At 36.7% G+C, this 248,211-nt stretch overlaps 4 long non-coding RNA genes and 5 pseudogenes across 18 annotated transcripts, besides 7 other annotated features; 6 read left to right on the top strand and 3 right to left on the bottom strand.

Moving 5' to 3' along the window:
* Positions 1 to 5,895: 5,895 nt before the first annotated feature.
* LOC105376050 (uncharacterized) lies at positions 5,896 to 114,415 on the bottom strand. Of its 11 annotated transcripts, none has more exons than XR_929617.4 (4): positions 109,325 to 114,415; positions 58,649 to 58,831; positions 53,710 to 53,783; positions 5,896 to 10,169 (listed from the first exon to the last, which is right to left on the bottom strand). It is a non-coding gene; the product is annotated as an uncharacterized LOC105376050 (long non-coding RNA). The 11 variants fall into 11 exon arrangements; XR_929618.4 differs by lacking the exon at positions 5,896 to 10,169 and adding an exon at positions 14,571 to 15,454; XR_007061494.1 differs by lacking the exons at positions 5,896 to 10,169; positions 109,325 to 114,415 and adding exons at positions 14,571 to 15,454; positions 74,773 to 74,891.
* RPL7AP49 (ribosomal protein L7a pseudogene 49) lies at positions 25,600 to 26,152 on the top strand (annotated as a pseudogene).
* Positions 48,940 to 66,421, top strand: LOC124902158 (uncharacterized). Its single transcript, XR_007061495.1, has 2 exons — positions 48,940 to 49,027; positions 56,853 to 66,421. It is a non-coding gene; the product is annotated as an uncharacterized LOC124902158 (long non-coding RNA).
* A 3,045-nt stretch (positions 114,416 to 117,460) lies between the features above and the next one.
* Positions 117,461 to 117,555, bottom strand: LOC124900278 (uncharacterized; annotated as a pseudogene).
* RN7SL763P (RNA, 7SL, cytoplasmic 763, pseudogene) lies at positions 122,857 to 123,140 on the top strand (annotated as a pseudogene).
* On the bottom strand, positions 134,606 to 136,144 carry FAM88D (family with sequence similarity 88 member D). Its single transcript, NR_126049.1, has 2 exons — positions 135,776 to 136,144; positions 134,606 to 135,660 (listed from the first exon to the last, which is right to left on the bottom strand). It is a non-coding gene; the product is annotated as a family with sequence similarity 88 member D (long non-coding RNA).
* Positions 135,435 to 196,217, top strand: FGF7P3 (fibroblast growth factor 7 pseudogene 3; annotated as a pseudogene). Its single transcript, NR_003670.1, has 3 exons — positions 135,435 to 136,091; positions 191,077 to 191,180; positions 192,272 to 196,217. The product of NR_003670.1 is annotated as a fibroblast growth factor 7 pseudogene 3 (transcript).
* Positions 156,272 to 157,258: an enhancer, noted in NCBI's record as "OCT4-NANOG hESC enhancer chr9:41997761-41998747 (GRCh37/hg19 assembly coordinates)". NCBI's record gives its function as "activates a minimal SCP1, AML or CMV promoter by ChIP-STARR-seq in primed H9 embryonic stem cells {active_cell/tissue: H9 hESC(primed)}" and the evidence as "EXISTENCE:reporter gene assay evidence [ECO:0000049][PMID:30033119]".
* Positions 199,842 to 206,505, top strand: GLIDR (glioblastoma down-regulated RNA). 4 transcript variants are annotated; one of them, NR_126045.1, is made up of 3 exons: positions 199,842 to 200,270; positions 200,386 to 200,515; positions 201,240 to 202,313. It is a non-coding gene; the product is annotated as a glioblastoma down-regulated RNA (long non-coding RNA). The 4 variants fall into 4 exon arrangements; NR_126046.1 differs by lacking the exon at positions 201,240 to 202,313 and adding an exon at positions 206,142 to 206,505 and having other exon boundaries at positions 199,842 to 200,515; NR_015363.2 differs by having other exon boundaries at positions 200,368 to 202,620.
* Positions 199,843 to 200,012: an enhancer, noted in NCBI's record as "active region_28421". NCBI's record gives its function as "activates an Ori minimal core promoter by ATAC-STARR-seq in GM12878 lymphoblastoid cells {active_cell/tissue: GM12878}" and the evidence as "EXISTENCE:reporter gene assay evidence [ECO:0000049][PMID:35858748]".
* Positions 200,323 to 200,392: an enhancer, noted in NCBI's record as "active region_28420". NCBI's record gives its function as "activates an Ori minimal core promoter by ATAC-STARR-seq in GM12878 lymphoblastoid cells {active_cell/tissue: GM12878}" and the evidence as "EXISTENCE:reporter gene assay evidence [ECO:0000049][PMID:35858748]".
* Positions 211,464 to 211,988: an enhancer, noted in NCBI's record as "H3K27ac-H3K4me1 hESC enhancer chr9:41943031-41943555 (GRCh37/hg19 assembly coordinates)". NCBI's record gives its function as "activates a minimal SCP1, AML or CMV promoter by ChIP-STARR-seq in naive and primed H9 embryonic stem cells {active_cell/tissue: H9 hESC(naive and primed)}" and the evidence as "EXISTENCE:reporter gene assay evidence [ECO:0000049][PMID:30033119]".
* Positions 211,989 to 212,513: an enhancer, noted in NCBI's record as "H3K27ac-H3K4me1 hESC enhancer chr9:41942506-41943030 (GRCh37/hg19 assembly coordinates)". NCBI's record gives its function as "activates a minimal SCP1, AML or CMV promoter by ChIP-STARR-seq in naive H9 embryonic stem cells {active_cell/tissue: H9 hESC(naive)}" and the evidence as "EXISTENCE:reporter gene assay evidence [ECO:0000049][PMID:30033119]".
* Positions 217,402 to 218,236: an enhancer, noted in NCBI's record as "H3K4me1 hESC enhancer chr9:41936783-41937617 (GRCh37/hg19 assembly coordinates)". NCBI's record gives its function as "activates a minimal SCP1, AML or CMV promoter by ChIP-STARR-seq in primed H9 embryonic stem cells {active_cell/tissue: H9 hESC(primed)}" and the evidence as "EXISTENCE:reporter gene assay evidence [ECO:0000049][PMID:30033119]".
* CNTNAP3P6 (CNTNAP3 pseudogene 6) lies at positions 227,452 to 231,757 on the top strand (annotated as a pseudogene).
* Positions 228,009 to 228,560: an enhancer, noted in NCBI's record as "H3K27ac-H3K4me1 hESC enhancer chr9:41926459-41927010 (GRCh37/hg19 assembly coordinates)". NCBI's record gives its function as "activates a minimal SCP1, AML or CMV promoter by ChIP-STARR-seq in primed H9 embryonic stem cells {active_cell/tissue: H9 hESC(primed)}" and the evidence as "EXISTENCE:reporter gene assay evidence [ECO:0000049][PMID:30033119]".

Raw genomic sequence — 248,211 nt, 5'->3', positions numbered from 1 at the left:
TAAATGGAGACAAAAAGAAATCTAGAGCAATGAAACAGTGTAGTTGTTTTGTTTTTTTAATTAATTTCAACTTTTATTATAGGTTAATGAAAGACTGTTACATGAGTAATTGTGTGATGCTGAGGCTTGGAGTCCCAGTGATCCTACCACCCAGGCAGTAACACAGTACCCAACAGGTAGTTCTTCAGCCCACAACCCCTACCTTTCCTCCCCAATCTAGTGGTCCCCAATGTCTATTGTTCCCATCTTAACATGTGTATTCAATGTTTAGCTACCATCTATAAGTGAGAAGATGTGGTATGTGGCTTTCTGTTCTTCTATTAGGTCACTTAGGATAATGGTCTCCAGCTCCATTCATGTTGCCACAAAGAACATGACTTTGTTCATTTTTATGGCTGCATTGTTTTTTGTGATGTATACATACCATATTTTCTTTACCCAATTCTCTATTGATGGACACCTAGGTTAATTCTATTGCTTTGGTATTGTGAATAGTGCTGCAATGAACATACGGGTGCATGTGTCTCTTAGATAAAATAAATTATTTTCCCTTGGGTATATATACTCAATAGTGGGATTGCTGGGTCAAATGGTAGTTCTATTTTAAGTTGTTTGAAGAATCTCAAAACTTCTCTCCACAGTGGCTGAACTAGTTTCCATTCCCACCTACAATGTATAAGCGTTCCCATTTCTCCACAGACTTCTCAACATCTGTTGTTTTTTGTAAGTTTTAATAATTGCCATTCTGACTGGTGTGAGACGGTATTTCATTGTGGTTTTTGCATTTGAATTTATGTGATGATTAGTGAAGTTTAGCAATTTTTAATGTTTCTTGTCTGCTTGTTACGACACCTTTTGAGAAATGTCTGTTCATGTCCTTTGCCCATTTTTTAGGTGGATTTTTTGGATTTTTTGCTTGTAGATTTGTTTAAATTCCTTACAGATGCTGGATATTAGACCTTAATGAGAAGCATACTTTGCAAATATTTTCTCCCATTCTTTAAGTTGTCTGTTTACTCTGTTGATAGTTTCCTTTGGTAGGCAGAAGCTCTTTAGTTTAATTAGATCCCACCTGTCAATTTTTGTTTTTGTTGCAAGTGCTTTCGGGAACTCAGTCATCCATTTGCCAAAGCCTATATCAAAAAGGGTACTTCTTAGATTTTCTTCTAGTATTATTATAGTTTTAGGTCTTACTCGTAAATCTTTAATCTATCTTGAGTTAATTTTCATCTATGTTAAGAGGCAGGGGTCCAATTTCAATCTTCTGTATATGGCTAGCCAGTTACCACAGCACAATTTATTGAATAGGGATTTTTTTTCCATTGCTTGTTTTTGTCAGCTTCTTCAAAGGTCACATAGTTGTAAGTGGGCAAATTTAGTTCTGGGTGCTGTATTCTCTTCCACTGGTCTGTGTGTCTGTTTTTGTATCAGTACCACGCTGTTTTGATCACTGTAGCCTTATAGTACAGTTTGAAGTCTGGCAATGTGATACCTCTGGCTTTTCTTTTTGCTTAGGATTGCTTTGGCTATTCAAGCTCTTTTGTGGTTCCAGATGAATTTTATAATAGGTTTCATTCTAATTACTTAAAAAATGACATTGGTATTTTGATAGGAATAGCATTGAATCTGTAAATTGCTTTAGGCAGTATATCCATTTTAACAATATTGATTCTTCCAATCCATGAGCATGGATATTTTTCCATTTATGTGTCATCTCTGATTTCTTTCAACAGTGTCTTGTACTTCTCCTTGTAGTGGTCTTTGACCCCCTTGGTTGGATGAATTCCTAGGTATTTCATTTTCTTTGTGGCTATTGTAAATTGGATTGTGTTCTTGATTTGGTTATTAGCTGCAATGATTTTGGTTCATAAAAATGCTACTTATTTTCCTACAATGTTTTTATTTCTTGAAACTTTACTGAATTCACTTGTCAGTTCAAAGAGCCTTCTGATGGAAACTTTAGGGTTTTCTATGTGTAGAATCACAGCATTGGCAAAGAGAGATTGTTTAATTTCTTTTCCTATTTGGATGGCTTTTGTTTCTTTCTCTTGCCTGTTTGCTCTCACTAGGACTTTCAGTGCTATGCTGAATAGAAGTGGTAAAAGTGGGCATCCGTGTCGTGTCTCAGTTCTCCAGGGGTGTGGTTCCAGCTTTTGCTGTTCAGTTTGATGGCGACTGTGGGTTTGTCATAGATAGTTTTATTATTTTGAGGTATGTTCCTTCAATGCCTAATCTGTTGAGGGTTTTTATCATAAAAGGAACGTTGAATTTCATTTATTTATTTATTTATTTATTTTTGAGATGGAGTCTCACTCTGTTGCCCAGGCTGGAGCGCAGTGGCGAGATCTCAGCTCACTGCAAGCTCCACCTCCCGGGTTCACGCCATTCTCCTGCCTCAGCCTCCAAAGTAGCTGGGACTACAGGCGCCCGCCACCATGCCCGGCTAATTTTTTGTATTTTTAGTAGAGACGGGGTTTCACCGTGGTCTCGATCTCCTGACCTCATGATCCGCCCGTCTCGGCCTCCCGAAGTGCTGGGATTACAGGCGTGAGCCCCCGCGCCTGGCTGGAATGTTGAATTTTATTGATGGCTTGTTCTGTATCTATTGAGATGATCCTATGTTTTTTGTTTTTGATTCTGTTTATGTGGTGAATCACATTTATCAATTTGCATATGTTGAATCAACTTTATATCCCAGGAATAAACCCTACTTGGTCATAGTGAATGAACTTTTTGATGTGCTGCTGGATTTGGTTTGACAATTTTTGCTTGTATTTTCATCAGAGATATTGATCTGTAGTTTTCTCTTTTCTTTTTCCGTGGTCTATGCCAGATTTGGTAACAGGGTAATGCTGGCTTTGTAGTATGAGTTAGATAGAAGCCCCTCCTCCTTGATTTTTTGGAGACATTTCAGTAGGATTGGTATCATTTCTCCCTTGCCCCTCTGATAGAACTCAGCTGTGAATCCACCTGTTACGGGGCTTTTATTTTATTTTTTTTCGTAGGTTTTTATTACTAATTCCATTTCCAAACTTCCTATTGGTCCGTTCAGGTTTTCACTTTCTTCCTGATTCAGTCTTGGGAGATTGTGTGTTTCCAGGAATTTATTCATTTCCTCTAGATTTGTGTGCAGAGAGGTGCTCATAATAGTCTCTGCATATCTTTTGTATTTTCATGGGATCAATTTTAATATAATCTTTATAATTTCTGATTATACTTATTTGGATCTTCTCTTTTTCTTTGCTAATCTAGCTAATGATCTATCAGTATTGTTTATTAAAAAAAACTCTTGGCTTCATCTTTTGTGTGGACTTTTAGATAACAATTTTTTTTCAGTTCTCTGACTTCAGTTATTTTTTTTCTTCTACTAGCTTTGGGGTTGGGTCTTTTCTGTTGCTTTTTTTCTAATTCCCCTAGTTGCTATGTTAGGTCATTAACTTGAGACCTTTTTGTCCCCCTGATGAATGCATTTAGCACCGTCAATGTTCCTCTTAACACTGCTTTAATGTAGTTTTTGAGTCATCATTGCTATAATGGTTAAGTCCAATAGGCCAAAGGCATGAAAAAGTAGTTAGTTATGGGGTGCTTCTACCATGTTTCAGATATGTTTTTCCCTTTGAAGTGACCCATTCACATAATGCCCTTGGCCTGCTTTCCCCATCCACTCACTTTGCCCCGGCAAAATGGTATGAGGTACTTATTCAGAGAGTTTAAACAAAAACTTGAGGATGCATACCCCAGAATCATTCTTACCTTCTGCCTCTCTGAGGCTCAGAGAAAGCTTACAGTCTGCTCTCCTAAAAACATGTGCATTGCCTGTCAAAGGAGTTCTGTTCTAGTTCAATGTTGTTTCTGTCTGAGTGGGTTCATCTATATAACACTGAGATTCAAGTTTAGGAAGCTGACTCATGTCCATATATGAATCACATTCTGCAAGATCTGCTTTAGTTGTGTTAAATTTATTTTGCTTTCTTCCCTTCTTGTAAGAAACCTATACTATAAGAACTCTAAGTTATGATTTTATAATCTGTTCTCTTAACTTTGAATGTACTTTAGGAACAAATATGCATAAACGTTAATCAGTTTCTCTATACAAAATTATTTTTATCTTCTGTTATAATTAAATACAATCATTTCTTAATAGTCAGTTTGTATAAAATCTTTATCAATTATCTCTGTCTATAAACTTTAGGAAAATATGTAAAATCTTGTTCTACCTATTTTGAAAATGGTTATTTCTTTATGGTGAGAATTTGGATGATAAATTTAGTTTCATCTTAATTACTTATACTTTTTATTGCTTTCTTGTTAGACTGCTCAGGCTGCCGTAATAAAATGCAATAAACTTGGTGTCTTATACAACAAAATGTTTTCCGCATAGTTTGGAGGCTAAGAAGTACACGATCAGCATACACATAGTCAGTTTCTGCTGAGGGTATTCTTCATGCTTGTCACACAGATACCTTTTGTTGTGTTCCCAAAGGGAAGAGAGATAGAGAAACACACAGAGAGACAGAGACAAAGGAAGTGTACAAGAAAGTGCTCTTCTGTGTCTTTTATAATAAATTCACTAATTCCATCATGAGGACTCCATCCTCATGGTTTCATCTCAACCTTTTGACCTCCAAAGGCCCACATCTCCAAAACCATAATACTGGGGATTAGGGCTTCAAAATTTAAATTTGGGGTGGGAGGGACACAAACATTTAGTCCAAAATATTTGCATTTTAAATTAATGAGAATCCATTCAAACTAAAAAATAGGGTCATTATTATTGATTTTCAAAAAAAGAAATTTGAAAAAAAAGATTTGTCTCTGATTTACTCTTTGAAGAGAGAGTCACATATTGTAGAAAGTGATTGTTAACAACTTCCCCTTAAAAATAGTTTGCCAATTTTAAACCAAAGAAAATCCCAATAATCTATAGTCCCATACCATTAAGTGTACCTAAAAATTGTCATCCTATGAAATGTATACATTATCTTACAATGCATTGTGAAGAATGCCTAGGATTATTAGAATTACTAAATGAGCAAAGTTAATGGATATAAAATAGAATACAAAATCAATTTTCTATAATTAACGGAAATATTTAAGAAATACAATTTCAAAAGTAAACTTCAGTAGCTACTAAAGCAAGATTGTTTATAATAAAAAGACAATGTATCTCATTCTCACTCTATACATCTCATCAAGAATATAAATTTGAAACACAAAGCTTTAAAATTTTAAAAGCAATTTAGCCTGAATCTCAGAGTATGAAAAAAATTTTCAAACCAGCACAAAAACTGACTGGAGCAAGATGATTTGTAAGTTTGGTCCCACTCATATCAAGAGTATCTGTTCCTTCTAAATCACCATTGGTAAAATGAAAAATCATCATAAACAGCATGGCAACATTTGCAAGTACATAACAATCTATTAAAATTCATGATACAATTAATTTATGTTAAGGATTTAGAAAAAGACATAAAAATTAAAATAGGAAAATACCTAAGCAGAGTTTTTAAATAATAAAAAAGTTAAAATATATGAAATGGTACCAAAGCTTATTATTAATTCAAATTAAAACTATAAAACAACAAAATACAATTTCTTTTTTTTTTTTTTTTTTTGAGAGGGAGTCTCACTCTGTCACTCAGGCTGGAGTGCAGTGGCATGATCTCAGCTCATTGCAACATCCACCTCCTGGATTCAAGCTATTCTCCTGCCTCAGCCTCTCAAGTAGCTGGGATTACAGGCACGCACCACCAGGCCCAGCTAATTTTTGTATTTTTAGTAGAGACGGGGTTTCCCCATGTTGGCCAGGCTGGTCTTGAACTCCTCACCTCTGTTGATCCGCCCACCTTGGCCTCCCAAAGTGTTGGGATTACAGGCACGAACCACTGTGCCCAGCCCAAAATATAATTTCATATACATCACATTATAATTTTTTTTTTAGACTGCATTTATTTTTGTGTGAGTTTGGATGTAGGGCAATTCAAACTTTTATATACTACTATTGGCATACAAATTAATGTGATTACATTGTACAACAATTTAACATTATCTAATAATGTTGATCATGTGCCAACCCTGTGACCCAGGAATTCCATTTCCAGAGACATCTTAGCTCTTGCATTTCTGGTGACAAGTACACAATAAGCAAAGTAGCATTGTTAATTTTAAAAAATCACAATAGCATTGAAAATTTCAGAAAACTGAACTAATTAATGTTCACAAGAAGCAGAAAAATAAAGTGTGATCTACTCATTCATTGGAATAGTGACACACATATCAGATTGGCTTATTCCGAGAACAGTACTTAGAGAGAAAAAAAAGCAAATTAAATCAAAGAGAACCAACAGGATGAAAGATTTGCTCTATTAGACATCGAAACTTTATAACATACAGCAATTCAGACACATCTTGTTCTTGAAGATGGATAGTATGCTGGAGTCACCTTGCCTCAGCTTCTGGCTACGAAGTCTCCCCTGAACTCCTCACGAAGATGGGCTTTACAAATACAAACTAACCAATTCCCAAACAAATACTCTATAGGGCTGTCACACTCCAGGCCACTGTGCTTCTGTCCTAATCACGCTAGGGCCAAAAACCAGAGAACCAGGGACAGCTCTTATGCCCCAGAGCCCACTGAAATTATTCAAACGAGCCGGTCCTAAGCTTGTTTACCCTGCTTGGTTTCTTCCTGCAAACACCACAGTCTAGGGTCTTGCTCGTGAATTCCTCCCTCTCTCTGTTTCCTGATGGACCTGAGTTCTTCCCTGTAGTCTCCCCTGGCGTGACATGCTCCCTTCTCTTGGAAATTGTGAGTATCTTTTCAATGGCAATTGTCTTCCGATCTGTTTGCCTTACTATACCTTAGCTTTTCTATTAATATGCTATATATTAAAACAATATTTGATATAGGTGAAAAATTGAGAAAAGATATTCTAAAAGATGGTAAAGCAGAATCACACACAAAGAGTATGTGAAAAAGAATGAGGTAAATACAAATAGAATGACATGGCTAGTGTGTGTGGTTGGTGGGAAAATAAAGAGGGAAATGATGTGTTTTAAGTTTGAGGTTAGAAAATTAGAGTAAAATTGAGAAATACGGTTTTAAGTTCAAACTATTGAATCTATTAAATCTAGAAAAATCAACAATAAAGTATCTATTTAGAGTAATAACTAAATCTGCTTTTCCTTTTTTCAATTAAAATAGAAACAAATATTGTGGCATTATTTTTATTGTTGTAACAGTTTTGGGCTGCTTTTGAGTCTTTGTTTTGGGAAAGTTTTTATTTTTAGGTTATTTTTCTTTTGTGATATTCTAGACAACCTCTTGTATAAATGTTAAAATGTAATTTTACTACGTTTGAGGCATATTTTAATGTGCCCTAGTTATTAACAAATTTATTCAAGATTAAGTACTATATTTTTAACTTCTTAAAAAAATTAATTTCTTTCTATGCAATGATTGACCTTGAAAATACAAAAGTATGTACAGTATGCACATAATATTCATACTGAATCTAATTGTTTAACTGTTGTTTAATTCATTTAATCATTCATTTTTCAAGGGAACCATATTAAATAATTAGGTAAAAATTTATCAGCAGTCACTGTGTTTATTTGGTAATTTTGTATGCAAGATAGCACATTGCAGTCTTGAGGAAAGATATTTCCTTACTAAGATAGCTATTAATTCAAATTCTATATTGTTTTAAACAATAAAAATTCAAAATACGTGTTTTGATAAGAAAGGAATTTGAATTTGCCAATAGTTGCTTTCTCATTTAATTTTTAAAAAAGAAAGAAGTCCCTATCTTCGAATAGACAACTTTATTAAATCTGATGAATTTTTGTAAAGTCTGTTTAAGTTGTTTCTGCTTTGATTGGTTAAACAACTAACTTTTAAAACAATGTTAGAAACTAACATATTATATATATTTCAGGATATCTTATAATATTATTTTTCTATGTAACTGTACTTGTATCTATGTCTATATCTGTATCTGTATCTGTATCTGTATCTATCTATATCTGTATTTAGACAGAGTATCTACAAGAACAAGTAGGTGGGAGTTAGGTCCTAATCCAAGGATTTTCAGTCACTGATAAATACAGTTTTCTCACGGAAGTTTCGTATCTGACTGTCTCTCCACTGGAAATTTCTGTTGCTATTCAAATAGTTCTACAATTTGCCTCCAGAAAATATGTCAATAAGATTAAAAAGTCAACATTTCATAAATTGAAATTGCTATTTTGACCTCCTAAAAATATATAACTTTTATTAAAATGAATTACTATTAAAATACATTCCACATAGGTATGGTAATTGCTTTTATTAGAAAAGTTGAAAGAAGTGAGATAATCTGAGTAATATGGTTTACAACAGATATGTAAAAACAAAGAACACATATCTGTCATCTATATTTATTCAGTTTTATGTGTTATAATTAAATGAATTTGGGTCCTTGCTTCTCTCAATTATGACATAATAAATGATAGAAAATAGACATGTTTTTCCAGAAGTCATTTTATAAACATACTATTGAGTAACATTTAAAAATTAAAAGTAAAAATTAAATATTTATACTTTAATTTGGAGAAAAAAACTGCTATAAGCCTATTATTATAAATGCAAAGTAAGGAGAAGTGTTGAGTCCACTGGTTGCATCAAGAACTTTTTATCAAACTTAGAGGCACATAATCAGAAAAAGATATGTATATTTGTCCTAGAAATTAAGATTAAAATGTACATATCTAATGACATTGAGAGATAAGGAAAGGTAATGATCTATTAAAATAGTTTCCTGAAAGAGTATCAGCTAAAATCTTGACAAATTTGTATGCAGACTGAAATCCTAATCAAAGCATTAGTAAAAAGAAAAAGGTCCTTAAAATTTTCTGAAATTTTTATATGTGAATTATATTTTAAAGAAGCTCCATTTAAAATGCCCTCATGTTCAAAGTAAAAATCTATATTACAAATTGTGTAATATGTATTAATTTTAAATTTTATAAAAAATCAGTGAATTCTTTCAAGTTTTTCAAAGTGTTATGGTTAAGTCTAAATAGGAACTATACTTAAATTACTTTAGATTGTTTAGAATGAAAAATTATTTTTAATTTATCCAATGTTTATTTTATGTGTTCAGCATTCTGATGATTCTTTGAGAAGGAAAATAGTATAAATAGTTGAACATATTTAAAAACATCCACATTGATCACAATTATACATAATTTTTTAAAGTTCTTTTGATTTTTTGCTATGCTTTGTTAATTAATTGATTAATTGTACTGCAATTATAGCCATAATTGGAATAGGAACTGGACTGTATATAGTTTGACAGGTAGAGAAGTAATATTGTAAGATGAGAAGGAAAGGTAACAAATAGTTAAATGTGAGATAACTTGTATAATGGAATTTAAAAATTGTAATTAAATTTAGAAGTAAAATAAATGCTGACATAGATAAATGTGGTAAGAAACATAGAGCAATTTTCAGCAGTATGGACTTATCTTAAAACTGGCAAATGGATACCATCATTTTAAAACATTAATTAGAACTTTGGATCTGCTTTCCCCCATGCCCTATTAGTAGTAAATTCCTTATTGGCTCCCTTTTAGTATGTACATGCCAGTTTAATAATTTCAAAACCCCTGGAGTTTTTTTCATTTCAAACTTATTTTGATTGTTCTAAATGATAAGCAGAGAGAATCAGTCTTTCCTGGTTATTGCTTCCTTTTGTCACATGAGGTCTGTATCCAGAGCCACATATATTTTCTCGAGGTCTTCTTGGGGCACATTTGACCCTATGTCCTCCGCACATGAACAATAAAATTAGTTATCAACTAACATTCATATGACTTACCATGTTTCTCCAAATCATAGCCAGCCCGTGTGCCTGTACTTGAGTCAAGAGCCTCAGCACATCACCGGCTGAAGTTAATTTTAAGTGCAGGGCTTTTCCAAGCTGTGCAGCCTTGTTTGGTATGAAATTTCCACTTAATAAGGTTTTCTTAACTAGACTGTTTGAATACTTTTCCTCAGAGTTCTTGAACTCATTGTGCAAATTTTTCCACTTTTCATCTTCTATTAGGTCAGCGTACAATGCACTCACAAAATCAAAGTTTATTGTCACGTCTTAATTCTAGGATGGAATTCTAGGTGTCTGCCTTCTCTACATTTGCATAAAAAAAGAGGACATTTGGGGAAGACATAAATACAAACAAAAAACAAAACACAAAAGTTAAGTTAAAAATGATAACAATTTGCAAAAGTAGCTTATTTGAAAATAAAACTATAATTATTTAAGGATATTCTAAACCAATTTGCAATGTCAATTTGTTGAAGAAGACCATATTTTTATATATTAAGATTTATAGAAGTTAAAATTTTTATCTGAGCAATTCAATATATTTTTATGATAATAAATTATATAAATTCCAGCAGAAAATCATATTAGATGATTATGGTTTATTTAAGGATTCTAGTAAAATCTTTAACATAGAAAAATACTCATATTGGTATACGTACAGAACATAGTCATCTACCATTCATAGTTCAAGCTGGAGCTATTAAGAATATTAGATTGGATAACTCAATATCAACATTGATATCCATTGTAAATATATACAATAGAAGCCACTAATCTTACCAAAAAGATATAAAATTACTGAAATTTTTTACAAACAAGCTTTCATAATAATATTTATTTTCTGGGCTGTAGCATTAATTCTAAAAAATGACAAAAATTTGTAAGAAAACATATGACATAATTTTGACCTATTGAAATATTATTGAATGTGCTATTAATACAATAGTCATGAAAACCGTTATACAAAAACAAAGTGTTGTTCATGGCATTTACAGAGAACACATTGGTATGACTCCTTCAGGGTATTTATAATAAGTATGAAGCAAGATTTGACTGAGAATACTGAAGAAAACATTCACTTAATTTTTTGAAACAGCTCTGAATAGATGAATAGCATTTATTTAGGTTCTTTATTCTCTTTTGCTTCCTTTCTCCTTTCCTTCTTTTCTGTCATAGATGAGCCAGGCAAGTAACCCAAATGCATGATATGGACTAGGTGTAATAAAACTAAGCAGTGGAGAAATTGTGGTAAAATGAAGCATCTGAACTTTCTTGTGAAGATCAGCTTCTTAAGTCTATTCAGTGTAAACTGCCTCCACCTTATTTGATGTTTATCAAGATAAACCAAAAATACAAGATTGGAGAATTAAATATTGAAATAGTCAACTATGGGAATGTTCTCAATTAAAAAACAAGGAAGCAAGCAAACAAACAAACAAAAAACACATTGTGCTGGCCAACACTGTGAAAGCTAAAGTAACTCTGGAAATGTATTTGGATCAGTTACTGTAAATTTATAATTTTCCTTTAGGAAGTAGACAGTAGGATAAACCATTGAAATGTTTCTTTCTTGTTTTGATGTAGTTCCAATACTTACTAAATATGTGGCTTGGACATGTTAGCTTCTTTATTTTTAAAACAGAACAAAAATAGACATCATATTGATTTGAATACTAAATAGGATAGAAGTAATAAACCATATATGGCAATGCTTAGTACATTAGTAAACACTTGATAAATAAGTGGTAGCTATTATTATTGCTTGCCAAATAACTTTACAGAGGTGTCCAAAAATTCAAAATCCCACATGTCCTCAGAGTTATTTCTGCTTGCCAGGTGTCCCTGCTTAGAAATTAATAGGAAGTACACACCAAAATTTGACATTTAGATGTTTCATTCCACTTATTTGTCTTCTAGTTTAAAAATACTTATGAGAATTCTTTATATTTTTTAAAAAAATGTTAAATGATGAATAACAAAACAAAATAGAAAGCGTTATTTAATGAATTCAAATTCACAAAACCGCTTCTTATCCTAAAATATCTTAGATAGTTCTCATACTGCCCTCCTTAATAAACTCTACTTTCTTGCTCTGCAGATAATCACCTGCCTATGTTTCATTTATTTTTCCTGTGTTTCATGTTGATGATTCCTATGCATTTTTACTTTCTTCTACTATTCAATTATGAATTCTAAAATAAATGTGACATTTTTGCCTGTTTTTAACTCTAAATAGTTTTATAATTTCATTATACCATGACCTAATATTTGATTCAAACTTGAGTGGTTCGTAATATTAATTTGTATTAATTATCAGTGATGTACTATATCCCACTGTATAACAATAGCTTGAATTATATTTTGATTCTCTACTGATAGATATATAGGTCAAATCTAGGGTTTAAAGAAAATCCCAACACTGCTGCTATAAGCACTCTTACATGTTTCACTGTGTATGCATGTGTGAGAATTTTTCCACAATATATACTCAGAGGTACCCTTGCTGGATCAAGAGCAACTGTGCATTTTCACATTTTAGGTACTTCCAAGTTTTCTCCAAAGTGGTTGTACAGTGTATGTTTACCAGCACTGTAAATGTAAATGAAATATATCTTTATTACCCTTGGTATTATCACACATTTTCTTATTTACCAGTCTAATCACTGGTGAGATGGAATCAGGATTGATAAACCTATTCATGATTCCTCTTTTCTTTCTTCAAATTGCCTTATACTTAGGCTACTCTAATACTGGAATACTTTTCCTTATAATATCTTTCTTTATATTATCAACAGTTTTGAATGTTAATACTTTTTGCATTATAAACATCTTATTTTTTCTCCTATTAGCACTTTCCTATTTGTAATTGCATATTTTGAAGAATGGTGTTTTACACTTGTCATCAACTTAATATTTTTATTCAAGTTTAGCTCTTCTTTAATCATGTTTATATCATTTGTTAGCCTAAGCTGATAAATACTCTACTGGATTACCTTCTAGAAGTTTTTAAGCATTTATTTTCTATCTAGTTTTTTCAGATATCAAATAATCCCTCATATATTATACATTTCCCATGAAGTTTTTATTTACACTGGATGAATTTGTAGTTCTTTAACCATGTGAAACATTTCATTATGAAATATTTCAATAAAAATATGATGTATAACTTTTATCAATATGTTTTTGTTCATTCTTGCATATATTAGTTTTTTTGGCTATTAAATTTTCTAAGTGGAAACTTTTTGGTAAGATTTTTCTTTCTGGTTTAACTGGCTATCTGATCGAAAAACAACCAAAATATCTCCAGATGGATTAAAGAATTACACACAAAAATACAACTTTAGTGAAGTAGATCCATATGTTATCAAATAGCTTAAAACTAACTTTTGAAAAAAAAGTCAATGTGACTACTTAAAAATTTTGTTGGGCCGGGCGCGGTCGCTCACGCCTGTAATCCCAGCACTTTGGGAGGCCGAGGCGGGTGGATCATGAGGTCAGGAGATCGAGACCATCCTGGCTAACAAGGTGAAACCCCGTCTCTACTAAATATACAAAAAATTAGCCGGGCGCAGTGGCGGGCGCCTGTAGTCCCAGCTACTCGGGAGGCTGAGGCAGGAGAATGGCGTGAACCTGGGAAGCGGAGCTTGCAGTGAGCCGAGATTGCGCCACTGCAGTCCGCAGTCTGGCCTGGGCGACAGAGCGAGACTCCGTCTCAAAAAAAAAAAAAAAAAAAAAAAAAAAATTTTTGTTCAGATAATTGCAGGGATACCAGTTTGAAATAATCTAACTTAAAATCATACATTTATGTACATAAAAATAAATTTGGTATCAATGAAAACACTAAATCTAGAAAACAATCTAACTTCTGAAATTATTCTAAAATAGTATAAGAATATATTTTATACATGCTTGTAATGTAGGAAGGGCTCTTTAAAAGTGTGACACAATTCATAAAGGAAAAAATGTTTAAAGATAAATACTGATTAATTCACTATTAAGCCAGATTCAGGTAACCCTACTACTAATTTACACAATTACATAGTGAATCTTTGAGGCTTAGATGCTAATATATATGAAGTAACTAAAATAAAAACTAATAAATTCCTTGTAATTGGTTTGCATTTATTTCAGCAGAAATGATATATTACTATTTTATTTATAATTATAAAAGCATGTGTTAATTTTCAGTATGCTATTCTGTAAGTGAAAGTATGTTTGAAAATTGTAATGGTGGAGAAAAATTTAGCTGCACTCTACTTAAAACTAAACATACACACATTACAGATAGAGTCCAATGAGTTTTTAAGAAATTTATTGAGCTATAATTAACATATTAAAAGCCAAAAATATGTAAGATAAATTATTAGATATGCTCTGACATATTTATACATCCGTGAGATCATCATTATTGTCAAGATAGTGAACATATAAATCCACAAAATGTTTCCTCATGACTACTTTTAATAATCCCCTTTTGCAATTATTGTCTCTCCTAATAAGCATCTTAGCTAGACAACTGCTGACCATCTTTCAGTATTGTATATTACTGTATATTGTATATTGGTGCATCCAGAAGTTTTATATAAATGGAATCATATAAGGTGCACTATTTTTTGGCTGGCATTTTTGCTTTACAGCAAAATTCTTTTGAAATTCATTCATGTTGTTGCATGTGTCAGTAGTCGAACCTTTTCATTGCTGAGCAGAATTTTGCTGTACGTATATATCACCAATTACTTGTTAATGAATATGTGGGTCATGACCACATTTTAGCTATTAAAGAGAAAATGCCTATGAATATTTATATACAACAATTTCTTTTTCATTTTTCGAGGGGGAAATATCTAGAAGATAAATGACTAGATTAAGTGGTAAGCATAGGTTTACTTTTTTAAGAAGCTGTCAATCTATCTATTTTACAAAGTGGTTGTCAATCAAAAGTATATTAACGTTTCAGTTCCTCCATTTTGTTGCATATACCTGGTAGGGTCAATATTTTTTTTCACTTTGGACATTGTAATAACTATCAGTAGTATTTCTTTGTGGTTTTCAATTCTTTAATGACTACAGATGTTAAAATTTTTTGATATACTTATTTGTCATCCATGTCTTCTATCATGACGTCTTTTTCAATCTTTTGCCTTTTAAAAAATTGGGTGATTTGTTTTATTTTTGATTTTTGACAGCTTTTATATATTCTTTATGAAAGTAATTTATTAGTGTGTTGGGGCTCCTTATGACCACCCTTAGGCTCAAAGATTAACTATAATGATTCACAGGTCTTAGAAAACACATTACATTCATAGTTACAGTTTACTACAATGAAAAGATACAGATTAAAATCAACAAAGAAAAAAAGCCCATGGGGAGAAATGTAGAAGATATCAGGTACAAGCTTTCAGGTGTCCTCTCCCAGTGGAATCCCATAAGAACACACGTAATTCTCCCAGCAACAATATTTGACAGCATATTGAAGTGTTGTCAATCAGAGAAGCTCATTTAAGTTTTGGTCTCCAGGGCTTTTACTGGGCATCAGTCATGTAAGGTGGTGCCTATATGAGTGATTTCAGCTACTCAGACTACAGCATCTGTCAGAGAAAATATAGCCATTGACTCTAAATTATATTGTTAGGATAAGCTTATCTGTTCAAATGAGCACAGCATGGTCCAAGGCCTCAGACGCTGAAAACCACTTGTGCACTGTACTCTAAAGCCAAAGATGTATAGAAACACTGTCAACAGGCAGAATATATTAAGGGCCCACAGGTTATCTTCCAAAAGCCAGCCAAGTGCCAGTTCTAAAGACAAACATTAGTCCTGATGAGATAAACCTTTCTTGGCCAATAAGATATATGCTATTCAAATGTTTTCTCAGTTCATAGTTTTTAAAAAATTATTTTTAAATGCCCTTTTCCATTCCTATTAAGCATAGTATTGAAAGTTCTAGCCAAGGCAATCAGGCAAGAGAAAGCAATAAAGCGTATTCAAACAGGAAGAGAGGAAGTCAAATTGTCTCTGTTTGCAGATGACAAGATTGTATATTTAGAAAACCCCATCGTCTCAGCTTATCTCCTTAAGCTGATAAGCAACTTCAGCAAAATCTCAGGATTCAAAATCAATGTGCAAAAATAACAAGCATTCCTATACAACAACAACAGACAAACAGAGAGCCAAATCATGAGTGAACTCCTATTCACAATTGCTACAAAGAGAATAAAATACCTAGGAAAACAACTTACAAGGGATGTGAAGGATCTCCTCAAGGAGAACTACAAACCACTGTTCAAGGAAATAGGAGAGGACACAAACAAATGGCAAACTATTCCATGCTCATGGATAGGAAGAATCAATATGAAAATGTCCATACTGCTGAAGTAATTTATAAATTCAATGCTATCCCCATCAAACTACCATTGACTTTCTTCACAGAATTAGAAAAACCTACTTTAAATTTCATACAAAACCAAAAAAGAGGTTGTATAGCCAAGACAATCCTAAGCAAAAAGAACAAAGCTGGAAGTATCATGCGACCTGACTTTAAAATATACTGCAAGGCTACAGTAACCAAAACAGCATGGTACTGGTACCAAAACAGTTATGTAGACCAACAGAACAGAACAGAGGCCTAAGAAATAAAGCCACACATCTACAGCCATCTGATCTTTGACAAACCTGACAAAAACAAGCAATGGGGAAAGGATTCCCTATTTAATAAATGGTATTGGGAAAACTGGGTAGTGGAAAACTGAAACTGGATCCCTTCCTTACATCTTATACAAAAATTCACCCAAGATGGATTGAAGCCTTAAACATAAGACCTAAAACTATAAAAACCTTAGCAGAACACCTAGGCAATACCATTCAGGACATAGGCATGGACAAAAACTTCATGACTACAACATCAAATGCATTGGCAACAAAAGCCAAAATTGATGAATGGGATCTAATTAAATTAAAGAGCTTCTGCACAGCAAAATAAACTATCATCAGAGTGAACAGGCAACCTACAGAATGGGAGAAAATTTTTGCAATCTATCCATCTGACAAAGGGCTAATATCCAGAATCTACAAAGAACTTAAACAAATTTGCAAGAAAAAATACAAACAACCCCATCGAAAAGTGGTCAAAGGATATGAACAGACACTTCTCAAAAGAAGACATTTATGCGGCCAAAAAACATGTGAAAAAAAAGCTCATCATCATTCGTCATTAGGGAAATGCAAATCAAAACCACAATGAGATACCATCTCACTCTGGTTAGAATGGTGATCATTAAAAAGTCAGAAAACAACAGATGCTGGAGAGGATGTGGAGAAATAGGAACACTTTTACACTGTTGGTGAAAGTGTAAATTAGTTCAACCATTGTGGAAGACAGTGTGGTGATTCTTCAAGGATCTAGAACTAGAAATACCGTTTGACCCAGCAATCCCATTACTAAATAGAAAAAGGATTATGAATCATTCTAGTATAAAGACACATGCACACGTAGGTTTATTGCAGCACTGTTCACAATAGCAAAGACTTGGAACCAACACAAATGCCCATCAATCATAGACTGGATAAAGCAAATGTGGCACATATACACTATGGAACACTATGCAGCCATAAAAAAGGATGAGTTCATGTCCTTTGCAGGGACATGGATAAAGCTGGAAACGATCATTCTCAGCAAACTAACACAGGAACAGAAAACCAAACACCGCATGTTCTCACTCATAATTGGGAGCTGAAAAATTAGAACACATGGACACAGGGAAGGGAACATCACACACTGGGGCCTGTCAGGGGGTGGGGGGCTTGGGGAGGGATAGCATTAGGAGAAATACCTAAAATAGATGATGGGTTGAAGGGTGCAGCAAACCACCATGGCATGTATATACCTATGTAACAAACCTACACATTCTGCACATTCTGAACTTAAAGTATAATAATTTTTTAAAAAGAGTAAAAATTTTCACTTTTGAAGAAGTTCAAGTTAATATTTTATTTTACATATTAAATGTTTAATGTCATATACAGCACTTATTTGTTTCAACTAAGGTCACAAAGATTTATCTTATGTTTATATCTAAGATTTCAATACATTCAGGTTGGCTTTTTATTAATGTTTATATATTTTGCAAGCTATGAATCAAATTTGTTTTTCTATTGCTTATAAATACCCAACTGTTTTACATTTCTTGCTTTGAAAACTCTTCCATTTCTTCAAAGCTGATACTTTCCCTGATGAATTGACTTGCTATTTAAAAAAAAAGATTTTAACTATATGTATAAATCTGTTTTTGTATTTTCTATTCTGTTCTGTTGATCTATTTAGTCTTTCTTGAGGACAATATCACACAGTCTTGACTATTTCAAAATCATGAACATGGTATATCTCCCCAAATTTTATCTTTTATTTGAGATATCTGGAAAGCATATAGGTCTAGAAGTTGAAATTTGTTCTACCTATATTAGTTAGTCTTCAAGTAGAAATGATGATGGAAAAGATTGCAGTGATCAAAATTACCTAGGGAGAATGTATAGCATGAAAGAGTAATAAGCAGTTCATGCAGATCTCTGATTTAGCTTACACACCTAGAGGAAGATTAAATGAAGATCAATTTGCAAGTGAATTTAAACTTTTGTGACAAAATTTTAGGAGCAAAATTAGGACACCGTGGTGTTACAGAATCTAAAGAACTATTTTGAGCTGCTTTTGAAAAATAAACATAAAAGTTACCAATCTGTATGACTGACTTTTGCAACACTTTCTCATTGAAAACACATATTCTACAAAAAAACATTATTTTTGTAACCTTATCATTTGGGACTCACTTTATCTAGCAGATCTAAGTACTTATACGTTTTTACGTATGTTCCCATCTATAAATTATCTGTTATATTGTCAATGACATTTTCTTCTTCTAATAAAAGCATGCTCAATTTTAACTATTTGTCTTAACTTATTTTGGAGATTCAAGGTACATTTTGTTGTTGTTTTTATTATTTTATTTTATTTTACTTTAATTTCTGGGATACATATGCAGAATTTGCAGGTTTGTTACATAGGTATACATGTGCCATGGTGGTTTGCTGCCCCTATCAAACCATCATCTAGGTTTTAAGCTGCATGCATTAGATATCAGTCCTGATGCTCTCCCTCCCCTTTCCCCCCACGCCCCAACAGGCCCCACTGTGTGTTGTTCCCCTCCCTGTGTCAATGTGTTCTCGTTGATCAACTCTCACTTATGAGTGAGAACATGAGGTGTTTGGGTTTCTGTTCCTGTGTTAGTTTGATGAGGATGGTGGTTTCCATGTTCCTACAAAGGATATGATCTAGTTCTTTAGATGGCTGCATAGTATTCCATGGTGTATATGTACCACATTTTCTTTATCTAGTCTATCACTGATGGGCATTTGGGTTGGTTCCATGTCTTTGCTATAATAAGTAGTATAGCTGCTGCAATAAACATATGTGTGCATGTGTCTTCATAATAGAATGATTTATATTCCTTTGGGTATATACCAAGTAATGTGACTACTGGGTCATGGGATTTCTGATTCTAGATCCATGAGGAATCTCCACACTGTCTTCCACAATGGTCGAACTAATTTTCATTCCCACCAACAGTGATTCAAGGTATTTTTGATGGTTTCTTTGTTTGTCTATTTTGCCTTTCATTTGTTTTTGTAAAGGGAGAAAATTTTGGGCTTAGGGAATACCATAATGCTTTAAACTTCGAGCTATTTCTTCTTTTTTTTCTCAAATAATGTCATTTTGTCATAGATCTCTGAAAATGACCTTGAAAACTTCCCATAAAAATCAACAGAACTTACGATGTTCAGAGCATAAGAAATAAATGTCACCTTCAAGATTCATCAAAATGAGCTTAGATGAAATTTTAATTGCCATACTCAAGCCACTTAAATAGTTAACCAAGACATTCTCCCTTGTTTCTACAGTGATACATAGTATTGAAAATTGCTTTGACTGCACACTCAAATTATTACAATTCAACTTTCTTCAACATCATAAATTGAAAGGATATCATGTGGATCTTTGTTGTTCCCAATTAGGATTGAAAATAACTTCTGGCCAAATTAGTAGTGTAGAGACTTATGGAATGAAGTCAATTTAAAACAGAATTTTTTTGAGTTAATGGTAAGAAAGAGTTTGTTGCAATAAAATTCTTTGAAATTTTAGATATGAAATTGGTACAAAAACTTAATACAAATTCATCTACCTGATTTTTTGTGGCAATGTCATAAATAAAAGAAATATGGTCTCATCTTTCCTAAATATTTTGCTCATGCTCTTTGACAATACCGTAAAATGTACTTAAACTACATAAGAATCTTCCAGTAAAATAAAATGCAACATTTCACTCAGAAGTAAAACATTTTTAAAATAGTGTCCAACAATTGCTTCAAGAGGGTGACAACTTATGAACACCCTGCTCTAAGTGTTTCCACCCTAATTGGTTTCTTTCTTTTTTTTTTTTTTTTTTGAGACAAAACCTTGCTCTGTTACCCAAGCTGGAGTGCAGTGGTGTGACCTCGGCTCACTGCAACCTCCGCCTCCTGGGTCCAGCGGATTCTCCTGCCTCAGCCAACCAAGTAGCTGGGATTAGAAGCAACTGCCACAATGCCCAGTTAATTTTTGTGTTTTTTGTTTGTTTGTTTGTTTGCTTTAGTAGAAGTGGGTTTCACCATGTTGGCCAGGCTGGTCTCGAACTCCTGATTTCAAGTGATTGGACTCCCAAAGTGCTGGAATTACAGGCATAAGCCACCATGCCTGGCCTCCCCTAATTTGCTTCTTTAAACCTCTCTACATCATCACAAGATGGGTGTTACTATGATCACTATTTTACAGGTGAGCATATGCGGAACAGAGAGGTTAAGGAGGAACAGGGTGATCTGCTACAACTCTTCAGCAGGGCATTCTGGGCAGGACTGTCTAACTTGTGAGAGGCAAGGGGACTATTTATAGCCTATGTATTCCCGTTAAAGTAACAAACATATATCAAGAATAAATATTACAGTATATTTCTAGCAACCATCTAGAAATAGGAAATAGTATCAGTACCATATTGTCAGATGACAGTAGGATTAAATAAAACCGGAGTAACTAAGTAACTGACCCTTTATTCCCTGCATTTAAAAGAAAAGTATGTCTTGGAGTTGAATTAAGTAACCTGGGATAGATCTCTAAAAATCTGTAAGTGAAACAGGGGTCACATATTAACATGTTATACTAGAAACAGTGTCTAAGAGAGGAATTTGGCACTGGAATCTACATAGGGAACAATTAAATTATCCATAAATGTTTTTTACTTTATCTTGAAAAAGGTATAGTACCAAAAACTCCACAAACACTGCTAGACCCTCCATAATACGTGTGGGCTCTAAGATAAGAGTGGAAATAGAGGCCCACATAACATGTGTATAAATATTTTAACATTATAAAGCAAACTACTCCAATAATCTGGCCTGCATTTCCACCTAGGTTCTCAATGGCCCACTTCCTGACCACCACCCTCTGGAGTCCAAAGGAGATTTGCTTATTCCCAATGTTATTCCTGCAGGTCAGCCAAAGAGGAGCAAAGAGTCATCCACCTCAATCATGTTCAGGAAATGATCAGGTCAAGATGTGGAGTGAGCCAGCTTTTCTCTTTCGTGCCACATTTTCTGACCCAGCATTTCAAGGTACTTCTAATACACAAAGACTATTACAAGAGGGAGGAAAGAAGGAAGGTCAGTTATCTGAAGAACTGAGGCTAGCTAGAAGCCCAAATTTGGTGTGATGGGGGCCATCAAATCTCAACAGAAACAGCTTTCTCTCTCTGTTATCCTGGACAGGGCTTGTGATTTTTTTTTTTCCTCCACTCAGCCATAGACTCTCAGCTACATATCCTCTAGCCTGGAGTAGTCAAATCAGCTCATCTCTTTCTCTCTCATACCAAACTTTCAAAAACAAAACAAAACAAACCAAAAAACACTTTGTTATTGGAATAAATGAGAAAAATGTATTTGTGTTTAAATATCTGTGATACATGGACCATCAAAAGCCTCGCTGCTAATGAAGGCAATTATTTAGGTTTACTTAATCTATTAACTTATCAGTTAATAACTGCTATTTATTCTGCTAGAAATTCCCAATGGTATAATTGTTTCTGGCTGTAGCTCCTTCCATGCTTTGTACATCTTACTTGTGGTAGGCAGAATCACAGCTCTCCACAAATGATGTGATTTGGCTGTATCCCCACCCAAATCTCACCTTGAATTGTAATAATTCCATGTGAAGAATGGGGTCAGGTAGAGAGAATTTAATCATGGGGAAGGTTTATCCCATGCTGTTCTTGTGGTAGTAAATAAGTTTCACGAGATCTGCTGGGTTTATAAACGGGAGTTCTCCTGCACAAGCTCTCTTGCCTGCCACCACGTGGGATGCAACATTGCTTCTCATTCGCTTTCCACCATGATTTTGAGGGCTCACCAGCCATGTGGAACTATAAGTCAGTTAAACCTCTTTCTTTTATAAATTACCCAGTCTCAGCTGTGTCTTTATTAGCAGTGTGAGGACAAACTAATACAACGGGTGTCCACATTCTAGTCCCCAGAATTTGTGAATATGTTAGTTGCATGGCAAAGGAAAATTGAAATTGTAGACTAAACTAAGGTTGTTCGTCAGTTGATATTAAGATAGGAAAGTTATTCTGGATTATCCTGATGGGACCAAAATAATCAGAAGGACATTTACAAGTGGAAGGAGGCAGAAGAAGTTAGAGTGATGAGATGGGAACTCACAAACTGCCATTGCTGGCCCTTTAAAACAATTTAAATCTTGTTTTATGACACATAATTATTGTACATATTTATGGGATACAGTGTGATGTTTCAACACGTGTATGTATAGTTTAAATATTGAATCAGGATATTCAACATATTCTTCACTTCATACATCTTTGATATCTTTACGGTGAGAGAATTCAAAAATCCTCTCTTCTAGCTATTTTGAAATATACAATACAATATTGCTAACCATAGTCACCCTGACTCCATTCCTCATTTTAAAAATGGAGGAAGGGACAGTGATCAAAGGAGCAAGCAGCCTCTGGGCTGTGGAAAACCAAAGGAAACAAACTCTTCCCACAGACCCCCCCCCAAGAAAAAACCAACCCTGGCAGTATCTTGGTTTTACCATGGTGTGATCAAGTCAGATTTCTGTCTTACAGAACTGTAACATAATAAATCTGTATTGTTTAAGCTACTAAGTTTGAAGTAATTTTACTAAAACTTGAAAGGAATTTACATTTTGCTTTTAAAGTTCTTATTTTTGAAACTTTAGACAGAGATCAACAAATCCTCAACAAGAGATAGCTCAATTTTTACCTTTGCAAAAGGAATTATGTTACATATCTATGAGAATGAATAACTACAGCACAGAAAAATACTCATAAGTAATATATTATTTGAAATCAGGAGTCTAATAAGAGAAAATGCAAATGTACCCTTTTCTATAAGATTTAGATAAATTACATGAAAAAATATGTGTGATAAGAGGTATGTGTTCTGAGTTAATACATATAAAATCTGAAAAAATTGCAACAGGAACAATAAATATGGAAATTGAAATCACAAAAAAATCAATGAATTTGAAGACCATTTGGAGAAATGCTTATATCATCCTAAGATTAATTTATTCTAACCATGCACCAGTGATAGTATTATAAGAAGAAATAAATTCATTATCATTTTTTACTGTATTTATTTTTTAAGACAGAGATTGGTACTAATTCAGTAATGGAAAACTAATTGTAAAATTTGTACTGTGGTAAATTTGGAAAACAAGGCATGGCACAGAAAGAGTATATAATAAAATCATTTGGCATAAAGGCCATTTGAAATGGATTAATTATAGTGATGAAACATGTCATCATTTCCTGGACAAGTAGGGAAGATAGGCAATGAGAAGGCTATGGAGGAGAGAGAAGAGAGTAGAGTCCATAGAGTGACAGTCTTCAACAGGTTAAAAACCTGTACGAGTTCAGGTCTTGAACAAGCGATATTGGATGAAATGGGAGGTAGAGAGGACCAAAGAGTAGGATTTTTTTTTTTTTTTAATATTGAGAAACATTTGCTGTCTAAAATAGAGAAGAAATGTTATTAACATGCATGGTGGTCAAGAAACTGACAGGTAAGATTTGAAAGAGTTACCAGTTTGAGGTAAGCACAATAGAGAATAACGACAGAGTTTATAATGGAGAGAATGTCTTTGAAAGCCAAAAGCAAAAGTTGTCTTAATAGAGAAAGAAACCAAACAAAGGTTTGAAAAAGCATTTGAATGGAAAGTTTGGTGTAGACGTACGTTATGAACCATAAACTGTCAAAGTTTATTGGTGATGCTTGCTGGTTTATTTACTTGTTGGTTTTCAGAAGGAAAGAACTATAATAGACTGATAACTACAAATTAACTGAAATTGTATATACCCCGCCTCCTCATGATTAGGCAGGTGAAGATGGGGTGAGCAAAATAGTAGCAACCCATTGAAAGGGCTGTTGAAGGGGTTATATTTTCCAGACATATCAGGAGTTCAAGTTGTTATTAAAAATGCAAAAAGAGTTTGCTAATCAGAACATAAGCATTCAATATCTATCACTATCAAGTTGTGAGATAAGGGATAGGTAATTGATTCTGTTGGAAAAGCAGAGTCATACAATGATGACAGTCTGATAATACCTCTGTGACTTGAAAGTGACAGAAGTAAACAGGAACATGAAGCAAAGAGTTTTAGTTCTGATAGTCTCTTTGAGGAGGAGGAATAATGGCACTATTGTCATTTTTTGAATATTTCCCCTAGTATTTTTAGGGATTTCACAAATCGTTCTAATGCCTTAAAGGACTACCACTCTGGAACATCGCTCAAAGCAATGTTCTTGTGAGGATTAGGCTTAATGAAAAGTCCTGTAATGCTTGGACACATGGAAAGCTGACCAGTATTAGATAAAACAAAATTGTTATAGTTGGGAATTATTACTATACATATTTTCATCATCATTTTGCAACATTTATAATTTTTTCTTAATGAAATATGTTGATTTTTCAGTGTTTTTAAAGTAAAATTGTATTACATTTAAAAAATTAATAGAGAACTATTCTGTTGAAGACAATGAATGCATATTATGCTTAACATGTTAATATGTGTTTCACATTATTTATAGATTTTGTCTACTGCATTGAAATTTGCTAGAATGCTGCATATGTAGAGCTTAATGTAATCACTTCCTAACTATAATCTCTGGAGCCAACCCAGTTACAATAAAATTAACTCTAATTTTGTGTCTTTTATTTGTTTCTACTTCTAGGTTAAATGTGGTTTGAGAAAAGTGTTTTAGAAAACTTTGAAAAATCACTGGCTTGTTAGAATGCATGTTCTATTAAAAGATATGAGTCCTATCTCCAGGTTACTTAAAATATTAGTTTTACTCCAAATTGTATTCTAGTTTCCCTATCTTTAAAATATGTTCATGAAACATTTCTCTTCTCTTATGAAGTTAAATGTTCTTTTAAGTTTGAAATTTATTAGAGAACTCTGATATATGATTTTTAAAAAATAACACTCTGAATTACTTTCTAAAATGGAAAGCAACCCTAAAACAAAAAGATATTACCAATATTCAGTTTTACCTCTGGCTTCAACTTATTTTTCTCTCAAGATCTTATTATTCTGTTCTCCAGCTACCCAAGGTGCGAAAAAGAAAGAAGGCCAAAGGGAAGAAGGTGGTGCTGACCCTTGCGGTCTTGAAAAAGCAGGAGACCATGAAAGTGGTGAATCTTCCATTTGAGAAATTTGGCACTGGACAGGACATTTTGGCATTGGACAGAACATCCAGCCCAAAAGGGACCTCACTTGCTTTGTCAAATGGCCCCATTATACTAGGTTGCAGCAGCAGAGAGCCATCCTCTATAAGCAGCTAGAAGTGCCTTCTGTGATTAGTCAGTTCACCAGGGCCTTGGACCACCAAACAGCTGCTCAATGGGGTAAGCTGGCTGGCAAGTACAGACCAGAGACAAAGCAAGAGAAGCAGCAGAGACTGTTGGCCTGGGCTGAGAAGAAAGCAAAGGAGACATCCCCACTGAGAGATCACCTGTCCTTTTAATGGGGGTTAACGCTGTCACCACCTTAGCGGAGAAAAAGAAGGATCAGCTGGTGATGACTACACAGGACAGAGATCCCATTGAGTTGGTTGTCTTCCTGCCTGCCCTGTGTTGTAAACTGGGGGTTCCTTACTGCATTATCTAATGGAAGGCAAGCTTGAGACATCTAGGATTAAAAAACAAACAAACAAACAACAACTCTTAAAAATATTCTTTTAAGGTCTCTGGTTTTCCTAGGCAGAGGACCCTGCGGCCTTCCGCAGTGTTTGTGTCCCTGATTACTTGAGATTAGGGATTGGTGATGACTCTTAACGAGCATGCTGCCTTCAAGCATCTGTTTAACAAAGCACATCTTGCACCGCCCTTAATCCATTTAACCCTGAGTGGACACAGCACATGTTTCAGAGAGCACAGGGTTGGGGGTAAGGTCACAGATCAACAGGATCCCAAGGCAGAGGAATTTTTCTTAGTGCAGAACAAAATGAAAAGTCTCCCATGTCTACTTCTTTCTACACAGACACGGCAACCATCCGATTTCTCAATCTTTTCCCCACCTTTCCCGCCTTTCTATTCCACAAAGCCGCCATTGTCATCCTGGCCCGTTCTCAATGAGCTGTTGGGCACACCTCCCAGACCGGGTGGTGGCCGGGCAGAGGGGCTCCTCACTTCCCAGTAGGGGCGGCCGGGCAGAGGCGCCCCTCACCTCCCGGACGGGGCGGCTGGCCGGGCGGGGGTGCTGACCCCCCCCACCTCCCTCCCGGACGGGGCGGCTGGCCGGGCGGGGGGCTGACACCCCCACCTCCCTCCCGGACGGGGCGGCTGGCCGGGCAGAGGGGCTCCTCACTTCCCAGTAGGGGCGGCCGGGCAGAGGCGCTTGTTTATCTGCTGACCTTCCCTCCACTATTGTCCCATGACCCTGCCAAATCCCCCTCTGTGAGAAACACCCAAGAATTATCAATAAAAAAATTAAAAAAAAATAAAAAAATGCAGTCTCTAAATTTTGGGGGAGACTGATTTCAGTAATAAAACTCTAGTCTTCCAAAAAAAAAAAAAAAATTCTTTTAAAACTTCTAATTATTAGGTTTTTTTTTTTATCTCTTCAGTACATCAAAATGTCTGGTGGTAGGAAAATACTGGACTCATATATGACTGTCTACGTGATTTGCAGGGCCCAGTGCAAAATGAAGTGGATGTTGTACCTCGTTCAAAGTGTTAAGCGTTTCAAGATGGCAACAGCAGAGCATTAGGCCAAGTATGAGGTCATTATGTACATGGGTCCTTGTGTGACCACAGAGGTCACAGGAACATGAAGCTAGACCTGAGTGTATATTCAGATAGGTAAATCTTACAGATTTTTAAAACTCAATAAAAGAAAAACTACATTTCATGTGTGAACACAAAAATTGGAATTTAATTGGCAATAGCATTGGGATTTGTGCTCAGAGTCACAGTTTACATCTGACCACAATTTCTATATGAATTTTTTAAGATAAAACAGTAAGAATTTTAAAGAAGGTTTCTGAAATTTAAAAATTATAATAACATAATTAACTTTGATATTTTAATTCCATGTAATTTAAAACATTTAACAGATATATAATGTTCCACTATTAATTTAACTAGATGTATAAAAATAAAACATATATAATAAAAATATTCTACTTATTTTTAAATTATCTATATTATACTGAGTAAAAGAAAATTTAGGAATATAAATAAATGAGCATTTTTGAACATGTAAAAATATTTTCTTGCTGTTTTTAGGAGACTTTTAGCAGGACAGGAGCTTACCTCTCATCTACCTCTGCTTGGACAAACCAGTGATGTGATTTGCAAATAGGCTGTAACTTCACCGAAAACACATCACAGTAAAGAAAGGTAGTGACTTTCAGAGAATTTGACCTAACTTAGAATTTGTAAAAGAGAAAAGCATTGTCCTTATGCCTAAAGTACATGACTGTTTCTTTTTAAGTTACATGTATATTTACCTGACCAATTTGTTTTACTCTGTATTTTAAGTTATCAGGTGAAATGGTTTTGGAATAAATTAATGAGTTGTTTCTTCTGAATAAATGTGCATGTTACAAATGCAAACACGTGTATGTATTATACAACTATGCAGCTTCAAGAGCTGACTTATTTCTATCAGCTTTTTATTCCCTTAAAAAAATCAGGCTACTGAAGCATATTAGAATTTAATTACACCAATTAGTACTGCCACATCAGACATATGATGTGCCTTCAATTAAGAAGTACCTAATGGGTATTAGTACAATTTAGCTTCATAATTAAAGTTCTAAGAACAGCACAAATTAAACATTATGATTACAAAACATTAAAAATCTACTGGTGAAATTAAAGCTGAATATTTAACTTCTCCTTTTGAGCTGATTTTAAAAAAGAAAATCAGGATTATATAAAATGCAATGTTATTATTGAAGCATTCTGAATTTAAAAACAGAAATTAAGCTCACATGCCCATAAATATGTGCATATATAATGATTAAATATTTAGTAAAATACCCAACCTAACACTTGTGCCACCTAATAAGCATTAAAGGTTATCATTTTGGAGTTTCACTTGATTGGGTTTTGTTTTGTTTTGTTTTTTTCATAGAAATATTTGATATATGTGGTCACCACTCACAACTCTTGCTTCAGTGAGCATGGATGACAGGCAGCCCCAGCTACTGTTTTTCTGGTTGTATGACTATCTTTGCACTCAGACCATATTTTCTCTGGCTGTTCCTGGCCAATGACTGAGCATGCTCGGAGTATTGATGAAGGCCATTTTTAAGATTTGTGATAACCTTCCAACAGAAGACTTTGGACTGGAGACTCCTATTGTCCGGGCCAAAACTTCCTAAACTGTGTTTCAGGCTGTGACTCTTTCATTCTCATCCTTCTTCCCCTCCTTTGACAGAAGCCAGGCTTGCATCACTGAAGACTCCCTGCACTTAGATCTGCTTTTTCTTCTTAATCTTTAACTAACGTTCCTCTCATAACCTTTTGAGTGACTTATAATTGCATAGTATCAGCTTCTTGGAAAACCTGACTTGATAAACTATCCTATTTGAAATACAGATATATACGCATTTAACAATTTTTGACATTATTAGCACATTGAGTATTAAATAGTATCTGAAGAGAGATACCTTTAAAAATGAAAACACCTTCCTATTGGGGTTTTCTTCAAAACAAATAGATTATTTTTAAAAAGATTACAACTATAGCAACTTCAGTCTCTCCTGTTTTATCTACTAGAGTGATTTGCTTCCTCTGCCTTTCTTAAAGTGATTGGTTAAAATGTTTTAGCACTTAGCAGTTTCTTCCTAGTTTTGCAGCTATGGCCCTGAAATGGCTTATGAGTAAGGCAAATAGAAGATGTTCTTACTGGGCTAGTGCTTTTATTTCTCTCTTTCGCTTGTTCTATTTTTTAAGTGAAAATGGCATTAGCATCTTATTTGTCAGGCTTTCATTTTCGTGTTTGAGAATTCCACTTGTAGATAACCAATAGCTATAACCTGTTCAGGTCTTTAAAAAATATAGCTTATTGAATGAGCAGTCACACACAAGAAATTCCGTTCTTCCCATAGTCCATCATGCTTTACCCGTATTCAGCTTCTCACTTCTGTATCTAAAAACACTAGATTTTATCATTCTACTTTAAAGTTTCTTTTTTTTTTTTTTTTTTACTTTTCCTAAAATACTCAAATTTCCATAAAGGAACAAGGGATAAAGCTTAAGCATAACTTCAAAAGAGACATAAGCGGGGTGAACAAGATCCAGACACAGGCTCTCTTGATGTAAACATAGACCTTTAACCATGTGCAATCTGTCTATTAAGAAAATAGAGGACTCTAAACACAAAATTAAGAGTATAGTTGTCTCTGTGTGACTGAAAAAGAGTGAAAGATAACTGCAAAATTATTGATACTGTTCTTATGCTTAAATTGGGTTGTGTGCTTACATGTGTTCATTATGTTAATATGTCTCATAGGTTAGGTATCTTAATCAAATATGCAGTTATATAAATACAATACACTGAGATAAGATAACTAGCAACACATTGAAACAAAAAAACGAGAATAGGATTGAATACTGTCACGATCTTTACAAGGCCTGGCCTTTCACTATGTAAATAGATATCTTTTAGTCCAAGAAATCACAGAACTTACACATTTTTAGGAAAAGAAGAAAAAATTCATAGAATAAATTAATTTTATGTCCTGTAAGCAAAAGTCTACTAAGGTGAATTCATAATATCCCATAACAGCAAAAAAGAATGCATTCAGAAGTCCTAAATCTATAAACAATAAAAATAGTTAAGCACATAGAATTTACTTAAGTTCAAAAGCATCATGTTCATTAGACTTATATAATTCTTGTAGCATTTAGTACATCCTGGATAATTCTTATTCCCATTATTTATTGCTAAGCACATTGAAATTTCACATTAATAATATTATTATTTTTTAACTTTCATTTGTATTGTAACTGTTGGTTTTAACTGATGAAGATGCAAAACAAAAATAAACATTCAGGTAAATAACTATTGTCTAGAAAGATCCAACCTGTAAGCTAGCAATATGGTTTGATTCTTTCTTTTAAAGTTATGTTATTATAAGTATATAAGCAATTCAGATAATAGATCCTGGGTTATGATGCATATCCTATTTGCATAAGCTTAATATATTTTAAAGATAACCAAAAAAGATAATGTATAATTAAAACTATAAATAAACACATTACTCAACATAATTACTCCTTAAATATTCAGTCCATTTAATATAGGTCTTTGCTGCCGTAAATGAACTCCCATGAGCTTCTAGAGGACTCGTTTTATTAAATGTTATAGTCTCTGGCTCTGACCAATCATAGCGCTGTAGACACTGTTATAAACAATGTAATAAGCTGCTAAAAAAGCAAGAGGTATTTTTTATTTTTTTGTAATTTGATTTTATTATCATGTTTTCATACCCACACAAAATAATCAATACATTAACATACAACCATCACACATATTCAACAATTATCATAATTTTGTTGTTTCTGCTTAAGGTATCCCTGTTCTCTTCTTGCCAAATTATTTTAAAAATATATCTCAGAGTGTAATTTTATACCTACATACTTAAGGATACATCTCTAGAAAATGCAGATATTTAGTAATACATTTTTACACAGTTAATTTATTTTTCTTCAGGATCTCAATTCAAATATTGTTTGTTATTAAAAAACTGTCTCTAGCATATGTTTTACTATATATTTAAGAATATAATTTGGAAAAAAAAGTCTGACATATAGTCCATGTTCAATTTACCTCTTCAACTAATCTACTAAAAGGAAAAAAATGACACCAATACTTCTTACTCTTCCCTGAAGTTATGTTATGATATTTTTAGATTTTGAAATCCTGTAAAGTGTGCCCATTATTGGTTTCAAGTACATGTTTCCTAACTCATTTCAATCTCTTCTATAATCAAGTGCAAGAGAAAATATAAAATAGGCCCCATGATTGTAGAAATAAAAGTGGAAAAAACTAGCCTAGAGTTCATAAAAGTAGACATATAAAAATCTTAAAATGATAAAGGCCATAATCAATTAATTGAAATTAAAATTATTCCTTTGAGTTATTTTTGGGTATTCTTCCAATTTTAGTTTGTTTGTTTGTTTGTTTGATGTTGCAAATATCACAGTGTATGCCTTCTTTTTTTTTTTTTTTGAGACAGATTCTCACTCTGTCGCCCAGGCTAGAGTGCAGTGGCACGATCTCGGCTCACTGCAAGCTCCGCCTCCTGGGTTCACACCATTCTCCTGCTTCAGTCTCCCGAGTAGCTGGGACTACAGGCGCCCGCCACCACGCCCGGCTTATTTTTTGTATTTTTAGTAGAGATGGAGTTACACCGTGTTAGCCAGGATGGTCTCGATCTCCTGACCTCATGATCCGCCAGCCTCAGCCTCCCAAAGTGCTGGGATTACAGGTGTGAGCCACTGCGCCTGGCCAGTGTATGCCTTCTAAAAGCAGAGTCTGTAGTAAATATATATATAAATGGTAACACAAGCATATAAAATAAAATGTGGCAATTGCTATTCAATGAAAAATACAGGGACATTTGGGAGAGCATAACAAGGGAGTACATACGTGCTGAGATAAATACATTTTTGTTACATGAGTCAGGAGTTAAAGAAATAAATGAAAGATGAGAGATTAGGATATAGAGTATATAGGGTGCCAGTTCATATAACACTTTATATTAAAGGAATTTGAGCTTTTGGTTGAAACAATGGAAGCTATTGGGAGTTTTAAGGGGATTGATATGAAGGAGGTAAAATAGGAGTCTATAGCACTAATCTAAAGTGGTAAGTGAATGGAAGTCAAAGCTATTTAGTGGAGTAGGTTGAACCAAAATTGATGACTAAGTAGGTGGTATCTAAAGGAAAGGAAAAGTTTGAGTCTTGGGTATCTGGCATGCATAGTATACTAACAGTGATATACACAGTTACTTTCAGGCTCACTGAATGAGTAGTGGTCAATGAAACACAGAACAAAGTCATGCAATTCACTTTCAAGTTGTGTTCTTGAAACTTCCCATGGCACCCATGAAGATTTCAAGAGTCATTTGTTATTATATCCCATCTTGACTAATACCAAGTTGTTAGAAAAAAATGAAATACTATTGTAACAATAAGCTAAAATAAGTGGTATTGTCTTAACAATGAGAAAGAGCATGAGGAAACTTAAGATCATAGATGATGAAAACTGTTTCCCCTATCCCCACTCCCAAGAAGGGAGAGGTTGGGATTATACAAAGTGATTAATCTATGTGTTCTTCCCAGAAAAAAAAAAGGCAGAGTTTAATCAAATAACTTTTCCAACCTTTAGTATATGGTTCATTCAAACTGTCTGACCTGTAGTGTTTCAGAATTACCAATGGTCAGTGGTTTCTATGTACTACACCTTATATTTTGCCTTTCTAAATGGGCTATGAGCATTACATGTCTTAGCTCATTTATCTTTTAAATAACTTGAAGAAGCTAGTATTATTATAAGCTTGATTTTGCTGGTGAGAACATTGAGATGTAGAGATTCAGTGTAGCTAGTGTTTGGTATAACTATGATTTAAATTTAGTTCTGTCTTATTATAATATTAAACAAGTATGTGACTTCATAGTGTAATGAGTCTCATTCAAAACATACAGCAGTTGCAGCCTAACATCTTGTTACTTTAGGTGGTGACATAATGTATTGACTCATATTGAGCATTTCTAAGTGTAAGTTTTAAGTAGCTTTTTTTCTTTAGAAAGGTGCTGAAGATAATTCAAATACTTTTTTGCATATTATTTTGTGTCCCTGTAGATTGCTAGGACTATGAGGGCAGGGCCATATATATTGTGTTCATCTCTCTATATTCATTTTCTAATGCTGGTCCAAGAAACAGGTTGAGATGCTAAGTAGGGAGGCCATAGAAAACATCATTGAAAAGATAGCATTTATGCAAAAATTTAAAGGTGGTGAGGGATTAAACATGTAGATATCTGAAAGAAGGGAACCCAGGCAGAGGGAAAAGACGGTGCAAAAGCCCAAGACAGCCCCATATCTGGCTTGTTTGAAGGGGTTCAAGGAAACCAGTGTGGCTGGAGATGAGTGAGGAAGGGGAGTTAACGATGAGCACACAGAAGTAATTTGGGCCTTGATATACGTTTTTAATTTTTAAAAATATATATTATATTTAAATGACATAATAATTGTACATATTTACAGGGTATTTTAAAACTCACACTGCCTTAGAATTTTACCATCAATGAAAGAGAGGGTCACTACAGGTCCTAAGAAGAGAAGTGACACGCTCTTTTATGTAAAAAGGATGACTGTGGATATTGTGTTGGTAACTGACTGTAAGAGGACACTTTTAGGAAAAGTCCCCTCTTTAGATATTGACTTTATCCAAGAGGAAAACAGTAGTAATTCACACCTCAGTAGACATGGTGAGAAGTAGTTGATTCTACATATTATAAAGTCTTTGGGTTTAAGCAACCAGAGGAAGGACTTGCCATCAAATGAAATGGATAAGCATAAACAGGTTTGGTAGTAGCTGGGAGATGGAAATCAACAATTTCTCTTGAGTCATACTTTCTTTGAGATTTCCATTAGGTATCTGAAGTAATCAGAAACTAGCCAGGAAAACTGAAATCATTGAGAATTTAAAACAAAGGGAATTGATACAGGTAATTGATGGTAGAAATAACTTTAAAAAAATTAAAGCCAACCAGGGGACAGTGAGGCAACCTACAATTTAGCAACAATGGGAGGCTACTATCACCTTCCCTTGGAGAACAGGGATAGGAGGCTGTACTACTGGAGCTGCAGGGAGGGATATTTGGGGGAAGCTGGAACCACAGTGGGCCTATGTAAAGGAGCAGGAGCCTGTAAAAAATGTAACTGTTATTAGGGATGACAGGGAGAAAATGAGACAATATCTAGATTTCTCCTTGTTCCTGCCTTTCATCTTTCTACATGTGTCTCCTATTGTTTGAGCCTAACTGGAAGCCAGCTTTCAGAAAATCTGAGCTACATAATCCACAGTGTTCATCCCCTCTGTCTTATGAACTGAACTGGGCAGAGTGAGGAATGGGTCTCAGGAAAAATAGACCCATTATCATCACGACATTCAGGTGGAAGTGTAAAAAATGCAATTGGATTTATGCGTGTGGAATTTGGGATAGAGATATGGCATGGAAATATAAATTTGGGAGTCATTAGCATTTACACTGCATGTAAAACCACGAGATTGGATGAGATAACCAAGGAAAGAAGTACAGAGAAAGATGATGGTGGGGGGAAATAAAATACTGAGGCCTGGAGCATTCCAACATTGAGTCTGAGGAATAGAAGAAAACACTAAAAGAGAGAGAGAGAGAGAGAGGGAGACAGAGAGAGAGAGAAGTATACAAATAATATAAAACCAGGGAGTCAAATGAAGATAGTATTATGAGAATAATCTACTTCAAATGCTGCTGATAAATCAAGTAAGGTGAGAAAAATAACTATAAGATTAACAAAGTGGAGGACAGGTTTAATTAGAGTAGTGGGGGGCAAAAATCTGTATGGAAATGAAATGATTAAAGAGAAAATGCAAGGAGCAAATGACACGGTGACTATAAATTATCCTTTTAAAGAGTTTTGGTGAAAAAGGGATCAAATTCCCTGGTGGTATCTGACAATGAAAATGGGGAAAATGAAGAATACTGGTTGCTTATTTGCTTTTATTTTCTAGTATGACAGAAGTAATAGCTTATTTGTATGATCATGAAATGACCCAATAAAGAGGAAAATTTGATTATGTATAAGAGGGGTAAGTATTGAAAAGTATCTGTCTATAGCCTGTGTAGTCAGAAAGAGTTGATGAACAAGTAAAGGCGTAAGCTTGAGGTAGGTGTATAAACATTTCATTTCTGGCAGTGGTTTTCTTTAAGGAGAGATTTCACTCTGCAAGGAGCCAATTGGCAATGTTTGGAGATGTTTTCTGTTGTCACAACTTGTGAATGGAGTTACTACTAGCATCGAATTGGAGAGGCCAGGGATGTTGCTAAACATCCTGCAACATACAAGGCAACCTTTCCAACACCCCATCCCAAACATAGAATTATCTGGCTCAGTTTGTCCATAGTACCAGAGAAAAGACCCTGCTCTATTAATATGCAGGATGAGTAGTGTGTAATTTTAGATACTGGCGTTAAGTATATGTAGTAGTGGGAGTCTGCATACATTTCCTCTTGATTGTTATTTATCTATCTATGTATTTATTTTTTGACACAGGAAACAAGGTCATCAGCTGGCATTGAGATTGAAGAAAAGTATGTGAGGGGTGTGAAATGAGGAAAGAATCCATAAGTTAATCTTACATAAGAGGAAGAAGGCAATGGCTAACAAAAGAAAAATGGGCTTGTTTGGCCGCCTTAAAGGCACATTTGCTTTTCAAGGTTGTGGTTTTAAAGAGATAACAATCAACACAATTTTGTTGTGTGTTTTTCTCCCACTGCAGTTTGGGCATAAAAGCAATTCCAAAATTGATGGAGACATGCATGAAACTAAGGCTATCGTTTTGCTAAGTCAGTCATGTTTAGTAGATAGAAATTTATTTGATGACCAAGGATGGCACAAAATGTTTAAAAGACTGAATATGTGACATAATAAAGCACATTTATGAAACAGTAAATTGCTTTTCATAAAGGTGGATTATTTGATGTATCTTGAAGAAGAAATAACAACTGTGAATCAAATATTTATTTATGAAATTGGCAGAGAGTAAATGATTAAAGTTTTAATGATCAGATTGTCATTTTAGAGTAATTATCATTATACAACAGTGAAGAAAAGTTTGAAGAAGTTAAATTATAGAAAAAGGATGCTATTGTTTTAAATTAATGCACTGGTCTAGCTGTGATTTCATTAAGATGATTTCATAACTGTAACAGTAACAATAGGAATATTGAGGACAAGAATGTTGAGGACAGGAATTAAAGAGAAATTTATTGGTTGAAATAAATTAGGTTTTTAGATTCATTATGATTAATGTTTAAGAAGGAATATATAATTTCTAGTCAACATATAATAATGCAAATTTAACACATAAGAAATATTGATAGAAAAAGGGTTCTACCTTAAACATATTGCTAGACCATGTGAGAGAGTTCTGTAGAATAGATTCAAGAATGGTGTGGAAAGGGGTGGTACCTCCTGATCAATTTTCTCCCCTGATGGGGGCAGGTGTGGAGGAAAACTCCTGGGAAATAAAGAAGTCAGGTGTTCTGGTTTAATTTTTCTGCAAACATATTAATGCAAGTCTCTTAGAAAATAAACTAAATAGTTTTTGGTAGCCAAAGAATCATTCTTCATAAAATGTTTCTAGCAGACCATGCAGAGTTGTCTAAAATTGCTTATGAAAAATAAGCCAGGAATCAATAAATGTAGGGTGATGATTCCCAAGAAAATGTCACGTTAGCTGTGTTGCTATCTAAGTATAAAAGGAGATGGTTTGTAACTGAGAATACACCTGAGTAAGTAAAGCAACTGTACATTTTACTTAGAAACCAAATCTAGAAACTTGGATGAGACCACATTCAATGAAGATGAAAGGACACAGGTCTCTCCCCACTTAACCCATACATGATTATTTTATCTTTGAAATTATTCAGAAAGCATGATACTGAGCAAAATCTTCAATGTGAGTCCGATTTGACAATTCAATGCTTTTTGTGGGTTCAGATTGGCACTGAGAGCAGGATTGTCTTTTAGACCCACACACCAAAATAGTGAATGTTTTCTTTTTCTACCTGGGCTCCTTTTCAAAAGGAAATAATGGAAAAATATGAGAATTTGTTCTCAGGATAGTTGGCTGTACATTTTTGGTATGAGGTAGTGGAATCTTTGAGGCAGGTTAAGGGAAATAAGTCTTACCATTGAAATCTGGGGGCCATAGACTACAGTCTGGGAGTACGGGTCTAGGGAGTACATGGACAAAGGGAAATTGGGTGCAAATCCCATTGACTGACTCCTGCTAGCATACCTGTAAAAGCTAACCTTTTAATAGGTTAGTTTTTAATAGGAGGAGATGATAGTGGGAGAAAAAGCTGCGAGATTACATTTTATTCACTGGAAAACCTTCTTATCCCTCCCTGGTTTCTTGGAGAAATTTCATGTATCCTTAGAAATGACTCAAAATATTGATTATTGGACAAACTATTTATGTAACCGGAGTCCAAGGACAGGTGATGAGTGAAAACTATATTTTATTAAAGAACAGAGTATTCACTAACAGAAGACTGGTGAATTAACATTGGCATGGATTCTTCAAATTAATGATGGAGGACATGTTGCAATTCTATTATTATCTGATGCAAAGGACTATTCATGGTCATGGCTAATCATTAAATGGCTGTAAACTTTTGAGAAAACACTTCCAAATACTGTGACAGCATATCGGCTGCAGTTGTTAAGGTGAGATTTGTCAGTCCTATACTGAGAAGGGTAACTGCTACTACTCCTCTCCAAATTGCCAATTGGATTCTCCTTTTCACATGATAGGAATGATACAAGTGTAAATGTTGACAGGCTTTATATTTTCCAGAGAGAAAACACCTTAGTTAATGCTATTGATACAAATAATAAGAGATAGAGTGAATGGGATAAGCTAATGATTCTCTGTCTTACAAGACTTATATAACCTTGAGGGCCAAATATATATATTCAGAGAACAGTAACAAACATACAGGTTTAGTTACTATACATGGGATTATACGGAGAAAAAGCATTTATATCATGTGCACAACAGGGAGAAATTAAAAATCAGAAGAGAAAATAGAAAGGCAGCTCACTTGAATTAATTTACTTTTGAAGAAAATATAAATAGGATTTAAAAAGTAAGCCTTGATAGAATTTTTAATAAGAAAATAAAAGCACATTATCAACTTTTGAATCAGAGGAGAGGAGTACTGTAGCCCCCACCAATCCCTTAAAGAATCATAGAAAATTTGCTTTATTTATTGTGGCTGAAAGAGTTCAAATCCAATTATGAGGATAGTGATATAGAACAGAACATACTTGAACAGGGGGCTGAGTTTACTGCCTTAATTAAAGCCGTAGAATCTGAAAACAATTAAATAAAGAACTGAGGTCTGTTCATTCCAGCCCCAGTCATGGATCTGAGGCCATATATATAATTTGAACAAAGTTACCTGGGGTGGTATTCAAAGTTTCTTATCATTGGTAGGATGTAGAGCAGAATTTACAGTAGGCCTTATGGAAGGTAGGAAAGAGTCTCATACATGCTCTAAGTGAAATCTGGAGTGCATGAAGAGAACATCAGGGAGGAAACCAAGGTAAAGATGAAGTTACAGGTTGAAATGTGTGGTTGGAGAGAATATTACCTGCTTGTGCTACCTTTACATAAATACAAAATTGCAATTGTCATTCAGTATGAATGGGACATTGTCGTCTTTGTGTTTCCACAGAGGATGAAGACTGAGCTCACTCTTCACCAAATTTTAATCAGCTCTGCCAAATGGGATCCTTTGGAATTGCTCAAGCTCTCCACAGTAGTAAATATTAAGCAATGCAGAATTCCAAGGGCGCAATAAGAGACTACTGTTGTAATTAAGAAAATGGTTCAGAAGGAAGTTCCCCTCCCCACATTAACTTCCTTTTTGTAGTTCTAACTGGTCAATAAGTAGGTAGCCCCTGGACATTTACAGTAGAGTATCAAGGTGGTTCATTTGCGTGCTTCATCTGTACCTGATAGGATGAAGAATGTACAGAAAATAAAGTAGACAAGAGGCTCTGATATGTTATCAAGATTAACTACATAATTCATAGAGCTGAGTATAAAATGAAAATGCATGGATACTTACTCAAAAATTATTAAGAATTTCCAGATAGCTACAACAGAGCATTAAACCAATCTCAGGGGCCTCCTAAGAGTTTTTTTTTTTAAATTTCAAGTAGGAAAATTTTAAGCTTTGCAGAATAGAAACAAGTATATGTTTACTGTCTTATCATGGATTTTAAAAAAATTCATTATCACATTTCCATAATCTGGTAAAGAATAACCTAAAAGATAGAGTTCATCTACTACTTTCATGGTATGATGATAATTTTCTTCTCAGAGCAAAAATTAGGAGAGGAGTTAAGGACCATAGTCACCTGTATTACAAATAGAAGCTGGCTGATAAATCCAGCTAGAATTTAAGGCACAGCCCAAGGTGCAAATTAATTCCTGGAAATTAGTACAGATCAACTTAGGACATTCCTTAAACTCCAACTAAATCCTATAAATTAGTGCAGATCAACTTAGGACATTCCTTAAACTGTGAGAAGTAATTTATATTTCATAGGACCCACCAATAAGCAATAAACTCAGAGACTGTCAAGACTGTTCTAAGAATCTTGTCTACCCATACTCACAAAATAACTGGAAAGAGTTCAGAACGTGAATACAGCATTGTAGTACTTTCCTAGGGCTGCTGGAACAAATTACCACAGACTGGGTAGCTTAAAACAACTGAAATTTATTATTTCACAGTTCTGGAGGCTAGAAGTCTGAAGCCAAGGAGTCAATAGGGTCACGCTTCCTTGAAAAGCCACAGAAAAAAATCTTTTCTTGCCCCTGCCTAGGTTCTACTCTCTCCTACAAATTTTTGGAGCTTTATTACTTATAGATTTATTACTCCAATTTCTGCTTTCATTTTCAATCTCTTCTCCATGTGTCCTCTCTTCTTATAAAAACACCTCCAGTCATTGGAATTAGGACCCTCCTTAATCTAGTAGGAGCTCATCTTAACTAATTGTATGTGCAAATTTCTAAAGAAGGTCACCTTCTGAGATTCTGAATGAATAATAATTTCAGAAGAGCACTACTTAACTCACTGCAGGTACTGAACAGAAATAAGCATGAAAAGTATCGTGGTAGGTGGTAGCACAGGCAATAACATTAGGCCCTTATGATCCCATCCAACTGGTCAGATGATATTAGGGCATACCCAAACTAGAGCCCTTTAGGAAAAGTTAAATGAGACCACCAATTTAGACTCCTTAGGATTTTGACTCAAAATATGCCTGTGGCAGCTGTTTGCTATAATCCATTTGAAAGACACATGCTGTTGCACTGAATGACACAGCCAATGTCAACAGGAAGGACCAGCTACATAACTTCTGTAACCCAGTGAAAAATGAAAAGCAAGGCCCCTTGCTCAAAAATTATTAAGGGTTCATTTAGTGAAACCATTGCGTCCTGAGACTAATATGAGAAATAAATAACAAAATCCACTGTGCCTTACTAATATCAAGAGGTAATAATGAGGGAGTGAAGGAGAATGCAATAATATATAACTTTATATCTTTCCCACCTCTAATACTTTTATTTGGCCTCTAATGGCGGTCTCAAACCCAGTTTTAAATTTACTTGCACCAGAGGAAGATTATACAATACCCAAGACATGATATTTGTGTCATTTAATTTGACTGTGCCTTTTCTGAAAGGTAATTTGTGGTGGATCAAAAGTTCCTTCCTATGTAACCAATTAGGGCTAAAGGTGAAGGTAGCTCCATTATCAAGCAGAGGAGAGACTTCTGAGGTCCTTTGTCTGTCACTTATAACATTTGTTTGACAACAAACCCCATGACACAAGTTTACCTGTGTAACAAATCTGCACATGTACCCATGAACTTAAAATAAAAGTTAAACAAACAAACAAATAAAACCCAAACATTTGTTTGGGTGTGCTAGTAAGGTTCTTGTTATTGATTGTGCGGGCAAACATTATGCATGATGAGTTATACAGCCTGATATTGGGAGGAAGCATTTGGAAATAGGGTAAAATCATAGCAGATGGGAAAGGTGTTTATAAGTAGATTACATTACCGTGGAGGGAAGCCACTACAATATTTTCATGCAAACAGCTCAGAGTGAGGATATCATACTTAACTATCTTTTGCTATTGTCATCCAAACAAATGGGCTTTGTTGGTGAAAATCTCTTGGCCTGCTTACTGCAGAAAAGGAAAATTGGACTCCTACTGATTTGGATGTTCTACCTGTATAATTTGAATAAAACAGATGACAAAGTGCCCCCTGACAACTCAGCTTGTGTGTAGTTGACTACAGTTATCACTCAGTTTCTAGGCTTTGTTTACCATTCTAGATTATTTTTTTCCAGAGAAACTACCAATGAATTGTACAGAGCAGAGGATGCTGTAGAATAGAATTTCTGCACCCTATATGGCCATAAATCAAAATGATACATTGCTAAGACAGCTCCCTGGTTATGATAGAAAGCAGATAGTGGCTGCCTGTCTGGTATGTCACAGCTTGATCTGGTCTGTTGCTTTGAACATATCAGTGTGAATGTAAATGGAATTAATTTAAATAATATAAAACTAGAACCTAGAAAGCCTCAGAGAATGTGATTTTATGTTTGCTTTAATGCTTTAAAATTATAAATAACTCCCTCAAGAGGTAAGTAGAGGACATTTAAGGGAAGCCTATGGCACAGCCAGATAAAACGGTATCTGGTGCTAGGATATACCTAATTGAGAATTTCATGAAGCACATTATTTGTAGGTGTAGACAATGCTTTCAAACTAGACACATTTAATTAGCACATAATATGAACTACATGAGTGGCAAGTTAAGCAGCACTGGCCCCTTTGCCAGGCATTTTGAAAGAATTACAGGATTTGGTCATGTGATATTAAATCTAATTGAAGTAGTGTTCTAGGAGGCCCATCATTATGATAAAAATGACTTGCTACTTCAAATAGGGACACTAGAGGAAGCTGTTTTTAGAGGACTCAGTTGTAGTAGAAAATCAGTTTGGTTTAAGACAATGCTTGAACCGAAGACACTGAATAAATAATGACTTCCATGCTTATTAACAACACTAGGATTAACTTTGTACCTTTAGTCAGGAAGGACTATTGGATATATTAATCACTATGGGATATTATGTCTTTAATGTTGAGTTGCAGGAATTCATAAAGAAACAAGCTCAACGTCGGGCGCAGTGGCTCACACTTGTAAAATCCCAGCACTTAGGTAGGCTGAGGAGTGTGGATCACCTGAGGTCAGGAGTTCAAGACAAGCCTGGTCAATATGGCGAAACCCCGTCTCTACTAAAAATACAAAATTAGCCAGGCATGGTGGCAGGTGCTTGTAATCCCAGCTACTCGGGAGGCTAAGGCAGGAGAATTGCTTGAACCTGTGAGGTGAAGGTTGCAGTGAGCCGAGATTGTGCCACTGCACTCCAGCCAGGTGACAAGAGTGAAACCCTGTCAAAAAAAAAAAAAAGAAAGAAAAAGAAAAAGAGAGAGAGAGAGAGAGAGAAAGAAAAGGAGAAAGAGAGAAAGAAAGAGAAAGAAAGAAAGAAAAAGAAAGAAAGAAAGAAAGAAAGAGAAAGAAAGAAAAAGAAAGAATTTGAAGAAGTAAAATTATGGGAAAAACGTGTTTAGTCTAAGTTATGGCAAGGTTTCACTGAACACTGTGACCTTCAGTGTTGCTCCCTGACAACCCTGGTAATATGGATGAAAAAGAAGTTTATCTCCCGTGTGTGGAATTCATAGAAAGTGGATGAATAAAGAACAATCCTTTGACATATGTAGGCCATGGGGTGTGGATGGGCTCTTTGACATAATGACCCCTGAAAATTAGTGTTTGTACCAACCTGGAATATACCTAAAATACAGTTCATAGAAACAAATTTTTTTCAGAAAATTTGATTTGAGAAGAAAAAATATGTATTCAATTAAATACTCCCATAGGCCCATGGAAAATGATGCAAATAATTGAGGTTGATGGAGGAAAAAGGTAATTGAGTTTGTGAATGAACATCAAGAGACTTGTAAAGGAAGATGTTAATGAGTAACATGCTTTGTGGAGGGAATTCCTACTCTCTGTTGGATGGTTCAAATCAAGGTCAGAGTATTAGTTGGCTTAAGTGAAACACTGCAGAAAATGGTGTAAGACAATAATGATAATACACCAGCAATATTTGGCACTAAGATGTTGACCAAGGCCAGAGCAGATTGGGAAGGAAAGGGTCTTTGATTCTTTCTGATTACTGAGATGCCCTGCCAGGATCCACAGAAGGAAGGAAGCCCATTTTGCTTATATAAACATACTAATGACAGCTCCTGACAAACAATTTGTTTTTTTGCTGGCAGGAGAGTGATTATCTATCACAGAAATGCTTTTAGCAGAATGTACTTGGTCGTTTAGAATTGCTTATGGTTAACAAAGTAGAAGGTTGTGGATTTATGGGGCTCCCTGGAAAATGTCACATATACCACATATGTAACTATCTGCATAAAAATTAAGATATTTGATAATTGAGACAGGTATCTCCATGTAAATAAATTGTCTGCATACCTCTCTAGAAGTCTCATCTATCTGCCTGGGCAAGGGAGTATCTAATGACAGAACCAAGGATCTAAAGAATCAGATTAAGAGATCTAAATAATTCTCTGATTTGCCTATGCCTAATGATTACCTGAGTTCGTGAAATTACTAGTAAAGCTTTATATTTTGTAAGATCTTAGATTCTGATAAGTCTAATGTCACAATCCAATCAGTTTTTCCTATCTCAAGGAATCATGTCCATATAATGGAATTAATCCTGAAACTCTGAAAAGTTTTAATATTCTGGGGTCAGGGTAGATGAGAAGGAGTCTCCATATGACTTATAAACATGTAAGGAGAAATAGTAAAATTGTTGTAAAATTAAAAGAAGAACAGAAATTCATAAAATAAGCTATAACAATCAGGTTAAACAACAAAAACAAAAAGCAAAGCGTCTATCAGTAACATGATTGAATAGAAGAGCCGAGAGAGAGTTGTCAGTGGTAAAGGAATAAATATTATCTCATTTGATAGAGTGATTGTATTAGTCCATTTTAACACTGCTGATAAAGACATACCCACGACTGGACAACTTACAAAAGAAAAAGGTTTATTGGACATACAGTTCCACATGGCTGGGGAGGACTCACAATCATGGCAAAAAGGAGCAAGACACATCTTATGTGGGTGGCAGCAGGCAAAAAAAGAGCTTGTGCAGAGAAAATCCTGTTTTTAACACCACTAGATCTTGTGAGACCCATTCACTATTATGAGAACAGCATGGGAAAGACCTGCCCCCATGATTCAGTCTTCTCCCATCAGGTCCCTCCCACTACATACAGAAATTATGGGAGCTAGAAGATGAGATTTGGATGGGGACACAGAGCCAAACCATATCATTTCACTCCAGCCCCTCCCAAATCTCATATCTGCATGTTTCAAAACCAGTCATGCCTTCCCAACAGTCCCCCAAAATGTCAACTCTTTTTAGCATTAACTCAAAAGTCCACAGTCCAAAGTTTCATCTGAGACAAGGCAAGTCCCTTCCACCTATGACCCTGCAAAATCAAAATCAAGTTAGTTACTTCCTAGATACAATGGGGTTATAGGGGTACAGGGATTGGGTAAACGCAGCCATTGCAAATGGGAGAAATTGGCCAAAACAAAGAGGCTACAAGCCCCATGCAATTCTGAAATCCAGAAGGGCAGTCAAATCTAAAGCTCCTTTGACTCCATGTCTCACATCTAGGTCACGCTGAGGCAAGAGGTGGATACCCATGGTCTTGGGCAGTTCCACCCCTCTGGCTCTGCAGGGTACAGTCTCCCTCCTGGCTGCCTTCATGGGCTGGTGTTAAGTGTCTGCAGCTTTTCCACGCACACAGTGCAAGCTGTCAGTGGATCTACACTTCTGGGGTCTGGAAGACGGTGGCCCTCTTCTCACAGCTCCACTAGGTGGTGCCCCAGTAGGGATTCTGTGTGGGGGCTCCCTCCCCACATTTTCCTTCTGCACTGCCCTAGCAGAGGTTCTCCATGAGGACCCCACCTATGTGGCAAACTCCTGCCTCGGCATTCAGGCGTTTCCATACATCTTCTGAAATCTAGGCAGAGGTTCCCAAACCTCAATTCTTGACTTCTGTGCACTTGTAGGCTCAACACCACATGGGAGATGCCAAAGCTTGGGGCTTGCACCCTCTGAAGCCATAGCCTGAGCTCTATGTTGTCCCCTTTCAGCCATAGCTAGAGTTGCTGTGATGCAGGGGATGAAGTCCCTAGGCTGCACACAGCAAAGGAACCCTGGGCCCAGCCCACAAAACCACTTCTTCCTCCTAGGTCTCTGTGCCTGTGATGGGAGAGGCTGAGGTAAAGACCTTTGACATGTCCTGGAGACATTTTCCCCATTATCTTATGCAAATGTCCATAGCTGGCTTGGATTTCTCCTCAGAAAATGGGATTTTCTTTTCTATTGCATTGTCAGGCTGCAAATTTTCCAAATTTTTATGCTCTGCTTCCCTTATAAAACTGAACGCCCTCAACAGCACCGAATTCACATTTTAAGTGCTTTCCTGCTTAGAAATTTCTTCTGCCAGATACCCTAAATCATCTCTCTCAAGTTCAAAGTTCTACAAATCTATAGGGCCAGGCAAAATGCCACCAGTGTCTTTGCTAAAATGTAGCAAGATTCACCTTTACTCCGGTTCCCAACAAGTTCCTTATCACCAGCTGAGACCACTTCAGCCTGGATTTCATTGTCCATATCACTGTCAGCATTTTGTTCAAAGCCATTCAGCAAGTCTCTAGGAAGTTCCAAACTTGGCCACATTTTCCTGTCTTCTTCTGAGTCCTCCAAACTGTTCCAACCTCTGCTTGTTACACAGTTCCAATGTCGTTTCCATATTTTTGGATATGTTTCCACCAGCACCCCACTCTACTGGTAACAATTTACTGTATTAGTTCATTTTCATGCTGCTGATAAAAACATACCTGCAACTGGGCAATTTACGAAAGAAAGTGGTTTGTTGGACTTACAGTTCCACATGGCTGGAGAGGCATCATAATCGTGGTGGAAGGCAAGGAGTAAGCTACATCTTACATGGATGGCAGCAGGCAAAAAAGAGATTGTGTGGAGAAACTCCCATTTTTAACACCATCAGATCTCGTGAGATCCATTCACTATCATGGGAACAGCATGGGACATACGTGCCCTCATGATTCAGACATCTCCCACTGGATCCTTCCCATAACACGTGGAAATTATGGGAGCTACAAGATGAGATTTGGGTGAAGACACAGAACCAACCCATATCAGTGATTATTTAAGATTTTTTGCAGAAGCCTAACTGTTCAAGGAAGGTGTGTGATGGCAAAGAATAAAAGCTACAGATAATGACATGGCATCAGCTTGATTGGATCCATATTTTGTGGGATCTACAGCACATTCAATTTGGCGGTCAGGGTTTGGGGCTCTTTAAGCAAGAATGCAAAACTACAAACTCAAAACTGGAAACTCAAATGCAAATGAGGTGGCCGGAAATGTAAGCCTCATAACTTAGGATAAGAGAACAAAAGCTGATAAACATTTTCTATAAAGGGCACGATAGTAGATACTTTAGGCTTGCAGGCCATATTATTTGTGTTGTAAATATGCAACTTTGCCTTTGTAGTGCTTAAGCAGCTGTAGGCAATATGTAAAGGAATGTCTGTGGCTGAGTTCCTATAAAATTTTATTTATAAAAACCCGTGGCAGCCTGGCTTTGGCTCATTGGCTATAGTTTGCCTACCCCTGGCTTAATAAATCTGCCTCTATTCATAAGTAAGATTCTGCTTGTGTTTTGACTTTGCCATGTGCTCAGGGAAGGTAAGTAAAATTAAAATGTCTAGGAGAAGAAAGTGTAAATAACAACAAATTCCTGTTGGCAACGTATTTATGAATATGGAAGAAGAGATGCCCTCTTATCCTGTGAGATGGAAAGAAAAAAAGCCAAGAATAAATACAAATTAAAGCAAGCAAGTCTAAAATAAGAGAATTAACATTATTCTGGGAAGTAGAAGACAAAGTACTTCTGCTAGGAATGGGAAGACCAAATATGGACTGGAGTATTTGAAAACTCGGTGGATATTTGGAATATCTGTTGTGGACAAAAAAGAGACAGAAAAAAGGAAGAGATCAAAAAGTCAAGTAATTTGAAGTGATTATAGGGAAAAGTGATCTGGACACACAGTTTGTGTCATTCACAAAAGCATCTGACCAAGAGAGTAAACTCTGCCCTGTGGTCAACAGTTACTATTAAAATTTCATCATTCAGATTCAGGGCTTATTTCTAGTTGATACAAAAGTGGAACATTGCCCTACATAATGTTATACTTTTTGTTATTCAGAAATGTTGAAGTTTCTATGCATGAGGTTTTTGTTATTTGACATAATTATTTATTTCACTCATTGTGTTTATCTTATCCAGATTAGATAGAAATTAACCAATTTTAACTTTCTGTCTGTTCTGTATGTTTTAGTAACAAGTAATTCAGGAGTGCATGCAAATGCAACATGAAATGAACAGACGATAAAATAGAGTATATCTGCATAAAGACTTTTCATATGTTATAATAAACAGTATCAAAAACATTATTTGTCTTAAACTGTTTAAAAAATGCCAGTATAAGTCATTTTTAACCTAGTATCAAAATCGTAATCATGTGAAAAGTAAATATTTCTTTAAGTTTTGTAAAATATTTGATGTAGAATATTTAGCTCCAAATTAATTAGGAGAATTTCATAGTGTCTTATAATTAAGCTGCCCTTAAATACACCTGAACCTTCATGCAAACGTCTGTGGTTATTTGTCTCCACATGTTTCAGCAGATGAGGTGATTTGAATGCAGCAAAAAATTTAATAGCTTAAGTTGAAACAGGAATTATCCTAAGGGAATCTGTAGAAATGCATTCAAGAGCAGATGAGCTATATCTATTTCTTTCATGCTTTGGTGTAGTAAGTAATTGTTCATAGCCAAACGCTTTACGAAGATAAATGATTGATATAATGAATGACCCGAAGATGCCCAAGAGCACATGAAAACAGAAATGCCTTTGTTCTGAAGGAGAATGTCTTAGTATAGTTATAAATTGAATGTAAAAATTGTGGCTGAAATTATTCTAAAAATCACAAGAAGCTGCATTTAAACTGTGCTATGGCATCTATTCAAAAGATTTGAAACCATTTGTTTTCTGAATTGCACCCAACATAAAGCTTTCTCACACAGAACAAAACAGAAGTGAGCATCAGTCACACTTCCAACATGCATACATTTTGCTCTAAAGGAACAGCTGTTACTTGATGAAAAGTCGATGAAAGATGCCCAACATTTGTTTTTAAAAAGTTATCACCCAAACAAGAATTGTTTGGAACCAGATGCTAAAATCGAGAGTGGTCTGTTTATTTCAGTTCAGAGTGTTATAAAAATGTTAATAAGGTATTTTTATGTCTATTACCCAGCTATATTTGACTTTCTAATGTGCTTTTTGTTATAATTGGCTGTTGTTTCTATAGGCTGGCATTATTGGCATTAGATCACTGAAGAGTAAATAAAGTGAGCAAGAATACTCTCTTGTCACCAGATTACTGAGGTGTACTGGAGGTAGGTTGAATGGTTTTACAGATGAATTACAGTGAAAACTTTGAAACACTAATAATCTCTTCGGTGTTGAGAAATAACCTACTAATCATTAACTTAATAATTATCAGCTCAACCAGGAAACTACACCACCTAAAAGGTAGTTAATTTTATCACTCCTAGACATCTACAGGAGACCATGATTCTCCATTATGTGAATGCCTTGCTGCCCATGTGATGCCTGCACCCATCAATTCTAAGAAGCTTCAGTCATTTAGTACTTAATATGTAATTTTTAAAAATTACATAAGTAATACCTTCTCCTTATAGAGAACTGAAACTTTCAGAAACAGTTAAAGCCTAATTTGAATATTGCCAAAGCCCTGTCTCTTCTTCAGAGACAACCAGTGTTTCCAGTTTGGTGTGTATTTTCCCCAAATACAGTGAATGTGTGTATAAACACGTGTAGATTTACCTGTCCTAGATATGAGCATTTGCTTTGTGAGTCTGCTTTAAGTCAAGTTCTAAACTATGGCTCAGTTTAAAACTTATCTTTTTCTATTTAATAATATACCTTAGAAGTCATGCCATGATATTAAGATGAATAATAATGAAATTATTAATATTAGTCAAATTTAATTAGTTGCTTATTACGTAGTGGGTACTTGGTGTGATATATGGATTATCTCATTTAATCATCATGACAAGCTAATAAATTGGCAATGCTGTTATCTCCATTTTATGGAAGAGAGAAAAAGATTGTAAGTACTTTGCTCAAGGTCATTTAGAGGGAGAGCAAATTATTCAAATCCAGATATTCTGCTCTCAGAGATTGTATTATTAACTATTATGCCACAATAGAGGCATTGTAGTCTGCATGATAGTCCAACTATTTTTATTTGTAGTTATATATTGATGAATATCTAGAGTATTTTTAAAAATTACAACACAATACTGCAATTGACATTCTTGCATGATTATCTACCATGTATTTCCAAAAGTGGAAAGGCAAACATATGTGTTTAGTTTTTACAGAATGTAGACTATATAACAATTGTACTCCAAAGGAGATCTTGGTTATACATTGATACCAGCATAGTTTGAGCCTACCCTCTTCCCTGTACCCTCAAAACCCTTGTTAACATCTTATGTTTTGCCAGTCTGCTGAAGAAAAAATGGTATCCAATTGTTTAATTCAATTACTTGATTACTAGTGAAGTAAGAATTTTTTTATATTTATCATAATTTGTATTGCCTGTAATCTGAAAGGGTTATTCATATTTTTTTGCCTACTTTTCTATTAAGTCATGTCTCTCTAAGATCTAGCTTAAACGTTACTTTTTCCAAAAAACCTTCCCTGATCTCCCACAACTCAAAACATTATCTTCCTACTTTAGTTTCTTACAATATTTTATCTACATTTCTCTTATAACACCACTTTCTACTTTGTATGATTGTTATTTTAGTACTATCTAATCAGTCCTTTAATTTCCTTTGGGGACTATTTTATGGTGATTAATCCTTATGACACATATTGTCCACATTTTTTGGACAAAATTCTTCAATGAAGATTGATAATTAAAATTAATAAAAATTAAATTAATTAAAAATTTAATTAACTTAGCTTTTAATTTTTTAATTATCATATAGGCCACCTACTGAGATATACAATTTTTGGTCTAAAGTATTACTTTGAAACAATTATAAGAAAACAATTATAAGAAAAAAAATTTTTATTATTCTAAGATCCTTCGGATTGGAAAGTTGCTTGTTCTATATAACAAGATTTACTCTTTCCATATATTCTAGGATAAATTCATCATCTCTCTAAAAATTTCCTAATTTTTGTCATTCAGAAAAATAGCCAATTCCTGTCCTTCATTAAATTTTAATGAATAATCAGTCAATTATAAAACTCTTGAAAAATTCATATTAAAAAGGAAACATTTATATTATTAAAAAATAATAATTACAAAATGCCCATATAAATATTATTTAGGGCCAGGCACACTGGCTCACACCTGTAATCCCAGAACTTTGGGAGGCTGAGGTGGGCAAATCACTTGAGCCCAGGGTTTGAGACCGGCCTGGGCAACATGACAAAACCCTGTCTCTACAAAAAATTTAAATATTAATCAGATGCGGTGGTGTGCGCCTATAATCCCAGCTACTCAGGATGTTGAGGTGGGAGTGATGGGGTGGGAGTGAAAGGGAAGGGAGGCAGGGAAATTCTGGGCAAAAGAGGGCAGGTCCCTGGCAACGGCTCCACCCTCAAGCCTGGAACCAAAGCCCAAAGTGAGAACATACATTCCTGTTTTCCCACTCAAATGTTGCCTTTTACAAAATTACCCATGACCTCCCCTGTCCCCCATCCTGTGCCCATAAAAACCCCAGACTCAGCTAGCAAAAAAGAGAAGCAGCTGAACATCAAAAGAGAAGCAGCAGCTGGGCATCAGAGACTACGGTTGGACGTTGGAGAGAAGCAGCTTGATTTCAGAGAGACAGCTTGACAGTGCAACTTTGGAGAAGAGTCCAGCCAGAAACCTTCCTGCTACATCTCCTTCCCAGCTGCCCTTCCTGCTGAGAGCCACTTTCCTTGGCAATAAAATCCTCTGCATTTACCATCCTTCAATTCGTTTCTGTGAGCTGATTTTTTCCTGGATGCCAAACAAGAGCTCAGGAGTGAGTGTGGATACAAAAAGGCATGCTGAGCTGCTAACACTTCAGCTGTCTGAAGACGGCAGAGCTAAAGGAGCACTGTAATATGCCCACTGGGGCTTCAGGAATCACAGGCACCCCCCTAACCCCAGGGGCTGCTATGGGGCCCACATGGAGTTTGCTCCTGCCAACACCCCAAAGCTCTCTTCCTGGCTCCTGTACCTGCTCACCTGCATGCTCTCTCCTGCAAGAGGTGGAACACAGCAGGTCAGAGTGGGTGAGTTCACTCCTTCTGGCACCAAAGAGGCCACTGGTTCCAGCACTCGTGTACTCCAGTTCCTGCCTTGTTCAATTGCGCACTCCCTCCCTTGAGGAGTTGAGAGCAGTGGGCTGAGTAAATGGGGCACCCCTGTCACGAGTCCCATGAAGGGGTCAGGGAAATGCCCTGCTTCAGGAGGATCTCTTGAGCCCAGGAGGTGAAGGATGCACTGAGCCAAGATCGTGCAACTGAACTCTGGCCTGGGTGACAGAGTGAGACTCTGTCTCAAAATAAATAAATAAATAATTTAATTAATTAAATTTAGCTTATTCTTTTGAACTTCATTCTTCATAGTGTTATAAAATACATGATTTAAGACAGTGAGAAAGAGAGAGAAGCCAATGATGGACTTCTAATAGAATTCAGAGTGGGACTTGTTTGAACATTTCAACCAAATAAAAGATTCCTGCAATTAGTTGACTCTTCAGTCCACCTCAGTTTTAAACATGTCTCAGGTTGCCCTTAACCAACGAGTATAGTTTACTTTGGGCTGATAAATTCTGTGGATGGCAAGAGGTTGTGAATATCCCTTTATAAACCCAGAACTAATGCTACATATCCCTGGCATTAGTGCCTTATTTATCTAAACTTACAAATATATTGGGCAAAATTCCGGGATATGGGCACAGAATTAATAATTGAATACCTTATTTTGTATGGTCATTTGCTCACTGACAAAGATAGAGAAGCAGCTGAAATTCATGATTATGATCCCTAGTTACATCTCTCTTTAAGTCCTTATGTTTGGTTCCCTGGGAGTTTCAGCGCATTTATATAGCAGCACCCAAGTTTTTATAATCTGTTAAGTATTACTATCTAGGATTAGCTACTGAAGAATCAAGAACTGGTAGTTGATGAACTTGAAAGACAATTATCCTATATAGTGTTTCTTGAGGACACTAATTTCTTAAGATAGAATGAGAGGAAAACATAATATCCACAAACAGAAATAAATTTTGGAATATTATATGCTTTAGCTTCCTCTTGGATATTTACAAAAATATTAGCATATTAACGATTACAGAATGAAGAAACCTTTTTAGCTACATTTAAACTAGTCCTAGAGTTTGGATATATTTCCTCCAAATTCATGTTTAAGTTTAATCCTCAAAGTGATGAGGAAGTGGGGCCTTTGGAGGCAATTAAGTCATGATGGCTATGCACTCATGAATGAGATTAATATCCTAATTAAGGAAGCTTCTGAGAGCTTCCTGGCTCTTCCATTTCTTCTGCCATGTGACAACATGGCATTTGTCCATTTTGTCCCTTTGCTTTTCCTACCATGTGATTAAGTCATGCAAAATGACATCTGTGAAACAGGCCCTCATCAGACAATGAATATGTTGGTGCCATAATCTTGAACTTCCCAACTCCTGAACTTTCAGAAATACATTTCTGTAATCATAAATTACCCAGTTTGTGGTATTTGTTATAAGACCAGGAACAGACTAAAACAGCAAATGCTTTCCCCCATCCCTGACTACTTTCAGAATGTTTAAGAGTTGTCCATACCGTTTCTTATGGCAATTATGAGGCAGATATTTTTCAGGAAAGTGGCATGCATATATGTGAATTTTTTTAGAGGAGTTGAAAAACAAAACAAAACACTTGTTTGGCAATGTTCATTCCTCACAGAATCAGTGCTATTCATTTTGGAAAATATCTTAGTATCCTGCTTGTTGCCTTATTAGTTGTTTTTCTCTCATTGCAATCAGCTGTTGCCATGTACCTTTTGCATTTGGTGGTCAGGGTCTTCGGAATCGTATGAATCTGATATCAAATCCCAGTTGTATTGCTGACTAGCTGTGAAAAAAGATTTTAAACTTATTATTTTCAGTTTACTCGTTTATTAAGTACCAATATTAATATTGAAACTAGAGAAATAGATTAAATGGCATACTTGTATAGTAATTGTTACATAGGAAAACTCTCAATAAATCAATGCTGTTATTATTACCATTAATATTCCCTAGATGTGAAGATTGTCTTCAGAGGAAACATACTGGAAAAAAAAAATGAGTTTTACAGAAGTTTTTCAGCAGAAGTTGATTGGTTTTACATACACACACACACACACATGCACATATATTTACACACATATAAATATGTATATTTTATATATATATATGCACACACATTTGTTTCTATTTAAAATGAAAAAAGTACGTTAGTCATGTGTGCCCAATTTTCTGATACACTAAAAAATGGAAATATCTTGGCAGACACTATTGATAGGCTATGCAAATGTAAACTTCTCTTGCCTAGTTTTTTATTTGGAAAGTAAAATATCCATGTTTCTTGGTGTGGCCATGTGAATTTTGTGACATTGAAATGGATATCATAAGATAGGTTCCTAAGAAAGCCTTTAAAAAAGCACAAACTTGGCCTGCATGGCTTTGGCCTTTTGCCCCTTTGCCCTTTGCTGCTTCAGCCTTTCCTATTTTTCTTGGCTGCAATATGAGCAATCATGTCTCAGGGTGCTACAGGCATCAAGCTATCTTATATCATACCTCTTTCTAAGGAAATGCTATTAATGTCCCTGCATGTGTATAACAAATCTTCAGCGTCCCTGTGAGGCTGCTCTTCTTATCCTGTCCTGGCTTGTACTTTCTTTTGTAGAAGTAAGTAAACATCTTGCCTGTGAAAACTGCTTTTAGTTGCACCCTGTATTCCTTATAGCTAAACCCTATCTACCTGAAACCTATATTGATACTTAAGCCATATATTTAGTTTGGAGACCAGATTAAATTTAGAGTTCCATTAATTCCATAATAAATATTTTTGAGTGGCTAGTATGGGTAATGTGATATTTAAGCTACTGGTATAGTGTGGTAAACTGAAGATATGACCTGAAATGTTTGTAACTTATATGATAATAAGTGGAGAGAGCTGAAAATTAGGTAAATAAATAGATAACCACAGATTTTGATCTGTTATACAAATACGATAAATATGGCAGAAAGGACTGTAAGCTAAGGAGTAGAGTAAGAGAAAGCAATTATAAAGATTGGCAACTAAATGTTATCTAACAAGTGATACTTAAAGGCTGAGATACTTTAAACTATAAGACACAGTTTTGTAAAAATCTTGGAAATTGTGTTTTTTAAGTTAATGGTGCAATTTATCTAATGTGTAAATACAAGTGCTGGTTTGTTGAAGGAGCAGAAAAAAAAAGATTAGTTTGAGTATGGGGAAAGAGAAGGAGATTGGAGAGAGGTTTAAGAACTAAGCATATGCCAGTTTATATAGAGTTTATGTAACAAAGAAGAGATTTTTTGTGCATCAGGTTGTATTGTTGCATAATACTATACCCCAAACTTACTGGTATAAAATAGTAAACTTGTATTATGCTCACAGGTTCTGTGGGTCAGGAATTTAGAAACAGGCACAGTGGGCATGCCCCTTTTCTGCACCTCAATGATGAGGCCTCAGCTGGGAAGATTTACATGTCTGGATGCAACTCAAATAGCTGAGGGCTAGGACAGCTTGGACTGGAGTGTCCACTTCCAAAATTGCTTTTTATGCCCATATCTGGCACTTGGCCTTGTGTATTTGAAGCTAGGAATGAACTGGGATTGTCAACCAGAACTCCTATTCGTGGTCTATCCTCATGGTTTGGGTTTCTCCCAGCCTGGCAATACTGGGGCCCTCCTGAGATGGAGGAGTCTGAAAAAAAGTGAGCAGAAGTCAGATTGTCGATTTAGGCCAGGTCTCAAAAGTTACACAGCATTGATTTTTTTTGTATTCTCTTAGTCAAAGAAGTTAAAAGTCCTCCCAGATTCAAGGTCAGAGACCCCAGTCCCCACATCTCAATGAAATGACAGTTGAAGAACTCTGAGGAGATATTTTATAACCATTACATTATATCAAATGAAAAAAGGTGATTTTTTAATGTCATTTAATTTGTCCCACAATATTGACTTTTTACTCTTCTCCATGTCCTGATACTCATAATATTCCTCATTTTTCTCCATTAAACTCCATCTTTCAGGGACACTTCTAATACATTATTTTATACTAAATTGTAAACTAGAATTAATTTTTGAAGTATTGCCACTTGCAGGGGGATGTATATTTAATTTACGGAATTATAAATCTAGACAATAATGTACATTGTTAGGATTTTCTATCAGAATTATTTTAATTAATAAATGTTACCTTTAAATTTTTTTAAATCATCCTTTTTTAAGCATTTATTCAGTCGGGACTTTCAGTTCATGTACTTTCCTCTAAATTAAAATCAGATATCATTTGTAGAATTTTATGCAATGACTAAGATGGTTTTTTGGGAGATGATATTTATTACCAAATTTTCTGAAAATATGTAGTATTTGCATTATGTCATGATTTCTTATATTACAATAGTTTTTTTAAAAAAATTTCAATAACATTAAAATTATTTCTAAATACATCTTAATTTAAAGTAGTTAATTTTAAAATATTTAGTCATTTACTTATAGAATTTAATTTAAATTACCGAGGTGTGTGCATGAGATCAAATAATTATTCCACATTTGCAGTATTTCACAGTGTTTTGTTCTATTTATAATTCGTGTTCCTTCTATGTGTGGAAAAAAAAATAAGGCTTGTCATGTTCATAACAAAATGTTAAAACCTTTAAGAAAGAATGGAAACTACAACAGAATATTTCTAATTTCAGTTGTACTCCATGTCTGCCATTATACAGATTGTTTAGAGAATCTCCCAAATTACATTCCATATAAAAAGAAATTGAGTGTCAGTGTATCAAACAGAACCATTTTAAACAGTCATGCGAGATGGACAGAGGAGGTATAATAATATGGGCCCTGAAGTGTTACAGTATGATAGAGTCATAGTTTTATGATAGTTTTTTTTCACTTTAATTTCCAGGAACAATCATGAAGTTTAAGAAGAAAGAATACTGTCAGAAAAGAGGCAATTTTTTTTATATTTAAAAAGTTCCCTTTTTCCAGTCTATTCATTTTTATGCATCAACTCTCATTTTATCTTGACAATTTCATAATAACTATATTTACCTTTATTTTTTATCCATATGCATTTCATTTAAAAGTGAAAACTTTCACTCAAAATGTAAAAAGAACTTATAGAATTTGCCTCCAAAGAGCTCTACTAGTCTGTCTTTCCTATTTCATCCAATGTTACGACTACAATTCCCATCTATCAAACACAGCAGTCAATTGGTAAGTCATTTATGTCTCTTTTTATACTATTTTTCATGAAGTTTCTTTATTTTCCAGTTCTATTGTATGTCACCTCAAATATCCATACAACACATTATTTTAATCTCCTTCCCTCTAAGCATTCCTGTTCCACTTAATCTAACACAATGTTCTCAAAGATATGACAAAGTGCAACTCTGTTAAAAAAGCTTCAAAGACTTTCCACTGAACTGAACAGAATTAGAATAGATGATTATTTCAGTCATGTGTTGGTATATAACAAAATACCCCAATCACCTATTCTTCCTCCTCTTAAAGTCAATGTATTATTAAAACGTCCAACTTCCTTTTATGAAATATTTCACACATACCCAAAACTGAAAAATAATTGATACAGCAACATAACCAGAAACAAGATTATAAGAAATTCTACAAGGGATAACTACAGGCTAAAATTGTTTAGCATCCCCTTGTATATTTCTCTATTTTTAAGTACAGGTCTGTGTATAGAATATTTTATACCGTATATGGTAGTGTTTGTATCTTCAAATTTAAATAAGATGTTATTGTTTTCTCTGTATTATTTCAACACATGCTTTATAATCTCACTATGATATTTTTGAGAACCATTCCAGCTGATACTTGGGTATCTGTTTTTGTTTAATTTCTATATGGGATTTCATTATATATATAATATAAAGCTATCAATTTTCATATCAGGAAATATTGGCATTTTTATATTTACCATTGTAAATGTTAAAAACAAAGCTACAATAAATACTTATTGTTTTGTTGTTTATATATATTAGAATTTTCATAGGATACACATAGAGCAGGGAAATTTTACAACTTTGGGCACTTTCATCCTTACATTGTCAAGTAGCTTTCCAAAGTCGTTGTATGAATTTATCTTCCCACTATATAATTGTTAGAGTTCCTGTTTTCTAATAGCCTCATCAAAGAGGAGAATTTCTCAAGTATTAAGCAGTAAAGTAAAAAAAAAGTCATCGTTCTACAAATTCAATTTTACTAAATAAAATATATTTTATATTTTCTTTAAAAGTGATACAAGATGTCTTTCACATTTGAAGTTAATGTGATGATAGAATACAATTTACAATTTTTCTATATGTTAATCAAATGTATCACTGCTATTTTATGAATAGTTATTCATTTTTCTGGGTGATACGACAATTCATATGTAAAATATCGAAAGTCTACCATGAATTTTTGAATTTCCTGCTATAGTCCAGTGAACAAATTGTTCATCTCTGAGTCAATGCCGCACTATCATAATGACTATAATTCATAATCAATTCTTATTGAATATCTGCTCAGTGCCAGTATATGAGTTTGCTGGATCTGTTATGACAAATTACCACAAACCTAAATGTTTAAAGCAAAAGAAATATATTCTCTTACAGTTCTGTAGGGCAGAAATCTGAAATAAAGGTATAGATAGGCCCACTTTCCTTCTCAAGTGTTTATGGGTGGATCCTACTTTACCTCTTTCAGCTGCTGGTGGCTCAAGGCATTCTTTGGTTTGTAGCTGCATAACTCCAATCTCTGCTTCCATCCTCAAGTAGCCTTCTTCTATTTCCTGTATCTTCTCCTCTTCTGTCTTTCATAAGAACACTTATTGGATTTAGGGTGCACTAGGATCATCCAGTATGACGTCATCTCAAGATCCTTATTAATATATACAAAAAAATTAGGTCACATCTACAGTTTCTGTGGGCTAGCATATGGAAAGATATGTGCATATTTATCATATTTTGGGAGGCACCATTGAATCTACTAGAGACAAACATCTACATTTAGGATATTAAAGAAAAAAATCCTTGCCTTTGTAAAGATTACAGTGAGATGTAGGATGACACAAAAGAAATAAAATATAGACAGGTGTTGAAAAGTTATATATTTTGTGAAGAAAATAAAGTAAGGCAGGATACACAGTAATAGTGGCAGATTACAATTTTAATTAATGTATTCAGTAAGTAACATTGTAAAAATAGCATTGAAATAAACACATCAAAAGGCTGAGGGAAGAAAAAGAATATAGTTTTTCTCTACATCCCAAATTACTTCTGATTGAATGTTTTTACTGGGATCTGTTTCTGGGAGAGACTAAGAGAGTGACTAACTTTGGATAGATTCTGAATGTAGAGCAAGCAGAAAGACTCGCTGAAAGGTGGGATGTGCAATTCTTGACAAAGAAAATAAGTAGGATTGACTCTAAGATTTTTGCTTTGAGACAAATGGTCGTAGGTGAGAATGTGCATTTCAAAGTTGAGATGTTTATTAGCTTCTCAAAAGAAGACAGCATAAGAAGTTGGATGTAAGAGCCTGGCATTTAGAAGAGAAGTAAGAGGTAGAGGTACAAATTTGCAAGTTCTTAGCATAAACAATATTGTAAACCATGGCTCTGTGAGAACTCATCAAGGGAGTGGGGGTGGACACAGAAGTGTTCCAAAGACTAAGAAATAGCATACAAAGACATAAGAAGAAAGCCAAGAGGACGTGTTCTGGAAGCCAAAGAAAAAAAGCTGGGTTTTTTTGTTTGTTTGTTTATGTGTTTTTGTTTGTTTGTTTTTTAATTAAAGAAAAAGAGACTACTGATAGATCAATAAAATGAGAATAAAAAATTAACCTTTAAATTTTGGAACATGAAAATAATTAGTGATTTGAAAGGAACATTTAATTGAAATGGTCAATACTTTTCTAGTATTTTAATTGTAACTCATGCCTCACTTTGTTACCCAGGTTGGACTGGACTCCTGGCCTCACATTTTCAAATAATTAATGCTTATTTAGATTTACCCTTACATTTAACAGGTTTACAGTTGCCACTTGCTTCTCACACTTGTCTTTTTTAGTGTTTTCTTTTTTCTTTCTTTGTTACTTTAAAAAGGGTTGTTCAATGAATCCATGAGTGCGCTTTCTTAAAATTTTGTAGACCCAAAAAGTCTCAGCACTGTGTATAGTATTCTATCTTGCACTGTATATTTTGCATTTGGAACTTGGTATGCCATTGCATTATTGTATTAGTTTTTCAGTGAACTAGCTTCTTTTTAAAATATTCACCAAATCAGTGTTCTTTCTAGTTTGGATTTATTTTTATCAATTCTGTTCAGAACTTGTCCAATTCCTGAATGTGAAAATTTTTTTTCTTTAATGACTTATAGAAAATTTCCAGTTATTACCTCTAGATATTGCCTCAATACCATCTTAAATGCACCCAAAGTATCTAATATAATAATAATTTTTGTCCATCTTGCTCTATATTGATAACTTTATTTCTCTGTGATATATATTTATTATATTAATTTTAATCATCCATATCTCATAGGTTTTTAAATTCAATTACTATATTTTTATTTTTGGATATCCTTTGCCAAATCTGCTCTTCATTTCTTTTTAAATGTCTTTAGTGTTTATGTATGTTCATTACATATTATTAATTTTATAATTTTTTTCAAATTATTCATCTATTTTTACACATACTTTTAATTCTGCTGTTTTACATCTGCTGACTCTTATTGCTGGTTTTTTGTTTTTTTTTTTTGAGACAGAGTCTCACTTTGTTGCCCAAGCTGGGTTGCAATGGTGCAATATCAGCTTGCTGCAACTTCCGCCTCCCAGGTTCAAGCAATTCTCCTATTTCAGCCTCCCAAATATCTGGGATTATAGGCGCCTGCCACCATGCCTGGCTAATTTTTTGTATTTTTAGTAGAGACGGGGTTTTGCCATGTTGGCCTGGCTGGTCCTGAACTCCTGACCTCAGGTGATCCACCCGCCTCAGCCTCTGAAATTGTTGGGATTACGGGCGTGAGCCACCGCGCCTGGCATGTATATCATTTTTCATTGTGTATTTTGTAATTTTTGTTTGTGAATTTATTTTTAATATAGTTTTCAATTTAACTTGTTAGTTTCTGTAGTGGCAAATCCTTGTGTTTGCAATATTGGATTATTTCTCCATAAGAGTTTCACATTTCTTCTGCTAGGAAATCCATGGGGAATATTGGAATTGGGCTAGTTTTTATTTTATTTCTAATGTTTAAAGTTTCTGAAAAATATTGGCGTCAAAAAATTCTACTTCAATCCTGAGTAAAGAATAAAGTGCTAGTGACAAATTCCCAGTTGTGTTTTCCTTTCTTAATATTTGAGAGCCACAGCAAATGTTGCATACCCTTTGATGTTAAGCAGAAACTTTTGTCTAGACATTGACTTCAGGCTTTAAAATATGTAGTATCTCCCCCAGATTAAAGGTAACTAGTCCCTGATTTCTATTAAAATATAATTTTTAGAAGCTTAAAATCATAGCTTTCAGACAAATATAAAATGAATAGGTTTTAAAGATATTAACTTGAATTAATAAATAACAAATAGATGTTTTAAATGACACAAAGGGAATCTGAGAAACTGGGACATTTAGAAGCAATTTAGCAAAATAACATTAAGATTGCTTGGTTAAATAAATAAATATAGATTGATATATAACAGTGTCATAAATCTGTGAGGTTATCTGTTCTACTAAGGAGATATATTTGTATCTTTACAGGAAAAAAAAATTCATGGTGCAAAATCCCTTTACTAAATCTGGTACCTTTAATTATTATTGTATAGCACTTAAGTATAGGAACTTGAATATAGCCAATATATTCCTAAAGATCTAAATTACTCTCCAAATAAAATGCTTTTTGTACATAATTTTTTCTATTCCCATTAATTATCTTTCACAGTTTTATTTTGTTTTGATTTTTTCATTTGTTCCTTCCCCCTCCCCTTGGCATTCAGTTAATTCTTCTATTTTATTTCCCAAACAGGCACATTATCATTAAATGTAATGGTTGGCTGAATCATAACCACATTTAAATATTGCTCTGTTTTGCCATTTGTTTTTCTTCCTTCTTTCTTTCCTTTCTTCGTTCTTGCTTTTCTTGGCAAGCTTATGAAGTTTTATTTGTGTAATTGCTACACAAAGAAACTTCATTGTGTTTGTATTTGCCCTTCAATTGGATCATAAATGCCTTGGTGGCAATGAATGTACATAGCTATTTCTGCATCCTAAGTAGCATATATGTAGGTTTTGAATACAGGATTGATAAATGTTTGTCTTGTGAAATTAAAATAATTACTGATGTCTACATATTGTTTCCAGCTTGCTTCTCTGTTGTTTCCTCTTTAGATATGCTAGATAACCACTTCAATATGATTCTTCTTATGTAAAACCTCATATATTCTCAAAAGTATTATGTATGCATTCAACTAACTGTACATCTACAGTACAGTAAAAAATGAGATTGTAGTAAGTGAAAATGCATTTATAAGTATAGGCAAATTTTTAGGCAAGACACCTCATAAAGATCACTTTAGAAATTAGATCAAGTAAAAATAAGTCACAAAAAGAAACGTGAATTAGTCATCTTAAACATTGTTTTAGGCAGTAAAACAACATTGAAAAAAGAGGATCTTGTAAAGCCTGATACTTGATTCCTATAGGATAACTGAATCAAATCAGGTGTTTTAGAGGTAATGGTCACCTGATTGTTTTCTCTTGAGTTTTTTCATATAATAGGTGCAGTGGTTCTTGCAATGAGGAATTTTTTTATGGAAATGTGAAATAAAGTACAGAAATTCCTAATGAAAACCTGTCTTTTAAGTGGATCTCTAAATTCTAAGAAAGTGCTTATATTATCTTAGTTATTTAGCTATTAGCCTGTCAATCATTAGGAAAGTAAGAGCAATTTACAAAGCATCTACCACTGTGCTAGTACTTGCTCACATGTTCTCATCCACCTAAGGGAATATTCAAAGCATCTTAATAGTTGCTACTAATTCATATAATTTAATTAATAGAATAGCAAATACATTCTCATCTTATTTCACATTTTTAACATACACAAGATATAGCTATTTTATAGTGATTAGGTTTAGTAAAAATAACACTGATAAAACTCAACTGTTAGCATGTACAGTTTTAGGCTACGTATTTTTCAAAACAACAAAATATAATTTTTTTAGACTCAACTTGAAATTTTGTAAAAAATAAAGTTTCAGAAATAGTAAACTATCACAGAACAAGAAGCATAATAGAAAGTAGAAATTGTTTTACTATAAAAAATACTATAAATAAAAGGGCTAAATGTTTCTTAATATTCGTATACTGATACCAAATATTAGATGCCTTGAGTCACTAAATTAAATTGTCCCTAAATATTACATTTATTATTTAAAATGTTAATGTTGCTTACAAACCTCAACAGATATTTTTGCCAACTTATAGATGGGAGAATTTAAAAAGATGTTGGTGTTTTTAAAAATAGCTTTTAGAAAAGCAACAAAGTGATTTTATGTCTGGAGGTGAAGACCCTTGGAGGAATTTTTCTCATGGACTGTCAAAATATATACCCAAACCATAAGTGGATGTCTGAATAATAACTCATTTACTTTTATTTGATTTGTCAGGTTTTATTTTTCAAAACAAGAGTCAGAATAAGTGATGTCTTTTAGTTGGACTTGTTTCTATTGTTTATTAACATATCCAAGGAACACGTAGAATGAATTGGCAGAATATAATCATATTATCAAATAATTATTAGTTTAGTCAGTTTCATAAACCTAGATAATCAAATGAAAATACATAATAATATAATTATGTCATAATTTTTATCAAAATTTTAAAATTAATGAATTAAATCCAGCTACCAAAGATAAGGGTTTGTGAAAAGTAGATACAATACTAGAGTGGAGGTTGTAATGAAAACTCAGAATGGGCTATAGTATTAAAAAAAAATAAAGACCTCCAGTATTTTTTTTTCTCAAAATGGCAGATTAGAGTCATTGTTAGCATGCCTCTCCTATTTGGAAAGACAGAATTGTGTGTGGAGATTCACACTGTAAATTTTTTCCAAGAAGCAACACAGAAAATTAACAGGAAAACTGAAAGAAAGCACAGACTTTTTGAAAGAAGTGTCAGGTTGCTGTCTAAAATCATGAGCCAGGAGGAAAACTTTAAGTCCCTAGAATGTCAGATAGGGATAAACTGCCTCTAGGACATATACTCCTACTGGGGAACCAAGCAATCCAGGCCACAGGGAAAGGCCTTAATCCCACCCAGCGCTGGAGCTGATTTAGTGAGCAGTGGGGCATATATGAGAAGTAGCAGCATGGGGACGGGCTTAGTGTGCATGCCCAGCAGGACAGAGGAAAGCCATCCCTGATCCTATCTCACAGGGGACCTCACAGAAGTCAGCCAGGTAACTCAGGCAGTGGTCACAGGTTGAGAGAAGCTCTCAACTGAGATTCGTGATATAATCTCGAGTGGAGACAAACCCCCTTGGTCAGAACCATGGGGCAGATGGGAAATGTGCTGCAGCCATAGGTGCAAGAGCTGGGTGCCCCTGCTTCATGGGCCAACTAGGAGAGGCGTGACCTGGAAGCCATGGTTGCAGTCTCTTCTGGGAAGTCTTATGCCCTTGGGCAGTGTTGAGTTCTGAGTGTTGACTGCTTGGAACCAAGCTGCTGCGAGTGGGACACTGCAGGTGCAAGACCTGCTTTGCCAAGTGTGTGGGAGCTGAGTGGGGCTAACTGCTGCCTGCTGCTCCCTATTCCTCATACAGATGCTTCTCTGCAGCAGAGGCAGCTGTGGTACTCCCTGCAACATTACTCCTACAGCCAGAGGACCACTATCTGATCCCCACTGGGGACAGTGCTTTTGCCCACACATGGCAGACAAAAGAGAGCTAGAATGTGAACTTGCCTGATTCAGCCCCCAGCTGGCTTTGCCCCTCCATCTGCCCTGGTAGCTTAACACAAAGAATAGAAAATTTTGAGAGCTCAATGGCCCTGCCCATTGCCTGAGTCATCAGCTTACCTCCCCTGCGTAACATAAGGCAAGCACAAATCCCACTGCTACCAGCTGGTGCTCTTTTTCAAGTGCCACCTTGTGGCTGGAGGCCTACTGACACAATCCATTACAGCATCTGCAGGCACACTAACAGTGCACAGGAAAGAGAAAACTTGTGTGTGACCTAAGCTGTCACCTTTGCCTATATAACCTTGGCTTACTAGGAGGTCCTGAGTCTGTCCATGCGACCAGTTCATCACTACTACAGGTGGCATTACAGAAAAACCAATGCACCAAGACTACTTATAATCAAGAAATCTCACAGAGTCTATGTCATTCTCCTGTCACCCCCATGAGAGCTGTTGTTGCTACTCACTACAGAGTCTTGAGAACAGGTCACATCACTGGACCCCTTGTAGACATTCCCCAGCACCAACCTGGAGTGTGGCAGTCCCACTAGGTGGCTAGAGCCAGAGAAGTAGCAGCATTCATACTAGTCTGGCCCTCAGGGACTCCTACTCTTAGGATAAGGGGGAGTGCACATCAGTGGCACACCCCATGGAAAAAAGAATCTAGATGGCAGGACTTGAGTCCAGAACTTCCCACCTGTGGAAAGTTTCTTTCAGTAGAGGCACAGGTACAGTGCTGGACTTGGGAAAATCTACAGAACGGTCTTGAAGAAAAAGATTTCCCCCCTCATTCACCACTGCAGACACAGCTGGTGCTTCTCTTATGGGAATTTAGCATGAGTGGACCTGTAGATAGCCTTTCTGGAACACTTCAAGTTAACTGCGTCCCCAGAGGAGGAGTCCCCTCCAGATTCAGATTTGCATAAGGCATAGAATCACAATCTCTCTCTACTTGGAACATGAGAATTCCTGCAAATAAAAAGGGCCTGCTAATCTGAATAGCTAGAACTGTATTTAGGAGTGTGACCTGCTTTCCTGGGGGCCTGGCAAGGGAGCTGAAGTGGCTCCCTCCCTTCCCCGTGAAAAGACCTCAGTGCATTTCACTAAGAGCTCCCACAGATGCCTTGGTCAAGGCTTGGGCTTCTTCCCACCATTGGGTATTGCATTTACCAATCTGCTGGTTTTCACTCAGGGACACCTCCCCTACTGGCCTGAAATCTGAATTATTCAACCAGGTAAAGAAAACACTGGGAGAAAAAAAAAGGCAAAAAAGTGCACACCACTTGGGAACTAGATAAGCTTCATGAGACCTCTGCCATTGCTACCCCACAGGAAACAGTGAACCTCCACACACACACTGAGCATAATGTTACCACAACTAGCATCTGAGAAAGCCAACATACAAACATTTTAAATAACCAGGGAACTTATACAGTCTTCACCCCTGAAAGCACCCAGAGCTGAATTAGGTTACAATAAACTATAAACATTAAAGTCACATCCTCAAAGTGAAAAAAAAAAGTGAAAAATCACAGTCAAATCAAAAAATAAATTCAAAAATAATTAGAAGATATAGTCTCAAAAGTAATTAGAAGATATACTCTATCCAAATGAGAAGAAACCAGAAAAATAATTCCGGCAATAGGACAAAATAGGGTTCTATAACACCTCAAAAAGAACACACTAAGTCCCCAGCAATGGATCCCAACCAAGATGAAATCTTTGAAATGCCAGAAAAAGAATTCAAAGAAATAAGCAAAGTCTCTTAGAAATAGGTGACTATGTAAAATGGCCAAATATAGCAATTGCTGTTCCTAAGGGAGAAGAAACAGCAAAACTTTTTGAATACTTATTTGAGGGCATAATTGAAGAAAACTTTGCTAGCCTTGCTAGATATTTAGATGTCCAAATACAAGAAACTCAATGAGCTCTGGGGAGGTTCACTGCAAAACTGACATTACAAAGCCATATAGTAATCAAGCTATCTAAAGTCAACATGAAGAAATGAATTCTAAGAACAGTGAGACAAAAGCAACAAGTAACCTATAAAGGAAAACCTATTAGACTAACAGCAGACTTCTCAGCAGAAATCTTACAGGCCAGAAGTTCACTGTATCTTTAGGCTTATCTTTAATATCCTTAGACAAAATAACTATTAGTCAAAAATTTTGTATCCAGCAAAACTGAGTCTCATAAATGAAAGAGAAATAATGTCTTCCTCAGACAAGCAAATGCTGAGGGAATCTGTCCCTATCAGACCAGTCCTACAAGAAATGCTAAATCTTGAAACAAAATGTTGAGCTGCATCAGAACCTAACATACAAAGATTCTCATAGACTCAAGGTAAGGGGGTGGAGAAAGATATTCAATGCAAATGGAAACCAAAAGCAAGCAGGTATAGTTATATCAGATAAAGTAGACTTTAAAGCAACAATAGTAAAAAAAAAAACCAAAGAAAGTCATTACATAATAATTAAATAATTAATTCAACAAAATATAATAATTCTACATAAGTATGCACATAACACTGGAGCTCCTACATTTATAAAACAATTACTACTAGACCTAAGAAAAGGAATAGACAGCAACACAATAATAGTGAGGAACTCTAACACTCCACTGACAGCACTAGACAGATCACTGAAGCAGGAAGTCAACAACAACAAAAACAAAAAAACACTGGACTTAAGTTGCAGTCCAGAAGAAATGGACCTAACAGACGTTTACAGAACATTGTACCCAAAAACCACAGAATTCACATTCTTCTCATCAACACATAGAACAGCCTCCAAGACAGACCATAGGATAGGCCACAAAAACAAATCTCAATAAATTTTAAAAAGTCAAAATTATATAAAGTATCTTCTCAGGTCACAGTGAAATAAAACTAGAAATGAGCTCCAAAAGGAACCCTTAAAACTATACAATTACCTGGAAATTGAACAATCTGCTTCTTAATGATTACTGGGTTAACAATGAAATGAAGAAAGAAATTAAAAAATTCTTTAAATGGATGATTATAGTGACACAAGTTATCAAAACCTCTGGGACATAGCAAAAGCAATGCTAAAAGGAAAGTTTCTAGCACTGAACACCTACGTAAAAAAGTCTGAAAGATTACAAATTCGCAACATAATGTCATACCTCAAGAAACTATAGAAACAACAAATCAAACTTAAAGCCAGGAGAAGAAAAGAAAGATTACAGCAGAACTAAATGAAATTGAAATAAAAATACAAAAGTTTAATGAAACAAAATTTGGTTATTTGAAAATAGAAATAAAATAGATCATTAGTTAGAAGAATTAAGATTGTTAGAACAATTAACAATTGTTCTAACAATTAGAACGATTAACAATTGTTCTAACAATTAGAACGATTAACAATTGTTCTAACAATTAGTTAGAACATTAGTTAGAACAATTAAGAAGATAGAAGTTTAAATTAGCTCAATTAGAAATGAAAATGGAAACATTTTAACCAATATCACAGAAATATAAAAGATCATTTGAGACTACTATGTAACCTCTATGCACATAAAAATAAAAGTAAAGAAAATAGATAGATTCCAGGAAACATACAACCCTACCAGCTTAAACCAGGAAGAAATAGGTATCCTTACAGACCAATAACAAGCAGTGAGATTGTATAAGTAAGAAAAAAAAAATGCCGACTAAAAAACCCAGACAGATCACAGCCAAATTCTATCAGACATTCAAAGAAGAACTGGTACCAAGCCTACTGAAACTACTCTAAAAGACTGAGAAAAAGGGAATCCTCCTTAACTCATTCTATGAAGCCAGTATCACCCTGATACCAAAACCAGAAAAAGGCATATCATAAAAAAAGAAAACTACAAATGAACATCTCTGATAAAGACATATGCAAAAATTCTTAACAGATACTGGCAAATCAAATCCAAAAGCATATCAAAAAGACAATTCACTATAATCAAGTGAGTCTCATCCCAGGGAGGCAAGGATGACTCAACATACGCAAGGTAATAAATGTGATGTATTTTATAAACAGAATTAAAAACCAAATACGTATGATCATCTCAATAGATGCATAAAAACATTCAGTAAAATCCAGCATTGCTTTATGATAAAAACCCTAAACAAACTAGACATAGAATAAACATATCTCAAAATAATAAAAGCTATATATGACAAACCCATGGCCAACATCATATTGAATGGGGAAAAGTTGAAAGTCTTCCCACTGAGGGCTAGAACAAGTTAAGGATGCCCATTTTCACCACTTCTACTTAACATAGTACTGGAAGTCCTACCCAGAGCAATCAAGCAAGAGGAAGAAATAAAGGGCATCCAAGCTGGAAAAGAGGAAGACAAATTATCTCTGTTTGCTGATGATTTAAGCATATACTTAGATAAGCCTAAGAATTCCACCAAAAGACTCTTCTATTTGATGAATGAATTCATAAAATCTTAGGTTACAAAATGAATGTACACAAATTAGTACTACTGCATAGCACCAACAATGATCAAGCTGAGAATCAAATCAAGAACTCAATTTCTTTTACAATAGCAGCAGAAAAAAAATTGAAATACACTTAACCAAATAAGTGAAAGATCTCCATAAGGAGAGCTACAAAAACTGCTGAAATAAATTAGAGATGATATAAACAAATGGAAATACATCCCATGCTCATGGATAAGAAGAATCATATTTGTGAAAATGACCTTACTGCTAAAAGCAATCTACAGATTCAATGCACTTCCTATCAAAATACTGACATCATTTTTCATAGAATTAGAGAAAGCAATTCTAAATTCTTATGAAACCAGAAATAAGCTTGAATTAAAAAAGCAACTCTAAGCAAAAAGAACAAATCCAGAGGCATAGTTTTAAGAGACTTCAAGTTATAATACAAGGTTTTAGTAATCAAAACAGCATGCATGGTACTGGTATAAAGGTAGATAAATAAACCAAAGGAAAGGAATAGAGAAACCAGAAATAAAGCCAAATGTATACAACCAACTGATCCTCCACAAAGCATTCAAAAACATAAATAGGAAAGGACACCCTATTCAATAAATGATGCAGGGAAAACAAGACAGCCACATGTAGAAGAATGAAACTGGATCACTCTTTCTCACCATCTACAAAAATTAGAAGATGGATCAGACTTAAATATAAAACCCAAAACCATAAAAATTCTGGAAAAAAACTAAGAAAAACACATCTGGATATTTACCTAAGCCAAAACTTTATGACTAAGACTCCAAAAGTAAATGCAACAAAAGCAAAAATAAATAAAAAGGACATAAGTAAACTAAAAACCTTCACAGCAAAAGAAATAATCATCACAGTAAACAGATAACTCAGAGAATAGAAGAAAATGTTTACAAAGTATGCATCTAGCAAATAATTAATATCTAGAATTAACAAGGAAAACAAATCAGCAAGAAAAAATAATCCCAACAGAAAGTGAAAAAAAATTACATGAATAGACATTTCTCAAAAGAAGATATACAAATGACCAACAAACATATAAAAAATTCTCAATGTCACTAATCATCAAAGAAATGCAAATTAAAACCACAGTGAGATACCATCTTTTCCCAGCATAATAGCCATTATTAAAAAGTCAAAAAAAACAAAGAAACAGATTTTGGCATGAATGTGGTGAAAAGGGCATGCTTATACATTGCTGGTGGGAATGTAAATTAGTACATCCTTTATGTAAAGCATTATGGAGATTTTTGAAATAACTAAAAGTAGATCTAGCATTCAGTCCATCAATCCCACTACTGGTTAACTACTCAAATTAAAAAAAGTCATTGTATCAAAAATACACCTGCATGTATATGTTTATTGCAGTACAATTCACAATTACAAAGATACAGAACCAACCTAAGTGCTCCTCAACCAATGAGTGGATAAAGAAATGTGGTAAACATACACCATGACATACTACTCAGCCCTAAAAAGAATGAAATAATGTCATTTGCAGCAACTCCAACTGGAGCTGGAGGCCATTATTCTAAGTGAAGTAACTCAGGAATGGAAAACCAAATATCATATATTCTCACTTTTAAGTGGTAGCTAAGCCATGGGTATGCATACAGAGTGGTATAATGGACATTGGAGACCACTAAGGGGGAGAGTAGGAGGTGGGTGAGGGATAAAACACTACATATTGGGTACAATGTACACTACTTGGGTGACAAGGGCACCAAAATCTCAGACTTTACCACTCTGTAACCAAAAACCACTTGTTCCCCAAAAGTTATTGTGTTATATATGTATATTACATATGTCTAAGTATAGCCATAGATATCCAGGATTTTTTTTTATCCTTAAAAAACCATATGATTTAAGAGAACTTAAAGTTATTAAAATATATTATTATTTTAATTCTCCATCTCCCCTGGTAGTGTGCTATGCAAATAATAATGAGGAGATATTAAAGGTCCCTGGGTTTCTCATGGATTCTCTCAAAGCACTAGCTTCTTGAGACTCTTCACACACTGAGAGAATTAGATCTGTAGCCCTTTGTCCAGTTAATTTCTCTGATTTGCAACAATAGGAAAACTTCTTTTACTCCCCTAAGAGGGTCAAATTTTTAAAATCCTTAGATTACTAGGTTCCTAGGTTAAGTACTAGGGTAAGAGGAAGACTAGGTTTTTGTATTCATATGTCAAAAGATATGATGTTCCAGAATTTGGAGACAGCTATAGGTCATAAAAACTTGGAGATACAGGGTTATTTGGTTCCAGGAGAGATTTTACAACATTCCAAAAGTTTGGAATAAAGAAGATATCCTCTTAGAAGGACAGAAAAACAGCCGTTTCCGTCCTATTATAAGTATAAAAACAAAGACAAGGAAAAAAACCATTGTTCTTAACTTCTTGCTTTCAGAGAGTCTGGCCTCTCACTAGGATGATCTGGATCTCTTTATACTGTCCAAAGATAAGAACTGGGAAAAGGAGCAGCCAACACACATTATTAAGAAATCTGTTTCTGACTGAGAACACTGTGTGGACATTTAAAATAAAATTAACAAACTTGAGCCCAGGAGTTTGAGGCTGCCATGAGCTATGATGGCATCACTACACTCTAACGTGGGCAACTAAGTGAGAACCAGTTTCTAAATAAATAAAGAAATAAAAACATAAATAGTAAAATGAATAAGATGAGTATTAAAAGCCCAAAAACAGATTCTCAAATTTTGTTGAATATGTGAATGGATGAATAAATATGAAATGTAGATGGAGACATTAGGAAGAAGTTAGCTTCCACTGAAAAATATACACAAATCAAATTCCAAATAATTAAATATGTAGAATATAGCTTGTTTACAACAATAAAAAATAATGTTCTCTGTCAGAGAAAATTAAGAAAAGCAATTTAAACTCAACTGTTATAGAAAGAAAGATTACTATCTATTTAGCAGTGCTTAAAAAGGAGGTCATAGAGAATTAATTCCAATATAAACCTGACATGAACAGCAATGCAAAAAATTTGGACTCAATGTAAAATATTATTTGATGGTGTGAATAAATAATGAAATAAATGTTCATAAGATAAATTGTTGAAATAATTTGAAATCATTTTTGAATAATTATTGAAATAATTAAATAAATTGTTCATGAAAAATTACTCATCTTGAGGAAGACAATCCCCATTTTACTACAATTTCATTATTTTATATTGGCAAGAGAAGAAATATTTTGAAAAACATTAATAAAGTTGACTTAAACAGGAGTATGATCCTCTTTCAGATGCAAAATAGAAGATAGGGGATGGAGCAAGTCTACCTTCCTTAAAAAGGTAGCTGAAGTCATCAGGAATTGTTTGTGTCATGCTACAGACCTATACTGAAGAATAATAAATGAAACAGACTTATGAACTCATCAGATATATTTACACTAAGCATACTGATTAGAAAGTTCTCCTCATGTAATTTCTTCTTCCTGAACGATCTCAAAAAAATATAATTTCAGGTCTAGATAATTGAAATAAAAGTGCATCCCTGAAACAAATTATTTAGCTCTTACTTTTTATAAATACTCTAATTGCTAAACTTATCAGGATCATGACCTACTTTGTATAGACAAATTAAATTCTAATTCTCCAGATCACAATATATAGGCTTTAAGTCACCATAATTTTTCCCCATTTGCCTCATTTCTGCCTTTCTTTGAGGTCTCTACCTTTTGTAACTAGTTTTTAATTTGTAAAATATTTACTTAATATTAGCTGATTTATAATGAATTAGTTTAGACTAGAATGGCATTTGAATACTTGTTGAAAATAATATCACTTGTAGACCCAGAATACTTTGGTAGCTACTTCATTTTCTCTGTCTCTTTCTGAAAAGTTAGCCAGCTTGCTTTAGGCAGACACTAAGGGAAGGGTCCCCCAGAGAACCTCCTATCTGCTCCACAAGTGTTTATACCAGATGTTTTGTGCACATAAGGGTACTTGCTCCGGGGGCTTGCCTAAACATGCCCGCAGTGGAAAATTTTGTTTCTTAACACGTGGGCAGTAAGAAAAATAAATCAATATGGAATGTCTCAGACTAAGGGTCTGCATGCACTCTGGAAGGATGCAGTGGAGCCTACAGGAATTCACGCCTTATACAAATAGGGAACTCAGCCCCATCAGCTTATATAAAAATGCCTTTGATTCACCTGTGAAGAGGGCAACCGGGAACCTACTTTCAGGACTCCTCTCTTTGCTGAGAGCTTTCCTTTAACTTAATAAATTCTATACAATTCAGAACAATGTGCTCTCCCTCCGTTTTTAGAGACATGTCCCTTACCCCAACCTCCAATGGCCACAGGTACACATGTGAGACAAATGGGAGAGTGGCAACTCCCAACCCCCTCCCCTCCCGTCTGGGGCACATAGCCCAAGGGCCCCACTTGGCTAGGTGGCCAGCTTTTCCTGCTCACTCTTCCCTCTCCCCATGCACCCACAGTGTCTTTCCTCCCCTGGCTGAGCCAGAAAGGAGGAGACAGCAATTAAAATGTTCTCTCCCTATTGGAGGAACTCATTTGCATAAGAATAAAAGGTTTCTCCTCCAGGCATCTTCCCCACCCTGCACTTAAGCTGTTTTATTTTATTTTTTTTTCTTTTCTCCACTTTGTAAGGAGTTAACTTTTATGAGAGGTTTTTTGTTGGTTTTTGTTTTTGTTTTTTCTTATTAGGCCAGGACCCCAATTCCCAAGACAGCCTTTTCTCTCCCTTGTTTAAGGAAGACCCAGCTCCAAAGCTTTAGGTTAGCATGACTCATTGCTGCCGATTAGGCCCCCTTCCATCTCGTGGATAGAGGTCATTCTAGTATCCACGGCATGTATGAAATCCAGAGAACTCAAAAGTTATCGACAACAGTGGGACAAGCAGCGCATGGGTAATGGTGGATAACTCGCACCCTGTAAGCCCCCTGTTAACATAGGTGAAAGCTGCACTGGCACCCATGGGTGGTAACCTGCCAAGATCACCAGGACTCAGGGATATAAGAACAGAAGAAAGAAAGAGGACACTTTTCTCCTCTCCCTCATGTACCTCAGGTATTTACTAGGAAAAAGAAGAAACTAGGGATGCCTTGCTCCCCTCTTCTTAGGTGAGTAACCAATCATCTGCAGCCCATATTTCTCTTGATTGCCTCCTGAATCACTAGGACTCTTCTGGAAAAACACCTCCTTTCTCCTTTTTCCTCCTCTGTCCTCTCTTTGTGGGTGGGTCATTGTGTCGCTGTACCACAGGACACTCCCTTTGGATGCATCTCTTAAACTGGGAAAAGTTAATTTCTCCAAACCTTAAACTGCTTGGCTCAAAACTGAGCATGAAAAAGGGCAACTCAGAAGCCTGGTACACCAGCAAAAGGGTAAAAGTTCTTACCAGGGCCGGGTGCAGTGGCTCACGCCTGTAATCCCAGCATTTTGGGAGGCCAAGGCAGGCGGATCATGAGGTCGGGAGATGGAGACCATCCTGGCTGACACGGTGAAACCCCATCTCTACTAAAAATAACAACGACAACAACAACAAAAAATTAGCCGGGCGTGGTAGCGGGCACCTGTAGTCCCAGCTACTCCGGAGGCTGAGGCAGGAGAATGGCGTGAACCTGGGAGATGGAGCTTGCAGTGAGCGGAGATCACACCACTGCACTCCAGCCTGGGGACAGAGGGAGACTCTGTCTCAAAAAAAAAAAAAAAAAAAAAAAATAGTTCTTACCAGTCAGACTTCTGGCCTCCTTCTCCCTGTGCAAACCAGTTGAATAAATGATAAAATCCCTGTTTAAATCACTGTTTATATACTCTCTGAAGTTCTGATAAATAGAAAAAAAGGATTTATGAGGCTAGTCTTAAGCTGTAGCCAATGTAGTGTGCTTTGTGTGTCTTTCTGTATAGTTCTGTCATAAAGAGGGGTACCTTAGGATAGAATGCAGGCCTAGGACCCCAAAAGTTTGCTGATCAAACCAGCCTGGCAAACTGGTCAGTAACAAACCTTGCTGCAGTTCTTCATCTTGTTTTTTGTCCTTAGGAGCTTGACCTTGTAACCACTTGATAATACTTTCTTTTGGCCTCTGCCATTTTACAATGGTGGCCTGGGTTTAATCCCGGCTTAGGGAATGAGTATATTTTGGCCAATATCTGTGTGACTTTTACCATTTGCTGATTCTCTTCCCCTCTATAAACAACTTTAGCTTCCTTTCTTAAATCTTCCTTTGTCTGAACCAACTTTAAAGATCTTAGATTCTGTAAAAACTGCTTAGCACCTCTTTGAAAATAACTTTTACACTTACAGTTAAGTCATAACCTTAGTTGAGGCTTGTTGGTTTCACCTGTGAGGTTATTTTTAATAAAGTTCAAAAGCCAGAAATATTGGCTGCTCGGCATGGCTAAAGTTGGGTAATAGATATGAAACGATTTTCTTAGAGCACAGCTGAATTCAAAGTGGATATCCAAGTTATAGGTATATTTAAAGGCCTTTAAATTTTTCTCTGCATGGATCTTGTTTTTCTGGAAAAAGGTTCTTTCTCTGTTGAATGATTTTTTTTTTCCCATTTTGTCTTGTCATTCAGTGCATACATGAGAGGCTCTAAGATAACTTCTGATAGCCCGGGGCTCCTGGGAAAAAACAAAGAAGGTGCCGCAGACCCCATTTTGGGGAAAAAACACCCTCTGTTTTCCTCACGAAACTCCAGGAATTAAAAGTGGATAGATCCTTCTCAAAATCTGTCTCTGTCTTCCAGCTATGCCTGTTTATTAGGCCCTAGAAACTGTATGCTGTCCTAGACCCTGCTCTTGAAGGGCTTCACCCAGAGGCCAATAATCTATTCAGAAGATTGGCAAATGAAAAATCTTACAAGTACTGAATTTGCTTTTGTTCATCTGTGTAATTTTATATTTCTTATGGGCGTGATGTTTATATAAAAAAGCTCTAGGAAAATAAGCACTTAGATCAAATATTTTTTGAAGAAAAATAAAAGCTGTAATACCTTTTCAGTTCACATGACTATAATCTTTAAGAAATAAAGGCTGTTTTAAAAATAATTGGTAAAATACAAATGTCTTTAAAATGTAAATATGTGGGCTGAATCATGTAGGTCAAATGCTAGGTTAGCTAAATGCTTCAAAGTTATTAACTGCTTCTTTGGCTTTTAAGAACTATTTGATGAAGTTTGGCTCTGTGTCTCCACCCAAATCTCATCTTGTAGCTCCCGTAATTTCCATGTGTTGTGGCAGGGACCCAGTGGGAGATGATTGAATCATGAGGGTGGGTCTTTTTATGCTGTTCGCATGATAGTAATGGGTTTCATGGATCTGATGGTTTTAAAAATGAGAGTTTCTCTGCACAAGCTCTCTTTTTTGGTTTGCCACCATCCACATAAGATGTCACTTGCTCCCCCTTGCCTTCTGCTATGATTGTGAGGCCTCCTCAGCCACGTGGAACTGTAAGTCCAATTAAACCTCTTTCTTTTGTAAATTGCCCAGTCTCAAGATTGTCTTTATCTGCAGCATGAAAATTGACTAATACACTATTCAATTTGCCTGCTTCACAATTAATAAGTCCAGGGACATATGGAATTAACCACACCCTTAATTATGCAGGAAGGAATCAGACTTTATTTATGCCTACTACATAATTAAAGCAACTTGCCAGGTTTTACATTAAAGTTAAAAATTGCTAGGAGTTACCATAATAATCTGTAATCGAGACAATGAAAATAGATTTACATATAAGGTAAGTAAGGAAAGTAAAATATGTTTTTAGTAAAAGATTATAAGAATGCATGAAAATGTAAATTTTTGCCTTGGGTTAAAGGATTGTTTTGAATTAGATAAGATAAAGCTGAAGGTTTAAACAAATGGTGAAAAGTTTGTAAAACTTAATCTTGCAAAAGAAATTGTGTGAACATATTGGCTAATTTCAAAAAAGTATTTTGTTTTTGTAAATTGAGCATTGAAATAAAAGCACAACAAGGTTTTCTAAAGGCGCTGACCTGCTCTTTAACAACAATTTGTAAAGGGTTATAAAAGTTTAAAAAAATCTCACCTCATGGTCAAACTAGATAAGATTAGATATAATTATCTATAAGTTTTCATTAAAAAAATTAGGGTTGACATCAACAGTAGACTAATGCAAGGATGAAATTAGGCTTTCACTTGAACAGCATTTCCCTGTAAAATTAACGACAGATTGTTTGGAAAGCTAAATTTTCCCTCTTCCTGTGAATATGCTTTTGCGTTGTTTTAAAATGTTTGAGTCATCATTTTGGCTAAAATAAATGACATGTGGTAACTTGGAATTCTATTTTATAGTATCAAGTGCTTTGAACCTCTAACGTAATTAACAGTCTTCCCAAAATCAAACTTCAGTTTTAAAATTGTCTTTCCTGGTCCCTGGAACATCCAAAACAGAAGAAAACTGGGTTTTTTGAAATGTTTAGTTATATGGTATTTCCAAAGTTGTATTTAATCTGCTTTAGGTTATATTTTAGTGAATAATATTAATATGTTTCAAAATTATATGAGATTTCTAAAATTCTAATGTCTGAGTATATGCTATCAATCATAATTAAGGTTATTATGTTTAGTTATTGTAAACCCTAGAAATAACTAAATTTCTTTGTCAATTGTATTCTTGACAGTAACTACCCTGGACATTTCATCATTCACAGACAAATGTCTTGTTTTGATCCTACTCAAAAGATGATTTATAATCAGCTATAGGATTTTGACAAGTGTTCTCAAATGCAAGATTCCATTAACTCTGGAGATTATGACATTGAAAAAAATACAGTACTCATGAAGAACTGAAATGTTCATGAATATCAAGCAGAACAAGAGAACAGAATGGATTGAACTAATAGAAAACAAGTATTATTTTTAACCTTTTTGCTTAAAACTTTGGTGATCCTTGCTTTATTTTTCTGAGTCAAGGATACTTATTTTGACCTATTTAAAACCTTTAATAATTGAGTAAACTATACGCCTGTGAACAAAATTTGAAGGATGTTTGTTTCTCTCTGCCTGGCTTTGCCAGAATTTGGAAACTATTTGTGAGAATATTTAATTTATGGCAATTCAGTTATTTTCATCAGTGCAATAAGAATACATTTTCTTTTGCAACAGGACACAATTGAAGAAACTGGGGGTTTTACCAAGGCTTTTACTGGAAGGGTATATGTTCCTTTAAGTCATTAAGCTGGACTTGCCAATAAAAGTCCCTTGGGAAAACTGGCTACATACCTTGTCAACACAGTCCTTGTACAAGGTTCCTAACCCATGGGGAGTAAAGCATGTCACTTTTTAACAGGCTTAGGAGCCTGTTAAAAAGCTTGTTCTTGGGACATCAAGAAGAGAATGATTTACCAAACTTGTAGATATTTGAGGGTGGAAACCCTTGGCTGGGCTTGGCCTTAAAAGGTCTTAACTGAGATGCCTTATGGAACAGAGTTCCATCAAAGCCAATTTAAAAGCCTATGGGAAAAATAATTATTCTTTTTGCACTTTATGCAAATAAGACAAGTATAAGGCTAAAGTTTATTTTTTCAAACAACTGAGTCCTATCATGATTTGTTTTTGACAAAAATGAGGACTGGAGAGAGAGAAATTATGTTTCAAAACGTATTCTACATTTGTCATTACATTATAATCCCATTAGTTGTTTTTAAGTTTTTGCCTACATTTTAGACTACCCTGCTTGTTCCTGTGGACCAACCAGCAATGTACGGCTGCAGCTCAAAAGAACCAAAGGGACGAGTAATATAAAAAATCTGGATCAATATTTTAATTCTGAACAATTATCCTGCAAATCCTTCCAGGTGATCGGAGTAAATAGGTGCCCATAACCCAGAGATTTCTTTGTTTGGGAAAATAAGACCAAGGGAGCTAATCAAAGCCAAGCCCCATGAATACAAACCTTAGCAGGCATAACTATAGCCACGAGTTATCTGGCTGTATTGGCAGCCTTGAGATTTTGTTTTGTTTTGTTTTGTTTTGAGCTGTCCTTATCCCTTTGTTTCATTTTGAATATGTCTTCTAATAACCCTAATTGTTTCTTCTCACTTAAAGGCCGTTCAACATCAAATGGTGATGCAAACAGAACCACTCATGAACACACCGTTCTCTTTGGGGACCCTTAAACTGACCTCAGGAGGAGCCTTAACTGCCACTTTCCCAAAACAGCACCCCTTGTCAGCAGGAAGCAGTTAAGAGCAGTCGTTGTACACTTTCCCCAACAGAATTTGGGGTCTCCACTCCTGAAGGGAGGAATGAAAGGAGTCAGCCAACTTGCTTTAGGGAGACAGTCAGGAAAGGGTCCCCTGGAGAACCTCTTACCCACCCCCCAGGTGTTTATACCAAATATTTTGTGCGGATAAGCGTACTTGCTAAGGGAGCTTGCCTAAACATGCCCATAGTGGAAAATTTCGTTCCTTAACATATGTGCATTAAAGGAAATAAATCAATATGGAGAGGCACAGACTAAGGGCCCACATAACTCACTGGAAAGGTGGAGTGGAGCAACCAGGAATTCATGTCTCATACAACCAGGAATTCACAGCCCTATCAGCTTGTATAAAAATGTCCTTGTTGCCGGGTGCAGTAGCTCACACCTGTAATCCGAACACTTCGGGAGGCAGAGGCGGGCAGATCACTAGAGCAGGAGTTGGAGACCAGCCTGACCAACATGGTAAATCCCATCTCTACTAAAACTACAAAAATTATCCGGGCCTGGTGACATGTGCCAATAATCCCAGCTACTCAGGAGGCTGAGGCAGGAGAATCACTTGAACCTGGAAGGCAGAGGGTATAGTGAGCCAAGATCACGCCATTGCACTCCAGCCTTGGCAACAGAGTGAGGCTCTGTCTCAAGAAAAAAAATGCCCTTGTATTCAACTGTTAAGGGGGCAACCAAGAACTTGATGTCAGGACCCCTCTCTTTGCTGAGAGCTTTCCTTTCACTAAATAAATTCTACTACACTTACTCTTTGAGCGTCCATGTGCCTACTTCTTCAGAACTTAGGCCTAGCTGGGCTAAGGAGCAAAAAACCCTGCATCGTATCTCAAACTCAACCTTTAAGTTTTTGTCCTACTAGTCTCCTTCACATTTTGCAATACATTAAAATTGCTTCAAGGTTTTTTCAAAATGTGTTTTTGGTAATTCTGCTAATTTATGCTGTTTAAAACATCCTGGCTGAATGATTTCAAATAAATTTTATAACATCTATTTCCATTTTTTTTTCACTCAGTACATATGAATCCACTGTTTAATCCAAATTTAAAGTAACAATCATTAAAGTAAATTAAAATGGAGTCCAGGCCTGAAGAATTTCTGAGCAGACAAAACCAGTTAGGCATCATAAGTGATCTAAACCTTGTTTGATCTACAGATATAAGGGAAACTTGAGCTATTATCAATTTCTATATTAAAGAAAAACAGAACTTAAGTTCAACCAATCAGAAGTAGCCAACACACATAATCATACAACTGAAGACTTTCCAGTGGGATAGACCTAATAACGTACAACTTTGGTACCAAATAAGGTACAAATAACTGTACAACTATAAATAGTCAAATATTATCTTTAGTTTTCTTCTGTGCCTGTCCTCTAAAAGCCTCCCCCTGTGATCCCTCAGTGGTGCTCTTAAGCCACTTTTATGGTTTGGAGCTGCCTGAGTCATAAATCATTGTGTAAATAACATATTTAAAATTTTATTGTGTCTTAGTTTATCTTTTAACACAGTGGTCCTCAACCCTTGGTTATGAGCTATGGCTTGTTAGGAATCAGATCATACAGCAGGAGGTGAGCGGCAGGTGAGTGAGCATTACCACCTGAGCTCTGCCTCCTGTCGAATCAGCTACAGCATTAGATTCTTATAGGAATGTGAACCCTATTATGAACTGAGCATGCAAGGGATCTAGGTTGTGCATACCTCATGAGAATCTAATGCCCGATGATCTGAGGTGGAACAGTTTCATGCCTGTATTAGTCAGGGTTCTCCAGAGGGACAGAACTTATAAGATATATGTATATATGAAAAGGAGTTTATTAATGAGAATTGACTATATGATCACAAGGTGAAGTCCCATGATAGGCTGTCTGCAAGCTGAGGGGCAAGGAAGCCAACAAAGGCTTAGTTCAGCTACAAAAGCCTCAAAAGTAGGAAAGCTGGCAGTGCAACATTTAGTCTGTGGCCAAGGGCCTGAAAGCCCCTGGAAAACCACTGCTGTAAGTTCAAGTGTTCAAAGCCTAAAGAACCTGGAATCTGATGTCCAAGGGCAGGAAGCATCCAGCACAGCGCAATGATGAAAGCCAGAAGACTCATTAAGTCAGCTTATCCCACCTTCTTCCACCAGCTTTGTTCTAGCCAAGCTGACAGTCAATTGGATGGTGTCCACCCACATTGAAGATCGGTCTTCCTCTCCCAGTCCGACTCAAATGTTAATCTCCTCCAGCAACACCCTCACTGACACACCCAGAAACTATTCTTTACCAATTATCTAGGCATCCTTCAATCCAATTAAGTTGACACCTATTATTAACCATTACAATCCTGAAACCATCCTCTGCTCCCCTGTCCGTGGAAATATTGTCTTCCACAAAACCAGTCCCTGGTGCCACAAAGGTTGGGGACTACATAGAACTCAATGAAATGAGAAGTAGTTTCTGATTCAGCTAATGTCTGTTAAGTGATTCTCTCTATAGATCCAAGTATTATGAGCAACCTCACACAATCACATTCATGAGATTTCTATTACTCTGTGTGTTGGACTTCAAGGAAGGAATGGAATGCCATCATTAGGCACCAAATACTTCCACTATTGATTAGCATTGAGATTTTTAGTAAATATTTAGGAGTACTGGGGGATGAAGGAGAGACAACACTATTTATTCTTGTACTAGAATACTCATTTCTAATGCCTATAATTAAATCAATAGGAAAGTTATGGAGAAAATCTGGGCATTTTGAGATAGTTGAAGAGTAAGTATTCCATATGTATGTCAGTTGAAAATTATTTTTGCTATTTGCTTTTGAAAGAATATAACAATGTTAGCAAATGAACAAGGTAATTCCTGGCTGAATTATATAATTATTTACAGTACTCCCAAAGATATTAATCTATTACCATTATATGTAATTCATGGGGAATGATATTAAACAATAGATAAAATATCAAGTTAATGTGTTTCAGGACATCACTCACAGCATAATGAAAAACTGACTTACTTCTGTATTTCAATAGCTTCAATACTCATTCAACATTACTGTGCATTACAAATCTATTGGTAAATTGCTTGCAAAAATAAGACTGAAAACAATTTTAAATTAAGTGTACAAATTTTTCTCTTTTTCTTTTGAAATAATTAATATTTTATTTTATTACTATAGTTTCCTTTAACTCTATAATTTGAACTGAGATGTTTGGAGAAAAAGTATTTTTAAAAGAATTTATAACAATAAGAATAACTGTTAGAATGCCAGTCCTATCAAGAAATGTTAGAAATATATAAGCAAAACTCAAAAGTAAATATCACTGTCTGTCTAACCATATTCCATGCATAGCTTCTACTACTGTTCCCCAGAATTGTCTGTTTTATCATTTCTCTTGACTTTTGATACATTTATTCATATATCCTCCATCCTCACTTAGTCCCTACTGTTTGTACTTCGGCATCATATCAACCCTATCTTGCCACTTAAAAGACAAAGTAATACTACTTTTTCAGTTTTTTTTCATTTAATGTAAGAAGTTATCATTTCCCCAATAGTGAAATGATGCAAAATGATTATTTGATGTATTGTCCAAATGGGTTCAGGTTTGTGACAGTCTCAAACACATCAGGGAGTAGGGACACCCTTCAGTTAAAGCACAAAGTTGTATTTTAATCTGTATTTTACTTTTAAAAAAGATTTTTTCTCAATATCACATAAACATCAAGCTCTTTATTTTACCTCTCTATTTACTTATTTACACGATTTAAGATTGAACATTTTTCATTATCAAAATTATTTTCAAAATATGTGTAAAATTGTTGAAATCTTAATTTTTCCAAAATGACAGCTGACTCCTCTTAAAGGTAATGGGAATCTTAGAATGTTATTTGCAAGTCAGTCTACAGCATTCTTTTCATATATAAAATGTTGTGTACTAATTTTTGAAATATTTGTAAATTAAATAGGTCATTTTTCTTTCAGGAGAAAGGAGACTTTGAGAAATTTTTGTGCAGGAGAAGAGTAGTTTTAAAAATAGGTAGTTTGCAATAGGGCAGACTAGTTTTAAAACTCTAAAATGAGAGCAAGTCAATAAGAGTCTCGATTAAATCTAGTGATCTTATTATTTATTTATTAATTGACATGTAATAATTGTACATATTCATGGGGTATAATTTCATACCTGGATACCTATCCATGTTGTATAATGATCCATTCAGAGTGAATCTATTATCTTACATATTTATCATTTCTTTGTGGTGAGAACATTCGAAGACAACTCTTCAAGCTATTTTGTAATATACGATATTTCACTGTTAACCATACTTACTCTACGTGCAACACAACACCAGAATTTTTTGCTCTTATCTAGTTGTAATTTTATACCACCAATCAAAGTTTCCTCATCCTTCTTTTCGTCCTCCTGTCTTTAGTCTCTGGTAACATTTTTCTACTCTCTGCTTCTATGCTATTAACTTTTTTAAATGTTTGTATTTTCTTTTTTTTTTAGACTCCACTTATGAGTGAGATCATGCTGTACTTGTCTGTCTGTGTCTGGCTTATTTCACTTACCATGATGTCCTCTAGATTCATCCATATTGTCATAAATGGCAAGATTTTATTTTTTATGGCTAAAGAGTACTTCATTGTATACAGATAGTGCATTTTCTTTTTGCATTCATCTGTTGCCAGACACTTAGGCTTATTCTGTATCTTGGCTATCATACATAGTGCTGCAATAAAAATGACTAGGTGCATTGCAATTAGCTTTAAAAAGATGGAACGGCATTGTAAGGACAGACCATGAATCTAAGCCCTTAGGTTGAATACTTAGGTTGAATAAAATTGTTGGAAGAAGTGGCTATTTGATGTATGTAATGAAAGGGATTCTTACTTGGCAGGTATTATTAGGAGAAAAAAAAAGGGAGAGAAAGTTGAAGGAGAGGGGAAAACTGCCACAGCAGGTTAAGCAACTTGCTTTAAAATAATTGGGATTAGTAAGTGTGCAAAGATAGAACTGGTGATGAAAGAGTGAGACTGGAATTAGGAATTAATTTGTAATACTAATGTTGCAGGTTGGGTCCTGGTTATGAGATTAAGTGGATGCTCATTCTTTGGAGCTATAACTGACCAGTGCCACATTAACAGATTTGGAAAATATGAGATTAACTATGAAGGTACAGAAAATAAAGGTATTAAAATTCTTTCTATATTTTAGATCTAATTGTTAATAATATAGTATATACACATCCATACTATATTATATATGTATATTACATATATAATAACATATATATGTGAAAAGCTATGGTAAATAGAAAACATTAGCTGGGCATGGTGGCTTATGCCTATAATCCCAGCACTTTGGGAGTTGGAGGCAGGAGGATACTTGAGCCCAGGGATCTGAGACTAGCCTGGGTAATATGGCAAGACCATGTCTCTACAAAAAGTAAAGAAAAGTAGCTGGGCCTGGTGGCACACACCTGTCATCAAAGCTACTCTGGAGGCTGAAGTGTGAGGATCACTTGAATTCAAGAGGTCAAGGCTGTAGTGAGCTGTGTTCCAGCCACTGCACTCCAGCCTGGGTGAGAGCACAAGACCCTGTCTAAAAAAAAGCAAAAGAAAAAAGAAACATTATTGAGGAGAAGAGATAAATAGAGTCTTAGAAATTTGAATTGATACATGAGTAAAGAATGACCCAATTATTTTTTACCGGGAATGGGAAAATAAATTTTATTCAAGTCCACAATATAGTTTTTAAAGCATAGACAATATAATACAGGGGTTGGGGGCGTGGTTACAACAATGTTAGAAACACTGAAAGAGCAAAAGGGGCCTGCTACTCCAGATGATGAGCAAATGAAGGAAGCCACTTCCATCCTTAACTGTGAAAAATGAGTAGGGGAAGGTGGTGCATTCTGGGTCCCATGATTCCAGACTGACCATTGGCCCTATTTGAGCGCAGCTGCCATTAGGCAGAAACTCTGGACTCCAAACTCTCAGTAAAACTTCTGAAGACACTGCTGTTGCTATTGCAGCTGTCAGCACCATTGATTCAGCTGAGAAGCAGCACAGAATATCACACTGACACCCACGCTGTTGGTTGTGTTTTTTTGAACCAGATTGAAATTAATATCTATTGTATGGTTCAATTTCTATGAAGTTCAATGTCAAGCAAATGTAATTTATAAAGATAAAAGTAAGAACAGTGGTTGCCTATAGTAATGATTGGAGGTTCACTATAGAGACTCCTGGATTCTAGTAATACTCAATTCATATTCATGTAGGTTGTGATGACATTAGTATTTTACGTTCTAAAAATGTTTAATGCTATATGCTCAAGATCTGTGTCTTTCACATGTGCATATCATATTTCATATTTCAATTAATAAATCAGTAATAAAAGTTCCAGTTCAGGATACAATACTGTAGAACAATCCAAAATATTAATTTATTCCTAAAGTTTTAAAAATATTAGAATAAATACGGAGCATTTTGTTAAAACAGTATGGTAAACCTAAATGTAAAAAAAAATTAAATTGAGTTAGGAATTTCAAAAAGACATTTCATGTGCCTTTTTAACTTTCAATTTCATATGAAAGTTGAAAAAACTTGAAATCAGTTAAGTGTGCATGTGTATGTAAAACAAAATTACTGCATATAAAAACTTTTTTGAGGCATCTAGAAAATATTTAGCAGTGTGCCATAGTTTAGAGGCATTTTAAAATGCTTTTTAGTGGTACATAAAAAATTAATTAATGACAGAGTCTATGAAAAACAAGTAGAGCAGCTTGAAATAATTCACATATTTTTCATGTAAAAGTTTTAGGAGAAGTCCAGTGATGTCACGATAGCTCTACGATGTTGATTTATTTTGTCGCTTTTATATGCTTATTTTATATACAAAATAGCTGAAAACAGCTATGAATTCTAAAGCATGGTAACAGGGGTAAAAGGTCACACACATTTCTTTTAGATGCTGCAAATATTGCTTCTGTTCACACGTTATCGTCCAAAAATTAGTTACATTGACTCATCAAAGTGCAAAGAGGCTGGTAAATGTACTTTAATTTGCTAAATGCCTTGCAAGATATAGGGATGTATATTGAGAAGACAAAGAATGGAAGTGAGAATTACTTGTTATTTTGACTTCCAACTATTGGAGAACATTCCCAAAGAAATATTATACTAAATTTCTGCCTGAATAATTATTTCAGCATCTCTTTCATGGTCTTTGCTTAAGGGCAGTGCTTCCAGCTGAGGCTGCATACAGTCTCATATTCCATAGACTAACTGTCTAGGGTAATTCAGACTTATAACCTAAGTTTATGTTACAGCTTTTCTAACTTATGTTCCTTTGATGGAGTTTATCCTCATTGCCCCACCCCCCAAATGGTTTACTAATAAAGTATAGTCTAAAACAGAAACATTATTCTTTTTATATTCTTTAATCTCCATTGAAATAAACACAATTTGTAGAATTATTAACTAATACAAATTAATTGAAAAGAAGCATCTTTCTTTTATATGAACAATGACATAGTTCAAATTTATCTTGAAAACAGTTTTAAGCACAAGTAATTACGCTGAATATGTAAATAACCCATTTATAAGTAGGTCAATAGGAAAACATTTCAACAAATTTCAAACTTGATATCATTTCTAGATCTTATGAAATAATGGAACATGTTTTGGAAGGTAAGAGAAGTTTACTTAGCCAATAATAACAGGTCTCAATCAATTATTTTTTAACAGCTAGTTTATCCCTGGATATACCTTACTATATCCTGTTTTTAGATATGGCATTTGAAAACCTCCAAGAATATAGATATAATTTTAATTGAGCTATTATGGTTAGTATTTATTTTTAAAGTTCTGAATTTTTTTAAAAAATTCAATTTCTATGGTATATTAACAAGATTGATTGGAATAATGCATTTTTTTAATGTGGTGGGTTGGTGATATGTTTTTCTTCTGAGAAAGAAGGCTGTTCATAATCTTAAATTATATTAGGTTTTAGAAACAACAAAAATTGTGGGATTCCCTTAATGGCTTTCTTGCACTTGAGTTCTAAAATATTTATCAATCTCAAATATATTTTGCATTATGTTGAAAAATGACTATTAATAGTTTCTGCTAAAAGGAATTATCAACTTTTTATGCATCACCATTTCAGAGTTGGGCTTATAAAAATATCAGTATCTGTCCTACATATATACCAATGTTTTTCAATTTTTAGTCAATTAAATATGTTTCATTGATTTTCTGCTGTGTGCCTAAAATTGTGCATGATGATATTATAGAAGGTACTGTGAAAAGGCTTAAAGCAGTATATTTAACCACTGCCTACCAGAGTAGTACATAGAGAAGCAAACCTAATCTATAAGCAACAATGAGAGCGTGCTACAGATAACTTTTAATATTGTAAATATATATGATACAGACGATAAAATCTTTATGAAATAATCTATAGGAGAGGTGAAATGGGTCTCTGCCAGGAGAATGCAAAGGCAGTAAAAAATTAAAAACCAAAATATTGAGAATTATTTTGAGGAAAGTGTTAGTAGAATTTAATAATACATTTAATAGAAACATAAGATTAAAAATGCAAAGATGAATTCAAAGTTGCTTACATTCAAAAATAACTCATTAAATGTACAGTATTTTAAGCACACTTTTGATCTATGAAGAGTATAAATATGAATAAGACATAGTTCTTTAGGCTAGACATAGAGAATATTTTTTGTGCAGAAATAAAATCTAGAGTATGTAATATTAGGGGAAAGAAAATGCCTCATAGATGTCAATAAACCTTGTTCCCTCTATTTTTTTTTTACTGGTTTCATTTCCTGTAATAATTGTGGTAACAGTAATGCTGAAAAAATTAAACCTCCAACTCTTAAAACAATAAAAGTTATTGCTTGCTTAAATAATAGGAATGCTATCTGTGATTTCCTGCAGGGTCATTCAAAGATTTATTATTTTCCCATCTGTGGTTTTGCCATCCTCAATACATAGCTCTTGGGGGTTTTCTGTGGATTGTTTTAATGTTAGCCAACCAGAGAGAATAAAAAGAGTGTTAAAAATTATTAATTCTGGGTCTATGTGACCCTGTAAGAAGGCTACATCACTACTATATACTTAGAACCTAAATTTCTATGCCAAAATATAGGCGAATATAGCAAATATTGTCCAAATTTACAAGGAAAGAGAAAATGAATTGTGTGTTCATCTTACAGTTTCTAATAAAATCCCCAACATTGAACTTAAATGACTCTCCAGTTGTTCATTAGGAGCATATGCTGTTGGTTGACTGCCAGCATACATTATCTCACCTTTTCTTTCTAAAATAGAACATATTCAATATATCCAAGGCTTCCAAGGCTTCAGTACTTCTCTAAGTTTACTGTCTCGTCTTCAGATTCAGGTATGATGTGATTACTCTAAGTATAGCCTGATTCTTTGCCAAAAATAAGAACAAAAATACGCATATGGCCCAATTCAGTACAAAGGCAAATCAGGGCAAATTACCTTAAGAGTTTTTAAGATAAATGTTTCTCTTGGTGTCTCTTTCTTGGTCTTCTGGGTAAGGTTGTATCTGAATATGATGACCCTAAATGTCTGCAGACATTTTTGCAGAAATGTTAAGGGTAAAAGTGACACAGCCAATAGCAAAGAAGTGCCAGAAAATACGTAAGCAAACTGTGACCTCTTTTTACCTCTTGATTGACTTTTATGTTAAATAATGAATTTACCTTATGCTTGAAAGAATTTGAAATAGTATTTGGCAGTGAAGAATTTACTCCTCCCATATTTTCATTCAAGAGAAATTTCCATGAGGAGGGTTGTTGGTGGGTTACCTCCAACTCAACCACTTCAGAGCTACTACAGTGGTAATGCATGTTGAAGAAAAGAGTCAAACTCTGTGAAATATTTGAAGAGATTTATTCTGAGGCAAATATGAGTGACCTCGGCCTGTCACACAGCCCAGGAGATCCTAAGAACATGTGCCAAGGTTGTTGGGCTACAGCTTGGATTTATACATGTGAGGGAGACATAAGACATCAATCAGTACACCTAAGATACACATTGGTAAAATTGGGAAAGGTGAGACAACTCAAAGCAGGTGGGGGTGGGGTGGGTGAAGGCTTCCATGTTAAAGGTGAATTCGAAGATTTTCTGATTGGCATTTGACAACTGGCTAAAATAATTTATCTAAAGACCGGAATCAATAGACAGGAGTGTATGGGTTAAGATAAGGTGTTTTAGAGACCAAGGTTCTTATGCAGATGAAGCTTGCAGGTAGCAGGCTTCACTGAGAATAGATTGTAAATGATTTTTATCAGACATAAAAAGGAAAAAGGACTTGGAATCAGGAAAAATCAGGAAAAAGACTTGGAAAGAGAAGGGGATTCTCTACAAAATGGAGATTTTCCCCACAGAAACAGCCTTGTAGGGCCATTTCAAAATATGTCAAAGAAATGTATTTTTGTGGTGAAATACTTTGATTTCTTTCAAGGCCTGCTATCTGTCATGTTGATATCTTATTGCTACGAAGAGTCTGTTTTGTCATTCTTAAGTCTCTACTTTAATGTTAACACTGTTCAGCTATGCATGAATTCCGAAAGGATGAAAGTAAATAACGAAGCATGTTCAACCACCCATTTCCATCATGGCCATTACTGTTTCAGGTTTAGTTTAAAATGCCCTTGGCCAAGATAAAGGGCCCATTTAGTTGGTTAACGGACATTGAATTTTATTTTTGGCTTACATGCAGGTGCCATGCTCTCCTTAGGTTGCTCCCTGCCAATGCTGAGCAAGGAAGATATTATAGGGCTTTTCATTCTTGTCCCACATGGACTCATCTAAAGGTCAAAGTTCACTTTGGTGCTCTTTCAGTGTGGCTGACAATTTCTCAGATCTGCACTCTTCTCTGAGGCTCCTCCTTTCCAATTATCTTTCATGCTCTCTCTTCTTTTGAGGTGCCGGCTTGCATCATGATCTGGAGGCTCTTGCAGCCTCTTGCTCTATCTTCTCTTTATTCTTCAAAGGCGTTTTCTCTGGTTACTCTCTTATACGTGTAATTCCATCTTGGTGTCTGATTCTTGGGAAACCCAAACTGGCTTATAATTTTTCTTACTTTCAGTAAAACCTTCTTTGCTGATGCATCATTCATTAATTCATTAAATGTATTGTGTTTTGTATGGGAAAACAATGATGCCAAAGTGTCTATAGCTATATAGTCTGATATATGCTATAATAAGAATTTGGAAAAAGTATTATTGGTTCACAAAGGCAGAAATTTAGGAGGTTAGATACATTTAAAGTAAAATTTGATTAAAAAGTGTGAACTTAAATAGATTAAGATAACATGGGGTGTTTGTAAAATATATTAGTAAAATACAATGACATACCCAAAGTCCTGTTAAATCAAATTAAATATGGCCTGAGAAAAACGCCATACTTCTATATTTCAGTCCTTGTGAATGAACTGCAACCTAACTCAATAGGTACACAAGACTAAAACCTAACTTAGGAATATGCGCCTGTAACAATCGCTGAGTCTTGGCCAATTCCAGCAGCCATACTTCAACTAGTCGCATACAGCTGAGTGTTCAAATAAGGCAAGTGCCAAGCCATAACCAATCCAGCTGTTTCTGTACCTCACTTCTGATTTCTATGGGTCACTTTACTTTGTATTGTCTATAAATTCATTCTGACCATGAGACACCCCTGGAGTCTCTCTGAATCTGCTGTGATTGTGGGGGCTTTCCAATTTATGAATCATTCATTACTCGATTAAACTGTAAATCTATTTTGGCTGAAGGTTTTTTTTGTTTTGTTTTGTTTTTTTTAGCAGTCCTCACCATAATGATCCATACACGTAAGTGTCTAATATAATCTTTCTAGCTTTCTTTTTTGGTTGTGTTTAGTCATACTGTTGCTGATTCAGCTTTGTATAAAATGTCAGAGCAAAATGACTATCAATAATACAGAGATCTGCAAGAATTCCCACACAGGTGAAATATGCATGGTGGAAAGAGGCAATTCTTAAGGCAAAGAGCCAAGCATGTACCAAACACCAATGCCCTTGCATACCAAAGCTAAAGATTCTACAATTTGCCAAAGATAAGAATGTACCTTTCACAACAGCAAGGACCTCATATATTGTCTTATTATATATCCCTAAAATCTAGCACAGTGTTGAATAAGAGGAAGTAGAAATAATTTTGAGAAGGAATTAAACATGTATTTGTAGAAGTCAAGTCTTACCCATTGAAAAAATATCTCCCCCATATTTGTAATTCATTAAATTGTTTGGAAGGGAAAAGAAACTAAAGGGAATACTCCATAGAGAAAGTTGTTTCAGAAATTATGTAAATTTATTCTAATAACTAAGAAATAGTGAAAATGTATTAGAAAGGTTAGGTAGAGGCACATTTCAGATTTAGACTAAGGTGCAAATGGCTTTCTACTTAATGATAGAGAAAAGCATAAATAAAAGTACATTGTATACATGAAATGGTTTTGTTTGAATTGGGTATAGAATATCAAATGAGAAATATATAGTAAGGAATTGAATATATGGAAATACAGATATAGACGGCCAGAGCACCTACTTGTAGCTCTTGATAGCAGAATTATCAGTCAACTGAAAAGATATTTTAAGACCTCCAAGAATAAGTAGATAATTTCTATTCTGTATTTTGTTAATGAAAGAAAACTAGGGTAATAACTGCTTGAATTTTCATCACTAGCATGTTTCCTACATACATAAACATAGTGAGTAGTGAGTATATTCACATATAAAGTAACAAAGAATTATAGTAAACCCCAACATCCAATCGGGAAAAATGTTGTAACTCTATATATTCATTAAATTGTTCACAAACTGACATCTTTTAGCATATAATATGGTTTCCTTTAGCTTGTTAAAGAGCATGGACTCATGACTAAAACATAAGAACACCCAATGAAGTTCAACTAAATCAATTCAACTATGAAAAATAAACTGACTAGTGATCATCTCTTTATTATTATTGAAAGAATAACTTACAAGTAAAAACATTCAATTTTTGAAAACAGCTTTATATTTATTGAATTTATGCATATAACGTTAGTTGCGTTTCAAAATAAAATGGCTGCCTTAAAAGTCATGCAAAATTACATATTTATACATTCTCTGAATTAAGCAGGATTAATTGAAAAGTGGTTATGAAGGCATGACTGCAAGCTACAAATTGAGCCTATTTTTAGTAACTTGCTCTAGCTGAGATGTTATATGTTCAGATTTGTTGACACGAAGCTTTATTGAGAAGCATTACTTATTCCCAATAACTCAAGGAGGAGCCTGTTTTGGGAGGAAAAACCACATCAAGTATGTTTTGTTGAATCAAGAGGATTTTATTTTTAGAAAACTACTAATGATTTTTTCTGAAAACGTGACTATTTTGAAATCTAAAAAAATCAAATATTTGATACTTAACATAATTTGCAACTTGACATAAAACTACTCAGTTTAGTTGGTCATAATATACTCATTCCTAACTTATTCCACTTTACAAAAAAAGTAAAAGAAAAGCATAAATAAATAAGTAAGGAAAGAGAAACAAACAAACAAAAAACATTGGAAACGGACTAGGTAAAAATTTATAGAATCAAGGATTAATTTCCACCAATTATGGCATGAATAAAACCAATCAACTAAAATATATTTTAAAAATCAAGAAGACAGTAGGAAAACAGCCTCTGAGGACCCCTGGAACAGTAATTAGGTGGGCACTCTGTTGGACATTACCATTTTCTTTAATGTTTGTATGAAACGACGCCAATTTATCTTTAAACAATTTATCTTTAAGTTGCTAAGGTGATGCAAACAGCTGTCATGTAACAATCACCAAGAGAGGACCCATTCTAGTTCACAAACTGCCCTGATGCTTTTTATAAAAAACAATCCACTTCAGGATAATGTGTTGTTCCTGGTTTCTATGTCTCTTTAACTTCTTTAAATCAGAAGCATTCCATAGTCCTTCTTCACCCTTCATAGCATCCTAAACATTTTTTGAAGGTAATATTCCAATGGATTCTATTTTTAGAATGTCTCCCAATTTCGATTTGTCTGGTGTTTTCTCATAATGAGGTGTCAAGACATGCATTATTGGCAATAAAATCACCAACATGGTGCTATGCTCTTCTTATCATATTTCTTCAGGTTATATATGAAATTAATTTTTCCCATCAGTGGTGATTTTAATTTTGATCATTTGAAAGGTAATGTCTTCCAGATTTCTCTATTGCAGAGGTACTCCTCATTTTCTTTATATTAATATAACATGACATGAAATGATATTTTATATATAGACTATCTATTGTATACATGTATATATACATGTAATTAATCTAAAATTAAGTGTTTTGTGGAGAGATACATTTCTTCTCCAACATTTACCCACTAGGTTTAGCATCCATTGATGCCTCAACACTCAATCAAATTACAATGTGAAGATTTTCAAATGATAATTTTTTAACATACAATATCAACCCTTTTCCTTTTATTGGTTGGCACTCTGTGGGAAAATAATAGTGTTTCCTTCTTTTATTCATTCATTAATTCATGGGTTTATCTCACGTGGACCCATGGATTCCTATTTCTTTCAGTGGCCCATGATCTGTTCCTTTACTTATTTTATTGATTCAGTTTTGCTATTTTTGCTAGTAGGAACTATTCAAGTTTCTCAGCTCTTTTAACATGCCTTCCTTAGCATTTGAGCACTCCCTTATTTTCCTTGTTTTTTTTTTTAAATCTCAGATTATGAATGGTCATTGCAAATCTATCAAAATATAATGGATTTCTGTATATTATTATTATATCCTGTGATCTAGATAAACACACAATTTTACTAACTTTTTTGCAAATATCTTTTTTATTTTCTGCACAGAATATAATAATATCTGTGAAGAAAGACATTTTTCTTTCTAAATTGTATGTATTCTTACCTCTCTCAATGCATTGCTAAGACGTGTAGTATAAGCTTCAAAAGAATTTATCAGAGCAAGCATGCTTGTCTTTTTCTAGGTATCAGGGCAAAAATATTCAGTCACCTTAATGTTATTGGAAAGTTAAGGTACATAGTATAAACCTTAGAGCACCTAACAGGACAAAATAAACAAAAACATATGACTAATAATCTTATTAATTGAAATAAAATAAAATTCAAAATTAAACACTTAATCCAAGATAAAGCATCAAAAGTGGAAAATAGTAATAAAGAACAGATTAAATTTTATGGAAAATAAATTTTATGATAGTAGATTTAAGGCCAAAATATAGATAACAATATTAAATATAAGTAGTCTAAAACTACTATTTAAAGTAAGAATTTTAAGACTAAATTTAAAAAGTAATGTTAAATCAATATAAAGACAAAGATTGGTCAGAAAAAATAGGTTGAAGATAGCTGTACTTCACCATGATACAGTAAGAGGAACTAAACTAAATTCTTTACAAAACAAACAAACAAAAAACAAAAACACACACACACAAATAAAAACTAACTGCAGACAAAATATAATCAACAGTGATTTTTTAACCATTGACAAGAAGCTGAGGATGCTGATCCCTGACAAAAGAAAAAATAAAATCTGACTTATCCCAAGCTTTCTCTCAGTTTCCAGAAAACACAGTGAAAGGATAATCCAAAGAAAGGATAACTCTCCCTGTATATTGAGAAATTGAAGATTGGGGCTTAGAAAGGAAAATTTAGCTAGAATTGCAGAGGTAAATAGAAGAGAGAGAGCATTTGCACAGAGATGGTGATATGGTATGGCTTTGTCCCCACCCACATCTCATCTTGAATTCCCATGTGTTGTGGGAGGGACCAGGTGGGAGATAATTGAATCATGGTGGCAGGCCATCCCATCCTCATGATAGTGAATAAGTCCCACAAGATCTTATGGTTAAAGAAGAGGGAGTTTTTCTGAACAAGCTCTCTCTTTGCCTGCCGCCATCCATGTAAGATGTGACTTGCTCTTCCTGGCCATCTGCCATGATTGTGAGGTTTTCCCAGCCATGTGGAAACATAAGTCCATTAAACCTCTTTCTTTTGTAAATTTCCCAGGCTGGGGTATATCTTTATCAGTAGCATAAAAATGGATGAATACAGGAATATAGGAAGTGTCTGCTTTTTCCTGGCTTTTATCTTTGCCTGTAACATTCCACCCCAGAGACTCACATGGCTTCTCCTTTCTCTTCAAGTCTTGCTAATCATTCCTTGTTGATTCCTTAAAATCAACACATATAAATGTGTATCCCTTTCTTAAGCAAGAGATCCCTTTCATCCTTTACCTTTCTGTATTTGTTAGTAGAATTAACCATCTGCTAGTATACTATAAAATTTACTTATGTATTATATATATTATCTATTCTAGTGATATAATTTGGCTCCATTCCCACACAAAATCTCATCTTGAATTATAATCAGATTTATAATCCCCATGTGTTGGGGGAGGGATCTCCGGGAGGTGATTAGATCATGGGGTGGTTCTCCCATGTTGTTCTCGTGATAGTGAGTGAGTTCTCATGAGATTTGGTGGTTTTATAAAAAGCTTTTACCCCCTTCACTCTGCACTTTTCCTTCCTGCCACAATGTGCAGAAGGACATGGTTTGCTTCCCCTTCTGGCATGATTGTAAGTTTTCTGAGGCTTCCCCAGACCTGCAGAATTCTGAGTCAATTAAGCCTCTTTCCTTTATATATTAACCAGCATCTAGCAGCTCTTTATAGCAGTGTGAGAACGGACCAATACAACAAGTGAACAGGTATTTTTGCTTATTGTCCATTGTCAAAACCACTTATTTATTTTTACATTGACTATTGTCTATCTTCTATGGTTTGTTACCTCCAACAATAAGGTAATCAAGGGTCAAAATTTTTTGTTTATTCAGTAAAATGCTCTCAGTGAATTGGGCATTGGGTGGCACAGAGTATTTAATGTATCTATTAATTTTGTATATAAATGAATAAATTTTCTAAATTTTGCTAATAATGTTAATAGAAGACCCAAAAAGTATAATCAGTAAATTAGTTGTATTTTGAAGAAAAAAAAGTTAATCTATGTAACAAATTATTGTAAAAATTCTCAGGATATACACTTGAGTAATAATCACTGTAACATTTACCTATTTAAAAAGAATGAAATTTAACAGTGAAGGCACCTGAGTCTGGAATTTGTTTCCCCTAAGAAGGTATTAAATTAAAATTCAGTATCTTTAATAAATCTAAAGATATGAAGAAATTTTATTTATTCTAGAGTAATTGTAAAGATTATTTTGCTAACCATACAATTTATTCAACCATTATCAAATTTATTGGCATAAAGTTTTTATAATTTAAGTTATTATCATTTAGATATTTGTAGTATCTTTACAACACCCACCATCTTCCCAACCTTGCCCACTTTATTTCCTGAAAGTGCTTGCTGACAGATTTCTGTCTTTGTATCTTTCTCAGACTATCTAGAATTTAATTCAGTTTATTCCTTTTATCAAAGAATCCGTTTTAAATTTCATCTTTTCCTTTTGTATTTCTGTTATGTCTTTATAAAATTTTAGTTTTTCTCTATATTTTACTTTCTACTTCTTGTTTAATTTGGTTTTCTTTTCACTTTTTCAGGTAGACATTTGTGTCATTAATTTTAGACATTTCTCCTTTTTCTAATACAAACATTAAAAACTTCGTATTTCTCCAAAGGAATCCTGAAGTTGTAGTGTTTTTATTTTTATCCAGACCAAAATACTTTCTAATTTATCTTTTGATTTACTATTTGCTACAAGGCATCATTAGAAGTTTATTATATCTAAATATTTGGGGATTTCATTGTAGTTTTGGTTTTGTTTTTTATTTTAAATTTAATTCTATTGGGTCAGAGAACATACTCTCCATGATCTAATCCTGTTAAATTTGTTGAAACTTTATTATTTGTTACCTAACATGTGATGAATGTCAGTGCACTTGGAAAATAAAATAAGTTTTTGCTGGTGATGAATATAATATTCCATGCATCCTAGAACTTGTTAGGTTATAATGTCATTGAATTTGTAGATATTTTCTTTAAAATTTTTTATTTACTTGTTTAATAATATCAGAAAATAGTTTTCAAATCTTTAAATATATTGTGGATTTGTATATTTTTCTTCTCAATTCTGTAAGTTTTTGTCTTGAATATTTTAAATGCATAATTGTTTGTTAATGTGTGAAAAAACATTTTGCATTATCAGGTTCTCTTGATGAATTGGACCAATTATATTGATCTTTATCCTGCTAAAAATATTTCTTGATTTGTGGCCCATTTTGTCTGATATTAATAGAAGTCTTCAGTTTTTATATACTTAGTGTTTATACCATAGAAACACTGCCATCCTCTTACCTTAAAAGGGTCCAGAAATTTGAACTTTCATGTAAAATATTTTCAATATTAATTTATAATATTTTATAACATTACATAGTAATTTTGAAAAAATATTTGTTATTTATATAAAAAGCCTGCTGAGATTTGGACTGATATTGCAATTAATCTAGAAATCAATTTAGTAGAACTACCTTCTTAACACTATAAAGCATTCAAATTATTGAACTTGGTTTATCTGTCCATTTATTTAGGTCTGCCTTAATGTCTCTCAGCACTGTATTGCAGTTTTCTAAGTATCAAACAGAATGGTTCATAGTGGATATTTTTGCATTCTTTCTTATAGTAGGAGGAACCATTTGGTATTTCACTATATTAACTATTTTTATATATGTTTATTACTTTTGAAATAATTTGTTTCTCTTGCCTACTTTTCTGTAAGTCTTTATTATGAATATGTGTGAAATGTCATCAAATGCTTTTCTACTTTTAATAAAATAATCCTATACAAATTTTTTAAATCAAAATGTAGATCTGTAGTTTTCTGTTAATCTCTACCTATTTTTTTCCTTTAAGGGTAATCTGTACCTCATATAATGTACTGTTAGGGTTGCTTCCTCTTTTATTTCTGAAAGACTTTGCATAGAATTGTTACTATTTATTCTTTAAAGATTGTGAGAATACAAGAGTGAAACCTTCCTGACCTGGAATTATTTTGTATGTGAGTTTCAAATTATAGATTTAATGTATTTAATAGATGCAGGATTATTCATGGTGTCTCTTTATTTTTAAGTGAATTTTGTAACCTCTTTTCTCTCAAGTAATGTGTCCGTTTACCAAACTTTTAAAATGTATTTGCATAAAGTTTAAACATTGTGTGCTTACTATCATTTTATAACCTGTAGTATAATTAGTGACAGTCTTTCATTACTGGCTTTAGTATTTAGTATTTTTTCTCTTTTTTGTTGAGTATAGCTAGAATTTTTTCATTTTTTAATAAATGAGCTTTTTATTTTATTGATATTCCATTTTGGTGTTCTTTCAATTTTTATTGATTTTTGTTCTTATATGTATTTTATTATTTCTTTGTACCTTAGTACATTTTGACTGCAATAGAAAAATACCTTTTTGTTGTGGCTTATAAACAACATAATTTTATAATTTATAATAATATAAACTTATAACTTATAAATTTACTTCTCATAGATCTGGAGGCTGAGAGGTCTGAAATCAAGGCTCTCAAAGATTTGATGTCTGATGAGGGCCCATTTCCTGGTTCATAGATGGTTCCTTCTCTCTGCATCTTCACATAATGGAAAGAGCAAGGTAGCTCTCTGGGGTCTCTTATGTAAGAAAACTACTCATTTACTATCCTTAATGTAGTACTAATTTAGTACCCTTATAAAAGAGCCCCAGATCTCTACTTTCATGACCTAAGCCCCTCCCAAAAGACCCCATCTCCTAATAACATAAGTTTGGGAGTTAGGATTTCTACATAGGAAATTCGAGGAGACACAAACATTCAGACAACAGCATTCTGTTTTGTTTGGGTTTAATTTGCTTTAGGAACTGATTAGATTCTTTTTTCTTTTCTAACATAAACACATGGCACTATTACATTTATCTAATTCTTTATTTCTAAAAAATTTTTAATTATTATGGATACATAATAGTTGCACATATGTATGGGATACATATGCATACAAGCATATGACATACAATTATCAAATCAGGATTCTGATATTCATCACCTTAACTTGTATAGTTTCTTTGTGTTAATATTGTTTAGTTATCTTAATAAATTGACCCCTTTATAATCAGTGAGTATATTTTCTATCACTGGTCATATATTTCGTTCTGAAATATATTTAGTTTGACATTAATATAGTAACTCTAGTTTTCTATAAATTTTTGTTTGTACTACACACACAGATATCTATGTATTTATATTTACAGTAGAATTTTAGTAGACAGAATTAGATTTCTGATTTTTCATTGATGTGTATGAATGATTTACATGTAATGTAATGTGATTATGAATAAGCTTAGGTTTAAATATACCTTCTTGCTATGTTTTCTATTTATCTTATATGCTCCTTGTTCAATTTTTTATCCTTTTTTTACATTTTGTAGATTAGTTAAATATGTACTTCATTATTTTATGTTATTTCTACTATTGGTTTACTAATGTACTTTTTTTTAGGTTCTGCTTTAAGGTTTAAAATATAAATACTTCTGTTTTAAGGTTTAAAATATAAATACTTCTACTTTAAGTTTTAAAATATAAATACTTAACTCATCACAGCCTACTTTCAAATAACAGTATATCACTTGATATGCAGTATAATACATTGCCAGTTTTTTTCTGCAGACACACATATACTTCTCATAAAATTTTACTTCTGCCTTAGGACTCTTTCTTATAAATGACAATGGAGGGTGGCTGACAATGAAATTCTTTAGATTTTGCTCAGTGCTGAGACAACGTTGAGATGAGCAAATTACCTCTGGTGAAAAACTTAATGAGGAACTCTCTCGGGTCACACAAGGCACAAGTCTTGCACTCTCAATCTCAAATATATAACTCTGAAAGTGAGTAGCTCTTTAGGTTTTGGGACCTAGTTGTGTCATTTACTTTACCCTAGTTCCAAACCTATTTTTAATTTTCTAAAAATAAACGAGCCCTATTTTACTTTAGTGCTTAAAATTTTCTACTTGTTATAAAAATGTAGATAAAGCTGTTTTTTATTATTTAATTATTTATGATTGCTCCATTGTCTCCAAGTTTTCATAGTTTCTGAAGAAAATTGCCCGTATTTGTGTGTGTGTGTGTGTGTGTATTTCTTTTGATGTGGATTATTTTGTCATCTCTGATGCCTTTTAAGATTTTTCTCTTTATCACTGATTTTCAGAAATTAGACAATAGTTTACCTTGCCATTTTGTCTTTATTTGTGATTCTAATAACATTTTGGCAATCATTTCTTCGTATTTTTGGTTTTGTTCTTCCCTACCACATACTCACACACAGACATCCACTCAGTGTTCTTCTGGGACTCCATCTCTTCTTGTATTATGCTGCTTGATATTGTCCAACACAGTGTGGTTGTTTTTTCAAATGTGTCTATGTTTTCTGTTTTGGATAGTTTATATTGTTATGTTATCAAAATCACTGGTATTTTTTCTACAATGGTTAAAGTGCTGTTAAATTTATTCATACATTTTTAATCTAATATACTTATTTTTTCTGTTTTAGGAGTCTGCTTGTTTTTATTTCTTCCATTTTTATTTTCTCATAATATACATATTTTCCCATCTTATTTGAAAAAATAAAGCATATTTTTAACAACTGAATTAACATGTTTCAACACTAATTATTATGTTCATCAAAACCAGATATTGTGAATTCTATATTGTTATGTGATGGATTTTGTTGAATTCCTTTTGTATATTTGTATTTTGTTCTCAAACACAGTTAAATTATTTGGAATCAGTTTGATGCTTTTAGAGATTGCTATAAAATTTTCTTAGAGAAGATGTAGAGTTGCTTTAGGTTTAGGAATGAGTGAGTTCCATCACAAAAGCAGGATTCTTCCAAAGATTCTACCTAATAGCTCATATATTACCCTGTCTTCTACTTTGGTTTGTGGCAACAATAATATTTGCAGAGCTTTCTTGAGCTTTGAGAATTGTTCTTCAAACCCTTTGTGTTGGCATTTTACCCCAGGCTTCTGTTATTTTCTCTCATGTATTCACAGTTTAGTATTCAATGAAGGACTCAATAATTTCCTAGGAAGGTCTGCAGACACACGGTCATCTGTATTCATTAGCATGGGCTGCTATAACAAAATGCCATAGACTGAGAAGCTTATAAACCACAGAGATGTATTTCTCAGTCTAACCTCACATGGTGGAAGAGGGAGGGGTCTCTCTGGCACCTTTCATAAGGGCTCCACTCCCATGATCCAGTCACCTACCAAATTGCCCATTTTTTAATATTATCACCTTGGTGGTGAGAATTTTAATATACAAATTTGGGGAGGTCAATTAGACCAGAGCATAATTCTTGGCAGATAAAAGAAGCCATAAGAAAGCTGGTGTGATAAGACCAGAATGAGCCAGAGGGAAGTTTTAAGGTACAATAAAATATTAGGCTAGACTATTAAAGTACTTTGTCATTAGAAATTACATCTTTCAGATGAAATCTACCCAATCCTTGCTTGTACATCTTGCTAAAGTTTTAACTTTTCCATTGATTTCATTATATTTGTCATGTCTTTCCTATGAATTTAATTTTCAATTATCTTCACTTCTTATACATACTGCTATATATTATTTAATCATTCTGCCTTAAATTATTTTGTGTACAGTTATAATACTTCAGCCTAGTTTACTAGGAACTCATTACAGTTGTTCCCCTGTATTTGTGGGGTACTGGTTCTAGGAACCCTCAGACACAAAAATCTACAGATGCTCAAGACCCTTCCATAAAATGATGTATAATAGTATTTTATACACCTACATCCACACTGTCACATACTTTAAATCATCTCTAGATTTCTTATGATACCAAGTACAATGTAAATGTTATGTAGGTAGTTATAGTGTGTTCTTTAGGGGATAATGACAAGGCAGAATTCCATATGTGTTCACTTTTTCATAAATGTTTTTCCAAATATTTTTGATCCATGGGTGGTTGAATCCACACATGCAGAACCTATGGATATGGAGGGTCCACTGTACTTTTTTCTATCCTCCTAACTACATATTGGTTTCTATTTTTGTCTTTATTAAATCTTAAATTGTAGTCATACTACAAATTCAATCTTTTCTATTGTTTCATTTTTTTCTATTTCTTGAACAGTATTCTGTTTCTGTTTCAATGCATTAGTATCCACTTATTTATGTTTACCAAAATATTATACAGTCAAATAATTCAGGAAGACTTTGAAAATTTAAAGTCAACAGATTTGTATTAGCCTCAGTTATATCATCTGTAATAAATCAGATTATCCTGTCATTAGGATTAAATATTAAAATCTATTTAAGACATCTTAAAGAATATTTGAGATATTATGTATACTTAATATGGATATTTGTTTTCTTCCCTTCATTTTCTGACTTATTTTAGCCTTTTCATTTGTATTGTTTTATGTACCTTACAGTTACATAAACTCCTTAGTATCTGGAAACTTGTCTTCTTATTTTAATGTGCCATTCATCTCCTTAGCACAATTTCTTACACATATATGTTCTACAAATGTTTATTAAATGAATTAGTGTCAACTACATGCATGCTTTATTCATTAAGCTGTCAAAGGATTGATCTGCTTTACAGCTTTGTCAAACTATAGAACTTTAATTCTTTTGCCATACTTTAAAAATAATACATGTTTAGGTAATAATAAAATCAATATTCATACTCATAAAATAACAGATTGTAAAAGCATTGTAGGCTAACCACATACATTTTGGAAAAGAAACTGAAATTAATTCTTAAATTCTTTCAAATTCTTCATCTTATTTACTATTTTTGTAAAGTAAATGTTTATCTTGTATTTTAGTTTTAAGCTCTTAGAATCTTCAACAATATAGTTTTTTGTACATAAAATATTTAAATCAACTTAATCTATGTACATGTTATAAACTAAGTTCAAGTAAAATTACATAAAATGCAACAATGCATTTTATTTTTCTATTCATATTTTTCTAATAAATCTTGTAAGTTTAAGTAATTATTTTAGTTAACGCTATGAAATTCTACCTAGGCAGGTTAGGTGTTAATTTCCCAATTTGTATGCAAACTGAACAATTTTCTCTGCGCTCTTCATCATTTCATCTTTCCACTTAACTTTCTCTATTTTAACCAAATAATATTTATTGTATTTTGCCCCATTTAAACTAATGAATAAAAATTTCCCTCAGTGTAAACTCTATGTTGATGTTTCAAATAGAATATTTTATTCCCTGTGTGTTTTGAGTAGTAGCACCTTTAATGTTTTATCTATTTATATTTGTACAAGGCATATTACACATCTGAAATGAACACAGTACTAATTAGCATAAAGTCAATGTTAGCCTTAGACTTTACAGGTAAGTCTACAGAATACAGAAAGAAAAAATATAATGTCATATGTACTTCTTAAACAGTTGTATCAGTGGAAAAACTGATGATGCATTCATGTTTTCCTCAATATTTAGTGAGGAGAGCAAAAATGAGTAATAAGAAGGCAAGAAAAAATATCCACTGCATGACTGTAACAGGCACTAGATGATGAGGTCATAGAATGTATTCATCTTTATTTATTCAGAAATTAGCTCCATACCTAGCACATAAACACTCCCATCTCAGGTCTCAGTTCGCTTGTGCTTCTGTAACAAAATAGCTGAGACTGATAAGAACAGAAACTTGTTTCTCACAGTCCAGGAGGCTGAAAAGTTCAAAACCATGGTTCTGGCAGGTTTGGCACCAAGTGAGGTCCCAGTTTCTGCTTCTAAAATGGTAACTTGAATGCTGTGTCCTTACATTAGCTAGTTCCCTTCAGCCCTTTTGTAATGCACTAATCCCATCTATGAGTACAGAGTCGTCATGGCCTAATTACTCCTAAAGGCCTGACTTCTTAATACTATTGCATTGAGGATTAAGTTTCAAAATGGCTTTTAGAGGGGAGACAAACATTTAAGCTAAAGTATAATAATCCATATTTTTTGAATGAATGAACAAAAAGTCACTTGCATTTAAATGTGAAAAGGTAGATACTTTCGGTGTCAGTTATTTTCTGTACAATTGTGATTATTCCTCATAAAATTTCAGAGCAATCAGTTGGCTTTCAATTAAATTTACACATTAGTTATAAACATTTTAAATGTTAACTCTGTTTCTACCCTTCATGATATTTAATATGTATATTAATTTTACAAGAATTACTTAAATATTTTTCTTCCAATTTTCTAATTCTCTTTCCCTTGTTGAAATGAGCAAACACACAAAATATCAAGTGACAGATAATGCATTGCTAATGTCTTACTTTGGTAGGATATTTTCATTAGTATTTTAAATAGAACTGAGATTTTTATTTTTATATATTTTTTAACCAAACCTGACTCATATTATAGATGATCTAGAGTATTAATGTAATACAAAACCATTGTATTTCTTGGCACAAAGAAAAAGCGTGGGTCATGTCAAACACCTGCAATGACAGTAAAATCATGTCACAAATAAGCTAATTATGTTGAAAAATGATTATGCACACACTATGTAAAGCATTGTCCTTTTCCTTTGTTGGAGGGCATTTATTCATAGACATCATGTATACTTTCTTCCCAAAGGGTAAGGTTGACCTAGAACCCTATGGATGACCCTTTATAGTTAAGCTTGCCAACTACTTGTCAGAAATGATTAGTGAGAAATGTAGGAAAGAAAATTTCCCCTGTTGATGACAGGGGGCAAATAGAAGATGCCCTGAAGTTGTCATAAGGAATCACATTTTTTTCAATAAGAGTATTTTTTATTTGATAATATCTAATATCACAGATCAACCTTTATTTATACATATTCTAGACATGTGTTGAACTTGACAGGTTTTGGTAATAGAAAATTCTGTGGCAACTCACAAAAGAGTATGTGTGCATTGTAATCATTTTTATTATAAATAATAACTGTGTCTTTTTTTGATAAAATGAAGATATAATAAATCATGATTTCCCCTCAATCATATCTTTTAGAAACTGAGTTTATGTGTCTTTGGATTTATAATAATCCCAAACTCACATTTTATGTTAAAATACTCATTAAAATGCAATAATTTATTACAACTTTATTTTGGATTATATTCTGAATGTCTTACAACATGAAAGCTAAAGAGTGCTATACATTTTTTGAAACAGATTTATGTAAGCCTCACAGTCTGTATTATGAAATTATTAATGTTAGAGTAACATTTTGATCTACTAGATTCATAAAATTAATGAGAATTCTTCAGCTATTATTTTGAATCCTCTCCTTATATCTCTTAATAATACAGATAACACAGATTTGAGCTACAGGAAAATGTAATATGCATTGTGTTTGAACAAAGTGTGTTATAATTTTGGATGTACATCAACCTATACTGTATCCCTATGTTGTGTAAGACTGAATATCCTAGATCATATTGGATTATTACAGTCAATAATATTTTACATTAAACATCAAAAAATAATATGGCATTCATTTACAACCCAGAAAAATGAGTAACTCCCAGGAGAAATTTAGTTTTCATTGCTCCTTATGCTAACAACTTTAAAGTTCAAATGCTAACTTTCTATCTCCATTTTATTTAGAATGTATAATAAATCTTTCATGAAAAAAGATGAATTTCTTTTTTTTTTTTTTTTTTTTTTTTTGAGATGGAGTGTCTCTCTGTCGCCCAGGCTGGAGTCCTGTGGCGCGATCTCGGCTCACTGCAAGCTCCACCTTGTGGGTTCACACCATTCTCCTGCCTCAGCCTCCCGAGTAGCTGGGACTACAGGCACCGGACACCACGCCCGGCTAATTTTTTTTGTATTTTTAGTAGAGGCGGGGTTTCACCGTGTTAGCCAGGATAGTCTCAATTTCCTGACCTCGTGATCTGCCCGCCTTGGCCTCCCAAAGTGCTGGGATTACAGGCGTGAGCCACCACGCCCGGCCTCTATTTTTGAAAGTTACCTTTTGTCATTTTTTTATCTGCAGTAGTGTGGATTAGAAACCTGGCTCAGTCCTACCACTAAAATAATTCTTAAAAGTTGGATGAAACATTAAAAAAATCTTGCTTTAGTGTCACAATGATCAGGCAAGAAGACAATAATTTTATGAAAATTAAGGTTTTACCTTGAGAGCATTCTCTGGTCTTGATAAGGATGAGGCCATGTTTCTTGGGACTGTAAAAAGCAGGGGACCAGAGACAAAGTTCAAAGTCCAGCCAAATTGGAAGTGTAGTAAGAGAACACTCTTACACTATTGGTGGGAGTGTAAATTAGTTCAACCATTGTGGAAGACAGTATGGTGATTCCTCAAGGATCTAGAACTAGAAATACCATTTGAGCCAGCAATCTTATTACTGGGTATATACTCAAAGGATTATAAATTATTCTACTCTAAAGACACAGGCACACGTATGTTTATTGCAGCACTATTTACAATAGCAAAGACTTGGAACCAACCCAAATGTCCATCAATGATAGACTGGATAAAGAAAATGTGGCACATATACACCATGGAATACTATGCAGCCATAAAAAAGGATGAGTTTGTGTCCTTTGCAGGGACATGGATGAAGCTGGAAGCCATCCCTCTCAGCAGACTAACACAGGAAAACCAAACACCACATGTTTTCATAAGTGGGAGTTGAACAATGAGAACACATGGTCATAGGGAGGGGATCATCAGGGAGGGGATCATCAGGGAGGGGCTGTAGGGGGCGGGGGCCTAGGGGAAGGATAACATTAGGAGAAATACCTAATGTAGGTGACGAGTTGAAGGGTGAAGCAAACCACCATGGCACATGTATACCTATGTAACAAAACTGCAGGTTCTGCACATGGACACAGGGAGAGGAACATTACACACCGGGACCTGTTGGGGGTGGAGGGCAAGGGGAGGGAGAGCATTAAGACAAATACCTGCATGTGGGGCTTAAAACCTAGATGACGGGTTGATAGGTGCAGCAAACAACCATGGCACATGTATACCTATGTAACAAACCTGTACGTTCTGCACATGTATTCCAGGACGTAAAGTGAAATATAAAAAAAAAAAAAGAATGCCCTTTTCTGGGGTTCTCACTAATATGACCTGTGTAACTTGAAAATCCTCAAGACAGAAATTTAAAGTGATCTCATTCTGTTTATAACCCTGGGCCCTTGGTACAAACAAATTTATATAATCCTTTTGGGAAACCTATTTCAATTCTATCCTAAAATTATTTGCATAAATATACTTCTATTAGTTAGGAATTGACAGTAAAACAAAACAAAACACACAGAGAAAGATGGTGCATGAAAAGAATATAGGAGGAAAACAGGGAGATAAAAGAATCACATGAAGAAAGACTCCAGATACTGGAATTATAAGAATGTATAACAAACAAGTTTGAATTAAGTAAGAATTAAAATGAATGATTTAAAAGTTTAATTCAAACAACGGTAAACACACAACTGACACATTCATAATATGTTAGAGATAGCTAAAGTGAGAATAACCACATAACGTAAAACATAGTTAAATTCACTTTGACTATTAAGAGATGTATAAAAATGAACAATAAAGAGAAAGGATTCAGTGATATGAAAGACAGAATGAAAATGACTATCATATATTAAACTGGAGTCTAATATATTCATTAGTGAGATTTACTGACATCCCTAATGAAAGACATCAAATTCTCAGATTCAGGAGAAATAAGACATTACACTCAAGATACATAAGATGAATCATTCCTCGGCACACCTAAGTTTTCATCATAAACTGTACCTTCAATCATCTTCATTCTTCCTGACCTGATCTATTTTTCTCATCGTATTTACCACCTTCAAACATATGGTACACATCCTAGTTACTTTGGGTATCTTATATTACAATATAATCTCAAAACAGATTTTGTTGATTTTATTTACAAGATGTAACCAAAGGGCCTAGATTATCTTTATAGCATAGTATATGTTCAAAATTTATTACCAAATAAATATAAAGTACATTTATGAAAGGTGAAGGAGAATATAAAACAGAGGGAAGATCTTCAGAACTACCACAACAAAATGACACATAACTTAAATGTCAAAATACCAACACTGACTTCTTATCAACAGCAATAAAAAGTAGGAAAAAATTTGGAAAATATCCTCAATGAGTTTAGACACACTTCTATACATTAGAGGTTTATAAAACACAAAAACTCCTTTTATAAATGAGTCAAAATAATGACATTTTAGACAAAGAATAACAGAAAATTTATCATCCAAAAGCACCTTCCAAAGAAACGTCAAAAGACAAATTTCAAACAAAGGAAAATGATCACAGATAAAAGATTTGGGATAAAATAAATAATAATGAGAAAAATAGAATATATATGGGAGGTATAAAAAAGAAAATAAAATTTACTTCAATACAAAATTGAAATGTGTAAAGATGTTTTGGTGGGGGTCTCCATTGCTCTTCAGCTTTGATTATTTATTTAAAAAACTCTCAGAACTCAGAGAAGCAATTATACTCATGTTTACAGTTTATTAAAACAAAAGGATGCAGAGTCGTATCAACAAAGGAAAAAGATTCTCAGGGCAAAGTCCAGGAGACTCCAGGCACAAACTTACAAGTGTCCATCACAGCAGAATCACATGCAGATACACTTCAGTCTCCCAGTAAAGCTGCATACAACCACATGTGAATTCTTGGCAATTAGAGCAGCTTATTTATTCTTTGATGTCCCAGGTTTTTATTGGTGGTTAATCACATAGGCATGCAATGCCCAAGTGGCAAAACTTGGCAAATTCAGCTTCCTTTCCATGATCCCTCTAGAACAAAACCAGGCATTCAGCATAAATCATATCTTAGAATAAACGTATCTGGTTAAATTGATACCACATGGTTCAAATAAATACAGCATGGCTCAGGGCCTCAGGCATATAAGTCAGTCATTCACCATAAACCCAAGGCCTCAGATATACAAAAACACTCTTCACGGTAAGACTATTTCCAGAACTCAGAGGCTAGCTAGTCCTAAAAACAAACCTTACCTTTGAATGTGCAGGGTTGAAAAAACCCTGGGCTGCTGAGTTAACACATTCTTGCCTAATCCATATTTATTGTCCCTGGTCTAATCTCTCCTGTAGCAAAACAATCATATTTTTCTGAGCATCTACATTGAATATGGCATTTATATGACAGTAACAACAGTAATATTAACATGAATATGCCTAGCATTTTATGGACACAGTGTAGGGTAAAGATTGATTTTTAAAAATTACTAATGCATCCTACAAGCCCATTACATACACTTTAATATTTTGTACAAACAAAATTATTCATTCCTCCTCTCAATCTGCTTTTATTTTTACTTTTTGATAAATCTGTGCAGAACTATTTAGCATTGAAATTAGATAATGGTTAGCTGAATTCTGTTTTCTCAGGCCATTTATTATTCACCCAGATTACATTCTGAAGAGGCTTTAACTCAATATCTTAATACATTTGATTATCAATATAAGCATTATATAACTTCTCTACATAAGATAGTTGAATCTTACCAACAATGCTAGTGTAATGTCATATTGCAGTATGATCATGTTACAATTCAGTTTTATTACAGAAAAAGTTATTACGAATGATAGAGCTATTTGTTACAGCTACTCAACATAATTGGTTCTTGTCTTTATACCGTATAGTATTATAAATAAGTGTTATTACTACTCACCATGATTTGATTATTTCTGGGTTTCTAATGGGTTGTGGACTTAGCCAGTCACCCTGTCTTAGTTCACAGGCCCTAATTGACAATGGTCTCTACTATATGCTGTCTTACACCAGGATACACTCCCTTCCTATAGACAAGACACAAGAATAAGAATAGTTTATATCTCTGCTACCTGTACTACAGGATGTCTTATCCTTATCTATTCTTGGGGCAATGGCAATAACAATGAATTAATATAAATTATGAGTGACCTCAGAGATGGGGTCCCTAAGATTATATAAATGTGTCCTTCTGCATCTAAGAAGAACCATTACCCTATGGTTATTTAGGCCTCCATCTGTGTTAAAGTGATAAAGTGATGCTATTGAGTCATAATACAAACTCATTACCAGTGTTGGGTCCTAGCATTATCCATCATTAATTGTTGAGTCTACCTTACCAAGTTCACTAAAACTTCATTACTTTTTCCAGGTTGAATCCCATCCCTTCCTCTCTCATAGGTGAGAATTCCCTCTAATCTATTTATTTTAGTTAATAAATCTTCTTTCCTTAAAAGCCATTCATGATTAAAAATGAATTCAGCTTTTCTCACAATGCCTAGATCAGCATCTATCTCCCTGAAGGTTTTTTTCTGTTTGTAGGCCAATGCTTAACCCAAGAGGGTTGTTGTCATTGTATACTAGATTTAACTGGAATGAGGAACCATGTTTTACACTCCAGACTGTTTGGTTCTCAGTATGAGGATAAAAATAAGAAAAAACAAAACAACAAACAAACAACAACAAAAAACAAGAGTTCTCTACAATTTTCGAGAAACAGAAGAGGAAGAAATGCTTCTCAATTCATTTTATGAAGCAAGCATGACACTTAAACAGAAGAAGACAAAGATGATAAAAAAAAAGAAAAGGAAAACAAACAAACAAAACTTTAGACCAACATAACCTAGATGCAAATCTACAAATATACCCTAGATGCAAAATCCTCGACAACTTGAATACGACACTATGTAAAAAAGTGACACATGACCAAGCCATGTTTATTCCAGAAATGCAAGACAGTTGCAATATTTTAAAAAATCTAATAATATAGTTCATCATATTAATATTCTAAAATAGGAGAATGCATGATCAGTTCAATAAATGCAGGGGAAAAAGACACTATTCAACAGTTACTTGTGATAAAAATTCAGCAAACCAGAAATAGCAGAAAATTCCTTCATCTTGATAAAGAGCATACAAAAAATCCATCATATTTAGCTGTGAAACACTGAATGTTTTCCACATGTATGCTCAGGAATAAAGCAAAGATGTTTGCTTTTATCACTCTTTTTCAACATAATACTTAGAGTTCTATCCAGTGTGTAAGGAAAAAAAGGAAGAATAAAATAAATGCAGACTGGAAAGAAATAAGTAAAACTGTTCCTATTTGTAAATAATATGATTACATATGTAGAAATTTATACAGCATTTAGGAGAGAGAAGGAATGTAGAAAAGGGAGAGGAAGGGGGAGGCAAAAACAAAGGGGAAGGAGAAAGTAAAAGAACAGTGGAAGGAGAAGCAGTGTCTCCTAAAATTAAGAAGGATTTAGCAAGATTAGGACAAAAGGTAAAAACAGGTTTCCTGATATTTTTAATTGCATTTCAATAGCTTTCCAAACATAAATATTTCTCAGGTAGTTGAATGCTTTGGTCAATTTCGAGAATGATGGAAGGCTGCTTTAATGAATTTCTAGTGGCCTTTTGTGCAGAGGATTTGCTGGTCTTTTCAAGTGACCATAGTCCACATTGATGGGTTGATTGAATATGGAAACCATCTTGAACTCCCAAGATAAACGCCAATTAGTAATGATATATTTTACAAACACACGTGCATGCACACACACACACACACAGACATGAGAGGATTTAATTGGATAATATTTTGCTGAAGTTTTTGAAATCTAAATTCATCATCAAAATACATATTTGTCTACAGGACATTTTCTTGTAATGTCTGTTTTATGGTTTTGGTATGGGGATAACGGTAGACTCATAAAACATGTTGAAAAGTGTTTCCTCTTATTATTTTGAAATACGTCCCATCAATACCTAATTTATTGAGAGTTTTTAGCATGAAGGGTTGTTGAATTTTGTCAAAGGCTTTTTCTGCATCTATTGAGATAATCATGTGGTTTTTGTCTTTGGCTCTGTTTATATGCTGGATTACATTTATTGCTTTGTGTATATTGAACCAGCCTTGCATCCCAGGGATGAAGCCCACTTGATCATGGTGAATAAGCTTTCTGATGTGCTGCTGGATTCGTTTTGCCAGTATTTTATTGAGGATTTTTGCATCAATGTTCATCAAGGATATTGGTCTAAAATTCTCTTTTTTTGTTGGGTCTCTGCCCAGCTTTGGTATCAGAATGATGCTGGCCTCATAAAAAGAGTTAGGGAGGATTCCCTCTTTTTCTATTGATTGGAATAGTTTCAGAAGGAATGGTACCAGTTCCTCCTTGTACCAAATGCTCATCATCACTGGCCATCAGAGAAATGCAAATCAAAACCACAATGAGATACCATCTCACACCAGTTAGAATGGCGATCATTAAAAAGTCAGGAAACAACAGGTGCTGGAGAGGATGTGGAGAAATAGGAACACTTTTACACTGTTGGTGGGACTGTAAACTAGTTCAACCATTGTGGAAGTCAGTGTGGCGATTCCTCAGGGATCTAGAACTGGAAATGCCATTTGACCCAGCCATCCCATTACTGGGTATATACCCAAAGGACTATAAATCATGCTGCTATAAAGACACATGCACATGTATGTTTATTGCGGCATTATTCACAATAGCAAAGACTTGGAACCAACCCAAATGTCCAACAATGATAGACTGGATTAAGAAAATGTGACACATATACACCATGGAATACTATGCAGCCATAAAAAATGATGAGTTCATGTCCTTTGTAGGAACATGGATGAAATTAGAAATCATCATTCTCAGTAAACTATCGCAAGAACAAAAAACCAAACACCGCATATTCTCACTCATAGGTGGGAATTGAACAATGAGATCACATGGACACAGGAAGGGGAATATCACACTCTGGGGACTGTTGTGGGGTGGGGGGAGTGGGGAGGGATAGCATTGGGAGATAAACCTAATTCTAGATGACGAGTTAGTGGGTGCAGCGCACCAGCATGGCACATGTATACATATGTAACTAACCTGCACAATGTGCACATGTACCCTAAAACTTAAAGTATAATAAAAAAAAAAGTACAAAGCAACCTCTTATTAAAAAAAAAAAGAAAAGTGTTTCCTCTTTTTTATTTCTTAAACTTTTGTGTAATGTATAAATTATATCTCCTTAAATATTAGTAAAATTTGTCAGTTCGTTTATCTAGGTGGGTATTAATAAATTTAAAACAGATATATAGGGATGTGCATTTTATTGCTTTCTTTTTGAGTTTGCCTTAGTTTGTATCTTTTGAGGGATTTATACACTTAATCTAAATTAACTAATTTACATTTATAAATTTCATCATGGTATTCATTTAGTTATCCTTAAACTGTTGTAGGACAATGGAAATGTTACTTCTATCATTCTTTTTTTGTTGTTTATTTGTTTTGAGACAGAGTCCCGTTCTGTCGCCCGGGCTTGAGTGCAGTGGCCTCATCTCTACTCACTGCAAATTCCACCTCCCAGCTTCAAGCAATTCTTGTGCCTCAGCCTCCCGAGTAGCTGGGAATACAGGCATGCGCCATCACGCTCAGCTAATTTTTGTATTTTTAGTAGAGACAGGGCTTCACTATGTTGGCCAGGCTGGTCTGGAACTCCTGACCTCAAACGATCCGCCTGCCTCGGCCTCCCAAAGTGCTGGGATCACAGGCATGAGCCACCAACCCCAGCCACTTCTGTCATTCTTAAAATTTGTAAATTATTTATTTCCTATTATTTTCTCCATAGTCTGGCCAGAGATTTAACAATTTTATTGATCCCTTCAAAGATCTAAATTTAGTTTAATTTACTTAGCTATATAATTTTTCTCCATTTAATGTTGTTTATTTCTTCATTAACCTTTATTATTTTCTTCTTTCTGATTGCTTCAGAATTAATTTGTTCTCATTTTTATAATAACAAGTTGGAAGCTTTCATCATAATTTCAAGGTAATTTTTCTTTTCTAATGCAAGCTCTTAATGGGATAGATTTTTCCCTAAACACAGAAATTTCCACATTTTGATATGTTATACTTTTTCAAATTTCTCTTACTTTTGGTTAGGTTCATGTTTAAATATACATATGTGCAAGAATATTTTCCCTTGATTTATATGGATTTAGAGGTTAAAAAAAGGCAAAAAAAATATTTTGGAAATTTCTAGGAGACTTAGTTCACCATAATTGTTACATAATTGTGCATATGTTGCAAGTAATGTATTGAGAAAAGTATTTATATCTGTATACATGTTTGGTCCTTAATGATGAAATTAATGCACAGTTGTCTAACTGTAATAATTTCCTTATAATCACACTAGTTTTCCTTTGGTGCCACAAGATGATGAATCTCACTTTAGTGTGACCAAGCAAAATGAGGTACAAAAACAGTCCAATCAATGTGAAAATATCTCAAATTCACATGAATTTTAAAAATATTTTATATGTAAATTAAATTAGAAATTAAATATATATAATATATTTTATTTCAGAAATATTTGCTTGCCTTTTGGAACTCAAAGTTCAAAACCTTCTATTGTCATCTTTAAATAACTAATTTTTAAGTTAATTTCTACTTGGTTCTATGAAAATACTACCACACAATGTGGAGATAAAGAAAACATTTACAGAAAAATTGTCCATATGGACACATTTTAAACAGATGATCTAATTAGCATAATAGCCACCAAACTGGTAAATAAACAGTTTTGTTGATTTGCTGCTTAATCAGCATCTATTCAGAATTCTGTAATATTGTTTAGTAAAACAGTTTATTTCCATCCATAAATGTATTTTATAAATTTATGCCCAGTAAACTTCCAGGTAAACCATCGAAATATTAACTGTTTTCTACAAGTGGTGGTCTTTTTTTTTAAGCTGGTTTCTATAATGAATTGATGAGAGTGAATGAAGATTAAAATGCTTATTCTGTAATAAAAGCCAATGCCAGCATGCCGATATATAATCTCTATAGATCAAAAAATATTCGGCCGGGCGCGGTGGCTCACGCCTGTAATCCCAGCACTTTGGGAGGCAGAGGCGGGCGGATCATGAGGTCAGGAGATCGAGACCATCCTGGCTAACGCGGTGAAACCCCGCCTCTACTAAAAATACAAAAAATTAGCCGGGCGTGGTGGCGGGCGCCTGTGGTCCCGGCTACTCGGGAGGCTGAGGCAGGAGAATGGCGTGAACCCGGGAGGCGGAGCTTGCAGTGAGCTGAGGTCGCGCCACTGCACCCCAGCCTGGGCGACAGAGCGAGACTCCGTCTCAAAAAAAAAAAAAAAAAAAAAATTCATGCCTTATTCTCAGATTTTTAATAGTGGCTCTAAGCAGTCTTAAAAATTTATTATTTAGACACCTTATCCTATATTTTAAAAATATTTTCTTAGTATACTGTGGATGTTATACAAGTCATGTAATGGATAGAGAATTTCTTACATAAATTTACAATAAAATTTTTTAAATAAAACTTTTGTGAAATTATTTTCAAATGTTATAAATGTTAATGAGTTTTGTTATATTGGTTCCAATATTTCTCACATATGGAAAATGTCATTTTCCCTGGGAATTAATATTTGGAACTGGTGTTTAAGAAAAACCATGTTTGATGTTGGAAAATGCTATGTCCGGTATAACTATAGATGTTTGGAAAGCAGCTCAGTTATGCTAAAGATAAAGAAAGGAGAGAAAAATGACAGAAGGGGAGGTTTGAACAAAACAAAATAATACCTGAAAATGTTGAATGGATATGTAATATTTGTGAATGTTTATGTTCTCTATTTCACCATTATTTAAACATTTATATTTTCAAAGGGAGAAAATAATTATATTTTGAAATCATTTTATTTTTTTATAGAGTGCTGTATTTTTTCTTTTCAATTTCAATTTGGTAAGCAAACAAAATCAGTCAGAATATTATACATAATTAGGTTTCCTTTTTGAGATTTGTTGAAACTCTTTATCCTTTATGTATGTATTTCAAGTAGTATAATAAAAAAGAAATATAAAATGATTAGATATACATAAAAGTATTGTAGATTATGTTTTTCATATTTTCTTTCTTTTAATGTATTTTGCAGATATAGCCATTCCAGATTATGATTTCACAAACTAAGATGATTCTCAGTAGGGAAGCGTTACTGCATGTCGTTTTCATCAAAGGGAGCTTAGTTTATTTGCCTGTCTGAATATTGACATTATATTACTAATTTACACATTGGGGAAAGGGTCAAGAGAACTCCAAATTTTTGTTGACTTGATATTAACCTGAAAGGGGAATGTTAATAAATGACAAAATATATCCACAGTAGTTAGACATCAAGTTGTGTTTATTTTTTTAATCTACTGCATATTATTGAATTATTTAGATAGATAGATAGATAGATAGATAGATAGATAGATAGATAGATTGATTTATTAGATGTACAGGAAATAGAATTCACTGGTGGGCATGCGTAAAGAGGGGGCAGCTCTTTTCTAATGCAGGGCTAGCTGCTTGTCCAGGGGCCCATGATTCCAGGGCTATATTTGGCCCCACAGCCATCCAGGATGAGTTGTTTCTCAGCCACCAAGTCTTAAAATGTATATGCATTAAACTTAGTAAAATCGCACTTCTTTGAGATGTGGCTTTTTGGGCATTCACTGAACTTGAATTTGGCCCTAAATAAGGCCTCAGTCACATGCTCCAGGGTTTGCAGCTTGGTATGGATGAACATGGCCAATGTGAACTCTGACCTCTGGGTCCTGAGGCTTTCCAAAGGCATACTACATCCGGTCTTAAACCTAGACTAGGGAAAGCACTAGATCCAAGACATAAATGTCCAATGGCAAAGGCTGTTGTACGCAAGGAACAGGCTGCTGTACACTACCTAGGATGATGCTGTTTGCAGCCCTTGCACACCAGGCCCCATGTGGCTTAATTGATTGTAGAAATTATTTTATATATTAAGTTTTTGGGGATTCATATCTTTTATTCAAGATAGCTAAATGTAATTTATATTAGACCATATACAGTAAGTTGTAAATTATAGAAGTTGTGCTTATCAAAATCATATTCAGTGGGCAATATGGCCTTTAATATAATGAAGTTTACTGATAAAAATTAAAATAAAATAATGTGGTTTTGTAGTGCTCTTGTATGTCAACTAAAACAAATTAACAAAACCTATTGAAACCCATAATCATTTAGACTATCTACTTACACTTTGGGAGGCCAAGGTGGGCAGATCACCTGAGGTCAGGAGTCAGGATTTCAAGACGAGCCTGGCCAACATAGTGACATCCCATCTTTACTAAAAACACAAAAATTAAACAGGTGTGGTGGTGCATGCCTGTAATTTCAGCTACTCAGGAGGCTGAGGCAGGGAGAACTGCTTGAACTTGGGAAGGGGAGGTTACAGTGAGCCAAGACTGGGCCACTGAACTCCAACCTGGGTGACAGAGGGAGACTCCATCTCAAAAACAAACAAACAAACAAACAAACAAAAACACAACAAAAAAACTATCTACTTAAATACCATTCTATTAAAATAAATATTTTTCTGTGATCTTAGGTTTGTTTTGTCTCAATAATATAAATAGTGTATTGGTTGTCTCAAAGTGTTAAATGGAAGCATATTTTATGGCATTGCTGAAATATCTACCAACTTTTCTTACTGTAAGTTATGCAATGGTGCATTGATTAATGCATTGGAACTTGTTAAGCAGTTTGCATGTCTGAAAAACCAAGGTTCAGAGGTATGTAGGTTAAATCCGGCAATCAAATATCAGAGAGATATTTCAGAATATTATTTTTGTGTACCAGAAAACACTTTTCAAAAAAAAAAAAAGTAAGGGCATTAGGAAGGCATTGTAAGGTTAATCTTTTCCAGCAAAGCTATTACATTTATTTTTCTGGAGTTCTTTAGTTATAAAAAGTAGAATGTAGTTATAGGATCTAGTCAGCATTAAATTGATTGAAAAAATGAAAAACACTGTTTCATTTTTAAATAGATTAACAATTAAGCAAGTTGTTTATGTTGTCCCACTGATATACTAGAATATGCTACATTCTTTTGGGCATCTTTTAGACCATAGGGCTAAAATGTTGAGAATGACAGAGAGACAATTAGGTGCTCAGCACAAAGCAAAATGTTATGAATCAGGAAAATAAATAGAACAGAGATCAAAATTAGATAGATGCAGAATTGGAATGATACTGAAAACAAGAGATGGAACTGCAGAAAATACTATGGCAGATCATTCATTCCTTTGAATGGTGAAAGTAGTTAATACAATGGCTAACAATTGAAATGGAAAACCAGACCCAGATGAAAAAATGCAAACCAGTAAACTTACCTAGTCCTATTATTTTACTCAATTGTAGGAAATACATGAAAAAAAAAGTTGTTCATTATGAATCCTTTTTTCTAACATGGGAAGAAGTCACCACTAAACCTTTCTCATTTTTTTACTCAAATGTTTGTGTTTTCTCATAGAACTTATAATTTTAATTTATTTTTCAATATATGTTTCCCATACAGTCTAGTTGGATTCATAGTTGCGATGTTTCATGTGGTATATTTGCTCCCTATGGAACAGAACATAACATTAATCTTTAGATGTGTCACTAGAGAGATTTGTATATATCCACATAAATCTACAGTTGCAACTAGAAAAATTATCCTGTGAAAATTTTGTGATATGAATGTCTTTCAACTTTTTAAAATTTAAAGAGAAAATGATGAACAAATATGAGTTGGAAATCAGAATGAACAAATCATGAAAATATAGTGTACCCCTTCAAAAATTTTGAAAATTAAGAGAAATCGGTAGAACAGCTGTATTATCATTTACAAAAATGTTTCTCTACCTATAGAACAAACAATTACTTTGTCCTCTAATTTCCAAATAACTTACAGAACATTTATTTCCTACTGTCACTGGAATGGCAGGCTGGCAGGCTGAGTTGGTAGCCCAATTGGTTCCTCACATCAAAAGATTCCCTTTATTATTTCCTTATTTTCTCTTTAATTCTGGCACTCCTTCATGATTGAACTTACAGATGTTCTTTTGTCTACTAATTTTCGAGTAAGCCTGTGCTCTCTATAACTTTCAGTCTCAATATCCTTCTACCATCAGCCTTTTGTCTAAACATTCTTATTCTGGTTTGTTTCCCTGAACTCTTGACATCAATCTCTGTTCCTTCAATATTCTGTTTCTTCTACTGGAAGCATTCTTTCCCAGATTTCACCCACTTTACTCTTCTCAATCTCTGTGTCTGAGTTAAATGCTTCCTTAGGTTTCTATGTAGGATTGTCTGTCCATCTGTAATTTTTCTATATCTCTCATGTTAACATACTTATATCCTTTACTGAAAAATGTCTCCTTTAAAAAAAAATCAATGTGTTTGTTTACTTTCTTAAAATGCCGTCTTAAACTGCAAGGTCAAAGAAGGTAAGTATGATATTTGGATATTAATATCTACCACTTAATACAGAAACTATTCTAGCACTTGTATAGGCAGTATAAGACATAATTTTAGAACTCTAAAATAAAAACTCATAAACTGAAGTTAAATATCCATTTCCCACTGCTATCTCCTTTTCCTTTTAACACATTGATATCATTTGGATCTGTGTCCCCACCCAAATCTCATGTCAAACTGTAAGTCCCACTGTTGGAGGTGGGGCCTGTTGGGAGGCAATTGGATCATCGGGCGGTTTCTCTTAAATGGTTTAGCACCATCTCCTTGGTGCTGTTCTTGTGACAGTGAGTGAGTTATTGTGAGTCTGGTTGTTAAAAGTGTATAGCACCTCCCCACCTCTCACTCTTCTTCCTGCTTCCAGCCATGTGAAGTGCTGGCTCCCCCTTCACCTTCTGCCATGATTGTTAGCTTACTGAGGCCCCCGCAGAAGCCCAGCAGATGCATCATGCTTTCTGTATAACGTGCAGAACCATGAGCCAATTAAACTGCTTTTCTTTATAAATTACCCAGTCTCAGGTATTTCTTTAGAGCAATGTAAGAAAGGACTAATATAGAAAATTGGTAGAGGAATATGATATTGTTGTAAACATACCGGAAAATGTGAAAGTGGCTTTGAAACTGGATAGTGGGCAGAGATTGGAAGGGTTTGGAGAGATCAGAAGAAGACAGGAAGATGAGGGCAAGTTTTGAACTTACTAGAGTCTTGTTACATTGTTGTGACCAAGCTACTGATAGAGACTCACAATGAAGTCCAGGCTGAGGAGGTCTCAGATGGAGATAAGGAACTTAATGGGAACTGGAGCAAAGGTCACTTTAGTTAGGCATTAGCAAAAAGGTTGGCTGCACTGTGGGCCTGCCCTAGGGATCTGTGGAATTTTGAACTTGAGAGTATCTCAAGTTCTGGTGGGTATCTGGTGGAAAAAATTTCTAAGCAGCAAAGCATTCAGGAGGTAAGCTCACTACTTCTGACAAACTATTTTGATGTGTGTGAGCAAAGAAATGACCTCAAACTGAAACTTATATTTAGAAGGGAAGCAGAGTGTAGAAACTTGAAAAATTTGCAGCCTGGCCATGTGGTAGAACAAAAAGCCCATTTTCAGGAGAGAAATTCAAGCAAGCTGCAGAAACTTGCTTAACTAAAAGGAAGGCACATGCTGATAGCCAAGAAAATGAGGGATACCCTCCAGGGCATTTCAGAGACCTTTGTGGCAGCTCCTCCCATCACAGGCTCAGAGGACAACGAAGGAAGAATGGGACACTACTACATGCATCTCATCTGTTGCAGCTCTAGCCATGGCTCCAAGTGGCCCAGGTACAGCTCAGGATGCTGCTCCAGAGGGTTCAAGCCATAAGTCTTGATGGCTTCCATGTGGCATTAAGCCTGAGGGTGCACAGAGTACAAGAGTTGAGGCTAGATTTCAGAGAATGTATGAAGAAACCTAGATGTACAGTCAGAAATCTGCTGCAGGGTCAGAGCCCTGATGGAGAATCTCTACGAGGGCACTGAAGAGGGGAAAGGTGGGGTTGGAGCCACCACACAGTGTCCCTACTGGACCACTATCTAGGGGAACTATGAGAAGAGGGACACTATCTTCCAGACCCCAGAATGGTAGATCCACCAGCACTTGTACCGTGTGCCTGGAAATGGTGCAAGCACTCAACACCAGCCCTTGAGAGCAGCTGTAGGAGCTGAACCCTGCAAAGTCACAGGAGTGGAGCAGCACAAGGCTTTGGGAGCTCACCCCTTGCAGTGGTATGCCCTGGATGGCGTCAAAGGAGATTGTTAAGCTTTAAGACTTAATAACTTTCCTACTGGGTTTCAGACTTGCATGCGGCCCGTAGCCCCTTACTTTTGGCCAATTTCTCCCTTTTGAAATGGGAGTATTTACCCAATCCCTGTACCCCCATTATACATTATATCTTGGGAGTTTTTGTTTTTTTTTTTTATTTTACAGGGTCTTAGGCAGAAGGGGCTTGCCTCATCTCAGATAAGACTTTAGACTTTGGATGTTTGAGTTAATGCTGAAGTGAGTTAAGACTTTGAGGGACTGATGGGAAGGCATGATTATATTTTGCAAACTGAGAAAGACAAAATTTGGGAGGGACTAGGGCAAAATAATATGGTTTGGATCTATGTCCCCAACCAAATCTCATGTCAAATTGAAATACCCAGTGTTGGAGGTGGGGCCTGATGGGAGGTTATTGGATTGTGGAGTGGTTTCTTTTTAATGGTTTAATACCATTTCCTTGGTGCTATTCTTATGATAGTGAGTGAGTGAGTTATTATGAAATCTGGTTGTTAAAAGGGTGTAGCACCTCCTCACCTCTCACTTTTCTTCCTGCTCCCAGCTATATGAAGCACCGGCTCCCTCTTCATTTTCCCACCATGGTTATACATTTCATGAGGCCTCCCCACATGCCCAGCAGATGCAACATTCTTTCTGTACAGCATGCAGAACTGTGAGTCAGTTAAACCTCTTTTCTTTATAAATTACCCAATCTCAGGTATTTCTTTATAGCAATGCAATAATGGACTAATACACACCTAATAATATTATTTCCTTGAATCACGCAATCAATTAACAAAATCCTCTGTGTGAAATGGCTGGCTTCCTTTTATTGGTGGTTAACTGCTAAACAATATTTTTGGCATTTCAATTTTGTTGTTATTATTGTTCAAAGCTTGTACAAAGCCTCCATCAAGTAGTCCAATTCTCCAGCTTCTGTCACTCCTGGACAACATTTGTATTTAAAAATACCTTTCAGCCAGGTGACACACACCTGTTGTCCCAGCTACTCAGGATGCTGAGGCGGGAGGAACACTTGAGCCCAGGATTTCTGGGTTGTATGCACTATGCTGAGGAAGTGTCTGCACTAAGTTTGGCATCAATATGTTAGCTTCCAGGGAGCAGAGGACCACCAGGTTGCCTAAGGAGTGGTCAACTCAAAAATTGAGCAGAATAAAACTCCTCTGCTTATCAGTAGTGGGATGACCCCTTTGAATAGTCACTGCACTACAACCTGGGCAACATAGTGAGACCCTATTTCTTAACAAAAAAAAGAAAGAACTACCTTCCATATTTCTGCAAGTATGTGAGTTATCTTTGATGTAGTGTTACCTTTTCGCAGTGAATGAAGTGTAATAACCTCTTGCTCATTTTGTTTACAAAAATAAATAAATAAATAAAAGCAGGGACATTCTAAGTGGAATCAAGTTCCAAGTAATACAGACTTAATACTATTTATAGAATAATTCAATTTTATGATATATTTCATGTGTTGCTATCCTCAGTTATATTTACTCATGTATAGTTACACTTGTCAATGTCCTAGCTATAATCACCTATTTTTAGATTTTAATAAATGTAATTAAATTAATAGCATTTCTATTTTTATAACAAGTTCTAAAATTAAGCCACAGTAGAAAATTCATGATAAGATTAAGTTTGATTTTTATTTCACTTTTATATGTATGAATCTTAAGAATTTGGTATTTCCTATCTAATATTTGTCTTTCTGTTCTTGGAAACTAATTTCAAATTATTTACAAGTTTCAGAAGTATGCAGCCAGTGAAGAATCCAATATCATTTTGTTCAATATACCTATAATTTGAACTTAAATAAGTATACTTCCACAAATGTCACTGAAGCAAGTATTTCAAGTATTTATTTCCAGGTATAATTTCAATTATGGGGTATTCAGATATCTTGTTATATCAACAACTAAACATAATATATTACATTATTTGAGATATAAAAAGTATATCTTGAAAACAGTGCAGTTGTAAATCTTTAAGGTAGGAAAGCAGCTCAGCAAATGTTTTCCTCCACTGTCCATGAGGCAAATGTCTAATGACTGTACACACACACTCACACTCACACACATACATACAAATTCTGTCTCAAATATAGATATATATTCACACTCTGATTCAATGAATTCAACCTCATGACTAAGGATTTGAATAGATAGTGTTTTTTAACCTTCATCCTTTCCTCTACTGCAATTTATAATTGAATTAGCTTACTTATTTCCCAGTAAAAACATTCCAGCATTGTGATACTATGATAAGGTTAAGATGTGAAAGTGTTTTTTACCATTTATTATAGAAAAACTATCTTATTTTCAGATTTCTAAGAACCTTTTCAAATCCACCAAGGAAAAGTGTCTATGCCTTATAGATTGAAAAGCTCATCTTTACCAGTTAATTTACATTTTACTTTTTCCTAAAATATAAGGCTCTCCATATCTGTAGGTACACAGTTTGACTTAATTATCCTATGTTATATATTGTACATAATTATATGAGAGATAATGGCAATTTAAACAAATAAAATGATGGCTATTTCTTTTTATTAACTTCATCATATTTCACTGAGGTTTTCCTTACTTTAGGCTTCCTCGATGGCTGCAATGTATGCTAAAAGTAAATTTTTATGTGAAATGTTTAAAATATTTGAAAATGATGCTTATTGTTTGTCAGGTTTTGCCACTGTTAGCATGACTCAGTACCCATAGAGTCTGTCTCTTAGGGATGTGAAGCAAATGATTTCTCTGATCCAAAACATTTCATATGCCTTAAAAGTCAAACAATGCAAAGATGTGATATTTAGAATACTAGTTACATAATAATGGATAATGACTTAGCTTTTAAAACAACTGCTTTAAACATGACACATTTAAAGCTAATTTGTAACTTTCATATGTTTCTGAAACTTTTACAGTCACTAAATAATTTGAGTAAAGCAAATGGGTTTCAGACCGATTACAATTTGGAAAGATTGATTATAAATTTTTAATAATATGTAACAAAGAAAAATGTGGTCACTTGATTATATACCTCTTCCCCAAGATCAAGTAAATACTTTATCAATAGAAAAAAGAAAGAAAAGCAAAAAGAAAAGAAAAAGAAAGCAACACTGCTATATAGAACATTTTTTTTTTCTAAATGGAATCCAGCAGCAAAAAAAAAGATAATTGAAGATACTATTAAAAGATACAATTTAATATTAATATTGACCACATTTATAAATTCACATAATTTTATAAAACATATGCACTTCTGAGTATAAAACACACATAATACAAAAAAGATTATTACATTTTAAATTGTTAAAATTTCCTCAATAGTTTTTCCACACCTGATGATTACTCTCAATCTCAACAAGATAATTATAAATGATGTTTATTATTCAAAATAGATTATTTTGTGTGTGTGTTTTATTCAATTAGGTGGTAAATTATAAGATTTTGCCAGGTGATTCAGAGAAGTAGCCTGGAAAAGTTTATATAGATGGTACTAAATGAAAGATAGAAAATTAAAAATTTATAGTTAAATTTATTAGAAACTTAAAATTCTTTAAAAAATTATAGTTAGGTAAATAAATCAACTAAATTTTTCCTTTTTCCTTCATATTGCAGAGTGTATTATTCCAGCCGGTTTACCATGCAGGCTTCCCAATTTGATACTAATTTTAACCTGACTTTTATATATCAATATTAAAGAGACGAAAAATAAATGTGATTTTCTCCAGCTCTATATCCCTCCAAGGAGAGCTTTGGAACTGAAATCCTAATCAGGGGATACATTTTTAATATTTTTGTCTCAAATGAATTTGGAGTCCTCCATAGTATTTCCAAAGTTGCAGAGCAGAAAAGAGGTTACCAATAAAATTGGGTAGTTCTCATCCCAATTACAGAATTAGGCCAAGTTATCAGATATGCAACAAATATCCACTCAGAAAGATTGAATATTTAAATATTTTAATTTATGAAGTATTAGCCTATTGCTCAGTTAAAGTATTTTGGAAATTTTTCTTTAAAAAATGTATCAAACTTGTGGTTAGATGACATTACTGACTCATTTTGCATCTGATCAAAACAAATAATGCATGAAACAAAGCAATGTAAGTTATAAAGCATTTTAAAATTGAAATAAGAGATCTTTATTTCTGTTGCATATCAAATGGGATTTATTGACTTCCTTTTCTCAAAAATGTCATATAGAAAACATTTCTACCCTCTAAAAATTACTAATAACATTAGCATCAATGATTTACAAGTAGACACAAGTAAGGTGAAACACAGATTAACTCATACCATCAAATTCATATGGCCAAGTATAATCCCATTATATAACTATTTTCTATCACTAAGCATAGTCCAGCTATAAGTGTAAAAGGATGACGAAAAATGTTGCTAAAACATTAAGTGAAAATATACTGAAAAGAATCCCCAAAGACAAGAAATACAAGAACACACCAATTTGCCATCACACTTTATGTTCAGCCCTTTAGTGAAAAAAAAAAGTTTTCTAATTAATATTTCATTTACATTGGGGACAAGTACATAATGTAGTCATCAATTTGCTTAGATTCTGAAATACCATTCATTTATGTACATATTTTCTCTATTCAAATGTACTATTCACATCACTTGTCAATTTGCATATATTAAATCATCATGCAAAATTTACCATATTTTGAATATTTTATTAATAATGACCCTTTTCTACAATTTTTATATGCACTTAAATTTTAAACAGCCAAACATTCAAAGGCTTAAAAATCAACACTTGAATTTTAAAATACTATTTGTATGAAATGAAATATTTAATTACAAATGTTAACTATATGTTATTGCTGTAACTATTGGGATAGACAGTGGGCAGTTAGTATAAGCTACTTTGTTAATAAATAAAATTTTAAAAATAATCAATGGAATGTTCATTTCAAACTACTTTGTTATTTCATTTCATTTAAATTTAGCATAAACTTTACTTCGGCAGCCAATTCCTTAGTTGTTCTTCTCCATTAACTCATGACTACTTTAGCTCTTGATGCTAAGCATGATGATGTTTGGTTTCAGAAGTTGCCACATTAACAATAGGATCCTTGAAGCTACAATCATGCTAAGCAATTTTGACAATTTTATATTTTATAGGGCCTAGTTCTAACATTCTATTGTTATTTAATTTTATAAATATTTTTAAAAATCTTGTTACTAAATTAAAAATAGACCTCTGGAAAATAAATCGAAAGGTTTTTTTGTTTTTTGTTTTTTGAGACAGAGTCTCACTCACTCTATCACTCAGGCTAGAGTGCAGCAGCCTGATCTTGGCTCACTGCAACCTCTGCTTCCTGGGTTCAAGCGATTCTGCTGCCTCAGTCTCCCAAGTACCTGAGAATACAGGTGCCCACAACCATGCCCGGATAATTTTTGTACTTTTAGTAGAGATGGGGTTTTGCCATGTTGGCCAGGCTGGTCTCAATTCCTGACCTACATGATCCACTCATCTGGGCCTCCCAAAGTTCTGGGATTACAGGCATGAGCCACTATTCCCTGCCAAATTAAAAGTTTTTATATGAAAAAGATATACACAAAGCAAAGATACTTTTACAGTATGAAAGTGAATTATAATTGAGAAAAATATCTGCAGGCCATAATAGAATAGTTCTATTTCAATAGTTCGCAAACAATTTGTTAGTTCTGCTAAATAAAAAAATTTCCAACACTTGTTAAAATGGTTAAGGATCACTTTATTTAAGATTAAAATGATAGGTGTCAAGATGATTCTAATAGGCAAGAGAGATAAGGTTCAACTCTGAACACAGCAAAGATATCTGGGAAGTGCAGCTAATGAGCAGAGTGAAAGGTTGTCAATGAATACAAATTACTAAGAGGAGACATCAAGGGTAGGGGATTTCTTGTTAGCTAACGTAAGAGGATTCTTGCTGAAGGCAAGCCAGAGTGATCAGATATCAAGAGTGGGAGATTCTCTCTAAACTGACTTAGCAGCATTCTTGCAACAGCTGGACTAGGCAGTGTAAAGACAGGGCCCAAGGACAAAGTAGAGTCAAAAAGAGTGTTCCTAGAAGCCTGACTAAAGCGTAGACAAGAAGAAAGTCTTCATCAGTTCCAAAGTCACTTTCTATACTTATGATTTGGCCATGAGCATTCCTATGTTTACTTAGTTTGGAGGAGTGGACTCAGCAGCATGTATGTTATGGGAAAAAAAGAGATTTGGAAAAATTACTTACATAAGTTTGAAAGGCAAGATGAATCTGGCCATATGGTAAAATCCAACAGAACTCTTCTGGTTATGAGTAATTTGTAAAATAATTCATACATTGCCCATTATATGCATTAGATATATGTAAATTTTACCATGCTTATTCTTCAGAACAGAAAAAGTGAAATACAAAGGCAAACATGGTAAAGCAATTTATTTTAGTTTTTGTGAGTTGTTCTTCTAGAGTATGTTATATGACTCTATGCCCTCAGTTTGAAACTCTCATTGAACCATATCTAAATTAACTAATAAAATGAACTTTGAATTATATATGCCACTGTGTGCAAATTAACATTCATTGACTGTATGTGTATGTAAATATTGGCCAGTAAACAGAGCCATTTACATCTTCATAAAGAGAATAACACTTCCAACTAAAATTCCTTCTAAAATTGGACTCATATCAATTGGAAGTATTTCAAACAATTACTAAACTGATTTACTTGAACAAATATAGAAAATATTATCTAAGCTATGTGTACCTATTTTTTTATATTCCTAGAAATTAGGGGGAACTTTTATTTCCTTTGATTGAATATGAGTTTCTAACTTAACAAAATATATAATAGTGAGTCAGTAAAATGAATACTTTTACCAAGGATGGAAAGTGTTCTGAATTATCTAAAAGACATTTTCATTGCAGTTAACATTTGCCTGTGTAGATCAGATTAATATTAAAATCTATTTTTTTCTTTTAACAAAATTTAGCAAATGAGGAATTTTCTATTGGTTCATTTCTTCTGACATTTCTTCTATGTTGACCCTTCTTCCACTTCATGTTGCAAGATGTGAGATCTTACTTCACTTATCACATTCATATTCAAGGCAAACTAAATAGAATCGGGATGATAGGCTTGTACATTTATGCTTTTTTACAGAAACCTTTAGAGAAGTGTTCAGCTATACTGTATCTCACCTATAAAAGGTGGTTCACATTTCCAAATGGATAAAGGCTAGAAAAATCAAGAAAAAGAGCTGTCATGAGTACATGACAGCAAACATAATTTGGGGCTTAGACTCCTGACCAAATTGAAGTTCTGTAAGTAAGAAATTAAGAGAAAATTAATATTGGGCAGGCAAAATCCATGTTGGTATATCCTTATGCATATAACTAGAAATATATTGCTAATTTTAATAAACTTACTTTCAAAAATGTATTCTGTGTTATTATACTTTAACATGTGTTCATTAACTGTGTGTGTTCCTAAACCTTGTCATATTTGGATATGATTTTTAGCAATAAATAGTGGGGCAAGATGGAAAATCTGAAGTTTTACAAAAACTAAATATAAGACAAAAACAATATATATTCAACTAAAAAGGAGTTGGCAACAAACTTCTCTGATTCTATATCAAATCCCAAAAAACAATGGAATATGTATCAGTAATTATTGACTACCATAGGGTAATAATAATAATAAATGGTCATAAAATAAATTAGTTAATGGAAAATGATAGATATTAATTATTGAATGATAAAGCACAATGTAAAACAAAATGATAGAAATAATCATACTCACAAACATAACAATCTGTATGTACAAGTCTAGGTTTTCCAAATTAAAGCTGGTTACTCACAAAATCCTTGAAAAGAGTGAGAAGTTGGTGGGGTGATTATATTTTTAAGCTATGAAGTCAGATAGTGTGATGTTTCATCTCAGTACCACTATAAAATAAAGTTTTAATCCTGTTCATGTCAATCTTAATTTTCACTAGCTTTTTAGGTAAGGAAAATTCATGTCCATCCCTTCCTTGATTCATCTCTTTCAAAAGCAACACTTTAAATGGTTGATGACTTAACATCACTGCAACTATTTTCTCCTTCATTTAAGAACATAATCAACCATTTATGTGAGCATGTTTATTTTACACCTCAATTTTGGCTCAAGGAATATAACACATAGTGGTTTCTTTCTTTCATTTGCCATATCAAATCCATGAACACCTGCCTTTAAGATGTATCAGATTACTTTTACCTCTTACTAGCCATGTCCAGGCAACTGCCAAAGCACTGGATCATTGGAATAGCTTCATAAATGATGACCCTATTTCTCTCACTTTCATTCCTAGAGGCTGTTTTTCAGCCAGGAGTCAGAATGATTATAAAACATAAATCAAATAATTTCACAGTCTTGCTCATAGCTTTCTAATTGTTCCCCTTCTCAAAGTAAAACCCAAAACCTTGTCATTGTTTGTGAAAGAAACAATATGGGATCCTTCTCCATACCTCCCCCAATTTATTTTATCACAGCCCTCATTGTTTTGGTCATTCTATCCTTAAGAGCCTCCTGATATTTCTTGGAAATGCCAAGATTCACCCACCTTAAAAACCACTTTGTTTTTCTGTCTTTGAAAGAGACATGCGCTGTAGATATTTGCTTGCTACTCTACTTAATTCTAGACATCTCAGCAGAATTCTTTTGAGAGGCAGACAGTCACTCTGGATCTGCATTCAAATTTCACCCTAGAACTTATCCGCATGTTAATACTGCGTTTCTTTTTTTAATTTTTCACTGCCTTTCTCGCCCAAAAAGAAAGAACGTAAGCTCTTCCTGTCAGGGACAGCTATTTTTTTTTCTGTTTTCTCTTTTTCTTAACCTGGCATGAAGACACATTTCTGGCATAGAGCAAATAAATAATAAATATTTGTTGAATCTAGTAGGTTTGAAGAGGCAGCTCATTATACGTTTCGTTTGCATTTCTTTAATAACTAATGATGTCGAGTATGTCGAGAATGTTTTCTTCAGTATTCTCAGTCAAATCTTGCATAAGTTAATCCTTAATTTGTCAACTGTTGATTCATTTTGCTCTGTGCTGTTCTCATGATAGTGAATGAGTCTCACGAGATCTGATGGTTTTAAAAATGAGAGTTTCCCTGCACAAGCTCTCACTTTGCCTGCTGCCATCCATGTAAGACGTGACTTGCTCCTCCTTGCCTTTCATCTTTCGCCATGATTGTGTGGTCTCCCCAGCCACATGGAACTGTGAGTCCAATAAACCTCCTTCTTTTGTAAATTGACCAGTCTCAGGTATGTCTTTATCAGCAGCATGAAAACAGACTAATACAAAGGTTACATAAGAAAATAAGGACAACCACAGAATGGGACAAAAACTTATAAGTCTTATATCTGATAAGGAACACATGTTCCAGACGATATAACCACTCTTACAACTCAATAAAAAGACAACGCAATTTAAAAATGGGCAAAAGATGAATAGACATTTCTTCAAAAAGATGAAAAATGGCCAATAAGCATGTGACAAGGTGCTCAATAACATTCATTATTAGGGAAATGCAAATCAAAACACAATGATACACCACTTCACCCCACTGAGATAACTAAATTCAAAAGACAAACAATAAGGAGTGTCAGCAAGAACAGGAAACTGGATAAGAACCTTCATTCAATGCTGAGGGAATGTAAAATCTTGTCTGTTTTGGAAAACATTTTGGTAGTTTCTCAAAAATTAAAACAGAGTTATCATATGATCCAGTAATTACACTCCAAGGTATATACTTAAAAGAAATGAAACCACACAAAAACGTATACCTGAATGTTCACAGCAGCATTATTCATCATAGCCAAAGTGGAAACAAGACCACTCAAGCCAGCCCTGCCTCGGAACCTGACAAAGTTAAATGGAAGCCTACACAGCTGAGCCGCATTTCCATGGGAGACATTTTGGTCATTCCAGGTGATGATGAACTACACCAATTGTTAGTGGCTGAGAAGAACCTCAGGAATGTGCGAGCATCTTTTGACTTTTATTTTGGGGGGCTGCATCTACTACCACAACATGCAATATGGGTAACACTGGCATGGCTGGTTAGATTTGATTACCTCATGCAAATAAGTCATGTGGTAATACTGATATTGATGATCAAATGTATTGGGAGAGTGAGTTAAAGTCTCCTCAGGATGTAATACCAACGGAAAATGAGTCTTTAGAAGAACTATATTTAGTTAACCATCACCTAATTTCCAGATAAATAGTTCTGCACAGGTCATATAAGATACAAAGAGCAGTAGATCAAGGGGGAGGATGATCTTGGGGACTCCTGAAATATACTGTCAATAACCCAGATATCCTCCAGTAAATAAATGGATATACAAAGTGTGGTATACATACATATGTACATACAGTGGAACATTATTCAGCCATAAACAGGAATGAAGCACTGATACAGGCCACACAATGAATGAACCTCAATAAACCGTAGAATCCTGCTACGTGAAAGAAGCCAGTCAGAAAAGACCAGATATTGGATGACACATCTATATAAAATGTCCAGAATAGGCAAATCTAGAGACAGAAGGCAGATTCATGGTTGTCAGGGGTTGAGGGAAGGAGGAAATGAGGAGTGATTAAGTGAATTAATGCATGTTAACACCTTAAACTTTGGGCAACTGCCCAATCACACAGACAGTGCAGTCTCATTCATGGGTTACATGACAAAACAAAGAGAAAAGCCTGGGTAGAAATACCAACATGTATGTTATGAAAAATATAACACCTAAATAAACAGAGAAACTATGTTCCTTAATGAGCAAATTCAATATTATAAGGTTGCCAATTCTCCTCCCATAGTTTCTCAAAAGTTGCAATGTAATGCAATTTTAATCCAAATGGCATGGTTATCTAGACAAGAAAAAAATTGATTGTAAAATTTATATGAAATAATAAAGGTGTGAGAATTGCAAGGAAAATTTTCAAATGGAAAATTATTACAGGAGAAAGGAGTGTGGAGACCTTGCTCTGTATGGCAGAAGTCAAAGACAGCTACCATCAATTCTTTCCCTTCCTCAACACACATTGCTTCTCAAGAGGTGAGGAATAGCTCCCTTCCCCTTGAATCTGGCTGCCTTGCAACTTGCTCGATCCATAGAATGTGACATAAATTCCATTCTGGGAATTCTGCTATTGTATTTTTTTTTTTTTTTTTTTTGAGATGGAGTCTCCCTCTATTGCCAGTCTTGAGTGCAGTGGTGCAATCTCAGCTCACCGCAACCTCCGCCTCCCAGGTTCTAGAGATTCTCCTGTCTCAGCCTCCCGAGTAGTTGGGACTACCGGTTCACACCACCATGCCCAGCTAATTTTTGTATTTTTTTTTTTTTTATTGGAGACGGGTTTCACTATGTTGGCCAGGATGGTCTCGATCTCATGACCTTGTGATCTGCCTGCCTTGGCCTCCCAAAGTGCTGGGATTACATGCATGAGCCATCGTGCCTTGCCCGATTTTTTTTTTTTTTTTTTTTTTTTAAGAAACTGAAGCCTCTACTTCGGTCTCTTGGTAGCCTTCCTCCTGGGAAGCTCTTTCTTGAATCTAGTCACCATTCCATTCCACCACGCCACATATGTCTTCTCCAGGCAACAGCCAACATCAATTGTCAGCCATGTAAGTGAGTTTCAGATGACTGTGGCCCCGGCTAATGTTTGACTGTAGCACATGTGAGAGGCCCCATGCAGAACCACCTAGAAACATGGAGAGCAGTCACCCTGCAGAACCATGAGTAAGTTAAGCTTAGGGGTGGTTAATTATGCAGAAATAAGTAAACAGAGCACTCCACCAGGTATTAAAGATTATTACAAAGATTATGTAATTAAAACAATACAGAACAGACCAGGGTTGACTACAAGATCAATGGGACAGAATAAAGTTACATATCCAATGCCTGCTGCTGACCACAGGGATTTGTCACAGATCTCATCACTTAGAAACCCTACAGTGGTTTCCCTGGTCACCTTCCAGTCACCACTACACCTTGGCTCCTTTTAGCACTCCTCCCTAGCTTATCACTATATGAAATTGCTTTATCTCTTTGTATTGTCTGTCACCTGCCACCATAATGTGAATTTCTAGACCTCCATAGCATGCAAAGCTCTAGAACAGTTCTTAGAACACAGAAGGTGCTTGACAAATATTTTCTGAAAGAAAAAGAAGATACTTCAATACCTCAGTTTACTAAGGACGTGGGGCTACCATATGGCTGCCTGAACAAATACAGCTTGACATTCACTTTCTTGCTACTGATTGAAGTGTATTAACTTGTGTAATCACACAACTACCCTATGGGGTAGGTGCCCTTATTTCTCCATTTGGCAGAGAGGGACTAAGTATCTTAACCAAGGTCACACGGCTTTCAAGTGCCAGAGCCAGGACTCAGATCTACATAGGTCTGGCTCCAGAGCCCCCAATCTAACCTCTTAACCTCTCTGCTTTACTGGGCTAAACCTTCACCACCTATCATATGGAAAAAGAAATTCAATAGAAAGTTATATGGAAAAAATACAACCCTGTGTTAATATTAGAAAATCCATAGTAACATGTAGAATGAGGAAGCTTCCTCAAGCCCAACTATACAGGTCAGATCGGTTGAAAAAATAAAACTAACAAATTTTTACATGTCAAAATATGCAATATTTGAAAATCCAAGGCTAATATCTTTAAATAGGCAAAGATTTATTAATACTCCTTGACACACAAACAGGAAGTGAGAAAATGGGCAACTGACACAAATCGATAATTAACTGTGAGGACATAGGTGGTGGAGTCTCTCCTAATCCTCTATTCTTGGAGATCTGGATGCCTGCCATTCGCGTATGGGAAGAACAGAGACAGTCATGGAAAACAGCATTTGATCTAGAAAGGACCATAATGAGGTCAAAGGGCGGTCTCAGGGCAGTCTTAAGAGCTCCCCATCCCCAAAGAACTGGCAAGGACTCTCCAGGTGCTCGTATGCGACTGCTGCCCAACTCCCATCACGAACTCAGGAGACCTGTCATTTTCTGAAATTTTCATGACTTCTAAGACACTAGTTATTGGGGAAAATTTCAAATTATTTAAATAATGAGAGGCGAATAACATTGCTAAACTCATGAATACTCTGTATTTAAAACCTCCACTGGCGATCAGGGCACATAGAATCTCTACTACTGATCCCTGACGCTGGCCATCCCCCAACCCGTCGGCCCACGGACCCCAGCCCTGACCCCACCTCCTCCCAGCATCTTACACAAGGATTCTCACCACACTCCCCAGAGACTCGCCTGCCCAGGGCCCCTCTCTAACCCCATATAGCTCAGGTCTCTGATCCAGAGACTGCATCACCGACCTCTCCTACTACCTATTTCCAGATTAGAGTCCCTGATCCCAGAGGCATTGTCTAAAATAACTAGCTCTTACAACTACGTCCACTTCAGGAACCGCCCTGTGATGTCAGAACTTTGAGGCCGCCCGGCCAGGGCTGCACATGCTCAGTGAGGTCGGCGCCCGCCAGTAACAAACATGGCTCCCTGAAGCCGCTCAGGCTCAAGAGCAACATGGAGGTCTGCACTTAATCGCTCCTCTCCGGGGGCGGCCATACTGAGGAGGCATCTCTTCCGTGCAGGCAGGCTCTCCTGGGGACCTCAGAGATTCTCTCCAGCGGCAGCAGAAAACGGGCAATGGGTGGATTCGGGTCCAGATTCTGGCAGGAGGGAGTTTGGGATCGAGATCTGGAAAAAAGCACTAGACTGGAAGAGGACGCGATGGAGTCGGAGCCGCTGGCGGGTACAAAAACCAGAGGCCGGGGAAGGCGCCGGTGGGAGGCAAGGCACGGATGGACTTTACCTGCGCACGCGTCGCAGCCATCTCCGCGCACAGTGGTGGCCACCGCGACTGGTGCTGAAGTGTCGGCGTGTGCCGGGCGCTCCGCTGGGACCCGGGTTGCTCGCCCTGAGTCTCAGCTTTCTCATCTGTACGGTTGGGACAAGTACAGTAACCCTCGCCCGTCAAGACGGGCCAGGGCTGTGGCGAGGGTCCACGCCTTAGAGCAGGCACCTATCTTGTGCAGGGCCCTGAGATGGGGTCTGACTCAGTTCCTGCGGGGAACTTCACCAGTGACCCAGTCAGTGCCCTTCAGTTAAAGACCACCAGGAGCACACTTGTAAGTAAATATAATTACATTGCAGCAAGGAATGGGGTACTATGGGTCATCTCAGTGGGAGGAGTTAGAGAGAAACTATTATACGATTTGGACTTTAATTGGTTGATTTCGGACAGGATCTCAGAAAGTGAAGACTTTAGATTGGATGCTGTCAGAAAGCAGGAGCAATATGATTATTAAGTATTTTGTGGGTGGCATCAAGACCTTGTTTTTTATCTGCACTTAGACAACATTATAAAGTGCCCTTGTTTTTGTTTGCACTTATCACGGTCTCAGATTAACCTTCTGAAGTTGATATTCTGTGAGATTGTTTATGTCCAACAGGAAAACAAAATGTCCTGGCCATGAACATCAGACCAGCGTGTAATCACATTAAGGCCTGTGACCAAAATATTGACAGAATTGAAGTTAGAAATAGTTCTACAGTAACAGAGTCTTCAATACTCCATTTAAAATAATGCATAGAAGCTGGACATGGTGGCTCATGCCTTTAATCTCAGCTACCTGGAAGGCTGCGGCAGGTGGATTGCTTGAGGTCAGGCGTTCGAGACCAGCCTGGGCCTTTTGGCCTGTCTCGGCTTTTAACATACCTTCCTCACTCAGCTTAATCATTTCTCACTTTAGATTTATAATAAGAGATGTGTGACTCTTACTTTCACTTGAACACATAGAGGCCTTTATAGAGTTATTAATTGGCCTAATTTCAATATTGCTGTGTCTCAGAAAACAGACCTGAGGAGAGGGTGAGATGGAGGAAGGGCAGATCGATGGAACCATTCGAATACACATATGTATCAATTAAGCTCATTGTCTTTTGGAGCATGGCTTGTGATGCCCCAAAACAATGACAATAGTAATATCAATGATCACTGATAACAGATCACCATAACAGATATAATAATAACAAAACATTTGAAATATTGCAAGAATTACAAAGATGTAACACAGAGGTGCAAAATAAGCACATGCTACCAGAAAAGTGGCACTGGTAGACTTGCTTGGTGCAGGGTTGCCACAAACCTTCAACCTGTACAAACTGCAATATCCGAGAAGCATAATAAAGTGAAGTGCAATAAAACAAGTTAAGCTTGTATATGTATGCATGCACACACCAGTACACATCCACCTATCCACACACAAATCTTTGTACTAACAAAGCCTGTATTTTCAATTCCAACAATACATCATTTGTACCTTAAAAATCTCTGTCATCCTTGTAGTGTCCTTTTCTGTCTTTGTTATCAGGGTAATGCTGGCCTCATAAAAAATGTTTGGAAGTGTTCCCTCCTCTTCAACTTTTGGAAGAGTTTGTGAAGAAATCGTATTAATTCTTCTTCAAACATTTGGTAGAATTCTCCACTAAGCTATCTGGTCTTGGATTTTCCTTTTTCAGGAGCTTTTTGACTACTGACTCAATATTTTTAATCATTATTTATCTGTTTTTATTTTCTATTTCTTCATGTTTCAGTCTAGTGGATGTATGTTTCTAGAAATTTCTCTATTCTAAGTTAAACAATTTGTTGACACATAGTTGTTTAGAGTAGACTATTATTATCCTTTGTATTTCTATGGTACCAATTTTAATATCTCCTTTTTTGTTCTAATTTTATTTACTTGAGATTTCTTTTTTCTTGGCCTAGTGAGAGGTTGGTCAATTTTTATTATCTTTTCAAAAAATCAACTCTTCGTTTCATTCATCTTTTCTATTGTTTTTCTAGTCTATTTCATTTATTTCTGCTATGATCTTTGTTATTTCCTTCTAATTTTGGGCTTGATTATTTTTTTCTATTTTTTGAGGTTTATTTGGGATCTTTTTTCTTTATTTAGCACTTATCTGTATAAACTTCCCTCTCTTAGAACGGCTTTTGCTTCATCTCATCAGTTTTAGTATGTCGTGCTTTCATTTTAGTTTGTCTCAAGATATTTTATTTCTTTTTTGATGTTTTCTTTGATCTACTGGTTATTCAGGAGTGTGTTGGTTGATTTCCACATATTTGTCACTTTTCTAAGTTTTCTCCTGTTTTTAATTTCAGTTTCATGCCACTGTAGTCAAAAAGAATACTTGGTGAGATCTCAATCTTCTTAAATTTGCTAAGACTTGTTTTCTGGCCTAATATATGACCTATGTTGGAGAATGTACTGTGTATGCTCGAGAAGAATGTGTATTTTGCTGTTTTGGAAAGGAATGTCATGTATATGTCTGGTCCATTTGATCTATAGTGTAGTTCAAGTCAGCTGTTTCCTTATTGATTATCTGTCTGAATGATCAATCCATTGTTGAAAGTGGGATATGGAAGTCCCTTACTGTTATTGTATTATTGTTGTCTACTTCTCTCTTCAGATTTGTTAATATTTGCTTTATATAATTAGGTGCTCCAATGTTGGGAGAATATATATTTGCAGTAGTTATATCCTCTTGATGAATTGAGCCTTGTATCATTCTATAATGACTTTCTTTGTCTCTTGTTACAGTTTTTGACTTAAAGTCTATTTTGTTTGTTGTAAGAATAGCTACTCTTTCTCTTCTTTTGTTCCCTCTCTTTCAGTCTATGTGTGTCTCTAAAGGTGAAGTGAGTCTCTTATAGGTGGCATATATTTGGTTCTTGTTTTACTATCCATTCAGCCACTCTGTGTCTTTTGTTTCACTGATTTGGTCCACTGATATTTAAAGTAACTATTGATAGGCATTTTGTAGTTTTCTTGTTCTTTTATTTCTCTCTTGCTGTGCATGATTTGATTACTTTGATTATTTTCTGTAGTGGTATACTTTGATTCTTTCCTGTGCCTTTGTATTAATTCTTTTTTAAACGTGGTAAAATTCTCATTTGTGTATCTGTTACATGTTTGTCTTTGTGATTATCATGAGGCTTACATAAAACATTGTATGCTATCGTGTGCCACACAAGGATGTTTTGGTCAATGATGGGCCACATATACAACGGTGGTCCCATAAGGTTATAACATTTTTATTGTACCTTTCATATGTTTACATACATTAGATACACAAATGCTTATGATTGTATTACAGTTGCCTATAGCATTCAGTATAGTACAATGCTGTACAGATTTGTAGCCTGGAAACAATAGGTTATACCATATAGCCTGGGTGTGTGTTAGGTGGTATTATCTAATTTTGTGTAAGTATACTCTATGATATTCACACCATGACAAAATTGCATTATTCAGAACATATCCGCATTAAGAAATGCATGATTGTAGTTATAATGGTCTATTTTAAGTTGATAACAACTTAACTTCAATCATATACAAAAACCCTACACTTTACTCCCCTCCACTTATGTTTTTTGATGTCAGAGTTTCTTTCTTTGTATATTTTGTAATTATATTTATTTGTAGTATTTTTTGTCTTTTAACCTTTTAAAAGTTAAAGTGATTATACTGCATCATTACAGTATTAGGAGTATTTTGAATTTGACTGTATAGTTACCAGTGACTTTTTATAACTGCATATGGTTTCATGATACTAATTAGTCTTATTGCATTTCAGTTTGAGGAACTCCCTTTAGGGTTTCTTATAAAGCAGATCTAGTGACAGTGGACTCCCCTAGATTACTGTGGGGGGTTTCTGAAAAAGTCTGTAAGTCCTAGCCAGAGCAATTAGGTAAGAAAAAGAAATAAAAGGCATCCAAATTGGAAAAGAAGTGAAAGTGTGTCTATTTCAAGATGACATGATCTTATATAGAGAAAATTCTAAAGGCTCCAAAAAAAAACTGTTAAAATTAAGAAACAAATTCAGCAAATTTACAGAACACATAATTAACATTAAAAAAAAAAAAACCTATTGCATTTCTATATACTAACAGTGAACTATCCCAGAAAGAAATTAAGAAAACAATCTCGGGCTGTGCGCGGTGGCTCACGCCTGTAATCCCAGCAATTTGGGAGGCTGAGGCAGGTGGATAATGAGGTTAGGAGATCGAGACCATCCTGGCTAACATGGTGAAACCCCATCTCTACTAAAAATACAAAAAATTAGCCGGGCGTGGTGGTGGCCGCCTGTACTCGGGAGGCTGAGGCAGGAGAATGGTGTGAACCCGGGAGGCAGAGCTTGCAGTGAGCTGAGATCACACCACTGCACTCCAGCCTGGGTGACAGAGCGAGAGTCCATCTGAAAGAACACAATCTCATTTACAATAGCATCAAAAAATTAACTTAGGAATAAATTTAAATAAGAAAGTAAAATTTCTATATACCAAAAACTATAGAACACTGATGAAAGAATTTGAAGATAAAAGAATCTCTATTACTCAGTGTGATCTACAGATATAATGCAACCCCTATCAAAATTTCAGTGGCATTTTTCAAAGCAATGGAAAAAAGCAATTCTAAAATCTGTGTGCAACAGACCCCAAACAGTCAAAACATTCTTGAACAGAAAAAACAAAAGTGGAAGCTTCACATTACCTTATTCCAAACTAAATTATAAAGCTATAGTAATTAAAATAGTATGGTACTGGCATAAAAACAGACATGTAGGCCAAGGGAAAAGAATAGAGAGCACAGAAACAAATCCATGCCTTTACAATCAATTGATCTTCAGCATTGGTGCCAAGAAAACACAATGATAAAAGTTTAGTCTCTTTAATAAATGGTGTTGGGAAAACTGGATATCCACATGCAGAAGAATGAAACTGAACCCTTATCTCACCCCACATACAAAAATTGACTCAAAATGGATAAAAGACCTCAACCTAGGAGCAATATTGTAAAACTCTTAGACATAAATATAGGAGAAAAGCTCCTTGACACTGGTATTGGTAATAAATTTTCAGATTTGACACCAAAAGTATAGACAACAAAAGCAAAACTAGACAAATGGGACTAAATCAAAGTAAAAGATTCAGCACAACAAAGGAGACAATCAATACAATGAAAAGACAACCTAAAGAATGGGAGAAAATATTTACATGCTATATATCTGATAAGAAGTTAATATCCAAATAAATTAGGAACTTAGACGATTCCAAAGGACCTTGTATTAGTCTGTTTTCATGCTGCTGATAAAGACATACCTGAGACTGGGTGATTTATAAAGAAAAAAGAGGTTTAATGGACTCACAGTTCAACACAGGTGGGGAGGCCTCATGATCACAGTTGGAAGGTGAAAGGCATGTCTTACATGACAGCCGGCAAGGCAGGATGAAAGCCAAGCAAAAGGGGAAACCCCTTATAAAGCAATCAGATCTTGTGAGATTTATTTACTACCATGAGAACAGTATGGGAGAAACTGCCCCCATGATTCAATTGTCTTCCACCAGGTCCCTCCCACAACATGTGGGAATTATGGGAACTACAATTCAAGATGAGATTTGGGTAGGGACACAGCCAAATCATATCATTCTGCCCTGGCTCCTCCCAAATCTCATGTCTTCATATTTGAAAGCAAATTATGCCTTCCCAACAGTCCCCCAACATCTTAACTCATTTGAGCATTAACTCAAAAGTCCACTCTCCAAAGTCTTATCTGAGACAAGGCAAGTCCCTTCCAGCTATGAGAACATAAAGTCAAAAGCAAGTCAGTTATTTTCCAGATACAATGGAGGTACAGGGAGGGTGTAAATATACCTGTTCCAAATGGTTGAAATTGGCCAAAACAAAGAGGCTACAGGCCCCAAATCCAAAATCCAGCAGGCCAGTCAAATCTTAAAGTGCCAAAATGCACTCCCTTGACTCCACGTCTCGCATCCAGGTCACACTTATGCAAGAGGTGGGCTCCCATGGCCTTGGGCAGCTCCACCCCTGTGGCTTTGCAGGACATATCCCCCCTCCTGGTTGCTTTCATGAGCTGGCATTGTCTGTGGCCTTCCCGTGTGCATGGTCAAGCTGTTGGTGGATCTACCATTCTGGGGTCCAGAGGACGGTGGCCTACTTCTCACAGATCCAGCAGGCAGTACCCAAGTGGGGACTGTGTAGGGGCTTCAACCCCACATTTCCGTTCTGCACTGTCCTAGCAGAGGTTTTCCATGAGGGACCCCCCCCCACCCGCCCCACAACAAAATTCTGCCTGGACATCCAGGTGTTTCCATACATCCTCTGAAATCTAGGCAGAGGTTCCCAAACCTCAGTTCTTGACTTCTGTGCACCCACAGACTCAACACCATGTGAAACTGCCAAGGTTTGGGGCTTGTGCCCTCTGAAGCCAAAGTCCAAGCTGTACCTTGGCCCCTTTTAGCCATGGCTAAAGTGGCTGGGATGCAGGGCATCAAGTCTCAAAGTGGCACACAGCAGGGAGCCCCTGAATCCAACCCAGGATTTTTTCCTTTTAGGCCTCCTGGCCTCTGATGGGAGGGACTGCCACAAAGATCTCTGACATGTCCTGGAGATATTTTCCCCATTGTCTTGGGGATGAACATTTGGCTCCTTGTTGCTTATGCAAATTTCTGCAGCTGGCTTGAATTTCTCCTCAGAAAATTGGTTTTTCTTGTCTATCATGTCGTTTGGCTGCAAATTTTCCAAAGTTTTATGCCGTTTCCTTTTAAAACTGCATGCTTTTAACAGCACCCAAGTCACCTCTTGAATGCTTTGCTGCTTAGAAATTTCTTCTGCCAGCTACCCTAAATCATCTCCCTCAAGTTCAAAGTTCCACAAATCTCTAGGGCAGGGGCAAAATGCTGCCAGTCTCTTTGCTAAAACATAGCAAGATTTACCTTTACTCCAGTTCCCAACAAGTTCCTCGTCTCCATCTCAGACAACCTCAGCCTGAATTTCATTGTCCATATCATTATTAGCATTTTGTTCAAAGCTACTCAACAAGTCTCTAGGGAGTTCCAAATTTTCTCATGTTTTTCTGTCTTTCTGTGAGCCCTCCAAACTGTTCCAACCTCTTCCTATTACCCAGTTCCGAAGTTGGTTCCACATTTTTGGATAACTTTACAGCAGCACCCCACTTTACCAGTACCAATTTACTGTATTCATCTGTTTTCATGCTGCTCATAAAGGCATACCAAAGACTGTGTAATTTATAAAGAAAAAGAGGTTTAATGGACTCACAGTTCCATAAGGCTGGGGAGGCCTTACTTATGGTGGGAGGCTAAAGGCACATATTACACAGCAGCAGGCAAGACAGAATGAAAGCCAAGTGAAAAAGGAAATCGCTTATAAAACAATCGGATCTTGTGAGGCTTATTTACTACCACAAAAACAGTATGGGGAAAACTGCTCCCATGATTCAATTGTCTCCTACTGGGTCCCTCTGATAACACGTGGGAATTATGGGAGCTACAATTCAACATGAGATTTGGGTGGGGACACAGCCAAAGCGTATCAGACCTGAAGAGATACATTTCTAAAAGACATACGATTGACAATAGGTATATACTAAGAAAAAGATGTTTGCCATTACTAATCATCAGGAAAATGCACAATGAGATATCACCTCACATCTATTAGGATGGCTATTGTAACAGTAAAAAGGTAACAAATGTTGCTGAGGATATTGAGAAAAAGAAACCCTTGTGCTTAGTTGATAGTTGATGGGAATGTAAATTGGTACAGCCATTAGAGACAACAGTATGGACTTTCCTCAAAAAATTAAAAATGGAACTCCCATATAATCCAGCAATCCCCATCTAGGTATATATCCAAAGTAAAGAAAATCACTATCTCAAAGAGATATGTATACTTACATGTTCATTGCAGTGTTATGTACACAGCCAAGATATGGAAACTACCTGTGTCCATTGACAGATGGATGTTTTAAATGTATTACACACACACACACACACACACACACACACACACAAGGAATATCATTTAGCCTTTAAAAATGAGGAAATACTGCCATTTGTAACAAAATGGACAAACCTGGAGTTTATTATGGTAAGTAAAATAAGCCAGGAACACACACACACAAATATCCTGCATGATTTCACTTATATGCATACTAAGAAAATGTCAAACTCATGGTAACAGAGTAAAATAGTGCTTACCAGGGCCTGGGAGTTGGGGGAAAAGAAAAAATGTTTGTCAGAAAGTACAAACTTTCAGTTATAAGATGAATAAGTTCTGGAGATCTAATGTACAGCATAGTGACTAAAGTCAATAATAATGTATACTTGAAATTTGCTGAAAGAGTAGATCTCAAGTGTTCTCCACCACACAAACACAAATAAAAAGGTAACCAGGTGAGGTGATGAATATGTTAGCTTGATTGTGGTAATCATCACTTCACAATGTATATGTATATCAAAATAACACACTGCACACCTTAACTATATACAATTTTTCTGTTAATCAATAGAACTGGCAAAAATATGTTATATGTTGCCTTGACTCCATTTCTTCTTATTTTGTCAAAATAGATAGTTCTCATTGTTTGCATGTTTAGAAACTTGTGCTACATCTAGAAGCCAGGAGTGGGGTAGGGTGAACTAAGTTACTGATTCTTTAGGAACCTTAGGGTGTAAGGTGGGACTGGAGTTCAAGGCCTAGGAGCTGAGTCTGGTCTTGATCAGCCTCTTTTTTTGTTTTGTTTTGTTCTGTTTTGAGACGGGGTCTCACTTTGTTGCCCAGGCTGGAGTGCAGAGGCACGATCTGGGCTCACTGCAACCTCTGCCTCCCAGGCTCAAGCAATCCTCTCACCTCAGCCTCCCAAGTAATGGGAACCACAGCCATGTGCCACTATGCCTAGCTAATTTTGTTGTATTTTTGGCAGAGATGGGGTTTCCCTTGCTGCCCAGGCTGGTCCTGAACTCCTGAGCTCAGGTGATCCACCCACCTCGGCCTCCCATAGTGCTGGGATTACAGGTACGAGCCACCACGCCTTGCCATGAGCAGCCTCTTCTGATATCCGTGGTGTGTTCTGTACACTTTTTTTTTTGTCTGAATGCACCTTTCCTTTCTCCTCCCTTGCACTCCAGAACCGTGGATACTCAAGTCTATCCTGAACCATATAGAGGAGGAGCTTTGAGTGCTATATGAAATTCATTTATGATATCATTCTTCATTCCTTCACAGAAGTAACTCAGAGTTCAATTAGGGATTCACATGGTAAATTTGTCTTAATGCTCCAAGTGGGCTTAAAGGAACTTCCTTCTTGTCGGCCATCATGTTTGTATACAACTGTAATGGGAATTTGAGTTTGTATGACTAGTGTCATGAGCACTCATGTTTGTGAGCACACCTCTGCATCTGCTATTTCTTCTATTGGCCTACAGACTTTTCCTTCTTTAGGATATTATCAACTTGAATTCAAATTTTTATCAAAAATTGGACCTAGCTCTTTTTATTCATATTTTCCTGCTACATTTTTTCCACTAATTTATTTTCGATAGGTTATATTGTGTTTTTTGACACTTAAAAATTTTACCTGACAATCTTAACCTTTGATTTATGTAATTATTGTTCCATTATGACTTCTTTCTGTCATCTCATTTATGATTTTTCATACTTTACTGTGTCTTTTTTCCTATTTGTACCTCTCACTCTATAGATCAAAAATTTTTCATTTGTTTGAAATCTGGAAATTTTTAACATAGTAATGGTGGTTATGTCATTACTTATGTTAATTTTCTCAATTTCCTCCATGTGTCAAAATTAATATCATCTCAGCAAACCAAATAAGTACTCTAGCCTCCTCTTGCCACCTCTGGTTTGCTTTCTCTGTTACGACAGCACTTTGTCTAAGGTGGTACTTTCTGAAGTTTACTCGGAGTTGTTTTCAATATGTTATGTTTTCATGTATTTTTTAGGGTATGATAAACACCACTACCATTGATTCTGGAACCCTCAATTCTAACACCACGGTGTATTTCTCTTCTTAGTGGAGTATGTCCTCTAGGCATTTTCAAAGGGATTTATTTGAAATAAAACTTTTGAGGCCTTACTTTATAATGTCTTTTTCTGTGCTTTCATATTTAAAAGATTTTGGCTGCAAATAATTCAAGGATTAAAAATTGTTTCCTTTTAATCCTTGAAAAATATTACTTCATTTTATTCTTGTCTCCAGCATTGCTGTTGGAAAGGCTGACGCCAATCAAAACCAATTTTTCCCTAAAGGATGATCTGTCTTCTCATCATTTTGACAGGATGTAACAAAACAAAGGAGTCTTCAATGTTGTGAGTATAAATCATTTTGCAATTATAAACTTAACTTAAATATTAATGCAATACAAAAAGAATTAAAACCTTCTTGAGACATGCAAGTGCACAGGAAAATTAACTATCATGCACTCATTCAGGAAGAAAAGGTGCAAAAGAAATTTAATGAAAGAGACGGTCGTTAGATGCAAGTGTGGTTGAATGTAGGGATGCGATGCTGACAAGTGGCAGCAGGCCTGGCAAGCTGTCTATCCCAATTCAACTACTTCAGAAAGAGAAGAATATTAACTAGGCTATCTTGGTGATGTGTTGAAAAAAGGTGCTATGTTTCCTTTTTAATCATTCAAAACAAAGGTAGTAAAATTCCTGGGAAATAAGAAATAATGCATCATAAATGTATAAAAATAGAAGAAAATACTATATTTTTATGAATTTAAAATGCCAGCTATTGTAGATTGTTATCTCTTTTCAGAAGTGCTTTAAAATTGATGGCACATAGTAAAAAAATGGCATAAATTCCAACAATTAATGGAAAAACATTAATCCATCTTCTTGAATCTTGGAACCAGGATTCTTTTGGGAGGCTTCGGTGTATCTGTGTATCATTTCATTGCCTTCACACAAATCAAATCATGCCACCTGCGACTGTGGTTTGAAAAAAAAAGAAAACATAATAATGATGCTGTCAATTCACTTGAGATTCCATGATCAAAATTAACCTATGAACAAAGCACAGACTTTATTATAATTACAAAATAGGATGTAATTTACATAGAATGTGAAAATATAAGTATAGAACCATATTTGATACAAGTCGAAAGCTATGACAGGGACTGTTGGAGAGGAGGGAAGTTGTACACTAATCTCCACATCCTACTGAGCCAATCAGTGGTGTTCAAATTGGATGGACTGTATATTTAAACAATATATTATTTAAGCAAAGAATTAAGCACTGTAAGTATATTATTTAGAGGAAGCAAATTTTTAAAAATCCCTTAAAATTATATATTAAAGACTAAATTGGAAATATAGTTTTAGAAGAAGAAAGTGGGGTAAATGGGCTAGGTGCAGTGGCTCACGCCTGTAATCCCAGCACTTTGGGAGGCCAAGGCGGGCGGATCACGAGGTCAGGAGACCAAGACCATCCTGGCTAACACGGTGAAACCCTGTCTCTACTAAAAATACAAAAAATTAGCCGGGCGTGGTGGCTGGCGCCTGTAGTCCCAGCTACTCAGGAGGCTGACGGAGGAGAATGGCGTGAACCCGGGAGGTGGAGCTTGCAGTGAGCCGAGATAGCGCCACTGCACTCCAGCCTGGGTGAGGGAGTGAGACTCCGTCTCAAAAAAAAAAAAAAAAGAAAAAAGAAAAAAGAAAAGAAAGTAGGGTAAATGAGCTATATTCTCTATCGTTCATAAAAAGTCAAGGGATATTACTTAAAACTGATAAAACAAATTAGGTGATTATATAATATTATTTACAGTTCAAGAGAATAGCATATAGTAAAAAAAAGAGTATGATAAAACCTGCCTAACTCTGAAAAACAGGACCAAGGTCTGTGGAAGGAAAAAAAAAGTTTCTGGTTTCCACTGATTTTTTTGCCATCAAACTGTTTGAATGATTTTCCATGCACATGTGTTGCTTTAATTTAAAAATGTTCTTACTCACAGATCCCCTTGAATTACGTGTAAAATTAGGTTTCCTTTAGTCAATGGTGTATGAAAAGTAATCAACTCATCTAACTGAAGTTAGACATTAATAAATTATAATTTGGGGGATAACATAAATATACCTATTAAAAACAACCAGAACATAACAGTTGGCTCTATGTTCTGCTTATCTAGGAATTCTTAAAATTATAAAAAAAAAAAAGAGTTTCACATTTTTAAAGAAACATTAGGAATAAAAATGTAAGTGTTTCTCTTGGATAAAGCTCTTAAAATCACTAGTAGAATAAAGTCAATCTAGATTAAAATTTATATTTTCAAATTTATAATATGACCAATATTGCCATCAAAATGTTCAGGCACAGAACATTTTAAAGTAGCTATTTTATTGTTTCTCAACATCCTCTTTCCTTCTATGATTGGCATCACAAATCATGATTGGGACATCTTATCAAAGAACTATACTTGTAGTTTTTGAGTGAAAAGCAAGGGAGAAATTTTATTTGTGCCTTGACCTTATTGATAATGTGTAACTTGTGATGGCCACTATCAATAGAACTATCAACAGATTCGAAGGGCACTGTTTGTTCCTTTAATACGGAGAAATATCGCAAATAACTGGGAAATAATTTAATGACTGAAGCCTTCATTTTTAATCATATAGCTGAGTGATATTTTAAGTTTGATGAGAATAAACATTTGAACAAAAATAGCCAATTCCCTGTTTCATAATTTAATACATTTGTGTTAAAAGGTTTAGATGATAAAGTTAATTTTGAAATGCATTATAAATAACTAAGTAGCAATCATTAAGTTCATTTTTAAATAACTGTTTAGATAACTTAGTAATTAGCAATCATTAAGTTCATTTTTAACTAACTGTTTAGTCCACAAAAGATAAAAAATATATTTTAGAAGGAGAGGGCATTCCAAAATCTGTCTCAGGGACATTTAATGTCAAATATCTTTCAATGAAACAGAAATGTAAATACATGTTTAGATAATTTAGGTTAAAAAAGGTAAATTTTGGTTGCCTGCTTAACTTTTATGAAACAGATATTTTCATTCAAGTCCAGCATATATTTTGCTATGACTTCCACATCCTTTCCTCAGAGAATATTTACCTAAACATTAGGGTACCAAAGGAACTAGGAAACAAAAACTTCTTATTAGAGAGAGAAATTTTTAAGTGAGGCACACATTCTAATGATAGTAATTTGTTTTTGACATTTTATTAATATTTTGATAACACTAATAAAATCCAAAGGGGCAAGCAGGTATTACTGTCTCAGGGTGGGCCCTCTTTTGTCATCCTCTGTAAGATCGCAGTCATCAAAGAGCGTGACCCAAGAAGAAAGTAAAACAGTGGAACAAATGAGCATTTCTCTAAATACAAACAGTAGAGTCCTTGAGAAAGAATCCTTTAAGGCCTTAGATTTCTTTAAACATTTTTAGATAAATAGTCTGGCCTATGCAGAACAAAATGAAATGGTGATAATGAACAGGATAGTGAAGTTTTGTACTGACATAAATGGCGAGTTGATTAATGCTTAGGATAGTGTGAAAGAAGAACTGAATGAAAAATGCAAATCGAAAGAAGAAATACCCAGACAGACCCTTTCCTAAAACATGCATCATAAAATATTTAAAAGCATCTGCTTTAATGCATGGGCTGAGTCAAAGTAAGGCAAATTTTCAGATATCTAGAAGAGCAAAAAAAGTCTGAATCCAGAGGTGTGAGTGTCTCATCTGGCATTTGCCCTGCGGTGTCTCCCAGGACCTACTGGCCCAGACCCATGAGCACCTAATTCAGGAAACAGAGACTGATGCCCATGCAGGAAGGAATATAGGCTAAAATGCCTCCTGCATAAATCTAGGATTTCTAAAAAGAAGCACGTTAAGTGCCTGGGCTAGGAAAATCCCACCCCCATAAGAAAGTGAAAATATGTGCTTGTCTTGGTCCCAATAGGGTAGACAAAAAAATGAAAAATAAAAAACGTATGATAATTTCTAAATACAAAACAATAGCCATATTGGTTTGGGTTTGAATTCACACTATCTATGGGCCTGAGAAATACCAGGGTGGAAATTAGCCTCTGGTAGCAAGAGCTGAGGCCAGCCAGACTTCCTGGGTCGAGTGGGGACTTGGGGAAATTTCCTGTCTTACCAGAGGATAGTAAAATGCACCAATCAGGAACTTACCTGTCTCACGAGTTCTGTGAAATGTACCAATCAGCGCTCTGTAAAACGCACCAATCCATGCTCTGTAAAACACACCAATCAGCGCTCTGTAAAACACACCAATCAGCAAGCTCTGTAAAAACGCATCAATCGGCAGGATTCTAAAAGTAGTCAATCACAGGGAGGATTGAAAAAAGGGCACTCTGATAGGATAGAAACGTGACAAATAAGGGAATAAAACCTGGCCACCCCCCCACCCCCACCCCAGCAGCAGCAACCTGCGTGGGTGCTCTTCCCCGTTGTGGAAGCTTTGTTCTTTAGCTCTTCCCAATAAACCTTGCTACTGCTCACTCTTCGGGTCCTTGCCATCTTTAAGAGCGGTAACACTCACCGTGAAGGTCGGCGGCTTCATTCTTCAAGTCAGCAACACCACGAACCCACCAGAAGGAATCAACTCTGGACACAGCAGTCCTGAGAGCTAATTAATCTGAGTAGAATCATAAAGATAAATATATTTTTCACACATACTTGGAAACATATTTTGTAACACAGCTTTTCTTGTGGTTAAGTGAAGATAGTAAATTTTACAATAAGCAACACTGGGACCACTGGTCTCCATAAGGGGGAAAAAAGGAAATTGAAACTTAATCCCATAGACCAAACCTAAAAATATATTTTAATGGATAAAGATACCTTCTCAACATTCTTAGAAAAAAACTGTGGAGCATCTCTTTTATCTTTACATAGGGAAGAAGAACAAACGGCAAGAGTAAAAACTAACTTGATCACATAAAAATTTAAGACTTCTGTTTATTGGATACCGCAATGAGAAAAAAATATGCAAAACTTGGCAGAGATATTTGCAACACATGTTACCTAGACAGGTTTAGTATCCAGAATATATAAAGCTCTCCTATAAATTAATAAGTGAAAAATAACACCTCAAGAAGTTAGCATAAATAGCCCATAAGCATGTGAAAAAGTGCTCAACCTAATAATAATCATGAAAATGAAAATTAACAATTAGATACCCTTTCACACATATTGACAAAATTTTTTGGAAGTTCTGAAAGGTGTAGTATTGGCAAGGATAAAGAACCGTGGAAGCATTCATCCCATGCAAGTAGAAGGACAGCCATTTGGAAAACGGATGTTAGCTCATACAGCTGATCATGCATGTACCCTATGACCCAGTGGCTTCACTACAACCTAGTGCAATCTAGTCAGCCTGTTACAGGCCCCAGAAAAATTCTTGCATTTGTTTACCTAGGGATATATGAGAATGTTCACAATTTTAAAAACCTGGAAACAATCCAGTTATCTCTCAATATGGGTAGATTGTGGAATAGGTAACTAAATGATCATATATTCCAATAATAGAGTACCTCGCAGCACTAAGAGTGAATGAACTGCAGCTACTCACATTCTCAAACACAGCACTGCAATGAGATACTACTGCATGCATATTAGAATGGCAAAAATCCAGAACTCTGACAACACCAAATGCTGATGAGGATGTGAAGCAACAGGAACTCTCATTCAGTGCTGATGGAAATACAAAATGGAGAATAGTTTTGTGGCATCTTAGAAAACTAAATCTACTCTTATTATACGACCCCGCAATCTTGTTTCTTGGTATATACCCAAAGGAGTTGAAAACTTATGTCCACACAGAAACCTGCACACAGATGTTTATGGACGTTTTATTTATAATTGCAAAAATTTGGAGACAAGCAAGATTACCTTCAGTAGGTGAATAATTAAACAAACTGTATTACATCCAGACAACTGAATACCATTCAATGATAAAATAAATGGCTGTCAAGCCATGAAAAGACACAGTGGAAGCTTACATGCATATTGCAGAATGAAAGAAGCCAATCTAAAAAGGCTACGTATGTCACTTCCAACTTTATGACCTTCTGGAAAAGGTAATACTATAGAAATAGAAAAAAAAATCAGTGGTTCCCAGGAGTTAGGAGGAAGAGAGGGATGAATAACCAGAGCACAGAGGATGCTTAAGGCAGTGAAAGTACGTGTATGATATTTTAATAGTGAATACTTGTCATTGTAAATTTGTCCAAGCCCAAGTGTGAACCTTAATGCAAACTATAAGATGTATCATGTAGGTTCTTTAATTGTAACAAATGCACCACTCTGGTGGGGGATGTTTATTATGGGGGAGGCTATGCATGTGTGGGGGACAGGGAGTATATGGGAAATCTATACCTGCTGCTCAGTTTTGCTGTGAACTTTGAACTGCTCTTAAAAATAATGTGTGTATGTGTGTATATATACATACATATACATGTTTGTGTGTATGCATATCTGATCATAAGAAACAATACATAGTTTCACTTATTTAAAAAGTCAAATGTGCAAAACTAAACAATATACAAGTCTGTAATGACAAGCAATGGAATGATTAACAGGAAGTTAGGGATAGTGGTTACCTCTTGTGGAAGGAGTGAGTGGCATTGTAGAAGGGCAATGGGAGTTTCTAAGATACTGGAAATATTCTATTTCATAACCTGAAGGAAGGACACATATGCTCATTTTATATTCTTCTTAAGCTGTACACACACACTTTTATATTTATGATCTATTTCATTAAGTAATAAGACAATTAAATATATGCATTTGTAAATAAGTGAGATTAACAAATTTTTGGATACATTTAACTTATTAAAGTTGACTCAAATAATTAGAAAATCTGGATGGAAATCATACCATTAAAGTAATTGAGTTGATAATTAATAATTCTACAAAGAAAACAGGATGCCCAGATGATGTCACAAGTAGTTCCAATGTTACACTAATTATTTGCGAGGGGAGAAAAAAGAGGCCATTCTTCAATTCATTTGAGACTAGGGTAACCTTGCTATTGTGTACCTCATCCATGCACACAGAGACAAATATTGTAAACAAAATACTAGGAAGTATACCTAGCAAAGTATAAAAACCATGAACAAGCTCGGTTAGTAATACAAATTTAGTTCAATGTTAGAAAATCTACTGAAATCATCTCCTTATCAATGAATTAAAGACAAAAGTTATATGATTGTCTCAAAAGGCCTATAAAATTATTTTACAAAAATTAAATAATTCATGATATTTCCACCTATGAATAAAGGGTAATTTCCTTAACCTGATAAAAGGAGTCAACAAATAACCTACAGCACCTATCATGTTTTGTGATTAAAAATATCGAAATCACTCCTTTTAAAATCAAGAAAAAGACAAGAGTACCATTGTCACTAAACTGCTTCCAAAGCTTATACGGAAGATAAAAGGGCCCAGTATAACTAAGACAATCCCATAGAAGACTAAAGTGTGTGAAGGTGGGAGGTGGAGCTTATGTGAGTCTATCACGTACCAGATTTACTGTGAAGTTATAATTACCACAGCAGGAATTGCTATTGTGAAAGTGTATGCTTGTGTGAAATCTTGATGTATGCCCTGGCTAACATTACAGAACAGTCAGAAAGGGTCTATATAATCCATGGTATGAGCAGTTGGTATCCATATGGGAAAATATCAGAATGGATCTCTATCCCAAAAATGGATCGCTATCACACAAAGGCCAGATCTAAATGGACAAAGGACTTAAATTTGAGATGCAAATATTTAAAAATCTTTTAGAAGAAAATATAGGAGGGTAACTTATTACATGCCACACCTACTATGTGTACTTTGTACGATGCAAGTGTTGTATATGAGTGTAGTATGTTAAGTGTAGATGCCTCTAAGCAGTATATGCATGCTTGCTACTTTACACACGTGAAACACTGGGAATGGGAGCATGAGAGGAAACCCTAGGTCATTCTGGTCTCCAGACTGCTGCTCCTGCCCACCCCCGGTTCCAGCACTCCCTTCCCCATTCTCCTATACAGATCCTCTGTTCCCGGCACAGCCACTTACAGCAGCTCAAGCCAGCGGCACCCACGGAGAGGCCCTCTTCACCCTACTGCTGGGCTGTCATGTCCCCTTTCTTTTCTTTCTGAAAAACAGTTTTCTCTGCCTGTGACTCCTCATGTTTCACTCTCTCTAAAGCACACGGAAGCCCGGTTCCCTCCTCTGCTTTATCAGACCTGTTGCTGTGAGTTCCACTAGTGACCCTGCATGACAAATTCAGAGGTTTGCTCCCTTTTGCATAGCGTAAAATGTTTACCTCGTGACCTACTTGATAAATACAATTTTATAATTGTTAAGCTATCTATATATTCTGTATCTGTTTTAAAAATTATTTATAGGCCAGGCAAGGTGGTTCACGCCTGTAATCCCAGCAGTTTGAGAGGCCGAGGCAGGAGGATCATGAATTCAGGAGATTGAAACCATCCTCGACAACATGGTGAAACTCCGTCTCTACTAAAAATACAAAAATTAGCTGGGCATGGCAGCAGGCACCTGTAATCCCAGCTACTCAGGAGGCTGCAGCAGGAGAATTGCTTGAACCAAGGAGGTGGAGATTGCAGTGAGCCAAGATTGTGCCACTGCACTCCAGCCTGGCGACAGAGTGAGACTCCGTCCTCACACACCCCCCCAAAAATATAAAGACAATGTCAGTTATGCCACACATAGATTGTTTTTATTCCATAAAACTGCTCTCCATATGTGTAATATGTTTCTACTTCACACATAGTTTTGATCAAAGATTAATCTATTGCATACTTTTCTTAGTAATTAATAAAACTCAGCTTGGATTTCTCTAGCCAGATAAAACACCTTATACTAAATGAATCAATCAAAGCTCTTTGTTGGAGTGAGATCTGAAAGCTTTCGCTCAAGCTGGCTGCCTCAGCTTCACAGCATCAAATAATGGAGGGAGAAGTGGAGGCTGACATGCAGCAAGAATGACTGTGTGTGTGTTGGAGAGATATTTTGTTTAATTCATTTACAAGATACTCATGCCACACTGCTACGTGCCAAACAGCTGTTCTTGCTACTTGGTAAAAATTAATCATCTAATAGTTGAAAAGTTAATTGTTGTAATATGACTTCAGTATGGCCACTCTCCGGGATTGGGAGCCAAAAAAAAAAAAAAGCATCACCATCATGATTGAGAAATGGAGTTACTGGCAGTAGTGGAGCAAACCACGATTCTGCACTTGGACACAGAATTATTCCTGACAAGATCCTGGCTCTTAACTCTTCCACCAAAACTGAGTCTGCAGCTCCCACACTGAAATGCCGCTCATTTCACCCCAAGTGTGTTCCAGCCGTTCCTTCTTCTTCTCCTTCCTACCAGCTCTGTAATGTCTCCATCACAATGCTAAGGTCAGGGTCAATGGCACCTCTTTTTAGAAACTTTCTGAGAGCCCTGGAAAGTAATCTCTTCTTGTTCTTATTCCATGATCTCCTGTACGTTCTTTTTCTTTTTTTTTTGAGACGGAGTCTCGCTCTGCTGTACCTTCTTTAAATCACTGATGATCATTTGTGTAGATGAGTTGTCTCCGTGTGTGTCTGACCTTTCTCCCAGTTGGTGAGTTTTGGAATCCAGGAAGCATTTTAGTAAAGTAATAGTTTTTAGTAATTTAGTTCACCTCTGTGCACCCTACAGCCGTTTCTCACATGTTGGGGCTGCCCAGTGAGCACTTGCTGAGGGAAACTGCAGGGAGACTTGCAGGTCAGGTTCACTGAGCCAGAAAGTGAAGCAAACTGAGAGGGCAAAGTGCATGAAACTGGCTGAAATATACGAACACACTGGGGAAACAAACATCTCCGGCCTCTGTGGAGGCGGAACACAGTTGCTGAGGTCTGTGATTCAGCAGCACCCACCTGGCAAAGCATGCCCAGCATCGGGCTTCGTTCTCCCATAGTGCTTTCATGGCGAGGAAGAAAAGCCATACATACTAACATGGGCCAGCTGGAAACCACAACTATATAGTATTGCTTTTCAGCTTTTCAGCTGGAATTCCGAAAGAACTCTGAGGTCATGTAGAATGCGGCATACTGTTAGATGGGGCCTGGGTGGGCTTGGTGTTACAGGACCTGCCCCAGGTCATGGTCTGTGGTGCGGAGGGAGGGTGTGATTTCCCATCCCCTTCTTATCTCTTTGTCCCATCTTTTTTGCCCTGTACACACATGATCGTCCTCAATATCTTAAGTAGGATCTCCCATATAGCTAAAATTGATATTGGCATCTAAAGTATGCCTAACTTAGCTGAATATTTGGCCTTTGCCTTTAAAGGATCTGTAAGTTATTGGGATGAGACCAAGGAGAAAAAGGAAGACCATAGATAAGCATAATCTGCCATCCAATAATTTCATGACATGCTTATCCTTGGAATAAAGTTGACCTGTTATCAGGAAACTGTCCCACCATTTTTTTTGCATGTAGAGACCTCCATTGCTATGGCCTCCATTGTAATGGGCTGTCATTGGGTTTGAAAAAAGTCTACATGTTGATTTTCATGGCAATAAAAGAGTCAGAGGTGCAAGCTGGAGCAAGGTGCTCGCCAAAGCTAGGCCTTTCCCCTCCCTCAGGAACTGGCAACAAGAGCAAGAGTTAGCTTCCTGAATGTTTGCATTTCAAAGAGAGAACTCTCAGGTCTTTGAGGAGACAATTCTGGAATGTAGATTTACACTTCAAAGGTGGAGAAAAATTTATAATTGCAAGCTTTCTAAGGTTCTAAGAGGGGATTCGGGGCTCTACCTGCCCATCACCAGGTTTTGCCTGAAACAAACAGTAAATTTTCTTTGCAAGTGAGCTTTTTCAGGCAGTCATTTTAAGAGGGCTGGGGTCATCCGCGGGACACCCTTGTGCTGCCGGAAGCCTCACTAGCGTTTGGTCCTCTCTTTGGACAGGGGTTTGGAAGTAGCTAAGTACTGCGAGGCCTGCATTCTCATGACCAAAGCTCACAAATGCCCATTTCTTTATTTCTTTCATTTTAATCTTTGAAATATTTATGTGTCTCTTAACACCTCTTGGAAATTTCCATCCCTTTTGAGCTATGTTCCAGTCAAACCAAACAAAGCGTGGCCCAGCAGCCCTGGGGAGTCTCTGGGTGAAGGGGAGATGAGCACACAAATGTTGAGAGTTTGAGAACCCCTGGCCTTGATTTTTATAATAGTTGGTCAAGTGGTCATCAGTGAAATCCACAGGGATTCCCTGAGAGTGTATAGCTTTGGCATGATGGTTGCTGTAATCTGAAGGGGAAAGTAGAAGTTTACATGTGAGTACTGAAGAAGCTTGAGACAGAGTCTCACTCTGTCACCCAGGCTGGATGAAGTGGGGCCATCTGGGCTCACTGCAACCTCCGCAATTCTCCTGCCTCAGCCTCCCCAGTAGCTGGGATTACAGGCTCCTGCCACCACGTCCAGCTAATTATTTTTTTCTTTAAAATTAGTTTTTATTTAAAAAGTACAAATAGCACTTTACTTTTACTTTTGCAAAAAGTAAAGAAATGGTGTTTTGTTACAAAAATTAAACAAATAAATTTTGGATTGTAGAAAATTCATTAAAAACTCAAGTTTTAATTCAGTTAAAATCCATCTAGTGCTGTAAGTGTGGCTGTTGGCAGATGTCTTATTTATTTTTCATATATTAATTTATATTATTAATAACTAATTTTTTATTTATTATTCGTGAGCCCTTTCCCATGACAACTTCTTGGAAATTTCTTTCTCTCCCACTGACCTAGTATTATCTCTCAGGCATTCTTATTTAAAGTTTTTCCTCTCATTATTCCCTTCTTCACCATCATTCCCAGGTTGGTTACAAAAACTAATTTAATGACCCATTTACTCTGAAGGGAGGCGCAAGAAGTGAAGCTTCTTTCTGAGGCCTTAAGGGATCTCACCTCCTTAAATCTCTGTTTTCCTACCCCTACTTCAGATATTATTGAGACATTATGTTTTCTTCCTCTACCTTCAGAAACTTCAGTATCAACAGGTCCAGATCTGCCTAAGCCCTCAGATGAGTCTGCAAACAATCATTGTGTCAACATTTGACTCATGCCTTGCAGATGATCCCAGGCACCACTGTCTTAACCTGTGAAAACCATAAATTCTTGGCACAGACAACTTCTTCTGCACATCCCTCCTCCTCATACATACACTAAGAGACTTGGCCAAATTCCAACACAGTGTCTATCAGCTCCGAGCCACGTCCCTACGATGCCCCATACCCCTCTAAAGCACCTGCCTGGGAACATTCAATTCTGCCAAAAGAATTTACTGTTTGTCCCACCCAAAACTTGACTATAGGTCCCTGACCTCCCATTTCTAAGAGGTTTAACTTTAGAAAACCTGCAATGGCCAGGCGTGGTGGCTCACACCTGTTATCCCAGCACTTTTGGAGGCCGAGGAGGGCAGATCACGAGGTCAAGAGATCGAGAACATTTTGGCCAACATGGTGAAACCCTGTCTCTACTAAAAAGAGAAAAATTAGCTGGGCGTCATGGCACACACACGCAATCCCAGCTACTCAGCAAGCTGAGGCAGGAGAATCTCTTGAACCTGGGAGGCGGAGGTTGCAGTGAGCCGAGATTGTGCTCAGAGTGAGATTCTGTCTGGAAAAAAAAAAAAAAAAAGACAGATAACCTGCAGTTATAAACCCTTTCTCTGCCCCTTTAAATCTCCTACAACATGGAAATGTCTTTCTGAAAGACTTGGGAGCCATCCCTTTGGACTATAAGGATCAAGAAGGATACAGGATTGTCTCCTGGTCTCTGTCTCTGCGTAGGAACCTAATTTTGATAAGCACTATTAGCAAACACAGATGGCCTCATCACATTGACCAACCTTTCCCCAAACATCAGTCCATGCTTTTCCTTTAGCACACTCCAACATTTGCAGAGCCTCTTGCTTTTTGTTTCAGTGAAGTTGAGGCTTTCTAACATACTATAAATTGATATGTCTACTTATTGATTAGAAGACAGAAATTAATCACTGGATTTCATTATCACGCTGACTTTTAGGATTAAAAGCAGCCTGTGGTTACAGATGCAACATCTTTACATTTCTAAGAAAAACAGGAGAGATTTGTCTTTGGCTCCTTTGGACCTCACTGATTAATGGAGAAGAGAGGATTGAGTAGGTTTGGATGATACAGCACAAGTCAGTTTAAAGTTCCAGGCAAAGAAAGCAACGGTTATTTTTCACTCCAGAGAGTGAATCATTCTTTGGGGCCACAAAAGAGAAGATTTGAAGAATAAGCAGGGACATCTAGAAGGTGGCTGAGTGTACTCCATCGGGTTAAATTAAGCTATTTTGTTGTTGTTCAAATAGCTTCCCCACATGGTACATTTCATATCTAAAGTGTTATTCCCTCTCCCATCATTTTATTACATATGCAATATCTGGCTGAGAACCTCTTTCTTGCCCTCCTTCTTACTGGTTAAGAACACAAACAGTCCTCTCTTTGCACAGCAGTGCAGGGCCATACAAATCACTATGCAAGCTGAAGATCTGTAAAGTGACCTAAACAATCCATGTGAAACATCGACTGTTCTGTGTCATTTAAAAATTTTGGCCAAAACATTAAAAATCTCTTACTGTTGGTTATAAATGTATAAGGAAATGAAACATAGTGAAGTTAGTACTTTTTTTTTTTTGAGATGGAATCTTGCTCTGTCGCCCAGGCTGGAATGCAGTGGCGTGATCTCAGCTCACTGCAACCTCCACCTCCTGGGTTCAAGCTATTCTCCTGCCTCAGCGTCCCAAGTGGCTGGGACTATAGGCACGTGACACTACGCCTGGCTGATTTTTTGTATTTTTAGTAAAGGTGGGGTTTCACCGTGTTACCCAGGATCGTCTTGATCTCCTGACCTCATGATCTGTCCACCTTGGCCTTGCAAAGTGCTGGGATTACAGGAGTGAGCCATCACGCCTGGCCAGTACTTAGTTTATACACTGTAATTTAAAACATTAAACAACAGCCAATTAAAGTGCTTTATTTATTTATAGACGTGTATCAAGCCCAGTTTGAAAAGTGCTTGCCTCCCTCTTGTCGTATAGCTTATGATAAGGAGCCAGCAGTGTTTCTATGCCTTGGTGAACTGTCGTGCTGTTTTTGGAACAGCATCTAACATTGTCAACGTCATGCAATATCTACAAGAGTTCCTTTAATATGAAGTTTGTTGCTGTCTTTGCCGGCATCACTTCCTCTGGGGCTTCTTCATCCTTTTAATCACAGCTGCGTTCCTCATTTATGTCAGAACACTGCGTTGCGCCGAGTTCCTCTTGCCGCGTTTCCTGTGGTGAGCCAATTCTATGATTCCATTTACATTGTATTTGAATCCACTTCCAGGGTTATCACATTTTTTATTTCTTTGCTGCACATCAATGGTTGTTGACAAGTTTTTTCTTCTGATTATTCATATTTATAAATGTCACATGGGTTTCTCACTGGGAGACAAGGAATCAACACGATTGCAGACTTTGCTGTCTGTGTGCGAACTAGCTGATGCACATTGATCAGTCACTGGCAGGCTTTGAAGGAAGTGAATTGTGTTCCCCAAAAAAGATATGTTTGAAATCCTAATCCCCAATATCTCCAAATAATATCAGCTTATTTGGAAATAGCACATTTACAGAGGTTCTCAAGTTAAAATGAGGTCATTAGGGTGGGTCCTAATCCAATAGACTAACTGGTGTCTTATAGTGAAGGAGAATTTGGATACAGCTCCAGACACACACACACAAAAGACGATGTGAAGACACACTGAGAAAATGCAGTGACATATCTGTAGGTCAAACAACACCAAGGATGGCTGGCAAACCCAAACAGGAAGGAGAGGGGAAGAAGGATTCTCCCCTAGAGCCAGCAGAGAGCATGAACCTACCAACACATTGCTTTTTGACTTCTAGCCTCCACAACTACGAGTCAATACATTTCTGTTGTTTTAAGCAACCCGGTTTTTTGTACTTTGTTGCAGCATCCCCACAAGATTAATACAGTCCCTGATCATGATGCTTGTCTGTTATTTACTCACACAGGCATTTGTGGAATTAAGAGCTGGGAATGAAGTTTGGATTTTATGCAGTTGCTCACAGTTAGCATATGGTGGTAACCGAAATTGTAACCAGGTTGTTGGGAGACTAGTGCTATTTAACTAAACTATGTTAATTAAACCTGTGCATATTCAAATGTGCAAAGCCAGGACTGTTTTTACTTAGTTCAGGTATTTAGAGGGAAAGAATGTTTGCCTCTTTTCAGGGCTTTGGAGCATGCCCTGTGCCAGCAGGCCCCTTCCACAGCTACTTAACATCTCTTCTCGTCTTACTAGCCACCTCTCAACTCAGATGACCAGCAAGGCCATCTTTGACTATCAGAATGAAGTAGCCCGTCTCCACTTTTGATTACATTCATTTGCTTTATTGTCTTTACAGCATTTTTATTTACTAAAATAATAGTTTTTCATTACTTGATTCTTACCTTGATTCAGTACTTCTAAAAAATGCAGATTACAATTCAAATGAGAAACCAAGTTGACTAACGTTAAAACGTTTGATACTATTAAGTATTGTTGAGAATATAGATCTACCAGAACCTTTAACTTCTCATGGGAGCATAAATTGGAAAACAGTTCATTTTAACGTAGTAAAACCAACAGTATACAAATCTTTTGACACAATTATTTGAATGTTGGGTTTTTACCTTAGAGAAAATCTACCTTTTATGTCCAGGAGACTCATACAAGAAAAGGACATCTAGTTTTGTAATAGAAAAAAATGGATAACCCCAATCTAATAAAATGGAATGCTCATTATAGTATTATCCTGTGATGGAATACTCTAAATCAATGCACAGAAAGTACAGACAAACATATCATAAGAATGAATTTTACAAATTAAATATTGAACCAAAAAGCAATTTCAGAAAAATATATTCAGTGTGATTCCATTTGTTTAAACTGAAAAATATGTGAAACAATAATGCTCAATGTCCTTTACTAATGCATTTATTTTGGCAAAATTATAAAGATAAGAAATGGGACTCATTAACAGGACAGTGTTAAGGACTCTAAAAATACGGGTAGTTTTTTATTCTTAGGCAGGTAATGTGTACATCAGTGTTCATTTTATTATTTCTTACACTGTCTTCATGACTTACACATAATATTTTGCTAGTTTTAAAACATAAGATGTGATAATAATCTAAACAGACCAAAGGAAAAAAATGAATATGTTAAAAAAAAAGACAGAGAATGAGCCCTGTCTGATAGAAAGCATAACAAAGCAAGTAGAAGAACTCTCACAAATGCTTGATCCAATAAAGCTAGGTTTGTGCTCCACAACACTTCAGCATTTTAATGTGATTTTTGATGTTTGCTTTTTGCAACGGTGATTCCCAGTTGCCTCCCTCCTATGTCTTTACAAGCTGAAATCAAGTGAAGCTACTTCTGACTTTTTCTAAAACTAAAACACAACATGAAGGTCTGCGTATTCTTTCACATGTGCACATATGTGGCACTTTTCCATGATGCAACAGCAGCGGGTCTCTAGCTAAGCTACAGCAGCAGCTCTAAGAGGCAGGGGACCCTGAAACGAGGCTGAAAAAAAGAATAGTCCATAACTGACATCAGGCAGGCTGCTGTTGTAAGCAAAGAAAGGAGGCTCACAGGGGCGTGGACTCAGGCCAGATCAGGCTATTGTGGGAGAACACGGAGCACATGTGTCAGCTGGAAAGGGGCTGGCTCAGGAGACAAAATAGGCACGAGAGGAAACCCAAAAATTGACATACATGACTATCCTTGTAGAAATGTATAAAGGTTTGGATTATTTTGCTTATCGAGTTATAATAAAGTTATTCTAAAAATGTTTATGTAAAGTATTATGTACATTTTTGTTACCTTATAAAGATTATTTATATTTGAGTTGTGTGGTTTTGGAATGACAGTATTTGTAAACTTGGTTTTGACATTCTCTACGATGCTTAATGAAGAAACTGACATTTAAAGCGATTCATTAATTCTCTTTGGTCAGTAGCTGAGCTGGGACAGAGTTCAGGTTTTCTGATTCTCAGCCTATGTTGTTTTCTCTTCATTTTAATGTGAACCTAAATATGTATAGGATCTAGACAAATATGACATGTAGTGCCTTATTTCTTGTTTTCTCTGTAATGAATGCCAGGTGAGATAACTTTATTTACAGAAGCCATCCAGTGGCTCAGGTTGCATCAGGTTGCCTTTGAATCATTTATTCAACGTCAGGATGGTAAAGTGAGGAGCTTCCCCAAACTGAAGCAGAGTGGCATCTGTCCCAGGTTGTAGAGTATTCCCTGCCATAAATAAAGACATGCTGGTTCTTGTTATTTATACAGGCACTGGGGTTCCCATTAGCTCTTACATTTCATATGCTTAGAGCAAGAAGCTAGAGAGTGACTTAGGATACAGTGTAAATATATTAGTAAATTAAGACAGTTCTGCAAGATTTTTAGGACTTCTATTTTTCTTCTATTCATCATTTATGAAGTATTCTTGCTAGAAATAGTTTATGTCTCTCTATCTTGCTGAGTGATGAATACTCGGCCAGGATGCTAAAATGTGGTTTCATGAAGTATGTTGTGTTTCTGTCTGTTCTTGTTTCCTTCCTTGAAATGTGTAAAAGTGAAAAACATACTAATCATAAATCAGGTATTCATCATAAGCCTAAAAAAAGATAAAATAATCAGTAGTATCATTGACTAAAATTATTACTCACCAAAAGAAACTCACTCCAAAGTTAGCGCAATACTAACAGAGAATACAAGTTTTGCCAGGAATCACTGAGGCTTAGTACCTCACATGGGAAACATGGGAAGTAAAACCACCTGAGGAGCCACTTGATGGTGAGTCAGGCTGTTCCTCAAAGAGTAGGCTGTGACTGCCAAACTTTGTAGGTTAAGGAGTATTTATAATGATCTTTGAGGAAACTGCAACTGACAATTGAGGGAAAAAATATTAGTTCATGACTGCAAAATACATGACAGAGTCACAAAAACTATTTTACAAGTTTAAAAAAAAAACCTGATGCTGATGCAAGGTAGGCGAACCCCAAAGTGGTGCTTAGCCTGCAAGGGTTCTTGGCTTCACCCAGGAAAGGATTCAAGGGCGAGCCAGTGGTAAGGTGGAAGAAAACACCTTTATCAAAGCAGCACTGTTACAGCTCCTGCAGGGTCACAGCTCAGTGACTGCTCCCAGGGTTGCCCCATAGGCAGGGTGCCGAGAGTAGCAGCTGAGCCCAGTTTTGCTGTCATATGTATACCTACTTTTAATTACATGTAGATTCAGGGGTGGTTTGTGCAGAAATTGCTAGGAAAAGGGTGGTAACTTTTGGGTCATCAGGTCATTGCTGCTGAAAGGGGTGGTAATGCCTGAGTGTTGCCATGGCAATGGTAAACTGACAGGGCACACTGGTGGGTGTGTCTTACAGAAAGCTGCTTCCACTCTGTCCTTGTTTAGCTAGCCCTCAATTTTTTGTTTGTAAATGAGCAAGAGAGTCGTGGCCTTGGCGTTTTATCCCAGAAGTACAGTGGACCCCAGAGCACTCTAGACCCAAGGGCTAAACCAAATCACAGCATCCCACAGTTGTGTCCAGCCCTCCATCACTGATTGGCTGCAATCCAACAAGTGGCCCAGAGGGGAGGGTTCATTGAAAGCTCTTTGCTAAGTGACAGGTCTTTAAGAAGGAAAAGGCTCTTAAAGATTGGTATGGGATGGGGGAAGTGTTTGTGGTCACCACGGCACCCCAAGGCTGTGGCCTTCTCTGAGCACCATGAGACTCAGCCATGTCTTTCTCTCTGTTTTCCCACAAAACCAGCCAGTGCTGAAGCATATCCTCCTGGCCTACAAACAGTGGCCATGACTTCCAACTCATCCAGGCTACTTCTGATTTAGTGTTAGGCCGCCCACTTGATGTGTATGTTCCCATGCTGTGTTGACCCTATTACTTAATGAAAACACACAGCACTCGTTTGCTTCTCGACTTACTTCTCATGAAATATTACTATGCCTCCCCACCCAATCACAATCCTTTGCTGCCAAAAATCCCTTGCTACCCTGTACATTTTGTCCACTAAGGGAACCCCTCAGCACACACACACAATGGTGCTACTGAAACCAGATCACTGTCTCATTTAGGTTAGATATGTCAGAAACCCTTCTCTCCTAAGTCGACCTGATGCTCTATGTCAATCGCTCCTACTTCTGGAAGGAGGTTGGGACCTTCCAGCCTGGATATGCCATCACTCATCTACACAAAACTCTTGAATGCCAAGCTTTGCCACACGTTAAATCAGCCAAAGTGGCTAAATTAACTGTTCTCATTCAGGCTTATATAAGGCAGAGGGAATTAAGATTAGCACCTACAGTGACAGACACTGGGTCTTTGGTGTAGTGCATGATTTTGGTATGTTTTGAAAACAGAGAGGATTCATGACAGCAACTTGTCCCCAGTCAAAAGTAAACCCCAAATAGCAGAACTTCTAGAGTCATTGCTATTGCCCCAGCTAGTTGTTACAGTTAAAGCTGAGGGATATAGTATAAAATACTCAGATGAGGCTCAGGGAAATAAATTGGCTGATAAAGGTGCTAAGCTAGCATCCTCTTCCTTGGCCGCCTAAGAAATCCAGGAAGTCTCCAAACCTTGTGACTAGATACCTGGGCTTCATTTCAAATACCCACAGTCCTGCTAGGATTATTTACCCTCTTTAAATAAATTGACAGAAGCAATGTCTTTACAATGCCTCTAAAGGAAATGTAAAATTCACACAGCCCAGATAACAATTTCAGAGTCAGAAAGAATTGGATGAGAAAAAGGTGAATGTTTGACCCACTTAAGTGGACTTCAGAAATACCCAGATGGCCATTTGATAACTCCTAAGTCTGTCTCCCAAGTCATTGTGTACAATTTGCTCATCCAGATTTACCACAGAAAGGATAACATGTAGTATATATTAAACAAAACAATATGGCTTGGACTCTTTAGATTTTATTTGGACCAAGCTGTTGCCATTTGCTGCATCTACCAACAACATAATCCTCCAAAAAGCATAAAGGTGGGGCAAAAAAGGGAAGTGGCTCCCTCTACATCCTTCCTTCACTGGAAAATAGGCTTCCTTCACTGGAAAATAGAATGGGAGGCTTTCCCTGTTGAAACTCCTCAAGGACATCGGTTGCCAAGGTTTATTAAGAGTGAATCTTCCCCACATGGGTTATCCCCTCTACTGCCTCTAGTGACAGAGGATCACATTTCACTGGCAAAATTATTCAGGAAATAGGAAAGGTTACACACACCAGCCAAATATTCCACTGGACTTACCATCCTCAGTGATAAAGTTCTATACAAAGAGCCAACAGCATCCTCAAGCTGAACTGGCTAAACTGTCTGAAGAAAGAACTTGCCATGGCCACAGATATTACCCATCACACTGACTCTCAGATCCTTGGCCCTACCTTCACACAAACGATCCTCTTTGAATCATTACGGGATACCCATGAGAATAACCTACTAATGCAAACTAGCCGAAGATTCCAAACTAACTCAGTTCAACAACCTCAGATATTGTCAGGGATTAATTAAATACACACAGCCCCACTATACTCCACAATTGAGGCTTCTTGTATCTTTAAACTCCCTGATCAGTCCTTACTTGCTTCATAAGTAAGTGATCTGGCATTTTGAAAAAACACCAACATCAGAAAACTAACCTTGAACCCAGAGGGAGGGGACCTTTTATTGTTTCACTCATTGCTAACACTGCTAACAAATTACAGAGTGTTTGAACTTGGGTGCATGTCTTTTAGTTGAAAAAATACAAAATCTATTTCAATTGGAAGGCACTCTAACCAGAGACTCACGCTGAGACTCTATGAACAACCTCCAGGCCAGGCGCGGTGGCTCACGCCTGTAATCCCAGCACTTTCGGAGGCCGAGGCGGGCGGATCACGAGGTCAGCAGATAGAGACCATCAGGTGAAACCCCGTCTCTACTAAAAATACAAAAAAATTAGCCGGGCGCTAATTGGCGGGCTCCTGTAGTCCCAGCTACTCGGGAGGCTGAGGCAGGAGAATGGCGTGAACCCGGGAGGCAGAGCTTGCAGTGAGCCGAGATTGAGCCACTGCACTCCAGCCTTGGGAACAGAGCAAGACTCAATCTCAAAAAGAAAAGAAAAAAAAAAAAAAGAACCTCCAAACTTTGCAGCGAGCAGAGATTGCACCACTGCACTTCAGCCTGGGTGACAGAGCAAGACTCGGTCTCAAAAAAAAAAAAAAAAAAAAAAAGAAAAGGAAAGGAAAGAAAAGAAAAGAACCTCTAAAAGTAGCCAAGAGCTGGAGACAGACATCCATCCTAAGAACTACGGAGCAAGTAAATGATATGATGAAGCAGTCCGCTTCTGCCAAAGATCCTGAAACAAGATTCACTCCGATTCCCCTTCTTTGTCTCTGACTTCAATTTTGGGTCTACGCATTCTGCTACTACTCCTGTGTCCTCTACAACGTCCCATCTTTATCCTAGTGATGTGTCCTACTTACAACATATATACTCCATCTCCAGCCTCAGCAGCCCTGTCATGATTCCCCTCTGTTTCCTCCTTATCTTACCCTATCCCGTGCTTTCCTCTCATGACCGTAATTCCCTCGGTCTCTTAGCTGACAAAGTAGCCAATGAAATTAACCAAAGTAATTGCCGGGTCTATGCCCATTCCCACTCTATCCTAAAACTCGTATTCCCTTAATAATTGTCTCCCTTATGCTTTAGATGGCCTTGGCAGAAAACATTACAAATATACAGCCATTTAGGTCTCCCTTTTAGAAAGATATTGGGTTATTTCTTAAAAGCCCTTGTGACTGGGAGTATGATGTGGCCTCTTTAACCTAAGAAACGTGGTGTTTTACTAGAAATCAGTCTAATAAATATAGTCACCCTGTGGAACACAGTAAATGCTCTGTGTCCTTGTGAAAAGATGAAACCTATTTTCAAGAAACAGACATTCTTTGTAAGAGCCAAACTCCCATTAAGGACAGCATTGTCTGCAATACCCACGCAATACCAGTATCATAGGAAATTATTTTACCCCGGATCAATATTTTGGTGAACTGAAAGACTGGGCAAAAAATTGCTGGCTAAATGGTACCAAAGTACCCAGCCATTTAGAAGATGATGTTTGTAACTGTCTCTTTGGAGTCTATTCCAGGTTAGCTCCTCTAGCCTCTGTTACAACCACTAGAGGCAATAACCAACACTAGTATGCCCTCAAGGGACATTATTTAGTATGTGGTCATAAAACCATACAAAGTACTTCCAGCCCATTGGGCTGGCTGCTGCGATGTGGCTTATGCTGTCCCTCAAATGGAAATGTATGAAAAATTTCCCAATGGAAAAATTAGAAACATGAGTGCTCCTACAATTGCTGAGCCTGAAACTTGTGAATGGATAATGGCTGGATGACAAACAGCCTTAAACAGGTCCGGGGAGAGCCACTTGCTCAGGCCAAACTTACAGGGTGCTCTGTTCTTGATATTCTACCCTTTGTCACCAGGTCAGCCAACTCCTATGCTGTAAGATACATCTGACGAAGGACTAGTATCCATAATCTAAAAGGAACTCCAACAAATTAGCAAGAAAAAAAACACATAATCCTACTAAAAAGTGGGCAAATGACATGAACAGATATTTCTCAAAAGAAGATATGGAAACGGCCAACAAATATATGAACAAATGCTCAACATCACTAATCATCATGGAAATTCAAATTAAAATCACAGTGAGATACCATCTAGTCAGAATTATCTTACCCTAGCCAAAAGGTTAAAACACAAACAAACAAACAAACAAAAACAGATGTTGGCACAGATGTGGTGAAAGAGAATGCTCATACACTGTTGGTGGGAATGAAAATTAGTACAACCTCTGTGAAAAACGATGTGGAGATTTCTCAAGGAACTAAATGTAGATCTACTATTCAATCAGCAATCCCACTACTGGTATCTACCCAAGGAAAAGAAGTCATTATATATAAAGAACACTTGCACATGGATGTTTATCACAGCACAATTCACGATAGCAGAGATACGGAATCAAGCTGAGTGCCAATCAACGGAGGAGTGGATAAGGAAAATGTGGTACATATAAAAAATGGAATACTACAGGCCCAGCCAGGTGGCTCACGCCTGTAATCCCAGCAGTTGGGGAGGCCGAGGCAGGTGGATCATGAGGTCAGGAGTTCAAGACCAGCCTGGCCAAGATGGTGAAACCCCATCTCTACTGAAAATACAAAAATTAGCTGGGCATGGTGGCGGGCACATGTAATCCCAGCTCCTCGGGAGGCTGAGGCAGAGAATTGCTTGAACCCGGGAGGTAGAGGTCGCAGTGAGCTGAGATCACACCACTGCACTCCAGGCTGGGCAACAGAGCGAGACTCCATCTCAACAACAACAACAAAAAGGAATACTACTTAGCCACACACGCACACAAATGTCTTTTGCAGCAACTTGGAACTGGAGGCCATTACCATAAGTGAAGTAACTCAGGAATGGAAAAACCAAATACTGCATGTTCTTACATATAAGTGGGAGCTAAGCTATGGGTACACAAGGTATACAGAGGGGCATAATGGACATTGGAGGCTCAGAGAGGAAGGGAGAGGGATAAAAAAAAATCACCTCTTGGGTACACTGTAAATTATTTGGTGACAGATACAGTAAAAGCCCAGACTTCTCCACTATACAATTTATTCATATAACCAAAAACTATTTGTACCCCTTAAGCTATTGAAATAATAATTTAAAAAATAATTAGTAGAGTTCATCTCAAACTTAATATAAGCTTTTGTTTCATAAATCCATGAGGTATTGGAGCTTCTAAAATGACTTTACAAAACTAGCTCGCCTTAGACTACATACTGAGTTTTCAAGAAGGTGCTTGTGCACTGGTGAGTTCCCAATGCTTTTCATTCATGAATGATAAAGAGAAATGAATCAAGAAGTCGTGGCAGCACGTGCCTGAGAAGCAGCCAACATAGCTCACGCCCCTCCAGACAGGCTTAGTCTCTAAGGAGAAAATGGTTTCCCCAGCCAAATGGCTTAGGAGACTTTTTAAGGGACTTGGCTTTTTTTTTTTTCTTTTAACTTTTATTGTAAGGTCAGGGGTACATGTGAAGATTTGTTACAAAGGTAAACTCATGTCATGGGGTCTTGTTGTACAGGTTATTTAATCACCCAGGAATTAAGCCCAGTACCCAACAGTTACTGTTTCCACTCCTCTCCCACCTCCCACACTGCATGCTCAAGCAGACCCCAGTGTCTGCTGTTTCCCTCTTTGTGTTAATAAGTTCTCATCATTTAGCCTTCACTTACAAGTAAGAACATGCAGTATTTGGTTTTCTGTTCCTGCGTTAGTTGCTGAGGATAATAGCCTCCAGCTCTAGCCATGTTCCTGCAAACGACATAATCTCATTCTTTTTTACAGCTGCATGGTACTCCATGGTGTATATGTACCACATTTTCTTTATCCAATCTGTCATTGATGGGCATTTAGGCTGATTCCATGTCTTTGCTATTGTGAATATTGCTGCGATGAACATTTACATGTGCAAGTGTCTTTATGGTAGACTGGTTTATATTCCTCTGGGTATATACCCAGTACTGGGATTACTGAGTTAAATAGCAGTTCTGCTTTTAGCTCTTTGAGGAATCACCATATTGCTTTCCACAATGGTTAAACTAATTTACATCCCACCAATGTGTCTAAGTGTTCCTTTTTCTCTGCATTCTCACCAGCATCTGCTATTTTTTGACTTTTTAACAATAGCCTTTCTGACTGGTATGAGACAGTATGTCACTATGGTTTTGATGTGCATTTCTCTAATGATTAGTGATAGATATTGAAGTTTTTTTCATATGCTTGTTGGATGCATGTGTGTCTTCCTTTGAAAAGTTTCTGTTCATGTTCTTTGCTCACTTGTTAATGGGGTTGTTTGTTTTTCTCTGGGAAATTTGTTTATGTTCCTTATAAATGCTGAATATCACACCTTTGTCGGATGCATAGTTTGCAAATATTTTCTCCCAGTCTGTAGGTTGTCTGTTAACTCTGTCCATAGTTTTCTTTTGTTGTGCAGAAGCTCTTAAGTAAATTGGATCCCCCTTGTCATTGTTTGCTTTCGTTGCAATTGCTTTTAGCATCTTTGTCATGAGATCTTTGCCTATTCCTATGTCCAGGATGATATTGCCTAGTTTGTCTTCATGGGTTTTCATAGTTTTGGGTTTTACACTATGTCTTTAATCCTTTTGAGTTGATTTCTGTATCTGGTGTAAGGAAGGGTGGTGTAAGGAAGAGTGGATGCTTCAGTTTTCTGCATATGGCTAGCCAGTTATCCCAGCACCATTTATCAAATAGGGAATTGTTTCCCCATTGCTTGCTTTTGTCAGCTTTGTTGAAGATCAGGTGGTCATAGGTGTGCAACCTTATTTCTGGGCTCTTGATTCTGTTCTGTTGGTTTATTTGCCTGTTTTTGTACCAGTACCATGTTGTTTTTGTTACTGTAACCCTGTAATATAGTTTGAAGTTGAGTAACATAATGCCTCCAGCTTTTCTCCTCTTTACTTAGGATTGTCTTGGCTATTCAGGCCTTAGTTTTTTGGTTCTATATTAATTTTAATATAGTTTTCCTAGTTTTGTGAAGAATGTCATTGGTAGTTTGATATGAATAGTATTGAATCTGTAAATTGCTTTGGGCATTATGACCATTTTAATTATGTTGATTCTTCCTATCCATGAGCCTGAGATATTTTTTCATTTGTTTGTGTCATCTCTGATGTCTTTGAGCAGTGTTTTGTAATTCTCATTGTAGAGAATTCTACACCTCCCTGGTTAGCTGTATTCCTAGGTATTTTATCCCTTTTGTGGCTATTGTGAGTGGGAATGCTTTTCTGATTTGGCTCTTGTTTTGGCTGCTGTCGGTGTATAGGAATTCTAGTGATTTTTGTACATTGATTTTGTATCCTGAGACTTTGCTAAAGTTGTTTATCAGCTAAAGGAGCTTTTGGGCTGAAGGAATGAGGCTTCTGGATATAACATCATGTCATCTGCAAACAGAGATAGTTTGACTTCTTTTCCTATCTAGATGCTCTTTACTTCTTTCTCTTTCATGATTGCTCTGGCTAGGACTTTCACAACTATTTTGAATAGGAGTGGTGAGAGAGGGCAGCCTTGTTTTGTGCCAGTTTTCAAGAGCAAAAAGCTTCCGGCTTTTGCCCGTTCAAAGTGATATTGGCTGTGGATGTGTCATAGATGTCTCTTATTATTTTGAGGTATATTCCTTCAACACCTACTTTATTGAGAGTTTTTAACATGAAAGGGTGTTAAATTTTATCTAGAGCTTTTTTTCTGCATTGATTGAGATAATCATGTGATTTTTGTCTTTAGTTCTGTTTATGTGATGAATCACATTTATTGATTTGCATATGTAGAACCAACCTTGCATCCCAGGAATGAAGACTATTTGATCATGGTGGATTAGCTTTTTGATGTGCTGCTGGATTTGGTTTGCAAGTATTTTGCTGAGGATTTTTGCATGATGTTCATCAAGGATATTGGCCTGAAGTTTTCTTTTTGGTCATTGTGGCTCTGCCAGGTTTTAGTATCAGGATGATGGTGGCCTCATAGAATGTGCTAAAGAGGAGTCACTCCTTCTCAATTTTTGGGGGGGTACTTTCCCTAGGAATGGTACCAGTTCTTTGTACATCTGGTAGAATTCAGCTATGAATCCATCAGGTCCTGAGCTTTTTTTGGTTGGTAGGCTATTTGTTACTGGTTCAATTTTGGAGCTTGTTACTGGTCTGTTCAGGCAATCAATTTCTTCCTGGCTTAGTCTTGGGTGGGTATATGTGTCCAGGAATTTATCCATGTTTTCAAGGTTTTCTAGTTTGTGTGCATAGAGGTGTTCAGAGTAGTTTTTAGTGGTTATTTGATTATTTTTATTTTTGTGCAGTCAGTGTTAGCATTCCTTTCATTTCTTTTTTTTTTTTTTTGAGACAGAGTCTTGCTTTGTCATCCAGGCTGGTGTACAGTGGCACCATCTTGGCACACTGCAGGCTCTGCCTCCTGGGTTCAAGCAATTCTTGTGCCTCGGCCTCCTGAGTAGTTGGAACTACAGTTGTGTGCCACCATGCCCAGCTAATTTTTGTATTTTTAGTAGAGAGGGTTTCACCACGTTTGTCAGGCTGCTCTCAAACTCCTGGCCTCAAGTGATCTACCCGCTTCAGTCTCCCAAAGCACTGGGATTACAGGTATGAGCCACCACACCGGGTCTCAAAATTTTAGTTGTGTTTATTTGGACCTTTTCTCTTTTTTTCTTTATTAGTCTAGGTGTTGGCCTATCTTACTAATTTTTTCAAAAAAATAATCCTGGATTCATCAATCTTTTGAATTATTTTTGTGTCTTAATTTTCTTCCATTCAGCTCCAATTTTGGTTATGTCTTGTCTTCTGCTAGCTTTGGGGTTGATTTGTTATTGCTTCTGTAATTCTTTTAGTGGTGATATTAGGTTGTTAATTTGAGATCTTTCTAACTTTTTGAGATTTTTCTAACTTTTTGATGTGGGCAGGTAGTGCTATGAATTTCCCTCTTATCATTGCCTTACCTGTGTCCCAGAGATTCTGGTATGTTGTATCTTTGTTCACATTATTTTCAAAGAACTTCTTGATATCTGCCTTAATTTCATTATTTACCCAAAAGTCATTCAGAAACATGTTGTTTAATTTCCATGTAATTGTATGGTTTTGAGTGATTTTCTTAGTCTCAACTTTTATTTTTACTGCACTGTCGTCCAAGAGTGTGTTTGGTAAGAATTCGGTTCTTTTACATTTGCTAAGCATTGTTTTATGTCCAATTATGTGGCTGATTTTAGAGTATGTGCCATGTGGTGATGAGAAGAATGTATATTCTGTTGTTTTTGAGTGGAGAGTTCTGTAGAGGTCAATCAGATACATTTGATCTAATGCTGAGTTCAGGTCCTGAATATGTTTTTTAATTTTCTGCCTTGGTGATCTATCTAATAACTGTTAGTGGAGTGTTGAAATCTCCCACTGTTATTGTGTGAGACTCTATGTCTCTTTGTAAGTCTCTAAGAACTTGCTTTATGAATCTGGGTGCTCCTGTATTGGGTGCACATATATTTAGGATAGTTAGATCTTCTTGTTGAATTGAACTCTTTACACCATTATGTAATGCTCTCCTTTGTCTTTTTTGATCTTGGACTTGGCTTCTTAAAAACATCCTTAATGGCAATATTCTTTGTCTCTTAAGTACACCTCTATTCTTCTTCTTTTTTTTTTTCAGATAGAGTCTCACTCTGTCACCAGGCTGGAGTGCAATGGCACTATCTCTACTCACTGCAACCTCCCCCTCCCGGTTCAAGCGATTCTCCTGCCTCAGCCTCCTGAGTAGCTGGGACTACAGGCGCGTGCCACCATGCGCAGCTAATTTTTGTATTTTTAGTACAGACAAGGTTTCACCATGTTGGCCAAGATGGTCTCGATCTCTTGACCTCGTGATCCGCCCTCCTCAGCCTCCCAGAGTGTTGGGATTACAGGCATGACCCACCAAGTGCATCTCTATTCTTATGAGACAATTGTGCCGCCATTGATAATACGCCAAACCTCGATTCTTGCATTTACCACCTTGACTCTTCCTGAATTGCACAACGGTGATAAACAATGGCTGAACTTTTTTCTTTTGAGGACTTTGGAGTGCAACAACTATATTTATTCTATGAGAAAGAAATTCATTCTTTCTCTTGAACAAGAGGAGGGACTGTGAACTTCCCTGAAGCCAAAAAGATTTGCCTAAACACTGTGCTAAGAGACTTGACCAAACATTAGCCTGGCTGCCACTTGGAGTAGTTAACCCCAGGCCCTGTGCTGAGTCTTTGCTCAAGAAAATACAATGCTACCAAACCACATAATGTATATTGTCGTAACCGATGATGTCAAATCATTTTCAGTAATTCTCTACTTACCTCCCGCTCTTTTTTTTTTTTTTTTTTTTTTTTGAGAAGGAGTCTCCCTCTCTCCCCCAGGCTGGAGTGCAGTGGTGTGATCTCAGCTCACTGCAAGCTCCCCCTCCCAGGTTCACGCCATTCTCCTGCCTCAGCCTCCTGAGTAGCCGGGACTACAGGCGCCCGCCACCATGCCCGGCCAACTTTTTGTGTGTTTTTAGTAGAAACGGGGTTTCACCATGTTAGCCAGGATGGTCTCGATCTCCTGACCTCGTGATCTGCCCGCCTCTGCCTCCCAAAGTGCTGGGACTACAGGCGTGAGCCACCGTGCCAGGCTCTTACCCCCTTTTATAATTTGCATTTTCACGTAGTCCTCAGTCCCTTTTTTAATTCCCCTCTTTTTACTTTTCCATAGTTTCTTTTTATTTCCCATTTGTTCTCTTTTTAAAAACATCAGCCTCCTTTGTCTTACTTGGAGTTGAGCTTAGTTTATACTGAAGTCTCTCCCTCCTGCTGAAATAGTCTGAATACAATAGGTCTCATTGCCTTTAGCAAGTATCCAGCACTGCTGTTTTTCTTTGACAATTTCTAGGGTTGCCTTAGATGAAGTGGGGTGAAAGGGCATTAGAAGGCACAGGCCAAAAGATCAGAACTCTGGACTCTCAGTCCCAAATTCTACTAGTAGAGCTCCTTTTTCATATTCTTCATACACTGGGGGCTTTGCTGAGAGTTTGCTGGACTGAATATAGGAAGAACAACAGACTTCTGAAGTTAGTCACATCTGTCCTTGATTCAATTATACCAACATGAGGATTCTCAAAGTTATTTTTTTCCTAGAAATGCTTTATTTTCAGGAAATATTTATTTAGCGTTGATGACTTGAGTATTAATCTCAAGGCAAGGAAATGAGGGAAATGACCTCCTGATGTCTTTCCCATGAATCTGTAACTCGGTGGTCAGCTTCTTCCCATGTTATTTTTCTTGTGGCACCTCAGTGATTTTATTAGTTTCACCGCAAGTACTCCCAGCAAGGGAAATCAGTGATCCCAAAGGCACCAGGCTGGAGTTTTCCCGCATAAAGATCACTCTTTGAAGCAGCTCCTTACTAGAAATTTGTTATGTTTACCTTTGCCAATCATCTATGATTAGTGTAGTAATTATTCTGTTTTTGCTATCTTTTATTTTTGATACTCACTGAAGGCTTCACTTATCAACGATTAAGGCATGTGTTTCTGCTTTGATTCAGTGTCTTCTTAGTATGAGCATGGTGGTATAATTTTCTTGAATCAGTGCTGGGATTTATTTGATTATGAAAATTTATTTTCATTCAAGTATTTTAAATGCACTTTTAATATTAAGTACATTTAATATTACATGTAATATTAACTTGAAGTGTAACTAATATGAACAAATTCCCGAAGTACATGAAAATAACTTTTAATCATGTAAGTATGACTATTTAATTTATTTCTTTTCACAATATAAAAAGCACATGCGATATTTTGAAAGACTATTAAAGGTGGGGAGAAGAGGTTATTTAAATCTATGTTTGGATGCAACTTTTATGGCTTAAACTACAAAGAATTATCCTTTTTATATATTAAATGATTGTATAGTTTTTTTAATACTGTTTTTTGATACAAGTGTGAAATTCTTAAAGAAAATGGCAAACATCACTAACAACCATTACAATTCTAATAGCTAACTTTTCTGAGCCATTACTTGGAACCACGCGCTGTTTAAAACGCCTCACTTGGCCAGGCGCGGTGGCTCATGCCTGTAATCCCAGCACTTTGGTAGGCCGAGGCAGGTGGAACACGAGGTCAGGAGATCGAGACCATCCTGGACAACATGGTGAAACTCCGTATCTATTAAAAATACAAAAATTAGCCGAGTGTGGTGGCCTGTGCCTATAGTCCCAGCTACTCAGAAGGCTGAGGCAGGAGAATCAAAAATCATCTTTATCCGAGTTCCCAACAAGTTCCCCATCTCCATCTGAGACCACCTCAGCCTGGACTTCATTTTCCATGTCACTATCAGCATTTTGGTAGAAGCCATTCAAGTCTCTAGGAAGTCCCAAGCTTTCCCACATCTTCTTGTCTTCCAAGCCCTCCAAGTCTCTAGGAAGTTCCACACTTTCCCACATTCTTCTGTCTTCTTTTTTTTTTTTTGAGATGGAGTTTCGCTCTTGTTGCCCAAGCTGGAATGCAGTGGTGCAATCTCTGCTCACTGCAACCTCCACCTCCCATGTTCAAGCCATTCTCCTTCCTCAGCCTCCCAAGTAGCTGGGATTACAGGCATGCACCACGATGCCCAGCTAATTTTATATTTTTAGTAGAGATGGGGTTTCACCATGTTGGCCAGGCTGGTCTCAAACTCCTGACCTCAGGTCATCCACCTGCCTCGGTCTCCCAAAGTCCTGGGATTACAGGGATGAGCCACCACACCCAGCCTTTACTGTCTTCTTCTGAACCCTCCAAACTATTCCAACCTCTGCCTGTTGCCCAGTTCCAAAGTCACTTCCACATTTTAGTGTATCCTTATAACAGCACCCTATGTCTGTGGTACCAATTTACTGTATTAGTCTGTTTTCATGCTGTTATGAAGAACTACTCAAGACTGGGTAATTTATAAAGAAAAGAAGTTTAATTAACTCATAGTTTGACATGGCTTGGAATGCCTCAGGAAACTTACAATCATGGCCGAAGGCACCTCTTCACAGGGTGGCAGCAGAAACAATGAGTTTTGAGTGAAGGAAGAAGCCCCTTATAAAACCATCAGATCTTGTGAGAACTCACTATCACGAGAACAGCATGGAGAAAACCACCTCTATGATTCAATCATGTCCATCTGGTCCCGCCCTTGACACATGAGGATTATGGGAATTACAAGATTACACATTAATCTTAAATTACACATTAATAAGTGTGTAATGAAACATCCCCATTTTTTTATTTGAGTTCATTTCAATAGATATGGAAATAATGGAAAATGCATCTGACATCAAATTCCTGGGAAGTACAGGCAGAAAAAAAAAAAATCTTTAAAGGTATTTGAATAAGTAAATGTTGCAGCCAAACCATATCACTTGTTAAAAATGCACGTTAACCATTGAATCAAAACCATATGTAACCTTAGATAATTCAATTTCAACCAGATTATTCCTTTTATTCTTTAAATGATGGAGAACATTATAGCCATAGGCTCGTGCTGACAATTTTCCCTTAAATGAATGAAAAGATGAATTTATTTTTCTCAAAGAATTCTGTACCATTATAGGAATAAAAGATCAGCAGTTGTAACAGGGAATGTCCAAAAAGCCTGAAATAACATTGCTGTTAAGAATTAGCTGTTACAAAATTGCCCCAAGAAATCTCAGTGCTCCACAAACTTCACATGGTTGAAGGTCATAATTATTATAAAAGTTGAACTATGTTAATTCAGAGGTCACTGTCATTATTACTCTCAAGTATCCAAGAGCCATGAATAATCCAGAACATTGCGTACCTAATCAGGAATGGAGAAGTAATGTCCTTTTGAATTTTATACCTCTGGGGCTGCCCATAAAAATCTTAGGATTTTGAGCTCTTTGAGGGTCATGATTTTTACCTCTATTCTCTTTGTGTCCACAAACATCTAAGATATCAGTAATGTTATTCACTAATTTGCTGACAAAGAGGAAACTGAATAAAATTTAAATATATTTACTCTGAATATATGATCTTTAGAATAAACTAATTTTTCAGTGATTCATTCTGCACAATTTTAAATCTTTTTCGTAGTAACCTCAGTTTGCGTGACTTTAAATGGGAAAACTCACATTTTAAATGTATAATGAAACATTCTCATTTTTGATTTGAGTTCATTTCAATAGATATGGAAATAATAGAAAATGTCCCTGAGGTCAAATTCCTGGGAAGTAGAAGCAAAAAAATACCAGATCTTTAAAGGTATTTGAATAAGTAAATGTTGCAGTCTGTACTTTATCAGTTAGCTATGATGCAAAAAACAATGCATGGCAGTTGCTTGTCAATTTTGTGATTTATTCAGAAACATACATCTCTGCATACACTTACAGTTTTATACGGCAGTGCAAAATGTCAAAAGCACTGATGTTGCTCAAAGGAAATGTTAAGGAGCTAACTAAGGCTCGCTCCAAATTCCTTCACAAACCCGTCCAATCCTGTGAGATTCGAGTGGCCTTCACATCACAGCCTGCATCCTGACAGGCCCTGTGAGACCCATCCCGCTTCGTGGAACGTGAGTCAGCAGCTCAGGGAAGGACAAGGACATCTACATAATTGGCTTGAAATATTCAACTTTTCAAAATTTTATATTTTCATACATATAAATATATATTCTTAAAATGTATTTTTGTTTTTCTATCCGAACAGAAGTGCAATAATTCTTTAAAAATATTTCTAAACAGACCGGGGCAGTGGCTCACACCTGTAATCCCAGCACTTTGGGAGGCCGGTGCGGGCAGATCACGAGGTCAGGAGATTGAGACCATCCTGGCTAACACGGTGAAACCCCGTCTCTACTAAAAATACAAAAAATTATCCAGGCATGGTGGCGGGCACCTGTAGTCCCAGCTACTCCGGAGGCTGAGGCAGGAGAATGGCATGAACCTGGGAGGCGGAGCTTTCAGTGAGCTATCCCGCCAGTGCACTCCAGCCTGGGTGACAGAGCGAGACTCTGTCTCAAAAAAGAAAAAAAAAATTTGTAAACAAATGTTGATGAAAATAGGAAACTGAATACAATTACGAACAATGAATTTAATCATTAGTTTCTTCTGCTTTATACTATATGTGAATTTGGTCTAGAAAATACAACATAAAAGGAAATAAGTAGAAACCAAATGTTGAGCATTACTAAGGTAAAAATGTTGAATGGAATACTTTATTATTTATTTATGTATTTATGTATTTATTTGTTTGTTTATTAAGACATGGTTTTACCCTGTTGCCCAGGCTGGAGTGCAGTGGCATGACCATGGCTCACTACAGTCTTGAACTTTCATGCTCAAGCTATCCTCTGACCTTAGCCTCCTGAGTAGCTGGAACTACAGGTGAGTGCCACCATGCCTGGCTAATTAAAAATAATTTTTTTTTTTTGTAGAAACAGGCTCTCACTATATAGCCAGGGCTGGTCTCAAACTCCTGGGCTTAAGGGAGCCTCCTATCTTCATCTCCCAAATTACTGGGATTATAGATGTGAGTCATCAGGTGTCACCTGAATGATAAATTTTAATGATGTACCTAGCACATGAGTTTCAAAGTTTTCACTCTCCAAAAATTTTCATAAGGTCAGTTTAATTATTAATACCATGTTTTACAGTTATAGAATTAATGCATAAATACAGTAAAACAAAACAAAATGTGAAACTATAGAATTGTATGAAATAAAAAATAAGAATATTTCTTCTGTCTCTGTACATTTTCCATCTTTACCATGTTCAACATATCTTTATTACTATTATTATGAAAAATTTAAAGAATATACAAAAGGAAATAAATAGCATAATGAATGAATAGTATAATTAACTCATTGACCTAATACCCAGCTTCAGTTTTAGACAGTCCTGATTCCTCTGATCCCACTTCCCTGACATAGATTAATTGAAGAGCATTTCTGGCATCCTATCATTTCATCCATGAATATTTTAGTATCCACCTCCAAAGGGTAAGGATCCCCTTTTTAAAATAATACATCTAAAAAATTAGCCAGAATTACTTACTTTTAACCAAAATCCAGTCGCTGTTCCAATTTCCCTGATTGTCTTACTTTTTTTTTTTTTTTTGAGATAGAGTCTCGCCCTGTCACCCAGGCTGGAGTGCAGTGGCAAGATCTCGGCTCACTGCAACCCCCACCTCCTGGGCTCAAGCGATTCTTCTGCCTCAGCTTCCAATTAGCTGGGATTACAGGTGCCCACCACCATGCCTGGTTAACTTTTTGTATTTTTAGTAGAGACGGGGTTTCACCATATTGGCATGTTGGTCAGGCTTGGCCAGGATTGATCTCCTGACCTCAAGTGACCCACCCACCTCGGCCTCCCAAAGTGTTGGGATTACAGGTGTGAGCCACGCTGCCTGGCCAGTCTTACATATTTTTTCACACCATTTTTCTTTTTTTAAAAAAGCAGAATCCTTGTACGGATATTACGATGGATTGCAGAGTCTCTAAAGCATTCTTCATTCTTATTCTTCCCCTTCCATCTTTTTTTTTCCATGCAATTCATTAAAGAAACTAGGACAGAGTCCACAGTGTAGATTTTTATGATTGTGTTGTCACTGTGGTGTCATTTAACATGCTACTCTGACCTCAGTATTTTCTGTGAAACCCACGTGTCAGGGGTGTTGGGCAGATTTGTTTGCTTCTGGGTTTGTGTTTCCAACACAGACTCAGGACCTGGTAACAATCCCCTATAGCAGTTCGTAACCATTTGCTTGATTTTGACTGAACACCAGAGGGCAGTGCAGGTGGACACCAAGAGCATTGCTGTCAACACACAGAGGCCTGTGGGCACAGGGGTCCTGCACTGCGAGGCCAAAGCTCCCTTCTCTGCTCCCAAGCAATCCCTTTCCCTCCTCTGAAGGACAGCCACGTACTCTAGGTCCTAACCTCTGGAGTGCACTAATGACCAAGAGGTGCATGAGCACCAAATGTGAGAGGACAGGAGTCTGGAAACCTAGCACGGGAGTCTTCTCAAAACCTTAGGACATTCCTACTGTTGTGAGGGTAGGAGAAGAATGCCTAGCTAAGGAAACAAGTGTTTAGTGTCCAATGTGAGTAAGTGCCATGGGGAAGAATAAAGCAAGGAAGGGCAAGAAGATGCCCAGGGTGGACAAAGAAGCTCTCATTGATAAAGAGACATTAGAACACACATCTGAAGGTGGCGAGATAGTCAGCTTTTCAGATATCTGGAGCAAACTTGTTGCTCTAAGAGGAAAAAGCAGGTGCAAAGGCCCTGGGGCAGGAACATACTAGTTGTGTTTGAGGGGGCAAGCTGTTGTAACTGGAACAGAGAGAGAAGGGGGAAGATGGTAGTGAATGAAATCTGAAAAGGAACAGATTATGTACGATTTTTAGGCCATTATAAGGACTTTGGCTTTTACTCCTGTGAATCAGAAAGCTACGTGACTGGGGTGGGGTAGTGCTTTACTAAGAGGAGTGGTGCTCTCTGATAATTTTTAAAGGATCACTCTGGTTGCTGAGTTACAAATACATAGAATGTGTCAGCCGGGAGATCAATGGGGAGGCGATTGCAGTCATGTGGGGTGGCTGCTACAATCTATGTTAGAAACTTGCATGGTTCATGCTTTTTATTTTAGGCAAGTTCATCAGCATTTGCTTTTCAGATACTTAATGAATCTTTCAGTCTGTTTAGAGAATAAGGCATGTGTTGAAATGATCAGTACACAGTATTAGAAAATGGAAAGCCATGAGTATAATAACAGAGATACCTTTAGGGGCAAAGTGAAGTCAGGAGAGGAAGGGACTGCAGCCAGCTTGGCAGGTGAGCATGGCATAGGACACACCTTCCTTGAGATGGTCACAAATACAGTTTTATCTGTTTTCCTTGTGATGGTCACAAATGCAGTCTTATTAGCTTTCACAAATAAAACCTTACAAATGTTCACTAATAAAATGCTACAACATATCCTATACCATATGCCAATTTAAGATAGGTTTTACTCCAATGAGTTAGGTTATCTGTAAATAACACATGGTCAAATCCCATATGTCTGTGTAGCAAATACTTTCTCAGTGTCCTGTTGTTTTTAATCCAGCATGTTCCACCAGCCTGGTCTAGGCTAGGGCTGGCACCTAGATAGTCATTAGGGTAAGTGTGTGTTTGTTTTGGGGTGTGTGTGTGTGTGTGTGTCTGTGTGTGTGTGTAAGACTCATTGGCTCTACTCCAGGCCCCCTCTATCAAAATTTCTGGAGGTGGGAATCAAGTGTGATACTGATTTGGAAACCACCAATTCAGTTCACAGTCTTCTAGTCCAGTCTATAACAGCTGCCTTCATGACAAACTGAATGTTGAAAGCTGTGGAAGGTGCCAGTAAATAAAAATAGAGGTGGAGGGAAAGCCATTTCAGACAAAGGGGATAGAGCACTAAACAACATAGGAGTCAGACCGGATTGGTTTTGCAGTGACTTCTGATGGCCTATGTAAGTGTTCAATGACTGGATTTGCCTGGAATGTGGGGTTCAGGGTCCTTGGAAGAGAGTAGGTAGAAATAAGGTTTTGGAGTGTGTGAAATTAGATTGTGGAGGGCCTCACATGTTGAGCAAAGGATACTAAAGTTTATTTTCTAGGTAATAGGGAGCCAATCAAAATTTTTAAAATGAATGATGACACCACAGAACTATGGTTCAAGAACTCCACACATCTGACAGTCATGTGTAAAAATAGCTGTGGTGCTATGAGTCCAGAGATGAGAAAGTTTTCTGCATTCATTCAGGAGAGAGGGGGTTGGGTGCTTAAATAGGAATAGGCCACTGGGATGTGTAGGTTGGAATGAATGTGAGAGACAGAAGATGTGAACAGTAGAAGAGAAAGGACAAGGTCAAACATGGCACTGGGGTTTTAAATACAGGAAATTGGGAGGATGAACCAGCAGCCTAGCAAGATACAGAAGAAAAAAGAGATTTAGGAAAAACGTAGTATGGGTCAGCCAGATTTGGGGATGCCCATGCCATAATCAACTATAACCAATGGAAGATGATTTAACACAGTTGTAAGTATCTTGAAGCCAACGGTCTGTTTAGATGGGAAACAGTCTTTCATTTTCAAATTTAAAACTTTATTCTTAAAATGTGTACATTTAATCCAGAATAATCTATGGATATGTATTGAATAAATGTGTTCATTTTTAAATTTATATTTGATTTGTAGTGTCCCATTTCACTATAGTTTTCTGAAGAAATCTCAGTTGTTTATGCAAACTGTATCATAATAGTCAAGAATTTAAGAATACTTTCGTGTTCAAGGTCTTATCTCCAATTCTCCTCTTGTTTAACATGATTGCCTTTTGACCTACCTTCCATCTTAACATTAACATTATATTTTTTAATTATCCTGAATCAAATTTCGATTTAAGAAACTCCAAAAATAACAAAAATTGGAAACAGCCTATAACATTTTAGGAAATCAAGAAATATATTTAATTGTAACACCCAGTTTCATACTCCACAAGAGAAAAATAAAGCAAAGCCTGATCAAGACGTTCCTTTAACACAACTCAATCACCTTTGAGGCTTCATTCTTTACCAGTCTCTCTAGTCTCTGTGCCTATTTTCTACTCTCCCTGAGCAGAAATTTACGTGTCACATTTTGCCAAGGCCTCCATTACATGAGTAATGAGTGCTTACATATATTGATATCCCCTGATTTTCTGTTGGTTAAGTTTCCAGGAACATTCATTCTCTTGGGAGGAGTAGAGACTCAGGTAAAAGTCATGTCTCTTCATCTTCCATCCTTCAGAGATTACTGGTGGCCAGAACACCTATGTGGAAGAGTGGGTGTGGGAAGTGGGGTGTGTGGATAAAGAAACTCTGTTCGGGAGAGGCTCCCAGGGATCTGTGAGTCAGAGGAGTCACCTATCTTTAGGGTTGCACAAATCTAGCACCTTCTATGAAAACTGCATTCACCCAGAATGTGAAAAGAAAAAAGGGATGGCTGAGAACTTTTAAAATTCAGCAACAGACACCTGCCCACAAATCAAAGAAGCTCAGAGAACACCAGATCCTACTTTCCTACTGTCATAAATTAGGTAGTTATTTTATTAAAATAAAAGAAAGGGCCGGGCGCGGTGGCTCACGCTTGTAATCCCAGACTTTGGGAGGCTGAGGTGGGCGGATCACGAGGTCAGAAGATCGAGACCATCCTGGCTAACACGGTGAAACCTCGTCTCTACTAAAAATACAAAAAATTAGCTGAGCGTGGAGGCGGGCGCCTGTAGTCCCAGCTGCTGGGGAGGCTGAGGCAGGAGAATGGCGTGAACCCGGGAGGCGGAGCTTTTAGTGAGCCGAGATCGCGCCACTGCACTCCAGCCTGGGCGACAGAGCGAGACTCCGTCTCAAAAAAAAAAAAAAAAATTGAGCGGATAATAGAGTCCCACAAACAATCTCCATTTCCCCCCACAGTTCCTCCATTATAAATATCTTGCATTAATGTGGCACATTTATTACAATAGATGAGCCAATATTTATTTATACCATCAATTTATACTAACGTCCCCGCTTTGCTTTGTATAGTTCTATGAGTTCTGACAAATGTATATCGTCTATCCACTATTACAGTATTACGCAGAATAGTTTCACTGATTTAAAAATCCCCTGTGATTCAGCTTTTCATCCTTCTTCTGCTCTCCTCAAGGCCCTTGCAACCACTGATCTTACCGCCTCTAAAGTTTTGCCTTTGCCAGAATGTCATATGGCTGGAATCATACAGTATGTGGCTTTTTCAGACTGGTTTCTTTCACTTAGCAATATGTACTTAAGGTTCCCCTTGTCTTTTTGTGGCTTCACAGCTCAATACCTTTTTATTGCTAAATAATATTCCAATGTATAAGTGTACCATAGTTTGTTTATCCATTTACCTATTGGATATGTTGGTTGCATCTGGTTTTTGATGATATGAATAAAGCTTCTATAAATAGTCATGTTCAGGTTTTTGTGTGAACGTAAGTTTTCAATTCAATTGGGCAAATACCTGGGGGCATGACTGCTGGATTATATAGCATGTTTAGTTTTTAAGAAACTGCCAAACTGTCTTCCCATGTGACTGCACCATTTTGCGTTCCCACTAGTAATGAAAGAGTTTTGGTTGCTTTGCATCCTTGCCAGCATACAGCACTGTCAGTTTTTTGGAGTTTAGTCATGCTAATAGTTGTATAGAGGTATCTCATTGTTGTTGTTTTAATTTGCAATTCCTTTTTAAATAATTTCAACTTTTATTTTAGATTCAGGGGGTTCATGTGCAGGTCTGTTACCTGGGTATATTGTGTGATACTGAGGTTTGAGGTATGATTGCTCCCATCACCCAGGTACTGCCCATAGTACCTAATGGTTTTTCAACCCTTCCCTCATCTACTCCCCGCCAGTAGTCCCCAGTGTCAGTTGTTGCCATCTTTATGTCCCTAAGTACCCAGTGTTTAGCTCCCAGTTATAAGTGAAAACATGCAGTAGTTATTTTTCTGTTCCTGTGTTAATTTGCTTAGGATAATGGCCTCCGGCTGCATCCATGTTGCAATTCCTTGATGATCTATGATATTGAGCATCTTTTCGTCTGCTTATTTGCCCTTCGTGTATCTTTAGTGAGGTGTCCAGATTTTGCCCACTTTTTAACTAGTTTTTTTTTCCTATTGTTGTGTTTTCAGTGTTTTTTGTATATGTTGGATATATTGATATATTTTTTGCATATATGTATATGTCGGTGTATTTTAGTGATGTAAAATGAATGGAATCTATAGCCTTAAACATAATATAAATATATAATGGTTAAGATTTCCCACTCAACAATCCAGGCTTGACAGAAAATCATAAAATGTATTTAAATTTAAATGTTTTTTTCTTTGTTGATACTAGTTCTTAGTTTTAACATGCCGAAGAGGGTATATTTGATCAAGGACAAGATTAAATGTTCTGACTGGCTAACTATCAAACCGCTGCCTCCACTTTTTTTTGCAACTTGAAAATATTTAGCTATCATGCTAGCACAGCCATATTAATATATACCCCTTCAAAACTTTAAATATAAGGCTTTAACAGTTTCAGGAAAAAGAAATATTAATGATGCTGAGATTGGTGGCCATGGATTCTGTGTAGTGAGACACTAAAAAGTAATTTTTCAAACAGGAAAGTTAAAGCACTTTAAAATCACAAAGCTATTGGTAATTAAAAAAAGAATTAGTATCAACTTCTGAAATACAAGATTAGAGGGACACCTAAAATTCTGAAAGACTTTAGAGAATTTTTTTAAAAAGTAATTGCAATTTAGATCAAAGTTCCCCACTTTTCATTCCAAGTGTGACACAGGTTTAAATAATAAACAGACAAAAAGTTTAGATAAATTCATGAATTATTGAACCAGACGATAAAAAATAGGGAAGCTATTTAGGGCATAGTCTCTAGTGTGTAAGGGTGACATCCTAAATAATAAATTTATGCTATTGTTGACAATATTGCTAACAAGGCAAAATGGTCAATGTGCTTGACATATTGCCTGGTTTTTCATGTTCTATTGCATGAGCTGATTCTCTCTCTCTTTTTCATTTATATTTTTGAACTCTGTCATTATGTTATCATGGACATTATGTCAACAATTGGATGCATCTATGTAATATGCTTTAAATCTCTGGGAATAAATTTACTGAGTGCTATTTATGTGAACAAACTTCTCTTAAGCACAAATGGAAATCCACAAAGAAAGACAGCCTCTTCTATTTGTTTTATATGAGGCAACGGATACACTGTAGACAAAAAAACCAAGTATAATTAACTTATATTGGTAACTAACTTAATATCTGCATATTACATATTTTTCTATTATGTTTTCTGAGCAACTTCGTGGCTTCTGATTTGGAGGGGTAGGATTTCATAGTTAATAATTTTTTTTTTTTTTTTTTTTTGGTGAGATAGAGTCTAGCTCTTGTTGTCCAGGCTGGAGTGCAATGGTGAAATCTCGGCTCACTGCAACCTCCGCCTCCCAGGTTCAAATGATTCTCCTGACTCAGCCTCCTGAGTAACTGGGATTACAGACACCCACCATCATGCCTGGCTAATTTTTGTATTTTTAGTAGAGATGGGGTTTCACCATATTTGCCAGGCTGGTCTTGAACTCCTGACCTCAGGTGATCCGCCCGCGTTGGCCTCCCAACGTGCTGGGATTACAGGCGTGAGCCACTGCGCCCAGCCCATATTTAACACTTCTATAAATATTTGTGCATATTGAAAGGAACATCACTCCCCACACTGCAACTGAACAAAAGAGTGATAATGTTAATTTCTTTATTCTTGAGCTTTTCTTGAATAAAAGAGGGTCGTAGGACATGGAACAAAATAGACTAGAAAATAGGGTCGATAAGGTACTGATTCTGCCAACACTGCTTAATGCTCTCCCCAAGCAATTGTCTTTTAGATATGTTGATTTCCCAGTGTGAATGGTATTTTTTAAATATGTCAAGCAATTAAGAATATAAGTCTGTTCTCATCTCAGCCAAATGTAGAATCTTTACGAAGAATTTTTGGTATCCTTAACCCTAATATGTGGAGGGATAAGATTAAAAATGTTCACCACCTTATTTTTATTTATTTATTTAACTATTATTTTGAGACAGAGCCTCACTCCACCCAGAGTGGAGTGCTGTGGTGTGACCTCGGCTCATTGCAACCTCTGCCTCCCAAGTTCAAGTGATTCTCCTGCCTCAGCCTCTCAAGTAGCTAGAATTATAGGAATTCACCACCATGCCCAACTAATTTTTTTTTTTTTTTTTTGGTGAGACAGAGTCTCACTCTGTTGCCTAGGCTAGAGGGCAGTGGCACCGTTTTGGCTCACTGCAGCCTCTGCCTTCTGGGTTCAAGCAATTCTCCTGCCTCAGCCTCCTGAGTAGCTGGGATTACAGGCACCCGCCACCACACCCGGATAATTTTTTGTATTTTTAGTAGAAACGGGGTTTCGCCATGTTGGCCAGGTTAGTATTGAACTCCTGACCTCAAGTGATCTGCCTGACTCGGCCTCCTAAAGTGCTGGGATTACAGGTGTGAGCTACCACATCCAGCCATCACCTCTTGTAAAGTGCAGTATAGAAACAGTGGGTAATAGACAGGCAGGGGATAGAGGAAAATGTTTTGGGAGTGGGACAATATGAACTTATTGTCATGACAGGACCAAAAAGGGAAGATGTCTGCCTATCATAATTAATAATAACTCTATCAGTCAACATTTATGTTTTACAATTGTTCTGTAAAAGAAAAGCCAGCAAACATTACAGATTCTAGTCCCTAATAACTGATCAAGAAAGACACTCTAAGCTTGTGCATCAGCATTCTCTTTTTATCTAAAAGAAAATATATTAAATAAAGGGAGGAATGGCAGGAGTAAAGAGACTTGAAGGAAAAGAAAATATTGACTTTTTAATGATATTTTACAATGCTAAGATCTTTAGAAACCAACTATTCCATATGTCTTTTAAATATTAGTTTGGTGCAAAGGTAATTACAGTTTTTGTCATATAAGTAATGGCAAAAGCCACAATTACTCTTGCACCGACCTAACTGATACATTCATTCCATTTTGGAGGTATTGCAAATATGCTGAATCAATGAACTTCTTCAGTATTTTTCATTGTATTCGTACAAATTTAACCTAATAGTATTCTTCTGCATGTTATTTCCCTTTGTGCTTCCTTTAATGCAATGAAGCTGTAGTTACCAAATAGAGTGCTCTAAAAGGGCAAGGCTTGTCTGTGAATTGAGCCTAGCATAAAATTGGCTCTCAGTGAAGACCTGTTGAACATTTCATGAATGCATCAACATCATAATCCTTCATGTGCTTGTAAGCAATTATTAAAATTTTATCTGGCCTATTCAGGCCTGTGTTCTTCAAAATTCTTCAAAATATATGGACGTGTCTGCTCTTTCTATTAGGTTTTAACTTCTGGTGTCAGAAACCAGGGCTGTTTTTCTTAATTTGTGTCCTAAAACCACAGTAGGGTTGTATGCACAGTAGGGTTGTGATAATGCTTAATAAATATATAAAAAGATTAATATCCATTCATTTACATTTTCTTAATAAAACCCAATTTCTGGATGAGTAGCTGTGAAACTCAACTGGACGAGCTCTGACTAGTGTTAAGTATAGTATATTGGGAAAAGGGCTTCTGTATGCAACATATATGTGAGGCAAATGAGAAATATTAGCTAGGCTACATTAAATCCCAATGACATGAATAGAAATTTTATTATCCAGGTAGCAAAAATGAAGTCAAAAAAATAAATAAGAGAATGAAGTGAAGGTATGGGGCAAAACAATTAGTTTTTTCTTTAAGTCAATATTTTAGAAGATAGCTTTTGAAGGCCCAATCACACAGATAATTGACACTTCGACTTTTCTTTGCACTGTGTTAGACTTAGGTAAAAGAATGTCTCAGGACTGTACCTTCATGTAGAAAATGTAATTAATAGCAAATTGCATAAAAGTACACTAAAATTTTTACATCATTTTAATAAATTTCTTGAGATTTTACTTTATTGTGTCATTAAAACACAGGATTTAAGGAAGATATATATAATAAAGGAAAATAGTAAGTTATCATTCTTGTGTAAACATGTTTTGTAAATACTATTTCAACAAAGATTTAAAAGTTAATTACAAAGATATAAAGTTATGAAGTATTATATAAACAGGATTCATAATTTTGTTTTAAATGGTCTTTTCATGTATCAAAATACTATCAGTTTAAAACAATCTTTTTTTTTTAAGGCAGTAGGCTCTGTTTACCATCATTTACAATTACTTTAATTAGAATTTTCTTCACTTTCAGTATATTCAAGAGCTATTCTGTTGGCAATAATTTTTAAGATAAAGTTTATCCAAATAGAAAAGTAATTATATAATGATTAAGAGCCAGAATGTCTGGGTTCAAATTCCAGTTCTGCTACTTATCAGGTATAAGAATTTGGACAAATGTCTTAGTTTCTCTGTGCTTCAGTTTCCTGATCTGTAAAACTGGGATAACAAGACTACCTGCCTCAATCTGTGGTTATGAGTAAATGAGTTAATACATAAGAGCAATGCAATAATCCTTGGCATGTGGTATGAGTTCAATAAACATTAGCTATTATTATTATAGTAAATTAGAAATTTAATTCTAGAGAATAAAAAGCTGAACTCAAATATGTAACTATTTATTTGATACAGACATATTTTCTACAAAATAAAAAACCGTCAGTTTGCACTTCCCTTATATAATGACTATTCTGGTGTTTGTGTGTATCTGTTGTGGGTCGGGGTCTTGGGCTGAGTAAATAATCACATTAAAAATTTTAAAAACTTCCGATTAAAACAGAAATAAGAACAAACGGCCATTCGTGGATCATTTGCAAAGCTGAACGAATACTTGACATGTCTTTCTGTGATTCCTTGCAGATATCATGGAAATCAGGACAGTAGCAGTTGGGATTGTGGCAATCAAAGGGGTGGAAAGTGAATTCTATCTTGCAACGAACGAGGAAGGAAAACTCTATGCAAAGGTATTGATAATTGATAGCTTAGGCTTAATTTTTAAAACTCTTTTGTTGAAATATCTCACCATTCTGAAAAGTAAAAATGGACTTAATTTATCTCCAACTGTATAATTTAATGATTTTATTAAAACACTTTATACTCAAACATTAAGAAAAAATGTTTTCTGTGTGACTTTGGACAAATGGCTTGTTCTTTGGATTTTGGTTTCTTCATCTGTAAAATGAGTTGAATTAGCTGACCTCTAAGGATCCTGCCAGCTCTAAAATTCCATGTGCATTTTAGATATTTAAAATCCAAAATTTCCATTTGCCAGTATTAAAGCTCTTTTTGTTAAAGTTCACTCAATTTGCACATTGCTGACATGAGAATTCTTGGGAAAAAATCTTGAAATGTTTAGTTCATTCATCAATATCAATCTGACAATCATGGGCTTTGAACTGTAATTATTCACATTGTTCCCACTTCACTACAATGCAAAATATGTAACAGTTCATCTCACTGTAATAAAATATAATTGGCTTTCCTTTATATTCCCACAGCTCAGCATAATGCCTGGAACAGGCTAATTGTATAATGATACAGGTTTAACTGAATGAACAAATGGTTGCATGGATGAACAAACAAATTAACCTTTTATCTTCCATTACCATTGAAGACAATGTAGAAGTAAATAAAGAAAAGTTGTGAAACAAGTCTCTCACCTGAGGGAGGCAGAGGTTCTGCTAATTATAGCAAATTTCCAGTGGTTAAAGAATGAGTGATGTGGGAATAGTAATATGAGGCCTGTTACTTAGGGGGAAATAGGTCCTAATTTTAAAGAATAGTTGACATGAACTTCCAAAAAGCTACACATATTTCATAACTAGCTGTGTATTATGTGGTGTTTCTATTTCAAATTTAAGATACCTTTTAATGCAAATATACTACATAAGTCTAGCTAATAAACCACATTAGGCCTGCTCAATCTGAGGGTTAAAAAAAGTTGTGTATGTTTCAATTCTACCAAATATTACCTGCTTACTCTTCGTTTAATTGAGCCTCTCTCAAAATCATTTGGATCATGTTTGTTTGTTTGTTTGTTTGTTTGTTTCAACAGAAGGAATGCAATGAAGATTGTAACTTCAAAGATCTAATTCTGGAAAACCATTACAACACATATGCAGCAGCTAAATGGACAAACAACGGAGGGGAAATGTTTGTGGCCTTAAATCAAAAGGGGATTCCTGTAAGAGGAAAAAAAACAAAGAAAGAACAAAAAACAGCCCACTTTCTTCCTATGGCAATAACTTAATTGCATATGGTATATAAAGAACCAGTTCCAGCAGGGAGATTTCTTTAAGTGGACTGTTTTCTTTCTTCTCAAAATTTTCTTTCCTTTTATTTTCTAGTAATCAAGAAAGGCTGGAAAACTACTGAAAAACTGATCAAGCTGGACTTGCGCATTTATGTTTGTTTTAAGACACTGCATTAAAGAGACATTTGAAAAGTATACACAAAAATCAGATTTAGTAACTAAAGGTTGTACAAAATTGTAAAACTGGTTGTACAATCATGATGTTAGTAATAGTAATTTTTTTCTTAAATTAATTTACCCTTAAGAGTATGTTAGATTTGATTATCTGATAATGATTATTTAAATATTCCTATCTGCTTATAAAATGGCTGCTATAATAATAATAATGCAGATGATGTTATATAAGGTATATCAGACCTACAGGCTGCTGGCAGGATTTGTCAGATAATCAAGCCACACTAACTATGGAAAATGAGCAGCATTTTAAATGCTTTCTAGTGAAAAATTATAATCTACTTAAACTCTAATCAGAAAAAAAGAATATTCTCAAAAAAATCTATTATGAAAGTCAATAAAATAGATAATTTAACAAAAGTACAGGATTAGAACATGCTTATACCTATTAACAAGAACAAAATTTCTAATGCTGCTCAAGTGGAAAGGGTATTGCTAAAAGGATGTTTCCAAAAATCTTGTATATAAGATAGCAACAGTGATTGATGATAATACTGTACTTCATCTTACTTGCCACTAAATAACATTTTATAATTCCTCAAAGTAAAATTGAGAAATCTTTAAGTTTTTTTCAAGTAACATAATCTATCTTTGTATAATTCATATTTGGGAATATGGCTTTTAATAATGTTCTTCCCACAAATAATCACGCTTTTTTCCTATGGTTACTGCATTAAACTCTATATTAAGTTGTTTTTGAACTTATTGTTTTGTTATTTAAGTTTATGTTATTTATAAAAAAAACCTTAATAAGCTGTATCTGTTTCATATGCTTTTAATTTTAAAGGAATAACAAAACTGTCTGGCTCAACTGCAAGTTTCCCTCCCCTTTGTGACTGACACTAAGCTAGCACACAGCACTTGGGCCAGCAAATCCTGGAAGGCAGACAAAAATGAGGGCCTGAAGCAATGCTTACAATAGATGTCTCACACAGAACAATACAAACATGTAAAAAATCTTTCACCACATATTCTTGCCAATTAATTGGATCATATAAGTAAAATCATTACAAATATAAGTATTTACAGGATTTTAAAGTTAGAATATATTTGAATGCATGGGTAGAAAAGTATCATATTTTAAAACTATGTATATTTAAATTTAGTAATTTTCTAATCTCTAGAAATCTCTCCTGTTCAAAAGGTGGCAGCACTGAAAGTTGTTTTCCTGTTAGATGGCAAGAGCACAATGCCCAAAATAGAAGATACAGTTAGGAATAAGGGGCCCTGAATGTTATGAAGGTTTGAGGTCAGCCTACAGATAACAGGATTATTACAAAGATGAATTTCCACTTCCAAAGTCTGTCATTGGCAGATCTTGGTAGCACTTTATATGTTTACCAATGGGAGGTCAACATCTATCTAATTTAAAAGCTATGCTAACCATTGTGGTTTTAATTTCAAAATATTTGTCATACAAGTCCCTTTACATAAATAGTATTTGGTAATACATTTATAGATGAGAGTTATATGAAAAGGCTAGGTCACCAAAACAATAGATTCATTTAATTTTCCTGTGGTTGACCTATACGACCAGGATGTAGAAAACTAGAAAGAACTGCCCTTCCTCAGATATACTCTTGGGAGAGAGCACGAATGGTATTCTGAACTATCACCTGATTCAAGGACTTTGCTAGCTAGGTTTTGAGGTCAGGCTTCAGTAACTGTAGTCTTGTGAGCATATTGAGGGCAGAGGAGGACTTAGTTTTTCGTATGTGTTTCCTTAGTGCCTAGCAGACTATCTGTTCATAATCAGTTTTCAGTGTGAATTCATTGAATGTTTATAGACAAAAGAAAATACATAATAAAACTAATCTTCATTTTAAAAGGGTAAAACATGACTACACAGAAATTTAAATAGAAATAGTGTATATACATATAAAATACAAGCTATGTTAGGACCAAATCTCTTTGTCTATGGAGTTATACTTCCATCAAATTACATAGCAATGCTGAATTAGGCAAAACCAATATTTAGTGGTAAATCCATTCCTGGTAGTATAAGTCACCTAAAAAAGATTTCTAGAAATATGTACTTTAATTATTTGTTTTTCTCCTATTTTTAAATTTATTATGCAAATTTTAGAAAATAAAATTTGCTCTAGTTACACACACTTAGAATTCTAGAATCTTAAAACTGTAAGGGGCCTCCATCCCTTTTACTCATTTGTAGTCTAGGAAATCAAGATTTTGATACACCTCAGGTCATGCAGCTGGGTAGATATACAACTGTCACAAGAGTCTAGATCAGTTGGCACATGCTTTCTATACTAGATTATTAGTATTATTAGCTAATGGTCTTCTGCATTTTTTGGTTTTTGATTTGTATTGAGATATAGCCTTTACATTTCTACACAAATGTGACTATGTATTGGCAATGCACTTCATACACAATGACTAATCTATACTGTGATGATTTGACTCAAAAGGAGAAAAGAAATTACGTAGTTTTCAATTCTGATTCCTATTCACCTTTTGTTTATGAATGGAAAGCTTTGTGCAAAATATACATATAAGCAGAGTAAGCCTTTTAAAAAATTTTCTTTGAAAGATAAAATACATGAGTTTCTAACAATTAGAAAGGAAAAAATTAAAATATGAAATAACAAAAGTAAACAAAAGATACTTTCAAAGCAGTGAACAAAACATTTTGACATAAGCCGTAATATAAATTATAATATAAAAACATAAAAACCATAGTATAAATTGTCAGTCTTTGAGTTGGCCACAAATTCAATTTAATGAAAGAAGAGAAGGGATGCTGGAGGTAAATAAATTCTTAGAGTTTCTATCTCATAGAGTTTGCTCTTCTGGTTCTCTAGACTGCCAAAGAACATAAAGATGTACAAGGGGACCTAGCTGTAGTAAAAGCATACCTATAACAACAAAAACTCTAAAACGGTGCCCCTCACGATTTTCTACTGAAATTTCTCTAATAGTAGAGGTATAAAATAAGAAGTTAGAGAATAATACAAAAGGGGCCCACCATAGAAAGCACATTTCTTTTCTCTTAAGACTCATGTGATTTTTGCATCTTACTCCATAATGTATTAGTGGTTGCATTAATATGACAATGTCTGCAATTAAACACCAGTAAGCAAAATTGATACATCAGAATGACTTGCAGGGCTTATCACGCAGTTTCATTTACATCCCTACCCCACTGCCATTTACTTGAGCGTGAATGACACACGAGAGATTCTTTGCCTTCCATAATCCAACTTTACACATAAATAACACAAGGCTAAAGAAAACCAGAACTCAAATTCACCATGCATAGGAGTGATAACAAAAATATTTAACAGTCAGTATGGGTGATCACTGGCCAATCAAAATACATCACTGATATATCAAAATGGATGCAGGCCACTGTGACTAACTTGTGGATATCATTTCTATGATCACCCTAAAACAGAGTTGGGAAAATATCAATTAACTGGACTCTCTGGTTTGAATTCTCAATATGTATCTTAATATGAAATAGCTCATTAAAACTTCATGTGTAACTATTTCAGCATTGTTGTCAGCTACTCTTTATTCCACTTCTATACAGATCATGTCATCTTCAAATAGAGACACTTTCACTTCTTTTCCAATTTGGATGCCTTTTATTTCTTTTTCTTACCTAATTGCTCTGGCTAGGACTTACAGACTTTTTCAGAAACCCCCCAAAGTAATCTAGGGGAGTCCACTGTCACTAGATCTGCTTTATAAGAAACCCTAAAGGGAGTTCCTCAAACTGAAATGCAATAAGACTAATTAGTATCATGAAACCATATGTAGTTATAAAAAGTCACTGGTAAAAGTAACTGTACAGTCAAATTCAAAATACTCCTAATACTGTAATGATGGAGTATAATCACTTTAACTTTTAAAAGGTTAAAAGACAAAAAATACTACAAATAAATATAATTACAAAATATACAAAGAAAGAAACTCTGACATCAAAAAACATAAGTGGAGGGGAGTAAAGTGTAGGGTTTTTGTATATGATTGAAGTTAAGTTGTTATCAACTTAAAATAGACCATTATAACTACAATCATGCATTTCTTAATGCGGACATGTCCTGAATAATGCAATTTTGTCATGGTGTGAATATCATAGAGTATACTTACACAAAATTAGATAATACCACCTAACACACACCCGGGCTATTTGGTATAACCTATTGTTTCCAGGCTACAAATCTGTACAGCATTGTACTATACTGAATGCTATAGGCAACTGTAATACAATCATAAGCATTTGTGTATCTAATGTATCTAAACATATGAAAGGTACAATAAAAATCTTATAACCTTATGGGACCACCGTTGTATATGTGGCCCATCATTGACCAAAACATCCTTGTGTGGCACACGATAGCATACAATGTTTTATGTAAGCCTCATGATAAACACAAAGACAAAACATGTAACAGATACACAAATGAGAATTTTACCACATGTTTAAAAAAGAATTAATACAAAGGCACAGCAAAGAATCAAAGTATACCACTACAGAAAATAATCAACGTAATCAAATCATGCACAGCAAGAGAGAAATAAAAGAACAAAAAAACTACAAAATGCCTATCAATAGTTACTTTAAATATCAGTGGACCAAATTAGTGAAACAAAAGACACAGAGTGGCTGAATGGATAGTAAAACAAGAACCAAATATATGCCACCTATAAGAGACTCACTTCACCTTTAGAGACACACATAGACTGAAAGAGAGGGAACAAAAAAAGACAGAGTAGCTATTCTTACAACAAACAAAATAGACTTTAAGTCAAAAACTGTAACAAGAGACAAAGTCATTATAGAATGATACAAGGGTCAATTCATTGAGAGGATATAACTACTGCAAATATATATTCTCCCAACATTGGAGCACCTAATTATATAAAGCAAATATTAACAAATCTGAAGAGAGAAGTAGACAACAATAATACAATAACAGTAGGGGACTTCCATGTCCCACTTTCAACAATGGATTGATCACTCAGACAGATAATCAGTAAGGAAACAGCTGACTTGAACTACACTATAGATCAAATGGACCAGACATATACATGACATTCCTTTCCAAAACAGCAAAATACACATTCTTCTCGAGCATACACAGTACATTCTCCAACATAGGTCATATATTAGGCCAGAAAACAAGTCTTAGCAAATTTAAGAAGATTGAGATCTCACCAAGTATTCTTTTTGACTACAGTGGCATGAAACTGAAAATTAAAAACAGGAGAAAACTTAGAAAAGTGACAAATATGTGGAAATCAACCAACACACTCCTGAATAACCAGTAGATCAAAGAAAACATCAAAAAAGAAATAAAATATCTTGAGACAAACTAAAATGAAAGCACGACATACTAAAACTGATGAGATGAAGCAAAAGCCGTTCTAAGAGAGGGAAGTTTATACAGATAAGTGCTAAATGAAGAAAAAAGATCTCAAATAAACCTCAAAAAATAGAGAAAAAAAATCAAGCCCAAAATTAGAAGAAGGAAATAACAAAGATCATAGCAGAAATAAATGAAATAGACTAGAAAAACAATAGCAAAGATCAATGAAACGAAGAGCTGATTTTTTGAAAAGATAATAAAAATTGACCAACCTATCACTAGGCTAAGAAAAAAGAAATCTTAAGTAAATAAAATTAGAACAAAAAAGGAGATATTAAAATTGGTACCATAGAAATACAAAGGATAATAATAGTCTACTCTAAACAACTATGTGTCAACAAATTGTTTAACTTAGAATAATTTCTAGAAACATACATCCACTAAGACTGAAACATGAAGAAATAGAAAATAAAAACAGATAAATAATGAGTAAAAATATTGAGTCAGTAGTCAAAAAGCTCCTGAAAAAGGAAAATCCAAGACCAGATAGCTTAGTGGAGAATTCTACCAAATGTTTAAAGAAGAATTAATACCATTTCTTCACAAACTCTTCCAAAAGTTGAAGAGGAGGGAACACTTCCAAACATTTTTTATGAGGCCAGCATTACCCTGATAACAAGGACAGAAAAGGACACTACAAGGATGACAGAGATTTTTAAGGTACAAATGATGTATTGTTGGAATTGAAAATACAGGCTTTGTTAGTACAAAGATTTGTGTGTGGATAGGTGGATGTGTACTGGTGTGTGCATGCATACATATACAAGCTTACCTTGTTTTATTACACTTCACATTATTATGCTTCTCGGATATTGCAGTTTGTACAGGTTGAAGGTTTGTGGCAACCCTGCACCAAGCAAGTCTACCAGTGCCACTTTTCTGGTAGCATGTGCTTATTTTGCACCTCTGTGTTACATTTTTGTAATTCTTGCAATATTTCAAATGTTTTGTTATTATTATATCTGTTATGGTGATCTGTTATCAGTGATCGTTGATATTACTATTGTCATTGTTTTGGGGCATCACAAGCCATGCTCCAAAAGACAATGAGCTTAATTGATACATATGTGTATTCGAATGGTTCCATCGATCTGCCCTTCCTCCATCTCACCCTCTCCTCAGGTCTGTTTTCTGAGACACAGCAATATTGAAATTAGGCCAATTAATAACTCTATAAAGGCCTCTATGTGTTCAAGTGAAAGTAAGAGTCACACATCTCTTATTATAAATCTAAAGTGAGAAATGATTAAGCTGAGTGAGGAAGGTATGTTAAAAGCCGAGACAGGCCAAAAGGCCCAGGCTGGTCTCAAACTCCTGACCTCAAGCAATCCACCTGCCGCAGCCTCCCCAGGTAGCTGAGATTAAAGGCATGAGCCACCATGTCCAGCTTCTATGCATTATTTTAAATGGAGTATTGAAGACTCTGTTACTGTAGAACTATTTCTAACTTCAATTCTGTCAATATTTGGGTCACAGGCCTTAATGTGATTACACGCTGGTCTGATGCTCATGGCCAGGACATTTTGTTTTCCTGTTGGACATAAACAATCTCACAGAATATCAACTTCAGAAGGTTAATCTGAGACCGTGATAAGTGCAAACAAAAACAAGGGCACTTTATAATGTTGTCTAAGTGCAGATAAAAAACAAGGTCTTGATGTCACCCACAAAATACTTAATAATCATATTGCTCCTGCTTTCTGACAGCATCCAATCTAAAGTCTTCACTTTCTGAGATCCTGTCCGAAATCAACCAATTAAAGCCCAAATCGTATAATAGTTTCTCTCTAACTCCTCCCACTGAGATGACCCATAGTACCCCATTCCTTGCTGCAATGTAATTATATTTAATTACAAGTGTGCCCCTGGTAGTCTTTAACTGAAGGGCACTGACTGGGTCACTGGTGAAGTTCCCCGCAGGAACTGAGTCAGACCCCATCTCAGGGCCCTGCACAAGATAGGTGCCTGCTCTAAGGCGTGGACCCTCGCCACAGCCCTGGCCCGTCTTGACGGGCGAGGGTTACTGTACTTGTCCCAACCGTACAGATGAGAAAGCTGAGACTCAGGGCCAGCAACCCGGGTCCCAGCGGAGCGCCCGGCACACGCCGACACTTCAGCACCAGTGGCGGTGGCCACCACTGTGGGCGGAGATGGCTGCGACGCGTGCGCAGGTAAAGTCTATGCGCGCCTTGCCTCCCACCGGCGCCTTCCCCGGCCTCTGGTTTTTGTCCCCGCCAGCGGCTCCGACTCCATCGCGTCCTCTTCCAGTCTAGTGCTTTTTTCCAGATCTCGATCCCAAACTCCCTCCTGCCAGAATCTGGACCCGAATCCACCCATTGCCCGTTTTCCGCTGCCGCTGGAGAGAATCTCTGAGGTCCCCAGGAGAGCCTGCCTGCACGGAAGAGACGCCTCCTCGGTATGGCCGCCCCCGGAGAGGAGCGATTAAGTGCAGACCTCCTTGTTGCTCTTGAGCCTGAGCGGCTTCAGGGAGCCATGTTTGTTACTGGCGGGCGCCGACCTCACTGAGCATGTGCAGCCCTGGCCGGGCGGCCTCAAAGTTCTGACATCACAGGGCGGTTCCTGAAGTGGACGTAGTTGTAAGAGCTAGTTATTTTAGACAATGCCTCTGGGATCAGGGACTCTAATCTGGAAATAGGTAGTCGGAGAGGTCGGTGATGCAGTCTCTGGATCAGAGACCTGAGCTATATGGGGTTAGAGAGGGGCCCTGGGCAGGCGAGTCTCTGGGGAGTGTGGTGAGAATCCTTGTGTAAGATGCTGGGAGGAGGTGGGGTCAGGGCTGGGGTCCGTGGGCCGACGGGTTGGGGGATGGCCAGCGTCAGGGATCAGTAGTAGAGATTCTATGTGCCCTGATCGCCAGTGGAGGTTTTAAATACAGAGTATTCATGAGTTTAGCAATGTTTTTCGCCTCTCATTATTTAAATAATTTGAAGTTTTCCCCAATAACTAGTGTCTTAGAAGTCATGAAAATTTCAGAAAATGACAGGTCTTCTGAGTTCGTGATGGGAGTTGGGCAGCAGTCGCATACGAGCACCTGGAGAGTCCTTGCCAGTTCTTTGGGGATGGGGAGCTCTTAAGACTGCCCTGAGACCGCCCTTTGACCTCATTGTGGTCCTTTCTAGATTAAATGCTGTTTTCCATGACCGTCTCTGTTCTTCCCATACGGGAATGGCAGGCATTCAGATCTCCAAGAATAGAGGATTAGGAGAGACTCCACCACCTATGTCCTCACAGTTAATTATCGATTTGTGTCAGTTGCCCATTTTCTCACTTCCTGTTTGTGTGTCAAGGGGTATTAATAAATCTTTGCCTATTTAAAGATATTAGCCTTGGATTTTCAAATATTGCATATTTTGACATGTAAAAATTTGTTAGTTTTATTTTTTCAACCGATCTGACCTGTATAGTTGGGCTTGAGGAAGCTTCCTCATTCTACATGTTACTATGGATTTTCTAATATTAACACAGGGTTGTATTTTTTCCATATAACTTTCTATTGAATTTCTTTTTCCATATGATAGGTGGTGAAGGTTTAGCCCAGTAAAGCAGAGAGGTTAAGAGGTTAGATTGGGGGCTCTGGAGCCAGACCTGTGTAGATCTGAGTCGTGGCTCTGGCACTTGAAAGCCGTGTGACCTTGGTTAAGATACTTAGTCCCTCTCTGCCAAATGGAGAAATAAGGGCACCTACCCCATAGGGTAGTTGTGTGATTACACAAGTTAATACACTTCAATCAGTAGCAAGAAAGTGAATGTCAAGCTGTATTTGTTCAGGCAGCCATATGGTAGCCCCACGTCCTTAGTAAACTGAGGTATTGAAGTATCTTCTTTTTCTTTCAGAAAATATTTGTCAAGCACCTTCTGTGTTCAAAGAACTGTTCTAGAGCTTTGCATGCTATGGAGGTCTAGAAATTCACATTATGGTGGCAGGTGACAGACAATACAAAGAGATAAAGCAATTTCATATAGTGATAAGCTAGGGAGGAGTGCTAAAAGGAGCCAAGGTGTAGTGGTGACTGGAAGGTGACCAGGGAAACCACTGTAGGGTTTCTAAGTGATGAGATCTGTGACAAATCCCTGTGGTCAGCAGCAGGCATTGGATATGTAACTTTATTCTGTCCCATTGATCTTGTAGTCAACCCTGGTCTGTTCTGTATTGTTTTAATTACATAATCTTTGTAATAATCTTTAATACCTGGTGGAGTGCTCTGTTTACTTATTTCTGCGTAATTAACCACCCCTAAGCTTAACTTACTCATGGTTCTGCAGGGTGACTGCTCTCCATGTTTCTAGGTGGTTCTGCATGGGGCCTCTCACATGTGCTACAGTCAAACATTAGCCGGGGCCACAGTCATCTGAAACTCACTTACATGGCTGACAATAGATGTTGGCTGTTGCCTGGAGAAGACATATGTGGCGTGGTGGAATGGAATGGTGACTAGATTCAAGAAAGAGCTTCCCAGGAGGAAGGCTACCAAGAGACCGAAGTAGAGGCTTCAGTTTCTTAAAAAAAAAAAAAAAAAAAAAAAAAATCGGGCCAGGCACGATGGCTCATGCATGTAATCCCAGCACTTTGGGAGGCCAAGGCAGGCAGATCACAAGGTCATGAGATCGAGACCATCCTGGCCAACATAGTGAAACCCGTCTCCAATAAAAAAAAAAATACAAAAATTAGCTGGGCATGGTGGTGTGAACCGGTAGTCCCAACTACTCGGGAGGCTGAGACAGGAGAATCTCTAGAACCTGGGAGGCGGAGGTTGCAGTGAGCTGAGATTGCACCACTGCACTCAAGACTGGCAATAGAGGGAGACTCCATCTCAAAAAAAAAAAAATCCAATAGTAGAATTCCCAGAATGGAATTTATGGCATTTTCTATGGATCAAGCAAGTTGCAAGGCAGCCAGATTCAAGGGGAAGGGAGCTATTCCTCACCTCTTGAGAAGCAATGTGTGTTGAGGAAGGGAAAGAATTGATGGTAGCTGTCTTTGACTTCTACCATACAGAGCAAGGTCTCCACACTCCTTTCTCCTGTAATAATTTTCCATTTGAAAATTTTCCTTGCAATTCTCACACCTTTATTATTTCATATAAATTTTACAATCAATTTTTTTCTTGTCTAGATAACCATGCCATTTAGATTAAAATTGCATTACATTGCAACTTTTGAGAAACTATGGGAGGAGAATTGGCAACCTTATAATATTGAATTTGCTCATTAAGGAACATAGTTTCTCTGTTTATTTAGGTATTATATTTTTCGTGACATACATGTTGGTATTTCTACCCAGGCTTTTCTCTTTGTTTTGTCATGTAGCCCATGAATGAGACTGCACTGTCTGTGTGATTGGGCAGTTGCCCAAAGTTTAAGGTGTTAACATGCATTAATTCACTTAATCACTCCTCATTTCCTCCTTCCCTCAACCCCTGACAACCATGAATCTGCTTTCTGTCTCTAGATTTGCCTATTCTGGACATTTTATATAAATGTGTCATCCAATATCTGGTCTTTTCTGACTGGCTTCTTTCACTTAGCAGGATTCTACGGTTTATTGAGGTTCATTCATTGTGTGGCCTGTATCAGTATTTCATTCCTGTTTATGGCTGAATAATGTTCCACTGTATGTACATATGTATGTATACCACACTTTGTATATCCATGTATTTACTGGAGGATATCTGGGTTATTGACAGTATATTTCAGGAGTCCCCAAGATCATCCTCCCCCTTGATCTACTGCTCTTTGTATCTTATATGACCTGTGCAGAACTATTTATCTGGAAATTAGGTGATGGTTAACTAAATATAGTTCTTCTAAAGACTCATTTTCCGTTGGTATTACATCCTGAGGAGACTTTAACTCAATCTCCCAATACATTTGATCATCAATATCAGTATTACCACATGACTTATTTGCATGAGGTAATCAAATCTAACCAGCCATGCCAGTGTTACCCATATTGCATGTTGTGGTAGTAGATGCAGCCCCCCAAAATAAAAGTCAAAAGATGCTGGCACATTCCTGAGGTTCTTGTCAGCCACTAACAATTGGTGTAGTTCATCATCACCTGGAATGACCAAAATGTCTCCCATGGAAATGCGGCTCAGCTGTGTAGGCTTCCATTTAACTTTGTCAGGTTCCGAGGCAGGGCTGGCTTGAGTGGTCTTGTTTCCACTTTGGCTATGATGAATAATGCTGCTGTGAACATTCAGGTATACGTTTTTGTGTGGTTTCATTTCTTTTAAGTATATACCTTGGAGTGTAATTACTGGATCATATGATAACTCTGTTTTAATTTTTGAGAAACTACCAAAATGTTTTCCAAAACAGACAAGGTTTTACATTCCCTCAGCATTGAATGAAGGTTCTTATCCAGTTTCCTGTTCTTGCTGACACTCCTTATTGTTTGTCTTTTGAATTTAGTTATCTCATTGGGGTGACGTGGTGTATCATTGTGTTTTGATTTGCATTTCCCTAATAATGAATGTTATTGAGCACCTTCTCACATGCTTATTGGCCATTTTTCATGTTTTTGAAGAAATGTCTATTCATCTTTTGCCCATTTTTAAATTGCGTTGTCTTTTTATTGAGTTGTAAGAGTGGTTATATCATCTGGAACATGTGTTCCTTATCAGATATAGGACTTATAAGTTTTTGTCCCATTCTGTGGTTGTCCTTATTTTCTTATGTAACCTTTGTATTAGTCTGTTTTCATGCTGCTGATAAAGACATACCTGAGACTGGTCAATTTACAAAAGAAGGAGGTTTATTGGACTCACAGTTCCATGTGGCTGGGGAGACCACACAATCATGGCGAAAGATGAAAGGCAAGGAGGAGCAAGTCACGTCTTACATGGATGGCAGCAGGCAAAGTGAGAGCTTGTGCAGGGAAACTCTCATTTTTAAAACCATCAGATCTCGTGAGACTCATTCACTATCATGAGAACAGCACAAGAAAGACCTGCCCCCATAATTCAGTCACCTTCCACTGGGTTCCTCCCACAACACATGAGAATTCTGGGAGTTACAACTCAAGATGAGATTTGGGTGGGGACACAGCCAAACCATGTCAACTTTGAAACACAGAACTTTTTAATGAAATTGAACTGATCTATTTTTTGTTTTGTTGCTTGAGCTTTTGGTGACTGCTATGGTTTGAAATATGTTCCCACAAAATTCATGTTTGGAATGCTTATATTCCTGTTGGTGGGAATATAAAACCGTACATCTAGTATGGAAAACAATATGGTGATTCCTCAAGAAATTAGAAACAGAATTACCCTATGATCCAGCATTTCCACTTCTGGGTGGAATACCAAAATAATTGAAAGCAGGGTCTCAAAGAGATATCTGTACACCCGTGTTCATAGCAGCATTAGACACAATAGCCAAAAGGGAAATAATCTAAGCATTCATTGAGGGATGAATGGAAAAACAAAATCTGACATATACATACATACAGTGGAATATTATTCAGCTTCCAAAAGGAAGAAAATGTCTATATAGCATATAGACATATGCTATAACATGGATGCACCTTGAGTACATTATGCTAGGTGAAATAAGCCTGTCACAAAAACAAATACTGCATGATTCCATTTAAATGAGGGGCCTAGAATATTCAACTTCATAGACAGAAGGTAGAATGGTGGTTGCCAGAGGCTGGGAAGAGGGGGTAGGGGTTAGGTTTTAATAAATATCATTTCAGTTTTACAAGATGAAGAGAGTTTTGCAGATGGGTTGTGGGGATACTTCTACAACATTATCAATGTATTTAATACCACTGAATTGTACACTTAAAATGGTTAAGATGGTAAATTTTATGTGTGTTTTAACACAATAAAAACTGAAAAAAGGGATATATGTTACCCTAAATAAAAATTTCATATGCTGAACTCAGAACCCCCAGTACCTAAGAACATGACCTTTTTTGAAAATGGGATTGTTGTTAATGTAATTAGTTAAGATGAGGTCATGCTGTAATAGGGTGGGCCCCCTAATCCAATATGATTTGTGTCTTTATAAAAAAGGGAAATTTGTGCACAGAGATAACACAGGGGATATGCCATATGAAGATGAAGGCAGAATTCTACAAGCCCAGGGATGCCAAAGATTGCCAGCAAACCACCAGAAGCTAGGAGAGAAGTGTGGATTAGATTCTTCCTCACAGCCCTCAGAAGGATCCAGCCCTGCCAAGAACTTGATCTCAGACTTCTAGTCTCCAGAACTGTGAGACAGTGCATTTTGTTTTGTAAGTCAGCCATATGGTTTGTGGCACTTTTTTATGGCAGCCCTAGGAGATGAAGACAATATGCAACATGGTATGTCCATTATAGGACACTGTGGGCCATAAATGTGTTCTTTGGCCTGAAGAAATAAAACTTGGTGGTCCAAGTTGATGTCTTATCATCTGTTCCAGTTCTTTTATAGTATTTTTGGCATTTGAATCTAATGACTATGCAAAGCCCAGTCCAGAGAACGTGTCAGGACCCATTATAGCCTCCCAGGGATACTGGCTTCAGTCTGGTATAATCTACTTGTTAGCTATGAGTGGTGCCTTCCCACTGGGAATCTGCCCCATAGCCACCTGCAGTCTCTGTCTTCCTGCTGTCAGATAGGACGGTTCTTGTTGGCATTTGGTGCTTCTGAGGGTGGAGGAGGGACGTGTTGCTGAGCAGCCCATCCCTGCACGGCTGCAGCTCCCCTTTGTCCACTCCTTTGTTAAGCCCAGGTGGCCACCTCAAGGTCACCAGGATATCCACCTACCAGATCTGATCACTGAACCTGGGAGGGGTTCTTCAGGTGGGCATTGACATGACCTACTTTAATGTGCCCTTTAAATTCCTGCAGTGCTGTGCTCCATGTGGACATCCTTTCACAGCCCAGTTTGCCATTGTCCCTCTGCCTGGTCACATGGCCAGGCCATTGGCCACTGCCCATGAGTCAGTAAAAGTAAAAACCGAAATGTAGAAGATCCTATCATTGTTCAATTCTTCCATCCCAGGAAGGAGTGCAACATGTAATTCATCTCACTGGGCTGATTTGTTCTTGCCTTTTTCAATAAGAATTTTCCCATTACTGCTCATGGTGTGCATCCAGGCCAAACTGATGCAAGGGGTGGGGTCCCAAGGCCTTGGGCAGCTCTGCCCCATGGCTCTGCAGGGTACTTCCCCAGTGACTGCTTCCATGGGCTGGCATTGAGTGCCTGTGGCTTTTTCAGGCACACAGTGAAAGCTTTCAATGGATCTACCATTCTCTGGCCTGCAGGACAGTGGCCCTCTTCTCACAGCTCCACTAGGCAGTGCCCCAGTGCGGACATTGAGTGGGGCCTCCAAACCCACATTTCACCTCCAGACTGCTTTAGTAAAGGCTCTCCATGAGGGCTCTGACCCTACAGCAGACTTCCTCCTGGACATCCAGGCATTATCATACAACGTTTAAAATCTAGGTGGAAACTCCCAAGCCTCAACTCTTGCCTTCCTTGCACCTGTAAGCTTAAAACCACATGGAAGCCACAAAGGCTTCTTATGGCTGCACCCTCTGATGCAGTGGCCTGAGATGTATCTGGGGCCCTTTTAGCCACAGCTGGAGCTGAAGCAGCTGGGATTCAGGGTGACATGTCCCGAGGTTGTACAGAACAGTGGGGTCCTGGGCCTAGGCCATGAAACCATTTTTCCCTCCTAATCTTTCAGGCCTGTGATGGGAAGGGCTACTGTGAAGATCTCTGAAATGCCCTGGAGGCATTTTCCCCATTATCTTGGCTATTCACATTCTGCTCCTCTTTACTTATGCAAATTCCTGCAGCTGAGTTGAATGTCTTACCAGAAATTTGGTTTTTCTTTTCTACCACATGGTCAGGCTGCAAATTTTCCAATCTTTTATGCTCTGCTTCCCTTTTAAATATAAGTTCCAATTTCAGACCATCTCTTTGTGAATGTATATGAGCATATGCTGTTAGAAGCAGCCAAGTTATATCTTGAATGCTTTGCTGTTTAGAAATTTAGAAATTTCTTCTGCCAGATGCCCTAAATCATCTAAAGTTTGAAGTTCCACAGATCCCTAGAGTAGGAGCACAATGCCACCAGTCTCCTTGCTAAAACATAGCAAGAGTGACTGCAAACTCCAGTTCCCAATAAGTTCCTCACCTCCATCTGAGACCACGTCAGCCTGGATTTCACTGTCCGTATCACTATATGAGCATTTCAGTCACAACCATTCAGCAAGTCTCTAGGAAGTTCCAAACTTTTCTTCCTGTCTTCTGTTTTTTTGTTTTGTTTTCATTTTTGTTTTTGTTTTTGTTTTTTTTAGATGGAGTCTCACTCTGTTATCCAAGCTGGAATGTGGTGGCACAATCTTGGCTCACTGCAACCTCTGCCTCCTGGGTTCAAATGATCCTCCTACCTCAGCTTCCTGAGTAGCTGGGATTACAGGCATGCGCCATGATGCCCGCCTAATTTTTTTTTGTATTTTTAGTAGAGACAGAGTTTCACCATGTTGGTCTGGCTGGCTTTGAAACCCTGACATCAAATGATCCACCTGCTTCACCCTCCCAAAGTGCTGGGATTGCAGGCATGAGCTACCATGCCCAGCCGTCATCTTCATGTCTTCTTATAAGCCTTCCAAACTGTTCCAACCTCTGCCTATTACCTAAGTCCAAAGTCGCTTCCACAGTTTCGGGTATCTTTGTAACAATGCCCTACTTCTCTGGTACCGATTTTCTGTATTAGTTTGTTCTCACATTGCTATAAGGAAGTACCTGAGACTGGGTAATTTATAAAGAAAAAAAGGTTTAATTGGCTCATGGTTCCACAAGCTGTACAGGAAGCATGGCTGAGGAGGCCTCAGGAAACTTACAATCATGGTAGAAGGTGAAAGGGAAGGAAGCATATCTTCGTATGGACAGCAGGAGCACAGGGGAAGTTAATATACAGTATTAAACAGCCAGATCTCATGAGAGCCCTATCACAAGAACAGCAAGGGGGATGTCCACACCTATGATTCAATAATCAATTTCCAATTGTAAGATTCAATTTCCAATTGTAATTGGAAATTACAATTCGACATGACATTTGGCTGGGGACTCAGAGCCAAACCATATCACCAACCCTATAAAGAAAGCGAGGCACTGATGTCACACTGCTGGTGGATCTGAGACTTGATCTCAGGCCAGCCTGATTCCTAAGTGACGTTCTTACCCTGTTGCCTCAGGATCAGCGAGAGCTCTATGGAGCCTGTACATTGCTAAAGAACAAGTTGAAAGAATTTTATTTCCAACAGTAGGGGTGATAAGGACCAGCTGGAAACAACTAAAGCTTCTGGAATACATATCAAGAACCTCTTAAAAATGTGTCAATGAGCTACAAAATAAGAATTCCAAAAAGCTAAAAAAGTTTTAAAATGGAAGTGAAACCCAAAGAAGTAACTAAGGCACTGATGCCACTTTTCACCCTTCAGATATTTGCCTGTCAAACTAAACTTTGCTGTTTTTCACAGCGTGAGGTGGAAAAGGGGCAGCAGAACAGCAGACAAAGCTGAGGGCCTGCCCAAGTGGGAGGGGCTAAGAGGAGACATCATAAAGTGAGATCCAAAAGGACAGACTTAGTGTAAGGGTGAACTATGAATAAACCTGTCCGCCTCCCCCTGTATGCTTCCCTTGACCCCTGCTTCCCTAGGAACAGTGAGGAACATTGGGTATCCTGAGAGAAAACATCTCCCCTGAGAGTTTTATGTGTGTGTATGTGTGTATATATATATATATATATATATATATATATATATATATAGCCCTTTAACTGGTTTGTTCACACAACCTGGGTGGTCTAAAATGTCTCAAGCTTCAAATTTAAAGCAATATCAGCTTTTTGGTGCCTTCTAGGTGACTGACAGATGCAAAATGGATTGTCTTTGGAGAAACTCTGAGATACTTTCAAGGAATATAAGTTCACAATAAAAAATCACAAATGTAAAATCGGCAAGAGCCAGCAGAAACAATGGACAGAAAGAGCAGGCCTGCAAAAACTTAAGACAGTCAAGTTACCAAAGACAGTACAAAGTGCGTTTTATACTTAAAGAAATAAAGGAGTTGAAATAACTTGAGCATGAAAATAACCAAATAGATTGGGGAAAGTACCAAGTAGAAACGAAATGAAAAGTATCATAATTGAAATGGAAAGTTCAATGGATTGGTTTAACTAACGGTCATCAAAAAGAGAATAATAGATGAAGAAATAAAGAAGTTTTCAGACTCGAAAAAGCTGAACGACTTTACTACCTGCAGACCTGCACTATAAGAAAAGTTAAGGGATGTCCTTCAGGCATAAAGAAAACGATACTAATGGCAGCGGTGTGCCATCTGGAGCAGCCACTGTTATCACGCCAGCTGCAGTATGGAGGCACAAGTGGTGGTGGCAGAAGTGGCTGTGGGAGCAGCAGTGGTAGTGGTGGGTCCCCTGTGCCCTACATCCCTGAGGCAGCTGACTGCACCACCCCGACCCTTGCACAACTGGGAAGGACCCACTGCAGGCCCGGAACCTCTGCCGTGCCTTCAATCTCGCTGTGTGCTGCGTCTCAGGAGTCTGTGAGCTGATAGTGCAGCCAGGACTTGTGGGGTGGCCCCAGGAGCATTGGGTTTGTTTGCGCGGGGTTGGCTGAGGCCACCAGCCACCCGCACCTTGCCTGCTGCCACTAAGGGGAAAATGCAGACCAGTGGTATGGCTAGGGCTGCATGCTTTATGGAGCCAGAAAGTTGGTAGAGTGGGAGCTTCCCAGGTGCAACTGCAGCCACCCAAGCTGTGGCTGCTACCAGGGCACTCCTGTGCTCTTGGGAGCCAAGAGTAGGCAGGAGCCCCGCCCTCCCAAGTGCAGCTGCAGCCACCCAAGCTGCAGCTGTGGACCCAGGAATCTCCATACTCTTGGGGGCCCAGGAAGGCACCCCTTTCCCTGCAGGCTAGGAAGTGCCTGCTCCCACTGTCCGTGTTCTCCTTACTGTTAGCATCTGCTCCTGTCACAGTTCACAACCTGGGGCACTGTCTCTCTCTCAGCACTTTCGCATCCCAGCTGCATGTGTGCATGCTTGGAGTAGTGCTGACATGCCAGCCCCTTGGCCCCCTTTGGACTGTGGAGGCTGACAAGCATGGGAAGGAGGCTGAAGTGGGGCTGAGGACAGCTTGGCACTGGCCTGCAGGTACTCCTTGGCATGAATAACGTGGGTGCCATGAACAATGACAGGAGGCAAACAGGCTCTTGGGTGGAAGGGAGCAGGTTTCCAGTGAAGCCCCACCTGCAAGCTGGGGTGGGGCTGAAGCCTAGGGGGTGGGCCGCCAGTCTTCAGGGAGGAGATACCCTCTGTGCTGAGAGCTGAAGAGACAACGGGATGACCTGCCTGCAGAGAGGAGCTGCCCTCTCTGCTGAGAGCTCAGTACTCAACAGGACACCCTGGCTATGGAGAGGAGCTACCCACTGCGGGTCTCCTCTGAGCTGTCTTATCTCTCGGTAAAGCTCCTCTTCATCTTGTTCACCTTCCACTTGTCTGCATATATCATTCTTCCTGGTCTCAGGACAAGAACTGGAGACCTGCTGAATGGCGGAGCTAAAATAGCTATAACACAAACAGCGCTGAAACATGCCCCTTGTTTGTCACATTGCAAGCAATGAGAAGAGAGAAGAGAAGAGCTGTGGCTCTTCAGGGAGCCCAGACCTAGGAACTCCGAGCCAGGGCTGTGACACCCTCTTTAGGGCTCTGTGGGTTCCTGGCATCTCCAGGGTTCTGGGCACCACCACATTCCCTGGTGTCAGCCGTGGAAGCTGCTTATGGTATGCCTGGTCTAGCTGCAGCCTTGCATGGAGCTGGCACCCGTGCCAGTGCCTGAAGCTGCCTGCCCATCGCCTATCCCCCCTCAGCCGGCATGCCTGGCTGTGTGCAGTGGCCGGACCCCATGCTTGCTCACACACCCCTTGCTCCTCCGTGCCTGGCTTACCCTTGGCAGACAAGCGATCCAGGCTCATAGTGGGAACTGAGCACAGCCTGCCAGGCCGAGTGGGTGGAACAAGACCAGAGATCCAGAGCAAAACTCTGGAAAAGGCTCCACTGGCCATAGAGGCTTTTGGCTGATGAAGTAATACCTCAAGGATCCCGTAGCAATACCAGATGGAAATCTGGATCCACACAAAGAAATGGTCTACACCAGAAATAGTAACATTGTGTATCTATACCAGAAATAGTAACAACATGGATATATACTTTATATTATTTAAACTTCTCTAAAAGATAATTGTTTAGGAAATAAAGTAATATGCAGTTTATAATATATGTAAAAGTAAAATGGATGACAATAAGAGCTTAAAGACTAAAAGGGGGGAAGTTTACTATTCTCAGATTCTTAAACTGTACATGATGTGATCTACTGTCACCTGAAGGTCAGCCGTGATCAGTTAAAGGTGTACACTGTAAACCCTGGAGCCACCACTAAGATAACAAACCAAAAGATTACAGCTATTAAACTAACAAAGGAGATCAAATGGAATCATAAAAATATATTGGGTAAATCCAAAAGAAGACAGAAAAAGATGTAAAAGAGAATAAAGGACAGATGTGATGAGTAGAAAACAATAGCAAGATAAGAGACTCAACCATATTAGGAATTACATTACATTTAAATTGATTTAGAAGACAGGTTGTCAGATTGGATTTTTTTAAAAGCTGGTTGTATTTTGCTTACAAGAAATGTACTTTATTTATTTACTTATTTTTGGAGATGGAGTTTTGTTCTTGTTGCCCAGGCTGGAGTGCAATGGAGTGGAACAGTGCGATCTCACTGCAACCTCTGCCTCCCGGGTTCAAGCGATTCTCCTGCCTCAGCCTCCCAAATAGCTAGGAATACAGGCCCCTGCCACCACACCCAGCAAATTTTTGTATTTTTAGTAGAGACGGAGTTTCACCATCTTGGCCAGGCTGGTCTCAAACTCCTGAAATCAGGTGATCCACCTGCCTTGGCCTCCCAAAGTACTGGGATTACAGGTGTGAGCCACCACACCTGGCCAAGAAATGTAGTTTAAATATAAAGATGCAAATAGGTTAGATGTAAGAGGATGGAAAAAGATATACCATGCCAAGACTAGTCAAAAGAAAGCTGAGGTGGCTATACGAATGCCAAAATGGACTTCAGAGCAAAGGCTATTACCAGGGATTAAAGAGATTATTTCTTACTGATAATGTGGTTAGTTAATGAAGAAGACATAACAAACTTACGTCTTTTTGTACCTAACAAAAAAAGCTTCAAAATGTATGAAGAAAAGTAATAAAACAATAAGTAGAGATAGAGATAACCATCAGAGATTTTAATCCCACTCTCAACACTTCATAGAATAAATAGGCAATAAATCAGCAAGAATGTATTGGACTTGAACAACACCATCAACCAACTTGACCTGATTTATATTTATAGAATACTCCACCCTATAAAAGCAAAATACACATTTTCTCAACTGTGCACGGAAGATTTATGGAGATAGACCACATTATAGCCCATTAAAAACCTCAATAAATAAAAAAGTATTCAACTACAAAGTATGTTCTCAGGCCACAATGGAATAAAATTAAAAACCAGTAACAGAAAGATCCTTTAAATATCCCCAAATATTTGGAAATTAACTCACTTCTAAATAACTCATAGGACAAAGAAGAAATCTAAAGGAATATTAGAAAGTTATTTGAAGTTATTGGAAATAGAAAAACAACAAAGAATTTGTCGGTTGTCACTGAAGCAGTACCTGAAGGGAAATTTATGATATTACTGTATTAGAAAAGAATAAGGGTCTCAGATCAGCAACCTCAGTTTCTAATTGAAGAATATCGCCCAGGCGCAGTGGCTCACGCCTGTAATCCTAACACTTGGGGAAGGTCGAGGTAGACAGATCACCTGAGGTTGGGAGTTCGAGACCAGCCTACCCAACATGGTGAAACTCCATCTCTACTAAAAATACAAAAATTAGCTGGGTATGGTGGCTGGCACCTGTAATCCCAGCTACTTGGGAGGCTGAGGCAGGAGAGTCACTTGAACCCAGGAGGTGGTGGTTGCAGTGAGCCGAGATTGTGCCACTGCACTCCAGCCTGGGCAACAGAGCAAGATTCTGTCTCAAAATATATATGAGGAAGAGCAAATTAAATCTAAAGTAACCAAAAGAAAGGGAATAATAAAGATCAAAATGGGAATCAATGAAATAAAAAAAGGAAAAAAAATCAATGAATCCAAAAACGTGTTCTTTGGGAAAGATCAATGAAAACGACAAATCTCCAGCTGGATTGATTGGGAAAAAAGAGAAAATTATGAATATAAAAAGGGGATGACTGACATCACTAAAGATCTGGCAGAGGTAGTGCTCATCAGGATTCTCCACTGCAGTTTCTCTTTTTCCCCCTCTTCCATACCGTCCTCTTTGGAGAATAAGTCACTGTGTGCAGCCCACACATAAGGAGTGGGGAGTTATTCTCGCTCTCCTTTGGGATGGAATATATAACATAATTCATTTGAAATCCTGCATGGGAAATTTATCTCCTTTCCCTCATTCATTAACTTATTTAATCATTTATTTATATCAGTATGCACTCAAGAATATTTATTTTATCTAATACTGCTCTATTTTGTTGCCCTTTACACACATGGACTCTTCCGTATTGCCACAGGTGCCATCAGGTCTCCAGCCTTTGCACATGCTGTTTCCTCTCTGGGATTCCCACATGCCGGGCATTAGGTCAAGCTCCACGGGACTCCCTGAGATGGATCAGACATAGATCCCACCATGAATACCTCACAGTCCGGCTGGGAAGATGAGACAGGGACCTAACTATTTATAGAACAGAGTCACCAGCTTATAGGTACAAAGGAAGGGCATGGACAGCACAGGACACACTTGTCTACTGCTAGAGGTGTCAGGGGCAGCTTCTGAAGTTGGTGGGTCTCATGGGGCTCACTGCAGAGGTGTGACCACAGAAAATAGAAAGGAGGCATTCCATGCAGAAGGAAGCTAGAGTGACAGGAGCACACAGTATAGAGGTAGGGAGCATGGTAGGGGACTGAAGACTCGGACCAGCCCCCCATTGGTACATTTTGTGCTAGGTCTCCACACTCAAACATCCTGCAGCTCAGCTCCAACGACTGAAAATTCTGCTAATGAGAATTTCTCTTCTGCGAGCTTTAGGCCTTGGCTGGTTGGGCCAGTGGCTGCCTCTTATGTCCCCCACCAGTCGAAGCTCAGTTCCACAGGAAGAGCTTTGTGTTTTGCTCTAAGTAGCAAGGAATCCACTTGTGGGGAGTCCAACAGGGAGTGAGTGAAGGACTTACATTCCATGGGAGGCCTCTGGCTGTGGGCACAGAAGGGGCTCTGGGCTAAAGAAGGAAGCTGGGAGCCCCTCAAGTAGCAGAAGGACATTGGGGTCATCCCTGAGAGAGGAGACCTAGTGAGAATGAAGTGATGGCAGGGTAAGGTGGGGTGGGAAGGGGAGGGACAGGCGCAGATAGGGAGAGGAGGGAGTAATAGGGTAAGGGAGATGAAGAGAAGGGCAAGGAGGGGAGGGAGTAGATAAGGGACAAGGAGGGAGGAAAAGAGAGGAGAGGAAGACGAGGAAGTGGGAGGGTGAAGATAGGGAAGGGGATGGCCCAGAGGTATTCATTTGAAACAGCCCCAGCAGGACTGATTGTAGCAGTGGCTGTCCAGTGAGAGAGAAAGGAAAGAATCAAGAACAAATTCTAGATTTTTGACGTGGGAAACTGGGAGAAGTTGGGGACTTTTCCCATCTCAGTGCTTTTCACTGAGAGAAGAAAAGGAAGAGTCATATTTGAGTGTGAAAACGAGAGTCGCCTTTGAGATCTATTAAGTTTAATATGCTTCATTAGGAAGCTCCCTCATTTCCCCCGTAGCATCAACATTCTTTCTAAAACATTTGGAAAGTATTATGATTTTTATTGTAGAGTCCCCCGACCCCAACAATTTTCTTTACTTTTTTCCTATTCATTGGTCATGGAAGTTGCTTCCAATTTTCAGCTATTGTGAATAATGGGCTCTTTAAAGCATAGAACAGAGCTGGTTTGCAACGAACATTCTGTACACAGGTCTTTGTCAGCATCTCTGAATATTATATTCCTAAAAATTCCCAGAGGTACGATTTGTAGGTCAAAGGCTGTAAACATTTTACAGCTTCTTAATACATATTGCCAAATGATGCTGCAAAAAATGGCACCATGTACATTTTTCAAGAGAAGCATCAAAGGATCTCACTGGTCCTCGCCACCTGGACTATTGTAATGGTCCTGAATTGTTGCTAATTAGATGTGCAGAAAATACTATTTTATGTTCATATCTGGATAAAGTACCCATGAGGGTTTTGACTAATGTATAGAGGAGAAGAATCCTTTTTAAGGATTTAGATGTGATTTTACTGAGTTGCAGATGTCTTCTTCCCCACAGTACCTTGGGGAACTGAATACAGGTGTGGAGGCCACCCAGCTTGTGTCTGTGTTTACTGTCCTTCTCTGATTGGAAGCCTCCCCATCTTATTCCATTATACTTTGCTACTGTTCTCCCACTTAGCTGACCTGTCACCTCTTGCCCGAGAGTCTCAGGGTTAGTAATGGATTTCATGACTGCACACTTTAGTAATGAAGAACTCCATTATCACCGGAAGGGGAGTGATCCTTCTGTGGTGTCTGAGCCAAGACAGGACAACATGGAAGCCCAGCACGTCAAGGTCCAGGAGCATGTTCAGTGGCTGGGCCTGGGGGCAGGAGGAAGAGAAGAGACAGATGCAGGGAGAGCCCCCCCATCCTGCCCCCACCATGATTACTCATCCTTCTTTGTAGTTACATTACTTCATTGTATTACCTGGAAATAACCTGTCTCCTTGGTTAATGGTCTATTCTTTGGGAGACAGCTTTAGAGGCCGGCAGACCTAAATTCTAATCCTTCTACCTGATGTTGGGCAAGTCACTTGTGGCTTTGGAGCCTCAGTTCCTAATCCGAAGTGAATCTCACAGTGGCCACCTCCCAGGGATGCTGTGCTAGATGAACTGCCTGAGTTGGGTAGCTGGGCCAGGCTCTAGGTCACGGTGAGATGCTGCAGCTGTGGCTGTACCCTGTTAGTGCTGGGTCTGGAATCCCAGCCTCCAACACAGCTGTGATTAAAGAATGCCTGGAAGGAGCAATGCACGAGGAAGGAGAAGGATGAAAAGTTCGAGGTTAGCATCAGATGACTGGGGACTTGGCTTTCCTCTGGCTACTTCCCAGCTACTTTGGGCTCTGACACCTCTGGCCGGCCACACACACACCCTGAGCACTCACCATCTCCCGGAACTCAGTAGCCTGATGGCCCAGGATGACTGAGTGCCGGCAGATCTGGCAGGAACAGCTTGTGGATGGCATGGGTGGCCAGGGTCTCTGCCTGATAAAGGGAATGTTCTTCCCTCAGGAAAGCGGCCCAGGTGTCCTGGAGCAAAGGACTATACTGGAATAGGTTGGTGCCTGCAGCCTAGAGCTTGGACAGTTTCGGCAGCCAAATGAATCCTGGGGTTCCCAGTATTTGGGAAGAGGTTAAGGTATGTGGGAAGAGGCCAAAAACATAAGGAACCTCCCCGTGGCGTCAGGGTCCTGCTCCACACAGACAGAATCTGAGACGCCCTCCCCGGGGCACCTGGTTCTTCTCCAGTCCCTTGTCACCTCCCAAGCGGGCCTCGGAAAAGGCAGGTCTGAGGATGCGCACCGACGCGGGACCTAGTGCAGGCTGGTGGAGCCCCCTCCGCGGTCCTCTGAGTACAGCTGCCGGTGCCCACCTCTGAGGCAGAACTTGAGGAAAATGGGGTCAAATGGAAGGTACTGGTATCGGGACACACGCGGGGAGGCCTCCAAACACCCTTTCAAGATGGTTCGTGTTGACCCCGATAGGTCTCGTGTTGGAGGGGCAGGCACTGGGGGTTGCTGGTCGACCCGCATGTTGCCCCACCACAGAGCATCCAGGGCTAAGAGCGCGACAAGAGCCTCCTCCGACCTTAAGCTGTAGGTCCAAGCTCCCACGAACAGATGGGGAGCGAATGCTTTGCTAGCAGGCGGAACAATCCTGCTAACGCTAGGGACATCCTGGAACTCGACGCTGGTGCACAGCGGCCACTTCTCTCTCTCGCGGGAGCTCCAGAGAACAAGTGCAATACGTAACATCGGCCGCCAGGTGGAGCCCGACAACGGCGCAAATGGCAGTAGTCCATGTCGGATCGCTTCTCAGACCTGAGTGGGTGGAGCGCGTCTGGCTCCTCTCCGAGCTCCGGGTCAGCACGACGCGTCCCCAGCAGCATAAGGGAAGGCTGACTGCTGGGAAGAGTACAGACTCTCCCTACGTGATTCCCAGTCTGGCCCGTGGAAAATGTAACCGCGAGCCTGCGGGCCGGGCGCCCTGCCAGGCCGGGCTTTCCAGAGCCGCGCAAGCGGACTTAGAAAATACCGTGCCCTCAGGTATGGGATGAAAAACTGCAACCATGAAAGCTTTGTTGAAAACACTTTAATTCTAAAATTTCTGAACAGAGAAGATCTTTAAAGCATAGAACAGAGCCCGTCACGGTTGTTCACGCCTGTAATCCTAGCGACTTGGGAGGCTGAGGCGAGAGGATCGCTTGAGGCTAGCAGTTTGAGACCAGCCTGGGCAACACAAATAGACCGCTGTCTCTTAAAATAAAAATAAAAAGGCATGTATACAACAAAGACAACTCGAAAGCCATCAAGGACACGATTGATTAACTTGATAGCATAAAGTTTAAAGAAAATTTATCTGTGCACGTACCAGGACAAAGTCAAATGACAACAAATGGGTGTGGGGAACATCGGTGCAAATACATGCGTGATAAGAATACTGATTTCACCATTACTTCTAATAACAAAAAATAAAGAAAACATAGCCATTCAGAGGAGCCAGGTTTAAAAAATTCTGGTACATCTATACAGTACCGTTAATTTATGTTTTGGTTTATTTCTTCAGGGCGGGAGACTTACATGTAGTAACATGGAAAAATGTCCATGATGAAACAGTAAATGAAAATAGCAAATTCATGAGAATGCAAATTAGAATCATACTGCGATACCATGAATGCCTTAGACAAAATAGTCTTCAAAAGTGAAGGAGAATTAAACACTTTTTTTTTTCTTTCTGAGATGGAGTCTCACTCTGTCACCCAGGCTGGGGTGCAGAGTGCAATGGCGTGATCTTGGCTCACTGCAACCTCCGCCTCCCAGGTTCAAGTGATTCTTCTGCCTCAGCCTCCCGAGTAGCTGGGATTACAGGCACACACCACCAGGCCCAGCTAATTTTTGTATTTTTAGTAGAGGTGGGTTTTCACCATGTTGGCCAGGCCAGTCTTGATCTCCTGACCTCAAGTGATCCACCTGCCTTGGCCTCCCAAAGTGCTGGGATTACAGGTGTGAGCTACTGTGCCTGGCAGAGACTTTTGTAGAAAACAAAAATTGAGGCAATTTGTTGCTGGTAGACCTGCATGCAAGAAATGTTGGAATAAGTTAAAAGAAGTTCTTAAGAGAAAAGTAAGACATTTGGATCTACATAAAGGAAGAATATAAAAAATGAATATATGAATGTGAAGTAAAAACTTTGCATTTTCTTATTTTCAATTGATATAGCAGCTAATAAATAATTTGTTCAAAATAATGATAGCAATAGTTATTAGATGTTTATAATTTATTGATAAGTTAAATGAATAATAGCAATGATATAAACTAGGAGGGAAGAGTTAGAAATATTTTGTTATTATAAAATACTTGCACTACTCATAAAGCAATATAGTATTACTTGAAAGTAGACTTGTACTAATGGTAAATGTACATTCCAAAATCTAGGGCAACCAATAGAAAGGTTTTTTAACAGTAAAAAGAAAGGAAGAATTTACATGTTTAAATGGGAGAGAAAATGGAACCATATAAAATGCTCAATTAAAACCACAAAAGGCAGGAAAAGAGTGGAAGGCAAAAATAGGAAGAAAAAAACAGGACAACAAATAGAGAATAATAACAGACATGATAAATACCAATCTAACTGCATCTGTAATCACCTTTAATGTCAATGCTCTACATACACCAATTAAAGACTGAGTTCATCTGAGTTGATCCCCCACAAAAAAGACCCAACTATACATTGTTTACAAGAAACTCACTTTAAATGCAAAGACATATAGTTTTGAAGTAGGAAATGGAAAAAGATATACAAGGTTAACAATAATTAAAAGAAAGCTGAAGCAGCTATATTAGTTTTCAGACAGAGTAGACTTCGGAGAGAAAAGATAATTCTGGATGAATATAGGCACTGCTTGATAACAAAAAGTGAATTATCTGAGAAAATGTAACAATTCTTAATGTGTGTGCACCTAACAAGAGTGGTAAAATATGTGAGGCAAAAAACTGATAGAACTGCAAGGATAAATAAAAGAATTCACAATCATAGTTGTAAACATCAACACCCTCTATCAGAAATGGAGAGATCCAATAGATAGAAAATCAATAAAATATGGTAGAACTAAACAGCATCATCAAACAACTGGAAGTAATTAACATCTATAGCCTACTTAGTGTAATGACAGCAGAATACATATTCTTTTCACTCTCACATGGAGCATTCACCAAGATAGGCCACATTCTGGGCCATAAAGCCCACCTTAACACATTTCAAAGTATAAAAACCATGCCATACCTGCTCTCCGAAAACACTGGAAACTATTATACAAACCAGTAATAGAATGATAGCTGGGCAATCTCAAAATACTTGGATATTCAGAAATACACGTCTAAATAACATAAGGGTCAAGAAGAAATCTCAACAGAAATTAAAATAATTCTTTGAACTACATGAAAACAAAAATACAACTAATGTCTCCAAGAGTTTCTTACTTCCCCTATGGGAATGTCTGTATTTCCTACAGAGATCAGTCAAAGCTGGACAGGGAGCCTCCAGGAAGGGTCTCTGACATGGCTACAGTTTTGCGTGGGGCACAGTTGCATACAGCACTCCCTAAAACGTTTCTCTTTCCCAATTAGCTAGCTGAGACATTCCCTAACTAGTCATGGAGGCCAGGGTGGGCATCCCTTCCACCTGGTGGACTGAGTGGGGATTGGTCATAGGAGGCACCCTGCAAAATTTATCTAAACCCCTCTCTGGAGGCCAGGACAAATCTGAATGGACCATGGAACTGGGGAGAGCCTGGATGGGAGCCAGTGGTCAGGAAGGCTTTGGGGGCTGCTCAGATGGGGCCAGGTGTGAAGGCCTGAGAAGGGTACCTTGTTGCATGGGTCTGGTTGGCCCGATGAGTCTCCAGAAAGTTTCTTAAGACCCCTGGTTGGGGGGGGGACTGCATCTGGCTAGAAAGTGAAGGCCCCAGGGATGGGTTTGGTGCCCTACTTTCCACTCCAGTCCAAAGCAGTGCCTGTCATCAGAGGCACCAGAAAATATGTTCTAAGTACTCCCTGTTTGTGGGCACCAGGTAAGGATGCCCAGTAAGGCCTGGGAAGGCCTTGTGAATCCGGTCACAGTTCTTCCTGGCCTTGTCTATGGCATGCAAATTCTTTGAATGTTTGCAAGTCCCTCTCTGGAGGAGCAGCAAAGGCCTGAGTGGCTGAGTAGGCCTATTATTTTTATTTATATTATTGTATATGAAATTATTACTTATGTTATTTTTGTTATTATAAGAAGATGTAAAGTGTGACATCAAAAACATCAAACATGGGAGAAAAGGAAGTTAGAGTGAAAAGTTTGTGTATGCAACCAAAATTAACTGTTATCAGCTTAAATTAACCTGTTATAAGTATAACATGTTTTATGTAAGCCACAGGGTAGTCACAAAGCAAAACCTGTAATGGATACACAAAAGATAAAAGGAAAAGAACCAAAACATACTACTACAGAGAGCCATGAAGCCACAAGAGAAGAAAGCAAGAGAAGAAGAAGGGACCAAAGGCTCTACAAAGCAACTAGAAAACACTTTAACAATGGCAAGAGTAAGTTCATACGTGTCAATAATAACCTAGAATGTAAATGGATTAAATTCTGCAGTTAAAAGATACATAGTGGCTAAATGAGGTATTTTTTTAAAGACCCAGCTATATGCTGCCTACAAAAGACTCACCTCACCCGTAAGGACACATGAAGATATTCCATACAAATGGAAAGCAAAAGAAAGCAGCAGTAGTTGTACTTTTATCAGATAAAATAGACTTCACATTAGAAATCCTAAAAAGAGACAAAGGAGATTATTATATAATGATAAAAGGATCAATTCAGCAAGAAGGTATAACAATTATGAGTATACACCCACCCAACACCAGAGCAAATACTAGATCTAAAGGGAGAGACAGACTGCATTTCAATAATAGGAGACTTCAACACCCTACTTTCAGCACCGAACAGATCATCCAAAGAGAAAATCAGCAAAGGAACATTGGACTTAAACTACACTCTAGAGCAAATAAACCTAACTTTTACAGAAAATGTCATTCAACAGCTGGAGAACGTGTATATATTCTTCTCATGAGCACATGGAGCATTCTTCAGCATAGACCATATGTTAGGCCACAAAACAAGTCTCAACACATTTTTAAAAATTAAAATCACATCAAGTATCTTTTTTGACCACAATGGAATAAAACTAGAAATCAATAACAAGAGGAACTTTGGAAAATGCACCAATACAACATGCTCCTGAACAACCAATGGGTAAATAACGAAATTAAAAAGAATATTTAAGAATTTCTTAAAACAAATAAAAATAGAAACACAACATACCAAAATTTATGTTATATATCAAAAGCAGCAGCAGTACTAAGAGGGGTAGTTTATAGAAATAAATGCCTATATAAAAAGGTAGAAAGATTTCAAATATAATGATGCACCTCATGAAACTAGAAAAGCAAGAATAAATCAAACCCAAAATTACAGGAAGAAGAAATACTAAAGATCACAACAAAAATAAATAAAATTGAGACTAAAAATATGAAAGATCAACCAAATGAAAATATTGTTTTGAAAAGGTAGACAAAATCAACAAATCTTTAGGTAGACTAATGAAAAGAAAAACTCAATGGAATAGAATCAGAGATAAAAAGGAGATATTACAACTGATAAAACAGAAATACAAAAGGTCATTACAGACCATTATGAACAATTTACATCAACAAATTGAAAACTTATAAAATAGATATATTCTTGGACACATATAACCTACCAAGATTGAACCATGAAGAAACAGGAAACCTGAATAGAACAATAATGAATAATGTGATTGAATCAGTAATAAAAAGTCTAACAAAGAAAAGTCTAGGACCATATGGCTTTACAGATGAATCCTACCTAACTTTTAAAGATAAGCTAATGCCAATTATTCTCAAACTATTTTGAAAAATCAAAGGGGAGAGAATGCTTCCAAATCTTTTTTAAGGCCAGCATTACCCTGATACCAAAACCAGACAAGGACACAACAAAAAAAACTATAGGCCAATATTTTTAATGAGCATAAATGCAAAACTCTTTTAAAAAAAAACCCTAGAAAACAAAATCCAACAGCACAGAAAAAAGATTATACACCATGATCAGGTGGTATTTTCCCCCAGGGATGCAAGGATGCTTCAACCTACAAATATCAATAAATGTGATACATCACATACATCACATCAAGAGAATAAAGAACAAAACCTTGTGATTATCTCAATAGACGCAGAAGTAGTATTTGATAAAATTCAACTCCTCTTTGTGATTAAAAAAAACCCTCTCAACAAATTAGGTATAGAAAGAACATACCTTAAAACATTAATGTTCATATACGATAAACCCACGGTTAACATCGTACTGAATAGGGAAAAGTTGAAAGCCTTTTCTCTAACATAGAACAAGACAAAGATATTCACTTTCCCCTAAGATCCTTTCTCTAAGATCTAGAACAAGACAAGGATATTTACTTTCACCACTTTTATTGAAAAGTGGTCAATCACATCGTTTTCTTTTATTGAAAAGTGGTGAAAGAGTCCTAGACAGAGCTATTAAAAAAGAAATAAAGAGCATTGGAAAAGAGGAAGTCAAATTGTCACTGTTTGCAAATGACATGATCTTATATTTAGGATAAGCTAAAGACTTCACTAAAAAGCTGTTACAACTGGTTAACTATTTCAGCAAAGTGGCAGAATACAAAATCAACATACAAAAACCAGTAGCGTTTCCATATGCCAATAGTGAACAATCTGAAAATCAAGGAAGCAATCCCATTCACCATAGCTACAAAAATATAAAATGCCTAGGAATAAATTTAACCAAAGAGGTAAAAGATCTGTACAATAAAAACTGTAAAACACTGATAAAAGAAATTGAAGAGGACACAAAAAACAAAAAAACTCATATTCATGAATTAGAAAAATTAATATTGTTAAAATGTCCATACTACCCAATGTTAACTATAGACTCAAGACAATTCCTATCAAGTGACATTCTTCACAGATATAGAAAAAGCAAGCCTAAAATTCATGTGAAATCACAAAAAAGCCTGAGTATACAAAGCAACCCTGAACAAAAAGAACAAAGCTGGAGACATCACACTATCTGACTTCAAAATATACTACAAAGCTGCAGTGATAAAAAATAAAAAGCATGTTTATGGCATAAAAACAGACATATACACCAAAGGAACGAAATAGAGAACACAGAAACAAATCCATGTATTTATAGCCAACTGATTTTCATCAAAGGCCCTAAGAACATACACTGGGGAAAGAACAGTATCTTTAATAAATGGTGCTGGGAAAACTGAGTAACCATATGCAGAAGAGTGGAGCTTGACCCTGATCTCTCACCATATACAAAAATCAACTTAAAATGCATTACAGAGTTAAATGTAAGCCTCAAAACTGTGAACCTACTAGAACAAAACTTAGGTAAAATCCTTCGAGACATTGGTCCGAGCAAAGATTTATTGAGTAAGACCTCAAAAGCACAGGAAACCACAGCAAAAATTGACAAATGGGATTACATCGAGTGAAAAACCTTCTGCACAGGAAAGGAAAAAATCAACAGTGTGAAGAGACAACCTACAGAATGGGAGAAAATATTTGCAAAGTATTCATCTGATAAGGGATTAATAATCAGAATACACCATGATGCTCAAACAACTCAATAGCAAAAAAAAAAAAACAACAACAAATACTCTGATTTTGAAAGGGGCAAAAGATCTGAATAGACATATTTCTCAAAAGAAGAAAATCAAATGGCCAACACATAAATGAAAAAATGCTCAACATGATTGATGATCACAGAAATGCAAATCAAAATCACAATGAGATATCCTTGCACCCCAGTTAAAGTGGCTATTATCAAAAAGACAGAAAATGACAAATGATAAGGAGGATGTGGAGAAAGGGAAGTGCTCATACACTGCTGGTAGGAATGTAAATTCGTACAGCTACTGGAAATCTCCACACTGAAAAGCACTGTGGAGATTTGTCAATAAAACTAACCATAGAACTACCATATGATCCAGCAATCCCACTAGTTGGTATATGGCCAAAAGATAAGAACTCAGTGTATCAAAGAGATATCTGCATTCCCATGTTTATTGCAGCAGCACTATTCACAATAGCCAAAATATGGAATCAACCTAAGTATCCATCAATGAATGAATGGGTAAAGGAAATATGGTATATATACACAATGGAATATTATTCAGCCAGAAGAAAGAATGAAATTCTGTCATTTGTAGCAACATAGATGGAATTGGAGGACATTATGTTAAGTGAAATAAGCCAGATACAGAAAGACAAATATCATGCTTTTACTCATATGTGTGGGCTAAAAAAATGGGAGGTAGTGAACAGAATGGTGTTTAGCAAAAACTGGGAAGGGTAGTGGGAGGAGGGCACGAAAAGGGTTGGTTAATGGATATAAAATGCAGTTAGATAGATAGAAGGAGTAAGATCTAGTGTTTGGTAGCACAATAGGGCAACTATAGTTAACAGTAATTTATTTTGTATTTCACAACGTTCTCAACACAAGAAAACAATAAATGTTTGAGGTAATGAATATCCCAGTTACCCATATCTGATCATTACACACTGTATGCTTGTATCAAAATATCACAGGTACTCTATAAATATGTACAACTATTATGTTTTCATAAAAATTAAAAATAAAAACTAGACTATTAATTGTTCTACTTTGTGGACATAAAATATCTTTCCATTTATTTGTGTTTTCTTCCATTTTCTTTCATCAGTGTTTTATAGTTTTCAGTATACAGTTCTTTCACCTCCTTGGTTAAATTTACACCTAAGTATTTTATAAGTTTTTTGTTGCTATTGTAATTGGATTGCATTCTTTTTTTTTTTTCTGCCTCCCAGGTTCAAGCGATTCTCCTGCTTCAGGCTCCCGAGTAGCTGGGATTACAGGCACCTGCCATCATGCCCGGCTAATTTTTTTTGTATTTTTTAGTAGAGACAGGGTTTCACCATGTTGATCAGGCTGGTCACTCTAATTCCTGACCTCAGGTGATCTGCCCACCTCGGCCTCCCAAAGTGCTGGGATTACAGGCGTGACCGCCGCGCCCAGCCGGGATTGTATTCTTAATTTCCATTTTGGATAGCTCACTATCAGTTTATAGAAATGGTAAATCACCCTTTGTGGATAAAGCATGGGTACTCAGCAATTAGGAATAAACCCTTCAGCTAATGTCTAAGTTGCTTTCATTGTTACTTTATCTGTTTGATTTCTTGTCTAAAGTTTGATAATGGCAACTAACCCATTTTTAAGAGAAATTAAAGTGGATAACATGCATGTGATATTCTGTGAAAATTGCATGACTTCTTTTAATTAATTTAAGGAAACTATAGATGTGTAGTTAGGGCTTTAAACCAAACTGGTGCAATTTATTTTCTGCTAAATTACAAAGTTATTTGATTGAATTGACAAGTAATATTGCTTTGTTTTATTTTTAATTCCTTACTGTGCAAATTCACATTTGGGGAATGGAAGATTATATAGGAAACCTTGAACCACCTTTAAATAACTATATTTTTATTTATTAAGCCACAAACAGTTTAGTTATGTTGTTATGAGCAAATATATTTACTATTTTTTCTCTGCAATAGGAATAGAGATTTCTTTTGCTCTTCTATCTCAACTGAAAAGCATATGTTTTCTGGATCACTGCCATTGGCTCCTTCCATAGTATTTAATAAATATATGCATTTCATAGTGTTAGGCTTGTATAAATACACTACTAACTTCTCTTCACTATAAATGAACTTGAGCAACTCTCATATCTACAATTTCTAGCACCAGAAAAGTGACATTTTCCTTTAAGATGGGGAATAGGCCTTTTGAGGTCATGGTGGAGTCATATACTCCCTTTTATGACAATTATTAGCACCACGTGAGGGCAGAGAGGAATGTAAAAAAAGTATCATTTCAAGTTACTAAGCTACAACCTGCCACCACTGATGGCATGTCCACTTACAGCTCACGAGCCAGCTCTTCATCAATAAGTGCTGCTTTGCAGTGGTTTGTAATTGAATTGTATGATGTAAATGTGGAGACAGCCAATCATGATGTTACAGGATCTTTGGGGTGTCGATTTTCTTGCCCAGAAACCTCTGTGGACAGTGGCATCTTTGCCTGAGTTCTTGTCCTGCATCCAGGAGGAATGAGGTACGCAGACAAAGGAATGGCGAAGAAGATTAAGAGGAGTTTTATTTAGTGTTAGAACAGCTCAGAGAAGACCCACAGTGGGTAGCTCCTCTCTGCAGGCAGGTCGTCCGGTGGAGTGTTCAGCTTTCAGCAGAGAGGAGGCCCTGGCGAGTGTGGCTCCTCTCTGCAGGCTGGTCATTTGGAGGTCTCTGCAGGTCTCTGAAGCTCTCAGTAGAGGGGAGAGTTCGTCTCTGCAGCTGGTCATCCCATCGTCTCTCTGTCCTCTGCCCTCTCTGGCAGAGCCCAGGGCTTTTATGGACCTCAGAAAGGAAGAAGTACCTGCCAACTGGTCCATGAGCAGCCATTGGCGGCCCAGAGGAGGGACAGATCCCCAGTCCTGTCCACAGGATTGGCAGTCTGGCTCCCAGCCTTCAGGCCCTCCCCGGCTTGAAGGTGGGGCTTTACTGGGGACCCATCCGCTTCTGCCCAGGACTCTCCCTCCCCCTGCCATTCAAGTCCCCAGGGCTCGACCAACCCTGTTGGGAGATTAAAGAGGGTGCCAGAAGAGGAGAGAGGCCAGGCAGTGAGAGCAGACATCCCGGAGCCAGCGGGGGGTGGCAGGTGCAGGCTGCCAAGATGCCAGGGTCCTGTGCCTGGGAGGGTGGCCTTAGTTGCACCCAGGGAGCTCCCACCCAGCCAACTCAGAAGGGGCGGGGCTTCTGCTTGTCTCCGTCTCCTGCCTGCTCCATGGAGCCGGAAGCCCAGGTCTGCAGCAGTGGGTTGGGTGGCTGCAGCTGTACCCAGGAGGGCAGATCCTGTCGGTTCCCAGCCCCCTCCAAGAGCACAGGGAAGCTTGGATCCACAGCTGCAGTTTGGGCTGGGCTACAGCCTGCTCCGTAGAGCAGGAGGCCTGGGTCTGCAGCCGCACCAGGGAACTCATACCCCAACTCAGAAGGGGTGGGGCTCCCACCAGCTTCATGGAGTATGCAGGCCCAGCCATGCCTCCCTGCTGTAGCCCGCATGATGGCTGCAGCTGCTGCCATCAATGAGAGAAAAAAAAGACAAAATTTACCAACATCAGTAATGAGAGAGGTGATCTCACTACATACATTACATATATTAAAAGGCATAATAAGAGATTACAATGCAAAGCTGTATGCCAGTATGTTTGACAGCTTAGAAGTAAAGACAAATTCCTTGAAAGATGTAAACTACTAACACTGACTCAAGAAGAAATAGATGACATGAATAGTCTATTAATTAGATTGAGTTTATAGTTAAAAACCTTCCCACAAAAAAAATTCCAGGCCCAGATGGCTTCGCTGGAGTTTTCTAGCAAACATTTAAGGAAGAAATAACAAATAAACATAAACTCATTCAGAAAATTGAAGAGGAGAGAATACTTTTGAACTCATTCTACAAGTCCAGCATTATTCTGACACCACATTCAGACAGACATTTTTTTTTCTTTTTTGAGACGGAGTCTCGCTCTGTCACCCAGGCTGGAGTGCAGTGGCGTGATCTTGGCTCACTGCAACCTCCACCTCCTGGGTTCAAGTGATTCTCCTGCCTCAGCCTCCTGAGTAGGTGGGATTACAGGTGCCCCCCACCATGCCCTAATAATTTTTTGTATTTTTAGTAGAGACAGGGTTTCGTCATTTTGGCCAGGCTGGTCTCGACCTCCTGACCTCATGATCTGCCCACCTTGACCTCCCAAAGTGCTGGGATTATGGGCGTGAGCCACCATGCCCAACCTAGACAGACATTTTTAAAAAGTAAAAATACAGTACTTCATGACCACAGATGCAAAAAAATCTTAACAAAGTTTCAAAAAATTGACTTATACCAGTAATTCAAGTTTAGTTTACCATAATAAAATCAACCAAAGCAATTTGGCATAAAGACAAACATTCTGCAAAACAATTTGGCAGTTTCTTAAATGTTAAACAGATATCTACCATATGACATAGCTATTCTTGTCTAGGTATTTACCCAAGAGAAATGAAAGGATATTTTCATATGACCATCTGTGCATAAATGGTCATAGTAGCTTATTTATAACAGATGAAAACTGGACACAATTCAAATGCCCATCTTCAAATGAATGAACACACAAATTGAGCTATATTCACACAACGAGATACTACTCAGCAATAAAAAGGAATGAATTATTGATACATATTACACATTAATGAATTTCAAAATAATTCTGTTGAAAGAAAAAAGCCAGATAAAGAAAAGTAAATACTGTGTGGTTCCATTTATATGACATTCTGGAAAATAGAAACTAATCATGAGAGAGATCAGATCTGTGGTTGCCAGGGATTTGAGGGAAGCAGGGAGGTTATGGGGGAGGGGTTATCAAGAGGGAGGAGAATATTTTGCTGGGGTGATGGATATATTCCTTATTTTAATTGTGATGATAGTTTCATGGTTGTATACATATGTAAAAATTTAACAAGTCCTGCACTTTAAGCATGTGTGTTCATCATATGCCAATAGAGCCTCAATATGGCTGTTAAACAAAAATTACCGAACTGCTAAATATGTGTATCACTCTAGGAAATGAAAGACACCTCTTCAACTGCTTTTGTGTCTTGACTTTTTTCCCAAAGGAAGATCTATATTTTGCTTCATTTCTTTCTACTCTACATTTCTTTTTACTCTGCTTGCATTTAGTTTAAAAGAAAAAGCTCTCTGTTGGTGATTTCTAATCTATTTTAAAGTAAATAATTGTACTGTCCAATTAGAGACTGAGATAACTCATGAATTATCACACAGGTTGTTCTCCTGTACAATATATATGATTTTGAGTACTAATATTACACAGTGAATTCAGAATTGTGTGTATGTACATACATACCATAGTCTTATAAATAACTTCAACTTGCAATAATTAACTTGCAGTTAATTCTTACAGTAGTATGAGTTTGGGCCTCTTAAAAAAAGAACTAAAACCAACTCCCTGCCTGAGAATAGAAACACACACACACACACACACACACACACACACACCAAATTGAATAATCTTGTTTTCTCGCTTACAATTGTGGGCATTCATTTATGGAATTCTTGGCAGCTATGTTAGCATAAAACCCCACCTATAATTATCATTCATATTAGGATAATATTTCACAAATGTGGTCAGTATTGTCTTCTGCAACATTACAGTTAGTTGGTGGAATAAGTTCTAGTGTTGTACAGCACTATAGGGTAACCACAGTAAACAACAGTGTGTTGTCTTTTTTTTCAGATACCTGGGAGAGAGGATTTTTCATGTTACCAACACAAAGAAATGATAAAGGTTTGAGGTCATGGGCATGCTAATTACCCTGATTTGATCATTATACATTTTATACATCTACTGAAATATCCCACTGTACCCCATAAATATGTACAATTATTATGTGTCAAGTAAAATATGAATATATATAGTAAATAAATAAATGAAGTAATTTGCCATTACTTAACATTTCATTAAATGTATGTTTCCAAAATTATATTTGTTCTTGAGACCTTTTGAGTGATCACAGTTTCTGCTATTCTCCATAAGGCCTCAGTTTGACAGGGTGATGAAATCTTGAATAAAACACAAAGGAATGTGTTTGTATTTGCAGTGCTTCCCTTGCAGGTGAAATGGCCACCAGACCCAGGCTTTCTGGAATGCATTCATTTTCTGCAGTTGAAAGGGACAATCCCGGATCTGAAAGAAAGAGCCACAGTGACTCCAAGAGTGGAGCCAGGGCATGCTGGACACTGCATAGCTATGGCCACGTGTGTCACCTCCGAGGGAGATGTGAGAGAAACGCAGAGGGATCGCTTGTGACTGTGCCTTCTCGATGTATGATGGACTGTTCTGCTCAAATAGTAAGTGTGACCAAGGAGCCGGTGAACATAGGAAACAAAGAATATTTCATTTGACATTATAAGGAATGCGACAATTCTAGTCACTTGAAAGTGAACTATATCTGTCGAGAATTCCTAGTTTTAATTGGGAAGAAATGTGCTTCTCTTCTTGAAAAGCCACAGGTTATTGCTGTTATGTCTAATATCAGTCCTCTCTGGATTTCTCAAAAGATTTTCTGTATATCCTACCATTTTCCTTCTGTTGCTGCAGTTTGGAAGTAGTTTGTTATCAGGATTATCAAAGCATCATTGCTATTTATGACAATGACTTTAAGAAATGCAAGAATATTTGGAACACTGTAGAAAAAATATTTTAGCCTGGAAGGCAAATACTAATTTCAGGAACTATTGATCTGTTATAAAACAGGACCACTCAGACATTTAGCTCTAAGACTTTCACATATCCGTTGTTAGAGGCGTATAGTGGGGGGCATGACTCAGCTTCTGCTTAAGTACAAGGTGTTGTCTGCAGCGAAGGAAGAATTTGATTGTAGTATCAACAGAACCAGACAGAACTCTTTGAATATAATTATATATCTTGGAAACTGACTCATCAAAGCTATTAGATTACATGGCATCATTTAAGCATCACTGGGCTCTGTACTTTTCATTATCTGTACTTTTCATTATGGAGTATAATAGGCTTTATTTGGTACAGAAATTGGGTCTAAGATGAAACAACTTGTGATTTTTGAATAAACTTTTGGGGATTAGTTACTTTGATGTTGTCAAGATAGCACCATAGTAAGTCCTCTGTCTTTCCTCTTGATTTATTTATAATTTAGAATCAGTTTATGATTTTAAAAAATGTGACAGACACAGTGGCATGCACCAGTAGTACCAGCCACATGGGAAACTGAGGCAGAAGGATCACTTGATCCCAGAAGATAGAGACCACCCTGGGCAACATAGTGAGAGCCCCATCTCAAAAAAAAAAAAAAATCAATTCCCAATACCATTCCAGAACACTTTTAATATAACCAGATGAAATTGTGATCACTACTTTACTGTAATGTTTAAAATGGTCCTCAGTCCATATTTAAGTACAATCTTAGTGTTTCTGTGCAACCTAATATATTAGAAACAAAAATTGTATTGCATTTGAATAGGAAATACTCTGAATTGAGGGTTATTTCTTTTAACAGTTGCAATTAGATTGGTTAGTGACAATTATCTGTAATTTTCAGGCAATGCCTAGGCAAGTGCCCAAGGCACAGTAGCCTCCTCCTTGCCTCCGTGTGTGTGTGTGTGTGTGTGTGTGTGTGTGTGTAGGGTGGTAACATTTCTGGGAATTTGTCTTAACATAAAATGATACCACCTTTCACAAAACGACCTAGAGGAAGTTGGAAATCCCACTATCCTGGCTTCCTGCTGAGCAATATCTGCTTCTCTTTCTGACTCAGGCTGATGCATCTGTATACTTAGCTTCACTTCTCCAGTAAATAAGGGAGAGCTTTATTATAAAAGACAACTTCTATTGATTTTCAAGGGGGTGGGTGGTTGTCAAGCTCACTCCTTTCTATGCACTGAGGGAAAATTATTGTAAGCGATCTGTAAAACAATAGATGAAAAAAGAGGAGATAAAAATTAAATAAAATTTAAATAAAAACTAGGATCCTAAGTGGAAAAATAGCTTTAAATTAGAAATTGATACCAAAAAATAATGATATGTAATCTAAGGTGAAAATATTTTGAAGACTATCACGATATCTCCCTTAAATGTTATTTAGTTCTGAAAAATATGTATTGAAGAACTGTTATATTTTACTTTATGTCATATTAAGTGTGGTAAAATTAAAGAGAAACAAGTAGATAAAAGTAAAGATTGTATTATTATTTTATCACTCAGGTTATTTCAAGACTGGAGACATTCTTTAAATAAACCTAAATTATGACTCCTTGCACTTAAGTTTTGCTAACATAAAAAGTATGTATGATTTCAGAGATTTCTGCATATTTTGGAATGAGCTCTTCAGTTGCTTGTAATTTCCAAGAAGATTACCCATTTTACCCCTTAACTAAAACCCCTGTTCCTTTACTGCCTTGCTGCTTCACTTCATGGGGATATGTCACTGACCAGAGGAAAGATCACATTGAATTTCTGAGCCACGCTGTTTTGTATGGTTAAAATAAGATGCTCAAAGTATGATTTCACAAATCACATGGTTATTGCCATGCAAGGAGAATTTGTTTTCTTAAGTTCACAATGCTCAAAAAGGAGAAGAATAATGTGAACAAATCTACAGGGAATACACTCAAAAGATGAGGCACATTAACCACAGAGGGAGTGAGTTCCAAATATTAAAGTCTAGTTCCTGAAGTAGAAATGGAAGCAGGCCTCTGTGGAAAGGCAAATCGAATGAAAGTTTGAGGTGCACCTTTTTTTCAAGCGAATTCTCTGGAGAGATGGTGTCTTGACACCATGGAGATCCTCAAAGACACCTGGGGTCCCTTGACACCAGTGGGTGGTGCCAGTGATGCAGGCGAGGCTTCAAAGCTCAGCTGCTGACAGGGTGGGGCTCTGTTGCTGCATGAGTTCAGTCTTCCAAGAATTGACTGGCAGGGCAACCCTGTCACAGAATATGCTCTCCATTTTTGGAGAAGTGGCTGAGACTTACTGAAGTTCTCAAAGTGTTCATCGAGCTCTTATGTTTATATGTATTTTGAAATCCAGTGGTTGAGGTCAGTAACTCACATATGATGGGTCTGATGAGTTTTGACATTGCATTCTTTTTCCCCCCACGAGACGGTGTCTTGCTCTGTCACCCAGGCTGGAGTGCAGTGGCCTGATCTCAGCTCACTGCAACCTCTGCCTCCTGGGTTCAAGTGTTTCTGCTGCCTCAGCCTCCTGAGTAGCTGGGATTATAGGCACACGCCACCACACCCGGCTAATTTTGTATTTTCAGTAGAGACGGGGTCTACCATGTTGGCCAGGATGGTCTCGAACTGGCTACTCTCAAACTCCTGACCTCATGATCCTCCGTCCTCGGGCACCCAAAGTGCTGGGATTACAGGCAGAAGCCACCGCTCCCGGCAGACATCGCATTCTTGAGGGCTGGAGGGAGTACGGTCTAAGTTCTTGTTACAGCAAAACGTAGCAAACTATGCAAGTCTTTGGAATAATTCCAAAACTACATAATAGACATGAGCTCCAAGCTTACTGATTTATGTGTGTGCCTTCTCTGAGGAATATCTTTTGGTTATCCTTGTGCAACATGGCAAATATGTTTTAAAGTGAATGAGAGTTAATGAGAAAATTAAATTATAAAAATATTATGGCAATGAGGTGGATCATCGCAGTGTTCAAGCTACAGATAAAAATATGACATGCCCTCCAACTTTCATTCTCTTTTATTTTTCAGTAATATTCAAAATATTTATTGCAAAAGTTAGCATTTCAATGATGAAATTAAGATGCCTTTCAGTTCAAGTTTGGCAATTTTACATATTTCATGTGAAACTCTGATTTGAAATGTTGCTGAGGGTCTTTAGTATTGCATATGAATAATAAAAATCAAATTTGCCACATATTGGAATAAGATATACAGTATTTTATATGGCAAATGTTTCTCTTCCTTTTAAGAGAAGAAGAGAAATATTAAGGTGGTTATTACTCAAGTGAATCCTACTTAAAAGTAACTTTCTAATAGTTGAGAAGTCACTTATGCATACCTACGTGAGGAAGAAAGTTGAATTGACTGTCATTCATTCAGCCCAGTGGGACATCAAACTCTCCAAACCTTTCACAGTAGGAAAACAAAGCCAGGCCTCCTTAACTATGCTACATGGCAAGTCAAAACATGAACATAATATCTGAAAAAGCCTGAAAAACATCTCTGGCTAACTAGATCTCATTGCAGGCAGTGAGAGAGTGGTGGCAAATGTGAACATGTCTGTGTGGGGTGGTGGCAGGGGAATTGGAATATACGAATCCAAGGAAAACTGACTCTTGGCAAATTACTTGTTTTGGTGCTCCTCTTCATTTTTTTTATTATGGTAGAAGACTTTGTATACAAATTTCTCACTGTACAAAAAACAAGTTCTTCAGTTATTGCATTTCTGCAATATATTAAAATACACGAGAAAATCACATTAAAAAGAGGCATGATTATAGAAACAAAATGTTATTGCAATACGATATCAACTTATAATTCATAATTATATTTGTAAATATCAAATTATAAGTAATTTATGAGAAATTAGAGCCAAAGCTTTTCATACTTACTTTAGTGTTTTTCTAAAGGGAAAACGTGGTGAAAGAATTGTAGAGAAGACACAGCTTATCATTAATCCATTTGTCTTGATACTTAACACAGTATTGGTGGCGCATTGGTTCCAGGACTCCCTGGGGAACCAAAACCCATGGATGCTTGAGTTCCTTATGTAAATGATGAAGTATTTGCATGTAACCCACACATACACTCTCTCTTTAAATAATCTCTGGATTACTTATAATTCCCAATGCAATGTAAACACTATATAAATCGTTGTTTTACATACTGTTTTAAAATTTGTGTTATTTTTAATTTTTGAAGATATTTTATCCATGACTGGATGAATCCATGGATGTAGAACCTAGGGATAGGAAGGGTTGACTGTAACTGAGCTCAGAGATTCTGGAAAAGCACTTAAGTAATCAATATTCCAGGAAGGGGGACTTAAAAAGATCCTTGACTCTACATGAGAAGTTTTAAATACAGTTTTTTTTTTTCCTTTTTAGGGAGTTTGCAGGTCAGGTACAGGCTAGACTGACATCAAGATTCAGATTCCTTTTACTTTGATTTAAAAAACTTAGCTGATAGCAGTTTCACCATTTTAAAATGAACATGAAAGAAGAAATTGTAGAGGTAATGCAATAATTAAAATTATGACTTGCTAGCATCAATGACTTTACACAAACATTTGATAATAAATGACTGGGAAACAATGCCCAACCAATGATATACATATATATATATATATGTATGTATAAGTAAGAAGTGAAGTCAAATATAATTACAGCATTTTGTTTGGTTTTGCTTTTGTTCTTTGCTTTGCTTTTGTTTAACAATGAGAATCTATCCAAGCTATTATTAACATTTGATTACTTAGATGTCAAGTTTTGCTTTTAGTTCATAAGGAAACAGTCGATTTTATCGCTGGATACTACTGGTAGAAACTTTGAATTGATATTTCAGTGAAAACCAATTTTCATTGAATTGTCAAACCACAAATGCTATATATAATAGTAATTTAGAACAAGAAAAACAACCTGATTTTGATTAAAATGAGGATAAATAATGAAAAGTCACCACAAAATAAATTTTACTCTGTTGCTGGCTTTTGAAGAAAATCATTTAGATATTAAATCTATAGATAGAACATTTCTCTGCCTCATGTAATATTTTATTCTTAGTTAAAAGGTTTGAGGTATAAAGTAATGCATTGTATTTCTTTGTAGATCCTCCCAGTTATAGATATCCTATGAAGCAAAGTAAATCGGGAAAGGAGATAGCAGATGGAGTGGCAGCTTATGACATTCTATAAGTTGGTTAAAAATATTTTCCTCTTAGTATATAAATCTTGGAATTGATCTCTTAACCTTTTTGGTAGCACTAACAGGTGGTTTATTTTATGATTTTTTTCCTTGGTTTCCCTTTGCTTCCTGTCTTTTTATCACAAAGTTACTCTTCATTTGAATGCTTCTATTGGAAGAAATTGTTAGGTTAACAGAATGCAAGGAGACAAGTCATCCTGTCAGGTACAGAATTCAGTGCTGTCAAATTTCTTGTATTGGGGAAAATTTTAGGTAGGTGGAAGAAAAACCTTTCCCTTCACATAACAGATCAAAAGTGTCATGTCACCAGCATGAGAACCATTTGTCATGCTGAAAGAAACTTCTTTTCTTAAGTTTATGAATAATTACATCATGAGTGACAATCAAGATAAAAACTGTACTTTTATCTAAGTGCACATGTAATCGTGAGTAAAGTGCTTCCTGAAAGATGAGCAAGTATATTGCTTGAAAAATAATCTTACACTTATCTGTCTCACTTAGCAATCAAGCACACTGAAACGTGTTATTCTTCTAATAATTCAGGCAGGAAAAAATGTGATCAAAGTATGTGTAAAATTCATAGCTTCTGTCTATGTCTTCATCAGTGGTCAACCCAGAAACTTTCATTTAATGAGACAACTAAGATTAAGTTTGGAATAAAAGAACTGTATGAATTAATTTTAGAATGCTATATTATTTGTCTTCTGACTTATGAACTGTATGAATTAATTTTAGAATGCTATATTATTTGTCTTCTGCCTTCATTTAATTCTTATGGAATTTGAATTTTTCATAAAAAGTGGTTCTGAGCAAGTGCTGCAGTGGATACAAGATAACTGGATCCTAGCACTGGCTCTTCCATTTACAAGTTGCATGATAGACTGTGACAAGGCATCTGATATGGTTTGGCGCTTTGCTGTGTCCCCACCCAAATCTCACGTTGAATTGTAATCCCCAATGTTGTGGGAGGGAACTGGTGGGAGGTAACTGGATCCTGGGGGAAGATTTCCCCCTTGCTGTTCTTGTGATAATGGGTTCTCTCAAGATCTAGTTGTTTAAAAGTGTGTAGCACCACCCCCTTCACTCTCTGTCCTGCTGGCCAAGTGAATATGTGCTTGCTTCCTCTTCACTTTATGCCATGATTGTAAGTTTCCTGAGGCCTCCCCAGCCATGCCTCCTGCACAGCGTATGGAACTGAGAGTCAATTAAGCCTCTTTTTAAAAATAAATTACCCAGTCTCAGGTAGTTCTTTATAGCAATAAACTAATACAGAAAATTGGTAGCAGAGAAGTGGGACATTGCAGTAAAGATACCTGAAAATGTGGAAGTGACTTTGGAACCAGGTAGCAGGCAGAGGTTGAAACAGTTTGCAGGGATCAGAAGAAGACAGGAAGATAAGGGAAAGTTTGGAACTTCCTAGAGACTTGCTGCATGGTTGTGACCAAAATGCTGATAGTGATACGGACAGTGAAGTCCAGGCTGAAGTGATCTCAGATAGAGATGAGGAACTTATTGGGAACTGGAGTAAAGGTCACTGTTGTTATGCTTTAGCAAAGAGACTGATGGCATTGTGCCCCTGCTCTAGGGATCTATGGAACTTTGAACTTGAGAGAGGTGGTTTAGGGTATCTGTTGGAAGAAATTTCTAAGCAGCAAAGCATTCAAGAGGTGGTCTGGCTGCTTCTAAAAGCCTATGCTTATTTGCATAAACAAAGAAATGACCTGCAACTGGGACTTACATTTAAAAGGGAAGCAGAGCATAAAAGTTCAGAAAATTTGCAGCCTGGCCGTGTGGTAGAAAAGAAAACCCATCTTCTCGGGAGTAACTCAAGAAGGCTGCATACATTTGCATAAGTAAAGAGGAGCCGAATGTTAATAGCCAAGACAAGGGGGAAAATGCCTCTGAGATATTTCAGAGAACTTCAAGGCAACCCCTCCCATCACAGGCCTGGAGGCAAAAATGGTTTTATGGGCCAGGCTCAGGGACCCACTGCTCTGTGCAGCCTAGGGACATGGCACCCTGCATCATGGAGACTTCAGCTGCAGCATTGGCTAAAAGGGGCAAGATACAGCTTGTCCATTGCTTCAGAGGGTGTAAGCCCCAAGCCTTGGTGACTTCCACATTGTGTTGGGCCTGCAGGTGTGCAGAAGGCAAGAGTTGAGGTTTGGGAGCCTCTACCTAGGTTTAAGAGGATGTGTGGATGTCCAGGGAGAAGTCTGCTGCAGGGGTGGAGACCTCATAGAGATCATCTACTAGGGCAGTGCAGGAGGGAAATGTGGGGTTGGAGGCCCCACACAGAGTCCCCACTGGGGCACTGCCTAGTGAAGCTATGAGAAGAGGGCCACTGTCCTCCAGATCCCAGAATGGTAGATCTGCTGACAGTTTGCACCATGTGCTTGGAAAAGCCACAGGCACTCAATTCCAGCCTGTGAAAGCAGCCATGGGGGCTGTATGCTGCAAAGCTACAGGGGCAGAACTTTCCAAGGCCTTGGGAGGCCACCCAGTGCATTAGTGTATCCTGGATGTGAGACAAAGTCAAAGGAGATTATTTTGAAGCTTTAAAATATAATGACTCCCCTGCTGGATTTCAGACTAGCATGGGACGTGTAGCCCTTTTGTTTTGGCCAATTTCTCTCATTTGGAATGGGAGCATTTACACAATGACTGTACCCTTATTGGATCTTGGAAGTACCTAATTTGTTTTCGGTTTTATAGGCTCATAGGTGGAAAGGACTTGCCTTGTTCCAGATGACACTTTGGACTTGGACTTTTGAGTTAATACTGGAAGGAGTTAAGACTTTGGAGGACTTTTGGGAAGGCATGCTTGTGTTTTGAAATGTGAGAAGGACATGAGATTTGGCAGGGACTAGTGGTGGCATAATATGGTTTGGCTATGTGTTGCCACCCAAATCTCATGTTGAATTGGGACCTGGTGGGAGCTGATTAGATCATGGGAGCAGATTCCCCCTTGCTGTTCTCATGATAATGAGTGAGTTATCATGAGACCTGATGTTTTAAAAATGTGTGGCACTTCCCCCTTCACTCTTTCTCTCCTGCTCTGCTATGGTAAGACATGCTTGCTTCCCCTTCACCTTCTACCATGATTGTTAAGTTTCCTGAGGCTTCCTAGTTATGCTTCCTGTACAGCCTGTGGAACTGTGAGTCAATTAAACCTCTTTTCTTCATAAATTACCCAGTCTCACTGGGCGCAGTGGCTCATGCCTGTACTCCCAGCACTTTGGGAGGCTAAGGTGGGTGGATCATGAGGTCAAGAGATTGAGACCATCCTGGCCAACATGGTGAAAACCTGTGTCTACTAAAAATACAAAAATTAGCTGGGTGTGTTGGCATGTGCCTGCACTCCCAGCTACTCAGGAGGCTGAGGCAGGAGAATTACTTGAACCCGGAAGGCAGAGGTTGCAGTGAGCCAAGACTGTGCCACTGCTCTCCAGCCTGGCTACAGAATGAGACTCCATCTCAAAAAAAGAAAAATTCCCCAGTCTCGGGCAGTCCTTTATAGAAGTGTGAGAACGGACTAATACAGCAACTATTCTTCTGTGTCTGTTTATTCATCTGTAAAATTGAGGAGATTGGAATAAATGATCCCTCTATATCCCTTCTACCTTTGATGCTTTATGAATCCAGGTTAAAGTGTGTGGTACAATTTAAGAAGGCTCCTTTTAATATTTGTATATCCATTAAGGACTCTTAGCTCAGAACTTCAGTATTATTCAATGACTCTCTCTTTCTGTCTTCCTCCTTCTCTCTCTTTACCCGCATTCAGATCAACATATAGAACATTTCCATTACCTAGGAAGTTTCCTGTGTCCTTTCCAAAACAATCTCTTATCACCATTGATTAGTTTTGCCTCTTCTTGAACATATAAATGGAATCATACAGTATGTCACCTTGTGTCTTGCTCATTTCCCTTAGCAAAATGTTTTGATATTCCTCCAATTTTTGGTTGATATTTTTAGTTCATTCCTTTCCACTGTTATGTACTCTTCCATTATATGAATGGAATTCATACAATGGATTTGTTTATCCATTCTTTTATTGATGAATTTTTGGGTAATTTCCAATTGTTGGCTATGAATCTCCTGTATTAGCTTTGCAGCTGTAATGAAACTTTTAGTCATTTCCCTCAAGATCACAATATGTTCTCTTATTAGTACTTTGGCCACTTCCCAAAGAATGCAAGATCCTTACAAGTTTACTTCCATGTATTTGTGTATCTCTCACCCTTGTGCCATTGTTGTAATACACTTTTTTATTGCATTTTATATTTCTACAAGATATTATTATTATTGTAGTTTTAAAAAGCTTTCACTACTATTTACTCATGTTTGCCCTTTCTCTGCACTTCATTTATTCTTGCATTCCCCCCTGCTGCTTTTGTTTTCTGGTTTTTGATTGCCAATAAGAGCTACAGAAAATCATGAAATATTTCTTTTAATTGTTTCTACATTTAATGTTTAATTGTTTTTGTGCTTATTGTTAGTAACTTTTTGAAACACCTTTCATTCCTTTAAGTAGAGAGGCTCTTCAGCCAAATTTTTATTCCTTAATATTTCTTTTTTCTTCCAGACATTTTGTTGTTGATGAGAGCAGAAAAGATTTCCCTTTTTGGAAAACATTATCGGGCAAAATATTTTATGGGCCAATGCCTCCATAACCTGAAACAATTGAAAGAATTCTGGATTGAAATGATAGAAATTTTATTGGCTTCTGGATTTCTTGCTGTAGATTTTTTAAGAGAAAAAATGTATTAAATCTGTTTTTAAAGTTACTAAACAACTCTACTAAAAATTGTCATGCAAGTGAAAATTGTCCTCAGCTTCTTAGGCTACCATGTGACATTTACTTCACTACTAAGCTTCACCCAAATCACGCTTTTCCCATCCCTTTCTTGCCTGAGATGCTTAATGTTTTTTCTCCTTTTTTTCTGTCAAAACCAAAGTGTATTTGTTTTTCCATGCTAAGAGTTGATAAAATATTGTCCCACTGAGGCATAAATTAGTAAGAAAATGCCAACTATTAGTTCTCCCAGTTGGTTTTATTTTTTTCATTACATTTTAGTAGGAAAAATAGGTTTTAACTTAAAAGAAAGGAACCCAAAGATGGAGTTTCAAGACATCCAATAGGAAAGACAGATAGAAATACATTTCTCTATATAGATATGTGTACATATGTTTATACATATAAATATAGATATAGATATGTGTGTATGTACATATTTCTGTATCAGTCATGGTCCAGGTGTAATTTAAAACTATTTATGGAAATACTACATAAAGCACATTTATTTATTAAAAAGAAGGATTTCCATAGTGGAGTATAAAGTTCTTTAAACAGTTAATAGGAAGACTAGTCAGGACAGAATTAGAAAAATGTATGTGAATCACCTCCAAGATATGAGAGAATTACGTGCCAGGTGTACCATAAAACAAATTATATTAGTGTTGAATATTGCATATAAGAGTATAACATAATTATGAATATAAAATATATATTATAAATAGAATGTCATTTACCAAGGTTTACCACATTAAATAATACTGTTTTTTAACCTTAAAACATACATTGTAATAAAAGTTATGATGTTCAGAATTCTAAGTATAGCATGACAAAACCCTTCTCCTATTATTTTCTTTAAAATATATAAAAAACTTTTGCTGCTTTTTGGTGGATAATAACACACACACATGTACACACACACACATGCATCCCCATTACCTTTTAATGGAACAAGGCAAGTCCTTTAATGGGGAAACATGCATTCCTATTACCTTTTAACGGGACAGTCACCATTAAAAATGTCTGCAGTTACGTATTTCTAAAATCAGCTCTGTGGGTAAGAAATTTAATGTAGCTGCCGATTCTGTGCGGTTCTGGGGAAATAATAGTTTACAATCTTCTAATTTGCCTCTAATTTCACTTCTAACTCCAACCTGTGCTCCTGAAGCAAGACGTTTTTGGACCGTCAGCAGGCAGATGAAGGCCTGAGAGTGGTAGGAGAGCTATTGTGGGCTTTCCTACCTCAGGGCTAGAGGAGGGCTTGGAGACCGGCAAAGGAAAAGATGGACCATTTCAAGTCTCAGAGCAAAAATACTAAGAGACAAAGTTGGGATGGAAAATGAAAGTGACGTGGCAATCGATAGAGGAAATTTACACAAATCTGAAAATTCTGAAAAAGAAAAAGAAGCAGAGACAATGACTATGCATCCAAAGAGAAGAAAACTCTGAGCAAATTAAAAATGTGAGCTGCACATTCCCATTACTGGGTATATACCCAAGGGATTATAAATCATTCTACTCTAAAGACACATACACATGTATGTTTATTGCAACACTATTTACAATAGCAAAGACTTGGAACCAACCCAAATGCCCACCAATGATAGACTGGATAAAGAAAATGTGGGACATATACACAGTGGAATACTATGTAGCCATAAAAAAGAATGAGTTCATGTTCTTTGCAGGGACATGGATGAATCTGGAAGTCATCATTCTCAGCAAACTCACACAGGAACACAAAATCAAACACTGCGTGTTCTCACTCCTAAGTGGGAGCTGAACAATGAGAACACATGGACACAGGGAGGGGAATATCACACACTGGGGCCTGTTACGGGGTTGGGGGGCAAGGGGAGGGGGTATTAGGAGAAATACCTAATGCCTGTGGGGCTTACAACCTAGATGATGGGGCCGGGCGCGGGGGCTCCTGCCTGTCATCCCAGCACTTTGGGAGGCCGAGGCGGGCGGATCACGAGGTCAGGAGATCGAGACCATCCTGGCTAACACAGTGAAACCCCGTCTCTACTAAAAATACAAAAAATTAGTCGGGCGTGGTGGCGGGCACCTGTAGTCCCAGGTACTCTGGAGGCAGAAGCAAGAGAACGGCGTGAACCTGGGAGGCAGAGCTTGCAGTGAGCCAAGATCGCGCCGCTGCACCCTAGCCTGGATGACAGTGCGAGACTCCGTCTCAGAGAAAAAAAAAAAATCTAGATGACGGGTTGATAGGTGCAGCAAACCACCATGGAACATGTATACCTATGTAACAAACCTGCACTTTCTACACACGTACGCCACAACTTAAAGTAAAAAAAAAAAAAAAAGGCCTGGTGCAGTGGCTCACGCCTGTAATCCCAGCACTTTCAGAGGCCGAGACGGGCAGATCACAAGGTCAGGAGATGGACACCATCCTGGCTAACACGGTGAAACCCCGTCTCTACTAAAAACACAAAAAATTAGTCGGGTGTGGTGGCGGGCACCTGTAGTCCCAGCTACTCTGGAGGCAGAAGCAAGAGAACGGCGTGAACCTGGGAGGCGGAGCTTGCAGTGAGCCAAGATCACGCCACTGCACTCCAGCCTGGGCCACAGAGCGAGACTCCGTCTCAAAAAAAATAGATAAATAAATAAAGTGAGCTGCAGTTTGAAAGGGCTCACCAACTTAGACTGATGGTATTTGTGTTGTTTGAGTTTCTTATGTTTTGGATATTGACCCTTTATTAGCTGTATAGTTTGCAAATATTTTTTCCCGTTCTGTGGGCTGTCCCTTCACTTTAAAGGTTTGCTGTGAAGAAGCTTTTTAGTTTGATGCCATTTTATTTCTCTCTTTTTGCTTTTTGCTTCTGTTGCCTGTGCTTTTGGGGTCATATCCAAATAATCATTGCCCCAGCCAATGTTGTGGGGATTTTTCTCTGTTTTCTTTTAGTAGTTTCACAGTTTCAGATATTATGTTTAGATTTTTAATCCATTTGGGTTGATTTTTGTATGTGGTATAAAATATGGATCTGATTTCATTCTCCTTCATGTGGATAGCTAGTTTTCCCCACACTATTTTTTGAAGATATTGTCCTTTCCCCATTGTGTGTTCTTGGCACCTTGGTCAAAAATCAATTGATCATACATGCATGGGTTGATTTCTGGGCTTTCTATCCTGTTTCATCAGTCAGCTTATTTTTATGCCAGTGTCATGCTATTTTCATTACAATAACTTCATAAGATTTTTGAAATTAGGGAGTGTAATGACACCAGCTTTTTTCCTTTTGCCCAAGATCGTTTTGACTCTTTAGGGTCTTTTGTAATTCCACATAAATTTAAGGATATTTTATATTGCTGTGAAAAATGACATTGGAATTTTGAGAGAGATTACATTGACACTGTAGATCATTTTGGGTTGTATGGACATTTTTGAAAGAGCGGTGTTGAGGTTCCATAATATTGTAGTATTGCCATTTATTTATCCCTTCATGTCATTTAATAATTGCTTTACGTATTTAGGTGCTCTGATGTTGGGTGCATATATAATTACAACTGTTATGCCCTCTTGGTGAACTGACCCCTTTCTCATTATTTAATGACCTTCTTTATCTCTTTTTACAGTTTTTGATTTAAAGACGATTTTGCTTGATATAAATATAGATACTCCTGGTCTCTGTTGGTGTCTATTTGCAATGAATATCTTTTTCCATACCTTCAGTTTCAGTCTGTATGTGTCCTCACTAGTAGAGTGAGTCTCTTGTAGGCAGCATATGGTTCTTTAAAAAGAAAATTTATTCAGCTGTCCTGAGTCTCTTGTTTGGAGAATTTAATCTGTTTACATTCAAAGTAATTACTGATAGGTAAGCACTTGCTACTGCTGTTTTGTCATTCATTTTCTGAATTTTTTGTAAGTCCCTGTTTCTTTATTTCTCTCTTGTTGTTTTCTTTTTGCTTTGTGGTTACCATGAGGCTTACATAAAATATCTGAGCTTTATAACACGCTACATTAAGCTGATAATAATTGAACTTTAATCTCATACTCTCACTCCCCCCTTTTATAATTTTGATGTAAAATTTTTAATTTGTTTTTGTAATTTGTATTCCTTAACAATTGCAGCTACAGTTGCTTTTAATAGTTTTTCCTTTTAATCATCACAGTAAGGATACGATTGCTTTATGTATCACCCATACAGTGTTAGAGAATGAGTTTGATTATGTATTACTTAATACCATTGAGTTATTGAGATTTTTACATGCATTTTTTTTGTTATTAAGTAGAAACCTTCCATTTCAGCTTAAAGAACTGCCTTTAGCCATTCCTGTAAAGCAGGGATAATGTAATAGACTCCCTTAGGATTTGTTTGTCTGGGGAAGTTGGAATTCTCTCTTATTTCTTTTTTTATCTTTTTTTTTTTTTGAGATGGAGTCTTGCTCTGCTGCTGCAATCTTGGCTCACTGCAACCTCTCCCTCCCAAGTTCAAGTGATTCTCCTGCCTCAGGCTCCCAAGTAGCTGGGAATACAGGTGCATGCCACCACACCCAGCTAATTTTTGTATTTTTAGTAGAGATGGGGTTTCACCGTGTTGGCCAGAATGGTCTTGATCTCCTCACCTCGTGATCTGCCCACCTAGGCCTCCCAAAGTGCTGGGATTACAGGCGTGAACCACCCTGCCCAGCCAATTCTCTCTTATTTTTTAAGGACAACTTTGCCAAGTAAAAAATTCCTGGTTGGCAGTTCTTTTTCTTCAGCACTTTGAATATATCACCCCAATCTCTCTTGGCCTGCCGAGTTTTTGCTAAGAAGTCAACTGAAAGTCATATTGTGGTTTCTTGAATGTGATATGTTTCTTATCTCTTGCTGCTTTCAGTTTTGTTTCTTTGTCTTTGATTTTTGATAAATTGATTATGTTTTATCTTGGTAAATTCCTTTTTGAGTGGAATTTGATTGGAGACTTTTGAGCTTCCTGTATTTAGATGTTGTCATCTTTCCCCAGATTGGGGAAATGTTCAGCCATTTTCTTAAATATCCTTTTTGGGCCTTCTTCTCTATCTTCTTCTGAATCTCCGATTATGTGAATATTAGTTTGCCTGATGGTATCTCATAATTCCTGTAGGCCTCCTTTATTCTTTTTCTTTTTGCTCTTCAGACTGGATAATTTCAATATACCTATCTTTGAATTCAGTGATCCTTTCTTTTGCTTGATCAAGTCTGCTGTCAAAGCTTTCCATTGACATTTTCAGTTAAACTATTGTATTCTTTATACCTCAGATTTCTATTTGGTTTCTATTTATCATCTCTAGTTCTTTGTCAATTTCTCATTTTGTTCATGAATTGGTTTCAAACTTAATTTAATTTAACTGGAGTTCCCTGAACTTCTTTAAGGGGGTTATCCTGAACTCTTTGTCAGTCATTTTATAGATCACCTTATATTCCAGAGCTATTATCTGATCTTTATTATTTTCTTTTAGTGGTGTCATATTTCCCTGACTTTTCATAATACTTCTGTCTTGCATTGATGCTTCTGTGTTTGAGGAGACGGCCACCTCTTCCAGGCTTTGACAGATCTTTACTACTTCGTAGGAAGGGATTCTGGATGTGTTAGCTGGCAATGACCCTGGACGGGCAGAGCTTGGTGTCAGGTTCTCTAGTTGGGCTGTGTCACTTCCTGAGCCCTAAGGTTGAATGGTACTGCTAACTGGACTCTGCAGTTCACTCTGATCCAGCAGGATTGTAGGCTGTCTCCGCTGGTTGGATGGTATTGTTGTTTAGAATCTATAGTTGAGCAGGCCTTTGTGCTGAGCTCTATGGTCTACTAAAGACTCTGGTGTTGTTGCTCAGCTACACAGGGCTGATCAGGGCTAGAAGCCATTATGCCCCACACATATGTGCGGACTTGATCTTGTCTCCTGGCCTAAGGTAGGCTTAAACAAAGCTTAGTGGAGTCCCTGGTCAGCTGCTGGTGCTGGGTGGGGACCAGATGTACCCTCTGCAGAGAAGTGCTGACTTTCACTTGCCTTCTAGCCTGGGCAATGCTGTAGAAAGCACCAGGTCTATGTAGGAAAGCTGGCGAGGGATGCGAGCTGGGTAGATCTGTGAGCTGTACTTCCTGCGGTACAATGCTGTTGGCTAGTCTCTCTCATATGATGCCTCCATTAGCCAGAATGCAGACTAACTACATGCTAGTCTCTGTGAGA

The sequence above is a fragment of the Homo sapiens genome, chromosome 9 (assembly GCF_000001405.40).
Source record: "Homo sapiens chromosome 9, GRCh38.p14 Primary Assembly".
In the NCBI taxonomy this organism is placed as follows: Eukaryota; Metazoa; Chordata; class Mammalia; order Primates; family Hominidae; genus Homo; species Homo sapiens.
The sequence above is the reverse complement of the archived record's forward strand: the minus strand, read 5'-3'. Positions and strand labels throughout refer to the sequence as shown.